Source organism: Myodes glareolus, chromosome 9 (assembly GCF_982192425.1).
Source record: "Myodes glareolus chromosome 9, mMyoGla1.1, whole genome shotgun sequence".
In the NCBI taxonomy this organism is placed as follows: domain Eukaryota; kingdom Metazoa; phylum Chordata; class Mammalia; order Rodentia; family Cricetidae; genus Myodes; species Myodes glareolus.
In genome coordinates this window covers 46,144,781-46,362,172 of record NC_142034.1, presented here as the reverse complement: position 1 = coordinate 46,362,172, position 217,392 = coordinate 46,144,781, and the positions used below count along the sequence as shown (strand labels likewise).

Below are 217,392 nucleotides of genomic sequence, written 5' to 3'. Positions count from 1 at the left end.
AAACAGAAAAAGAAAAATTGAGTTTTTCCCAAAAGAAGGAGGTGATCCTTAAGTGCATCAATGAGCAGAGCAAAGACTGCTGAACATAGCGGCCGTCCAGACAGCCAGGGCTGCCAGTCTGACAGAGCTCAAAAGAAAGCTAAAGCAAGGAAGCCCAGACCAGCTGCACAGTAAGGCCTGGTCTCAACACACACACACACCCCCTCCGCAAAAAAAAAAAAAAAAAAAAAAAAAAAAAAAAAAAAACCAACAACCCAAAGTCATAAAAGTAGCTGGAGAGGCAGGTAACTGGGTTGACTCATTGAAAGTCTTATCATTTGGGTAGAAGATCAAAGTGTTCATTTTAGGTATTGGTGTGTTAACACAGATGCTAAACTTTGTGGATTCCTAGGATAGATGTAAGATAGTTCCCAGCCAAGGGCGAACAGAGTAAGAAAACACAGACAGTCCACAGAAGACAGAGCGGGCCGCTAAGAGGGCTCTGCTGAGAAGTGTTTGCTGGCCAAGCCTGACGTGAGTGAGTTCAGGTCCCATGGTGGAAGGAGAGGACCAACTGAAAGTTGTTCTCTGGCCTCTGAATGTCTGTGTTTAATCACACACATCACATAACCCTACACATGACACACAATAATAAACATGTACTAAACATTTTTTTTTAAAAAAAAAGCAGGATGGGGGGAAAATAGCAAGAAAAGTAGAATATCAAAATAAGGTAGGGTACATGACCAGGTTTGGTGGTGGCTCCTGACTTGACTCTCAGCACTCAGGAGGTGGAGACTGGAGGGTCTCTGAGTTCAAGGACAGCCATGGTCTATAAATTCCAGACCAGCAAGGGCCATCCAGTGAGATAAAAGAGGATTGTGCCTGACTTAGGGTATAATTTATATAAATGGATTCAATGTACCTCTAAGTAATATTTAATTGCATTTTTAAAGGAAATTGAGCAATGTGCTGAGTATAAGAGACGTGGGTGGCCTTCAGTATAAGAATGCATTGCCCAGCATAGCGGTGCCTTGTGAACTGGAAGCCGATGGAGGAGGACCCGTTTTCAAGGCCATCCTCAGCCACTGAGCCAGGTCCAGTCCAGCCTGGGATGTAGGAGGCCCTTTCTCAAAAGCTCTCTGAGGTAGTGTACAAACCAAAACAAGCCACAGAAGGAAGGCCAGTCAGAGTAGCCCATCAGTCCATCTGCAGTGTGAATGCCTCCCTGGAGTTGGGTACTGAAGCAGAAACACCTGTAGACATGAACTTGCTGCATGACTTTACCCATTCCCAGAAAAATATGAGGACCTTAAATCACTGTGCTCCCAATAACAACTCAAAACACACGAAAAACTGAAAACACAAGTAATCCACGTCATAACGGGAGTTTAAGAAACTTCGTGATTACCAAGAGATCAACAACGGAAAGTTGGTGAGTATGTAAAAGAAACAGCATTCAGTGTGTTTGCTACAAGGGTGGCGTGGGGATTCATCTCACAGCTGAACGTACGTTTTGAACATGAGTGGGCCTTTTTTTTTCTGGCACCAAGGATTGAACCTGGATCCTGCCCTAGCAATGCTTTTACTGAGTTATGTTCACAGACCACATGTGAAATTTCCTTAAAATTCAATCCTTATAGCGTCCATTCCAACCATAGGACATTTAGGTGAAGAACCAAAATTAGAAGACCAGTTGAAGTGTGTCCCTATCTTTAAAAATTAACTCATGGTCCCAAGAAGAGACTGCACAGGAAGTTTAACCTGATTTATAATTAGATTAGTTCTATAAGTGTATATCAGAAGGAATCAGAAAGGATTAAGCCCAAAGGAAGATACACCAACAGAGGCTAAATGGATTCATAAAGCCCAAAATCCTTTTTAAAGAGTAACAAATCTTTTGTAAGACTCGGCAAGTTTTTAATAAGTAAGTAAAAGGACACCTGACTGTGGCAGCTGGTGCCTGTAGCTGCAAATTTGGGGGCGGAAGTAGAGGCAACAGGATCAGGAATTTGTGGTTATCCATGACTATCCAGCAAGTTTGAGACCAGTCTGTGCTACAGGACATGGGTGGATTCTGAGGGCCATTGGCCAGCCGGTCCAATAGAAACATCTCAATGAAACTGCCTCCAAAATAGAGGCAGACATCTGCCACCAACCCCTGGCCTCTATGTGCACGGGCAACACGTGTGTGCTTAGCACAATAAACTGTCTTATGGCCTAAAGAGTTGTTTGTTTTTAAGTCTGGTATAACATAATGAAAATAAAAGCCGTGTAAATTTTACCCACAAACATGGATGCAAAGTCCTCAACCAAATCCAGCCATCTATCAAACAGTAACCTCCAAAACCAAACAATAGAAGCTACTTTTTTTTTCAAACAAAGACAGGATCCAGATGACCCCGAGTGCGGGTCCACACCTATGTTCCCAGCACTCGGGAGGCTTGTAGCAAGAGGGTTGCTGAGAGTTCAAGGCTAACCTTGGCTAGAGTGAGACCCTGTAATCCCAGCAGTCAGGAGGCAGAGGCCAGCAGATCTCTTAAGTTCGAGGCTAGCCTGGTTTACATAGTTCCAGGCCAGCCAGGGCTGCATAGTGAGACTCTGTCTCAAATGAACAAACAAAACAAACCCAAACAAGATCCGGTAAGTGGAAGCAAAGAATGTTAGCTGTATCTTCTGGGTGCCAGGAATGGATGGTGAGGGCTTGCCCTCCCTAACGCATCAGCACCGGAAGGCAAAGTTGGTGACTCTGGACGGCCTGAGAGTCATGCTGACTGTCAGAAACCAAGACCAGATAATGGGGCATGTCTTCCCATGTGGTTGTGGGTACCGGCTAGGCATTCTCCTCAAGTGCCTCCTGTGGGAAGGGAGTGCCCTGTTGCTCCACGGCTGCAGTTAGTCATTTGTTGATTTTGTTGTGAAAGCGATTCCAGATGAGCCCTCTCGTCCTTTGGACATGTTCATAAGTCTCATGCTTCGTGGAGCTGCCTCCCGCTTCCTGGGGTTTGTGGGACACATGAATTGAAACTCGGACCTTTGGCTCATGCCAGCCTGAGGGAGGGTACAGTTCCTTAGCTTACCCTCCTGCTTATCCCTGAAGGACCCCTTATGCAGAGGCGCAGCAGGAAATGGGCCTGGTGGACTCTGGTTTTTTCTTTCCAGCTGCCCCATGCCAGCTGCTGAAGGCTAAGACAGCAGAGGCAGGACCGTAGTGACTTCCTTGGACTCGATAGAGTGTTTTCCGAGCATGTATGAGGCTCTGGGTCTCACCTATAGGGGCCCTTAAGGCTCTCCTGACCTAAACACTTGTAAAACCTGCATAAGTCCTTCTTCGGTGACATTCTTCAATGACAGGGACACAAAGCCGCACCCAGATCACCTCTCCAAACCCGATGTTCTTACTCACCTGGCTCCAGTTTATCTCTCGAACACTACATTTTCAGTTCATCCTCTCCACTGTCCCCTCTCCTAATGCTCTTCCTTCGGGTCTTTGTGTGGCTGGCTTCTCGGTATTCAGATCATAGGTAATGTCAAAGGTCATCAGGTCACATCATCTAAGGAGCCAATCCCCCCCTACACACACACACACACACACACATACACACATACACACACTTCTGGACACCTGTCACTCTGTAGAGTCTATTTTCATCACAACAATTAAGGCCTCCTGAATTTATTATATATTTATTGTCTGCTTTCAAGGGCAGGAACTGTCTCCCCACCCCACAGTGTATTCTCAACCCCTGACTCCAAGTAACTATCAGAAGCTGAGTGATTGAATGTACCCCACATTCTGATGGTTGTAATCAGTTACAAGTTTGCACAGAGATCTGAGGTCTGCTTCCCTGCAAGCTGCTGGGTGGGGACGAGTTGAACAGGAGAGAAGCCCCTATGACTCCATATTCATTCTTAAAGTGCCTGGGACTGCACAATCCAAGTGGCTGGCGCTCAGGGAGAAGAGACAAAGAAATGAGCAAAAGCCTGTTCAGTTTTCTTCTGGCTATTTCTAGTTAGCCCAAACCCAAAGGAAGAGCAGACGGAATGGCCTGGTGATTCAGCATGGAGACAGCTGAAGCCTGGAGAAGCCACTGATGCTCCCTGAGCCTCCGTTTCCATGTTACCCATATTAAAAAATTATCTTAAAATTCATTAAGTATGAAAGCTTTAATATGAATAACGCTAATTTATTTTTAATAATCCGTCATTTAACCTATATGACAGGAAGAGGGCAGAACATTATGCATGCATATATTTAGAAGATGTTCAACAAATGGCAGATTTTACTAAAACCTTTACTCCCACGCTCCCCCAGGATGTGATACTCAGAATCCCTAGGGGCTTAAGACAACTCCCCTGGTCCCCGGGTAAGTCTGTCACTGAGGTGGGAATCAGGCTGTTGGAAAGGAAGGTGAGGTTTCCATGCAGTACCATGGGGACTGTGGCAGCCTGAAGCTGCAGAGGGGAAAGCATGGCCACTCTGACCACAGAGACACAGACCTCAGGGAGGAGGGGAACCAGCTTACCAAGGAAGGGCTGTGGGGAACTCCCCATGTGCACAAGCCCTCGGTACCATGAAGTGGGAGCGGGATGGGGGAGAAGAGCCCAAGAGAGCTCAGACAGAAGAGGAAAGGGGAGGGAGACAGAGACACAGGGAAATGGCCCCTGCTCACTGCTGAGCTGAGCCCTGGCCTCCCCTCTAGGCTCACAGAGCCCCCCCCCCACTACTCTCTCTCCTTTTCTCCCTCCCTGACACACACACACACACACACACACACACACACACACACACACACACACCCTGCAGACAAGGAGGACTGTTGTCTAGGAGGTGGCAAGGGGAGCTGGCAGTTTTCCAGGGCTCGTTTGATTTTCAAGAAGCTTGAGCCCTTAGGAAGCCTTTCTCTCCTCCCATTTTTCTTATTTATGTATTATTTAAAATAAAGCTGCTTTGAGGGCAGGGCCATGGTATACTTGCAGAAGGCTTGCTTGCTTAGCAGATGCAAAATCTGCTGTTCTGGAAAAAAAATTAGGAAAGCATTACTTCAATTTTTAAAAAGATTTATTTTCATTTCATTTTATTTTTATTTTTGGTATTTCAAGACAGGGATTCTCTGTAACAGCCCTAGCTTATTTTCACTTTATGTGTAAGAGTGTTTGCCTCCATGTGTGTATACACTACATATGTTCCTGGTGCCTGCAGAGACCCTAGAGCTGTTGTGAGCTGCCCTATGGATGCTGGGGGCCCCTGGGTCCTCTGAAACAGCAAGTGTTTTTGATCACTGAGCCATTTCTCTAGCCCCTACTGCAAATTCTTAATAGTATAAAAAGTGCACAGTGGGCTGGAGAGATAGCTCTGTGGTTAGGAGCACTTCAGGCTCTCCTAATTGTGTGGATTCCCGACATCCACGTCCGGCAGCTCACAACCACCTGCAACTCCACTTCCAGGGAGTCTGATGCGCTCTTCGGCCTCTTCGGTGGGCAGCTGACATGTGTGATGTATACTCACCCACCCACACGCATAGATACATTTTTATATATACACATAATATATTTATTTATATCTATACATAAATTCTTTTTACAAAAAGATACAGTATGATCAGTGAGTTCTCACCTCCAGCTTTCGTTCTTACCAAAGCCTCAGCTGCATCCTAATTTTTCTACTTAGTTTAGTTCTGAGTGAGTGCGTTACACACACACACACACACACACACACGCACGCACACACACATCGTAAATCATGGGGTATTCCCACGTCAAACTGCTTTAAGTTTTAGCCACTGTATGGGACTTTCTCCTCCCCCCTTTCTCTCCTCTTCCTTGTTTTAGGACAGAGTCTCTCTGTGCAGCCCCTTACCGCAGGCTCCTAGGCTGGGTTTAAAGGCATGCACCACGCCAGCTCTGGACCCAGGCTGGTTTCCCTTCCAGCCCTAGCGGCTGATTTTGATGACCACATCAGCCCCCCAAGCAGCTATTGACAATCCTGTACCCTAGGCACCCGCAGCCTGCAGACAATGGCAGGTGCTGAGCCGCAGTAAGAGAAAGAGCTGAGAGCTTGTGGGTGACTGGGGCCTCTAGCAAGAGAAGTGCTGTCCACACCTGTCCACACCTGTCCACACGGACGTAGGGCCCTCGCGGAACTCTGTGCTTCTGGCTTCTCTACCAAGGTGGAGTAGGAAACCAACTGCCACCAGAATGTGACCCTAACTAGGGGTGCTTAGAGGTAGAGGAGGGAATCTAGCAGGATGGCGTAGTGATATTTCATTTGTATTTTAATAAAGCTTACCTGAAGACATGAACGCAAAGCAACCACACTAGTTAGCCATAGAAGCCAGGCAGTGATTCTACGCGCCTTTAATCCCAGCACTAGAGAGGAATATAAGGTGGGATGAGACAGGAAATCTCTCTCACTCTGAATCTAAGGATTCGTGGAGGCAGGATCACCCATTTTTGGTTTGAGGTAGAGGTAAGAGCCAGTGGCTACTTTGCTTTTCTGATGTTCAGTTGAACCCCACTATCTGTCTCTGGGTTTTTATTATTGGTGCTACAGGATGGGTATAAAAATAAAAAAGCCTTAACTCAGGAGATGGAGAGATGATTCAGTCAGCAAAGTGCTTGCTACACAAGCAAGAGAGAACCCAGAGTTCAATCCCCAGAATCTATATTATAAACAACCAAATAAGTAGATAAAGCCAGGTTGGAAAAAAAATGCTTGTAACTCCAGTGCTGGGAAGATGGGATCCCTGGAACCCCAGTTAGCCAAACAGGGCAGAGAGTCTCGAAAACCTGTGTAGAGCAGTTGAGAAAGACACCGACATCAAGCTCTGGCCCCCATTCCACCCCCACATACACAAAAAAATCTGGTTTAAAGCTGGGTGGTCCATGTCTAAGACCAGCCCAACGGAGGTTGCCTCAGCCTGGCAAGAAATTTTCAAAGTCAAGGTCAGCCTGGATTCTAGAGGGAGCTGTTTCAAAGCCCTGGACATGCGCGCACTCACGCATGCACATGCACACACGTGTACACACATCCGAATCCTTTGTATAAATGCCCCTACACCTTCCATATCAGGTGCTCCCACCCGTGCACCTGATATGGAAGGTGTAGGGGCATTTATACAAAGGATTGTATAAATCACTCACAGTGACACCAACGTGACAAGAAGTTTATTTTGTGATTTCCAAGTTGCTCCTGAGGCTGGGTTAGTTCGTGGTAGGAGCACATGGATAGGGTGGCCGGCAGCAGCGGATTTAGTTTTATCGCCATTGGCCCCATGTGGGCTCCTGTGAGGCAGGACCACTTCATAGGGAAGCTAGGAGAGGAATTCAAATAGTGGGCACTCAAGGGCGAGGGCAGCCGGGAGGCACAGGCAAGAGGCGGAGTTAGGGTGGTGTGGTATTTGGAGGAAGCTGTGTTTCCCAGAGGCATGAGACTCATGAGGAATGGCTGAGAAGAGACAGAAAAAAGTGACCAAGATAAAGTCTATTCACTAAGTGTTCCCTGCCATTGTCAGAGCTGTGCCCGGCCCTCCCCCATCTCTCCCTTACACCCTAACACGGTCAGCCCACTAACACTAATGGAGCCTTCCCTGGCACCCTTAGTCTGACTCCATCTTTATCAGCTGGGTCAGCCTCAGGTGACTGCTGTAGAGAACCCAGGCCTACCACGGAGGACCTCTGAAGCAAGAGATTCCCCGAAAGGGAGGAGTGCGGTAGCCATTTCCTGGGCCGGAGAAGAAGCCCACGAGGAAGGGGGGGGGGGCTTCCGTCTTCTGTCACTGTGTAAACAGATCACAAGACAGTCAGACAGGGCACCGAGCGCTTCCGGAGGGAGCGGCTGGCATTCAGAGGGCTTTGTCCCAGCCATCTCCTCAGTGCCTCATTGCTGGGCTTCGGGGCGCTCCCTCGTCCTCTTGGTTATGGCGGTGTGCGTTGCACGTGCGGCTAATGTGTGTCTGTCGCTCTGGAAGATGGCTGCCCCTAGCAGCTGAGCCCCGTCTCTCGTCTCTGGGATAGAACTAGAGAGCCAGCCACTGCTCCTCTCCATCAAAGTCTCCTCAACCCTTTCTTCCTTTCTACAGCTCTTTCCCCAAGTACCAACCCGGTGCACCGCCTTTGTGGTTTCAGGCTTGCATTTCCTTTCTGTGTCCCCAGCAAATGTCAGAAGCAGGGCTCTTGGTCGGGGACGCAGGCAGGGCAGCATGACCCAACAGAGCTCTGCAGGGAGGGGGCCAGGTCTGCTGAAGAACTGCTGGACGGTGGCTCCTGCAGGGTGACCTCCATGTAAGAGGAAAGAAAGCACTTGGAGAGAGGGTATGCGTGCAGGCCGGTGTGGGTAAGGGATGGACACCATCTGGGCAGCCTTACCTTTCTTACAGCGCTCAGCCAGGGAATCAGAGGTGAGACCATCTGGGCTTAGTCTCAGCATAAGGGAGGAGAACTGGGCATCTCCAAGTGGAGAGCCCCTCCATTCCCCACAGCCTGACTGAACCAGCTTTGCTATCATTTTCCAAGACAAGGCCTGCCTGGCATTCTGTGGTTAAGTGGCTGACCCAGCCCACAAACAGTAGAGTGTTTGCAGTCCCCTGTCTCATTCTGTTCAGAGGAATGTTGCCAATACCCAGCACACACAAGGTGGCAGGACCAAGAAGGAGGAAGCAGCCTGGCAGAAGGAGGCAAGCAAGGCCTAGGAGGTCAGGAGTGAGCTCGTCAGAATGAATCCACATGGGGACAGCCAGAGTGAAGACAAGAGCCTTAGCTCCTGCTGAAGTCACCCATGCGCCACTGTCTGCCTAGAACCCTCCTCAAAACGATCTTATTCTTGGGCAGCCTTGTGTCTGCAAAGAAAACACTGGTGTGTGTGTGTGGGGGGGGCAGTCAGCAAACAGACACTGTGTTCATTCGAAAGGATGAGGCCGGTGAAGTCGGTGCAACTCTAAGATCTGTCTAGATTATGGCGTGGCCAAGAATACGCCGGGGTCGCTTCTCCAGTCCACTCTCCCCAGAGCTAAGGCTCCCGCTTCTCCTTGCAGTCCTCCGCCCTGGCGCCTAGGTGGCACCAAAGCCTCGTACTGATGATCCCTGCGACTGGGAGCCGCCCACACCTGCGGACGGAGCGGTCCAACCTTTCCCGGTGTCCGCTCAGCCCAGCTGGGGGTTCCGAAGTCTAGATTCAAGACCCTCCGGAACCACGGGGCCGAAGCTTTCTCTCAGCCACAGACTCTCCATTACTATCTCCCTCCTAAGCTTTGATGTTGATGTTGCTTTCCCTGCTCCCTGGTCAGATGAGGAGAGAAAGGACCGCGGCCAGCTCCAGGTCCTGGTTCTCTGTCTCAAGCAAGCACAGCATCTGCTCTTTAAAAAAAAAAAAAAAAAAAAAAAAAAAAAAAAAAAAAAAAAAAAAAAGTTACCGTAATTCTGGTGAAAAAAAAAAAACGAGAGAGAGAGAATGTAATAACATTAGATTCATGTGTAAGCCTCTGTGTGTGAACAAAACAATCCATCCACACTTGAAAACAGTGTGGTCCCGTTGAAACGCTGAGCGCCTTTAAAGGCTGGTGCCCAGGCCTACGGCATGGGAGGGTCGGCGAACCAGAACCGATGCTTTCTGCAAAATGTTTTCATCTGTGGCTAGGTAGCAAGACCGCAGCACCCTCGGTTCCTCCGGGGGATACTTGTACGCGGTTGCGGGCGGCTCCCAGCATGGGGAGGATCCCAGCTGAACTCACGTCCCACCTAGAGAACCCAGAACAAAGTCCCGTTTCCAAGTTAGTCCCACCTAGAGAACCCAGAACAAAGTCCTGTTTCCAAGTTAATCCTTGGAAAGACCGTCCGGCTCTGTTGGGAGGTGTCTGGCTGTGGTCAAAAACGAGCGCTCTTAGGAAGTGACACGGAACAGGACCTAAACACCATTTAAGGCAGATTTGGTAATGGAAGAAAGTAATTTCGGTTAGCGTAGCATCCTCCTGTCACACAAGTCCAAGAGCAGAAGAACCAGATCCTTCGCCCTGCTTAGCCCTGTCCCGGACCTGGCTGGCGAATGTGGATGAATGTGTTAGTGTGGACGAGTGTGTGAGCGTAAATGAGTGAACTAGTGGGGGGTTCTGTTCCCCTCCCACCGGCCAGGGCCCGTGGACCCCCGCCCCTCCCCTGTCTCCAGCTATAGCTGAGCTGCGGCCGCGGAGAAACAAAGTTCTTCGATCTCAAAGTGACGCAAAAATTCTTGCGGAGCTCTTTGGCGGCGGCTATCTAGAGATCAGACCATGTGAGGGGCCGCGAGTACAAATAGCGCGGCGGGCGGCGCCACTCCAGCGGCAGCGCCGGTGCCTCGAGGGCGCGAGGGTCGCGCCGCCTCCGCAGCCCCGGACCCGCAGCCGCGCCGCCCGCAGGTGGGTCGCTTTCCCTTTTAAAAAATACATATATGTATTTTTTTTTCTTTTTTGTCTCTAACCCACGCTTCTTTCCAGAAGCTCTCGATCCTGCGTTTCACTCTCCAGGATTAGGGCGCCTTTGTCTTCACTGCGCAAGGTCCCTGCTAGGGACTCGATGGAAACCTGGGGGACCCGGCACTGGCCTAATGCAACCTCGCTCTTCTGCAAAAGTTGCTGTAGTTTCCAGCGGTGGTGCGTGCTTGGGCTTTACTTTTGGGACACAGGCTGGTGGCTTTTTGCAAAGACGCTGGCAGACACGAATGCTCAAAGAACCAGAGAAATCTTTGAGTGATACTTAAGAGGGTCAAGCCTCAATTCGCTCGGATGGCCTTGCTGAAGAGCGCGTGCCATCTCAGACAGCTCACAGGCCATTCAGAATTTATGGAAACGCCAGTGGGGCTGTATCACACCATCGAAGTGTGTAACCAGCAGTTGGTGGGGGCTGGGGTGTACATTCGAACTGTTTCTAAAAACCTGGTGGCTACGAAGGAGATTTTCGTTTTTTCGCACGGGGCGGGGAGAAGGGGTTGCATATTGAATTGTTCTTTTTCAGTTCAAAGTGCTCAGAAATGTGAAGGGTGTAATTTCAATAGTCAAGCAACACAAACCCCTGTGTGTATGATCAGTTTTGTTCAGAAAAATGAACCAGGTCAATGGATTATTTATGGACCTGCTAACTTTCATCGTAGTAAAAGGAGATCAAATATTTAATGCGTTTTCAGTTACATAGGAAAAATGTCTAAGAAGATAACACTGGAGTCTGTTTAAACGTAGTAGACAGCCAGGGTAGCATTAATGGCTGGTGGGCAGGAGTGGAGGGAGAAAGAGCTCAGACTGTGTCCCTTCACTTTTGTTGACTCCTGAAGGCTCATCTGGCTTCTCCCAGTGTGGTCCCCCTGGTAAGAGTGACTAACTACTGTTCCAGCCACAGCTGATGGGTGGGTTCTTCTACAGTGCAGGCAATCTTACTCAGCTATTTGGGGTAGCTGTAAGGCTTGAACCCAGGATCTTTCGCACCCTGAGCAGGCATCCTACCTCTAAGTTGCATGGAAAGAAGGGGGTTTTACGTATTTAGCCTGGCAGGTAATCTCTGAAATGTCCTAGGTGGAGCATTGTGGGGACTTTGCATGGTAAAGTAGACAGAAGGAAGACTGGCTCTGTCTGGTGTGAGGGAGCACATTTATAGCAATCAAGAGTTCAAGGTCATCCCCCCCCCCCCACTTGGCTAATTCAAGGCTAACCCTGGTTACAGGAGACTTGCCTCAAAAACAAAACAAAGTCCTACACCCCAAGTGGCTTGCTCAGTTGGTATAGAACTTTCCTTCCTAAGCCTGAACAAGAGCAGAATGAAACTTCACAACAAATCTGGGATCTACTGCACTCTGGTGACCCTCCCTGGACATTTCAGAGTGGTAACCCGCAGCCTGTGCGTTCAAGTCAGTTTCAGCAGTTTTATAGCTGTGAGGCTTGAACCCAGGATCCTTTGCACCCTGAGCAGACATCCTACCACTAAGCTGCGTGAAAAGAAGGGGGTTTCACATGGTGAGGAGGAGGGATGAACTCTGTTGGCACCTTGGTGGAATCCAAGAACCCAAGATCTCAGAAAGTCCTCTTAGGGGGATTTTTAGAATCATGTGAGCATTTTGATGATACGGGGTGGGAGGGGCAGGGCAGGTAGAAGAATTTCCCAGAGGGGCGGTGGCTGTGGGATGAGGGTGCTGAGTGAGCCGCAGGGGTGAGGTAGCTGTGCTGGGCACTGTCCGTGGCAGGCTTGCAAAATAGCCTGGCGACCCCACCCGAGAGGAACTCAGGTAACTCTGGAAGTGAAGCCTGAGCACAGCAGGCCCTTCATCATGCTGGGACTGATATCATTTGGGTGCACAGGCTGCCTAAATTCTACTCTGGATTACTGCATTAGCAGGATGTGGTTATGACTTAACTCTTAACTTAAGATGCCAACAGCCAGATGGGAAATTACGCAGTCATTTTATGTTGGGAAGACGAATAGGGCTTTAGCTGTTTTTCGGCAACACTGACGGTCCTTCGGGGCTCATGAACCAAGGCTTTGAGTAAGAGGGAGTAAGGGACCTGGGAAACACGATGTTCAAGCTCCTGTGGCTGAGGTCCTAACCGTCTTTCTTGAAGAAAGCACAAACGGTAATCATGGTGCAAAGTGCCCCAGGACTGAGCGCTGTGAGCTGGAGTCCTCCCGGGATCTTGTATTTCAGCAAGGGCAGAGGCTCTGGCCGCTCAAACTCCTGTAAGTTAAGTTCTTTGCCTAAACCACACCCACCTAGCAGATGGCATTCCTTGACTTCCTTAGTGATCCTGCTAGCTGACCCCCAGGTGCACAGACAGCTGACTTCTCTGCTAGTGTCTAGGTTGGGCCCCACCCTCTGAGGTTTTCTGTGTCCAGCCAAACAGGCATGGATGGGTCGGAGCCCCACGTTTGACAGAATACCTGCTCATTCCCACTTGAGGAAGTGGTACAGCCGCAGCTTGTCTCTTGGGCTCACTTCAAGAAAGCAGCTTCTTTCTCAGACAAAACTGCATCCTAAAGAAAATACATCTTCCTAGGAGAGACCCAGGTGGAAAAATAGATCAAGTTAGTCTTTAAAAAGAAACCTGGCATGGCTGATTGTCCCAGAGCACAGAGGGGTAGCACATTGCTAGGGTGGGCATGGGACCCACCACGGGCAGACACAGCCACTTAAATTTCCAGGCGGAACTCTTGGCAGTAACATTGGTCCACGTTCAGAAAGTGCTAATCTATGAAGAACATCTCGTTGGGGTCAGCTCTTCCAGCCTGGAGTGGTGTGTGTGTGTGTGTGTGTGTGTGTGTGTGTGTGTGTTTACTGAACATTAATAGCACAAGGCAGCAAATGCCTTGCCCCAGTCTGTGTCTAACAGGGTGACCAAATCAGCAGAGAGGAGGCTGCTGTGAGGCTTCGGAATGTCACCTGACGTCATCTCACACTTTGCTTGGCTTCCCCTGGACACTGGCAGCAGCTCCCAAGCTCCCACCCAACCCTGCTGGGCTCAGGAGACTTTTTAGGTCTGAGTCATAAGTTGTTAACCTCCACAACTCGACAAATTCCACGAATGTGCAAAGCCCACGAAGCCACGTGGATTGGTGGAGGAGGTGTCCCAGGTTCCCAGGCACTGACAAGTGAGGAGGCCTGGGGTCCCAAGGCCCAGTTCCACCTGACAGGGTTTGCAGTAGGGAGAAGGGCTGCATCGGTCAGCTTCATAGCTTGCTCAGGAAAGCAGCTGGGGGCTCTGAGAGAATCTGAAGCCCAGGTCAGGCGAGAGGTGGTAGAAGGATGGAGCCAGGGGCTATTAACATTTCATGTTTTTGCATGTTCAATGGGGAAAGTCAAAGCAGTTTATTTCCTTCATTTCTGACTTAGGGAATAAAACAGGAGTAAACTGAATTCTTCAACTAAATACCCCCTCACCCCCAAGGAAGGGCCCTAAAAAGAGGGAGTGGAGCAGCCACAGTGACCCTAGAGAGAAGCCACCTACGTCATGGCTGACAGGACCCCTCCAGGCCTAGAACTTGTCCCCTGTCCAAGTGTGTCATTGACCATATTTGCTGTTGCCTTGTTTCTAAGGAACAGAGCTGGGCGGAGGAAAAGGAGAGAAGAGTCGAGGTGGGCTTAGACATTCTGGGCAGTCCCTGTCCCCAGCCCTGGTCTAAGGCTGGAATTAAGTTTCTTCTCGCAGATTTCAACCAAGGCAGGGCTCACTGACTCACATCTGCAACCCCAGGCCTGGGAAAGCAGAGGCAGGAGGATTAGGAGTTTGAAGCTAACTTGGGTGCCATAGTGAGACCCTATCTCAGACAAAACAATCGAAAGTCATCCTTTTGGCCAAGCATGCTCCCTTTAGTCCAACAGATAGAGTGTGACACTGGTTATAATAAGATCATTAATGTGGTTCTACAAGTTATGTATCAAATACAATGCTTTTGGTTGAACCTTTGAGTCTGTAGAAGCCCAAAGGCTTCGCCCCTAAATATTTCAGTGTGCTTTTCTGAAGAACGAAGACAACCTTCTCTGTCAGCTGCAGGAGGAGTCTCCGCAGGATGGTAGTATCTGTCTCTCTGTCCTCTTTAGTGGGTGGGGTCACTCTTTGATTGTTAACTACTGGTCTGGGGGAGGGGTGTCACATGTTTTGTTTTCTCTTTCTTCTTTCTCCGCCCTGTGCATGCAAGGGTGTGCATGAGTGTGTGGGAGTGTGCTTGCTTGTGTGGGCACACGTGGTCAGAGGCTGAGGATGGTGCTTTCAGAGAGTCTCTCAATGAACCTAAAACTTGCTGTTTGGACTAGACTGACTGGCCGGAGGGTCCCTGAGATTTTCCTGTATCCACGCCTCCCCACTCCCGCCAGCTCGGTGCTGGAGTTACAGACTGCCACCCTGTCCCACTTTTCTGCGTGTGCTGGGGGCCTCATGTTGGTGCAGAAAACACTTCACCCTCTGAACCACTTCCCTAGCCCCTTGCTTAGTTGGTCGTCTTCTGTCTCCCTCCCCTGGCTTAGTGTGCATTTAATGGTGTCCACATGAGAGTGTCTTTAATATACTCGTACAGAGGAAAAGCAAAGCTGCAGTGGGGATATCCCTCTTTTATCCTGATTTCTGGGCAGGGTGAGGCTCTGTGATAAGGCTCTTGGTTGGCCTGTGCAAGGTTCATCTCCAGCACTGGAAAAGAGCCCGATTTAAAGTGTTTAAAGTGACGTTTCTGCCCCTCCTGCCTTTCCTTGTGCACATTTAAATACACAACAGCAAGCAAGCACAGACAGTTTTGTCTTCTGCTAAAAGTTGTGTGTTGGGAAGGGAATCCTATCTTCCTCTCGTCCTTTGATGCTAGGTCTCCACCTAGCCCAGGCTGGCCCTTTGTTCCAGTCGCTCTTCCTGCCTCAGTCTCCAAGGTGCTAGGATTACATGTGTGAGCCACCAGGGCTGGTTTAAAAGTAGGTTAAATAGAATAAAGAATTCCACCTGGCTACTTCAAAAGGCCTTCAAGGGCCTAAAGACACCTCCCCAGGCCTGCGTGGGAGTCAGCAGCCTTATCTGCTTCTAGTTTCCTTTTGAGAAACAGAAAGAGCGTTAAATAAGCAATTGATGTCTGGTGTGGTCTAGCAGCCGCACACTGTGTTTTACGGGGTTGTTCATTTACTTCTGTGAGTAGGAAATACACTCCCCATTTCCAACAGCCAACTGGCAAGCGGGCATTCTGAGCGCAGGCAGGGGAGGCTTTCTTTACCTGCCTGTGCTTGTCTCAGAAACCCAGAGCCTCCAGGCTCGTCTTTAATCCCGATTCTTCAGCCCCGCATCTGTTGAAATCTTGGAACTGTTGCAGTGATGTCCCCTCCTCCACCTAGGGATGCACAGTGGGTCTACCCTATGGGGGGAGGCCCTGTGTCCTGTGAGTTATCTTGGAGGAAGAAGCACTTGTCTTTGGGCTCCCTTAAGGCTACAAGACAGCACAGTCACAGGACCCTGAGGCAGGCCCTCCAGGTGGTAAAGTTCACTCCAGTAAGCAGTTGCTGAAGCAGAGACCTGAAGCCATAGCCCCTGCTTCCAGAGAGATCTAAAGCAAACACACATCGTCAAGGACAAGTGAACAATTATTCAGAGTTCTCTTGGGCTAGGGTGCAAAGATGAACCCTCATGGAGGAGGCCGAGTGTCTCTGCCGGGCCTCGCAGGATACAGTGAGGAGATGTATGGGCATGTTCCAGGGCTCACCCTGGAATAATTTAGGATGCTTGTTAATGTGCCTTCCAACACACATCTCTGGAGCACAGCCCAAGTATCTGTTCCCAAGTTCCCCAGAAAACCACCTATCTCAATGGAGAGGCACACAGCCAGCGAACCTCCAGTTCCCCAAGTCACAAGCCCTGTGAGCCTTAGTTTCCCTACCTAGAATGTGAAGTAGAATGCAGAATGGGTGTCCCGTGTGCGGTGACCCGGAAACACCCATCATCATTCCTGGTTGTCTGTGTGCTGGTAATGCTAAATCCAGCATTTGTCATATGCCATTACCACAAGAGGCTTTTAATTTTACTGTTCTGCTTCTAAACTGGAGGAACTAACAAGAGGCTCAGAGATGTCAAGTGGCCTGGTCAAAGTCACACAGCCAATAATGGATGGTTCTGGGTTGTCAGCATTGATGCGTGAGACAGAAAGGAATGCCCTGGGCCACAGAACTGTAAATGACTGGAGAGGGTGGTGGTCTGGGCACGGCTGCTTATACTCACCGAGACTAGGCTTGTCTGTTCATGCCAAACCCATTTCTTTCTTTCTTTCTTTTTTTTTAATGTATCATAACCCATTATATTTTTGGCTGCCCTTGGGCACATCTGGATCCATCCTGGTATCTCCTCCTCTAATCCGTACACTGTGTGGAGAAATTGGGATGCCCCTTTTCTGTTGCCAGTACAGAACTTTTTTTTTCTTTTCACTAACTGCCCCAAACCACTCTAAGGAATGTCCCCTTTTCATTCCATTCCAGAAAGCAAAGGCATCTCTCAGACAAGGACTCCTTTGCATAATGGATGTCAGTGACCATGGAGGTCGTATCTAAACTAGACCTTGTTTATACCCCCATCTCTTTTTTTCACTTGAGGAGGAAGCTGGGGTCCTTATGGCCCCCAGGTGATGCTACCCACCTTAGCACGCTCCACAGCTCCTCAATAGATACCAGTGCGGGCCAGCACTTTATACTGCAGAGCCCGAGAAGGGGAGTCAAAGTCAAGGTCCTGTGGCGCAAACTCCCAGTGACTCCGAGTTCGCATGAGAGACAGCCTCATGCCATTCATGTGGCCAGTGGGCAGGATCCCCAGGCTCCGTGGCTTCCCCAGGAAGTACCAGCTTCTCTCTGAACACGGCCCTACATTTTGGGGGACGGTAGACCTGGACTGCTGGGCAGAGTCCATGCCTCTCTGGAATAAGTTCAGTGTTTATGGCTGCTAGAGCCTCACAGTTCTGCCAGTCTCCGTGAGCGCCTCCTCCCTCTGGCACGGAGAATGCAAATTGCCACTTGGCTTGATGACCTGCAATTAATCTTATCTCAGTGTTCAACCCATAGTTCGTGCTGGAGGTTTGTTTTGGTTCTGAAGATGGAAAAGGAGTATCCTGAGAAGTGAGCTCGCTTTGATCTTGACAGGTAAAATCAGAGTGCAAAACTCCCAGAATATTTACTTAGAATGTGCTGATTGGCCTTCAACGTTAACAGTCACGTCCGCTTCCAGGGGGTTGGGTATTTTATGACTAATTGTTATAATTACTTGCTTGTTCAGACACCAGTTCCCCTGGCTACAGAGCCAGTTTGTGAGCAGAAAAAATGGAGATTTGACCAGAAGTTTACATAAAGACAGGTTTTGTCTCCCTCTCCAGACTTCCTCAGCTTCTTTCAGTTCTGGGGAGGAAACCAGAGCCTTGAGGCTCAGACCAGACAAACACACTGCCACTTAGAATGACCCCCCCACACACACCCAGTCCAGAAACACTTTTCTTTTAAACTAACTAGGGACAAATTGAGAGAATTAGTTGGAAACAGGAATGCGAACAGAAAGTGAACCATCAGACAGTGGCCAAGCTGCCCCTGGGGTGGGGAGTGGGAGTGGGAGGTGGGAGCAGACTGTAGCTTCACAGCACAGTTGGGTGCTCGGGTTCCCCCTACACCTCTGCTCAGCTCTCTGCTCAGCCTGGGATAACAGTGCCATGTGCTGAGGGCAGCTTCCAGGGCACTTTCTGTCCATGGATGGATTCAAAGCCTGCCAGGAGGAGGGCTGCACTGTGATACTGACCTCCTTTGCTGGCTTCCTACTCTGCAGGATAAAAATATCTTTTAGAAAAGCTTTCAGGAGAGAATTCTTAGAAACTAACCTTCTTAACGGCCTGGAGTCTCCGCCCTGGGCCTGCCTGCTCTCAACCGTTGTTATGGGAGGCAGGTGTCAGGGAAGTCAGAGTGGGGGGCTCTGGACAACCAGTGAGGTCAGAAGGGAGCCCTGACCAGCTGGAGGGAGCCCAGACCAGGTGCCTTCGGGAGCCAGACTGGTAGAGCTGGAAGGAGTTTTCCTCTGACTGCGAAATGAGTTGTGTATCCCAGGTGCTGCGATCAAAGGTGCGGTATAATAAACCCTAGAGAGTAAAGCTGACGTTAGCGATGGACCCCTGTGGAGAAGCAACCTGGCATCTCTTGTCGCCGGATGGATGCTCAGACCAGGTTTATTTTATTTTTATCAAGTTAGAAAGCACTGGGCAGATATTTCAGGAAACTGGAGCTTTATGATGGCTGAGATAAAAATAGAGAGTAGGATATTGCCCTTCCAGGAGCTGCTCATCACAGCTACCAATAAATGAAGACCGTGGCTTAGGGGCTGAGCCCCTGGCACCCTGGGAAGTACACATTGCCTCCCGAAAGCACACACCCACTTGTTTCCATCCTTGCTGCAAGATGCCCAAGGGAGAAAACAAAAACAGGGCACCCAGAACACGCTGCTTGGTTCTTGAGGCCGCGGCTGCCTCTTCCCTCCCCAGGGTCTGTCCTCTGAATTGATCCACCCTCCATTCTGCAATTTAAGTGCCAAGAAAGTTCTGGTGTTGGCGCTAGGCAGCAGTTCCTTCAGGCAAGACAGAGAAGAGGGTAAGGGGCCACGCTTGAGCAGCCGCTGCCAGCTCTATGCCATCCTCACCCCTGGCGACACCTTCAGCACCCACTGTTTGGCCTTCAGGTTTTTCTGTGCTTAGTGTGGAAAACCAAGCTCAAGTTCAACATAGTCTTCTCTTTTACTGCATTGATAGAGCAGCATCCTCCTTCCCGTGCATACAAATATACATGTGAAGTATATTTAAACACACATATATGTAAATATATATTAACATTTAAAGAAATATAAATACATGTGTGACCAATGAGTAGTTCCTTATGGCAGATGAGGGAATACATGGTTATGTTTAAGGTTTATCAGGGCTGGGGTTCCGCTCAGCGGAACAGCACGTATGTAGTACATGTGAAGCCGTAATTTGACCCCTCACACCACAAAGAAACAGGTCTTCCTCAAGCCTACTTAGGTCACACGGAGGCGGCTGCAGTTTGGACACGGGCGCAAGTGAGCAGAATGAGGCTCTGTTTGCGCCGATGGGTCAGAAACCCCTCTTCTTTTCAGTGGAGTTTGCATCCTTGAATCTGAGATAGGATGGGGGTCAAACAGCTGGGCCGGGCAGATACAAAGACACGTTCCTACATATATGCATGTATACCCTCTCTACATGGTAACAAATTACCCCTTGGTTCTCTAAGCATTTTTGACAACAATCCTTTTAAAATTCAAACTTTCTACTTTACAGCAAAAAAAAAAAAAAAAAAAAAAGAACCCATTGAGCCTGAACTCCAAGTACACTCGTGTCTTGGTGTTTGCTCTAAACTTTGCCAATATTTACACCGGCAGTGTGTTCAGGTTTTTCATTCTGTGCATGTGTGTGGGAACGCTGGGCATGCTCAGCGAATGCACTACTACTTAGATATATGTCCAGTCCCTCATGGTGTTTTTGTCTTCACATCTGTGTGTATGGAGAGTTATGGACTGTATGGAGTTATGACGTAGCTCAGTTGCTAGAGTGCTTGCCCAGTGTGCAGAGTGCTGCGTCAGTCCCCGGTGTAGCTAAACCGAGGCACAGTGGTACACACAGGTTATTCCAGCACTCGGAAGTGGAAGCAGAAAAGTCGGACAAATTCAAGGTCATCCTTACCTACGTGGTAAATTCCAGTTCCAGCCTGGGCTTTTTGATCCAGAAAGAAAGGGAAAATATCGGGTTTCCAGGAAACCCTGGTCGGAAGAAGCTAAGTACTTTCTTGCCTCCCGTCATTGGACTTTGAGGCTGACACGGGATCTCTGCCATTGTGAGCAGTGGTAAGAGTCCATTTCTAGAAAGGTGTGACATGATCTTAACGAAGCAGAGGCATAGTCTAACTCCCAAACTGTCAAGGGCTTGGGAGGAATGGAGAGGGACCTGGAAGGTCTTGGCTGCTACTAAGTTTATAGCAGGCAGGAGGTTTAAAGTCCAAAAGGGCTCAGATTTCTACTCCACGTGTAGAAATCCCATCCTCAGTCCAGAAGAGAAGAGCACCCAGCTCCTTCCCTGCACCCCAGCATAGCAGTGAGATAAAGATGCAGTTACCGGGGTCCAAATTTCTGCAGGCAAGTCTGGGGTCAGCGGCCCTCACACTTTTCTCGTTGACCCTCTGGAGGCGCACACGGGCAGGCGTGCTCAGGACCGCAGTGACAAGTGGCTTTAGCCCCAGAAGTTGCTGGCAAGAAGTATGAATGGAGAGGAGCAGTGGCAGACGTGGGAGAGGAGCAGTGGCAGACGTGGGAGAGGAGCAGTGGCAGACGTGGCCCACTGGGACCTGCAGAGAGAAGTGGAGCATGGGCGGACACAGCTGCAGGCAGCTGGGATCCTCCTGGAGCCAGTCGGGAAGGGCGAGAAAGGACCCAGATACATAGAGCTCTGGGCACTGGTGTTTTGACTCTCTTGCCTTTTGAGCCTCCTTGGTAGCACATGTGAAATCTAACATCAGGTGCTCAGTTTAAATGGCGAGGACTGTCCCCTCCGGCAGGTAGACAGACAGAAGCTGTGGCTGTGCCGCTGTTTCTAGGCTTGGCACCCAGGACAGGGCTCTCTGGCTCTGCAGGAAACCGCTCCTGACATTCCTCCGGGTTACTGATAAACTACAGGGGGCGTTTGCGTCCCTCTAAATGACGCAAGCGCTGCATCTTAAGTAAAGCCTGTGCGCAATCTTGGTGATTTGCTATTTTTGTTTTGTTTCCTTTTCAAATTGCTTGATGGTGCTCTGACACCCTCCATTTGTCGAAAAGTTTAGTAGATTTTATTGCTCTGAGTGAATGGGCTGGCTTACAGATAAGAGCATGTGTAACCCTGTAACTAAGACGATTTAAACTATACATAGAACTGTTGTGATGGCTCAAGCCTGTAATTCTAGGACTCAGGAAGCTGAGAGAGGAGGCTTGCTACAAGTTCAAGGCCAACCTGGGCTACAGAGTGAGACTTTTCTTAACCAAACAAAAAAATAAAACCATGAATGGTTAATACCCCAAACAAATAAATCCTAATTTCTCTCTCCTTTCTCCATATGTTTTGCCAACAGAGCTCTCAATTTTGTCACCATAACACTGGAAGGAGATACGAAGCCAAGCACAAGAACTAATTTGGGTCCTTGGCAGATGGGCATTGGTATCATTTATTGACCAACAGGATGGAGACCACACCCTTGAATTCTCAGAAAGTCCTGTCAGCATGCAAAGACAGAGAGGACTGCCAAGGAAATGGTGTTCTCCAAAAGGGTGTCCCCACCCCAGGGGACAGGCCAGAGCCTGGCCAAATGTCCAATGGGTACTCTGCAGATCCCAGCACAAGTGCAGACGAAGCTACACACTCTATCCCAACAGCCACCACCACCCTGGTGGCTGAGATTCGCCAAGGGGAACGGGAGACCTGGGGCAAGAAGATGGATTTTCTCCTGTCCGTCATCGGCTATGCTGTAGACCTGGGCAACATCTGGCGTTTTCCCTACATATGCTACCAGAATGGCGGAGGTTAGTACCATGGACCACCAGCAGAGCCTCCGACCCAGGGGTGGGTTGTTGGTCCTCAGGGGAAGCTGTAAGACAAATCATGTCTTTACTGTCCCATGTGACTGCCAGGAGTCTGGGAATGTGAAACATAGGTTTTCATGCTGGTCAAGTCTCCAGTCAGCTGAAAGCCTGAGGTAGCTTGTGTGGGGCCGCCAGGTGGTGTAGCCGGACCTGAGCTCTCCCACGTGGCCTTGGGTTTATAGCGCTGGGCTGGCTATGCTTCACTTGTTGAAGGGCTTTCCTTCTCATCCTGCGTTAGTCAAGCTTCTGTTAGGGAGTCAGAAGCAAGAGAACACTCATGGCACTGTGTACTCAAGTCCTGCTGGAGAGTCTGAAGGTGTAAGGCCTGCAGGAGGAAGCACAGGGAGGTGGCTGTAAGGCTCCAACCTGCTGGGACTTTGGGCTTGTGTAAAGTCAGAGAACGATACTAGTTTACGTCCAAAGTCTTAAGTTATCAGACTTGATGTGATCCGAGGTAGCCCAGGAAGACATTACTGCCAACCCAGAGCGGGAGCAGCTACAGTTACATCTCCTGTGTGCTGTAGATGTCTTGTCCTGCCCGTCTTAGTGGCCCTCAGATGCTAAGAGCAGTTTCACTGGTGTCTGTGTGTGTGAGCTGGGGAGCCTGAGAGAGGGCAGAGCAGACTGGGGGAGGTGGGTGAGCAGGTACTGGGCAAGAAGAAATAAGGCGTCAAATCAGTGGACGTGTTTTAACAAGCTGTTTGAGAGGCAACTGTCACCCAGACTTCTGGGACTTAACACAAAGCTTCTTCGTCTTTTAGTGGCTGATCTGTGGCTACGAAGGCAGTTCCTCGGGCCACGACAGGTTGCACAGCTCTTGCCTGGGAGGACTGGAAATCACATTCTCCTTCTCCCCCGTTTGGCAGGATCTTTAGCCTGAGCCTTATATGAGAGCTGGATTCTTGGTGCCATTTCCTACTGTAAAGTCAACTGGGTAAATCCTTTGGATGAGTTCAGAGCTACTATAAAAACACGGCGTGGTTTTGATTCTCAAGTTGGGTTTGTCAAAGTGACTGTAATTACATGGACCTTTCTGAGTCACACTGACTAGTTTTTTAGGGGTGAAGAACTCTTCAGACAGGAAGGTTATCAGGCGAAGTCAAAGTTGACTTACCCTTTGAGTTAAATCTCAAGCTGCAGGTGAGCAACCTTATTGTCCCGTGAGAAACAACTGTTTTCAGCCAGGCTCTCAGACAGTGATGGTTTGTGAGGAACTATTCTGGCTCCATGGAATAAGGGACATGCAGTCAAAATATCAGTGGTTGAGAGTCTGGAGTCATAGGAGATCTGGTAAAGGGTCCAGCTCCAAGAGTCATAGACGGTTGCATTCGTGTGAATCACTGGTCAGTTCAGCATTGTTCCCACATCTGGACATCATCTTCATGAGGCCTGGGGTGGACCCTCGAATCTGGAGGTCAGTTTCTAGAGGCCCCTGTGACTCTGATGTGTGACTCTGCTGGCACCATCATCTGATGGGAGAGGAAATCAGGGCTCAGACAAAAGTGGAGGTGGCCCTTGCCATGGTGAACGTTAAGTCTAACGGATACATTTACTGTGCTAGGCTTGTAAAAATCTAGGTTGTGTTTAACTTGTGTATGCTATGAGGATGTTGTTCATACCTTGAAAGTAGCCTGTCAGCTGGCCCGAGATGGACTGATTCCTGGTGCAGTTAGGCTATTCTTAAAAAAGTTGCTGATTGTTGCAAAATATTTCACTGCCTCTGCTATTCTTATAACATAATGGGTCACAAAATTGAACAGGCTAACTGCTAAGTTCTGCTTTGTATGGGATGTTTGCTTGCTTGGATAGCTAAGGCAACTGCTCGGATGTTTGTTATAAAACCAAGCCTTGTCAGTACCCAGACAGGTTATGAGCTAATTTGGCTCCCCAAAATTATAACTTTGTAGGTTTTGTCTTTATAATTCTTTGGCTAACAGTAGCTGCGGTCTTACCTGGAAAACTCTCTCTGGTTTGGTCTTGGTCAGATTCTTTTTAATAGAAAGCCTCTAATTTACTAAAACCCACACTTGAGTCAGATTGGTGACTCTCTAAACCCCCCAGACCCACAATAGTCCTGCCACCTGCTCCGTTGACTCCAGCCCAGCCTCTTTCCACCTACTCTCCCGGGCTCCTCTTTCTGTATTGTTCACTTGGTTTGTCTTTTGCTCACTTGTTTTTGCTTCAATTTGCCCTGGGACAGTATCTGAGTTTCATTTCTTTTCTTTTTTAAATATTTATTTATTTACTTATTATGTATACAATATTCTGTCTGCAGACCAGAAGAGGGCACCAGACCTCATTACAGATGGTTGTGAGCCACCATGTGGTTGCCCGGAACTGAACTCAGGACCTTTGGAAGAGCAGGCAGTGCTCTTAACTGCTGAGTCATCTCTCCAGCCCCCTGAGTTTCATTTCTTATTGCTTCAGTGAAACACCAAGAAAAAGACAGTTTAAAGAGAAAGGGTCTATTTGGCTCAAGGTGCTAGGTTACAGTCCATCACCGCTGAAACTTCTAGATGGCAGGAACCTGAAGCAGCTAGTCAGGAGCGCGTGTGCAGGCTGGCTCAGGTAAGTGTCTCCTCAGTCCAGGGCCCAACCCATGAAGCGGTGCTGCCTACCTTCAGGGTGGGGCTTCTCACTTCCACGACCTCAAGTGAGAAAGTGTCTCAAGGCCAACCCAATCAAGACTTTCTGGTGTGGTGGCCCGCGCCTTTGATCCCTCCTGAAAGAGAGGCAGGAAGATTTTTGTGAGTTTGAGGCTAGCCTAGGCTACAAAGTGAGTTTCAGGACAGTCAGGGCTGTTACACAGACACAGAGAAACCCTATCTCAAAAATCAAAACCCAAAACAAGCAAAGCAAATGAAAGACTTCCTATTTGAGGCTCCCTTCCAAGGTGACTCTACAAAGTCTACAATCACGCTCACCAATCCGGACAGGCTCACACTTGATAGTACCCGGCAACTTTGTCTGCTGATTCCTCTCACAAAGCACTAAGACCAGGCAGCCTGCTGTGAGCACATCTCCACGTCAGTGGGCTGCTCTGGGGACAGCTGTGGGCAGGAAGTAAACCTGTCTCCCTTCTGCCACAGGGGCCTTCCTCCTTCCCTACACCATCATGGCCATCTTTGGGGGGATCCCACTCTTTTACATGGAGCTTGCACTGGGCCAGTACCACCGAAATGGATGCATTTCTATATGGAGGAAGATCTGTCCTATTTTCAAAGGTAACTGAGGGGCGGGATGGGGGGAAGGTGCTAGAGAAGGCACCTAAATGGCTAGGGCCTGGGACTTTGAGCTTCCCTGTGAGCCTGGCTGTCTCGCCCACTGTCCAGGCATTGGCTATGCCATCTGCATCATTGCCTTCTATATCGCCTCCTACTACAACACCATCATTGCCTGGGCGCTCTACTACCTCATCTCCTCCTTCACGGACCGGCTGCCCTGGACCAGCTGCCAGAACTCCTGGAACACTGGCAACTGCACCGACTACTTCTCCCAGGATAACGTCACCTGGACACTGCATTCCACGTCACCTGCTGAGGAGTTTTACCTGTAGGTACCTGGGAGGGAGGGCGTGGTCTGTTAAGGACAGCCATACCCCCTGGAGCCTGGCTTCTGAGGGGCCAGAAACTCTTCACCCCTCTCTTGGCAGACTCCTTTTAAAGTACTTCATCAGCATATATTAATTATAGAGAACAGGTTCCATTGTGACATTTGCAGACATGGATATTATGCATTTTGCTTATATTTGTTCCTATGGTTATTAACTCCCACTTATCCCCTTCCTGACTTGCTCCCCTTCTACGGCCATGTTTTTTCTTTACCCTTTCTGGTGACACATACGTTTAATGAATGTTGCTTTCAGAAGCATGAGCAACTTGCGAGTGCCACACCACTGAAGAAAATGTCTTATCCCAGCAAACGCTGACCGCCTATGGATCTTCAGGGAAGGGTGGGACCTCGTGAGCCTTTCCCTGCTTCTGAGATTTCTGAGAGGTGAAGCTGTTAGGGACTAGGGATCAAATGTGAGTGTAGGGATGTCAATGTTGCTTCCTCCAGGGTCTGGAGGAGGGACTCTGTCTTGACTGCTCCATAAACAGCCCTGTCCTTGTCTCCAGAAACCCATATGTCGGGCCAAACTGCCCCACCATGTCTATCCTGACCCGACCTCCACTCCCCAAAGTTAGTCCTCTGCATCAAAGCTACCCTCCTTGCTGGCTGCTCCAGCCAGTTGCCATGGAAGCCAAACACCCTGCTGCTTCAGTTGTTCAAAACTTGTCTCTGATTTGGTGTGCTGACTCTGTGAGTGGGACCTGCCTGTTGGAAGATGCTCGGAGAATCTAGGATTCTTTTTTTTTTCTTTTGGTGTTAAGGATTAAGCCTGGCATCTTACACATGCTAAGCAATTGTTCTTCTAGTATACCATTCCCCCAGTATAGTATTTTTAACCTAGGAATTGTAGGCACTAGTAGCCCAAATACAGAGTTAGCTTAGAGTGAAAGGCTCATAGTCTACACAAAAACCCCCATGTACTAGGAAGCTGCTCATACCAGTTGAGAGGTTCTGGCTACAGACAGTGAAGCAGAGAGACAGGAGGTCTAGCTTGGGCTGAATGCCCCTGCCATCCAGGGCTCTTTCAGGATGATCAAGGCCCGTTCCAGCCCCCCACCCCCACCCCCCAAGGCTCCTGCTGGTGCCTACTGTTCTCTGGAGGAGTCACGATCGTGTGCTCAGGTGACTCCCACAGGCTCCTTCTGTGTCTCCAGGCGCCACGTCCTGCAGATCCACCAGTCCAAGGGCCTCCAGGACCTGGGGACCATCAGCTGGCAGCTGGCTCTCTGCATCCTTTTCATCTTCACCATTATCTACTTTAGCATCTGGAAAGGAGTCAAATCATCTGGCAAGGTGAGGAGGACCCTGCTGCTGCTTGTCCTGGTAGTGTCACAGAAACTCAAGAGCATTACCCCGGACAGCTACTGAGCAGGAGAAAGTCCAAAAACATTCTATGACACTTTCTTCATCACATCTGTTAGACGATTCTAGAAATTAACCAGTATCATTTACATGTAAGCTCATCTAATTAAATGAAGGCACAATTCAGCCCTTTACATAGGGGCTAGAGAGGGGGCTCAGTAGGTGATGCTCTTCCCACAGAAGCATGAAGACTTGAGTGTGTGTCACCAACACTCATGTAAAGAGCTGCGCATAGCAGTACACGAGTGTGTGGCTGCAATCCCAGTATGGCGGCACGGGGCGGGGGGGGGGGTGTCAGGAGGCAGAATTAGGAGGACCCCTGGACTTGCTGGCCAGTCAGTTTAACCCAATGGGTGAGCTTCAGGTTCAGTGAGAGCTCAAAAAGTCAGATGGAGACCAACTGAGTAAGGCATCCAGTGTCAACCTCGGGCCTCCACACATATATGTGGCTAATTCTTCTGTCCCTACTGGACAGATGTGGAGCAGGCTTGGGGGTAGGGAGTCTTGGCAAGCAGTCAGATTGTTGTCGGCCAACTCTGAAGTCAGCAGGGTTTTGCTATAGCTGCTGCTGCTGTCTGCTTCTCAGAACAGCATCTCACTACTTAGCTCATGCTGGCCAGGCACTCATAGGAATCCTCCTACCTCAGCATCTCAAATGGCAGAATTACAGTAGTATGTTACACCCAGCTTTGGGCTTGAAGATACTGATCCTTCTGCCAGGCATGCTGCCTCTTAAAGTGACAGAAAAATGCCCCCCCCTTCCCCAGAGGTCTTTATTAGTAAAAGACACCACAACTTGTCTCCCTTCCTTGCTGTCTCCGGGACAGTGTGGTAGTAACCTGTAGACACCTGTGTTTCTTCATTCCAGGTGGTGTGGGTGACAGCCACCTTCCCTTACATCGTCCTGTCTGTCCTGCTGGTGAGGGGTGCCACCCTTCCTGGAGCCTGGAGGGGGGTCGTCTTCTACCTGAAACCCAACTGGCAGAAACTCTTGGAGACGGGGGTGAGAAATGGAGGGAAAGTGTGCACGTGCCAGGTTTTCACTAGAGAAAGCCAGTTCTCTCACATAGCACAGTAGGGACAACTCAAACTGAATGTGCACGTCTGCAATGATACTCTAGATCAGAAGAAATGCTAGCACTATTAACACGTTCCCGTTCGGTGGCCTCAAGTGGCGAAATTTAAATGATAGGAAGAGAAGTCACATGTCTGTCACCAGAGAAGTGGCCATCCCCCCCACCCCGTGACGGACCCGGAAGCGCTGGCTTCTGCCCAGCGCAGAGCCGCATGGAGCGGGTGCTGCTTTGTTTGGCAGCAGCCCAGGTCTCCCCCTCACCCTGCGCCCTCACCTGCTGTGTTTCAGGTGTGGGTGGATGCCGCTGCTCAGATCTTCTTCTCACTGGGCCCGGGCTTTGGGGTTCTCCTGGCTTTTGCTAGCTACAACAAGTTCCATAACAACTGCTACCAGTGAGTATGTGGGATGCCGAGCGGAGCTTAGAAATGGAGTGGCGGATAGACAGTCCAAGGAAGGCAATGTCTCAAACCCGTCTGGACCCACACCGTGAGGGCATTGCCCCCCAGGGGCATCACAAGCCCTTGGCCATTCATCCATAGCCATAGTGCCCATTCCTGCTGTATCTTCACCCAGGCTATTCAGAGGCCGAGAGTCTCCAGGATACTCCTGTTTTGCCTCTCCTGGTTGAAGTGGAGAAGTCTATGCTGTGATGTCTCACAGCAGGTCAGGCTCTCCCCCTCCCGACCTTGCTCTGTAGCTTATAGCTCTGTTGCTGCCTTACTCAGCCCTCCACAGAATGGAATTAAGGCTTGTGCTACAGTACCCAGTTTATGACCGTGTCTTAAGATATCTTTGACTTGTCCTCCCCACACTGTGTGTGGTTGCCATGGTGCCTGCAGATAGGGCACTGGGAGACGTGGGGGTAGGTTGGGCATGGAGGCCTGCCACAGCAGAGAAGACACAGTCAGATGTTTCTTAGCCTCCCTACCCCAGAAGTGTCTCAGGCAGCCTGGGGTTTTCATTCCAGAGACGCCCTGGTGACCAGTGTGGTAAATTGCATGACGAGCTTCGTCTCTGGCTTTGTCATCTTCACGGTGCTTGGCTACATGGCCGAGATGAGGAATGAAGAGGTGTCCGAGGTGGCCAAAGATGCAGGTAGGATCCAGGGTTCTGTTTACGGCTCCGATACCCTTGGAAGCTCTAGACAGAAGCAAACTTTTCAGCTGTTCTTTTCAATTTTCAGAGACTTGAAAGAAACTTAATTGCCTCGGTGATCTCAGCCCACCCATCCACTCACTCCTCTCGGTGCCCAGTGCATGATGGGCTTTAAAACTGTGACTTGTGTGATAGCTCGAAAATTCAGTGGGTTTGGGCGCTGGGATGATCTCGTGGTATGGTCCAGGCTGGTGGGCAAACATTGACTGGTCTTTAGAGCTTCCCTTGCTGAGAGATAAGATTGAACTGATGTGGCCATGCTGTTTGTTTTCATTGGAAATAACTGAGCAGATATTTAAGGCAATGAGACCAAGAAGGTGGAGCACCAGGGCCTTGAGAAATGTTTGTATTTTAGCCCAAAGCAGTGCTTTGACCAAATGACAGCATCCCTGGCTAACCATGAGGGTTTAAGAACATGTTTGTCACGCTGTCAAAATGACTTTAAGGGCCAGGAGTATGTACGCCAATGCTTGCCTATGGTGTTCAGATGCTGGAGTTCACATACCATAGCACCCCCAAATGTAAAAAGAAGGGGTGACTTAAAATTATCATGAGGTTCTTATTTCCTTTCCTGTTATTCTGGAGCTGAGGGCATCACAAGGTACCTTGGATGTAACAGTCCTGGCCCTGACAATGAGACACAGTATTGTCACATGCTGGAGCTGGAGTAGCCCCAGTCTTAAGCCCCTTCTATCTCTCGAATTGAAGACACCCAGTTTTCAAGGTGGATAATTTTCCCCTGGGCTTTGCAAACTGTCAGGCACAGTGGTTGAAGAAGCCTTTGGTACTGAAAAAAAAACCTGATTCACTGCATTCACTGTAGAGGGTGAGAACCGATAGCCCAGTTCTACTTGGCAATAGCTTGGTAGGCTGGGTCTCAGCGTCCACCTCCTCCTGTCTCCCTGTTTCAGGCCCCAGCCTCCTCTTCATCACATACGCGGAGGCCATAGCCAACATGCCAGCAGCCACCTTCTTCGCCATCATCTTCTTCCTCATGCTAATCACACTGGGTTTGGACAGCACGGTGAGTAGAAACAGGAAGCGCTCTGGGAGGACAAGAGGAAAAGGGAGCAGGAAGTGGCTAGACTCACTTCCTCCCACCCACACCCTCACGTGCTGCTGTTGGCTACCTCCTGGTAATTCCCCTCTCCCCCTCCTCTTCCCTTCTTCCTCCTCCGCTCCTCCCCATTCTGCCCCCGCCCATCCACTGCTCTCAGCAATGGCACCTTTTGGTACAGCAGAGTTATAATTGGCGTAATGTAGGGAAAGCGCCTGGCACAAAGAGCTCAGCGTGGATAAATTCCTACTCCTGATGGCACCTAAAGTTATTAGTGTAGAGAGGGTATGGGCATTGAGCTGACCTTAGGACAACCAGTCTCTCCCAGACACACCAAATGCTGAAGTTCTGGATGCTGCATTTCCTTGCATGCACGTCCTAAATGTTGGGTTCTGGTGCTGGGTATCAAATGGAAATGGGCTTCACGGGCCATGTTCCTGGGCCAGTGAGTGGGCAAACTAGTCTTGATCGGCTTGAATGTTCACGTGGTAGTCTTGTCTCTCTTCCTGTCCTCTGACCTTAAGGCACAGGCTTGTCCCAAGCCGCCACTGCGACCTTCTGCATGCATCTTTTAGTTTGCAGGCCTGGAAGGCGTGATAACAGCGGTGCTGGATGAGTTTCCACACATCTGGGCCAAGCGCCGGGAGTGGTTTGTGCTCATGGTGGTCATTGCTTGTGTCTTGGGATCCCTGCTCACGCTGACTTCTGTGAGTACCAGGGCCTCTAAGCGGCCTCTGCTAGGGCACCAGTGCTCCACAAGCAGAGCAGATTCTTTCCTTCCGCTTTCCACAATGTCCTGTCTTGGGGGCCTCCAGGGGTGTTGCTAGCACTATTAAAAGGCTTATCATGGGCTGAGGATGAGGCTTAGTGTTAGGTTGCTTGCCTAGCATAATGTGAGGCCCTGGGTTCAATTCTCAGCATCGAAAAATTTGTCACCAACAAGAAGCTATTTCTGTGTTACCTGCTGGGAGATCTGTGCATGGCCTGGGGGTGGCATGGAGCGGAACTTAATGTTTCACAACAGATCCAGTTATGTTTCAGGTTTGACAACAATACCTGGAGAGAAGTTAGGACTTGCATTCCCAGCCATTTCCACCTTTCAGTGGTGCTTTATCCCAGTGTCCTGGTTTGCAGCTCGTGTCTTGGATGTAATGCCACCTCATCTCCTTTAGAGTTTGCCATGTAAGGGAGTCAGGTCCTCTCCAGACATCCCTCTTCTCCATTTGTTTAGCAGCCAAGACAAACACAGTAAAGTGCACATAAGATAGTGTGATGTCGTGGACTTGTGTCCTCCTGGCTCAAGCCAGGACTTCAATGATTCCAGCATTTGCCAGGTCAGGTTAAGGGGCTGTAGAGATCTTGGAGGGGGAAGAAGTTAGACCAGGCCTGGTCTTGAACTCAGAGATCCACCTGCCTCTGCTTCCCAGGTGCTAGGATTAAAGGTGCGTGCCATCACTGCCAGACTTTCTCTTTCTCCCTCTCTCCCTCTCTTCCTCTCTCCCTCTCTCTTTCCCTCTCTCTGTCTTCTTCTTCTTCTTCTTCTTCTTCTTCTTCTTCTTCTTCTTCTTCTTCTTCTTCTTCTTCTTCTTCTTCTTCTTCTTTTCTCTCTCTCTCTCTCTCTCTCTTTCTCTCTCTGTCTCTGTCTCTCTCAAGACCAGGCTTTCTCTGCCTCCCAAGTGTTAGGATTAAGGGTGTGCACCACCATGCTCAACTTCCAGGTTCAGTCTTTACAGTTTTGGGTTTTCCAAGGTCAAGTCTAGAGAGAATTCAGTAAATTGAAAGTGGACATAGAGGCCCTTTAGAGTTTGTCTCTTACAGTGTGATGGGGAAAACAAGGATGAGCTTGGGGGCTGGAGGCTCAGTGGTAGAGCCTAGCATGCCCCAGGCTGTGGGTTGTTTTGTGCTCCATGGCACATAAAGTATTGGATAGGCACACATTCCAAGGCCACTCCACCGGACAGCCCTGGGGTTCTTAGACGGAGCGCCGGGGGAGAATCACCCACTCATCACCCTCTATTCAGAAGTTGCTGCAGGCATTTGTAATGAGCGGTTGTATCTCAGAAGACCATTAACCACATCTGCAATCTCATCCCCAGGGAGGGGCATACGTGGTGACCCTGTTGGAGGAGTATGCCACGGGGCCCGCGGTGCTCACTGTGGCCCTCATAGAAGCCGTTGCCGTGTCTTGGTTCTACGGTAAGAGTTCCCTTCCAGGGAGAATTCTTTCGCCATTACCCTCAGTCTGCAGGGAGAGGGCACTGATTTCATCGGAGGAGGACAGGAAGGGGCAGCTGGCTAGGTGTGAGCTCCTGAGTGTAAACCAATCCCAGCAGAGGGCTTTCTAGAGCAGCCCATCATCCCCCGCCCAGCACTGTACCAGTTTTCATTCTCTTGAGGGAGAACATGGTTACTACCCTGATTTTTTATTTTAACATTTACCCAAACGAGAAGCTAGAGTCAGCCAGTTCACCCGCAGTGGTGACTGAAGCCCTGATGTACAGTGCATTGCTGTGAGTGCCCAGATGTCAGTTTCCCAAGCGAGACCCTTTTCCAGCGCACCGAGATAGAGCCAGCTTCAGCCCTTGTCCCCTAACCAGGCAAGAATATCCTTGCTCTCTCTGCATTGGCAAATCCCTAGGTCGCTCTCTCTGGTCCTGGAAGAAACTTTGATAAGGGAAAGAGGAGGTGCAGGAAGTGAGCTGAGGTCTATTGGCAGAGATTCCATCAGCGCTGACATGGGGTAGGGGAGGGTACAGGCAACTGACATGAAGAACACAAGTTCAGAGATGTGTGTGTCTGTATGATCGAGAAGCAAACATCTCTTTCTGGAAATGTGTTTGCTTTCCAATTTCTATGATCAATGGCTTTATTGGGATAGTCATCATGCGCATTGCGAAGAAGAGGGGTGAGCACACAAACTAAAGAATTTAAGTGTGTGTGTGTGTGTGTGTGTGTGTGTGTGTGTGTGCAGCAGTCTGCAAAGGCAGCAGGAGTATTGGATTTCCTGAAGCTGAACTTATAGGAGGTTGTGAGTCACCTGTTGTGGACTGAATTCAGGGCTAATTCAGAGGACAGAGTTCAAAGTCACTGTGTAGACCCGCCCTAGGAACCACAGACTTCTGGAGAATGCAGCTGGAAGCACTCACCACACGCCTCCTGCTTCACCCGTCAGTGGGCGTTGTCATGTTAGTGCGGTAACCTCTTACAGAAGAACCTGGATCTTGACCTGGCCCACAAATGAGCAATACTGTAACTAAAACATTCCCTTGAAGAGCTAGAGAGATGGCTTATGGTTAAGAGCTCTCGTTGCTCTCACAAAGGACCTGGGTTTGATTTCCAGCACCCATGTGGTGGCTCACAACTGTTAACTCCAGTTCCAGGGGACCAGACACCCTCTTTTGTGGACACCATGTATACACACGGTGCATAGACATATGTGGAGGCCAAACATGCACACACATAAAATAAATCTTAAAAAAAATATCATTGAAAGTTGCCAATGGATAGTCCAAGTTGGTCTCTGCAAGGCAGGCTTATCATTCCTAAATAAAATGACTTCCTTCCTATAATTAACACTACAATCAAATCCAGGCTGAAATCTCAGAAGGACAGTATGGGCACCAGTGGCTCTCTCCCTAGGTGTCCATCAACTTCCTGGCTCTGTGAATTTTGCTTGCTATAAAAATTATTCAGTTTTGTAATGCACCCCTCCCGCCACTGCTCCATCCCCTTGGAGCCCCTCGTGTGGAGAAGTACAGAGCGACTCCACCAGCTCAGGGGGAACCCCTACTCCTCTTCTTGTCATCGCCAGTGCTGATCTGGCCTCAGTCACATTCTCCTTTGGACGATTCTAGGTATCAGCCAGTTCTGCAGCGACGTGAAGGAAATGCTTGGCTTCAGCCCGGGGTGGTTCTGGAGGATCTGCTGGGTAGCCATCAGCCCTCTGTTTCTCCTGGTGAGTTGTCACCTCTGCCTTGTGGTTCCAGATATTTATTTATAAGAAATAAGGCCAGGCAAAGATGGCGCACGCGTTTAATCCCAGCACTCGGGAGGCAGGAGCATCTCTGAGTTCGAGGCCAGCCTGGTCTCTAGGACAGCAAGGACTACAGAGAAACCCCATCTTGAAAAACAAAATAAAAAGTGGTACTGAAGTGTGGCACAGAGACAGGAGGGCCTACTGGCTGAGCTTGTGCATCTCAAGGAGTTTTATAAACCCAGCACTTCTGTGTGGACAAAATCCTACCAAGAGACAAAAATAAACTAGTACTCCAAGAAGCCCCTCTGTGGGGGGCCTCGCAGGGGCTGTGCCTGCCCCTGCTCACCTGCTTGACGTTGACCACGAGGGATCCAGCCGGTGCAGCAGGATCTAACAACAACAACAGCATTTACTGAGCGGTAGGCCGGCTGCACCGGACTTACAGCTGCTTCTTTTGAATCTTTATGATCACTCTGAAAGGGGCTGGGGTTTTTTGTTTGTTTTTAAAGACAGCCTCCAAATCAAATGTAGATTGATTTGGCCTGGAACTCTACACATAGCCTAGGCTGGCCTCATATGTGAGATCCTCCCGCCTGTCAAGAGCTGCTGCCACGGGCATGAGCCACGGGCTTGTTGCTTCTGATCAGCATTTAAGGAAATTGAGACTTAAGGTCATTAAAACCACGTGACCGACATTATTCAAGACCATGGAAAGACATACTGTGTTTATTGCTCAGAAAAGCCCTGAGAGGGGTTCCTAGCAATTCATACCAATTTTATATGCATCTTGAAGGAGGGCACATATAAAGGTCCCCAAGTTCAGGACGAGTCAGAAGTAGAGTTCATTTGTTGCCGAAGGACCTGGAATAGAAAGTTGAGTTCTAAGGGTGGCTCCCGTGGCTTGCGGCGTATTTAGTCATCACTGCACCCTGTTATGTGCCCCGCCACCTGCTCTCCAAGTGTCTCTGCTGCCCAGAGACAGATCATACCCTCTTAACCTCCCAGGTGCATGCTGAGTGAGGTAGCCTGGGCTAAGTCACTGGGGACTGCTTCTCAGTTTTTTCATTTATATATAACTTTATTGGGAAGGGTCATTTTTTTTAATCCTTTGGAGAAAAAAAAGCAGGTTATATGATTCCATTAACAAATTCAGCTTATTGAGGGCATCCGGGTCATTCCAGAGGTCTCAGGCCCTTAGCACACAGCCTCTCTTTATCTCTCTGTGCTGGCATTCTTGAGAAAGTCTTTGCTGCCCCCATGTCTCAGGACTAAGAGTTTTTTTGGTTTTGTTGTTGTTGTTGTTGTTGCTGCTGCTGCTGTTAGTTCTTTTTTTTTTCTCTAGAGAGTTCCTCTGTGTAACAGTCCTGACTATCCTGGAACTTGCTTTGTAGACCAGGCCTGCCTGTCTCCCAAGTGCTGGGATTTAAGGTGTGCGCCGCCATGCCCGGCAGGATTAAGTTTTGTATGATGGTCCAGTTGTTGCTATCTTCGCTTTGCTTCTGTGGCACTGCCTGTGTCTCTGCTCCCAGAAGCCTTCCTGACTGCTCTAGATTCCACGAGTTTCCATAAACATTTGTCCCAAGCAGCAAACTTTCCAGCCCAGCGGCTCCAGTCTGCGCAGTGGCTCCAGTGCGTGCCCACGCTCTAGAGCAGTGACCCTTGTGCTGACCCTGGCTTGTGCACTTTCTTAGGTTTTCGTCCCATATTACTTTGTCAGTTTTTTTTTTTTTTTTTTGGTTGTTGTTTTTAAACAAAGTTTGCTGGTCTTGAACTTAGCCCAGGAAATCCTCTCACCTCAGCTTTTCAAGGAGCGGGGACTGCAGCTGGGCACCACAAGCTGTCTGTCAGTTCCTTTAAATCCACCTGTCTTTGTTTGTATGCACAGGGTCTCACTCTGTAGTCCCTGCTGTCCTGGAACTCGTCATGCAGACCCAGGTTAGCCTCAAACTCACATCAATCCCCCTGCCTCTGCAGTGCTGGGGTTGAAGGCAAGTGCTCATACACCTGGCAAAGTTTCAGTTGCTTTTCTAGGAAGAGGTTTGGACTGAGTCTCTTGGTTCACTGTGAGCAGAAGCTACGGCCCTGACATAAATAGGTTATTAGCCTGAATTAATACCTTTGCTTCTTGATAATCTACTTAAACCCTTTCATTTGTTTCTCAGAGGAAGAAGTCACGTTAGATGAATGCCATAGGGCAGAGACATTTTTTCTTATGTGCTTTCTTACTCCCCACCCAACAAGGAAGCAGCGTCTAGGCCCCACCTGGGGTGAGGCGCATGAGACTCACCAGGGAACATACAACACATCAGTATGCAAGATAAATACTAGTTCAACGCAATGTTACATTAATGCAGAAAATCTGTCTAAAAATATTTGATCAGACTCTGGCCCTGGCCCCTGAGCCTGTGTGACTCGCCTCATTCGCTTAACCCCAGTCTGTCCCCATTGGGTCCTGTATCTGACAGATTATATTAAGATATTTGGGCTTCCCCTTAGATATGAGGTCTCTTGATCTGCTTCATTCTTGTCTGGGTCTAGAGACCTTAGGTTGGTTTGTTTCTGGAGGCTCATGGTCAGCACTCATGTAGAGACCAGGGCAGGCATACTACACATCCCAAAGATGTTCACGTCTCTCCTCCAAAGGTTGGTGCCCCAGGGAGAGGTGGTAAATCTGCCTTCCAAATCTATGTGGAATAAACAGGTCTCCTGCTCAGGGCTTTATAGGGATGCTTTAGGTAAACAAGCACATTGCTAAAAAACATTCTTTTTTCACTGAAACCAAGTTACAAAAAAAGAAAGAAAGAAAGAAAGAAAGAAAGAAAGAAAGAAAGAAAGAAAGAAAGAAATGCTTGAGAAAAGAAGTTGGGCTTAGTGAGGGAGCTGTTGAATAACAAACTTGGGCTCTGGTGAGCTCAATTTCACAAACCTGACAGCATCATAGCCCAGTTCTGTCAAAGATCGCTCCTGAATGGATTGTCTCCTCCCCAATCCTAGTTACTTTCCTCAGTAGCCGGGTCTGGGACTGAGGAGCCTGTGTTAGGTTTGTGATTGAGGGGGCTCTGTTTTTGAAGTCCTCCTCCTGGACACAGGCTCCGCAGAAGGATGTGTGCTTTACAATTTCCCATTTTATTACCTGCAGACAAAGGAAAAACAGATATAAATAGATGTTTAACCACACGAGTAATTTACATTAGTGTCTTCTTTATGACTAAATAAAATTAAATCAAGAGTAATAGTGATTTCAGCACAACGGTTTCTAGGCAAAAGCCAACATTGATACTCACTCTGGAAACCAAACTGAAAATACAAAAATCGTAAGTTGGGTATTAAAGGAGATTTGACGTTCTAATAAAAAATTTCATAGGATTCTCAAGTGAAAAACGTGTGAAGCTGCTCTCCCACTTCCACTGTTCCTTTCAAGGAGGGCCTGTAGCGGACGGTCGCTAGTGTCCAGACAAATCCTTGCAGACTCATTCTCACTGAAACCCCAGGCTGTAGAGCCACACAGAGAGCAAAGGTGGGAAGGAACACTGCCCTGGGCAGAGCACGCCTCAGTTTCTCTCTCCAAGACAGAAGGCACTGCCCTCTGACCTAAAACAGTCGGCAAATGTCAGACATGGCAACAAAGCAGAGACAGAAAGGGGGCCCAGGTTGTCTGTCTCTTTGCTGTCCAGTCCCAGTGGGTGCCAGTCTCTTCTCCTTGGCAGAAGGAGATGCTCCATCTTCCTGACTTTGGGGATAACTGTAGGGATGCTGTAGGCCCTGAGGTGAAGAAACCCAAGCAAGGGGCATACCTGTTTTCCTGTTTAGTGGTTAGAAATTCAATCTAGGATATACCCCCAGTAGAAGGTCAGATTTGGTCTTTGGTATTTGTGGTCTCAAGATTTTCATTGTTTCTTGGAATTTGTCTTAGTTCATCATTTGCAGCTTTTTGATGAGCCCACCCCAACTGCGACTTTTCCAATACAATTATCCTCACTGGAGCATCGTCTTGGGCTACTGCTTAGGGACGTCATCCATTGTCTGCATCCCTACGTATATCATTTATCGGCTGATCAGCACTCCAGGGACGCTGAAGGAGGTATGTCCCCACTAGTGTGTGTGTGTGTGTGTGTGTGTGTGTGTGTGTGTGTGTGCAAGCGCGCCTGTGTTTAGCAGGATAATTGGGAAGAAAGTAATTTTCTTGTTTTGTCTTATTCAAAAGATAAAATCTACCAAAGGATAAAATCTTGGTCTTATATATTTGTAAAGTTTGGCTGGGTCTACATAGTGAGTCCCTGTCTCTCTGTAGCTTTGGAACTGTCCTGGAACTAGCTCTTGTAGACCAGCTGGCCTCAGCCTCACAAATCTGCCTGCCTCTGTCTCCTGAGTGTCAGGATTAAATGTGTGGCCACCACGCCTGGTGCCATAGCCATTTTTCTCACATCAGTGTGTCAAGTACTGTTTTGAAGAAAATCACAAAATAAGAATGTTACAGTAACAATTTTAGCCTAAAAAACTGTCACCCACACAACAAAGTTGGATATCAAAGTTGTGGCTCAGGCCTTATTAGATATTCTAATATTCCCGCCATATTAGAAATGATTATTTCGAAATGTCTGAACATCAAGTACCTAACAAACAATTTCTATAAGATGTAAATTTCCCAGAGTGTCTGCCTATAGGTCGTCTCATTTTGCTCTCCAGAGACCTTGGGAGGCAGATGGGCACAGGTGTTGTATATAGACGGACGAGAACACCGACGGTGGGAACAACCTTGTCTAAGTCATTATTTCGGTGACTTGTCCGGGGACAACACAGCTCAGGGACTCTCCAGTCTTCTGACTCTTTGGCCAGTGTTTTTTGCATTTTTAGGTGCAGTCTCTTTTTTTTCTGAGCAGACCGTTTGCTAGTGTAGAAATTGGTGTTAAAGGTTAGGGACAGAATAGTGGCCATGATGCCGGAGTTAGTGGTCAACCACTAAGATTTATTGCCCTGTCTCTTCCCTTCCACAGAACCAAAATGTCTGCAATGTTATTTGTTCAGCTGTGTGTCTGCCACAGAATACCGTGTATGTACTGTACACAGTGACGAGTGTCACAGCAGGAGAGGCTTAGGTCCACTGTTGTGTTTGCAGGGGGAGAGCTCAGAGGTGAAGGGGACCCACCGGGGGAAAGCGGGAGGCTCTTGAGAACCCAGGTGAACTAGACTGTGGGTTCTGATGAGCAAAACTTCTCTACTGAATCAGCCATCACAGCAGCACGCTCGGACATTTCATGAGAGCGCACAAGACAGACATCTTTTTCTGAGAACAACCGATTCCTTTCTTTTTCCAAGAAGGAAAACTAAACTCGAGGTGAAAAAAACTCAGTTCAGGATGCAAATTTCTACAATCGAAACCCAAGCCGCTCTATGAGCTTCCCTCCCGGAGAGGACCAGACAGTTGCTTCCTGTACTTCATTCCCATCCCTAGAGTCACTAAGTTCCTTCCTCCAGGCGACTCTTTAGTGATGGTTGAGCAGATCCAAGACCTCCGTTGCTTCAAACCGAGGCCAGGGTTAGCAGTAGGAGCTCCAGGCTAACAAATGTCAGTATTTTGTCACAGGCTGCACCTCAAATCCTGGCTGTCTTTCTTGCAAATTTTCAGTTACAAGGAAATGTCACCCAAAAAAGTGTGACAGAGTTCAAACCCCTTGGCAGTAGGTGAGATGACAAGGCCATCTTCACCATGGGCCGCCAGATGGGAGACGGTAGGTTTCCAGGAAGCAGCTGATAAAGGCCAAGGAATGCTAAGGAGAGGATTTAGTCCGCTATGAAAGCACTCACCTTCGGGTCTTGGTTTCCCATCAGCAGATGGTGTGTTCTGAGGGGCGGGAGTCCGTGGAGCAGCAACAGTGACCCCGGCTGGGCAGGAAAACTGGAGAACATAACGCTCTTCTTTACATGGGACACCTCAGACACCTTTTCTGTCCTTGTGTGTACTTAATGCAAGTGGTCAAGCATGCCATGATTGTTTTCCCAAGTACCCCTAGGAAAATAGAAATCTAGTTTTTTTTTCCTCCTTAAGAGGAAGGATTTTTATTCTAAAACAAAATCTTACTGTATAGCTTGGACTAGCCTAACCTTGCAGTGATCCTCTTGCCTCCCGAGAACTGGCATTATCAGGTGTGTGCCACCGTGCCTACCTATGTAGGAGTTTTTAAGTAATTATTTGTTAATTGCCAGATTTGACAGTCAGAAGCATTCTGGGAGGAAGGGAGGTTCCATATAAAATTCTGGTTTGGTTAAAAGAAAAGACCAACAGGTAAATTCAAGAGAAAAGTAAATGTCTGACCTCTGCTGGTCACATCCAGATGCTCCTGGCCTTATGAGATTAGATCCTGATAAACCCATCATAAATTGGAAATATCATTAAGTAAAAAATACAATGAATATACCTAACCTCCTGAACATCATAACCTAGCAACACAGTACAGTACTGTATTTCTCATGACCACTTGGCTGGCAGGGAGCTGTGGCTGGCTGCCACTACCTGGATCAGGAGAGAGCAATGTCACTAGCTTTGGAAAAGATCAGAGTTTCTTCTGAATGGCTATCCCTTTTGCATCGTCATAAAGGAAAAATGGTTTGTAGTGACCCACCGTCAGCTGGGGACTGCCTGTAGTGACCCACCGTCAGCTGGGGACTGCCTGTAGTGACCCACCGTCAGCTGGGGACTGCCTGTAGTGACCCACCATCAGCTGGGGACTGCCTGTAGAATAGTAAAATAGAGTGGAAGCAGCTCTATTTACTGGGCTGATTTGGGAAGACATCACAGGCACTAGTAGCCTGGAAGGCTCAAGGCTGGGGTCATTCACTGACTAAAGTCATCATTGGAAAAAGTCTTTGACCACACCATGATAACGGGAGGTGGTCTCTAATGAGCGCATGTTATGAAAATGTCAGCAATGCTCCATTCTTAGATTAGCTGGTTACCATCTTGCAGAAGGCTGGTCTGGCAAAGTTTGAGATCAATAATAGTCTGGTGGTCTGGCTCTTACCACAAGGCTAGATGAGTTAAGCTAGAGGAGCCTACACAGTCGGGCACTGATGCCTGAAGGTCACCTTCCGACTCCCACATATGCACTGGCATACATGCACCTACGCACAGTTACACACAACTAGACAGTATCTAAGCCTGGTGACTTGGGGGAGTCAGCCCAAAGGGTAGTAGTCCATACAGCAAAGGGGTCGGGCAAACACGCCAGTTTTCTTTATAATGTGATTTGCTGGGCTTGCCTCTCCCACACCCTTTAATTAGTTCTTTCCTGTGTATCATAACTCCACTTAAGACTAATCCTAATTATATTTTTATCTCGTCAACAATAGCTTCCAACAAGGTAAGGGGTGGGTTTCAGTGGCTCATGGCACTGGGCACTATGGCCAAGGGGACGGTGAACTGAAATCCAGTCTGTCTGTCCCCAACTCAGTGTGGCTCTGACAAGCCTCATCTCTTTAAAGTCTGTCGCGCTATGGCCAGCCAGGTGCTACTGAAGGATTATTTCCTCCCGCTGGTGTCACAGCAGTGTTTCCACTAGCACTACAGATGCGTGTAGTTCTCCACTCTGCCATCTTTATCCACATTAGAGAAGTTGGAAACTTCTCTTTTAGAGGCCAGTGAGGCTATTCCAACTTACTATGAAATGTCATTAAAATACTATTCATTGTTTTAATAGTGATGTTGGAATATCTTTTCAAACAAGATTTTGTAATGCTTGCATTTCCTTCCCAACAGCGCATTATTAAAAGTATCACTCCTGAGACACCAACGGAAATTCCCTGTGGGGACATCCGCTTGAATGCCCTGTAACACACCAGAGAGGAACCGGCCTCCCAGCCTCCTCTCTCAGCTCTGACAAGCCCCACCTCGACTCCTCCCCTCTCAGTCAAGCCTGATGATGCAAGGTCTTTCTTCCCGGAGACACGGTCTTAGAGACTATGGTGCCCAGACTCCTGTGAATTCCAGCCACCTCTTTCCATGAAATCTCTTGGACATACTGCCTCATGGCCGTGACACAGCTGAACTGGCCTCTTTGGGATGTGGGGGAGCATAGGAGGTGATGAAGCCATCAGTTAGCGTTAGGTTTAGAACAGTCTGTGAAAGTCTCCTGTATCATTTCTTTCAGTAAGATCATATTATCTCTGTGCTTCTAACGCCTTCATTGTCCACGAATGCAGAAACCATCTAAGAGAATACAGGGTATCGTGTTAGCCATATTTTCTCAGTAGCATAGAATGCTATAGCTGGATTCTACTGGACCCTTCTAACCCACGTGCTGCTGTGAAGCCAAGGAAGGAAGACGGAAGGATGCTGACCTGCGCAAAGGATGTGTGTGTGTGAACTGTTGTGCCTGTACATTGCTGTGTCTGTGTGCTTAGACCCGACACCCCAGGCTCATTACAAACTGTATCCGCCTCCTCTAATTTTTCTTACATTAAACAAATTCTACCTACTTTATGTGTGTCGTTGTGTATGTGTTTTTAGAAGGGTGCTCTGCTGCCATCTTTTCCAGTGATAATCCAGTGTTTGGTCACCTGGCCTTTTCACCATCTCCTACACACATGTGTGCACACGTACACACGGTTAAACATTGAACCTGGCCTGCTCGCTTGGTCTACTAATCAGTCCTATTAGTGGCAACTACTTTCAAGATGGCCGTGGCCAGATGCTTGGATCGCTGGTGTAAACTCTACGTCAAATTACTGAGGGGTTTGACTCTTCAGGTTATTTGTCTTGGGGACACTGGGTGGATCCAACTTCCACTTAGCTCTGGGGTACATAGTCTAATTCTGTGAGCTATAAGGGCAAGCCTTCTCTGTTCAGAAGCAACCGGAGAATCTGAGTTAGCTTTAAAAGTCTCAGGAAACCGCATCAAAAATTCTTCATTAAACAATTATAAAGGAGACAGTGGGATGGCACAGCAGATAGTCACGTGGTACATAAGCCTGGTGACCTGAGTTCAATCCCTGGGACCCACATAAAGGTGGGAGGAGAGAACCAACGCCACCAACTTGTCCTCTGACCCCCACACATGCTCTGCACACATGCCCTTCCCATCATACACACTCACGTATTAATAAATAACTACAAAGGGACGCTCCCCGTAGGATGAAACGGCAAATCAAGCAAGAAGAAAAAATGGGATTCAAGAAAAAGAAAAACTCAGACTCAAACATCAACCTGGAGGAACCAAAATGATGACTTGAGCTTCCTATTCCTGAAAGGTAATTGCTGGGCTAGAAGTGAAGAACTCGGAGATTAAGTAAGGAATAAGGTCATCTTTGAGATGGAAGAAAAAGAAGCCACCAGGTTAGAGGATCAAGGGGTCCCAGAGCTAGAAGAGGAAGGAAAAGAAAATTCACAACTGAAGGACAAGGACAAGAATCTCAGGTAGTCCTAGGTGAAGTGAAGAAAACAGGCAGGAGGCCAGAGAGATCAGGGGAAGGAGGGAGAGAGGGGGAAGGAGTCTCAGTGTCACGTGAAACAGGACTCAGCTTCTCAGCCTCTTACTGTGAAGGACATAAAGCAGGAAACCGAAGTAACCAGGGATGGCTTAAAGACCGATTGATTCGGTAGTGAATTCTATCTGGGTCAGTGGAAGGAGAGGCAGGAGGAAGAGGGAAAGAAGGAAGAAAAAGAGGAAGGAAGAAGGGAAGGAGGGCATGGAAGTGGGCGAGGAGGGAGGTGGGGGAAGAGGTAGAACACAGAAGCTATTTCTCAGACGAAGAATAAGGTGACCTTACATGAATTTAAAGAAATTCTCTCTAGTTATTTGGTTTGCGATTCTGAGAAGAAAAAGTTGATAAAGCAACAGAAGAAACATGGAACACAGGAGGAAGGAAAAACAGGCATTGGAGTACCCATCCTAACCTGGCTCTCGGCTTCTCTCTCGAAATCACTAGCAACACGGAATGGAGATCCTAAAAAGCGCTCATGTACAAATTCAAGTATTCTCATATGCCATCCTGATTTTAAGGAACACAGAGAAACATGACACTCAGCAAAGAAAGCCTCGAATCCTGTATCCAGCCAAACTGACATTTAATTTTGTGAATAAAACAAGGTAAGTTTTGATATAGGGGGAAAAAAAGTAAACTCGGAAAACGAACTTCTTTTCTCACATTGAGGGGATGTGTAGAGGGAACAGTACCCGAACACTAGTCACGGTCAAGGCCTCGCGGCTCAACTCAATAAGATTTAGAATAGTCAAGGAGACAAACACCTGGCAGTGGTAGGGAGGAAGACCCACCCTCAGCATGGACAGCACCGTTCCTGTCGCTTGGGAGCCAGACTGAATAAAAAGGAGAGAGCCTATCTATCTCATTGTTCCTTCTCATCAGAAGCTGTTGGACCGCCATGCCTCCCCAGCTCTGATGAACTGCTCTCTTTGGCCACGCCTCCCCCGCTCTGATGAATCTCTCTCTCTCTCTCTCTCTCTCTCTCTCTCTCTCTCTCTCTCTCTCTCTCTTTCCTTGTAAGCTATTTGGTAAGAGAAACAAGAAAAGTCATAAAAAGGATATATTTACAAACATGAACCATGTAGCCTTCAGAGTGCAGGAAAGAATCTTGTCAATGCAATCTTGGACAGGAAAGTAATAGAATCCCTGGGAGAGGAGGGGAATGACAAGATAAATCAGAATAGGAAAGACTGCAAAGGCTGATTGATTCTGGAAAAGGAAATTTTATTACTTTATCAATAATTCATCATGATGTGACTTTTTATATTAAAACTTCCATTTAAAAAGTCAAACGCTTAAGGTTAAGATAAAAATCTTAACTGTATATTGTCAAACATTTAAATAGTCCCTCAGCATATCATTTACAAATATTTAATATGAAAACCACCTTAATTCAGGCAGTGGTGAGGTATTCCTTTAATCCCTTGGGAGGCAGAGGCAGGTGGATCTTGGTGAGTTCGAGACCAACCTGGCCTCAAGGGTGAGTTCCAGGACAGCCAGGGCTATACAGAGAAATCCTGTCTTGAAAAACAAACAAACAGACCTTGAAGTATGAATAACACATTTCAGAAAAGCTAAGCGGGTCATTACAATCCCTGGTAGTCTGCGACGAGCATCAGTCTATCACGGGCCATTTCACTTGCTCACCATTGGTCTCCCAGGTCTGCGCAGGAGGAGCTGGGGCTGGGGAAGCAGATTTCCTGAGTTCATACAGCTGGGAATCCCAGAACTGGCCTGTTTTCCTTGACACACAAACACATCACTTTAAAACCACAACCTTTACTTTCTTGTTCATCGCCAAGGTTACACATTAATAAAAACATTGCATATACTGCCTTTTACAAAATTAAAAAGTTACCCAGTCTTAACTATTCTAATACCTTAAAAATACAATCCAAATTCTCTGTAAAATTCCAAAATATATATATTTTTTTAAGTTTAAAATTTTTCAACTGTGGGCTCCTATAAAAATAAAAAATAGCCAGGCGGTGGTGGTGTACGCCTTTAATCCCAGCACTCGGGAGGCAGAGGCAGGCGGATCTCTGTGAGTTTGAGGCCAGCCTGGTCTACAAGAGCTAGTTCCAGGACAGGCTCCAAAGCTACAGAGAAACCCTGTCTCTAAAAACCATAAATAATAAATAAATAAATAAAGCAATTTCTTACTTCAGGAAAGAATAACAGTCACAATTTGAACAAAGCAAAACCAAATTCTAACTAAATAACTCAATGTCAGATTATCTGGGACCCACCCAAAGGGCGTGGGCCGCTTCTCCGGCTCTGCCCTCTGCAGCACACACAGCTGTCTTCCAGGCTCAGGCCGGCCCCACTCCACACTCCTGCTGTTCTTGGCGATCATCCCATGGTACTGGCTTCTCCAAAATGCTGGGCTCTTCCACTGCAGCGGGGCCTCACTTTCACCAACAGCTTCTCCTGGGCTCTTTTCAGAGACTCCAGTCCTGTCACATGGTGCCAGGCCTCAGCTGCTCTTCGTGACCGCCTTCACGCCTTCAAAACCAGCACCACCTGGGTGACTCTTCCGCTACCAAGTTCATCTGCCAACAGGAGATACAACCGTGGCCACCTCTGGAACACAGCTTCTGTGTGCTGACCCTGAGGAAACACTTCCCAGGGGACGTCACCTCAGTGATGCTCGCCTCCTCTTATCCACAGCCAATGCTTCAGCCCTAGCTAACCAGAACCACAGATTTTGGGGGTTAGAGAGGGACGTTTCAAGACAGGGTTTCTCTGTGTGGCTCCGGCTGTCCTGGAACTCTCTGCAGAACAACCTGGCCTTGAACGGAGAGATCCACCTGCCTCTGCCTCCCACGTACTAGGATTAAAGGCGTGTGCCACCCTGCCAAGCTAGATTCTTCATCAGATATCCCAGTAGAGTCTTTCTTTTCCTCTGAGTCGTCACAAGCCAGGCCTCCGTCATCTGCTCTCAATATTCTTTTTTTTTTTTTTAAAAAAAAACAACTTTATTTAACTTTATTTCATGCATATTGGTATAATGATGTCAGATTCTCTTGAACTGGATTTACAGACAGCTGTGAGCTGCCATGTGGGTGCTGGGAATTGAACCCAGGTCCTCTGGAGGAGCAGTCAGTGCTCTTAACCACTGAGCCGTCTCACCAGCCCCTGCTCTCAACATTCTTATCTTCCAAGCTCCCACAGAGCAGTTCACTGAGCCTTCAACACTCAATGGCTTTTCTAGTGAGCTCCAAAGTCCTTCCACAGTCCTCCCCAAAACTACATGGTCAGGTCTGTCACAGCAATACCCTGTGATGAAACACCATGTCCAAAGTAACCAGGGGAGGAAAGGGCTTGTTTGCCTTATACTTTCATATCACTGTTCATCACTGAAGAAAATCAGGGCAAGAATTCAAACAGGGCAGAAACCTGAAGGCAGGCCACAGAGAGTTGCTGCTTTCTGACTTGATCCACATGGCTTGCTCATCCTGCCTTCTTATTCAACCCAGGACCTCCAGTCCAGGGTGGCCCCACCCACAATGGACTGGCTGGGCCCTCTCCCTTCAATCACTAAGAAAATGCCCGACAGGCTTGTCATCAGTCTGCTCTTGGGAAAGCATTTTCTCAATTGAGGCTCTCTCCTTTCAGACGACACTAGTTTGTGCCAAGTTGACATAGAACTAGTCAGGACAGTTTTCAAAGTAAGAGAGAATGTAAGCAACAGGAGTGAGAAGACAAAGGGCTCCAGAAATGAGATTACATGCCAGCCGGGTGGTGGTGGCCATGCATGGTTCCACATGACCGCTGATGTGCCACAAGCCTGGCCAGCACTGAGTGGGAGGTTTCAGTTGCAGGGTTTCCTTTAGGGGCCTCAGCTCTAGTTTTGGGACACATCACTAGGCAATAAGGATCTCTAAGGCTCTTAAAATGATTACCTGTATTCGGTGTTTCTAACATTTCAAATGGGAAAATGGAGAGGATAATGCTGAGATCTGAAAGGATTTGGATTAAAAAAATAGTTCTTAAAACATAGATCCTAACTAGAAAAAGGATGATGAGGGATGGGCTTCCTGCAAACAAGGACGTTCCCTTGATCACACAGTACAACCATCAGATCAGAAAAGTTCGCCGACTTTCCACCACCTCATCCCGACTTTGTTGATGAACTCTGTATAGATTCACCCAGAACAACACTTTTCACTTCATGTCAGATCTCTCTTGTCTCCAATCGAGAAGTTTCCTTCCTTCATGATCTTGGTGCTTTGGGAGATTATGAGCAGTTATTTTTATTTATTTATTTATTTATTTATTTACTTACTTACTTACTTACTTATTATGTATACTGTGTTCTGCCTGCATGTCTGCCTGCAGGCCAGAACAGGACACCAGATCTCATTACAAATGGCTGTGAGCCACCATGTGGTTGCTGGGAATTGAACTCAGGACCTCCGGAAGAGCAGTCAGTGCTCTTAACCGCTGAGCCATCTCTTCAGCCCATGAGCGGTTATTTTGGATAATCAATTTAATACTTGGTGAGCTGACTTGATTGATCCTACATCCAAGCCTAGCTGTTTCTGTTGGCATCTCAGGACCTGTGCTATGTTGTTCCTGTCACACCCTATCAGATGGAACACGGGTCTTTTCATTTGTCCCCTCAGCGTCAACGTCAGCTTCAATCTTCACTAAGGCTTTCTAGTTTATCAAGATTTTGAAAGGCTTTTCTCTGTCTTATTAACATCTATAAGGGGACTTTGGAGATTACAAACACTAATCAAAATTGCAGCTTTATTTCTTAAAACCTATTTTTGTGTGTATGATTGTTCTACCTGCATGTACGTCTGTGCCCCATGTGCATACGGTGCCCTTGGAAATCAGAAGAGGATGTCAGACCATCTGGAGGCGGAGTCACAGGTGGCTGTGAGCGGCCATGTGGGCAAAGAGAACTGAACTCAGCCTCAGGAGGAGCTGGGCCATCTCTCCGGTCCCACAGTTCATTTTAAAAAAGATTTCTATCTTATTCTATGAAATATAATCCAGCATTTTGATGTTCAGAATAGCTAACAGTTCTTTCAATTCATACATTAAAAATGTTAGGGTTAAAATGTTTGTAAGAAGGGTGAGATGGCTTAGTGGGCCAAAATGCTACCCTGCAAACCTGGTGTGCTGACTTTGATCTTTGGAGCTTATCCATGGTGGAAGGACCAGCTCTGGAAACTGGTTATCTGCCCTCTATCTATGGGCATGCGACACACACGCATCACAGATACATGGACACACTGAAAGACATGAACACACACTAAAATCTTTTAACTGAGAAATAAACTTTAAAAATACTTGTGGGATACATTATGCATACAGTATAATATATAAACATGTTTACAGTTGAAAAAGTTGACAGTGAAATCTCTACCCAAGTTAAGAAAGAACACTGCCTACATCTAGAACCCTATGGGTACTTCTCCGGATATAAATGGTACCTTGACATTAAGAACCATCATTTCCTTGTTTTTTAGTTTTCCTACATATCTGTGCTGGCGAGTTTTATATCAACTTGACACAAGCTAGAGTCATTTTAGAACTTCTTTTTTCAATTGAAAGAAAGCCCCACCAGATTGGCCTCTTGGAAGCCTGTGGTACCTTTTCTTGGTGGATAATATGGGAGGACCCCATCCTTTGTGAGTGGTACCACCTCAGGGTACCAACTCCTGGGAGTGTATGAGGATCAAGCCAGTAAGCAGCACTCCTCAAAGTCTCCCCGCCGCCCATCGCATCAGCTCCTGCCTCTAGGTTCCTGCCTTGAGTTCTTTCCCCTAACTTCCCTGGATGATAAACTTTCAACACATTCCATTCATTCACTGCTGAGTCTGTTATCCATACATGCAAAAAAAAAAAAATCATGGACCTAGGATGTAGCATAGTAGTAGTATCCTCGCTTAGCACATGGAAGGGCCTAGGTTCAATTCCCAGCACTACTGAAAAAAAGTCTCCTTAACACTTACACAACATGTGAAATTTAATTCCAGGTGTACTGTAGATCCTAAGGTGGGCAAAGTTTTTGGAAGAGCAATGTCTAGTATTGAACTGCCACCGAGATGCCCAATAAACTCCATTTCATATGGCAACCACAAACTACCATGTGGCTACTGAGCACTTGAAATATTATCTTGTGTAACTGTAGATGTTAATTTTATTTAACTTTATAAAAACTAAGAGATCTTCATCAATAGATCCCACTAAGAGAGTAGAAGACAAGCCATAGTCAAAAGACTTTTACAATATATGAAGAACCTAAATGGGCATTAAGAAAAGGGCAGGGAGGCAGAAGGAACTGTCCACAAGGAGCCTTTGCCGGGGGTAGCAGTGCATGTGTGTAATCTCAGCATTGCAGGCTGAGCCGTGAGAACTACCAAGGCAAACACTGGGCTGGCAGGAACTGACTGCAGATAAAGGCACTTGCCACTGATTTTGAACATGAGTTCTGTCCTTAGGATCCCTAGTGGAAGGGGACAGTGGACTTCTGAAAACTGTCTTTCGACCTTCACTCATGCTTTTGCAGAAATAAATATAAGAATATCCCCCTACAAAAATGAGCTACCCATCTGTTAATAAGTGTTGGAAATCTCCACTGATGGAAGGAATGCTTTGTTTGCTCATTTTGTGGTACTAGAGTCCAAAGCATGCTAGGCAACAGCTCCATCACTAAGTAATTTCCCCAGATTTCAGTACAACCAATCTGGTATTACCTACTGAGTGTTTGCACACCTTATGTCAACCAGCACTTCCACTCCTGGGAATCACCCACTGAAATGTACACAGACACATGTACCTTGTAGGTGCAAATGAGAAGTCAGCCAGGACCCACCAACAATGCATGGATACCAGCGAATCAGCAGACCTGACCTGGTATCAGAAGCCAGAGGAAGTGCACTAGGGAGGGCTTCTATGGAAAAGGCCATGTTCTTTCCTGAATATTTTCTGTAAATCTGCTGAGTTGTACATGCACACCATACATGTTATAATAAAAGTCTGTGTTCCAATAGTAGGGTGTGGCAGCACATGCCTTTAATTCCAGCAGAGCTAGGTGGATCTTTGAGAGTTTAAGGCCACCCTGGTCTACACAGAAGCTCCAGGCCACTCAGGGTTTGAGAGTCTTCCTTAAAAGAAGAAGAGAAAAAAAAAAGTGTTCCAGCTAAGCTTTAGCAAGGAATTATTGTAAATGAAATAATAAAGCCACCAGGTGGGGACCTTCCCACCTCCCACATTGCTTTGGCCCCAGTGGGCTGTCAAGCTGGGCACTCTGCCGTGGAATTTCAGGCTTGCCTCATTTTCAAGACGGCAATGCTAGCAGAGAACATCTAATTTCAGATCTGCCTGCTTGAGTCACACACTTCTTTGGGACCACTCTGTCCCCTTTGAAGCTCAGGATCAAGAACGGAAAGGTGGCTGGAGGGATGCCAGTGGTTGAGTGTGCTTGCAGCCCTGGCAGAGGCTGGTCTCCAGTACCCACAGCCTGTGGCTCAGCTACCTGTCACCCCAGCTTCAGGGGTCCAACACCCTCTCTTGGCCTCCACGGGTACTCTCATACACATAGTACATGAGAACATGAACAAACACAGAGAGAAAACAAAATTAAAGGATGTTGGGTGCGTTCCAAGGGAAAATCGGGATACTGTTCCCAGAAAAGGGGAATGAAGGACAGAGAGATGAGAACTGCCTATTTGGGGAAAACCTGTGTATCATAATTAATTGGTGTCTTTTCCTATCCGGAGTAGCCAATGTGCTTTATGGAAGTATTTGAACTTCTGGGAGAGGGAAACTATCTGGTCTGACTAATATGATCTCTCCCTCCTTAGACTATCTTGCACACCATAACCAAATTAACTTTTCCAAGCACAGGGACTAATCCTAAGGAAGGAATGGTGTTCTCTCTCGAGACTCAAAGTTTGTGATCACCCCTGCTCTCCTAAGGACTCATCTTTCCACTTAGGCTGCTTCCCTTGTGTAAATCAGGGCGTTTCTACAAGAACTCATTTACTAGGTCAGTCAGGGATCTAGACATTCACTTTGTAACATTCCCTTTCAGGACCTAAGAATATAGTAAAATAAATATTAAGTGTGTCTCTCAATATACAATAGTTTTTCATCTAAGTAAACCTGCCACTAGACCAAGTTTGTCCTTCTAAAACAGTAAACTCTTCATGATAAAATATCACGAAATAAATGGACTTCCTGACATGGGAAAACTTGCCAGAGAACATCTTCCCTAGTGGTCATCCTTTCTGTACCCACGGATAAACTCACAGCACGCAAGGGCCACGGTCAGGTTTCAGGGTCTTAGTTCACAAAGTGTAGTTTTATTTGAACGGAGAAATGGGGCTTAACAGCTTCTTCTGTCTTCCTGTTGGAGTATATGAAACATCTTCTCACTCTCAGCCGACAGATTTGCTTACTTACAGACCAACTTAGTAATTTGAAAAATACAAAATTACAAAATAAAATGATATCTTTTAAACAACAAAATTTAGACATGAATGAAATTCCTGCCTTTTTTCAATCCTGGCCCTCAGGCCCAGGGCCTTGCGCATGTCAGGCAGCAGCTCTACTACTAAGCCTTGTTCCTAGCCTGGTAACTACGCTGACAAGGAAAAGGGGGACCAAACGCAGGAGCACGTCACTATCTTTAAGTCAAGTATGCTGTGGATTAAAACGCTATTTAGATAACATGCATTATCTATGCTTTAACACAAATTTCAGAACATAGACTATTCTTTCTACTTCTAAAACTTATGTATTTTAGCTTGAAAGACAGTATTCACAAAATAGTTTCTGCAACAAGAGAAACATGATACACTAGGCATGGGGTCAGTCACGTGCCTGCAGTTCTAGCACTCGGGAGGCTGAGACAGGAGAATCGCCTGAGCACTGGAGTTCCAGCAGCATGGGTAAACAATAAACAATAGCAGGACTTTGTCTCAGTAACAACACAGCCTCACCCCACCCCACCCCCCAAAAAATTCAACCCCTTAAAAGCAGAACAAAATAAAATTTAAAAATTTGAAGTTGGAGAGATGGCTTAGTGTTTCAGAGTGCTTGCTGTTCTTACAGAGGACCCAAGTTTGATTCCCAGAACTCACATGGTGGCTCACAACCACCCGTAACTTCAGTTCCAGGGGATGCAATGCTTTCTCCTGGCCTTGTCTGTGGGTACTGGGCACTCACTTGGTGCACTGACTTACAAGAAGGCAAAACACCCATTCCTGTAAAATAACTAGTTAACACAAAACCAAAAGAAAAATCTCAAAAGCAACATTATTAAAGACTTATTTTAATGGTTTTAAGGAAGCCAATTTTCCTCACAACGAATCTACTGGAAGATTTAACACTGTATGATTCTTGAGTACAATCAACAAAGTGTTACAGACTAGGAAATATCTCACAAGTCCAGCTGCACACTGAAGCTGAAAGAACTGACTTCTGACTTCACAAATTTTGAAAATATACCTTAGAAAATACCCTCCAGTCACTGTTCACATACTTGTTTGCTTTCTTAAAGCAAGTTCCAGGGGTCACAGAGTTCTATGCTCAGAACTCCAGACCCTGGCAGCCTTTAGTCATCTTCTTTCTCAATGTAAGTCTTTGCATTAATCCGCGCCATCTGCCTGGCCAAGTACCTGTCTCTAGCTGACAGCACAGTTTCCTCACTGCTCCTCTTTGCAAACTTGCTCAAGGCCTCAGGGGGCTTCTCTTGCTCACTGCCCTTCTCCTGCCTTTCCTCTGTCAGTCGGTGCTTTGTTGCTAGTGAGGTTTCAGAACGAGAGGGCTTCTCCTGATCCCCTTTGTCCTTTTCTACGTTTCTTATTTTGCTGGATTTTTCCTGGTCAAGAAATTGGTCTTTTGGTCTAGACCTTGGGCTGCTTTCCCTTCTGTCTCGATTTCTTTCCTGTTTCTCCATCTCTCTGTGCCTACCGTTGCTCTCATATCTCTCCTTTCTTTCTTTCTCACTGTACCGGTCCTGGTCGTAACGGTGTCTGTCTCCTAGTTCTCTAGAGTGTGTCTCCCTTCTCCACTCTCTGTCCTCTCTCTCCCGCTGTTCTCGTCTCCTCAGTTTGTCTTCGTGCTCATTCCTCCTGCAGTGGTCATCTTTGTGATCGGCTTCTCTGTGCCTGTGAGAACTCTTTTCTTTGCGGTGGCCGTGGTCCGTGTGCCGGCTCTCCTGCTCTCTGGCCTGCCTGTCCTGGTGATGACCTCTTGACCTGGGGCTTCTGGAGTGGTACTTGGTACCATGCCCTCTCTCTTCACTAGACGATCGTGAGTGGGTCTGATTCTTGTGACGTTTCTTGGAGGCTTCTGTGCCTTCCTCCCGCCTGTCCTTTACTTTATTTCCTCCCCTTTCATCGTCATCGCTGCTCTTAGAGTCAAAATCGCTGTCAGCATCTGGGTTTGCCTCCTCCTCACCAGTGTGGAGAACGCAGTCCTGCTGTGGTCTGTCCTCTGAGTTTGTTTCATCAGAGTAACCCCTGGGCTTCTCTTCTTTAATTCCAGTCCTAAAATAAAATTAAAAAAAAAAATCCTATGAATACAAAATGCTACTTTCTTAATTGTAGAAAGCAAAGGAACGCTCATGTAAATTTTCACAAAACTCACAACTAAATCATATTTACTGTCTGATGCACAAGACTGATGTCTATTTGTCTTTTAAATTAGGACTTTCAGACAGCTGGGGGCATTTTAGTATTGAAAGACATAAAACGAAGAACACAGTCCTCCTCTCTTGGTCCCCAGAACCTTCAGGAAAGGGTCTGTATAGGTCTCATTTTTCTTTCTAGTTCTAGACAAAGAATAATTGGGAAAAGTAAGGTTTGCCATGAATCTAAGTTCTATTTTCACAACATAAAGTTCAAGCTGTGACTATTAGATTTTTTCATTTTGTTCTAAGAAGTACTAGAAACATATGAGGGTAATTTTCCACAGAAAACAGTACCAAATCTAATTCTAAACATTACTAATTAAACCTTCCTAAGACTAGAAAGGCATCATTGACCTGATACAGTGTCTCAGCGCCCATCGCAACAGGAAGGAAACTGTTCAGTCTTCCTGGCTGCTGCCATCAGCAATCCTGAAATTATCACACCACCTGCACTTTCCAGCTGCGTGATCAACTCAGTGATAACACTCACACGTGACTGTTTGCTCCTAGTGCTGGAGGACTGGATGTAGTGAAGCATGTCAGTCACGTGTGGATATGTGTCCTCTCAGATTCTCCCTTTTACATTCAGCTAGTCTGTACACAGGATATAATTACCTAATTCTATAGTAGCCTAAAATTTTATCTAAAAGTCTCCTAATCCTTTACTTATCCAGATCAGAGATGCGTAATGGAACTGTCTACAGAAATGGTAATATCTACAAATAGATATTTGTACAAATAGATATTTGTTTGATAGGGCAGTCATCAGCCAAAAATGGCAGCATAGTACCTGAAATGTAACTAAGATTAAAATTTTAGATTTAAGTTACTCGAATACCCAACACGTGACTCCTGCTATCAGACAGGGCTGTTTTACTCTCTGAGCTGTGACTATGACCTCTAGAGACTGGGTTCTACTCAGGAAAGTAAACCACTTCTGTATTATATGCCATCTAATGAACACGTACAATACATGTTGTACAACCGCTCCTATGCCAATCTCTTCTTCTTGCAGTAACTGTTCTCAGGCACCAGGGTCCTAAAATAGTTTTCCTTTAAGAAAGAGTACTCTTAGCTTTTGTTTCTCCTTGAAGGCCATACATAAGACACAAAAAGCACTTAAACAAAAACTTTGTACACTAAAATGTTTTAATGTAAACTAGTAATTGTTTTATGAGTTGTACAATAAAAACCAAGCTGAAAAAAATCTTTAGGTTTTCAAGTTAAGAAACTGCAAACTCCACTCACTCACTCACTCACTCAAGTTAGGTCGGGTTGGTTGACCTGTCCACTCAACAGTTTACAACGACTCCTACGTCGCATAACCACTGACTGTCAAGGGCATCTTTCTAGTAAATGTTCCACTTGCCACCTCTTACCTGGCTTCACGGAAGCTGGACTTAGGAGCTGCCTCTTCACCAACTGCTTGATTTAGCAGGTGCCGATAAAATCCACTGAGATCTTTCTGCTTGGTCACATCCAGTCGTGCTGGGAAGAAAAGCAAAGACAAACTGAGAATATGGATTCAGCGAAGCACAGTGCAGCTGCACTTTACACACGCAGAGCATATATCATACAAAGATGTGTAAACATTCTCTAGTCCAGGAGTCAGGAATACGCTCTTAATGCTTAATTGATTTTTCTGTCCATGCACACACCTGTGGCAGTTGGTTCTCTCTTGCCACTGTAAGTTCGAGAGATCACACTCAGGCATGGTGGCAAGCTGAGATACCAGATACAACTTTGTAGATTAGTTATTGTTCACTTGAAGTTGGAGAGCATTTGCCAATTAAATTACTGATAAGTAATTTAACTCAATTCAATGGCTAAGATATTCCTTAGCTGCTGATTATTAATGATATTCTTTTTATAACTGCCCAGTTAATGTTCCTTGAGTGGTGTTAAACATTTTCTCATCTCAGAATGTTATTAGAGTTTAAAGTTTATTTATGTATGTTCTGGCAAATGTAATGCTGCTATGCCTTGTAAATGTTTTTACATTTCGAATATCTAAGACAAAGGTCTGTAACGCTCATAGTTTACAGTAATAAAATAAGGACTGAATGAAAAGACCAGCAGGAGTGACAGTGACTTAAAGGCTCAGCCCCGCCTCGACCACCAACACAGACACAGCCCCGCAGCCACAGCAGCAACCTGTCCCTCCCTCCCTCACCTTCCAGGGCAGCAGCCTTCTTCTCTCTTTCCTCCTCCTCAGCTCTCTCTTCAAGTTTTTTTTTATAAGCAGATGTCACGAATGCCTCTTTATCATCAAATTCTCCTTTTTCCATCTCTCGCTCTCTCTGTATTTTCTTTTCCATTCTTTTTTCCTGTTCCTTTTTTCTGATCTCCACTGCTTTTAGTAAATTGTGAATGTATTTGGGCTAGGGAAAAACAAAATTATTTCGGAAAGAGGAAAAAAATTACACCCATTAATATAGAAATATTTAGTCTTTGTAATCTGTCTTTTCAAAACTCAGAATAAGTTTGCTAGCGAAACTGCTACTGAAATGGTTTCCACTAAAAATATGAGTGTAGCAGAAGGAGCGGTAGCACACACTTGTAATCCTCGCCTGTGGGAGTCAAAGGCAGGATAGTCACACCAAGTTCAAGGCCAGCTCGGTCTAATACCCAGGTCAAGGCAGGTGATAGCTAGGGACCCGCCCAGCCTCAGCTCCTGCGGTGCCATCATGCCTACTTCCTCGCTTCTGGTTTTCTTTTCAGTTTGTTTCACTGCAATAATGTATGAAACAGTCCGAGCTGATCCTGAACTTGCTACATATCCGAGGATGGCTCTCATCTTCTGACCTTCCTGCCTCAGTCTCCCAATGGCATGTCACCATGCCTGGCTCTAAAGTGCTGGGATCTAAAGGGTGTGCCACTATGCCTGGCTACATGATAGTCTTAATTCAACAAATGAATGAATTGGAAAGCAAGCCAGGAGCAGTATAAATCTAGTACACCGAATGAGTATAGAAAAATTTTCAAAAATTTATAAGGTTTCAAGGTAAAAAAAATTCAAAAATACTGGATAATTCACTTGACACCTGCTAGGATCTAGATTCTAAACATTAAATCTATAATTTAGAATCAAAAACTCATTTTAATATCTAAATTTTTTCCTGAAGTCATTTTAAAATAATACTAAACAAACAAATAGGTCAAGATCAACAAAAGTTGTATTTCAGCTACTAACCTTTCGATCTTTCCCTGAAAGCAATTTGGGATTACTTTCTTCCTTTTTTTTCTGCATTTCATCATAAATGCTGTCATACTCATACACAGTGGAATCTTCTGCAAGAGCTTTCTGAATCTCCAGTTTGGTCTTTAAAAGAAACAAATGTTCAAAAACAAATGTTCAAAAGATACCACTGAAAGTCTTACTTTTTCACAAAGGCTCATAAATTAGAAATATATCTAAAAACTATACCAACCACATTTCATGACAGGAAATATGAATACAAGCTCTACAGCAGACCACCTGGGTGAATCCTAGCTCCACTTACTTTGAGCAATTTGTGTGCTTTAATTTTCCTCACCTAAAAGAATGACTATTATATATACCTTCTAGTAAGTGTTTACTATGACATTCTGAATTATATATAATTATCCACATCAAAAATTTAAAAAGTAAAAGGCACGAATAAGCAACATGCAGCCCTGGCTTAATTTTTATGTTACGTTTAATAAATTAGGTTTCCTAATAAATTGTTTAGTTTTCAAAAGTATGATTACAGAAAACACATTAAAGTTTCTTAAAAAATCCAAACAGCATTAAATGGGAGCCATATTACTATTAATTTTTACATTATCAATCATATAATGTCCTCTGCTTTTATCATGCTCCTATCTTTGTTCTTTCCTCTTACAGCATGTCAAAATCTTATCTAGAGGCTGGAAAGATGGTTCAGGGGTTAAGAGCACTGGCTGCTCTTGCAGAGGACCTGGGTTCGATTCCCAGCATATGCCACATGTTGGCTCATAAGCATACATTAACTCCAGTTCAGGAGATCTGATGCTCTCTTCTGGCTTGAGAACATCAGGTATGCAAGTGGTGCACATACATGCACATATACATACAAGTAGACAAAAAAAAACCCTTATACATATAAAATAAATCTTAAAAAAAACTTACCTATGAGTTTCAGAGCTACCATAACCCTACATCTTAAATGAGGTCATCTCTGAGAAACTTAACTACCAACACTCTATTTCTTTTGAGTCTGACAAAATACGTAAACTGCAATATTCAACATTTTTCTTTTGAGATTTATTTTACTTTATGTGTATTTTATGTGTGTTTTGCCTGCATGTATATCTGTGCACTTGTTCCTAGGAGGCCAGAAGACGGAGTCTAATATCCTGGAACAAGAATTAACATGTGGTTGTGAGCCTCTATGTGGTGCTGGACCTGAACCTTGGTCTTCTCCAAGAACAGCCAGTACTTTGATCTGCCCCTGAACACCTATGTTTAATGTTATCACCTTTTTACTGCTCCACAAATTGTAATCTTTTGTTCCAACTAATTAATTTCTGAAATGTAGAACTATACATATTTATTTTTTCTTGAACTGCTGTACTGACTTGTTTAATATAGATAGTAAGAGTGGTACTTTTTTTTAAGAAAAAGTGATATAATTATTCAAAACAATCTACCTGGTTATTTTCAGGTTTCTTTACAGTGCTAAGGGTTGAGCCCAGGCCATGTACATGGTAAACAAATCCACTACCACTGAGCTACAGCCTCAGTCTGTCCTAGGATTCTACACTAAACCTTCACAGTCTAGAATAATGCACATATAAATGAATAAATTTGATCTGGAATATTATTAAAAATACCAAGAATCCCACATCCTGGATTTCTCAATATTCAGAAAAACGAATCTCAGTAAACTGCTGTTCCCTCCACAAACTAGCTGGGAAAATCCAAAGACAGAAAAAGGCATCTAAGAAATAATATACAGCCATCTCCAAAACCAACAACAAAGCATCTGGAAGTGGTGGCACGTGTAACCATCGCATTTGGGAGGTGGAGGCAGGAGGATTAGGAGGTCAAGAACAGGGTTGGCTACATAACGAGCTCCAGGTCAGCCAGGGCTCCAGAATGAGATAGTCTCAAAAGATAAAACCAAAATATAGGAATGCTCTGAGGTATATATAAATCTCTTTAAGAAATATCAGACAAGGCAATCAACAACAGATTCATGTACTCATCTAAAAATCTTTGGGGAAGGAAGGGCTGGACAGATAGCTCAGTGGTTAAGGGCATACACTGTTCTTGCAGAGGACCCCAGCTCAGTTCCCAGCTCCTACATTCGGCAGCTCACAACCACCTGTAACTCCAGCTCCAGAGGATCCAATGGCCCTGGCTTCCTTGGGTAGTGTAACACCCAAGGATACACATATATCCACATAGACACCCATAGTCACACATAATAAAAATAATAAAGCCAGCCAATTAATTTGTCTCTTACAATGTTTCTGTAGAAATTTAGAAAAAGCTGGCAATAGTAATAATGCCATATTATAAGCCCCAGGTCAACGCTAGTCATTAAGGTCCCTAAAATGGCTACAATATTGTAACATTGGGAAACATTTTTGTAGGGCTTTTAATTAAAATTTCACTGTAACTAATTCTAAGAACTTAAAAAGCTGGTAAATTACTGCTAAAAATAACACTAACAAAAAAGTCTCTGAATAGGAGCTGGTGAGAGGGCTCAGTAACTAGGATGACAGGAGATCAGAGAGCAGTCCTGAAGCTAGCCTTGGACCTTCACACAGGCTCACAGTCATTACAAATTCTAGGCCAGTCTAGGTAATAAGCAAGACCATATTTCTAAATAAATACACTAAACAAACAAACACACACACACACAACATAGGGCAGGACAAATGGCTCAGCAGCTAAAAGCACTTGATGAGCAAAACTGACCCTCGTGTTCAATCCCTGGAACCGTGTACAGGAGTGGGAGGTGGTGGGACACATCAACAGGGTGGGAGGCAGACACAGGAAAACAGGCCAGAAGCGGTAACGACTAGACCATCCAACAAGGCGGAGGGAGCACCAACTCCTGACTCCTGACTTCACACATGCAAGGGCGCTCTCTCTCTCTCTCTCTCTCTCTCTCTCTCTCTCTCTCTCTCTCTCTCTCTCTCACACACACACACACACACACACAAACACAAACACACACTCACAAGCCTTAAAGTAGAAATAAACCTACTAAGTGCACATATTACTAGCTCATTCTGTAAATGCTAGCAATCTTGGCATTAGACTTTTTCCAAACTGGGTAATTACACTAAAATGTTATTCACTCATGACAAAGAGTATTTTTTCCAGTGAAATAGGTAAAATAAAAAAACATCACCGTCAGTTCTGTATAATTCATGTCCAAATAAATAAGGACAAGGAAGAAAAAAGACCATTATAGGATCATCCATTTCCTAGTTCGTATTTTCTTGACAACTTGGTAAATGCAACCAAACTTCACGGTAAAAGTTGGTTTGGATTTAAAGCAGAAGAGGTAAAAGTGGGAACAAAGGAAGCAGAGGGATCCCAACGGGAAGGCAGAGCAGCGGCAGCTGAGCGGGTGCATCTGGGCCACACTCTCAACGTTGCCGACTACATTATACTTTGGACCATCAAATCTGAGATAAGCTATTATAGAAGCAGAAATCAGTACATTTTAGATCTAGTTGTGCCACAAAAAGAGCAACTGATACTTTCTCAGTCAGAAGCACGGGTGAGTTTTCAAACTTTTAAAGATACTGAATGCACAGGAAGAAGTGCTTCCGTCACTAGGGTGCTCCTAATAGAATCACTGTTACATAGGACCTGGCTACTCCCCACTTCTTGGCAGATGAATTCGAAGTAATTGTGAAATCACTTTGGCTGTGGCTAGACTTTTTTTTTCTGACAAGTGAGTTCCAAGCAAAATTTAATAAAGAAACAAATCCCAACAACCCATACCAGACCAGTTGGAAGCAAAGGTGGCTTAATCTACAGCCTGTCATAAAGAGCTAATTCTATCTTCCTTTAGAATTTACAAAGAAAGTCTGCAATCTGTATAAACTGGGAAATACTTTACACATTTTAAGAGATAACTTCGTTATACATATTTGTTCTGTTTAACTTTCAGTACTAGGTACCAAAACTCTTTCGCCCGTACCTGTTTCATGGCCTGCTTCTTAGCAGCTTCCCTCTGAAGGCTCTCACTCACGGAGGTCTGCAAGACAGAAAAATGTCACTGTTTATCTAATTTAAATTTCCTTTCCAGTATTCTGGTTGGCAAATGGTTCCTTACTTAAGAGTTAAAAATAGAAAGGTAGTATTAATTAAATTAATGTTAAAGTCTTTCCCCCTAAATGTTAAGAGACAAATTAACTTCCACTGTAATGCATCAGAACAGGCTCTAAGGCACTAAAAACAAAGCAAAGCAAAAAAAAAAAAAAAAAAAAAAAAGCTGGTTGTGAATTTTGTACACTATACATCTGAAGTGGGTAATACAAAATAATGAGCTATGGATATATATGGGAGTTTGAGGCCAGCTTGGTTTACAAAGTTCAGGACAGCCAGAGCTGTTACACAGAGAAACCCTGCCTCTAAACAAACAAACAAATAAATAAATAAAAAATAAAAATAACCCCCCCCAAAGGACATGCAAATAAATGGTTAACAGGCATATGAAAAAGCACGCTCAGCATCACAAATAGCAAGAAGGTACGAACTGGAGCTACAAGATTGTCTTAATCCTGTTGAAATAACTATTATCAAAAAGACCAGTACTACAAGGAGGTGGGGAACAGAGAGTCCTACAAGGTAGTCACTTGGGGAAACAGGGTGGAGGTTTCAGAATGAATCAGAAACAGAACTACAATGTAACTAAGTAATCCTACTATTGGGTATTCAGTAACAGAGAATGGAACCAACAATGTTACAACACTATCAAAGTGTGGTCAAATATATTCGCCTCTGAACCCAAATTTCCCCAGTAAGCAGCACTTTCAATAAAATTTTTGTTTGTCTTATGAGTCTCACTATTGTAGCACTGGCTGTCCTGGATCTTGCCACATAGACCAGGCTGGCCTTGAATCACACAAATCAGCCTGCCTCTGCCTCCTAAGTGCTGGGATTAAAGGTGTACAACACTATATCCTATCAGATTATCAATTTAAAACATTTATAGGAATAATATATACTTCCAATGTATTTTATGTCTATCCTTTTAATTAGTGCAAATTAAATGGATTTTTGTCTTCCTTTCACAAATCAGAGAAAGCAACAACATACATCAGAAAACAAAACATTGATATGTAGCTACTGCCAACACTTAATTATTAGCCTTAGATAATAAGGAAGAAGTTCAAAATAATGTTCACAAAGCAGCTCAGGGATGTGAGTTCCAGTTTTCACACAAATTCCCCTGCTTCAATATCCCTACCATTTAACAGTTCCCACCTCACAATATACACACGACTGGTTCAAAGAGGGGAAAAGGGCCGGGTAAATATGCTTAAACTACAAAATATACTCATTAGTTGATTAATTAAAGTAAGATCAAATACAAGCATTTGAATCATCCTAAAAGTGAAAACCAAAAACCCATAAAGATACTCAAAAATACATTTTCTGCCAAAAATATCTCAGGGAAAGAGTCTATGAAACCTGAAACCTTGCAAATGTTTTAATTCACCAACACTTAGCACTTAAGTAAGTAAGTTTTGGTTTATTTTAGTTTCAAATAAAAAAATATTAGCACTTATTCTACAGGTACCCATCACACAATTCTAAGGGTTAAAGATAAAAGATGTAGTCAAGTATGGGCATTGTAAATTGCACAATTCAGAGGAAACTGCAATTTGACTTTGGGTCTTTGCACTCCTCAATTATTCTATGAGAATAAAAATGCTTCAACCGACCCAATGTTTGCTACATTGAATTTAGTGAGACTTTTTGAGCACCATTTAGCTGAACTGCCTCCTGGGCTGTGATGATTAATGAGAAGCAGCTTTGCAAATGTTGCTGGCATTAAGAGGCTATGTAACTATCTGAAAAACTTACAGATACTAGGTCGCTATATTAACTTTTTCTAGTCATAATCTTTAACTGAACCAAAGTTTTTCATTTTTACAGAAATTAACCTGTCATTCTGTACTTTAAGTATGGGGAGTGGGGGGAGAGAGGTATCTACTGCCTTTTGTTCTGAAACAAGAGTTTACCTATCCATTGCCCAAGACAGCTCTTAGCTAAAGAAAAAAATAGTTCAAGAATCAATGCTTCTTTTCAAACAGCTCATAGTTATGATCTGTTGTGTTGGAAATTTATGAGATCAAAACTCCCTGTTATTGCGCTTTTTTTTTTCCTTTTTGAGACAGGGTTTCACTATGTAGCTCTGGTTTTTCTAGAACTTGCTCTGTAGACGAGGCTGACCTCGAACTCAGAGATCTATCTACCTCTGCCTCCCCAGTGCTGGGTAGGATTAAAGGTGTGCACCACCACGTCTGGTTTTCCCTGTTCTTTTAACTTACAGACCATTTACTCATGGTTCTGTAACTCAGCAGCAATCTGTTATGGGCTTAATTTACTTATATTTATACTAATTAAAAATGCAAAACCTGGGCTGGAGAGATGGCTCAGCAGTTAAGAGCACTGACTGCTCTTCCAGTGGTCCTAAGTTCAATTTCCAGCAACCACATGGTGGCTCACAACCATCTATAATGAAATGTGGTACCCTCTGCTGGCCTGCAGGCAGATATGCAGGCAGAATATTGTATACATAATAAACAAATAAAATTTTTTTTTTTAAAAAAAGCAAAACCTGCATAAGAGTTGTGAGGAGTGTAAGATATTTTTATTATGAGCTCAGACTAAAGATAAAACCAATTGTACTCCTCTGTAGAACACCAAAAGAGGTAAAAATTGGGCTTAGTATCTTACTGGGACTTAAAATTGTCCATGTTTATGCTTCTAAGTGCATGAGAAGATCAAGCACACATATTTACTTTTATTAAATACTATAATATTTCAGAAGTTGAGAATTAAGATTTCAACTTAATTTTTAAAATGGTTTTATTATTTTAAACCATCACCCGAGGATCTTTCTGTGTAGAAGACACCACCTCTACACACTATTGTCAGTAAAGAGACGCCAATAAAACTCTGCTCAGATGTTTATATCATGAAAATGTTTATATCATGAATATATATGCATATATGTGTGTATGTATATATATATATGTGTGTGTGTGTGTGTGTGTGTGTCACTCCAAGTAAATTAAAATTTCAGAAACTATACAATTAAAATTTCAGAAACTGCCTGTCTTTGGTGCCAGTCTAGCACTGGAAAAGGTATTGGCAATCAGATCTCTGTGTGTTCAGGACTAGCCTGGTCTAACAGCATTGAGTCCCAGGCCAGATAGAACTATATAGGAAAACCCTGTCTTAAAAATACGTGGTTTTCTTCACTGTAATGCCCAGCAAAATCCCAGCAAAATTCTTCACAGACCTCGAAAGAATGGTACTTATCTTCATATGGAAAAGCAAAAACCCAGGATAGCCAAAACAATCCTGTACAATAAAAGAACTTCTGGAGGCATCACAATCCCTGACTTCAAACCCTACTATATAGCTACAGTACTGAAAACAGCCTGGTATTGGCATAAGAACAGACAGGAGGACCAATGGAACCGAATAGAAGACCCGGATATCAATCCACACATCTTCGAACACCTGATCTTTGATAAAGAAGCAAAAGATATCAAATGGAAAAAAAAGCATATTTAACAAGTGGTGCTGGCATAACTGGATATCAACATGTAGAAAAATGAAAATAGACCCATATCTATCACCATGCACAAAACTCAAGTCCAAATGGATCAGAGAACTCAACATAAAGCCAGACACACTGAACCTTATAGAAGAGAAAGTGGGAAGTACACTTGAACGCACTGGCACAGGGAACCACTTCCTAAGTAGAACCCCAGCAGAACAGACACTGAGAGAAACAATTAATAAATGGGACCTCCTGAAACTGAAAAGCTTCTGTAAAGCAAAGGACACCATCAACAAGACAAAACAACAACCTACAGAATGGGAAAAGATCTTCACTAACCCCACATCAGACAGAGGTCTGATCTCCAAAATATACAAAGAACTCAAGAAATTAGACACCAAAAGAACACATAATCCAATAAAAAAATGGAGTACAGACCTAAACAGAGAACTCTCAACAGAGGAATCTAAAATGGCTGAAAGACACTTAAGGAAATGTTCAACATCCTTAGTCAGCAGAGAAATGCAAATCAAAGCAACTCTTGAGATTTCATCTTACACCTGTAAGAATGGCCAAGATCAAAAACACTGATGACAACTTATGCTGGAGAGGTTGTGGGGAAAAGGGAACACTTCTGCATTGCTGGTGGGAATGCGAGCTGGTACAACCCCTTTGGATGTCAGTGTGGCAAATTCTCAGAAAATTAGGAAACAACCTTCCTCAAGATCCAGTAATACCACTTTTGGGTATATATCCAAAGGATGCTCAATCATGCCACAAGGACATGTGTTCAACTATGTTCATAGCAGCTTTGTTTGTCATAGCCAGAACCTGGAAACAACCTAAATGTCCCTCGATCAAAGAACGGATAAGGAAAATGTGGTACATTTACACAATGGAGTACTACACAGCAGAAAAAAATAATGACATCTTGAATTTTGCAGGAAAATGGATGAAGCAGAAAACATTATTTTGAGTGAGGTAACCCAGACTCAGAAAGACAATTATCACATGTACTCACTCATAGGTGGTTTTTAAACATAAAGCCAAGAAAGCCAGCCTACAAACCACAATCCCAGAGAACTTAGACAACAATGAAGACACTAAGAGAGACTTACACAGATCTAATCTACATGGGAAGTAGAAAGTAGAAAAAGACAAGATCTCCTGAGTAAATTGGGAGCATGGGGACTTTAGGGGAGGGTTGAAGGGGGGAGGGGAGAGGCAGGGAGGGAAGCATAGAAAAATGTAGAGCTCAATAAATATCAATAAAAAATGTATAAAAAAGAAGAAAATAACAGATAAAGCAATGTCCTAAATTAAAAAAATAAATAAATAAAAATAAAAAAATGTGGTTTTCCCCATGATACATCAGTAGTGCTTTGATACGACTAAGGCCACTTCTCACTGAGACGCCAAGAATAGAAACAACAAAAGCCACCCAGCTTTCTCGGAGAGGAGTTTTGTATGAGCTCCTATCCTGTGCAGCTCCGCTTCTTTTGTTCACTCGAGGACACAAACTTGACTTTGACCTATTTCTGGCTACACACTCTGGACTCACCTATTTTTGGATACCTGCTTTCTGTTAGTCTTACACTGCAGTACCTTTATTCTAGACATAACTTACTTACAGAGTTTAGACTCAGGTGTTATACTACAATTTGCCTTTTATTTGTAGATTACACTTCTGATTTTGCAGCCTAGCAACTTGACTTACATGTTTTAGCTCTGGTTTCTGTTTCTGAATATTACCTGAAGCAGGCACTTTACTGACTAAGCCTTGTCTTCAGCCCTCTCTATTTTTCTTATATTTGTTTCTTAGTTTATGGGTGTTTGTCTGAATATCTGTGTACCTAGAGTGTGCTTGGTGCCCTGATGTCCTTGGAACTGAAATTCTAGACAGCTGTGAGCTGCCGCGTGGGTGTGGGAATCTGTGAAGAACAGCCAGCGATCTAGACCACCAAGCCTCTTTCCAGCCCAGACATACATATACAAATATATCAGAAAGCAAGAGGATAACACCTAGCTTTTTGTGCGATAACCAAAAAAGAAAAAAAAATAAAAAAAATAAACAAACCTAAAACCTAAAACCAGGGCTAAGAACAGATAACTGCATTTCCTTATAGTCGGCATCTACATGCCATCGTGTCGTCTAAGGACCAAGAGCATTAACTCTATTTTCTTACTTCCTGTATATCTGATGTTCTAGGATGATTACTCCTCTCAGAGCTAGTGAATTCTCAAAGTACAGGATTGCCCATGAGCATATCTTTGGTATCAACTACTAAACCACAACCCAAACTCTGAACCACCTTCTTCAGCAGCTCCAGCTCCCGGGGGTTAATACCCTCTTCTGAACCAAAGTATCTGCACGCATGTGCACATACCTCCACGTATCCACATACAGACACATAATTAAAAATAAAAATTAATTTAAAGAAATTAGTCTTCCTCAAAAAGGATTTGGATAAGAAATGAGTGGTTTGATGTTTAGATATGTAATAAAAGAAAATCACATGAACAGAAGAAAAATAACATCACTCTTCTTTCAATAGGTTTCAGAAATGCATTTGATATCTATTTGATTTATACAAATGTGTGGGGATAGTGAGATACTTCAATAGGTTAAAGGTTAAGGCACTTGCCACCAAGTTTGGCAATCTGAGTTTGATCCCTGGGGCCCACAACGTAGGAGAGAATTGACTCCTAAAAGTTTTTCTCTGACCTTCACATCCATGTCATTGCATGTACCCACACACATAACACAAAAAAAATATGTCAGCAATCAATTAAAAGGGGCTGGAGAAATGGTTCAGCAATTAAGCACACTTGTTGCTCTTCCATAAGACCTGGGTTTAGTTTCTAGAGTCCACATGTGGCTCACAACCATCTTTGACTCCAGTTTTGGTTATGTGTGACTCTTCTGGCCTCCACAGACACCAGGCACACACATACAACACACACATAGGCAAATATCCATATATACAAAATAAAAAATAAATAAAATCTTTTAAAAAGTTTTGTGATGGGCTGGAGAGATGGCTCAGCAGTTAAGATCACTGGCTGTTATTCTAGAAGACCTGGATTCAATTCTCAGCACCCACATGGTGGCTCACAACTGTCTAATACTCCAGTCCTAGGGGATCCAAAGTTATTTTCTGGCCTCTACAGGCACTGTATGCACATGGTATACAGACATGCATTCAGGCAGAACACATACAAAAGGTTAAAAAAAAAAGAAAAAAAGTCAAAAAATTCTAAATAGAAGAAAACACTCTAATTTGATAAAGTTTATGTACTAAAAGACAAAAAAAATCAAACAATATGAGAAAACATTAGAAGCTCCTACACCTGGATACATACCCCTAAAGAAACTTTTGTAGACATTATACTGGAAAATGTACATGATTCCTCCCCTCCCTGCCCCTTAAAGCACCATTATAATAGCAGGAAGCTAAAGGTGATTTAAGTTTTTACTCTTAAATGGGTAAAATAGTCAATATGTATGGTGCAGTTAGATACAATCTTAACTGAAAAAAAATGAGATCTATAACTCAAACTCTCAAATATCACATGAGTGTCTGGGATATAGCTAAGTGGTAGAAGACTTGCCAAACATGCACGAGGTCCTGGGTTTAATCTCTGATACAACAAATGAAATAAAATTTAAAGACTACCAGCTTCACATGGTGACATATGCCTTTAACCCAGTACTAGGGTGGCAGAAGCAGGTGAACCTCTGAGTTCAGGGCTACACAGAAAGACTATGTCTTGAAAAAACAAACAAAACAAAAACCAAAACAAAAATTACCTAGACAAAAATAATATATTACCTATCAGTCACAGCATGGTATGCTTAAAGAGGAAAGTAAGAGAGGATAGGGATGTGGTAGACAGGGAACTAGCAGACACCTCAGACAGAGTCACGTGTAAGCTGATGATTTAGTGTGCCTTGAAATGACAGTTGCTAGTAACTACGCAGAAGTCTGCTGTGTGGTCAATGGCTCTTGCCTTTGTTGAAGCAATAATAAAGTTCCAGACACCAGACAGCTGTCTCTGATATTGCATGTGCTAATGTCATGAAGGATGCAGTTCTGAAATTACTACTTGACCTGATTTGTATGATAATTTCTCTGAGATAAAAAGTTAAAGCAAAAATTGTGAGTAGCATAAAGTGAATATATATGGTCAGTTTTGGATTGCTTATAATGAAAACAGTACAGTTCTCTAACACACGTAATGTAAGATCCTGATTAAAGAAAAAACCCTGAACATATTTTCTAAATCTCATGTTATAACAACCAAATTTAGTTATAGAAAAACAAGTATTTTAGGGGCTGGCAGTAGTGGTGCACGCCTTTAATCCTAGTACTTGGGAGGCTGAGGCAAGCGATCTCTGTGAGTTTGAGGCCAGTTAGGGCTGTTACACAGAAAACCCTGCCTCGAAACCCATCCCCTCCCAACCAGTACCTTATAAATTTAATGAAAACATATGTATATAGAATGGTATCTCTTCCCTCTTTCTTTAACTTACCAATAAAATTAAAATTCTGTATGTTTTTTTCAGTTAGAATGCAAACTTATTTTCAAAAGCATCAATATAAACCATGCTGGCAACAGCTAGCACCCTCAGAAGAAGAGTCAAAGGTCTTATTATCCTTCCTCTGAGAGCACAATTTTAATGAAATAGACTTGACAATATATTTCTCTTTTTAAAGACAAGAAATAGTTTGGGACCCCATAGATGATAGCAATGACCAAGTCAGGTGTGCAATGTGCCCAGGACAGACTTTATTAGAGTTTTGTTATAAATACACAGTCTCTTGACACTAAAGATGTAGTTCTTGCAGATAAAGCCGGGAGGCAGGAAATGAATCTCCTCCCAAATGCTGCTTCTTATCTTTAAAGTAACCTCAAATTATTACTAAACTAATAAAGTAATTTTGTTTCAGAAAGTGATCTGATCTATTTTATTTTGAGCCTTTGATAAGTCCAACAGTGAGATGTGGGATTATTACTTTTTGTCTGACTATAAACACTGAGACATGTCATAAAAATAAAGAAAAATCTTTTAAAATGATTTTTATGGTAAAGCTGAAACAAGCAATATCAAAGTCTGTCAGTATAGTATATGAAGATGTATACATCTTTGGACAAATTTAAAAAAAACCTAATTTTGCTATTTAACTCTGCAAATTTAGAGGTAAAAATTTTACTGGCTTCTAATTAAAAATTGTCAGTTAATAGAATAAACAAGAAAGAGGCAATTAGTTTGTATAAAAATCTAATAAAACAGTAATAATTCCAAAAAATAACTATGAATATTAGTGACTTATTTGTAAAAAATTTCTAATATGATGCTTCCTGGCTAATAGCTACAGTCCAAACTGAAAACTAAAATTGCATTAAAAAGCCACAAAGAGTCCAGGTTACTAAATATCACCACCAAACACAAAGTGAGATGGAGACAGTCCAGGAAACGCTCAATAACTAGTGATTAATGATGGTAGTGACTGTGTACAGAAGGGACTGCAGTAACACACATACTTACTGCACACCTACCACGCATCACACACCAAGCTAGGCACTTAAGATAAACTATTTTTATCTCGTAGTGTATCCCAGGCTCCCCTTGCCTTGCCGCTGTAGTGCAGGGTTACAGCTGTGAGGCACGGTGGAAACTGAGACCAAGAGAAATGAAACAATCACCTTACCAAAACTAGGAAAGCCAAGTTCAATCTCTGCTACAAACTACAAATTAATACATGCTGCAGCCTCGTCTTCCCTGATCCCTAGAAATGACACAGGAAATCCACAATCACAATGGGAAGTAAGAGTTCGTGCCTGAAACTTGAAGACAGAAGGCAAGTAAGGACTCAAACTACCCATGGAGACCGGGTAGGAGGACAGGTGGGAGTGGCTCCAAGGGCTGGCACTCTGAATAGCAGAAGACAAATTAACCAGGGGTTCACATTAACAGCAGCAGTAGATGTGGACTTTTATATATTGCCTTCTTTGAGAAAGGCAAGTAACAGATTTCATCTCTGCCCTTAGTTGGAAATAATGCAGGAGCACAGGCTGACAAGATGTATGGCTTAGGGACACAGTAGGGGGGGAATCTTGTCTAGTCTGCAGGATTCCACTGCCCCAGGACAACAGGCTAATTCAACAGTAGAACGCTTGCTTAAAATATATGTCATATGAATTTGAGAAGAATTGAATAGGATGGAGGTAAGAAACACTTCAAGCAAAGAAAAAAAAGTCTTCCAGAGTAAGAAGTTCAACTGCTAAAATAAAAAGCTCACCAAGCGATGAGCCGAGACACACCTTAGAACAGCGGTTTCCAACACGCGGGCCAACGACCCCTTCACAGGGCCACCTAAGACCACTGAAGAACAAAGATATTTACATTATGGTTCCTAACAGTAGCAAAATTACAGTTATGAAGTAGCAATGAAAATAATTTTATGATTGAGGAATCACCACAGCACACTTAGGAAGGCTGAGAGCCACTACTCCAACAGAATGTAATTTCTTTCAAGATCTTTTTACACTCCTTAAATTATTGAGGACATAAAAGACCTTGTGTCTATACAGACAGGTTCACCATATCAGAAATTAAGACTATCAAAAGTGATAAGATGACACAATGGATAAAGGTGCTTGCTGCCAAGTCTGAAACTCAATTCAATTCCAAGAATCCAGGTAGGGAGACTCAAACTCCTGAAAGTTGTCCTCTGACCTCATAAGCACTACAGCACTAAATATGTACACACTAAATAAAATCAAAATTGTTTAAATATACTTCAAAGAAATTAAAATTAACAAGGGCTGGGTATGGTTGTATAACTATAATCCCTATACTCAGAAGGAAGAGACAGGAGGATTGCATGTCCCAAAAGGCTATTTTTTTTTAAAGAACTTCCCCCTCCATCTATACAGTATTCTGTCTGCATATATTCCTGCACACCAGAAGAGGGCGCCAGACCTTAATATAGATGATTGTGAGCCACCATGTGTGGTTGCTGGGAATTGAACTCAGGACCTCTGAAAGATCTGCAAGTGCTTTTAACTGCTGAGTCAGGTCTCCCGCCCCAAAAGGTTATTATTTAAAAGAAAGAAAGAAGCCAGGTGTAATGAAATTGCACCCAGGCAGTGGAGGCAGGAGAATCACTCTTGACTACAATAGTATGTGTGAGGCCAACTTGGACTTTACATTGAGATGCTGCTACAAAAAACAAAACCAGTGGGGCTAAGACAGATGACTTAATAATTAGGAGCTCTGAGTACTCTTCCAGGGAATCCAGGTTTAATTTCTAGCACCCACATGGTGGCTTAAAATCATTTATAACTTTAATTCCAGGGGATCGATTGCCTTTTTGGGGCCTCCTCAGGGAACTAGGCATGCAAGCAGTATATATACATTCATGCACATAAAATACATTTTAAAAATAGCAAAAGATGCATTTTATGTTAAATATTGCTATTTAAAAAGTTAGTTATACATATATGCCAAGTGGGGTTTATGTTAGTATTTAAGAGTGGTCTCACTTTAGGAAAATTTATCAATGTTACAATAGTAACAGATACTGGGAAAAAAAAAACAGCTAACAAACTTTAATGCCTAATACAATTTTTTTGGCTGTCCTGGAACTCAGAGAGATCCATGAGGCTGGGATTAAAGGCGTGCTTTTTTGTCTTCCTTTTTTGGGAGGAGGGCAGAGGTGCTAATACAATTTTTAAGCAATCACGATTACTGGAAAATTTTCACTAACTTACCTTGTGTTTCCAAACACTACCAACTTCATGGCTTATAAAGATTTATACTGGCACCGGGCATGTAAGTGGTACACAGACACATGCAGGCAAAACACCCATACATGTGAATAGAAATGAATATATATTAATTATTGTGCTGTAATACAGTTCTATAGGAGAGGTTTACCTACTATGGGTGAGGCTGTCAGTTTAATCCTTAGCACTACAAAAACACATAAGTATATAAATCTAGAAACACTATACCAAATCAAGTAGGTGTTACACGATAAAACCAACAGCAAGCATTCTTCTACAATCAAAATTTGGGAAATAATGTTCCTAAGAACACATGTTGAAAACTAGGAAAGCCAAAGATCTCAGAAATAAAAAGCAAGAATAAAAGAACTAGTGAAGAGCATCAAAATAAAAAAAAATTGACATGAAAGCAAGAATGAGTTCCTTTCAGAACACTGATGTTAGTTTATCACAACAGTCGGAGTAAACAACGTGCTAACCATAGCCTGGCATGGTGGGAAATGCCTACTCCCAGCAACCAAGAGGACAGGGAGGAGGATCATTCAAGTCCAGGAGTTTGAGACCAGCCTGGGCAATATATGGAGAGCCTGAGAATTTATCTCCAAGCATGCAAGTTAAGCAGGCAGTTCTGAAAGCTCTGAAGTAAGTCAAATGTGGAGATACAGAGTTGTAACTCTAGTATTTGGAAGGCTGAAGCAGGAGGGTCACAAGCTTAAGGTTAGCCAACAACCATGGAAAATTAAAACAGATTTCCAAAACATTCAAGTGGATCTTGAAGGCCATATAAATATACAACTGAGGCATAACAGTAAAGACATCCCAGAGAACCCTAAGCATTGAAGCGATACAGGAGTAGAAACTACGGCAGAGCCGTAACTGTAGGTCTGAGGTACTACAGGCATGATACAACATGAACACAACCCACTTTGTCATCAAATCTGGGACATTTCACCAGCTCCAAATGTTTACATAAATCTCTCCATCAAATCATTAGCTGTCAACTAAGATAATAGACTTCAATGGCAACAAAAAAATAAACATTATAGAATTAGTTCAGAAAAGTTACTATCAAAGCTGGCTACAGATGTAGTTCAGGAATGGTATACGCTTTGCACATACAAGGCTCTTAGTCTAATTATCAGCAACACTAAAATATGTAATAATAATTAAACATTTTTAAAAAGCATGGGGCTGGGGAGAAATGGCTCAGTGGGTAAGAACACTGGGCTGCTCTTCCAGAGGACCTGGGTTTAATTCCCAGAATCCACGTGGCAGCTCACAACTGTGACTCCAGTTCCAGGGGATCGATAACCTTATACAGATCAACATACAGGCAAAACAGCAATACAGGCCATGCGGTGGTGGCGCACGCCTTTAATCCCAGCACTTGGGTGGCAGAGGTAGGCAGATCTCTTGTGAGTTCGAGGCCAGCCTAGTCTGCAAGAACTAGTTCCAAGACAGGCTCCAAAAGCTACAAAGAAACCCTGTCTTGAAGCCCCCCCCCCAAAAAAAACAGTAATACACATGAAATAAAAATAAATTTAAAAAAGCAAACAAATTGAGATTTTTGTCATTGTTGTTACTACATGATATGACTTTAATCTCCCGTTTTCAGGCAAAAACATATGTTACCCAGAATGGACAAGGTATGTCTGAAGAACTAAAAGAAATCATTTCTAAAGCACTAAAGAAAAGTATGAGCAAAGTGTCTCATCAAACAGAGACCAAATTATCTCAACAAATTAGATATAGAAATTACTGTAAGGAAAGAAGGAGGGAGAGTAGGAGAGAGGAAAGGAAGGAAAAAAGAAAGAGGAAGGAAGATAGAAAATTCTGCAGTTGAAAATACAAACACTATATCGTACACTAATTTCAGAAGGGAAATTGTTTTTTTAAACTATTTTTGTTTTTCAAGACAGGATTTCTCTGTAGCTTTTGGAGCCTGTGGTGGAACTAGCTCTTACAGACCAGGCTGGCCTTGAACTCAAAGAGGTCTGCCTGCCTCTGCCTCCCGAGTGCTAGGATTAAGGGCGTGTGCCACCACCGTCCAGCTGGGGAATTTTTTTTTAAAATTTACTCAACTTGGGTCTATTTGGTCAAAAGCACATAGATACAAACAAGACTCACAAAGTAATTTTATTTATCTACAAACTTAAGATCAGTACCACTGTCTTCTGAGACGGCACCCCAGCTCACCGTCTTTCCCTCTCAGCACTGCACACAGCTAGGGCTCTTTTGTCACCCGCCCCCGTCTGAACATCTCTGCACTTCAGTGAGCCTTGTTTCTATTTTGTTATGCTCTCTTCTCAATGCTAGACAATATTTTTAGCAAAATTTCAGAATTAAACACCTCACTGTTGCTATTTAAACACATCCAGTATCATTAATTTAGTAGGAATTTAGCAGTATATGAGAAAATATAACATTATTAGCTGTCATTGAAATAATCTAAATTTCCTGACATTTTCATGATATGCTTCCTATCTATATAAAATTGTCATTTATTTGAATGATACAAGACTACATGCAGAGCAATAGGAAATTACCTTATAAATGATGAAAAGCTACAGTTACAACATAAATTCAACTCTATTATAATGCTCAGCTAGATCAAAATTTTTACTTTGTCTTATCGATTAGCCAAATGCAGGTTTTTGGTAATTTACGAGTTTTAGAAATTTAGTTTTTGTCTCTTGATCTAAGCAAGTATTCTACCATCAAGTTACACCCCCAGACTTCCATCAGCTTACTGGTGTACAGCATCTCAGATAGCCCAGGCTGGTCTTTAATTTTGCTGTGTAGTCAGGGGAAGCTCTAAACTTCTGATCCTTCTTTCTTCACTTTCCCTAATGCTGGAATTACAGGTCTGTGCCACACTGTGCTTGGCTATAGTGTTTTTTGTTTGTTTGTTTGTTTTTTTTTAAAGACAGGGTTTCTCTGTAGCTTTGCAGCCTGTCCTGGGACTTCCTCTGTAGACCAGGTAGCCCCCAACTCAGAGATCCACCTGTTTCTGTCTCCCAAGTGCTGATATTAAAGGCGAGAGCCACCACCGCCCAGCATTGGCTACAGTTCTTCCATCTGGTACAATGAGTTATCGGTAGTCTTAATTAGATTTGTAAAATCTATCCTTATTTATTTATCCTCTTCTGGATTACACTGGGTATAGTGTTTCTCCTACAGTATTTATTCAGTGCTTCCCATCTTGATGAAAATGCTGAACAAGTAAAGGACCATACCATGGCTTCTGAGTGAGTTTATACGTGAGATATACACACAAACACACGTGTGTGTGTATCTAAGAATTAATTTTAGTTTTCTGGTTTAACTTAACATTAGTTCAAAGTTTTGTTTTGACCCTAAAACAACAATTTTCAGTTGTATACAGCTAAATTGTGCTATTAAACTGGATCTCATATGTACATTTTTGCTTAGAAATAGGCCTTTTAATTGGTAAGATTGAAAGGAAAATTTACTGAGCTCAGTAAAATAAGCAAGTACTTAGCATGGATAAACATCTAAAATGAAGTTTCATGTTTAATCTGCCTTCTAACATATGGTTTTATTCTATTAGCCACAAATTATGTTGTGACACATAACATATTTGTTATCATGGGTACTTCTGAAAAGAATCGCAGGCCGGGCATGGTAGTATCACTTGTAATACCACCTGCACTACTCAGGAAGCCGAGGCAGGAGGATCACAAGTTCAAAGTCTGTTAAGTCAAAAACAAGAAAGACGGAGAAGGGAAACAGAGTCACAAGTGACAGGCTGTGGGCCAGATTCAGCTACCTGTGGTGTAAATAGAATTGCATTAGTAGACTGAAGATATGTCTCAGTGGTAAATAAAGCTAGCTCTGCAATCACGAGGACCAGAGTTCAGATCTCACATAATAAACTGGGCACCTCCACAAACCCCAGCGCTGAGGGATGTGGATAAGAATTGCAGGGTCTTGCTGGCTTCTAGCCTGAGGTTCAGGCAGAGACCCTGTCTCAGGAGAAACAGATGGAGAGAGACAGAAGAGGGCACTTGACACCTTCTGGCCTCCACCCACAGACAGTGTGCGTACTGGGAAAAACCAAAGAGTATCGCATCAAAAATCAAAAGAGCATCATAGGAAGTAGCTTTTGCTCTCAATTCTGAAGGGTGACTACAGTGTGCACATGTAGAGATGTATGCAGAAAACTTTCACTGTGAAGAAAAACAGCTGTAAGAACTAACACCACGGCGGTGTACTTTGCATGGAAACAGAATTAGGTGAAAATGCTAACAGACATTGAAGGTCAAAGCGTTAGATACAACTAGATTCAAGAACTGAGGAGTAATAAAATGATTAGAACTGTGTTTTACAAAGATCAGACTGACAACAGTATTTTAAATGGATATAAAAAGAAAGCAATAAGGAAAATATTTTTAAAAAGCTATTAAAATAATTCAAAATATAAGCATAAAAAAGTGGTAACCAAAGGACTGAAAGAGAGAATAAACTGGGAAAATTGTAACCGACACATTGGGAAGATCAAAATCTACTCAGAAGGCTGGACAGAACATCAAAACACGCTTTCTCACGCAGGGGCAAGAACCTCTCACTTCCTTTGCTATCTTTTCTCCTCTAATAAAAACCAATAAATATTCCTACCTAGTTCAGATTTTTTTTTAATTTTTTTTATTTGAGACAGGGTTTCTCTATAGCTTTTGGTGCCTGTCGTGGAACTAGCTCTTGTAGACCAGGCTGGCCTTGAACCACCGCCCAGCCTAGTTCAGATATTTTTTAAAAAAGATACATAAATACAAGTACAAAACTACCACTTTTCTATGCAAAATTAACCATGGGGCTAGGAATAACTCAGTAAAGTGACTTTCAAAGGTGGATGCATCAGCCTCACCTGTAACTGCACTGCTCTGATGACAAGGTGGGAGGCAATTCCTGGGAGCTGGAGAGTCAGCTAGCCCGGACTATGCAACAGGAAACAACAAAGAGCGTGCCCCAAATACGGGGCAGACAGGAACACACATCTCAGCTTGTCCTCTCACCTCCACACAGCTGCTTTCGCATAAGATGCACACACGCATACAGGCCCTCAAAGACAAAGAAACAAAACCAATCCTAAATATAAGTACTTCAACAGCACAGAACTCATGTGCTAGTGCCCCCTCTGCTGGACCACTGGAGATAAAGTATGATCTAAGACGGGATCTTTGTTTACGGATGAGCTGTGAGAAAACAAAACAAACAAACTGAAAGGCAAGAGCTTTGCTTTGCAGTAGCTTTTCCTCAGCTGGATTAATGCTCTTCTGAGAAAGGAATCCATAAAGTCTGTTTCTATGTATTAGGAATACTCTAGAGAATTTAATGGTTGTTTAAACAGCTGCTTATGAAAAAAAGAGGTTTTAACATGACTTAGACTTCACAAATATTTAATCTACTTTACTTCTCTGTACAAAGAAAAACTGGAATGAAGCAGATGTTTTTATAGGCAAGTAAACTATTATGAGGAACAGTTTTACACCCTGTTCATTAAGAATTAAACTATAACTCCCTTGTCAACTGCTGCTGGGGAGGGTCCACCAATGGAAGATCAAGGTTAAGAGGATGCCAGGGTTATTTCTCCCTGTCTTCTTCCCTCCCTAAAACGCCATCTCTACAATGGTTTCAGATTCTTCTACTATCTAGACAAGCCCAATTTCTACCAGGTAACTTGGTCCCTAGGTTCCAAATCCCATCATATCCCCCTATTTATCAACTACTTGCTCCTTCCTACTGCCACTCTCAGGTCACCTCACCATTTCTTATTTGGCTTTTCAAGCCTTCTATAATTTACATGACCAAAGTTCCCTTATGGAATGGAGGGAGGAAGAAAGCTAGAGCAAAATGGTCCATGAAACTCTCTTTGACTCTAGCGTACCCTGATTCGGATACCACCACCCTCATTTCACATCAGAAAAGAATCAAGGGAGCTTCGTGTAGCTTTGTTTACAACGCATGTCAGGGTGATTTAACATAAAAAGGAATGATAAACCACCCACGCTTTCTGTAGGCTCTGCAGTAAATTATTTGAAAGAATACTTTGTGTATTAAAACAAGCCACAGGCAATTCAATAGGAAATAGTCTTTTTTCAATAAATACTGTTGGAAGAACTGCATGGCTATGTGCAAAAGAATGAAATTCAATCAGTACTTCAGACAACAAACAAAAGTTAACACAAAATTGATCAAAGACCTATGTTTAAGAGCTAAAACTACAGAACTCTTAGAAAAGAGTTGTGCCTGATATATGGCACCAACACATTAGCAACAGAAGAAAAAAACCACCTTCCTCAAAACTGAAATTTCATCTTAAAAAGCACATCAACAAGAAAATGAGGACAACCCACGAACGAAAAAAATTACTTACAGCCGGGCAGTGGTGGCACACACTTTTAATCCCAGAACTCGGGAGGCAGAGACAAGTGTCTGTGAGTTTGAGGCCAGCCTGGTCTACAGGGTATGTTCGAGGACAGACAGAGCTGTTGCATAGAGAAACTCTGCTTCAAAACACTAAAAACCAAACCAAACAAACAAACATAATCAAAACAAAAAAGCAACAAAAAGGGAAAAAGAGATTTACAAATCATTTATCTAAGTAAGCAGTTGTAGAATACACAAGGGACTATTATAACACATAAGTGCCAACCTAGTATTAAAAATAAGTAAATGATATGAACAGACATTTCTGCATCATTGTTCATCAGGAAGATGCAAATCAAAAACACAATGAGGTGTGCTGCTAAAAAGCTGTGTTACAAAAAAAAAAAAGCTGGGTGAGGTGGCACCCACCTTTAATCTCAGAAAGGTGTGGGGGGTATGGGGGTATTGGAACCTTTACATTGATGGGAAAGCAAAGTGGTGCTGCCACTTTGATCATTCCATACATGCTAACACATAATTATCATATAAACTAGCAATTCCATTTCTTTTCTTTCTTCTTCTTCTTGTGACAGGGTTTCTCTGTGGAGCTCTGGAGCCTGTCCTGGAACTCACTCTGTAGACCAGTTTGGCCTCAAAATCACAGAGATCCGCCTGCTTCTGCTCCCAAGTGCTCGGATTAAAGGCATGCACCACCACCGCCCAGCTGGTAATTCCAGTTCTAAGAATATATCCAATTTGAGTGAAAAACGATGCCCATACAAAAACCTATATCCATATAGGTGTTCCTATCAGTATTAATTATAGCCAGGAACTCAAGCATACCAAGTGGTAACTAAATAAAATGTATAATGAATTATTATTCAGTAATGAAGAGTGGGGTTGGAGGAATGACTCAGTTGGTAAGATCCCTTGCTGTACAAGCACAAGGACCTGACTCTGAAGCCCCAGCATCCAAACAAAACTAAGAGTGCACTGGGGAGAGCAGACAAGTGGATCTGGGAAGATCACTAGCTGGCTAGCCTAGCCCAAACGGCAAGCTTCCAGTTCAGTGTGAGACCAGTCTCAAGGCAATAAGGTGAAGACAGAGGAAACATCTGACATCCTTGTTTGGCATCTGCATGTGTGCATGCAAGTGCGTAAGTCCCAATACTCACGGCATGAACCACACACACAAATATGCATTTTAATTAAAGTTAATTTTAAAAAAGTAACTATGTGTGAGGTCTTCAGTTCCATTCACAGCATAGCCAAGAATAAAAAATTTTAAAAATTAAAGGAACGGCAGTGTAGTTCAATAAAAACTCACAGTCAGACATTGAGGTAAAAGCTGAAAAATCAAAGACCAGAGCAGCCATAGTAGAGTTCTAACCTCTACTAATTCTCAGACCAAAAGAGTCCTCCTGTCTCTATGAATCTTCAGACTGAATACAGCAAGATCCTGTCTTCACCTCCCTAGTGCTGGGATTAAAGGCCTGAGCCTCCCGTGTGCTGGGATCAAAAGTGTGAGCCACAACTGACTGACTAAGCTTGCCTTTTAGACAGGTTCAATCTCGGGCGGCCTTGAACTCTTGATCTTCCTGCTTCCTCCTCCCAAGTTTGTACCACCACTGCCTGGCCTCTAAGGTTAACTAGTGGCTAGCTCTGCCCTCTGATATCCAGGCAAGCTTTATTTGTCAGAACAGAACACAAAGTATCACACAACTCTATTTAAAAACAAAACAAAACAAACCCACACACTGTAAAAAGGTGAAGTAGGCTGGGTGGGGCTACTGAACCTAATGACCCAGGATTCACACGAGGAAGGAGGGAGGTGAGACTCCTTTCCTACAAATTGTGCTCTGACCTCCATGCAAGTACTGTATAAACACACAATCATACATACATACATACACGCACACATACATAAAATAAACAAATATAATTTAAAAATTAAAACAGAAGGGATTGGGGATTTAGCTCAGTGCTCATACAGTGCTTGCCTATGAAGCGCAAGACCCTGGGTTTGGTCCTCAGCTCTGGGACGGGGGGAGGAGGGAAGAAAAATGAAAACAAAAGTATATGGCATATAGGTTGTATCTCAGTATTTTCTTAAAAGGGGATAACTGCATCAAGGTGATGGCTTGTCAGGTAAAAGTGCTTACCACATAGTCTGACAACCTAAGCTTGATCCCCAGAGCTAATAAAACAGTGGCATGTGGTGGCGTGCATCTATAATCTCAGTGCTCTGGACAGATGAGAAACACAGAAGAAATGGCCAGAGGTCACCTCCACAAACTGAAGGAGAGAACCAAGTCTTGAAAGTTGTCCTCTGACTTGTACATGTGCAACCTAGCATAGGAATGCTCACACTCAACTTTTTTTTTTAAAGGAGAGGTGGACATGCGGAGATAGATCAGAGGGCTAAGGTGCTTGTCACCATCTGACTACCTGAGTGTGATCCCTGTTACATAACAAACATCCATGTGTCATGGCAAGAGTATGTCCACTCACATACTCGTACAAAATAAATAATTATAAAAGAAACTTTAAAAATTCCAATAAGCAAATCTAAAATTGCACCTACTTTTCCAATGTGCTGAAAAATCCACATATTGTGCGTCAACACTCTTCCCCTGCACCCTGTGCTAACCCTAGCGACTAGAACAGCCATGTTAGAGCAGGGCTGGCCAAAGAGCTCAGCAGGTGAAGGTGTTATGCCAAGCCTGACAAACCTGCAGTCAATTCTAGGAACCTGAGTGATGGTGGGAAGAAACTGACTCCCTGAGCAGTCCTCTGACTTCCATGCGTGTGTCATGGCACACATGTGCCCACACATACACAAAATAAAAAAATATATAAAATAAATTTTTAATGCAGTATTCAGCCATCATGTTTCTGGTGAAGTCTGTCCCCTCTGCTTTCCTCTAATCTGGGAACAAAGCTCAGATCTCCATCTCCTATCTGAACTACCACAGAAGACTTATAACAAGCCTGGACTCTAATCGCCTCTCCTCTCTACTCCCATTTCTTTGAGACAAGGCTTTCTTACACTAAAGTCCAGGCTGCCCTCAAACTCTTGATTCTCCAACCTTAAGACTTTCTCCACTTCTGTGCTTCTCAAGATGAACACAAGGTAATATGGGTGCCATCACTATGCGAACTAAACACAGTACTCAAAAACTACTTACAATTGTCAAGCTGACATTTCACACAAGCAGGGCAAGATATTCTACAATCTGGCCTCAACTTCTTAAAACCTCATTGCAACAATTGTTTCTCCAAACATTCTCTTAACTAAACATATTATTCCACAAAAATGCCTTATAATTTATGTTCTTTGTTCTCTCTCAAGTGAAATGATCTCCACCTTTTTTCATTCAAATCTAAACCAGCTTTGAAAGCTGTTTAAATAGCTATTCCTGCATGGTGCTCCTTCAGCAAAGTAAGTATTTTTGTCTTCAATATTTCACTAATATTTAAATGTTCGATTATTAAAATAAAACAAGAAAAATGTAGGAATCTGATGGACCCATGTCCAAATTTTATTATTACATTTATTTACTTATGTGTGCGTGTAGGCACACAGGTGCCATGACACACAAGCGGAGGAAGTCAGAAAACAAATTAGAGTCAGTCCTCTCTCCCCACCACATGGGTCCCAGACACTGAGCCCAGGCTTGGCACCAGACGCCTTTATGGACTGAACCATCTAGCTGTCTCCTGTGTTCAAATCTTAATCTTGCCATCGACTTATTAGCTCCATGGAGTAGTAATGGAAAAATTTCTTAACTTGTTCCAACTGCAACCTCATCTGTAAGATGAAAATAATGTATATATCACAGGATAATCATGACTATCCAAGTATAGTAGGTACATAGGAATCCTCAGTAATTTTTTTTCCAAATTTCCATCTGCCTGAGTGTTTTACTTGTGTCTCTATTACTGAACTCTAAACTGATTGAAAGCATCACTATGCAGATGGCTTTCAATTTACAAGGGAGTTAATTCCTGAAAACTCTAGTTATCCTAAGTAAAAGTCATCCACTATTGCTGGGTGTTGTAATTCATGCCTTTAATCCCAGCACTCAGAAAGCAGAGGCAGAGCTTTTTGAGTCCAAGGCCAGCATGGTCTACACATTAAGTTCCAGGCCAGCCAGGCTAGAGTGAAACTCAGTCTCATAACAAAAACAAAACACCACCACCAAAATAAACTGACTGCACCTTAACCTCCCAAACATAATCACTTGGGAATGCATTGTACTGCAGGTGGGTTATTCACCCTCATGATCCCATAGCTATTCTCTACTGCCCACTAACTCTGCCCAGTGTGCAGGAGAGTACTGTACAGCTAGTCTAGGAAGAGCAAAATTCCAAGTACGCCTTTACTGACTGTGTGCTGCTTTTGTATTATCATAGAGCAAAAACTCATAAGCTGAGTCCATGTAAGGTTGTGAGCATCTATTTATGATGCCCACCCCCACAGTTGTTACCTACAGTTATGGAACTAATCAGTTCTTGACAGGCATGCAGCACATGCCTGGTTCCTAGGACCTGGAGGGAGATCAGGGCAGTCAGTCTGGGCTACATACATCCTGAGTTCCAGGCCAGCCTCTGTTACACATGGAGCTCTTGACGCAAAATAAACTGAGCTAATAAAACATTCAAGTTTTATATGTAAATTTAATTTTTAAAATCCACAAAAAAGGGGGCAAAGAATACAAAATATCTATCTACACTTATAAATAATTAGAAAATCTGAAAGAGAAGTTATTTTCTGTCAAAGCAAAAGAGGTGACAGATCAGTATGATCCAAGAGTCTTTAAGAAACATTAACAACTTTAGTGTTAAGTTAAGCACACACAGGAGCTGGAAAGATGGTTCAGAGGTTAAGAGCACTGGCTGCTCTTCCAGAGGACCGGGGTTCAATTCCCAGCACCCACATGGAAGTTCACAATTTTCTGTAACTCCAGGATCCAACCCTGTCACATAGATGTTTATTCAGGCAAAACACCAATGCACCCAAAACTAAAAAGAAAAGATAAGCACACACTTGGGAGCTGTTTTTGGAGAAAAAAAAAAAAAGAATAAAAAACACCTGGGTTTCAGAGGAAACCACTACTTTGGCTGCTAAAATAGAAAATGTTCATAAAGACACTACAATTTTATCAAAACTGTATATATGCAATAGCTCAATTATAACAAAGCAACTGCATTTAACAGGCACTGAAGGAATAACCAAAAAATAACTACAAAAACCATCTCACAAAGAAACTGTCATCCTAGATCAGTACACATTAAAAACTAAGAAAAACTTCTAGGAAGCTGGTAGTAGCATCCTAGCTCATCCCCAGAAACATGTCAACAAATTTGTAGCATCACTATTAGAACCTGGAAAGAGTGTACAAAACTATAAGTAACTAAGTTAGCGTGGGGTGGGGTGGGGAGGAGGGATCTTAAGTTATATGGAAAATAACAGCAGAGCTCTCTTTAAACGGTCCTTTTGAAGGGTCTGTAAATAGTACTCCAAAACCAAGGGGAAGAGCAAATCTACAAGCAGTTTTAAAAATGTTCTACTGACGTAGGAGTAAAAATATGGGTTTCCTTACCTCATCATCATCAGACTCATTCCCAAATACAGACGGTTTTTGCAAAACTCGGTGCAACGGCTGTGTTTTCTTTGGCAAAAGAAGCCCATACCTGCATATTTTTTTTGAAATAGAAATCACACCATTATCTTTAAATGTTAAAACATAACAAATCCACTACTTCTTCCGGATGATTTTCCCAAATTAAAACATAATAATACAACCTATGAACACATAACGGACTTGTTGTTTTGCAGTGACCTCAAGATTCTAATGTATCATGATTTTATAATTATTATTTGTCTACTTGGACCAAACTCGAACATTGTTTTTACTATGGAAGAGAAGTAAATGAAGACTACAGGACTGTTTTACCCAGTGAAGTGGCAGTAATCTTTAAGGGGCACACGTTAGAGTCATGCTCTTTTCAAATTTGCTAAAAAACAAATCTGGCCTCTGACTGTTCCCACTACTGTTGACTTACACAGTTCCTAAGTTCTTGATAATGAATCCACTTAAACTTTTAAAAGAAGTACTGGAACAGCCAAGCAGAATGGGCTAGTTCGGCTCAAGTGCTTTTGTCTGCCGGCGCGTCACTACAGGGAAAGTTCCCCTCACCAAGGACAGAACTCGCTTTGTCTAAGCGCCTTTGAGAATCATCAGCAGATTCAACTCAGCTCGTTTCTCGAGGTTTTGACTTTTAAAATGCAGAGGCCACGGGGCAGCGGAAGGTTTAGTCTTTGTGTCTTTCACGGCAGCGGACACCCCGGTCTCCTAGATGCCTACCCTTTTCTGTGGCTTCTCAGCACCACACTCCTAACACCAGGAGGGAGGGTGGGAAGCAGGCCTTGAGCTTCTGCCCAGGAGAACGGGGCCTCTAAGGAACCCAGGAGTTTCTCTTCTCAGTGCCACTGAGCGCATCCAACCGGGAGAAACTCAAGCGCGGGGTAGGAAGCAAGACTGAGGGGCCTCAGACCGAGCTTTTGGAAAATAGAAAAGTCTCGCTCTCTGCCCCTCAGCCTAACTTCCTTTATTTCCTCAAAAGTTTCTCAAACTTCGGGCTTGCATCCTGGAAAAATGTACGGGTCGGGGGTGGGGACTCTATGTTGCTTGGGATTCCTCGCCTTCTCCCGCCTCTAGCCCTGGCGGCAGCGGCCCTGCACTTCCGGCGACCTCTGACGTCTCAGCCTAAAGACTCGGTCTCCCTGGCTGATTACTCCCCAGCCGGACCCTATCTCCCGCATCACTCACTGCCGGCCCGGGATCGCCATCTTGTTCCCGTCTCCGCTGGACGTGGCCGACGCGGACGTGACGCTGACGCCGACGTAGGTACGCGCACTTCCGGTGGCCGGAACTCGCCTAACGGCGGGATCTCGTCCTGGAGTTGTTTGCACGACTTTGGGACGCCATATCCTACCGCCGAGTTTTGTTTCGTATCCTACTGGTGGTGCGGAAGTCGACGTTCGGAGGGGACGACAGAGTTGGCTCGGGAAGCGCGGTCCTGGACGATCCGCGTCACCGGAGATAGTATTAGAATCAAACCAACCTCGCGCTGCTGCGGCTGCATCCGGACCGGGTGGGGGTGGGGCCAGCAATCTGAATTTTAATGAGTTTCCAAACGGCTACTTACAATTCCTCTTGTTTTCCTTCTCAGCTGTGCAAAGTAACTGACTCTGATAACGAGCAGTTAACGAGTACGCCAGTGAGAACTGATTATTTTCTTCAAACAGGCTCTTGCTATATAACTCCGACTACCCTAGAACTCAGATCCTCCTGCCTTAGCTTTCGGAATGCTGGAGTTGCAGGCCATAGCCGAGAACTGAAATTGTTTTAACAACATTGGTGGTGCCACTAGATAAAGGAAACAGCACCATATCTGAGGCTTTTTTGCATCTTTACTTGAGTCAGTCTTGCTATGTAGTCCGGTATATCCTCCTACTTCAGCCTCCTGAGTGATGGTGATCCATTGCAGGTTTGCCAGTGAATTTTAAAATAACAACAAAACCCCTCTGGCCACATGTCGTCTGTGTGTCCACCATTCTAAGCTAGTCATAGAACATTAAGAAACCAGTCACAAAAGGGTTGTTACAGCTGAACAATTGTTTCTCGGTTCTGCCCTTTTCCCCCCATATATTTGGAAGTTAAATGAATATGTGGGATGGTATCATTAGGAAGGGATCCTGAGGTCTGGGTTTATCTTTCAAAGATAGAACGCTTACCTAGCATACTCAAAGCCCGGGTTTGAACTTCAGCACTGCAAAAGAGACGAGAATGCCCCTCTATTCATTCCTGTCTGTTTTGGTACACAACTAGCTTTGTTTGGATTAATGTTAGTATAGTATGTCTTTTTATCTTTTTACTTTTAACCAGTTTTAACCTACTTGTGATACGTTTATATTTATGTTGGATTTCTTGCTGATAGCATACAGCCGAGTCTTCCTTTTATATGTACTGTTTGATAATCTCATTTTAATTTGAATATTTAACTGTTCTTATTAAAGTGATTATAAACTCACTGGTACTTGCTTTCCATTTTCCTCATATGTCTTTTGTCCACTGCTTACTCCCAGGCACTATTTTGCCTTGGGTGTTAGTAGAGATCTTTTTTTTTTAATTAGGATCATGTATACAGTGTTCTGCCCGCATGCATCCCTGCATCATTACAGATGGTTGTGAGCCACCATGTGGTTGCTGGGAATTGAACTCAGGACCTCTGGAAGAGCAGTCAGTGCTCTTAACCACTGAACCTCTCCAGCCCCTAGAGAAGATCTTATAATTGAATTTACGATCCAACCTTCATTTGTATTAACCACAATTCTCTGCTTATAATTTTCCAAGCTATTTCTTTAGAGTCTCTATAGCCAAGAATGATCTTGAACTTGCGAGCCTCTTGCCCTCCCCCTCCAGAGCTAGGATTGTGGCCAGGCACTGTCAGGCCCAGCATATACCATGCAGGCAAGTGAACATGCCCTCGGCTGCATTTGCCAGCCCTCTATTGTACATCTTTATCACACTCCTCCTTGACTATTGGGGGATATGCTTTTATATATGAGAAAGAATCAGTTAACCCTACTTTAAATCTTTAGGGTACATATCCATTAATAGTTTTTTACATCAGGAGATTGAAGACAGAAATGGGTATAAGAAATTAATTATCATCTTTGGTCATCAATCAAAACTAGCAAGGAGAGTACCTTAGCCAGTAATAATTGGGCTGCTCTGTCCTGGTTCCCTGACCTTAAAGAGTTCCTCGCTCAACTCTGTGCCTTTCTAAAACTTTAGATTGTCTTCTTGGGTTTTTCACCTCAAAGTTATTTAACAAAAATATCTTAGTCTAACTTTGTTATTTTCTTTTTTTTCCTTATTTATTTATTTAAAGAATTTCCACTTCCTCCCCTCCTCCCAATACCCTCCTGCTCCCCCCACTCCCTCTTCTCCTCCCTCACCATTCCCAAGAGCAATCAGGGTTTCCTGCCCTGTGGGAAATCCAAGTTCCTCCCCCCTCCATCCAGGTCCAGGAAGGTGAGTATCCAAACAGGCCAGGATCCCAGAAAGCCAGTCCATGCAGACGAAACAAGACCCAGTGCCATTGTCAATGGCTTCTCAGTCAGCCCCCATGTCAGCCACATTCAGAGAATCTGGTTTAATCACATGCTCGTTCAGTCCCAGTCCAGCTGGCCTTGGTGAGCTCTCATTTGATCAGTCCCGTTGTATCAGTGGGTGAACGCACCCTTCGCGATCCTGACTTCCTTTTTCATGTTCTCCTTCCTTCTGCTCTTCATTTGGACCTTGGGGGCTCAGTCCAGTGCTCCAATGTGGGTCTCCGTCTCTATCTCCGTCGATCGTTGGATGAAGGTTCCCTCTGGTTCTGCTTTCCTTGCTCACGATCTCCCTCCCTCTGCTCTCATTTGAACCTAGGGAGTTAAGTCCAGTGTTCCAATATGTGTCTCTGTCTCTATCTCCATCCATCGCCAGATGAAGGTTTCCTCCATTGTATCTTCTGCTACAGCGAACTTTGTTATTTTCAAAGCTTTGTTTCAGCTGTAATGCACTCCAAGACTTGTGAACACATCTCCCAACATTAAGGTTAAAAGAATTTAAACTAGCTGGGCTACTGGGACCCAACTGTTAGTCATTAACTTGAGCTACAATCCATGCCACTGCTTAGGTGAGACTCACAGACCCCGGCTGTGAAACATATCCTTATATTTATTTTTATTCATCAAAACTCTGTATAAGCTATCATTATCAAGTTAGCTTAGGAAGGGGTCATCTTCTTGATAATTCACAGGTAAAAATGCCCAGTAGAATGGAATGTTTCCAAGAGATAAACACATTATATTACAGACAATGGAGACCTCCCCACTCACACCATGAAAGAGCACTGCAGCAAACATTTAAAGGCGCAGCAGAAGCAAAAGGCAATGGTCTGTAGTTCCGTGGCCTTTCCTAAACGAGATGGACCCATCAGAGGATTCCTTTCTGCTGGGCTGACACCTGGAACTTCAATTGCAAATCGAGGCTCCTCTGGCATGGCTACTGGCAAGAAAATAATCAGAGCATCAGAGGGTATCTGGAAGAGCCACACAAACCAGAAGTAGTAGGGGGATTTGGAGTGGTGTTGCTTTGTTTTGTTTTGTTTTGTTTTGTTTTGTTTTGTTTTGTTTTGTTGTTTGGCAGATCAGAAGGATGCTCTTTTTCGGAGATGCCAGCAAGGAGAGATTAGCGAAGTGCTACTGAACCTCTCTGACCTAGCAGGTTTTCACTCCAGCCTTTGAATCTCAAGTCTCATTTATAAATAGAAAGAGATTTCATTAAAGCTGTCTTTAACGGCAGCAGCAAAGCCAGTACCTGTGGGAAGAGAATTCCCACCAGGCTGCCACCTGAGTGGCCAGGCCACTGCCAAAGCAGCGGGTCAGAAACTGCATAGTCGCGATTGCTGGCTGAAACAAATTAGGGTGCAGCCACTGTGCCAAAGATAAAACAACATTTGGGGGAGATCATATCACTTTCAGGGATGTAGGTCAGTAGATGATTCTTTGCTCAGTTGGCAGTCTGCAGTAACAATAGAAATTGCTATAGGGGCTCAACACAGAGAAGGCACAGAGATGTTAAAACCCAAGTCTGGGATCTTTAACTCGAAAGGCAATGAAGGCAGAAGTGAACTGATCCAGGAAAGGATAGCCCATCACCGCAAATGTGTAAGTAACTATTTCCTCTCTTTTGGGCTTCCTGGAGTAAGATTTGCGAACATAGTCATGTGGAATTGAGAACAAGACAGCTGAGGAAACAGGAGAACCCAAACCGGAGGATTATCTGTGTAACTTTTGATGTGGATATTACTAATGTCACTGTCACTACTTGCAGCCTCCGCCTCCAGCTCCTCCATCTTACCTCACCCCCCTGCACAACTTCTGCTGACTTGTAATGTAGGGGAATGGTCTGTCTGGCCAACCAGCTCCCAAATAACCATACAGAGACTTATTAATTCTAAGTGCTCAACCAAGGACTGGAGAAATGGTTCAATGGCTAAGAGCACTGACTGCTCTTCCTGAGAACCTGGGTTCCATTCCCAGCACTTACATGACAATTCACAACTGTCTGTAACTCCAGTTCCAGGGGACCTGACACCCTCATACCAATGTACATTGAATAAAATAAAATTTTAAGAAATGCTCAGCCGATAGTGTAGGCATTGTAGAACATTACTTTAAGATGTTCTATATTTGTTTACGCTGTGGAACATTTGTTTTAATGATGCAAATGATGTTGCATTCTTGTATGTTGCACTTGTTTAACTTTATGAAGCTGTGTTACTTTGCCTGTCTAAAACACCTGATTGGTCTAATAAAGAGCTGAATGGCCAACAGCAAGGCAGGAGGAAGGACTGGGTGGGGCTGCCAGGCAGAGAGAATAAATAGAAGGAAAAATTGGGGAAGAGGAGATCTAGGAGCAAGAGAAGGAGGACTCCAGGGGCCAGTCACCAAACTACAAAGCCAGCCACGGAGTAAGAAGAAAGGTACATAGGATAAAAATTAAAGCCCGGAGGCAAAAGATAGATATGAAAAACTGGCGAGGGGGGCTGGAGAGATGACTCAACGGTTAAGGGCACTGATTGCTCTTCCAGAGGTCCATGGTTCAGTTCTCACTTTCTGTGACTCAGATCTGACACTCTCACACAGATGTGCATGCAGGCAAAACATCAATGCACATAAAATAAAAATAAATTAATGCAACATGAATTCTAATTGATCTTTATAATAAAAACCTAGAGTCAGATATGGGGATTATTGCTGAAAGATCAGAGAAGCAGAACAGTCAACCACTAGAGAGTTCTTACCTCTACCAATGCTCAGATCAAAAGGGTGATCCTGTCTCTACGAATCTTCAGACTGCATCCTAGCTCCTGTGCCCTCCTGCCTTATATTCCTGTCTGTACCCAGCCATATCACTCCTGTCTCCACCTCCCTAGTGCTGGGATTAAAGGCATGTGATCCCAAGTACTAAGATCACCTTTGCGTGAGTTCTGTTTCTCTTTTAGACATATTCAATCTCACATAGCCCAGTATGGTCTTGAACTCACAGAGATTCATCTGTCTCTATCTCCTGAATACTGGGATTAAAGGTATATACCATCACTGCCTGGTCTCTATGGCTAACTAGTGACTTAACTCTGCACTCTGATCTTCAGGCAAGCTTTATTTGTTAGATCACAAACAAAATACCACTACAAATTAATTAAGAGAAAGGAAAGTTGGCTAAAAACAAGCTAAACTAAGACCAGGCATTCATAAGAAAGAATAAGACTCCATGTGATTTATTTGGGAGCTGTGTGATGGGCTCCCCAAAAAAATCAAAGAATAAAAAACAACCAACAACACTCAGGCTTGTTTCTCACAAGATCTTCTGAAAAAATACTTTAACCCATTTCTATTCATTTACTTGCTGCCACATGGCTCATGGCTTGTTAGCTCACCTTGTATACGCCCTGCTTCCTCTGCATCTGGCTGGTGACTCTGCCCTTCTTCAGCCCAGAGAGCTCTCTCCCTGTCCACAAGTCCTGTCTAACCTCTTCCTGCCTAGCTACTGGCTATTTAGCTCTTTATTAAACCAATGAGAGCAACACATCTTCACATTGAACAAATATTGTTCACAACACTGTAGCTTCCTAAAAGGCCACCATCATTTTCTTTTAAAGAAATGTTCCATTTGCTGTGTCTCAATTTTATCTGTGTATGCTTTAGGTACTTTGCAGGGGGCAGGGGATGGAGGAAAGGGGAGTCGTCTATCTTTATAGCCCAGGTTAGCCTTGAACTCACAGTCCAGCTTTAGCCTCTTCAGTGCTAGAAGGACTGCAGCAGCTTCTAACCCACTAGGTACATTTTATATAAGCCTATTCCACAAGGTGGCTTCATTTTAGTGGGTGGTGACCCCTAATTCAAACGGCGGTGTCTACAGAGTCAGAATCACATGAAACAAAATACCATCACCCAAAGAGGCCTCCTCAGCTGAGGTCTCTGAGGATAGTCTAAGCCTGGGCAGTAGATAGGGGGTAAAATATTAATTATTAGCTTGCATATGAGATAGTTACTGAACTGCTTCAGGAAAAAGAAAATAGGCCTTACTATATTCAATTAGTTGATCTTGTTAGTTGAAAGAAGTTTATTTATTTAGGGCCTCACACATGCCAGTGTTGCTAAAATTTCTTTCCCAGGGAAAATATGAACACCTACCCCTTCCTCCTAAGCTCCCAATGACAAACAGGCACCATTCCACCAAAGGTCACCCTAGAAACCAATGAGTTTATTCGGTTTCCTTACATAGCACTGCTGAGGTGTTAAGGGCAGGCTCATAGGTGACCTTAAAGTAGCCACAGTGGAAGTCTGCACCCGGCACGGATGGTAAGGCTCCCTTGGCTGAACAGTTGGGCTCTCCCCTCCCAGACCATCCCTGCCTATGTTATATACTCCAGCTCCTCTTGGAGGCCAGGATCAGGGCAGAATTGCAAACAACTGATTGGCGGGGGTGGCCAGATACTCAGGTGGGAGTCCCGTTCCTCGTGTGCCTTCTATGAGGGAACTAGCTTAGCTGTGATGACCTTTGCAAGCAAACACAGCTGATCTGATAAAGATGGAGGCTCCAAGGATAGTCCTCACAACACCCAGGCTGGCTTCAAAGTTTCTCTGGAGCCAAGGATAATCTTGAACTTTGGATCCTCCTGCTTTCGATGCCCAAGTGCTGGGATTACAGTTGTATGCCAGTAACCCAATTCTGTGTGGTGCTGGGAATCATTCTCAGGGCTTTGCGTTTGATAGCCAAGTACTCTACTGACTGAACCATATCCTTGGGCCCAGCTATGTATGTTTTTAAGACAATGATCTCATCTTGCTCAAAGTAGTTTTGAGATCCCAACTCCTCCTGCCTTTACCTTTGGGTGCTGGGGTACAAACCACTCCAAATCTTTATGAGATTATTGTGAGAAGTCTTCTAATTTAATGGTTTAGGAATGTTTGTAGAAATTCAGGAAAACTGGTTGTTTTATTATATTTAGAATACCACAACATAGGGAATAAGAGTCCAGTCACAAGAGATCATATATTTTGTATGATTCCTCTTATATTTATCAGATAGGCAAATTCATAAGGAAAGTAGATTGGGGGCTACATGTGGTGGCATATGCCTTTAATCCCAGCACTCAGGAGAGAGAGGATGGCAGATCTTTGAGAGTTAGGCTAACCTTGTCTACATAGTGAGTTCCAGGCCAGTCAGGGCTATACAGTGAGATTCTATTTTTTAAAAAAAAGTTAAAAAATAATAATAAAAAAAGTAGACTGGTGGCTACCTAAGGCAAGAATTGGGGAAAATGCCGGGCACGGTGGCATACATCTTTAATCCTATCATGTGGGAAGTAGAAGCAGGCAGATCTATGTGAGTTTGAGGCCAGCCTGGTCTACATAGTGAATTCCAGAACAATCAGAGAGCTACATAGTGAGACCCTAGCTTGAGAAAATAAAAAATAAATAATAAAAAGAGTGGGGGAAAGTGAGGCAGAACTGATGGTAAATATGGGGGTTCTTATTGGGGTGGCAAAAATGTCCTAAAATTGCTACGATGGCAGCTCAATTCCATGAGCCTGCTAAAAACTGTTGACCTGTGTACTTTAGATGAAGTGGATATTATCTGAAGTATATTTCAATAAAGTTGTTGCAGGGCCAATAGATTCTTTCTAACTTATGCTGCTTAGCTGAAACTCAGAGCCTTACACTTGCTAAGCAAGCACACTACCCCTGAGTTACACCCCCAGCCCCTGGAGCTTTTTCTAGGTCCCTTATTAGTGTCTTGACTCTTCATACTGTTTCTGGATATGCTGTAATCATAAAAGAAAATGACATGGTGTCATTTTGCCTGTGGACTATAAGGAGTCAACTAGGAAACCCAATTAAGATGGGGCTGGTGAGATAGCTCAGTGGTTGAGAGCACTGGCTATGTTTCCAGACGATCTGGGTTTGATTTCTAGCACCCATGTCAGATGACTGACAACCATGGGTAACTCCAGCTATAGAAGAAGCCAATACCTCCAATCTCTGCAGACATTAGCACTCATATGCCCATACCCATACACAGATGTACAATACACAAAATTGAAAACAATAAAATGAATAATTTAAAAAATCCTTTTAGGTACCTGTAGCTAAGGGCACTTGCTGCCAGTTGATCCTGCAAGCTGTCCTCTGATCTCATATGTATACTGTGACACACCCACAAAATAAAAAACTAAATAAATATGTAATAATAATTTAAAACTAAAAAATCCAATTAATTCTAAGTAAAACTATATCAAGCTGTATCAAGTCATCAATTACATTCACGATATCCAGTCCATCTGCATTTGGCAAATTTAAAGAAAATACTCTATAATTATATATAGTTTATATATATTATAAGTATCCTATCTTGCTGAGTCCAAGGTTTTGTACCTAAGTTCCTGCTATTGTAACTAAGGAAAACTATAACTATCTAGTTAATTCCATCAAAGACCCCAGAAGGATATAATATTACCTTGGTAAACAAAAAGTGCAGTGCAAACCACCTTCAAAATGACAGACACTTGGCTTCCTGGATGTTCCAATGTTCCTCTGCAACACTGAGGCATTCATTCTTTAGCCTACAGATATTAATCAGATATTGGCAGACTTTTCCATGAAGCAGGAATTTTGAAGGATTGTCCCACGTTGCTTTTGCAAAGTTCAGCAGTCTTTTTCCCTTGTGTCCTGTTTATCCAGGTGTACAGCATCCTGTCGACAGTCAAGGCAAGAGCAGTTTCTTTGCCCAGTGGCTAACTTTGCCACAAAACAAACTTCATATGGTGTTTCTTTGATGTCCATTATCTTCTCTGAAGTAAATTGGTGTTGCCAGGAGCTGCCAGACTATCGTGAAAAGTCTCAGGTTATTAAAAATCTCAAATGCCATATTCTGTAGGTCTTTGAAGGATTTGAAGATCACCTGTCTATCTAAAATATATCTGTTTAACTTTGAAAACTTACCTAATATGACTATAAATTTGATTATCATAGATGACTACTAACCTGTGTTTCTTAATTATCCTAAATGGTTTATAATAGTTTTCAAGGGCTAGAACTTTGCCTTAAATTTTGAAATGAACTGCATAGGTACAATGCCTTAAACAAGAGTAGAAACAGATACACAGTATAACAAAAAGTAACTTTAAATTTGTATCAATACACCAAAATCCATACCAATGAAAAATATTTGAGGTTAATAGTTGTCTTTTTATCCTATATTCTCACTAAATAATGACAAACATCCATAACCCACCAAACGACCAAAAAACCACCCACCCCACCTCCTGAGAATGTGGGCATTGTGTTCCTTAGACTGCTTCCTGTTGTCTGTGGGTGAAAACATCTTTAGGGAACTAGAGAAAATTGAGAGAGTGAAGTCCTAAGAAAACTAGCTATAGCATTTGTTGTTCAGTCTCTATGCAATGGAAAGTCTTATTTGAAGTCCTGGCTAGAAGCATCTGTGAGGCTGGACTATCTCAGCCAACAGTCTTAAAGCTGTTCTGGATGCAGAACGCTGAGAAAACTGTAACAGAGGCATTCTTTTTTTTTTTTTTAGTAATTTTATTAAATTATAAAAGTTTCCATTTCCGCCCCTCCTCCCACCACCCTCCCACTCCCTCCACTCCCTCTCCTCCTCCCTCTCCATCCCTAAGAGCAGTCAGGGTTTCCTGCCCAGTGAGAAGTTCAAGTAACAGAGGCATTCTAAGAGGCTGGATCACCTGGACCGCCTGTTTTCATTGGTGTCTGAGCCCCTTACTCTGCAAACACAAACTCTCAAAGGTAACATACATATCTGCATTAACATAAGTATGGATTGTATATTGTACATGAGCCAGCCAAAGATGGTATTTTGTTTTATTTTTGAGCAGGTAAAACATATGTCACCTGTCTTGTGAATTTTTGAGGTTTAGTTCTTTATGTCTGTAGTCAGGATTTTCAGGGGCTCTCCTGTGCTGTTATCTTGTTCGTGCTCTAACAAAGCTTGCCTGGTGATCAAAGGGTGAAGCTAGCCACCAGTGAACCATAGACGCCAGGCAGTGGTGGCACACAACTTTGTTCCCAGCAATTGGGATCTCATGCCTTTGATCCCAGTACTTGGGAGGTGGAGACAGGACTATAAGGTGAGTGGAGACAGGAACTCAGAACCATTCAGTCTGAGAATTCATAGAGACAGGAAGAACTTTAGTGATTGGCTGCTTTACTTCTCTGATCTTTCAGTTTTCATCCCTTTAATATCTGACTCCTAGTTTTTATTAAGATCAATTAGATTCACACTACAATCTCCCCCCGATCAAAACTGATCTCTATTAACCTTGAATGAATCCATATCCTTTCGTTTCCTGTGAAAACAAAGGCATAACTTCTTCCCCAACAGAATACATTTTCTGACTTCCACTTTAAAGTTAAAGCATTCCTAAAGTATCTAAACTGTGTTTAATTCAGCAGTTCCTATGAAAATCCCATGTCTCTGCGCAACTGTCATTCACTCATAAGCATTCAAAAACTTAAAAGCTAAAACAACACCATACGGGAGCCAGCCTCCCTGTGTATTTCCCATGGTCACGTGACTTTTTCTTTTATAGTACTTTACTCTTTCTTCAAAGACTTTATTATTTTTAAACTATTTACTTTTCCCTATGATTATCTATACCCATTTTCTTTTTTTTCTTAAGTCTATGCACATTTTAAAACACCATAACTTGTTTAAAGGTGTTTTTGTTGGTTTATTTGCTTCCCCAATCTGGATCTGTCTTTACTGCATATCTCTATCTTTTTCTGACCACCTGAGACAAATTTTAAACTGCTAAGCAGTGGTGATTAGGTCCTCTGGCGGCGGCCCTGGCGGTTGACTCTGCCCCCTCTTTGGTGCTTGAAAGTCAAACCTAAGCCTGCTGCCCTGGTCCTGGTTGGAACTGCCTTTGACCGGGAACTACATTCAACCACTCCAGCTCTAGGAAGAGGGTGCTCGCACTGTGGCAGGCGCTGTTACTTGGCACACTGTTTCTACTTAGCATGCCAGTATGGCAGAGCCTCTTAAAGGAGTTGTTTGTTTTTTGTTTCTCTCTCTCTCTCTCTCTCTCTCTCTCTCTCTCTCTCTCTCTCTCTCTCCGTCCCTCCCTCTTTCTTTCTCTCTCTTCAGCTATCACAGGCCCTGTGTGGAAATTCAGGTCTCACATTGGGTGCCAAATGTACCAGACTTTCTCTTTTTGGCCACCAACCAGCTCCCAAATCATGACAAAGAGACAATGTTAATTATAAATGCTTGGTCTTATGCTCATTTCTTGCTAGCTCTTATAACTTAACCTATCTAACTTCATCTAAGGTTTTTGTTTTGTTTTTGTCTTTTGAGACAGGGTTTCTCCATAGCTTTAGAACCTGTCCTAGAACTCACTCTGTAGACCAGGTTGACCTCAAACTCACAGAGATCCACCTGTCTCTACCTCCCAAGTGCTGGGATTAAAGGCATGCACCACCACTGCCTGGCTTCATCTACATTTTCCCTCAGGGCTTTTTATCTTTCTTTCCTTCTGCATTTCCCTACTCCACCTGCTGACTGGAGGCTGCCTGACTGCCCCCCCCAGGTCTCTCCTTTTCTTTCATCTTTGTTCTCTCCTTTCTTCTCTTATTCCTAGATTTCTCCTCCTACTTATTCTCTCTGCCCATCAGCCCCACCTATCCCTTTCCTGCCTAGCTATTGGCCCTTCAGCTTTTTATTAAACCAATCAGATGCCTTAGGTAGACAAGGTGAAACAAAGGCAGCACAAACAAATGTAATGCAGCTTTACACAGCTAACGTAGTATTCTGCAGCATAAGTAAATGGAGCCATAACACTTCTTTGCCCAGTTAAAATAATATTCCATAACATCTAAGCTTCTGAAATGAACAGTTAAATAAGTGGATTTAGACACCAGTAGGGCTTATAGTACCATATTTGGGTATGTCTAAACTGGAAAGAGTTCGGGAGCTGGAGAGATGACTCAGTGCTTAAGGTTCAGTCCTGCTCTAGCTAAGGACCAGGGTTCTGTTCCCAGTGCCCACATGGCAGCTCACAACAGTTGCTGCTTTAGTTGGGGTTCTCTAATGTCACAGAATTCATGGAATGAATCTTCTCTCTCTTATTTATTTATTTATTTATTTATTTATTTATTTATTATGTATACAATAGTCTGTCTGTGTGTATGCCTGCATGCCAGAAGAGGGCACCAGACCCCATTACAGATGATTGTGAGCCCCCATGTGGTTGCTGGGAATTGAACTCAGGACCTAAGGCAATTGAACTAAGGCAATGCTCTTAACCTCTGAGTTATCTCTCCAGCTCCTTCTCTCTCTATATATAACTTCATAGAGAATTTATTGGAATGACTTATAGGCAGCATTTCAACTAATCCAGCAATGGCTAACTGTGACTGGATAGTCCAAGAATCGAGTAGCTGCTCAGTGCCACAAGGCTGGGTATCTCAGCTGGTCTTCTGCATGTACTGGATTCCTGAACAAGTGGGCTCCACTGTTAGTGAAGGAAAGGATATACAGACAAGACAGGAGCAAGCAGGCAAAGAACGAACAATCCCTTCCTTCTTCCACTGTCATTATATAGGCTTGCAGCAGAAGGTGTGGCCCAGATTAAATGTGTGTCATCCCACCTCAGGATACAGATCAAAAGCCTGTGTCTTTCAGCCTCAAGATCTGGATCACAGGTGTGCCCTCCATTTCTGAATTGAGTTCATTCCAGATATGTGGAGGCCCAAAAATGTGAGCCTATTTCCCCCTTGTCTGATGTCAGAGAGTTTGGAGATTGCTCAAAATAGTTGACAAGTGTAGCTACACACCCCAACTCAGGACGTGATTACTTGGTTCTTTTGACATAAAGATGGCTCATACAAGTAGATCCATTCCATTCTGACAGATGGTCAGGATATGCAAATGTACTTTTGCTCCTTCTTTTGAATTATGAGGTCACCTGGGGATTGGCTGCCTTCAGGATATGTGGTCTAGGGTAACTTCATGGACTAAACAACAGAATGCTAATGATTTGATGTCTCAAAGTGTTAAAGCAATTAACTGTTTGAGTAGTCCTTTGTACCATGTTAATAAAGTCTTTTGTTACTTTCTCTCCCCCTCCCTCTTGAATTGGGTATAAAAGCAAAACATAAACATGGGTGATGTCAGTATTCACTTGGACTGCCCTCCTGGTACTGTTCTGTGGTTTCTGTTATTTTCACATGTGTTTTTGCATTCTTTACTAATATTTCTAAAACCCGTGTCCCTATCCTGGAAAGTCATATTTTTGTCAAGGCCGGTCCCTGAAACAGACATAGTCAAGTTGACAACCAGGAATAACCATCATGTATGGCTATTACATGTATGTATACCAGTACCAGGGGATCTGATGACCTCTCCTGGCCTCTTTGGCACCAGATACCCACATGGTACACAGACATACACGCAAGCAAAACATTCCTGCATGTTAAATAAATAAACAAACAAACAAGCAAGCAAACAACTTTTTAAAGAAAGTTTCATTATGGCATTTGGGTAGGCTCTAATTTAATCAAACTTTTAGTTTATTGTGCTAGATTTATATATCAAAGGTGATAATTTATTTATTATTATATTTTTAGAGCTAGAGATTGACCCTAGGGCTTGCTACATGCGTGGTATGCACTCGAGCTCTGAGCTACATCCGTACACTTTAATTTTTCTGATTTTGAGACCCCATTCACAAGAAATTAAAAAATTAAATATTTATCAGCAGTCAACATCAAAAGCTTAAAAATCAATACTTAGCCTTTTCTTATTTTAAAGCTACAGTCTACTTTTCCTTCTTTCTTTCTTTCTTTTTAATTACTCAGATGGGGTTTCTCTTTGTGGACCTGGCTGTCCTGGGACTTGATCTGTAGACCAGGTTAGCCTCAAATTCAGGTGCTTGTAGATGTCAGAACAATGTGTCAGAGCCCCTGGAACAGGAGTTACAGATGATAGTGACCCACTGTGTGGGTGCTAGGAACTGAACCATGGTTCTCTGCGAGAGAAACACATGCTTGTGACCTCTGAGTCATTGCTCCAGGCCCTGGTTCTTCACCTTCAAGCCTGTTGTCCTGTCAGGACCCTTCTTTCCCGTGTCACCTTTGCCCTTAGCATAGCATGCAGATCCATCTCTTTTGTATTTCTCCTTTGGTTTAGTCACTTTCTGTTCATATGGTGTTTATTGTGGCTGGGTATAAGGACCGCATTTCACTCAATCTTTTTTTGCAGTATCCCAGATATACAGAAGTTCCATTCCCAGCTCTGGCATCAGGAGACTCACAATAGCCTTTAACTCCAGCTCCAGGAGATTTGATGCCCTCTTTTGGCTTCCACTGGCACCACCCCCATCCTCACACAGTAAGCTTGTACACACAGAGACACAGAAACATACAAATTAAAGTGGATCCGCATCCCAGGATATAAATGTGTTTGTTTTTAATTTTTTAGCAAACCCAACTGAGATACTTCCTTTCCAGGGTTTCCTTAGTGAACTGCCCACCTTGAAAACTGATAGCTCAATCATTCTTCAAGCCTGTTTCCTCATTTATAAAGTGGTGATGGTATCAGAATCACTGACTTTCTTGGGAGAATCAAGTGAACTAATCTGTAGCCATGCTCCAAACATGTTAAAACTCATGGAAGGGGGTGGGAATGCAGCTCAGTTGGTAGAATGCTCACCTAGCATGCACAAAACACTGGGTGCAATCCCCAGCACTCCACAAATCAGGCAGGGTGATGAAAGGGTGTCTGTATCTTCAGCATTCAGAAAGTAGAGGCAGAAGATTCAGGAGTTCAGGGTCATCTTCAGCTACCTTGTGAGTTCTAGGCACTGCATGTGACACTATCTTAAAAATAATAAAGCTGGGGATGGTGGCGCATACCTTTAATCCCAGCACTCTGGAGCCAGAGCAGGCCAGTTTCTATGAGTCTGAGGTCTTCCTGTTCTACACAGAACAGTTTAAATTCCGGTCCAGCCAGTCTTACATAGAGAAACCCTGTCTCAATTTTTTTTTTTAATGCTAAGATAAAATGTGGCTGGTGGAGAGACAGTTCTGCAGTCGAGAACACTGGCTGCCCATCCAGGGAAAGAGTTCAAGTCCTCGCGCCCACATGGCCCCTCACATTTGGTTGTGACTCCAGTCCCAGAAGGATTTGACGCCCTTTTGGTACTACATGCACACGATGCACAGACATACGTTCAGGCAAACACTCAATATACATACAATAAAAATAAGTCAAATACAAAAAAGAAGAAAAGTGAAAATAACAGATACCTATTACACTAAGCCATAGAAAATGTAATTCCCATAACCACAATAAAAACAGCCTCTCTGATGCTCTTCTTTCTCACTGTCTGCACCATTATTTGCACTCACAAGTTTATCTTGAAGCCACCCAGATATACGACTGTCAGTTTAATATCTTCAAGAACACTGTTGCTAGAAATGTTGCTGCAAATGCCTGAAAATGCCTTCCTCCAAACACAAAGTGGCCAAGAGAGGTACTATTGGTAGTGAACTCATCTGAGACAGGATAACTGGTAATACATGGTCATCTAATCCGGAGAGGGTAAAGGGCTGCCAGTCTCCACTCATAAGACACTCAGTGTAATGGAAAAATTAAAATGCTGCAGGATCCCCAGCAGCAGCAGGCAGCAAAAACGCTAGAGGTCCCCAAGCAGCGGCAGCGGGCCATGTGGTGGCAGGCAGTGGGTCCTGAGAGCAGCCAGTCCCAGGCAGGGATGGCTGCGGTGGGCGAGAGACAGAGACATGGATAGGCATGCCATACAGAGTGAGGTTGGATATTTATTTAGTGGTTATAGAAGGGAGGGGAGAAAGGGAAAAGAGCAGAGGGGGGAGAGACAGAGAGGGACGAGGGAGAGAGAGAGAGAGAGAGAGAGAGAGAGAGAGAGAGAGAGAGAAAAGAGAAGAGGACAGGAGAGGAGGGGAGAGGAGAGGAGAGGAGAGGAGAGGAGAAGAGAAGGGGAAATGGAAGCTGCCTCTCCAAGAGGAAGACAGAAAGGAGAGAGAGACTAAGGCTGCAAACAGGAAGGAAGACCTGCCTGCCTCAGCAGATGGGGGAGGGAGTGGGCATGGCTTGTCTATGGCCCACTGCCACTGGGGATCCTGCAGCATTTTTAATTTTTCCATTACACTCAGGACACATGACAATATAACAGCCTAAGAAAATAAAGCTTAATTTCACAAATTTTATTAAAAATGGAGTTTGTCATCAGATATCTTATTGCAAAGATGAAATCTCACAACACGCCAATAAAGTTTGCTGTAATAACAAGCTTTGAAAAAATATAAATTCTTTTGTAGTTATAGAACTTGAGAAGTTTTTGTTATTAAAAATTGATGTTTTCTTTATTCTATGAGTCGTGGACAAACACTTTCCCACAAAAAAAAATCTGTTCATTAAAATGATATCTGTGGCAGGGCACATGCTTATACTCACAGCACTCAGAATGCTGAGGCAGGGGGATCAGGAGTTCCAGGCTAGCCTTAGAAATACATAGAGACTCTGCCTCTAACAAACAGTAATATAAAGGTGACTTCTAGATTGTCACGGAAAAGAAAGGTGAAGAAGGGATGAATGGGGAAGGTCAGAGAGTTGGAACTTACTTCTAGTTCCTTCAAGGTTATTGTGCTTCTACCTCAAACAAGGTCCCACCTGGTTATTGTCAACAGGTGTGACTAATAGCCAGACCTTGTGCTCCAGGAATAGAGAAGTAGATCTGTTCCTACCTAAAACTAGAGTCTAAGGATCCAACTAAGTTCCAGTTCCCTTTATGGAGATAATTTGGATTCCACCCAGGGAGTGGTTTGCCTACAGAATGTTTTGATCTAGGGTGTAAACGTGACTTGTTTTGTTTTAGCAACAGAATGTTTAACTATAAATGTAGCCCCGTGACCTTCAATTGCTATGTTCATTTCCTTGTATCATGTTAATGCAGTCTTTTGTCTTACTCCTACCTTTTGGAGTCAGGGGTATTTTAAGCAGTTGGAAATTAAATGCGGGTGAACTGGAATTTCCTCCCGATACTATCCTATATGTTTCTCCATTTTATTATTTTCCTTCACATCTTCATATTCTTTACTATATTTCTAAATTCCCATGCCTCTACCCTGGCAAGAGGTATTTTTGTCGAGGCTGGTCCCTGACAGATGGAGAAGTAGTGTTTAGATAGTCTTTGAAAAACTCTAAAAACAGTTACAAGTCCACTTCTTAAAATCTTTATTGTTTGATACTCTTTTGATATAAAAGCTGCCATTTCTGCACCCAGGCTCTTCAGTATTCTTTATTTTGATATTTAAGAGAATAAGAAGCAATTTCCCAAACAGCCATAGTAGTCTCAAGTTGTATGGAAAGCTCAGACTAAAAGGGAGTTTTTTAATACATTCTAGTATATATTCAGGTCCGTGTGACTATGGCCACCGTAACTGCATACTCTTTAGGTAAATTTCTCTTTAGGTAGCCCTTTTGGTTTTACAGAGTGTTGAGGAGAATGCCGGGGAGCAGAAGTGTCTATGGGGCATTCCTTTCCAGTTGACAACAGTTCATTATTAATAGCATCGGACACACGCCCTAAATATAGTACCAGTCCTTAACTTTTCTCTGGCAATGATTTCTCTGCTAATTCTGCACAAGCAGAGGTATCACTCTTCTTGGGCAATGGAGGTAAAATACAACTCTTTTGTTTGTTGCTTAGCTCCATGAGAGTTAAACAAATGTGTAACCAGTGGTATAGGAGCTCAATGACAAGATTGCCAAATTTCCATACTTCGATTCGAGAATGATCTGCATCAAGAAAAGGAAAAGTTAGCATAGGTAATATTGTACTTTAATTATTATGAAATAAATTGAAATATGATTAGACTTTATTAACTATGTTGTGAATCAAAATCATAATAGCATCTTATTTATATATTTAATTATAAGAGAGATAGAATTTAATATTTTCATTTAATGGAATAATACATAGCAGTTAATAGTGAAAGAATTTACATATATAAATTATAATTATATATATAAATTTTATATATATGCACACACACATATATACACACATGATGTGTAGAATTTTATACATATTTGGGTATAACTCTTAAAAGTTTAAAAACCTGTAAGGTTTACGAATTCATAAAGATCCAGTAAAAGGAGGTCAGGCAGTGGTGGCATATACCTTTAATCCCAGCACTCGGGAGACAGATTTTTGTGTTCAGGCCAGCCTGATCGACAGAGCGAGTTCCAGAATGGCCAGAGCTACACAAGAGAAACCATGTCTTGAAAAACCAAAAAGCCAAACAAGCAAAAAAGATATAGTAAAAGAAATGAATGAGGCATGAAATTATAAGTGTCAAATTTATGATCACTTTATGAGAAAAGAGAATGGGACCAGAGGAGATGGAAAGTTTCAAAGATAAAGTCTTTATCTTTAAAAACCTCAGATTCAGGTGGCTGTGGTGATTATCCCTGCAATCCCAGCTGCCCGGCAGGCTGAAGCAGGAAGATTGCTAGTTTGAGGCTAGTCTAGACCAGAGAATGATTTTGAACAGGGCCCAAGTGAGACCCTGTTGTAAACTGAAACTAAAAAAGGGCTGAGGATGGAACTAAGGGGTTGGGCACCTGCTTAGCATGCCTGAAGCCCTAGGTCACTGGTTGCATTGGAAAACAAAGTAAAATGAACCCAACTCAAACAAGGCATGCTAAGGTTGGGCATATCGGTTTATAATGAATGCATAGTGCTTATTATTTATACTTCTATGTTTGAAATAGTCTTTAGAAATTGTTTCAAATTATGTAGTTTGTAGTGTGAATTCTAATTGGTCTTAATAATAAAAACCCATAGCTGGGCAGTGGTGGCGCATGCCTTTAATCCCAGCATTTGGGAGGCAGAGGCAGGCAGATCTCTGTGAGTTTGAGGTCAACCTGGTCTACAAGAGCTAGTTCCAGGACAGGCTCCAAAGCTACAGAGAAACCTTGTCTCTAAAAACAAAACAAAACAAAACAAAACAAAACAAAAAACAAACAAGAAAGGAAGGAAGGAAGGAAGGAAGGAAGGAAGGAAGGAAGGAAGGAAGGAAGGAAGGAAGAACCCAGAGTCAGATAACAGGGTAAATACTAAAAGAGCAGAGAAACAAAGGAGCAAGCCACAGCCACACCTTCCCTTGCCAAATCCTCAGCTGAAAACAGGGGTAAGATCCTGTCTCCATGAATCCTCAGACGGAATGGGCTGAGCACTTGTTGACTGGGGGGTTCTGTCCTGCCCGGTCCTGCAGCCATTTAGTCCCAAATAATCACACAGAAATCTACATTAGTTATAAACTGATTGGGCTAGTAGCTCAGACTTCTTATTAACTCTTATAACTTTTATTAGCCCATTATTCTTGTCTATGTTAGCCACGTGGCTCGGTACCTTATTCAGCGAGGCAGTCACATCTTGCTTCTTCTGTGAGTCATGACTGCAAACTGCTCTTCCCTCTTCCCAGCATTCTCAATGTCCTGCCTCCACTTCCTGCCTGGTCACCCTGCCTATACTTCTTGTCTGGCTACTGGCCATTCAGCATTTTATTAAAAATAATACAAGTGACACAATAAAAGACCATTGTCCTACAGCAAGCACCTGTCTTCCCCACTTCATATTCCTCTCTCTACCCAACCATATCCTTTTCTGTCTCCACCTCCCTAGTGCCAGGATTAAAGGCCTGTGACTCCCAAGTACTGGGAATAAAGGTGTGAACTACCACCACCAGGCTCAGTTTCTCTTTTAGACTGGATCTATCTTGTGCAGCCCAGGGTGGCCTTGAACTCACAGAGTTCAGTCTGGGATTAAAGGTGTGTGACGCCACTGCCTGGCCTCTATGGCTAACTAGTGGCAAGTTCCACACTCTGATCTTCAGGCAAGCTTTATTTGTTAGATCACAAACAAAATATCCATATAGTAGTTACTGCCCACTATTAAAAACTGTTAACTGCCATTACTACAGATTCTCAGGAGCCAATGCTAACATTTAGACAGAATGGTCTAATGGAAGGAGTACCTTTGGGTTGAACAGCTCTGAGTTCTAATTTTGGCTCTATCCCAATGAATTTTGTGTTTTTTAAGCAGATTTAGTTGTTCTGAGCCTGTCTATCTTTTTGTAAAACAGGAAGAGTACTTCAGGATTATTATGAAGGCCAATGAGAAAGTATACACAGTCTGACTCTTTCCGGTGCCTCCCGCCACAGGTCGAGTCTCACTCATCACTGCTGTTCCTAGTCTAACTGGGCCTGGACCCAGGTGAAGATCTGCTGATTTGACTTGAACAAACCATTATATACACACATAAAACTGCGAGAGAGTGTTAATTATCACTATCCAAGAGTATCTTAACCATAATCTCAATTATCTGCGAGAATTTTAAGACAGACATTTTTATTACATTTTGTTTACTGATGTGTGTGTGTGTGTGTGTGTGTGTGTGTGTGTGTGTGTGTGTGTGCATGCAAACTAGAGAACAAACTTGTATGCATTCTCTCCTTCCAACATGTGTGACCCAGGGACCAATTTTAAGTTGCTGGCTTGGTGACAGGGACCTTTAATCATGGAGCCATCTTTTGCACAGACCCCAGAATATATTTTATTATCTTGTCTCCTACCAATACAAGCAGCAAGTTTCCCTGAGTCAGGCTTGTTTTTTTTCTTGGTTTTGAAGGCACCTCTACAAGCTAAGGTACAATATATGACAGAGAAGCCCCTGCAATGAGGAAACATTCACAAGTCTTCATTTTTGTTTGAAGCTTACCTTAAAACATGTGGCTGCAATTAATTTTCTAATGTTCTCTTTACACACACACACACACACACTCCCTCACTCCCCCGCCAGCACTGTTTTTTCTCATTCAATTGTAAGTGTTCAATAAATGTTGAATTGAAACAACATTAAATTAAGGAATAATTGAATTTCTTTATTTCAAGTCCTAAAAGTTTTTCCAGATTACAGCTCAATAATATTAGTGACAATTATGAATAAAAACAAGAACGGTTGCTAGTCATGAGAACACAGTAGAAATATCTGATTCATCTCACTTTATGGGTAATTCTAGACCAATACAAATACCAACTTCAAACCCTGAGCGCGCATCTGTTATCATTGATCCCTCTTTGTGCTAATTAACTTCCTGGAAACTTTACAAAGAAATATTACCGATTTCCAAAGATTACTCTGATTATCTTAATGTTCCAGTGTTATGAATCTAAATTAAATAAGAGCCAAGTTCATCCCAGGATACTCCTAGTACCCATCCCAACAAATTTCTGAGATAAGACAGCTCCCCACAGTTTGGGTCTGTGTTTCCCAAATCCTTGACGAGGACTTAGCTGTTGTTGGTGATCTGGGCGAACATCCCAATGTGCAGACCCCTATCTGCCACCATCACCAAACCAGTCACCGTCTCCATGGAGATTCAAGGACAGGAGGACGGAGAGAGAGCAGAGCGTGTTCCCTTTTATACGCTTCTGTTGCTTCTGTCCTGTTTTATTGTTACCAGGACAAAAGCTCCGAACCTGTCTGGGAGGTAGCTTCTGTTTCCCTGTCATTTCCAGAGATGGATGTATTTACAGGGCCCCTATTGAGCCCTCTGAGGAAGCCTCCTGCAGCTGCTACCATTACCATTACCATTGGCTGCCACTGCCCTCTTGCGGTAGACAGGCACCTGATCTTCACAGCTTGGCAGACACCCCACACCGACCCTCACGCCGGTTCTCAAGAGAAGTCTACTTTTATTTCTTCAATGAATCTATGAAATTATGAGCATTCTGATTTGCCTTAGCAATGCTTACAGCAATCTTTAAACTAAATTTAAGCTCTAAGGATTTCAGAGTATGACTTTGAATATGTACAAGGCTGTATTCACAAAGCATTTATTATGGTATTTTTAGGTCCCATTTTAATCAAACTTTTAATTACACAGGGAATTCATTATGCTGGAAACATCAGGCTATAAAAAGTATGTTTTTAAATTAAACCTCAATTTGTGGGTCTCTGCTTTAACACTGGATTAATTAAGTTAAATCCTCCGGGAAGCATAGACAATTAGTAAAAAACAGGCAAAGCAAAAAGAATGAAGTATTTAACTTCAAGTTCAAAAGCTGAACTGCTCCTTCGACGACAATGAAGCCAGGACCGGCAGTATTCCTTGAATGTGTCCCTTCTCCATCAGCTCCTTTAGTTTGAATTCTCTGCTTCTATTGCTTCACGTTCCCTAAGTCTTTTTAAAATTTAGCATTTAGCATTACTGCTGGACCCAACAAGCGGAGGTCTGTCCAACAACGCATACTGGAAGGATGTGCAGGCAAGCTGCAGGTGTCTTACATCAGCACGGTGAACTTTGTGGTGACAATTGGGCACTTAATGCGTTGTTGATTGGCTGTCATCCCAGAGGCAGACACCTCCCAGGCCTTGCATGAAACGAGCGGTGTTGAACAAGAGGAAATCTCGGGTTTTGATTTATTATGGCTGAGGTGGAAGCTTGTTCCAGGATGAGTCACGAGTCTTCACAAGCAAACAGTGAGCATTATTGCTGCACAATAGCGCATATTCCAGGCTTTTCCACAGTGCAGCCATAAATCGAATGTGTGAATTTCGGTCAGTGTAATTTTTTAAATAATATTTTTATTGATTATTTGGAAATTTCACATCATGAACAACCGGCACACTCACTTCCCAGTCCTCTCAGGTCCACCCAACCCCACCTTTGTGACCTTCCCCCTCAAAAAAGAAGAAAAAACAAACAAGTTCAGTTTGTGTTGCCCGTATACCCACCGGACCATGGTTAACTACCGGTGGTCAGCCCCTTAAAGAAAACAGTCCTTCCCACCACCCCACCCCTGCCAGAAGCCATCAGTTGTGGAGAGCTACACTTTAGCATCCTTATCACAATTTTAATTTAAGAGTTTTTAGATGGCTTTCCGCGTAGGCTGCTACTTTTTTGAGGGGGAATTGGGGTTCTCACAGAAGAATTTTATGTCCAACTTTCTCAGCTGTGAGTCTGCAGTCATCAATACCATAGCAGAAAGTCGCTTGTTTGTGGGAGCGTGGATAATGGTTGCACATGGCTTATGGCCACGGCTCAGACCACAGACATCCACATGGTCTCCAGCATCGGCATGTGCCATGAACCCTAGCATGGTCTCCAGTGGCAGGTACAGACCATGAATATCAACATGGCCCTCTGCTGCAGCATGGGCCATGGACGCCATCATAGCTCTCAGCAGCACCACAGGCCAAGGACGTCAACGTGGCCTCAGGTGGCAGCATAGCCCATGGACATCATCACAGTTTTAACCTGCAGCTCAGATCACAGACACCCACAAGGCCTTCAGTGGTAACAGACCCTGGCTGCAGAGGGACCACGGACCCAGACATGGCCTCTGCTGGTATTATGGTCCCAGACATCACCATGGCCTCAGGTGGCAGTGCAGGCCCCTCACACCAAGATGGCTCAGTCAGTGTAATTTATCTTTACAGAAATTCATGGTTCAGTGAGATAACTTCCGGCCTTTTGGTGACATACCCCAGGCAAACCTGCGGCCATGCTCCCTTTGTGGCAAGACATTCAAAGAACTGTCTTCACTTTCCCCTTCGTAAACCATCTGTGGCAGTTTGAGTGTAGCTGGTGCCATAAGCTCATTGGGAGTGACACTATTAGAAGGTGTGGCTTTGCTGGAGTAGGTGTGGCCTTGTTGGAGGAAATGTATCACTGTGGAGCTTTGAGGTCTCCTATGCTCAAGATACGCCTAGTGTCTCAGACTACTTCCTGTTGCCTGCAGGTCAAGATGTAGGACTCTCAGTTCCTTCTCCAGCACCATGTCTGCCTATATGCTGCCATGTCCCACCGTGATGATAATGGACCGAACTGTAAACTACCCCATTAAATGTTTATCCTTTATAAGAGTTGTTGTGGTTATGATGTCTCTTCACAGCAATAGAAACCCTAACTAAGACAGAGGTTGGTACCAGGAACTGAGGTATTGCTGTGTTAGGCCTGACCATGTTTTTGTTTGGAGGAATGTGAATTCTGGTACTTTGAGTTAGAAAAGCAATGGAATGCTTTAAGTGCTGCTTAATGGACCTTATTAATAGGAACAGGGAGACAGTGGTGCTGAGGATGCTTTGAACTGTGGGGGGCTGGCTCAAGAGGATAAGAATATTAATATGTGGACTAGAGATCATTCTCACGATATTTTGGTGAAGAATGTGGCTGCTTTTTGCCTTTGTCTGAAGGGTCTGCCTGAGGCTAAAGTGAAGAGATTTGGATTAATTCCCTTGGCAAAGAAAATCTTGAAATAGTCTAGTGTTTTCTCTGTTGTGTGGCTATTAATAGTCACTCTTCTGCAGATTTATAATGAGCAAGGAAAAATACAAAATGTACAATTTGAAGAGAAAAGGGGGCACTAGAAAGTGAAATAGAGCCAATTCCTGCGTTCAAGGAGATAAACAGATTACTAAATAGAATGCAGGGAGTGGTAACCTCAGGGCAAGATCCCACCAAGACAAGTTTCCAACTTGCAAAAAAGGATTAAAAGAAAAATTTAGAGTCAGGTGTGGTGGTACACATCTTTAATCCCAACCTTCAGGAGACAGAGGCAACAGATCTCTAAATTCAAGGCCAGCCTGGTCTACAGACTGAGTTCCAGGACAGCTGAGTTTAAGCAGTGAAAGAAGCCATGGGGAACAGAAAGCTGAAGATGTAATTGAAAAGGGGGCACGTGGGCTGGAGAGATGGCTCAGAGGTTAAGAGCATTGCCTGCTCTTCCAAAGGTCCTGAGTTCAATTCCCAGCAACCACATGGAGGCTCACAACCATCTGAAATGAGGCCTGGTGCCCTCTTCTGGACTGAAGAAAGAATACTGTATACATAATAAGCAAATAAATAAATATTAAAAAAAAAAGAAAAAAAAAAAGAAAAAAGAAAAGGGGGCACGTTTCAGGCCCAGCAAGCAGCACAACTTGGCAGCTTTGGCTACATGTTTCTGGCTTTAGAGACAAGGATAGAAGAAAGGGGCTATGGAATCTTCCTCCATGACTAAGGAAAGCTGTTGAGGCCAGGGATGTGCCAGGGGTGTCCTGAATTTCTCAGAGCTTCAAATGTGATGCTGTGAAGGAGAAGCCTGGATTGCCTTGGAGACACCAAGGTGTTAGAGATGCCAGAGTCATGGGATACTGTTGAGGCAAGCTACTAACAGGGAGTGGAACCAGTCCAAGAAAGAAGTGTATTGCAGTCAACAAAACTGAAAATAATTGGCAATTTGAAGAGAGCAGAACCCAAGTCCTCTGCTCCTAACCGCTGAGCCCCATTCATCTCATCTCCAGCCCCTTCACCTTGTTAACTTTTCTGTTGTTGTTGTTGTTGTTTGGTTTTTTGAGACAGGGTTTCTCTGTGACTTTGGAGCCTGTCCCGGAAATAGCTCTTGTAGACCAGGCTGGCCTCAAACTCACAGAGATCCTCCTGCCTCTGCCTCCCGAGTGCTAGGATCAAAGGCATGCGCCACCACTGCCTGTCAACTTTTAATTTTTAAAATAGGTGGGTGCACATGTGGAACCATGTGTGTGGAGGCCGGAGGACAGGGCTTGATCCTTACAAGACTTGGTTGTCTCCTTCTACCATGTGCGTCCTGGGGATTGGGCTCAGGATTGACATGGAGATGCAAAGTTTGGAGCTTGTCCATCTGTTTTTTGGTCTTGCTTTAGACTAGTACTTCCTCATTATGCTCCCTTTCCTATGTTTTGGAATGGTAATGTATATCCTGTGCCATTATATGTTGGAAGTATGTGATCTGTTTTGATTTGTATTTTATAGGGGATTATGGCTAAGAGATGCATGACTCTCAGAAGAAACTCTGAATTTTGGACTTTAAAATATTGTTGAGACTGATAGACTATGGGGACTTTTGAAGTTGGACTGAATGCATTTTGCACTATGATAATTGTTACAAGTTTATGGGGGCCAGGCAGTGCAATGTGGTAGTTTGAATGTAATTGGCCCCCATAAGCTCACTGGGAGTGGCATTATTAGGATATGTGGCTTTGTTGGAGTAGGCATGGCCTTGTTTAAGGAAGCATTTCACTGTAGAGGTGGGCTTTGAGGTTTTCTATGCTCAAGATATGTCCAGTGTCTCAGGTCACTTCTTGTTGCCTGCAAGTCAAGATGTAGGACACTCAGCTACTTCTCCAGCACCCTGTCTACTTGCATGCCACCATGTCTCACCATGATGATAATGGACTAGACCTCTGAAAATGTAAGCCACCCCAATTAAATGTTTTTCCTTTATAAGAGTTGCTGTGGTCATGGTGTCTCTTCAGGGCAATATAAACCCTAACTAAGACATCATCTATTGGCCAACAAATCTCAATTTTATATCCCCACCTAGAGCTCTCTCCAAAATCCAAGTTCTTTTTCTAGCTACCTACTCACATTTCTGCTCACAGCCCAATAGACGCCCCAACCTCAGCATGCCAAACATGAGTGCTTTAAAAATATTTATCTTATTTATTTATGTGTGTGCATACATGTGCCCATGTATGTGCGTGTGAGAGCCCACAGAGGTCAGAATAGGGCATTGAATCCCTAGGAACTGGAGTTACAGGTGGTTGTGAGCCACCCGATGTTGGTGCTGGGAACTAAACTCCAGTCCTCTGCAAGAGCAGCCAGTACTCTCTCTGCACCCTGAAGCATCCAAGCCACCTTTCCAGCCCCCAAACTTGAACTCTTCATCTTTCCCCACTGAGTCTCTTCCCTATAGTGCTCTCTGATTTCACCAATGGCTCCTGTATCTTCTAAACCATGGTCAACCTTGGCTGGTGCTTTCTTCACATTTCACACCCAAACTGTGGAGCTCATTTTGGTTCTAACAGAGTCTGTACCATGTATACCTCTGACCACTTGTCACTGTCGCTGTCGGGTCCACTCCCGTTTGAATCCCTGCAGCAGCTCCTCTGATTGTTCTCTTTGACAGTGGCGCCTCCCACCTCCAAAAGTCTTTCATCACAAAAGCAGAATGTTATTTCCTCCCTCCCTCCTCCCTTCCCCATTTCTTTCTTTCTTTTAGTAGGCTCTAACTAGGTCTTGGGTAGCCTGGAGCTCACTGTATATATAGACCAGGTTGGCCTTGAACTCACGTAGGTCTGCCTGACTGCCTTCCAAAATCTGGAATTAAAAATGGGCATCCTTATATTTACTTATTTTATTTATTTATTTATTTTTAAAATAGAGTCTTCCCATGTAACTCAGGTTGACTTTTGAACTCTTAATCCTTCTACCTTAGCCTTTGAGTGCTAGAAGTATGAGCCACTCACTATCCTGGCCATCAAAGTGACTCTTTCAAAGGATAAGCCATGTCCTGCTTAATTTTTACTCATATTATATTATGATGCTGTGATTGGTTGAGTCCACTCCCCAACCCATCACCTCACCTTATACGCATCTCTAATTCTCTTACTCTGCTCCTGACACAGAGTCCTCCAGACTATTTCAACCCACTGCATACTCCTCCATTCTATGGCCTTTGCATGGACTCTTTGCCCTGCCTGAAGCACACTCTTTAGAAGTTATCTATATAGCTGATTTCCTCACTTAAATTCCACCTTCTGACGAGGTCTGTCTGACTGTTTACATCTGCACTGCTTTGTTCAACAAGCCCTTAGGTGGGAGCCACAGCACCACCTAAGAGAAAACAAAATTCTGCCCCATGCTTCCTTCCTGTCTCCCTCAAATGCACACAATTGCCTTACTCTGCATACCTATTTTAGCATGCCTAGATCTAACTTATTTATATCCCAGAAGCCTCTCAGGACTCACCTGGTGTCTAGATGCTGTTTAGGAAAGAGAGTTCTTAGGAATCCACCTCATAGTACAGCTCAGGGGGACTTCTCCCACTTCTAGAAATATCTCAGGATAACACAGAGAGTTTCAGAGTGCGGCATTAGAACAAGCTGAGTGGCAGTTCGCTGATGAAAATGGGGAGGATACTAAGATGTATTCTAAATACGGAGGCCCTGTAGACCTCCCCATTAGGCTTTAGGGTTTGGGAAAATAAGCTGCTTCCTCTCCAGACAGTAACGAAGAATCTTGTCACACAGGAAGCTGACAGCTCAAGATGAAGAGCGTAGAGATGCACAGAAACCGGAATCACTTCATTCATACAGGAATCATTTAATCTGAGACACAGAGATTCAAACACCAAAAGAGAAAGAAAGAGGAGAAACTCCAGGAAGAAGAAAACTTCAAGATGCAATTACCAGTGCCCTCGGAGACCTAAGCAAAATGTCAACAAGAGGCTGAAGAGAGCAAAGGTTTAGAGAATAGCAATGCAGGTGCTCTCAGACATCAAACACACATACCCCTCCCCCAGTCATCAGAATTAGCAGAGCACACTGAATTTATCAGCATGTAAAGTAAAAAGGTAAAAAGATGGAAAATAGGATGGAAAACAAGACATTTGTTAGCGCGTTAGCTTCATGCACACTAATAAGAGATCTGCAGAGCTATACTCCAGCCACTAAAACTAGGATTTTGAAGACTGAGTCTAGGACAAGCAATGTCTGGAAAATGTGTTACAAAGAAGGATGATAGGAAAGGGAGAGGAGAGTCACCATCAGCCTCCAGGTCACCTGTCCTGGCTAGGTGCACTGGCCTGCAGCCTGCTGAGCAGAGAAAAGGCATGCCAAGAAAAAGATGCCTGCTCCTTCCAAGCAGATGCAACTTCAAGCGAAGGCACACAGCTCAGTGAGTGGAATCCAGGTTAGATCTAGCTGCCATTTACCTCCTCAGTGGGGCACCTCTGTGCAGTGCACAATTTGCACAGCTGCAGTGGCAACCTCGATGCTATGTAGGCATCTAGGAGGCGAGGACCTGGATTTCACAATTGAAATGGCCCAGCAAACACCCAGAACATTGGGTGAAGACAGCCACAGCAAGGCTCATCATTATGAAATTTCACAACCTTGGGGATAAAGGGATGATTCTAGAGCTTCTGGGGAGAAGCAAAACAAAGGTAACGTTTGCAGGATCAGAAACAAGAAAGGCTTCCAACACCTCAATAGCTACCTTGGAAGTTAAAAGGCTATGGAGACATTTCCACAGAAGCGAAACAGAGAGCTATCATATGCCTGAGCGATTTCACTCTTAACTAAGGTCTCTGACCAGGAGAACAGAATATACACATTCAAAAAAATAAAAAAAACCCCAAACTGTAAACAAATGTTCTTGGCAACACAATTCCAAGAGCCAAAAACAAAAATCCCAGAGGTTCATGAACTGATAATTGGATAAATGAAATACAGCTTATCAATATATAGATAATTCAGTCATAAGAAAGAGACAAACAACTAATAAACACTAAAATGTAAGGAGTCCTGAAAACACTACAGTGAGTGAAAGAAACCAGACACAAAAGGTCACCTATTATCTAATCCCATTTCTATCAAAGTCTGGAGATGGGCATGCACAGACAGAAAGCAGATCAGCAGTTGCCGGGGCTAGAGAGGGAGGCATGCTAACGGGGCTACAGCTCTGTGTGAAAATGTCATCGAACGAGGTAGTGGTGACGATGGCACAATTTGCTGTATTCGCCAAACACTGACCTGTGTATTCCTGAAGGGTGTGATGTGCGATTTATGTTTATTTTTCTTTTCTCCTTTCCTTTTTCTTTTTTCTTTTTCCTTCCTTCCTTCCTTCCTTCCTTCCTTCCTTCCTTCCTTCCTTCCTTCCTTTCTTTCTTTTGTAGACAGGAGTTCATATACTCTAGGCTGGCTTGAACTTGTTATATTACTGAGGGTGACCTTGGCTTAAGATTCCTCTGCCTTGGGCTGGAGAGGTGGCTGAGAGGTTAAGAGCACTGGCTGCTCTTCCAGAGGTCCCGAGTTCAATTCCCAGTACCTACATGGTGGCTCACAAGCATCTACAGTGAGATCTGGTGCCCTCCTCTGGAAAGGTCTTTCAGACATGACAGAGCTGATACACAGATGAACTCACAGAGACTGTAACAGCACACACAGACCGAGGTTCAAGCTAGACAAAATTCTAACACGGACACAAAGTCCCACCCCTAGCCAAGAAGCTACTTGCAAACGACACCTTACAGAAAAGAGAAAATGTTTTCTCCAATGGGATGTCACTGGGTCTATCAACCACACCCAAGGCTCCACGCCCTGCCTAGCAGCCCCACTCCCAGGCAGAACCTGCAGAAACCGCTGGTGCCATCTCAGGCTGAGTGAGCTTCCTGAACAGGAGCTTTCCTCAAATTTACAAGAAGGCCACACAAATTTTTGGTTAACAGTTGGCCCTATCAAAAGGGTCCTCTCCTGACTCAAACAGGAAGACATGCCCAAAGAACACTTCCCCTTCCCTTAAACACGAAGCTTAGACTTTCTTGATATAACTTCATCTAAATGAGAGAAGATTGCTATCCAGTGACCTATGAACTTTGTGGATTGCTATAGAGACTAATAACACGAAGGGGTTGCTGATTGCATGAAAGGGAAGCCTGTCAATTGTTGGGTTTTGATTGCGTCCCATTCTGTTACTTGAAGTTCTGATTCCTGCCACCCGAGGGCACTATTGGAAAGCAAAACGCCCTGGGCAGTCCTTTCATGGTCAAGGAGGTTGAGAGAGGACAGGCGAGTTCAAAGTCGGGGCAAGGGGTGAAAATTTGCATGTGTTCTGAGCAGAGCCGGCACTAGCAGGTGGCTCTAACAGGCAAATCTGAGGCAGAGCCTGACGAGATGCCTTTGAGGCATCGGTGCCACGCCACACAAAGAGCCTTTTGCCTCTCCCTGGGTGGAGGATGGGCTTCTTAAGGGTGCAGCTGCAAGGTACAACGGCAAGACCCGCTCTTTATCCTTATTCCTTACGACAGAGGGACTGGACTGAAGATTGCTAGCCTATGCTTTTGTCTAAGAAGGGGAACATTACTCAGGACCACAAGGAACCTGGCAGCAAGGTCGGCGTCTAGGTTGAGGGAGGTGTCAGGTTGGTGGAGACCAAAGAGGAGAATACCAATTAGACAAATTGATCCCATACGGGAGGTGGTGCTGCAGTTCATGGAGGGTGTTCATTCTCTCCAAAAGGAGGAACCAGAGACTGGAGACAGGGGGACTGAGGTTGCAGCTAGGCATCCTGGTGACACAGATGCAGACTTCTCTGGACTTTAAGTCCTCAAATATAGAATAAGTACATAAAAGTATACAGTGGATGGGTTGTAATCCTAGCCCTTCAGAAGACCCAAGGCAGGAGGATCACAAGTTCAGGGTCTGCCTGGGCCATGGAGTTCAAGAACAGTCTAGGCAACTTAGTGAGACTGTCTCAAAACAAAAAGTAAAGAGGAGAAGGGGTGTAGTTTAGAGGTAGAGTGCTTGCCTAGCATGTTCAATATTTAGTCTCTCTCTCTCTCTCTCTCTCTCTCTCTCTCTCTCTCTCTCTCTCACACACACACACACACACACACACACACACACACACGTGCGCATGCGCGCACACAGCAGTGGACAGTACTCAGGTTTGTTATTGCTGTAGAACTTTAGATCAGGCCTGTGACACCCGTGAAGAGGCACCCAGGAATGAGTTTGGAGTCATCCCAAAGAGGAGTTCTATGCCAGACTCACATTACTCAAGGTACACATTAATTCTTCCTGAGTCTCATGCCCTCTGCTATTTCCAAGCACACTCAAACTCCTAGGAGCACCTCACTTCCCTAGCAACATCTCTGACATCCATCCACCCAGTTCGGTGCTCTGCCACCCCTGTGCACACAGTCTGAGGTCTGCGGTTGTCCTCCCTGACCTTGCCCTCGTCTCTCCCTTGTCCCAGGGGTCTCTCAGATCTGTGCCTCTCAACCAAAACTATTACAGAAGACTGGAAGTGTATGACTTGGTAGAATCAGAGAGAAGAAGGAGAGGAGAAGGAGAGGAACTGATTGGGAGTCCAGAGAAGTCTGTATCTAGCTCCAGGCTCGGTTCTCCTACCCCACCCCCACTACCAGTTTTTTCTTTTTGGAGAGACTTCACAGAGCCTTTTCTCTGTTGACGATTAGGGGTGATTTTTGTTTGTTTTGTTTTGGAGACCCTGTGCAGTATTGACTGGCTGGCAGTAGACCAGACTGGCCTTGAACCTGCGGAGCTTTCTGCTTCTGCCTTTCATCTAATCAGTGATTAGTTTTTCTAATCACTTGCAAGGAGGAAAATGCATTCTTTCCTTAGTTCTCTTGCATGCACAGCCTGAGGCATCTGGTGGAGGAATCCACACCGGTGCAGGAATGTGCCCTTGTATTTGTACCTTTGCTTTTAGGCGTAGTTGATTCTCTGGGGCAGGTTTCTAGTTACCTCCAACCCAAGAGCCTCCTTCTCGCTCTGCAGTCTTGCTGATTCTTCGCTGAAAGGCTCGCATTACCAGCTTCTGTACACTAGTGCCCTTTAAAATGTATTTGCTCCTTATTGGAGCTAAAAATAGAAGACTTCTTGCCTAATATTCCAATCCTCACTGCAGCTCCCCTTTGCTTGCTTTGAGATGAAGGTCTTGTAGTGTCTGGCTGCCCTGAATGTCTGGACTGAAGTGATTCTCCTGACTCAGCTTCCTTAGTAGTGAGATATTAACAAATTTTGAGTAGTGTAGTCACGTAATGAGTACATTTTGAGTAAGGAGCACATATGGAACTCGCTCTGTAGACCAGGCTGGACTGGAACTCCGAGATCTGCCTGTCTCTGCCTCCCGAGTGCTGGGATTAAAGGCATGTGCCACTACTGCCCGGCTCACCTTTAAATTCTTTTTTTAAATAATTACATTTTATTTATTTATTTACTGTGTGTAGGTATGGCACCTTTAAATTCTTAACGTGTAGCACAGACACTTTAGGGGATTGAGCAAATTGCTGATTGTATTCTTCTTTTTAGAAAACTCATGAACATTTTTATTTCGTGTAAACTCACTTGCAGAACCATCTGTTTCGCTCTGGTGGAATCTCTCACAGTTTTTGTTCTATTGGTACACATTTAAGTTACTAGGCAGACCCTTACCTTGGGTGTAGTTCAGAACAAGCTGCACATTAACTTTCACATTGCTAGCAGTGGGATCAAACACACAGAGATCTTCAACTAAGCACTTGTTAATGTACTGCGAACAAAGAACGGAAGAAAAGTTCCATCATCACCCAGTAGAAACACAGGGCCCAGCTCACCAGCTTACACAACTCTGCACAGGGGCATTCTCAACTGGCAGAACAAATTAGGTTTGGGGTGTATAGTCTGGGGAGAGGGCTTGTGAGAAAGGATACAAAACACAGGCTTAGAGATGTCAGTTGTGTCGTCTGGGAATACAGAGGTGGGCTAGAGGATGTCTTTACTATGAAAAGGTTCCTTCATCTTGTATACCTGTGAGTTGTGCTATTATAATTTGTAGACAAAAAAAAAAGCTCCAAAACTCACAAAAAGATACCCCAACTCACAAACTTCCACTTTTCCCACTCTTCCAAGTCCTTGGAAGATTCTATGTCCTGCTGAGAAAACAAGATCACTCCTTTCAGAATGTCGTGCACAAGGACCACGTTGGCTTCCATATCCTGGGACTCGAAGTCATGCAAGGATGTCGAGTCCGTGTGAGGTCTGTGCTCATAGAGCAGCAATGACACAAAGTCCATGGAAGTGAGGAGCTGGAGGCATTCCCGAAGCTCCTGCAGCATGGTGCGGAAGAAGAGAATTCCTGCCCGCGTGACTTCTCCCGTCTTCTCCATCTCTGCAATTACACACGTTCTAATTGCATATACTATTCTTTCACAGGATTCTGAGTATAGTATAATATAAATTATAAAATAGTATAAACTATATTTTAAGGCAAAAGAGAACCATGTTCCATGATTTTAAGCACCTTTAGTTTCCCTAATCATGAAATAAAAAACGAAATAGAATTGTATCTGATGAAATTAAAAACTGAAAAAAAACCTTTAAAAATCTGAGTTTTATAGTTAGGGTTTAGTTTGAAGACTTTCTTCAATAATAATTATATTATCCTTTGAACATGTATGTAACATACATACATACATACATACACACATATATTCTTTTGTGGGACTAGGGCCAATCCCTACTTCTTTGGTGAGACACAGGAATTAAAGGAATAGAATTCTTATTTTTGTTGGTCCTGATACCACAGACCTATAATCCCAACTATGTGGAAGGCTGAGGCTGGGGGATTTTGAATTTAAGGTCTTCCATAAACTTCAAGTTCAAGGCTGGCTTGGAAGATGTAGTGAAACCTTGTCTCAAAATAAAAATTAAAAATAAGACTAGGGGCATAACTTAGTGGTAGAGAGCCTGCTTTGTCTCTGGGTTAATCCCAGGGTTTCAGACAGAAGCTGTTAGGTCTCAGGATCTGCACACACTGAACACTTACAGGACATGCGTTTTTGTTTTTCTTTTCCCCTTTCCCTCCTTTATTTTCTTTCTCATCTTAAGGGGTCCTCCTGCATTAGCCTCTCAAGTAGCTGGGATCAGAGGCTGGTGTCGCCACACGTGGCCTTCTTTCTTGTATCACACTCTATATAACAGCTACAAATCGATTCACTTTAATCCCACACACTGTGACTAAATCTATTCAATTCATTCTAGCAAGCCTTCTCCTCAGCCACTCTCTAAGATGATGTTGTGCTAAGAGTAGCCTAGGGTACATAGAGTCACGAGATCTCGGGGACTGGTCTTGGCTTGTTATTGAACCTTGGAAAGGTTTTAGCTCTTTAATCAGTAAAGCAAGATATTCAAATTAAGCCAAAACCAAGTTTGAGTCCAGTTTTACCATCTGTTGTTTAATTTTACTGAACCTCACCTTCCTCACCTGTGAAATGGGCTATGACTATTGCCCTCCTAAGATTATGGCAAAGGCAAGGAGAGTGCCTATTTTATATGTTTCACAGCAAATGGGGCATCTCACCGTCTAAGTGTAAGGTCCTGAGAGGATGGTGTATTCCCACCAGGGAAGGCTGCACAAGGGCATCTTTTCACATGGAAAGATCTATATAGTGGAATGATTAACTTTGGAAACTACGACCTTCACCTCAGTCTGTGATTCCCTCCCAGCAAGTCACACATCCAGACTGTTAGCATAGCCACAATACCTATGACCTCATTCTTCATGATTTCTCCAGAGAATTCGCCCAGTATTTCATCGGAGGCGTTTTGGATCATCTTCGTCATTTTCTGCAGATCTTTATACTCTTGATACACCAGCATTCTAGTCTGACCAATGTTAACATCGAGGACTCCCATAGCTTCTCTTGTTCTTTCACGAAGTGGAATTGCAATGTGGGTTTCTCCACTGGTAGAAGCCAAAATAACTTCTGAAGTGTCTATGCACTTAAAGAGGAAATCTCTGAAAACAAACCAAATATGTACAGGTCTATTACACGCCGGCCTGCTCACAGCATTCCACCACTAGACTGAATTTCTCTCTTATGCCTTCCTCCCCAATGCATCCACCATTGCTCTTTCATCTGTCTGGAGTGCTGCACCCATCAACTTCACATGACTGTCCCTTGGCTCAGCTCAGTTGGATGTTTCTCTTCATGAACAACCATTCAGCAGAGAGCCTTCCTTGACAAGTGTTTGGGTGAACACTTCACCTTAGCCCCTGGCATCCATATATCCAAAAAATCCGGTATGTTTGGATGGAAAGTTTCATCCTAAGCCCCCTCCCCTGGGAGTTGCCTCAGTCCAGACTCCACCTCCGAGAAAGCCCCATCAATGATGACCCTCTCCCCAGAGATGCTCAAGACCACTCCCACAGGGCATTTAAACTGCCCCTCCCCCAGAGAGCAAACGTGTGGTTTTTCCAGTCTTCCTTCCTCATCTCCTCTCTGGCGGGCTGGAAGGCCACCAGGGAGCATTGGTATCCATTAAACCCAGGCTTTTTCTAATTCAGTTTGATTTGGTCTGATTTTGATTATTGTGTCTGCGGAGAGGTTTATAGGGTGCAGAAACTTTTCAACAATCTCACCTAAGGTAGCAGCCCCAGGTTGTTCTGCATCATGAGACTGCGTCACTGTGTAACACAGGGTAGCTGCAGTTATCTGATGGTGATTTGTTTGTTTGGTTTTTTTTTTTTTTTAATGTACTGAAAGTCTAAAAGGTGTTAGGTGAATGCTGGAAGGCTCCCTAAAAGCAGTGCTTGCTGGAGAAACCAGGGGATTGAGGAAGCTGGGTTGGGCAGATTGGGAAAAGCTAAGGAAATGCAGATCCAGTCTGTTCAGTCTAGCCCCAAGGAGGAGATGTCCACTATACCAAAGTCCAAGTCTTATTCCGAGGTGTGCGTGCGTGCGTGTGCGTGTGCGTGTATCCTAGCGCTAGTCTGTCATTGGCTGTCATCTAGGCGTATGGAGAGTTCCGGGAAATCTTGGGTAACTCCTAAGGGGCTCTAATCACTTGAGGGCCCTTCCTTAGAGAAAGTTTCACGGCAGGGAAGCTGCAGCAGTGGCCAGAGGCATGCTGGGGAGCTGGGCAGGATGGCTGCAAGGCCTGCTTCAGTGAGGGACTGAGAGTTTTTTTTTTTTTTATGGAAATGTAGTAGCCACCTCCTCCAGTGAGGCAGACGCAGCAGCTCTTTTCGACGTGCTGCCTCTCCTGTTTGCGCTAGTGATGAGAAGAACACATGTATTCTAATCTTCATAGAACTGCGGACAAAATAAGTGTTGTTTGGTGAGTTTAAAAATAATAAACGGGCTATTAGGACAGGTGTGCTAATAAAGGCTGATCCGCGATCATGCCTGTCAGACGAGCCAGGTGTGGCTTATACCTGAAGATGCACGACTTCCTCGAGATGGTTGGGGGTTCTGTATGGACTTCTGTTAGGCCAAGATACCCTGTAACCATCATTTTGCGTAAAACATAGCTTTCCTGAGAAAGAGAAAGTGATCTCGTTAGGAAGCAGTAATTGGACCTTTTGGGGTGGGCTAAAGAGAGGAAAGAAGGGAAGCTTAGGTGAGTTCTGGCTTTAAGGATATTGACATTGTACACATTCGGGGCCATTGAAGAACAATATCCCAGAAGGGAAATTTGAGTAAGATTATTTTAATACATAATTTTTTATATCTGAAAAAGCTGTATGTTTAGTGTTTTTCTTGTCTGTTTTCTTTTGAGACAGAGTCTCTCTGTGTAGCCCTGGCTGGCCTAGAACTCCCTATGTAGACCAGGCTGACCTTGGACTCACAGAGATCACCTGTCCCTGCCTCCCATGTATAAGGATTAAAAACAAGTTTCACTATGCCTGGCTAAGCTGTGTGTTCATAGTGTTCCTCATATTAAAAATGTGTACCATGGGCCTGCTGCAATGGTACATGCCTGGAATCTTAGCACTTGGGGGATGGAGATGGGAGGACCATAAATTTAACATTAGTCTTGGCTACATAGTGAGTTCTGAGCCAGCCTGGGTGAGATACTATCACACTAAACAACAACAAAAGGGATTGTAAAACATTCAAAAAAGTGTAAAACCTATGGAAAATAGGTGCAGTAAAGCATATTCTTCAGTAAGGTCATGGGCCTACTACTTTACTAGCACTGTTGCTGTCAAGGTCTAAGTGAGTCATCTTCAAGTTTATTGGTCAAATACTGGTCATCCTCACCTACTGTTTGGCTATTCAGCAACCTTTTATTTGTTGAACACCCCCCCCCCCTTTTTTTGAGACAGGGTCTCCCTGTGTTACTTTGGTTGGGACTTACTATGTAGACCAGGCTGGCCTTGAATTCATGAAGATCCACCTACCTCTGCCTTTCCAGGGCTGGAATTAAAGACGTGTGTCACCACACCGGGCATTTCTCTCTTTTTTTTAATATTTATTTTTATTTTTAATTATGTATATCTACGTGTGGGTATGTACCTACGAGTGAAGGGGCCTTCAGAGGCCACAGGCATCAGATCCCCTGAAGCTGGAGTTACAGGTGATTGTGAGCCATCGGATGTGGGTGCTGGGAATTGAACTCTTGTCCTTGGCGAGAGCAGGATGCACCCTTCACCACTGAGCCACCTCTCCAGCATAAGGTTCACTTATTGATAAGCTTTTCTTCGTGTGGTTTTTAGGACTCCACTCTCCACTCTCCCCTGGTTCTCCTCCTACCATACCATAATTCTTTCTCATTTTCCTTGTTCATCTTTACTTCCCTTACTTCTAAGCAGTTTTCAACTTTTAGCCTTTTCAGTATAAGTCACAACCTCCAAATCTAGTGGGGGGAGTCACATAAAATTTCATTATTAAATGTTTCTGGATGTGCAACGACCAACAGTTAGCTAAAAATCAAAATGACTGAGATGTTTCCAGCAGCCTTTGCCCATTTGCATCATATGACATGGAACATGTGCACCGTGTTGTGCCACATCACACCGAGGAGCACTGCCTGAGACACCCTGGCTCAGATTCAAGACTACTGTGTCAGTAACCACAGTTATTTCCCTATATACACAGAATAATCTGCTCTTACAGAAGCATAATGGTTGGATAGGAGAAAACAAAGACTTATTTATTTATGTATGTATGTATCTATCTCTCATATGTTATACTGTGACCTAGCTTTCCCTCCCTTCTCTGCTCCCTGTCCCTCCCTGCCACCTTCCCTCTCCTCCAGATCCATTCCTCCTTCATTTCCCTTCACAAAAGGACAGGCCTCCCAGGGATATAAACCAAACATGGCATATCAAGGTGCAATAAAACTGGGCACATTCCTTAATATTAAGGCTGGATAAGGCAACTTAGTAGGAGAAAAAGGATCCTAAAAGCAGGCAAAAGAGTCAGATACAGCCCCTGACTCCCACTGTTAGGAGTCCCACAAGAAAACCAAGCTACCCAACCATAATATATATGCAAAGGGCTTAGGTCAGACCCATGCAAGCTCCCTGATTGTTGGTTCAATCGCTTTTAGGCCATATGGGCCCTGGATAGTTGATTCTGTGTGTTTTCTTGTGGTGCCCTTGACCCCTCTCCTTCCTCCTCTGCTTCTGCAGGATTCCCCAGCTCCACCTAATGTTTTGCTATGGGTCTTTTCATCTGCTCCCATCAGTTGCTGGATGAAGCCTCACTGATGACAATTATGCTAAGCTGCTGTCTACAAGTATAGCAAAGGATCATTAGGAATAATTTCATTGACTTATTTGGTTTTATCCCAGGTCTCTGGGCTATCCAGCCTCTGGTTCCTGGCCTCTTAGTGGTGTCAGAGAAGGGCTCCCTCTCATGGCATGGGTCTCAAGCTGGACCTCGGTCACTCCCACAAGTGTCCCACCTTTACCCCAGCACATCTTGCAGACAGGACAAGTTGTAGGCTGAAAGTTTTGTGGCTGGATTGGTGTCCCAATCTCTCCACTGGAAGCCTTGCCTGGTTACAGAAAATGGCCAGTTCAGCCTCTGTATTGCCCATTCGTCTTAACTAGGGTCACCCTCATCGTTTTCATTATACTGGGTTTCTCTCTTGCCCTGAAATGCCCCCCCCATTCCAGTTGTCTTTCTCAGTACTCTCTCTATCCTACCCTCACCTGATTCCTGTTCCCATCCCTACCTAATCCCCAGTCTGCCCTAGATATCTATTCTATTTCCTCTTCATTGGGAGATTCACGTGTCCCCCACCTTGAGCTCCCCTTGTTATTTAACCTCTCTGGGTCTGTGGATTGTACCACGATTTGATGTGGGAGGTCCTTCTGTATATGTGTTGCTCTTATTGGTTAACGAATAAAACTGGTTTGCCCTATGGTGGGGCAGAATATAGCCAGGCTGGAAGATATATATATACATATTATATATCTTCCATATATATGCATGTACACACACACACACACACACAGAGAGAGAAAGAGAGAGAGTAGGTGGAATCTCAAGGAGATGCCATGTAACTGCCAAAGGAGACAGATGTTGGACTCTTACCAGTAAGCCACAGCCTTGTGCTGATACACAGATTAATAGAAATGGGTTAACTTAAGATATAAGAGCTAGCTAGAAATATGCTTGAGCCATTGGCCAAACAGTGTTGTAATTAATATAGTTTCTGTGTGATTATTCAGGTCAGGGTGGCCAGGAATGAAAGAACAGTCTCTGCCTACAATGATTATACTTTGCTTTACAGCTAATTTTCACATATAAATAAGTACATACCACGCTTATCTTTCTAGGTCTGGGTTATTTCACTCAAGATCACTTTTTTTCTAGTTCCATCCATTTGTCTGCAAATTTTATGATGTTATTATTATTTTTTTTAACAACTGAGTAATACATTGTGTTCATGTACCACATTTTCTTTATCCATTCACCTGTTGAGGGGCATCTAGGCTGCTTCTGTGTTCTGGCTCTTATGCATAAAGCTGCTATAAATATAGTAGAGCAAGTGTCTTTGTTGCAGGATGGAGGGTCCTTTGGGTAAATGCCCAGGAATGGCACAGCTGGGTCTTGAGGTAGATCGATTTCCAATTTTCTGAGAAACTGTCATACTGATTTTCAAAGTGGCTGTACAAGTTTACACTCCCACCAGCAATGAAGGAATGTTCCCCTTGCTCCACATCTGTCTCAGCATGAACTGTCATTGTGTTTTTGATCTTAGCCTTTCTGACAGGGGTAAGATAAAAATCTCAGAGTCATTTTGATTTGCTTTTCCCTGATGACTAAGTTCTTCAAGTGTTTCTCAGTCATGTGAGATTCCTCTGTTGAGAATTCTCTGTTTAGATCTGTACCCCATTTTTAAATCAGATTATTTAGTTTGTTTATGTCTAGTTTCTTGAGTTCTTTATGTATTTTGGATATTAGCTCTCTATCAGATGTGGGGTTGGTGAAGATCTTTTCCCATTCTGTAGGCTTCTTTTGTTCTATTGATGGTGGCCTTTGCATTACAGAAGCTTTTCAGTTTCATGAGGTCTGATTTATTAATTGTTGATCTCAGTGTCTGCACTAATTGTGTTCTGTTGAGGAGGTTGTCTCCTGTGTCAATACATTCAAGGTTATTTCTCACTTTCTCTTCTATCAGGTTCAATGTATCTGGTTTTATGTTGAAGTCTTCTATATACTTGGACTTGAGTTTTGTGCAGGGTGATAGATATGGTTCTATTTTCATTCTTTTACATGCTAAAATTCAGTTAGACCAGCACCATTTGTTAAAGATGCTTTCTTTTTTCCACTGTATATTTCTGACATCTTTATGAAAAATCAGGTATCCATGGGTGTGTGGGTTTACAGCTGGGTCAACCTATAGATGTTCTTTATATTACAGCATCAAATCTTCAGCCAAGATTCTAATTATTTAAATAATTAGAATAATTAAACAAACACATCCATCTAATTAGTTTATAATTTCCTTTTCTTTCATTATTTTACGTAAAATTATAACAAAAGAATCTTTAAAAATACATTTATTATTAGTAAACATTGGATTTATAAACCTATTTTTCATACTTATTGGGATATATGAAAAAATCTTGGGCAAAAGGAGGTTACAAATGGAAAATACTTAAGAAGCCATATTGGAGGCTATGGGTCATGACCCATTTGGGGGTAAAGTGACCCTTTCCTAGGGGTCACCTAAAACCACCAGAAAACACAGATAATTATGATTGATAACAGTAACAAAATTATAGTTATGAAATAGCAATGAAAATAATTTTGTGGCTGGGGTCACCACAACATGAGAAACTGTCTTAAACGGGTGAAGCAGTAGAAAGGCTGAGCAGCACTGCTCTAGGGGAAGCTGGTGGGAACTGCCTTGCTGAAACTGGAAGCTGGCCATGGTCTGAAGCTCTGCTAGGCCTTCTTTACCCTTAACAGAGCCTTTGAGATATCTGAAAAGCATTTTCCAGATTATATTTGAAATTAAAACTAAGTCATGTTGTAAGGAACACATGATGTGGGACTCCCTTCTGTATGCTATGAATATGTTTTATTACCATTGGTTATTAAAGAAGCTGTTTTGGCCAATGACTTAGTAGAGTAAAGCCAGGCGGGAAATTCAAACAGAAATACAGAGAGAAATTAGGCAGAGTCAAGGAGATGTCATGTAACTGCCAAATAAGATGGCTGTGGGAACCTTACCCAGTAAGGTAAGGCATTCTGGCGATAGACAGAATAATAGAAATGGGTTACTTTAAGATATAAGAGTTATCCCATAAGAATCTTGAGCCATTGACCAAACAGTGTTGTAATTAATGTAGTTTCTGTGTGATTATTTGGGAAAAGGAGCAGCAGTCTCTGCCTACAAACACAGAGGCAGGAATAAAACACTGACAACTGGTAGTGAAAAGACTTTACCAAATTACCCCACTCAAGAATCCAACTGTTTATTCAATACTTCCACCTAGAGATCCAACAGATATTTCAAATTATTATTGTTATTTGTTTTATTTTTTTTCAAGACAGGGTTTCTCTGTGTAACAGTCCTAGCTGTCCTGGAACTAGCTTCTGTAGACCAGGCTGACCTCAAACTCACAGAGATCCATCTGCCTCTGCCTCCAAAGTGCTGGGTTAAAGGCATGTGCCACCACTTTCCGGCTTCAAATTATATTTTAAACTCCTTTGGAACCAGGCATGGTGGCAAATGCCTTTAATCCCAGCACTTGGGAGGTAGAGGGAAGCAAATATCTGAGTTTGAGGCCAGCCTGGTACAAAATGAGTTCCAGGACAGCAGGGCTACACAGAGAAACCCTGTCTTGTAAAGAAAAAGAAAAGAAAAAAAAACCTTCTTTTTTTTGAAGGGGAGGGGGCTCAGTGAGTGTAGAAACTTGGCACCTGCTGCTATGCCTGATAACCTGAGTTTGATTCTTGCGAGCCACGTGATTAGGAGAGAACCAGTTTCTGAGAGCTGTTGTGGTCTCTGCCTTGCCATGCCATCACTAAGACCTCGAATCAAGGCAGACTGCCTTTCCCCTAACCTTTCAACGTGGTCTTTTCGCGCTATAAATGGCCCTGCGCAGATGGACCGTGGTCCTCATGGTTTTGCCCTTGTCACAATACTAAAATTAAATACCGGAAGCTCATGCTTCTTGTTGACTGACTTGGCTATTTTGGCCATTTGCCCTAGATGTTTTATTTCTCAAAACCCTGAAAAAATGTTTCTGAATCTTTCTCAGGTCCCACTTTGGCCTTTCTGGGGTGGTAGCTTGACAGATGGAGTGGATTGCTCTAGATATGAGGGTAACTGAAAGTTCCTACTCCTATTCCCAATCTACCCACCAGGAATGATGCAGAAACAAGATATCCTCAAGAACTCTACCAAGCATCAAGAGTACTGTGCGTCTGCTTTCTAATCCCAAGGCCTCAGCAGTTTGGCCAAGCCACTGAGAGAGGAAAACGGGGGCCTCATTTCTTTCCTTTCCTGACCATGTCTCACTATATAGCTCAGACTGACTTTGAACTCGTAATTCTTTTGTCTCAATCTCTGAAGTCCTGGGACTGTGAGCATGAACTATCATATCTGGCCTTATTTACTTTTAAAGATGTTGCCTTTTCATCCAGCCCCATGGTGTGGAAAACTCTAAAGCTAAAGATGAGTAGAAAGAAGTGAAGCAAACATGGAGCACGCTTTCATTATACATACAAGGAGCCTTTAAATGTTTATTACTATGACGTAATTTGTCTGAGAGCTGCATTTTCACCGCTTTCTCCTTGACTCAGACGATTCTGGCATGTGCTGCCTCCTTGGCCGCTGAAAGCATCCCAGGATAAGTCAGAACAAGTTTTCCTTCGTAGGTTTCAAAATTAAAGCTTAAAAATAAAGTTATAATTCATGTGCACGTATGTGTGCCTGCTTATCTGTAGATGTATCTCATGTGTGCTTGTGCCCACAGAAGACACAGGAGGCTGTTGGAACCCTGAGAACTGGAGTTACAGGCAGTTGTGACCCACCTGATATGGGTGCTGGGAATCGAACTCAGGTCTTCTGCAAGAATAATAAGTGCGCTTAACCACTGAGTCATCTGTTCAACTCACCCAAATTGGAATATTTTTTTATTTTATAATATTTAGGGGTGCATGCATGAGCTCACGTGTACCATGTGCATGTAGTGGCCTATGGAGGCCAGAGGCGGGTATAGGATCTCCTGGAACTGGAATTGCAAATGGTTGCAAGAGACTTCATGGTTGTTGGGAACTGAACCTGGATGCTCTGCAAGAGCAGCCAGTGTTCTTAACCATTAAGCCATCTTTCTAGTCCCACCCTCCAAATGCTGGAACTTTAAAACTGGATCTTTTCCCTAAGTATCTTACTTGCCTTAAGGAGAAAGTCTATCTTCAGGAGGTCCTGGATCTGGTCATACTGGAAACCAACTAAATTCTCACTCACTGTCTTTCTTCCCTACATGTATGTGTATATGGATTATGTGTGCCACATGTGTGGTGGTCAGAAGACAAGTCTCTATAGTTGATTCTCTCCTACAACCATGTCAGATCCAGGGATCGAACTCATCAGACCTGCAAAAAAAAGTGTCTGCATCCTCTGAGCCAGTTCCCCAACTGATTTGCTCTTTCTTCATCTTGTTCAAGCAATACTCCTTTTTGCCTAAGGCAGTTTGTAATAGATTCTTCTTATGTGCAACCAAGAGTTTGGAGTTGGGGGTCAAAATTTTATCTGCTTGTTTCTTTTTGTGTGTGTGGTTCCGGGATCAAACCTGGAGCCTTGAGTATGCTAGTAAGCGATCTTCCACTGGGCCACATCCCTGATGATATCACTCTTAAATGTTAGCAAGACATTAATATTTAATAATTGTGTAATATTGAAAAGCTCTAATATGCCCTGATTTTGCCTACCTTCTCTGAGCTAGGTTCAACGAAGTACGTAGTGATGGAGTTGATGCCGGATGTCATGCTGAAGAGCCACCTGATGCCAGTGATCACAGTGTGCAGGACATGTTCCCTGCTGTGCACATAGTGATAGGCAGTGCTGAAAGCATTGGCAACGCCCTGTGAAGACATACAATTCAACCTACATTTTTTAAAATTACAAAGGGGTCACTAATAATGGTCTCTTAAATCTATGTTCAACAAATTAGTTAAAAATCAGTTCTCAAGAGGTCTTCTGAGGTTCTGTTATGCAAAAACGATCATCAAGACATTAAAGGTGCAGAGAGGACCATATACCTGTTTATACCTCATGAAAAATATGTGCTGTCAGAAGAAGATAAACTTAGAAAGGAAGAGTCATTTTATTATTATTATCATTATTGTTATTGTTGTTGTTATTGAGATGATTCTCATTATGTGGCTCTGCCTGTCTGGCCTAGAACTTGCTGTGTAGACCAAGCTGACTTTGAACTCATAGAGATCTACCTATCTCTGCCTCTCAATTTCTGGAATTAACCTGGCTCCCAATATTAATTTTTTTGTCTCTATGACCTTTACCATCAGGTCAACAGAGCAGAATATGTTTGGTTTCAAGACTTACAAATGCTAGTTACACATTCTTCCTATAAGTAAAAGACTGTTCCACAGAGAGGGGATAGATGGGAAGTCCATAAATCCCAGTTGTAGCCTTGTCAAAAAACTCTAGGATGGTCAGGCAGTGATAGTGTATGCCTTTAATCCCAGCACTCAGGAGGCAAAGGCAGGCAGATCTCTGTAAGTTCGAGGCCAGCCTGGTCTACAAGAGCTAGTTCCGGGACAGGCTCCAAAAGCTACAGAGAAACCCTGTCTCAAAAAAAAAAAAAAACCCAAAAAACGAAACAACAAAAAAACGAAACAAAACAAAACAGAAAACTCTAGGAACCACAAAACCACACACACACACACACACACACACACACACACACACACACACACATATGTGGGAGAAACATATATAGAGATCAGATTCAAGAAAGGGAGGAGAGATATAGATATATAATGAAGGGATTGATTGAAATCATTTAAGGGTAACCCAGGGATTTAATTTCCAGGACTAGAGACCTAATTTATAATCTTTCGGACATGCTCACTAGTAAGACTATAAGTAGTTAATTTACTGACACCTTCATACTCTACCATTTGCTTCATAGTAATTTGACATGAGAATTAATCTTTTTAAAAACGATGTTCAGAGAAGGAACCTCCCAGCCTCCTCAGTTATCCAGAACCTCCCAACCTCCTCAGTTATCCAGACAGTAAGGTGAGAGAGAAAGCAAAGTACAAAGCCGATTACACACGCAGAGCATGGGCTTAGTGGGACGAAGAGCACGGGTGCAGCGGGCTCCTGACTTGCTACAGTCCACAGACTGCTGGGGGATGTTTGTACACTGTGTGAAGATGTATTTACTGTGACTGGTGTTAATAAAAAGCTGAATGGCCAATAAATAGACAGGAGTTATAGGTAACATTTTTGGGAACAGAGAGGACTCTGGGAAGAAGAAAGGCAGAGACTCTGGGAGGAAGAAAGGCATGGAGAAGAAACAGGAGGTACAAGATGGATGAGAGATAATGCCATGTGATAGAATGTAGATTAATATAAACGGGTTAATTTAAGCTATAAGAGCTAATTAGGAACAAGTCTAAGCTATAGGCCAAGATTTCATAATTAATTAATAAGTCCCTGAGTCATTATTTGTGAACTGGAGGCCCAGAGAAAAATCTGATTACATATGGCATCCAACGTGGAGGCTTGGCTATTCAATTAGGGCCTGAGAAAGTGGTCTCTTGGGGAGGTTCAGTGTACAGAGACATGTCTCTTTTAAGAGGCACTGCTGTGCAGCAGAGCACTTGAACAGCTGGCATGATAGGTAAAAGTGCCTTCTGCATCATGGACCGAGCACCTTCCCAGAGCTGGGGTGGTGAAGGTACCTGCATGAGGCTAAGCTCTCAGGGAGCCAAGGGGTGGGGGAGAGCCAGCTGCCAGAGCCACTCAGTGGCTGGCATGTCTGTTTAAGGTTTATCTCAGGGTCAGAGAATGCTGTAGGTGCCTAGGAAGCCAGGTTCACACACACACACACACACACACACACACACACACACACACACACACACACAAACTCTAAGAAGCACAGTATGCTTTAAAATATACTTAAGATGCTGAAGAAAGAAAAGAAAAATGGATATAGACAGTCATAGAAAAAGTTTAAAACTAATAAATTAAAAATCTTTAAAGAGTAAAATGAAAAGAATAAACTATGTAAGGATGGAAACCACAATGGGCATCTGGATCCTGTATGGTATTTTCTGACCTTGAATGTTTTAAATGTTAATATACAAAAAGCAATAGCTGCTGAGAGACACTGGATTATGGAAATCACTAAATTAAATCAGCCTATATATTTTAGGAATGTCTTAACTTCAAAATGGAAGTCAGAAATTTGTGTGTTGAGGAAGAGTTTATATCTTTGTTTCCACAGGAAACAAAAGTTATTATTCTCTTCAAAATTAGAAAAGATCAGATTTGATTGTGGGAGACCTGAAAATCTTGGCTACAGACATGAAGGAAAAGAAAAAAGTCAAGAAAGACTGCAAGACAGGTGATGTGTGGGATGATTCCTTTATAAGGAAACCATTTTGAGACTGGATGAGACGGGATAAATCTTGTTGGCTCATGACTTATCATTACATGCCTTTCATATGGATAGATAGAGATTTATATTATAGTTTGGTTATGCAACCCAAAGGGATTTATAAAATTGACAAATACCTTTTAGCTGCTCAAAAATAGAACAAAAAAATCATCTTTAGCTGACTTGTGCACATCACACATTCCACACTTGTGTTAATACAGGACTCTGGGAAGGAGAAAGGCAGAAACACCAGGAGACATGGAGAGGAAGCAGGAGGTGCAAGATGGAAGAAAAGTAATACCATGTGATAGAACATAGATCAATACAATGGGTTAATTTAAGTTATAAGAGTTAGTTAGGAATAAGCCTAAACTATAGGCTAAGCTTTAATATTTAGCTAATAAGTCTGTGTTATTGTTTATGAGATGGCAGACTGAAGAAAAATCTGACCACAGCATCCGTTACTTTAAATCTATAGCTTTATTGCAATTTCTATCCATAAAGTTAGATCAAAATATTCTAGCTATTCAGTCTGAAATGTGCCCGTCATTTTCATGATCTAATTTGAAAACATGAATTCTTTTTTTTTTTTTTTGAGACGAGGTTTCTCTGGAGTTTTTGGTGCCTGTCCTAGAACTAGCTCTTATAGACCAGGCTGTCCTTGAACTCATGGAGATCCACCTGCCTCTGCCTCCCTAGTGTTGGGATTAAAGGTGTGTACCACCACTGCCTGTCTGAAAACATGAATTCTCAAGAAATATTTGGGCTTGTTTATTTTCCTCAAAATTTAGAAGACTAAGCAAGAGCTGTAAGGACGCATACCATGTTTAGTACCCCTTGTGGAGAGAACAAAGGATCTGATAGCGAGCACTATTAATAAAAACAAACATATTCCTTTCTCCTAGCTCCATTGTTGCTGCTGTGAAAAAAATATCCTGACACAACTCAGGAAAGAGAGGGCTAACTCCAGATTGCAGTGTATTACTTCAGGAACGTCAAGGCGGGAATGGAAAGCACCTAAAGCAGTGGTTCTCAACCTGTGGGGTATGGCCTTTGACAAACCTCTATCTTCTAAAGTATTTATGTTATGATTCATAACAGTAGCAACTTCTCAGTTATGAAGCAGCAATGAAAATAATATATGGTTAGGGTCACCACATCATGAGAACCTGTATTAAAGAGTCACAGCATTAGGAAGAAGTTATGCTGAAAAAGCATCACATGCATGGTCAAGAGTAGAAAGAGAATAAACTTATGCATCTTTGCTTGCTTGCTGCTAGGCTCAACTAGCTTCCTCCCAACACTGTTTGGGACCCCTCAGCCTTAGGAACGGTGCTGCCCACAGATCCCTGCCTTTGAATGGTGCTGCCCACAATAGTTTGGATCTTCCTACAGCTATTAACAACCAAGATAACCTCTACAGACAGGCCCATGGGCTAACCTAATCTACATAATCCCCATGGAGACTCTCTCCCCAGTTAGTCTGGTTGTGTCAAGATAACAGTTAAATCTACCCAGCACACCCTTCTACATGTTCACTCCTGTTTTGTGGATCTCAGGGGGTTAGTCATTGGTTCTGTTACAAAGCATCATTTTCTCTTCCTATGCTTAGTGCTAGGAGAAATATAAACAATATTCCCAGAGAGGCTCGAGTATGGATGTGTCCAAGTCTTTCCCAAATTATAAGGAATATGTCAAAAGCTGAGGATAAGGGCAACAGAACAAGCATGGCGACACTGTTTACCTACAGCTTTACTCTCCGTCCCGGCTTTCGGGTTGACTTTGAAGACGTATAGACAGAGAAGCTCTTGACTCCTGCTCTTGTAGACTTCTAACTTACCTGATAGAATTTGATCTCATGCGGTAGGAAGATGTTTATTTCATGAGGATCACGAAGAGTGTCAACTGCCAGGACCCCAAAGATCCTCATATACACATCCTGAAGAGGCAGAGCCAGGAATGAACCATTATGCTCCTTCTTACTGCGAGAATTATTCCAGAAGAAGATATTCCCATGGTGCTGAACTTGTGGGACATGGATTGGCTTGCCTTCATCCACTACTGTAAAGCTGTTGAAAAGGGATTAAAAAGGATAGGGAAAAGTCACAGGCTTTAGATTAAACCACAGAGAAGACAAAATATAATCTTCTATAATTCTAAGCATTATATGTGGGGGAGATAGATCAAGTAATATCACCGGTTTAGAGGGTCTGACTTGGAAAAATTAAAAATAAATCTTGGGGCTAGAAGTAGTTGAAGGTAGAGACCATGTGTGTGGTATGTGCGAGGCATGCAGTTCAGTCTCCAGTACTACGGAAGAGAAACAGAAATAAGGAACCAACCTCAGATTCTAACGAGGTTCCAAATTATAGAGCCAACATTGTAAAACCGAGCCCCTAAACGGTAAACCATTTCCAGAATGAGAAATGATCTGGTAAAACCAATTAGGGTCATGGGGCTTGAGTGATGGATCAGCAGTTAAGAGCACTGTTTCTCTTTAGAGGACCTGAGTTCGATCCCCAGAACCCACATGATGGCTCATAACTCTAGTTTCAGGGGATCGGATACTCTCTTCTGGCCTCTACAGGCACCAGACATGCAAGTGATGTGCAGACAGACATACATCCCAGAAAAATACCCATATACACAAAATAAGTAAATTGATAAAAATACAACAACAACAACAACAACAAAAATCACTTAGGACTGGAAGTGCATCAGGTCCCATTCTGGAAGCGCTGGTGACTTAGTGACAGTTCTCTCTTGAGCAAATCACTAAGGTTCAAAGCCAATTCACTTCAGAGAGGAAAAAACTGTTTTAGAAAGATATACCCAGAGCCAGGCATGGTGGCACAAACCTGTAATCCGACTTGTAAGGTAGAGGCAAGAGAATCAGGAGTTCAAGGCTAGCCTTGATTGCACAGGGAGTTGGAGGCCAGCTTGAAGTACATGAGACCTATCTTTAAAATGAATAGAAAGAAACAGACTCTTCAAGTTCTTACCTGATTCCCTTCATGTCCCTGTAGAGCACTTTGTTCAGGACAAATGGAGCATCATCTAGGGTACAAGCCACATTCCTCAAGAGAACGTCCCCTCTTTCTGGCAGGAGTATGTTTTCTTCTAAGAGGGAAATGTGAGCACTGATCTTCTTATTTCCATGAGCCTCAGCATCCTGGGACAAAATATTTCTGATCATGGATTTGTATTTGTCAAGGGCTACAGAGCTCCCCTAATCCCTTTGCTAGCCTATTTGGGAATCTAGCACCAATAATTTCATTGAATAAATGATACCGATATTACCGACCATGGGCAGTGGAAAAAAGACATTGCCCTTCAAGCCTGACTTGTATTAGTGGAATGAGTGACTTATATGTAGTTAGGTTGCTTTACTAAAAATAAACACAACCCAAACCGCAACAAAACCCCTTAACTCTAATCAAATTAAAGGTTCAAAACTTAGATCCTTTAGAACCACGATCCTAGTGAGGTGAGGGCCTCAGCAAAGCGTATTGATTTCCGAGGGCGTTGCAAGAAGATGGCTTCGTCCTACTCATCTTTCTTTCTCCATCCAAACAGGAACGGAAAAGCAAAGCTCCTGAGGATCTGCTCTAAGTTTTAAAAAGATTTCTTTACTTTTATGTTATGTGTATGGCTGCTCTGCCTACATGCATGTGTGTGCTCCACATGCTTGCCTGATGCCAGCAGAGGCCAGAAGAGGACATTAGCTCTCCTGGAACTGGAGTTACAGATGACTGTGAGTCACCAGGTGGGTGCTGGGAACTGAAGCTGAGTCCTCTGCAAGAGCAGCCAGTGCACTTAATAGCTGAGTCATTTTCCGGCCTCAAGGAATTCCTAACCGTCTAGATTTCATCGGGGACATTTCAGGAAAGAGTTTCTCGGAGATGAAGACTTAGAAGATTAGGTTTTGCTGTGGCATTCATCCAAGTTTGTTTTTGTTCTTTCTTCTTTCACCCATTCTTTCCCGCCACCCTCATGGCCTCCTTTCTGTTTTCATGCTACATGTGACCCTTTGCATTAGCCTCTCTCTCCTCAACACTTCTTGTTCCCTTCTTGTGGTCTCTCATTTAGTTTCACAGTCTGTACTCACTCCTGTGATGACTATTCTTGATGTCAACTTGACTACATCTCGGATTAACCAAAACATAAGATGCTGGGTACACCTGTGAAGGATTTTTCTTGGTTTAATTATTTGAGGGGGAGCCCCACCCTAAATCTGGATCCTTTGAGGAAGATCTAGCTTAAATCTTGGCCCCAACTTCTAGGAACAGCCTATAAACGACACGGAACAACAAAGCATTGCTCTTTGCCCGCCGGCTCTCACTCCTGCTGGCAAGCTCACTTCTTCACTGGTATTGGAGTCTATTTCTCCGGGATTCCAGTGGAAACTGAAGACCAGCTGAGACATCCAGCCTCATGGACTAAACAGTTACTGGATTCTTAGGCCTTTCATTGGCAGACAGTCATTGTTGGACTAGCTGGACAACAGCCTGTAAGCCATTCTAATACCCCTCCCCCACACATCTTTTGTCTGAGACAGGTTCTTTCTATGTAATCCTGGAGCTCACTACGAAGACCAGGATGGCCTTGAACTCACAAAGATCCTCCTGCCTCTGCCTCCTGGATGCTGGGATTAAGGGTGTGTGCTATCCTATATGTATATGTGTGTGTGTGTGTGTGTGTGTGTGTGCGTGTATGTGTGTGTGTGTACTGTCAGTTCAGTTTCTCCATAGAACTCTGAGTAACACATTCCCTTTATTCATAGATACATATTATTAAAAGTTAGGCTCTGCTTATGAGGGAGAACAAGCAATTCTTATCCTCTGGAGTCTGGGTCACATCATTTAATATTTCTAGAAAGCTCCATTTTTCTGCAAATGTCATAATTTATTTATAGTTTAGCAAAATTCCATGAGTATCTGTGCCACAATTTCATTATCCATCATTCTACTGATAGTCCTCTAGGCAGCTTCTATTTCTCTGCCGTTGTGAAAAATGTAGGAATGAATGTGAACATGCACGTATCTCTGTGGTAGGGTATAAAGTTCTTTGGTGTATGCTCAGAAGTAATACAGCCGAGCCACATGGTGGTTCTGTTTATTAGTTTTTTGAAGAACATCCACACTGATTTCTATAGTGGCTGCATTAGTTTATATGTTCATCAACACTGAATAAAGCCTCCTCATCAGCTTTTGTGGCCATTTGTTTAGTGATGGACAAGTTGTTCTTTCACCTCTACACACAAACCCTGGCATACTCCCCAATAATAAAAATGAACTTTAAACAACTAAAAATTATTTTTTATGAGTAAATTATTCCACAAGCATCATGCAAAGTAAATGCAGCCTGCACTATTGCATATCTCCCTACTGGCATTTTTCATTATCATTCAATTATCTAGTCTTGGCATATTTGATTCTCAGAACAAATATGTTTCCAGGATATAATTTAAAGCACAAATAATAAAAACCCAGAGACAGATATTGGGGTTCAACCAAAAGCCAGAAAAGCAAAACAACCAAATTACTAGAGAGTCTCACCTCTCCCAAGGCTAGACAACTGCAGACTAAGCAGATTTTGCAGTCAGAGCCTCTCTCTCCTCCAATTTTATGTTTACTTTAGTACTGGGATTAAAGGTGTGAGGCACCAACACCTGGATTTGTTTCCGCATTGATCTTGTGTAATCCAAGGTGGCCTTGAACTCACAGAGCTCCAAATGCTTCTGACTCCTAAATCCTGGGATTAAAGGCCTGTGCCACCACTTCCTGACCTCTAGTGGCTTAGCTTTGCCCTTCTGATATTCAGGCAAACTTTATTTATTAAAACATAAATAAAATATCACTATATTTCCCATTTTTGTCTAAAATAAAAAGAGGGTTATAGCTAATATAAGAGAAACTATATACAATAAGTACAATAAGTATATGCAATATATACAGAAAATAATTATATCAACAATGTCTAGTCATTTGCATTTGACAAATCTAGAGAAAATACTCCATGTCTATCCTTTCTTGGTGAGTCCAAAGTCTTGTACCTAATTTACTTTCTATCATAACTTGTTTTCTGTGTCTGGAAAACTGTAACTATCTAGTCTTCAACTTCCTCAGAGACCAAAGAAGGAAATAATATTATTTGAGAAAGCGGGGAGTGCAAGCAAGTGACTTCTAAAAAATGTGAGAAATGACAGAAACTGCTGGATGCCTGGATAGTCACTCAAAGTTCCTCTGCAATGTTGGGGCATCCTTCTTTGGCCTATGTGTCTAGCATATTCAACAGACTTTTCTGTGAAACAGGATAGTCTGAAGGGCTCTCCCTCATTGTCTTGACAATGTTTGATAGTCACTTTGTTTTGTCTTGCTTGTCCAATTATGACAGCATACTGTCACCAGTCAAGGCAAGGGCATTTTCTTGCCCAGTGGCTTACTTTTGCCACAAAGAAAGTAAACTCCATGTAGAGTTTCTTTGATGCCCATTATCTTCTCTGAAGTAGATCGGTGCTGCCAGGAGCAGACATTGTCAGAAAAAAGAAGAAGAACCTATGTTATTAAAACATCTTAACTGCCATAGTCTGTAGATCTCTGAAGTATTTGAAGATGACCTGTCTATCTAAAATATATCTTTGTTTGACCTTGAAAATATACCTAATGAGACTACAAGTTCGATTATACTAGACGATTAACTACTAACTTGCATTTCCTTATTATCCAAAACAGTTGGCAATAATAAATTTCAAGGACTTGAAATTTGCATTTCATTGCTAAATGAGTGGTATAGACAATACTTCAAATAAGATTAGAAATATATGTACAGTATGTTCTAACAAGATCCCAGCTTTATCTTACTTAGCTTGCTTTATTTTTTATTTATATTTTAAAAGACAGAACTTTGCATAGCTCAGTCAAGCCTCAAATTCAGTATATAGCCAAGAACCATTTGAAATTCCGAGCTTCTTGGCGCTACCTTTTGAGAGTTGAGACAGCAAGTATGTGCCACTCATACTTGATTAATGAAGAGCTGGGGTTTGAACTCAGAGCTTCATACATGTTAGATACCCTAGCAATGGAACTACATTCCCCACCCCTCACTTAGGTTTGAGTCATTTATATTTTTTGTAATAAATAAATCATCTGTAGCATCACACAGTGATTTTTTTCAAGCAAAGTTTATGTGTTCCTCCTATGTAGCCACTGAAAATCATATACTGTGAGAAAATATTTCCTCTTACTTTACTTTAGAAAGCATACCTGGGTGAGGGCCCTAAAGGTCTCAGTATACACTGGCTCCAGGGACACCCCACTTGTCTCTGCAGCATGTTGGATCTGATGTAGCCATTTCCGTCTTGCACAATTCCTTAGGCCCTCAGTGTGACTCCTCTCTAAAGCACTCATCAGGAATTCCACAACACTGTCCAGAATTTGGTCTTCATTGCCCCTGAGTTCAGACACAACCAATTCTATGTACCTCTGAAATTGCTTTGAAGACAATTTGACTTCATGACCAGGATGGGACTTTGGAAATTGGATGTGCAGTTTAGCTAAAAGACGTAAGTGAGAAACAGAAAATGGACTGAAGTTTATTAACCTGAGAGAAAGCTGAAGCCCTCCCATGTATGTTCTATGGATTAGTGAGTACATTAAAGGAATTTCTGAGCACTGAGACTGACTTCCTGTATGAATTCAGTATGACTTCTACGCTGGCTATGTTTGTGTTTTAATTCTACCTCCAGCCAGGTGAATTCCTAGAGCCTCCTGCAACTCCTCCTGATTGTTTGTCTTCCAAATCCTATCCTTTTGCTCTTTGGCACTGTTCCTTGTGGCCACTCCTTTCCATTCCTACTTTTATAACCCCAAATAGATTTTATCACTTTATAGTAGGCTTACAAATAGTAAATGATTCATACATATTTTTAAAACTAAAAACACTACCTGTTGGGCTAGGACTATGTCTCAGGGGTAGTGGACTTGACTAGTATCCACAGAGTCCTGGGTTCAGTCTCCAGGACACACACATATACCACACACACACACACACACACACACACACACACACACACACATGCACCCCACACATATAATGCCACAAATGCACATACACACACCATACACATACAACACACACATCACACACACATATAATGCCACAAATACATATACACACACTACACACATACACAATATACACACATATAGTACCACAAACACACATATACACACCACACACATGCTACACACACATACACATCACACACACAACACACACACATAATACCACAAACACACATATACATACAACACACATACACACCACACACATACACATTACATCACACACATATACATATCACACACAAATACACACACCACACACTACATACACGTACAAATCACACACATATATAATACCATAAACACATATACACATCACACACACACACACCATACACACATATACGCACACATACACCATACACACATACACCACACACACACACACACACACCACACATTGCTTATACTTTCCCGGATTTAGGAGACTAAAGCAGAAAGAGCACGTGGTTTTGGAAACAGCCTGGGCTGCCTGAGATTATCTTGTTTTTCTCAAAAGGCCGAACTAAAGCAACCCACACAGCTTGTGTTATGCAATTCCATGATTCAAGTTCCTTCTTGAATCTAGCCTAGTTTCAAATCATACCTGCCCTCCGTACCATCGAAGAATGGTATTCTCTCCTTCTCATAGTTCCTGACCGCAGTTTGCATATATCTGCATCCGCACTTTAAAAAAGTTATTGTTCTACCATATATTATATTCCAGTCATAGTTTCTCCTCCTTCTTCTCCTCCTAGTCCCTCCCTACCACCTGTCCCCAGATCTACTCCTTCAAAAAAGGGCAGGCCTCCTGGGGATATCCACCAAACATGGTTATCAAGGCGCAATGAAACTAGGCCCCTCCCCTCAAAATAAGACTGAATAAAGCAACCCAGTAGGAGGAAAAGGGTCCCAAAGCAGGCGAAAGAGTCAGAGACAGCCCCCATGCCCACTGCTTTTTTTTTTAAAGCAAGGGGCTAGAGAAATAGCTCAGAAGTTTAAGAGCACTGGCTACTCTTCCAGAGGACCCAGATGTGATTCCCAGTACCCACATGGCATCTCACAACCATCTGTAACTCCAGTTTCAGAGAATCTGACACCCTCTTCTAACCTCCAAGGGCACAAGCCATGCATATGGTGTATATGCATACATATGCAAAATGCCCATATACATAAAGAATAAAAACTAAGTCCAGTCTAGGACTCACCAGCCCCAGGGCTCTCCAGGTCCAGAACTCTCCAGCTCCAGGACTCTCCAGACCCAGGACTCACCAGCACCAGGACTCGTCAGCCCCAGGACTCTCCAGACCCAGGACTCACCAGCACCAGGACTCGTCAGCCCCAGGACTCTCCAGGCCCAGGACTCTCCAGGCTCAGGACTTGTTTTTTCATTCAACATTAAATTACCAAGTCCATCATGTTATTTGTGTAGCTTTGACTTATTCATCTTAGCCACTGTATTCATTATGTGAGTGAGACATCATTGATTATTTGTTCTCCTGGCAATATGCATTTCATGTATTTTTAATATTTCACTCCTAGAAGCTGCATTATAAGCATTTTGGTACATGTCTCCTGGTGCATCTATGAAAGCATTTTGATATTTATTATATATTAACAAGTCAAACGGATGTGGTGGCTTATAATGATTGCTAACCTGATAGGACCAATAATTACCTTGGTAACAAAGTAATTGTTTGTTCTCTGGGCTTATCTGTGAGGGAGTTTTTAGATTGGGTTAATTGAGGCGACAGGGTACATTCCTTGAGCTAGATCACTTGAATTAAATAAAAAAGAGAAAGTGAGTTGAGTTCCAGCATTCACTCCTGTTCGCTTCCTGACTGTAGTAGCAATGACAATGTGCCAGCTACCTCCCTCTCCTGACACCACACTTTCCTCACCATGATGGCCCATGCCCCAAATTGAGAGTCAAAATAAACCCTCCCGTCTGTACGCTGCTTTGATAGGTATTTTTGTCACAGCAGAGCAGAGTATCTGATAGGGCACATGCCCCTTCCTTCTAAAGTGGGTCCTAGCTTTTCTCTCAAAATGTCTTCCTTGTGCTTTTCTTTCCCTTTCATGATGAGAATATCCATCCAACGCCATTTATTTGACAATTAAGAAACACTACCTGGAACTTGCAGTCATTTTATCATGTGCAAGCTCTTATTTCTGTAGTTAAACATTCATTGACTTTTAGCTTTTTAGCATCCACTGATTTTCTTCCTAGTGTTTGCAGTTACGGTTTTGCCTTGGGGAAAACCTTTAAGAGCTGCTTTAATAGCTGCTCGCGGGTTTGAGTGGGATCCATTGGAGTTTTAGAGGTAGAACATGTACTCCAGGGTCATACCAGCCAGGGCATTCTCTGCCTCTACTCAGAGTGGCTGGTTTAGTGTAGTATAACGCCAGGTCTTTTCTGTGTGTGTGTGTGTGTGTGTGTGTGTGTGTGTGTGTGTAAAGCAGAATCTCACTCTGCAGTCCTGGATGGCCAGGAACTTGCTGCATAGACTAGGCTGGACTTGAACTCCTGGGCACTAGGGTTAAAGGTGTTTGCCACCATGTCTGAATGCATGACTGAATGTGAGACTTTTTTGCTTGAGTGATTAGGTGGAGGATATTCCACTTTATCCTTGTTGACTTGAATGATCCTGAGATAATGTGAGTCTGAACCTGCTTACCACAAAGTAAAGGGTTGTATGACACTAGCACCAAAACAGAGAAGAGAGTGGAAAGCAAGAGAATAAGGAAGAACTGGACACCTCCTAATGTCATAATTTGAACCCCAAAACCTAGTTGTACTGTGAACTAGACCTGGACATTACATATGTGAGTGGATTCCTTTATTTTCTTGGAGTTGGGTCCTCAATGACTTGAACCAAAGTATCCGAAGTGTTTCACTCACTAAACAGATAAAAAGTACTTCACAAAGTCAGGTGTAGTGGGTGGTGCACACCTCTAATCTAAAAATTTAGGAGACAGAGGCAGGAGGATCTCAATGAGCTCAAGGCCTGCCTGGTTTACACAGTGAGATCCAGAACAGCCAGGACTAGAGAGATCCTGTCTCAAAAACAAAGCAAAGCAAAGAAAAACAAACAAACAAAAAAGTGCTTTGTGGTTCATCTTCTTACTGTTCTTTGTCAGCTCATCCCTTTCTCTCCTTAGCAATCTGATCTTCAGGCTATCAAGATGGGCAGAACAAGAGAAGCATCTGCTTTTGGTCAGAGAACGTCAAAGTGATACAGAGCAGAGTATCAGAGCTCACAGGTGCTGAGAATGGCATCCTTGGAGAAAAGTTTGGATGGGTTGTCTGAGCCTGAGCAGCGTGAGAGCCACAGTGGAAGAGCAACCATTAGCCTGTGTGGGTGAAAAGGTGGCTCTACAGAGAGATAGGTTAAGTTTGGGTGTCTAGGTCCCATTTAGATTCTGAGTGTTGAGAAGAGTGAAAAGAGCATCCAAATGGAAGACCATCAGAGTCACAGTCTGAACAAGATGCAGAGACTATTTATATTCAAGGGAACGCCAATGTGAGAAATCAGTCTTAGTAAGACTTCCAGGTAGCAGTCAGCTCTGTATCAGGAGCCAGGGCCTAAATGGGCTGAGGAGGGCATCTATGTGAAAAGGAGCCTTGGCGTGCATGCAGTGTTAGAGCCGAAGTTAGGCACGTCTATGGGGCTGATGTGAGAAGGGGAAAGGATCTATAAAAGTAGGAGGAAATAAGAATGGTTTCTGTTGTTTTGAATTGGACATGGAGGTATAGGTGTGAATTCAAGATTTTTAATATTAGTAGAGATGTGTTTTATATCCACATAAACATGCATGTGAATATGCAATTTTTCTACCTCTGTCTCCTGAGAAACCCCAGAGTAGTGCCTTTGGAGAAATGAGCTTGTGAATAACTTACATCTTGACTTATAAATACTACCCTTCAGTTAAAAAAAAAAACAAAAACTAAGGTAGTTCTTGGGGAAGCTGATTATTCAGGATGGAAACAGGCGAAGCCTAGAATATACCCGAAAGATCTCATATCAGAAAGCCAATGCATGCTCAAGAACGATGGAGACATTAACATGCTAGAGAAACCTGTCTACATTCCTTTAAAAAGGGAAAATACTTATCTGCACAGTGGTTCAGAAATCCTCAATGTTTAAGAATCTCAAGAAAAATCATGCTGAGTGCAAAGAAGCCTTACCTAAAAGAGTGTTTATCATATGATTCTGCTTTCATGAGACGCTAGACAAGAGAAATTATGGTAGAAAAACCCTCAGTGGTTGCCTTGGGAATTGGGCTGTGGGACTGCATGGGAAAAGGACAGCTTAGGCTGTGGGTGTATGGGCTTCATCACAAGTTTCTTTCAGACTGACTGTCCATTTGAACATGTTCACAATACAAAGTTGAGAGTGGGAGAGATGAGAGGACATAGAAGCCAGACACAAAGGACTAAATCTGGGTCAACACGAGCATGGAAACAATGATACGATTGGATTATAGCCACAAGAAACTGCGGCATGCTATTATAAACAAAAGGTGGGACAGAAGAGAAAAGTTCAAAGTACATTTACAAAATACTATTTATATACAGAAGAAAGTGACTTTAAAGTAGAAGGACTCAACAGAAAAACGTTGTTCTGAGAGTTATCATGTACCCCAGATTAGCTTTGAATTTGCTATGTAGCTGAGACCAGCCTCATTCTATAGATGTGTGCCATAAAGCCTTAGTTTATGAAGTGCTGGGAATCAAACTCAGAGCTTTGTGCCTGTGAGGCAAGCACACTACTTACTGGGCTATATATTTAGCCCAGCATATATCATTTTAATCAACTGATCAATGTTATCAACATAGGGTTTCTAATAGAGTTCAATAAGAATAAAACATTGATTATGTGTTCTGATACTGCCAAAAGATGAATAACCTGGGTTTAACCACAAAGAAACATCAGAGAAATCCGTGGGAAGAGCATACTATAAACAACTAGTTTACAACTTTCTAGAAAACAATAGTAGTTTTATGTCTGCTCGAGGAAATAAAAATATAAGAAAAAAAAAAAGAAAAGGAAGAGGAAAAAGATCAGTAAAGAGGCTGGGCAGTGGTGGCACAAGCCTTTAATCCCAGTGGTATAGGTCTGGTGGTATAGGCCTGCAATCCCAGTTACTCAGTGAACTGAGGCAGGAGGATTGAAAGTTCAAGGTTGGCCTAGATTACACAGCCAGTTTAAAGCCAGTCTGGAAAGCTTAATAAAACATTTAATTTTTTTTTAAATGGCTGGGTGGTGTTGGTGCACACCTTTAATCCCAGCACTTAGGAGGTAGAGAGAAGCAAATATCTGAGTTTGAGGCCAGCCTGATCTACAGAGTGAATTCCAGGGTGGCCAGGGCTACACAGAGAAACCATGTCTCAAAGAAAGAAAAAAATAAAAGAAGAAAATTTAAAAACTAAAGAAAGGGCTAGAAAGATACAGTTCAGGGTGCTTGGCCATCATACATAAGGCTGTAAATTCAATCCCAGGATTGAAAGGAGGAAAAAAATTAAATTAACAGCAGATTTGGAACAACCAATGTGCATACATCTCTCTCTCTCTCTCTCTCTCTCTCTCTCTCTCTCTCTGTATGTGTGTGTACATGTATGTGTGTTATATACATGTTTATGAGTGTGTGAACTTGTGCATGTGAAGGTCAGAGACTGATGCTGGCTGTCTTTCTCAATTCCTTTTCACTTTATTTTTGAGACAGAGTCACCCACTGAACCTGGAGCTCAGATTCTTGGGTCTCTGCCTCCCCAGTGCTGAGGTGCCTGACTTTTACGCAGATGCTGGGATCCAAATTCAGAGCCTATGCTTCTATAGCAAGAACTTTACCAACTGAGTCACTCTCCAGCCCCTATTGCTTGTTTCTGACTTTGTGTAAATGGCATAGAAATGAGAAACTGAAAGTTATTACTGCAACTTAAATAGGAAGATGCTAATATTTTACCTTTCTTCATAGATTCTCTCTCCATCCCCTCCTTATATGTGTACAAAAGATCATCAACTTCACTCAGATTCAGAAAGCCTGAGCCATTATTGTCCCACTTCTGAAAGAGGGCTTCTAGAAGAAGCACCCGTCGGATTTGGAAGGCGTTTTGTCTAACCTAGGACACAGATGGGAAAATAAGCACGGGAGATGCAGTCTTTTTGTGGCGGCAGGGGGTTGCATTTAAAGGAAGTGTAGCATCTCACTATTTTTTTTTAAGAAACAGCTTGCTTTGGTGCTAAGATATTAGAGGAAAATGCAGAGTCTGATTTTAATGCCCTAATTGCCATTTCCCTGTTTCTCGTCTCAACCAAAAACACACTGGAAATTGCTGTACAAGATCAAAACACTGGATTAGAAAGGGTAATACACTTTTGAGAGCACATCCTGCTGATCTACATTCCATATTAGGTTCCCAGCACCCACATCTGACAGCTCACAACTGCCTGTAACTGTAGCTCCAGGGGGTCCAAAACCTCTGATCCTCATAGACACTTAGACTCATACATGCACGCACGGTAAATAAAGTATCTTCTGGCTAAGGAAAGGGGATGGCATCTGAGGAGTCCAAAAGGATATCAAGCCTTGAATAAACTCAGTGGGACTAGTTCCTACATTTCTCACGAGACAGCGTATGCTGCTCATTTAAGGCGATGTGTGTGAATGTGAGTACTTATCACTCAAGAAAGCAGTAAGTTCTTAGGGAATGTGTGCCACTGGGGGCCATGAACACAAATACATACTCAAGGCATAAACATATCCCTAAAGTCTATGTATTGGCATATCTGCTCACATGGCAGCCAGTATGCACACAAATTGTCACATCTCCATCTATCTGTACCTCGGGCTTCAGAGAATAGAAACAAAGCTGCACCCTGAGCCATCTCTTGCCAGAAGCAATCATGTCATTTTTAGGAAAGTGCGTTCTCTGGAGTGTGATCTTGACAATCAAAATGGTATTTAGTGGCTATGCTGGTGGAAATAAAGTGGTACACTTGGTCGTACGTTTTTAAAGAGAGTGTAGTAGGAGCAACTGAAGTTGGGAGATTTATGGATAATAGGGACCTTACTTGCTGCGTTGGTAAATAATATTACCCACCTGTTCTAAGACTTTCATTTTCTCTTGTTTTGTTTCAAAATAGTTCTTCTGTAAAAAGGAGGCGAGACTCTGGCTGACAGTCAAGGGGGTATCTTCACCGACGAATGTCTCGAGGAGCTGCACAAACTGGATCAGATTGAGGGACACTCCATCAAAGGCACTCCTCCCTTTTATCTCCTTGTAAGTCTGAATATTCCTAATAATTGCATGGAGGTCTGCAAAGCAGGGCAATGCATCAGACAGTAAAGTAAATGCTTCTCTCGATTTTAGGGGGAAAAATTTAAGTCCCTGCCATGATAGAAACCCGCCATCGCTTTGTTCTGGAGTAGGGGATTGGAATACGGCTTTACTCATCCTAGACATGGACAGTGTCACTGAGCTAAACCCTGCCTCCAGCATCCACTGGTTCTGCCTTTCAGGAATCCACACTCCATCCATGACGACAGCAGCCATAGTTTTCTCTGGGTGGGGAGCAGTTCTCTTACAGTGTCAGGTCAGGGGAGGAGTGGCACGGCACAGAGCTCTCCTACCCATGTTCCATGGATGTATGATATAAGGTTTGGCCAGAAATTCATGTATGACAACAGTGCAACCTATGATAGGCCAATGAGAATTAGCTTCGGCACTATTTTGAGAACCACTAGGGAAAATTTTGTTTTGTGTTCTAATTGCTGAATTAGTAAAATGTGATACATAGATAGATGCTCCCGTGGCCATTTTTGAGACAATGTGAAGACAACTGCCTAAGAGCGCAAGTGACACAGAGACTATGGCTGAGAGCTGCTGTCCTCTGCTGGAACTGGATACACATAAAGCCAACTGCATCCTGGACTTCCCACAGATACATTAATAAATGCCACATACCGGCTCCTCTCCCTGAGGGTGTCAGCTAATATATTTGTCTTGGAGAGCACTGTGGCAACATGAAGTATTTTTTCATAAAATGTGAGCTTCCTGATTCATGCTTCAGTTATTCATTGATTCCATCCCTCCTGCCATTATGCCGTCTCTCTGGGATCTGATGTAACTTCGAAATAATTACTCATGAGATTTTAAAAACATTGTCAATAAAAGTGGATATAGATGAAGAACATAAACTTGCCACTCATAGGAACTTGACAAATGCTATGCTTGGTCATTAAAATATTTGGGGGACAGACGGTGTGTTATTTCTGCCCTGGGAAATGGTTCTATGGGTAATGGGCTTTGCCGAGCAACCATGAGAAGCTGGGTTTAGATCCATGTAAAACCTGGGTGCAGCAGCGTGTGCCAGTAATCCCACTGCTATGTGGTGTTGCCAGGCAAATCCCGAGGAAATGCTCAACAACCAGTGTAGGTGAAATAGCAAGCTCCAGGCTCCATCAAAGCTCTTATCTATAAAATAGTACGGTGTCAGCAACAGAAAGAGATAAATCAATCTCTGCTTCCCACACATAACACAGGGATGCCTGCACCCATACATAAGTGCACAAGCATGCATAAATCACACACATAAATACCAATTAGTTAATTAACTAATCAAATTGAAAACAAAGTTTACTATTTGATTTAGGCTTAAATGACAAAAGACTGCATGTAGAAAATAATCTTGATCTACTTATGATTATTTCTACCACTTAAAGTGATGGAGAAAATAGTAAAATAGAATTTTAAAAAATATGAGCATTACTTGAAATAATCATAGCTATAACATGGATTACCTGAGAGCTAAGAATTGCTCTTCCATCAGTTCATTAGTTTTTGCTTTGTTAAGTCTTCATAAATAATACCTGCTGTATGAAGCTGCTTGTTTGTCTTCCTGGCCACCCAGACTCTCAAAATAATCACACAAAAACTATATTATTTAAATCACTGCTTGGCTAGTCACTTAAGTGTATTGCTAGCTAGCTCTTACATCTAGTATTAACCCATTTCAAGTATCTTATATTTTACCACGAGATTTGTGGTCTACTGACAAGGTTCTGGTGTGTCTGTCTCTGGCAGGGCTACATGGCTTCTCCCTTGACTCCACCCTCCTTTCTCCCAGTATTCAGTTTAGTTTTTCCCGCTTAGCTTTGCTCTAACCTATTACAGGCCCAAAACAGCTTCTTTATTAACCAGTGGTATTCACAGCATACAGAGGGGAATCCCACATCAAAGACAGACTCACCTGTCTCACATGTTTGGGTGTAGACCTACTAGGGAAATAAATACATTTTTAATTGAGTTCTAATTTCTAGTATGTGATTCCTTTTGTATGTTTGGATCGTGTCTTTAAAGCAGCATTAGAGTATGCAACAGTTATAAATAAAGTATAACAATGCCAGCAGTTAAAAGCCTGAGAATGTTCGCCGATGGTATACGTCACCACCAAATGCCCATCTTTACTCTAGCTTCATCAGTATGTCCTAGTTCACCCCAGCCTTCACCAGCGGGCACAGTGGTGAACTAGAGTCACATAAGGACTGTCACCTGTGTTTCTTAGTGTCTTTTTTCACATGTACCTGTGAATCTGGAGTCAGCATAGATCAGTTTTGCCTGTTTCTCATCTTCAGATTGGACATGCTTCATATTCCAGTCAAAGACGGAGAATTCCCCTGTGAAAACACGTTCCACCACACAGTCCATTTCATTTCACCTTGGCCGTGCTTTTCCTCTCGGGCACAAAGGAAAGGAGAGCTAAGGGAGCAGCTACCTGACCACTGTTTTCCTTCTATTTGTTGAGGCTTCGGGTCACAGGCTTTGTCTTTCTGAGAGTCCTCTTTTGAAGTTTCTAATGGGAATAAAAGAACAAGATAAGGCTGGTGTGATGGTTTGGTGGGTAACGTTCTTGCTGTCAAATCCAATGACCTGAGTTTAGCCCCAAGGGTTCACAGGGTAGAAGGAAAGAGCTGACTCCTGAAAGTTTTCCTCTGACCTTCACATGTGTACTGTGACATGTGCACATGCATGCATGTGTGCACACATACACACACACACACACACATGCACACGGGAGAAAAGAAAATTCCTATGGGACAAATTCCTTCCATGCATAACAATCCAAACTCCAAGACCTTCCCATGTATGTGTGTGTCTCATGATCAACCAAAATAAAATCACTTAATAATTTTAATTGTTGAGAGAGGCTGGAGCAAAAGCTGTTTGTTTGACTATACAAAGTGAGATCGTATTTCCCAGCCTCTCTTATAGCAAAGTGTTACTAGATGTCTGAATTTTAACCAATGAGATGAATACATATTGAAAATCAGAGCACTGGAGAGATAGCTTAGACATTTAAGAGCTCTTGTGCTTGAAGAGGGTCTACTTTCTGTTCCCAGCTCCCAAAGGTTGTCTCACAAGCATCTGAAATTCCAGTTCCAGAGGCTCTGATGCCCTCTTTTGGCCTCTGTGGATACTGCATACATGGTGCCAACATGTATACAAGCAAAACACCCATACACATAAAATTTAAAAATACTTTAAAATATTTAAAATTCAGAATATTTTTGTCTGAAATATAGGTTTTCTGGAAACTCTTATAGAAAAATGCAAAAATGAAAGAGGTAAAATACTGTTTGCATGTTTGTTTTCCTGAGACAGGGTCTCTCCATATAGCTGCAACTGGTCCGGACCTCACTATGTAGACCAGGTTGGCCTCCAACTTGTAGCAATTCAGTTTTCTCTGCCTCCTGGATGTGAAGATTAAAGGTATATGACACCATTTCTGGCCCATTTGTTGTTGAAATAAAAGGAAAATTAAAAGTGACTTGCATTTAGAACAAAAATGTTTCTGCTTTCAAAAAACCATTAAAACATTCCTAGATTTCATATCGATGGACTTTTGGTATAAATGAAATTCCAGGAAAATTATTAATAAGCGTTCTGGTTTTCATCTAATTGAGCGTTCAAAGTCTAGGTTCAAGTGCTGAACAGGAAAATACACCTGTGGCTTACATGATAAGATACGCCAGCAGAGGCACTAACTTAATGACTGCTTTCTGAAAAGATTTTTTAATGCGCACTCCAGAAAACAAAAAGATGATTTGATAGAACTAGATAACTACCTGGAAGCTGATCTTTTACGCTCCCTGGCGGACCATCATCTTTGCTGTATGTGGGAGCGTCCTCACCCTGTTGGGAATCCATGACAGCTTGTTCCTTCTCATTTATGACTCGCAAAGACTTTTCTTCTTGAGACTCCATTTTATCGAATTCTGAGGCTTCACTTTCTTTTAAGGTGTCGCTTTTTTGTGAGGTTGAGTCTGCGTCCTGTTCTTCTAGAATGGTGTCTATTGGTGGTCCTTGCTCTGCCTCAGACTGTGGCTCCTCCGTTATGGACTCTTTGTGTGGTCCATACTCTGAAAACGACATTTTGCGTCCTCCTGACACTTTGCGCTGGCCACCGGATCCTTTGCGCTGTCCTTGTTCTACCCCTGATCCTTTGCGCGATCCGGCTTCAGAACCCCTACGAGATCCTGTATCTGCAGATGATTTTCTACGTTGTCCTGTTATTGATGTTCTGCGTTGCACAGGTTCTGAAACTGACCCTCTCTGTGATCCTTCTTCCTCTGTAACTGACCCTCTTTGTGATTCTTGTTCTGACACCGATTCTCTGTTTGAGTCTTGCCCTGTCTGTGACTCTTGTTCTGATACCGAGCTTCTGAGGGACTCTTGGCCTGCAACTGACCCCCTCTGCTGTGTTTGTTCTGATGCTGAGCTTCTGCGGGACCCTTGCTCTGCAACTGACCCTCTGTGTAATCTTGGCTCCACTGCTGACGCTCTGCGGGATCCTTGTCCTGAAACGGATGATTTGCGTAACCCTTTGCCCTGTTCTTGTCCTGTAAGTGACTCTCTGTGGGGTCTCTGTTCTCTGCTGGTTTCTTGTTCTGAAGCCAGCTGTGTTCCCGGCTCTGTGGCTGACTCTGGGGATGGTTCTTGGTCGGCACTTGTCTCACTCTGCTGTTGTGGAAGATTTTGATCTTCCATTTCTTGGGTTTTGCCAGCAAGTTTTTCAGCAGCTAACATATTCATTCTTAAGAGCAGTTCATCAAAGTCTTCATAAATGTGCTTCTTAATATCTGTATCTCCCCAGAATTCAGACCACTCTATCTCCTCAAATTCGGTTAATGGCCCTATTGCAGACAATAAAGGATTTATCTAAACAATCGATCTTACAATACAGAATCAGAATTATTGAATTAATGTAAAAAATAACGTTGAGGGCAGTCATTATAACAAGCTTATTACTTTAAAAACATATCAGAACTGGGTGTGATAGCACATGTCTTTAATCCCAGCACTCGGGAGGTAGAAGCATGCAGATCTTGAATTTGAGTCTAGCCTGGTCTACATAATAAGTTCCATATATAAAGTCTGTCTTCAATAACAACAACAAACCCACACAAACAAACAAAATTAGGTACCTTTTGCTGCAACTAGACACTCGAATGAACATAAAGAATTCTTATTACTATGAATTATCAACTCTTCCTGAAAGGTGTGGTTTACAAAATGAACATATCTTTTAGTTTCCTATTTAAAGAGTTGCTTGGATTGCTAAAACAAATGTCCCTTTCTTCTGTGGTCCCTTTGCACGTAATAAGCACAGTATAGAGACGGGGACTGTCTTTTCATCTCAAGTATCTTTTAAAGGATCTGCAACACAGGCTGGAGAGATGTGCTTGCTGCCCAGCTCTGATGACCTGAGTGTGATCTCCAGAGATCACACAGAGACAGAAGAAGAGAACTGATCCCACAAAGTTGCCCTCTGACCTCCGCACGGACACTGTGGCATGCATGTGCCCTCCCCTTCAACACACACACATCACACTCATGCTCAAATAATAATAATTAAAATTGAAAAATCCTGCAGTATACAAGGAAAAACTAGCCTTATCAATGACAACCTTTCCCTGGGTTTAATTTCCATCCTTTCCCCTCAATTCTTCTTTTATTACTCAACTCTTCTTCTATGACTTAGGTGGACAGGTGGTTCAGAATTTTATGCAAAGGAGTTAGAGTGAAGCTCAGGGGTAGATTGTGTGCTTACTGTAAGTTCAATTTTTAGTAGAGGAGAAAGAAAGGGGGGGGAGAGAGAAAGGGTAATGTAGCCGGAAGTGTCTCTCCTTCCTGCCAATTCCCAAATAACCACTCAAAGGTTTACTATTATTCATAAACTCTTTGGCCTTTTAGCTCAGGCTTAATATTAACTAGCTCTTACAGCTTAACCCATTTCTATTATTCTATATTTTACCATGAGGCTTGTGGCTTGTTACCTCACAGCTTTCTTCTTCAGCAGCTGCTGGAATCTCCCAGACTCACCTTCTTTTTCCGTTAATCTTTGCTTGGATTTCCCACCTGGATCTGTTCTGCCTGGCTATTGGCCAAATCGACTTCTTTATTAACCAATGGTAATAAAACATATTCACACCATACAGAAGAGTATCCCATATCAGTACAAGATAGTGGAAAGAAGGAAGGACTTTAGGAAAAAAAACTGGATGGTTTTCACAAGGATCTTGCTATTGATCCCAGTAACAAAATCTGCTGGATATGATTATGCTGGCCATGACCCCAGGTGAGGGGGAGATTTATAGTCCCCAGGACTTACTAGGCTACATAATGAGACCTGGTCTGAAAAAGCACCCCCCCAAATAAAATCCCACAAATCCCGTCTGTCCCCATTCTTCTCAAAATATTTAATAATTAAGTTATAATATTGTGGCTCCTACAACGTTCAGTATACTACCTACAGATTCTTGAGTATCCAAGTAATAAGTCTGCACACAGAAATAAGATATTAATATTGTTTAGCAAATTTGACCATTCAAAAGGCATTCTCTTAAAAAAAAATAAAAATAGAGCTGGAGGATGCTTCAGAGGTAAAGGAGCATGCTGCCAGGACAGAGGGAGGATCTGAATTTGATCCTCTGACCCACATGGTGGGAGGAGAGAACGTACAGCTGCCTTGTGACTTCAATGGGAATGCTATGGCACTCTCCCTCTCATAATAAATAATGTAAAAACAACAACAACCTTGTAATAGTATCTATTGATAAACATACAAAAGAATACTTTAACATGTTAGTATACATGTATATTTTACCACAAAAGCAAGGTAAGTAAAGCTGCTTCAGAAGAGGAAACACCTCTCCCAGAAATCTTAGAATGCTAGGCTGGGCATTATAAATGGAATAGCTATTTTTAACTTAGTTTCTAAGGCATTCAAAGTATTCCCAAAGCTTTTCTTCACTGAACCACGTTTAAAATTTGTTCTAGCTGAATTTTGCTGTGACAGAAGTTTGGATATTGCACTCTGGTAAAAAACACATGTGTTTGTGAAGAAGAGTCAATTCTGTGGGAATATGAGCAAGTAGATAAAATATGGCTACCATGACTTAAGAATATGGTACAAAGAGATCCCTTGGGAGTAGAATGATCCCACGTTATCTACCATTGTCTTACGACACCCAACTTCAGTACACTCTTACCTCTAAACAACACTTACATTGTCTTGGGTTTCGGAGTAAGCTCCTTGCAGTGTGTGAACTTTGATCATAGAATGTTTCCAGTAAGGCCAGTATCCGCTGCCGGTCCAGGGCCTTCACCTACACAGAAAGTTTACAACTAGTAGCTGCAGTGGATTCAAACTTTTTGATGATGCTAGATCATGATTTTCTGAGTAATTTATCACTGTGACCATCATCCGTTCCATCATTATTGTGAAAATAAAAGCTGCAACATCAAAACCCATAAGCTGAATCGTATGTTCATTTCTCCCTTTTGTTACATGTCAAAACACCTTGAGCTTAGTGGATATTTAACAAATATTTGCTGTGACTGACTTTCCTTGACGAATTCAATGTATAGTCCTCAGTTCTTATCTAACCTGACCTTGCACGTCACAGGTAACTGCTCATTACTTGTTCTTTTATACATTATTTTGGGAAAATTTTTATTACAGAAAAACAAACAAAAAAATGGTAAAGCTAACACCACCTGTGATATTAGTAGCTGGAATTCACAATTGTCCCAAGGAAACAAAAAAAAAAAAAACACCCAGTGTTCTCCTTTGACTTCTACATGTGCATGCATACAAAGGCATGCACACATGAACATGTTTATACACACAAAAGAACATGCACAAAAGTGTATTAGACTGATAAAATATATGTATCATTCTTTACATTGTCATTTTAAATTGTGGTTTTGGAAGAGGGTTGAGGTAGCATCTTGTTATATAGCCTAGTATGGCCTGGAACTCAATATCTGCCTGCTTTGTCTTCCCAGTGTATGCTACAATGTCTAGCTTTCAAAGTGATTTTTTCCCTCAATTAGATTTGGGAATCTAATTTTATTTTATTCACTTTAGGGGCTGGATAAATGGCTCAGAATTTAAGATCACTTGCTGCTTTTGCAGGTTCAGTTCCCTGCACCCACATGGCAGTTCATAACATCTATAGCTCCAGTTCCAGGGATTCAACTCCCTCTTCTGGCACCTGTAGACCCCAGGCATGCATGTGGCGCATTTATATTTATGCAGACAAAATATTCATACATGTAAAGTAAAAACTAAATAAACCTCAAAGAAAAAAGTATATTTTATCCATTTTAACTACTATGTAGTACAATACAAAAAGCATTGCAATTTCTTAGCATTCTTTTATTAATAGAAATTAGGTTGTTTCTGGTATTTTGAGAAAAATATCCAGTGGCGAATAATCTTATATACATCTCCTAGTTTGCATTTAGATACATTTTTACAAAGTAAATATGTGGAATTACTATCAGTTTTGCTTTGTACACTGGGTCTGTCCTCACTCTCCTCTGACTGTGGGACTAATAGCAGGGCTAATACCAACTGAGCAGTAAAGGAGGCTGTATTTCCCTAGCTCTGGGCTATGACTGGATGAGATGTCCACAGCTCCCCACAACCTGTTGTCTGGCCACTGGTGGATACATACAGAGCTGACAGCTAGAAAGCTTTTGACTGCCATAGGGGCTTCAGCTTGGCCTAGTCCTTGAAGATCACATGACCTGTGGTTTTCCCAGTTGCTATCTTCTAGTCTTCCTGTTCCACTCTGAAAGGCACCTTGACTCTAAAGCAGTAGCCACAGAGCTTCTCCAGACATTCTAGCTGGTTCTTTATCTTGTTGTCACACACTCCTTTAGAATTTTATCAGTTCAGATCTCTTTGAAATTCTTTACTTCTTTAACTCTGTGTAGTCATTCTGTAAATATACACAGACAGACAGACAGACAGACAGACAGACAGACAGACACACACACACACACACACACACACACACATGCTTCCTTTCTTTCTGATTTTTGGTTTGTTTTGAGACACAATCTCTCAATGTAGCCCTGGCTGTTCTGGAACTCACTATATAGGCCAGGTTGGCCTCAAACTCACAGAGATCCACTAGCCTCTGTCTCCCCAGGACTGGGTTTAAAGGTGTGCACCACCACGCCTGGTTTAGTTTCCTTCCTTCCAACAGTGTGGTTTACTCAAGCCTTTTTCTTTGTAGAGAGCTGGGGTACTTCGCTGGTACCGCTACCATCTCCATTTCCAGAGGTCTTCGACCTTTTCCTCCTTGTCTTCTCACAGCTTCTAGAGGGAGGTGCTCCACAGAGCAGCTTCTCCCTAAATTCAACTTCTTGAGAGAGCTGGTTCAGATTATTTGGCCGGATATTAAGGACCAGTGACTTCTTCCCTGAGCCAGCTGCTTCTCTGCCCAATACTCTATGCTGGTTCATGCACGGATGCTTGTCTTGGAGTTGGAGGTTCCTTCTTTCTACAGCTGTTCAACTTTGTTTTCTTTCTAGTATCTTCCTTCTATCCTCCCAAGGACTCCCAGTGATCTCCTAGACAGAATCTTAAAGATCTTCTGGAATGTTTGGAAGGATGCACGGGGCAATTCCAGGCAGGGTTTTGTAGTTGGGGAAGATAAAAGGCGGGATTTCCTGACCTTATAATACAGCAAACTTAGCTTTCCTGATGGTGACCTGAAATGAGACTCTGGGTCTTTGAAGATGTGATGTGCAACCACTGCTTCTCCTTCAACTGCCACAATCAATATATTATCATTCTTAAAGCATATCCTGAATAGGTAAGCATTCCCTCCATACCTCTCTGTGTCTCTCAAGAACAATTCCATAAGAACCACCCTACCACATAGAATTTTATTCACCAAAGCTACTATTTTAATGAAATATATCTAGTGCTGTGGGATAATGCTCTTGTACACTATAAATATTTGTCACTTGTATTAGTTTAATAAAATGCTGGTTGTCCAGTAGTTAGGCAGGAAGTATAGGTGGGGCAAGTAGACTAAGAGAATTCTAAGAAGAGAAAAAGTAGAGAGTCAGTTGTCATCTAGAAGCAGAGGAAGCAAGACTGCCTCACTGAGAAAAGGTACCAAGCCACATGGCTAAACATAGATAAGAATTATGGGTTAATTTAAGTTGTAAAAGGTAGTTAATAATAAGCCCAAGCAATAGGCCCAACAGTTTATAATTAATATAAGCCTCTGTGTGCTTATTTGGGACTGAATGGCTGTGGGGCTGAGCGGGACAGAAACTCCTGTCAACAACCTAGATGGTTTTACAAAGACACAGAAATGTCTGCGAAAATGTTTTCCTTCTATTGTTGAGCATACAGTGATTCTAGGACTTGTGTGTTTGTGTTCCTTGTCCATTTCTCTTTAGGTGCTTATATGGTGGCTGCCATTAGGGGCCAGTCATGGTGCTTGTTGACTGGGTGGTATACAGACCTCATGCTGCTTACCCTTTTGGAAGTTTTGTTATGGATTTCATGTTCTGTGCCCTGGGTTGCCGTCTAGAGATGCTTCTGGAACTTCTCTGCACAGCCAACCCCCTTCCCAGTGCATATTTAGGAGTGCTAAGCATTGGCCGCCAGGGTGAATGGAAAGGAAAGGGCTCTTGGGTCCATTTCCTTAGACCTCCTTCCGCTGTCCTTAAATCCCCCCCCATGATGCCTACTTGGACTTTCCAAATATTTATAATGTTACCTTCAGCCTCCAACTCTGATTAGAGCCAATGAGGAATGGAGACTCAGGTAGTAACCTAACTTAGAGACCAGCAGACCTCTGAATTAGTCACTGTCTCCAGCCCCCTTCCATCACCTGGTCCCAGTTTCCTAGTAAGACAAACTGCTTGGATGCGATTTTTGGACACTATTATTTATCCTTCCTTGCTCTAGGAGTCTCTAGTCTTTCTCAAGAACAGTATTTTTATCTTAAAATCCAGGTTTTCTTTTCTTTTCTCTTTTTAATTAAAGTTTTCTAAATGTTTATTTCAGCCAGTGCTGAAAAAAAAAATCCATTCAGAAATTCAATTGACTTTTCTAGTCTGGATTCTGCCTTCCTTCCAAGAGCACCACGATGACTGTTTAATGATGAGAGGGAAAACAAGGAGCACAAGCAAAGCTCTACTAACTCCTCCGGAGAGCATCCTGCCGTGTTGACCATGGCAATGGAGCTGCTGTTAAATTAGCTGGCTAACAGTGGTTGCCTTCTAGGCATCTTACCAGGAAGGAAAAATCATGACACCAGAATAACCTGGCAGTTCTGACAAAAAGGCACTGTTCAAAGAAGTGCTTGAAAGACAAATAGGCTTTGCAGATGTTATAGACTATATTCCTGATTTAAGTTAAGTTAGTAGGGATCTGAGAATTGCATATTGATACTGCAATATGTCAGTTTCCTTTTGAGAATTACTTTTCTCTCAGCTGGTTGTGGCTATCAACATGTTTAATCCCAGCACATAGGAGGCCGAGACAGGCAAATCTCTAAGTTTAAGGCCAGCCTGGTCTATAAAGCAAGTTTCAGAAAATCCAAGGGATACACAGAGAAACCTGTCTTGAAAAACCAAAAAGAAAGAAAGAAAGAAAGAAAGAAAGAAGAAGTGGAGGGAGGGAAGAAGAGAGAGAGAGAGAGAGAGAGAGAGAGAGAGAGAGAGAGAGAGAGAGAGAAGGAAGGAAGGAAGGAAGGAAGGAAGGAAGGGAGAAAGAAAGAAAGAAACAAAGGAAGGAAAAGAAAGGAAGGGAAGGAAGGAAGGAGGGAGAAAGAAAGAAAGAAACAAAGGAAGGAAAAGGAAGCAAGAGTCTATAGGGACCAGCAAGATGTTAAGGAACATGTTAAGGTTAAGGAACGTGTTACCAAGGCTGCCAACCTGAGTTCAATGCCTGAGCCTCATGTGGTGGGGATGACAGCTGTAAGTTGCCCTCTAACCTGGCATGTGCACCAAGGCATGTGCACCAAGGCATGTGCATGGGTACTTGTACACATCCATAATAGACACATAAATTAGTACATATGTCCTAAGAAAATTAATTGATTCATTTATCAAGAGTACATAGCAAAATAAACTCACTGTATCATACAGGACTTCTCTCTTACACACTCTCTCTGGTTTTTCAACAGACTTCCTTTGTGTAACAACCTTAGGTGTCTCGGAACTTGCTCTGTAGACCAGGCTGGCTTCAAACTCATAGAGATCCCCCTGCCTCTGTCTTCCAAGAGCCGGGACTAGAGATGTTCACACCATGCCCAACCACATAGAATCTCTTTAATGACTATCTTCAGGAGAAATATTTGGTTATATTTCAAACTCCAATCTGTATCTGTTTCTATTTTTCCCTCTGTCTCTGTCTCTCTGTCTCTCCCTCTGTCTGTCTCTCTCTCAGGCCTGCAGGTAGACATGCATGCATGTGGAGGCCAGAGGACAATCTCGTCTTTTCAAACAGGCTCTCTCATTGACCTGGAACTTACCAAATAGCCTAGGCTGTCTCGCCAGAGCACCTCGGGACCCACCTACATTCCCAGTGCTGGGATTCTAAGCATATGCCATCATGCTTGGCTTCTCACATGGGTTCTGAGGCTTAAACTTAGGTCTCCATGCTCACGTGGCAAATACTTCCACCAACCAAGCTATTTCCCCAGCCCCTTCAACCTTTTCTCTTAAGCAATAATTTATATTTCTCATAAAAGATGATCCATGGGTATGTTTTGTCATCTGTCTCCCTGAGTCCTTCACATTCACTAGCAGAAATCTTAGATTCAAACTTGAAGATAAATACTATAAAAATTTAGGTTACTGTGGCTAAATTATAGCTCCATTTAGGATCCTCTCTCTTTTGATTCTCTCCATTCCCTGAAATTTTTTTCTATTATTGTGAATGTCCTTAAATCCTTTCTGGAGGAGGCTTTCATAGATGCAGCTAGCATGGGGCTCACATTGTACCCTGCCCTGCTCAAACTAGTGAAGAATACTGTCAGGATAGTTAAAGGTGACCCCAAGAAGCCAAGGGTATGTTTGTTCATGCCTTCTTTGTGTAGACTTGCAGAGAGAAGAACCTAAGAAGGAAAGCCCAGAGATCCATCAATTTTGCAGAATTTTCCCAGAAGCCCTCTGGAAGGTAGATGACAATGTCCAGGAAAGAGAAATGTAAAAGTAGATGAAGTACACATGGCCAGGAAATGAAGGATTATGAACCAGCTAAGGGAAGCAAGAAAAAAAAAAAGATCTAATGTCACCCAGAGACCAATGTCTGTGTGTTCCTCATTCCACTTTGATTGCTGCACTAAGATCAAACCTACAAACCCTGGCATCTCTATTGATGATGTGGCACCAATGATAGGTGACATGTTGAATGACTCAAGTGACAGGAAATGACTCAAGTGACAGCATCACTCAGATTGTGCAGCTGAAGAGGTGTGGGACGGAGGCTTCTGATCATAGTTCAAAAGAAAGTCTGATGGCACAAACATCACACAGAAGTTCCCAGAAAAAGTCAGAAGAGGAAGAAAAGAAGGCGGCAAGGGGAAGAATTAAAAAAAAAAAAAGTAGGAATACACTGTTTTCAACACATCTTATTTTATTTTTTTTTTTTTTGAGCAGGATCTCATCTATATAGTCCTGGGGGGCCTGGAAATCTCTGTATGGCTCAGACTGGTCTTGAATCCACAGAGATCTGTCTGTCTCTACCTCCTGAGTGCTGGGATTAAAGGCATGTGCCACCATTCCTGGCTTTTGACACATCTCTCATTTGAGTTATATCTACTGCCTTCATTCATTTTAATTATGAAATTCCATCAAGATCATATTATAGTTTCACAAGGTGCTAGTGGTTTACATGAAGTGGCCATTGGTGTCTGGACACCTTAAGCTGTATTTTATGGATATTAACATTTTAGAACGAAAAGGTGGAGGCTGAAGAGCTGACTTAGGGGTTAAGAGCATGTATTAGTTCCTTTTCTGCTGCTGTGATAAGACACCATGACTAAACAACTTACAGAAGGGTTTATTTGGGCTTATGTTCCAGAGGATTAGAATCCATAGTGGTGGGGACAGCATGTGTCATTTGACTGTTGGCAGGACTGCTGGAGCAGGAAGCTGAGAGTTCACACCTCCACCCCATGAATCAGAGAGATTAGACTGGGAGAAGATAAGGTTTTTCATCTCAAAGCCCATCCCCAGTGACACACTTCCTTCAGGAAGACCATGTAAGTGTTGCAGCTCTGAGGATCGGAGGGGAAAGTTTGCCCCAATACCGTGTGCCATGTTACAGCTCTGAGGGGAAAAGTATCCTGACAGTAAGGAGTTGAGGAGTACTACAAAGTCACACCGTACAACAAGTCTTACATAAGAGATTAACTGGTCGAGACCCAAGTGGGTGACTGCCTCTGTTCTGGCAAGAAGCAGCAGTGAACTAAGCAGAAGGAAGCTTTATATAGGGTTTCTTGGAGGTGGGTGGAGTTTTCCAGGGTGGCCTGGGATTGGAGGGGATTATATGGCCTGATCTTGGGGCAAGTGTGGGGATTGGTAGGATTTTGTGCTCAAAGATTGGTAGGCTTGGGTAAGTTTTTTCACTCAGAAATGGGTTCAGACCTTTTGCTCTACAGGCTGTACCTTCTAAACCTCCACAAATATCACCATGAACTGGAATTGAGTGTTCAAATGTCCAAGACTATAGGGGACATTTCCCACTCAAACCATCACTTGTTGTTGTTTGGCAGAGGACTTGGGTTCAGTTCCCAGCACGCACATAGTGGCTTACATCTTCCTTTAACTTCAGTTGGGGAAATTACAGTGCCCTCTTCTGGCCTCCTCAGGCACTGCACACATGTGGTACACATACATACATACAGACAAAACAAGCATACATACATACATACATAAATAAATAAATATTTAAAATAGGTAAAGTAAATAAAAAAGCATTTATGTTCTTACTCCACAGTTTGCTCTTGGTGTGAGAAGGCACCTGGAGCTGTTTTGGGCATTTTATTTTCAATTTGTAAGGTATAAGGTCAATGTCTACTGTATATATCTAAGGTTTGTAATGAGAAGAAAATAACTGATGAGGTTCCTGATGTACTTTCCTTGATGTGGAGGCTGTGGGAGAAGATGCCTTTTAGAGGAGCTGTAGCTCAGGGGATGCACAGAGGCTGGACCTGTGGGCACTGTCGGGGGCATTCATTTTGCCTTGGGTTGTCTTGGTTGTTGTTTTTTTTTTAAATTATGGTAACATGGCATTCTGTTTTAACTCTTAGTATAGAAAAGGGGAATGGTGGTCAGTAGATATGAGAACATTTGGAATTGTTTTTAGTTACATTCTGTACATTTCAAATTATTTATGTATGTATTATGTATGTATGTAAATATACTTATTTACTTATGATCTAGAACTCTTCATCATCAGCAAAGTCACAGACTGTTTCTCCAATGGAAGAAGAAGAACCTTGTTACCTTAAATAATTGGCAATGATCTGCCACTTCTTGCATGTTTGGAGTACTGGAATATTTGTGAAGTTAAACAGGACTACATTAAAAATCACTACTGATATTTATCCAGAAAGTTGTTTGTGGAATACAGGTTTTCAAAATATGACCTAATGAGTCTTTGGATTTCCTCTGTGTCTGTTGTTATGTCTCCCTTTTCATTTCTGATTTTGTTAATTTGGATATTCTCTCTTCACCTTTTGGTTAGTTTGGATAAAGGTTTGTCTATTTTGTTGATTTTCTCAAAGAACTAATTCTGTCTCATGCCCCTCGACTGAAGAATGGATAAGGAAAATGTGGTACATTTACACAATGAAGTACTACACAGCAGAAAAAATAGTGACAACTTGAAATTTGCAGGCAAATAAATCTAGAAAACATTATATTGAGTGAGGTAACCCAGACCCAGAAAGACAAATATCTCATGTACTCACTCATAAGTGGCTTTTAGACATAATCACAGAAAACCAGCCTACAATTCACAACCCCAGAGAACCTAGACAACAATGCAGAGTGTAAGAGAGAAAAACATGAATCTAATCTACATGGGAAGTAGAAAGATGAGATTTCCTGAGTGAGTTGGGAGTATGGGGACTATGAGAGAGGGCTGAAGGGAGGGGAGCAGAGAAAAATGTATAGCTCAATAAAATCAATAAAAAATGTAAATAAAAAAATCACTACCTAGCATGGATATACAAATAAGCAAGCATAAGGCTCATTAAGCAAACATATTTCACCTAAATCTGTGTTTACTGCTGCAAGTCCATTTAATGCCCTGACTCAGTTCTCCTCCAAATCTTATTCTTAGAAGTACTTTTGAGCTGGATATAGTGGCACACACCTTTGATCCCAGCACTCAGGAGGCAGAGGCAGGTGGAGCTCTGAGTTTGAAGCCAATCTGGTCTACATACAGAGAGAGTTTCATAACAACTGTTACACAGAGAAACCCTGTCTCAAAAAAACAAATAAACCAGAGAGAGAGAGAGAAACACTTTTGAATATAAACTTTTAAGATCTAGCGTAAGCGACTGGAGAGACTGCTCAGCGGTTAAGAGGACCAAAGTTCAGATCCTGGCACCTATATCACTCACAAATGCCTGGGACTCCAACTCCAAGGATCCACACCCTTTCTGGCCTCTGCTGGCACTTGCATACACAGGAGACTGACTTAGAACAGGTCAAAAATGCTGAAAAGTAATGCCACTCAAGGTGTGGTTCAGGGTGGGGCCCATTCAATAACCAGAAAGTACAAACACAGAGTAAGATCGGAAAAACTTTACAACAATTTGAGAAAATAGCTGATAAGTCAGGCGTTAGCCAGATGATTTTTTAAAAAGTAGATTGTACTCTCTGTTTCTCCCCCCCCCCCCCCCAGTAATCAATGTCTTTATCACATGGTGGTCAACGGGCTGCCATTCTCAAGTCTGACGTAACAGAAACTTACAACAGCACCGATAAGCATCGCGTCAAAGCTGTCCCCTCGGGTCTTACCTACCTTTCCACTGTCACAATGCAGGAAGAGCTCAGTAAACATCTGTCTCCGCATGTTGCTTTTTATGACCTCCCGGAATTCTTCTGCACGGTGACAAAGGTGTTTAAGGAGTTCTTCAAAAACTTCACTTTTCAAGTCTGCCACATGTGAAGAGATGTACTGCAGAAAACAGTAGGACGGATGATGAATTAAAGCCATGTTCTTTATTTGGGTTTTCCCAATGCTTTTCAGTCCATACATATGAATGATATCAGCTGCAAAATGTGTCCGCATCATTTGCTCATCATTTCAAGAGTTTCCATGTAAGTGCCAGTCTGTAGGCTTGCCTTGGTTCCCTCCTTATTGCCATGGAGAGATGCCATGAAATCAAACTTAATAGAAGGAGCAGAGCAAGACAGTCTTGATATTCTCAAAGTCCTTCTTCTGGTCTATTCCTAAAGCCATTGAATCATGAACATTTTACTATCAGCCCTACAGAGCTGGTTTCTAGTTCTTGTAACTAACATGTAATTAGCATGCTTGTGAAAAAGTTCCATTTTAGTAATCTGTCACCGAAAACAAGTCATTTAGAACATGTCATGAGCACATTTAAAGTATTTTTATTTCAAAATTATTTTTATTTTATGTATATTAATTTTTTCCCTGCATGCATGTATGTTTACCACATGGATGCCTGGTACCTAGGAGGCCAGAAGAAGGCATTGGGTCTCCTGAAATTGTGAGCCACCATGTGGAAACAGAATGAAAGTTCAGTGTTCTACAAGGGCAACAAGTGCCTTAACCACTGGGCCATCTCTCCAGCCCAACATGAGGACATATTTAAAGCTGATTGTTCATCTCCTCATTAGTATCATCTGGGCACATTTAGGATGCAGGATGTAAAAGACATGTTTGAGTCTGGGGAGATGGCCATTTAATCATGAGGACCAGAGTTAGAATCCCAGAACCCGTATCAGATTGCTCACAAATACCTATAGCTCCAGTTCCAAAGGATCTGACAGCCTCTTCTGACATCTGAGGGACCCCACACACATGTGTGTGTATAGTCGCACAGATGGAGACACTAGCACATACACACGTATACTTTTTAAAAAGATGTATTATACTTGTAGCCATGTAAATGAATTATAAACTATTACTCGAGTTGCAAAATAATGTTGCTTGTTTGTTTGAAAGCAGGCTCTCATCTTCTGCCTGACCTCAGATTCCTATGTAGACAAGACCAGCTTTAAACTCCTGAACCTTCTGCCTCCACTTCCTGGCTGCAGAGATTACAGTTATGCCCTACCATGCCTGGATTCTGCTGTGATAGGGGCATGGTAGGAACCATTCTACCAACTGAGCTACCAATTGTCGCTATTCTTTTATTATTATTATTATTATTATTATTTTTTATTATTAAATTATAAAAGTTTCCATTTCAGCCCCTCCTCCCAACACCCTCCCACTCCCCCCACTCCCTCTCCTCCTCCCTCTCCATCCCCTAGAGCAGTCAGGGCTTAATGAGTCAATGAGCACAGTTAAGTTCTTCTCTGTTAACTGGAGAAGCAGAGTAGTATAATGGGTTAAAGTTTGTCTGGGTTCAAAGCCTGGTTTCCATGCTCTTTCGCTTACAAAATGGGCATCACAGTAGCAGTTATCTGGAGGGACATGGTGAGGTCATAGGAACGTGTGCACAGTATGCACGGACTCTGGGTATCCAGTGTAATAACTTTATAGCCCTTTCTCTGTCTACTCCACAGTAGTTAAGAAATTGGTGACTAAGATACTCCTTCCAGTGGACAGAAAATATATTCTTAAAGGAGGAGATCAGTGATTTTCACAGTGTGGCCCATACACCAACAGCATCACCTGAGAATATGTTGGGAACACAGTTTGGAGCTCTGCCCTTGAGTTATTGCATCAGAAACCTTGGGGTTGAAATCAATCTGTGTTTTAAGAAGCCCTTATAGGGGATATAGATTTACTAAGGTATGAGAACCACTGAGCTGGATGATGTGGGCTAATTGACCCAACTAGTTCAGTATCCTAAGATCTTATGTTTAGTAGTAATGACTCTTTGCTTGATTAGTAGACATTTTATAATTTACTCATATTATATAATTATTACATAATTGGCATTTTTATATGTGGATCAATCCTCTAATGTTGAAGAAAAATTGGTTCATGACAAAAATATCACTTATATTCTATCTAGCTTTTGGGAATTAATGCTAAAGCCATGTGAATTTTTGGGGTACAGGGATTCTACTGAATCGAGAATTAGCTAAAAACCTTTCTCTGAAAGACACTATGGATTCATGACCTATAGATTTTCTGAGTAAGCATATTCTAACTGTGAAAGGTGTCTGCTATATAACATAAAGATTACCAGTTATCCGCCTAACTAAGATTCAGTTCTAACGAGAACAATTACAGAAAGTTAACCATGTCTTAAAGAACAGAAGAAACGCGAAAATACATGGGAGCCTTTATACCAAGGCTGTTTTTATACCCTTGCAAGGAATGAATCAAAACAAGTCTAGATTATTTTAGAACTTAATGACCTTCATTTTAAAAGCTCTGTGAGCTGCTTAGCATTTGAATTGCCCTTTGTCAAACCACCTCTCTGAGTCAGGACTTAAAAAAAAATGGACTCTGTCTGGGTTTTTCTATTCTGATTTGATGTTGAAAACATGGCAAATGCCACATTTAATAGATTGGTAGCTGCTGTTAAGAGTCTACTGTGTTGGGCCATCAAGAAGCATGCTTGTTTAATTGTAGAAATAATGGAAGAGTTCACAGAGTAACTAATGTAAGAGCAATGGGAAGAAAACCACATTTGGAAACTGACTAGCTGAGGTATTAACTTCCAGATTGTATCTGTAAGCCTTGGTAGTTTCCGAGGAGTACGTAAACAAGGTGTATAGGTTATAGTATTAGAGACTGCACTTGTGATCTAGCATTGAGGAAGCAGTATATTTGTACAGAAAACTACCTTTCCAGTTTCAGAGAGAGAGTTTAGACATGAACAACTATTGAGAGTTGGGGATACAGATCAGTGGTAGAACATTTATTCAACACACACAAGGACATGATTTTGATCCCAAACACTGTATACAAAAAGGCAATTATTGCTAGTTCTGCACTTAGCTAAGCAATCCTGCTCTTGAACTCTTGACTTTTAAAAACTCTTATCTAGCAAATGAATTAAACAAATGACACATTTAATAACCAGTAAGTAAAAATGACTAAAATATACAGTGTTGCCCCTTATTAGTGAAATATAACAGGTAATAACATGGACTCAGTGGTATTTCCCCAAATTCCTGTTGCAGGCCTAATCTTTAGTATCTCAGACTATGACTATATTTAGAGATAGAGTTTTTGAAGGGGTAATTAAATTAAAATGGGGCTTTTATATGTAGGTCCTAATCTAGTAGGACTAATGTCCTTATATGAAGAAGAAACATGAACCCACACAGCTGGATGTATATGTGAAAGCATGGGGGATAATTAGTCATCTATAACCAAGGAGACCTATCATCACAAGGGTTAACTAGTCATCTATAACCAAGGAGACCTATCATCACAAGGGTTAACTAGTCATCTATAACCAAGGAGACCTATCATCACAAGGGTTAACTAGTCATCTATAACCAAGGAGACCTATCATCACAAGGGTTAACTAGTCATCTATAACCAAGGAGACCTATCATCACAAGGGTTAACTAGTCATCTATAACCAAGGAGACCTATCATCACAAGGGTTAACTAGTCATCTATAACCAAGGAGACCTATCATCACAAGGGTTAACTAGTCATCTATAACCAAGGAGACCTATCATCACAAGGGTTAACTAGTCATCTATAACCAAGGAGACCTATCATCACAAGGGTTAACTAGTCATCTATAACCAAGGAGACCTATCATCACAAGGGTTAACTAGTCATCTATAACCAAGGAGACCTATCATCACAAGGGTTAACTAGTCATCTATAACCAAGGAGACCTATCATCACAAGGGTTAACTAGTCATCTATAACCAAGGAGACCTATCATCACAAGGGTTAACTAGTCATCTATAACCAAGGAGACCTATCATCACAAGGGTTAACTAGTCATCTATAACCAAGGAGACCGATAATCACAGGGGATAACTAGTCATCTATAACCAAGGAGACCGATAATCACAGGGGATAATTAGTCATCTATAACCAAGGAGACCGATAATCACAGGGGATAATTAGTCATCTATAAACCAAGGAGACCTATCATCACAAGGGTTAACTAGTCATCTATAACCAAGGAGACCGATAATCACAGGGGATAACTAGTCATCTATAACCAAGGAGACCAATCACCACAAGGAATAGTCATCTACAAACCAAGGTGTCTGATCATAACATAAGCCAAACTTGCTGACATTTGTCTCAGATTTCTAGCCTACAAGATCATCCAAAGTAAACTATTTGTTATTTAATCCACTCAATCTGTGGTGCTTCGCCATGACAACACTAGCAGAGTATTACAGGTGATGAGGAACTGCTAATCAGTCAGTTCTGTTATGCATTTCTTACATAAGAAGACCATGTCCAGGAAGAGACATACTGACTTAAAGGCTCATTCACCCATCCCTTCTCATTTTTCTGGCGTAGAATTCTCTCCCCTCACCCTAAGGTTTTCTCATGTACCTTCATAACATAGTTTTACTAGGAACCTCTCCCAACGCCACACAGCCTCCTTCTGTTCTACCATAAAATAATTCAGAGTACACGAGTGAAAGAAAACAAACAAAAATAAAGACATAAATGAGTTAGAGGACTGGAAGCCTTTGAGGTGTAAAAACTGCTGTGGCAGAAGTTTAAAGCTACAGTCTTTGGGCACAGTTTATGAAGCCTTTCTCTTTCAGCTTAACAGCCATATCAGTTGAAAGGCCTCAGACTTAAATGATTGACATTAAACAACCCTGTATAAAAGGGATCATCCAGAGATGATACCACTAAGAAGGGAACAAGACTCAAAGAAGAGAACACAAGCAGAGGCAAAACCCTTTTTACTCCTGGCTGAGGAATGCATAGTTTCTCAGCTAAAGAATTGGAAATTAATATCAGAATTCCCGTACACAGTATCAGTGTATATAATTATCCTTAAGTTAATTATTTAATTCAGGAATGATCTCAGATTGTCTGAAGTCCAAACTTACTGAAGAATGATGTGGGATGCCCCTCTGTATGCTGTGAACATGTTTTATTACCATTGGTTAATAAAGAAGCTAATTTGGCCAGTAGTCAGGCAGAAAGAGCCAGGCAGGAAATCCAAACAGAGATAAAGGGAGAAAGAGGGCAGATTCGGAGAGACACCAGCCGCTGCTGGGAAAACAAGATGTAAGGTAACAATCCACAAGCCTCGTGGTGAGACATAAAATGATAGAAATGGGTTAATTTAAGAGCTAGTTAATAATAAGCCTGAGATAATAGGTCAAACAGTTTGTAATTAATATTAAGCCTCAGAGTGGTTATTTGGGACCTGGCAGGCAGGAGATACAGCTCTGGTTTACAGAAGGATGCTCTGGAGAAACCCAGCCATTACTTTTATATAATCTCATGCTAATCAGGAACACATTGGGCTGTTTTCATTTGCCTCTAGTGAGCAGTTAAAGTGTGTGGCATCTCCTCAATAATCAGATGGGCTAAAAAGTCAGGAAATGATGCAAGTGTTGGAGAGCACACCAACAGCTTCATTCCTGCTGGGACTTCACTCGTTTTAACACTGAAAACCCCACATCCCATCAAACTCCTAGTCCCAGGCAACCAGAATGACTTGATACCCTGCTGTGGTTTGAATCAGAAATATCCTTTCCTGGTCCCATCCAGCATATACATGCATGCATGTCATTGCACACAGAAGCGTGAACTCTACTTGTAGCTACACATACACTCATTCCGTTACAACAGAACGTTCTCATGATGCATTATTGTACCTAATAGCTGATGAACCAGGAGGAAGTTTCCTCAAATGGTTACTTTGAATCTTTTAGAATAATAAACAGGATTAAAAAGTGAGTAGACCGTAGTCAATGAGGAGATGACTATCTCCTCAGAAAGCAGATACACAGGAAAATGCCAGAGATACAGGAGCATCTGTGGGCTTTTGTTCTTCCCTTTCTGTGTTCTCCTGTTTTGACTCTCAATGATTGCGTTTCCTCCAAACATACTCCACGATCACAGGGCAACTGAACTGCACAGTGCTTCCACTGGGTAGCACTTGTAGCTAATGTCTTGTCCTTTAGCCTAATAATAACATTATATTTTTTCCAGTTTCATAAGCAGGTGCTAAGAAAATACCCTTAAAGTAAAAGCAAGTGATGTAAGCCAGGTGCTGTGGTATGTGCTAGAAAACCACTAATGCAGAGGAGGCAGAGGTAAAAGGATGGAGTTAGTGAGACCTCATCTCAAAAACAAAACAGCAAGTGCTCAAGGCACCATTTCTGTGCCGCACAGGATGGCCCAGTGATTTGTTGGTCAGATAGTTAAATATTTGCATGCAAGGTTTTCTTTGTTGAAATAGGGGCCTCACTATGTGGTCTGGGTTGGCTTAGCTTAAGAAACATTTTCTTGGGTTTTACCCAGGTAAGTGTTTTCTATAATTAAAGTGTCTGATTATGCAATGCTTGCATTTAGGAAGAGGTGTTCAGACATGCTAGGAAAACTAATGTTAACAGCCTAACCCAGCAAATAAGACAAAAATTAATACGCACAATTAAAGGAGAAGATGGCGTAAGACTGATGAATGCCTCACAGATCCGTTAGCGTTCTACATAACACCTTGGTCAATGGGACCCGACCTAATGTTCCCCTCTCAACCCTCAACTTTGAGTCTTATCCTTATATATTTATAAAAAATTATCTTGTACCACATAGAAAAATGTATTTTTAGACTTTTACACCTTTGTGACTTTCCTATAATTGTATTCCATGATAACAACAGATAGAATAATGCCTGAAATGTGCCAAGAAATCAACACAATAGTTGGCTATTCCATTTTATAACTTCTTCGTCTGAGTATACATTTACCAGTAGTCCATAAAATTAGATAGAAGAGGCTGGGGTACCTGGTTCAGTTCATAACGTGTTTGTTGTGTAAAGGTAAAAGCTTGAGCTCCGATCCCTATTACTTACACAAAAAGCAGTGTGTGACAGTACACAGCCATGAAACCCTTCTCACTGGGGAGGCAGAGACAGGTCATGGAGCTTGATGGCCACCTAGCCTAGCCAATCAGTGAGTTCAATGTTTAGTCAGAGACCCTGTTCCAAAAGATAAGGTGCACAGGGTCCAGGGGAGGCACCTCAGTGTTGACTTCCGGCCTCCACATGTGTTGCAGCACAACGTAGATAAGAATAATCACAAGTTTTAAAGACTAACAATAACAAATACTAGCTAGGACGTGGAACAGTTGGAGTCATCTTCTTCCTATAGGAATGGAAAATGGAAATCATTCTGGAGCACTAGAAACACTGACCATGTAGCCCAGAAATTCCCCTCTGGATAGACACTCAAGAGAAATGGAAATACCTATCTGTGTTAAAAAAATAATAATAATAAAATAAAATAAAACAGAAATATTCCTGGAAGAATTTATTCACAGTGGTCAAAAAGTGAGAGCAACCCAAATGTCCACCCTCTGCTGCACAGATAAACAAAAGGTACAGGCCCTAGGGAGTAGTGCCATTGGCAATAAAAAAGGAGCAACATGCTGAGAAATGGATGAACCTAGAAAGCCTCTACATTTAGGAAATTGAAAATCGCATTGGGCGATTCCATTTACCCAAAATCTCCCAATAGGCAAAGCTATTGAGACAGGAAGTACATTTGTGGTTGGCGATGCCTGAGGCTTGGAAAACAATGGGGAGTGACAATTACCAGGTGTGCGGCCTCTTTTTCAGTTGAAGGACGTGTTCTAAAATAGATTTGGGATGGGAACATGAGCGCTCAGGTTGTGAGCACTCAGGAAAATAGGGGTGGGCATTTGGGGGTCAGGCAAAAACCTGGCGCGAGGGAATCACCCATGAATCTACAGGGATGACCCCAGCTAAGAGTCCCAGCAATAGCAGATATGGAGCCTGAACTGGTGGTCACCTCCTTTGACCAGATTGCTGCCTAGCCCGATTGTCATCAGAGATGCTTCATCCAGCATCTGATGGAAACAGATGCAGATCCACAGTCAAACATTGGGGAATCTGCAGAAAAGGGGGAGGAAGGCTTGTAGGAGTCAGACCACCACAAAACTCATAGAATCAACTAACCTGGGCTCACAGAGACTGAACCGACAAACCAGCGAGCCTGCCTGTGACTGACCTAGACACTGCAAATAAGTTGCAGTTGCATAGCTTGGTCTTCTTGTGGGACTCCTAACGGTGGGAACAGGGGCTGTCTCCGACTCTTTCACTGACTTTTGGGACCCTTCTTCTCATATTGGATCGCCTTGCCCAGCCTTAATATGTGGGGAGGTGCTTAGTCTGACTGCAACTCGATATGCATGTTTTGTTGATACTCATGGGAGACCAGCACTTTCCTAAACAAAAAGGGACAAGGAGTGGATTAGGGGGTGAAAACCAGGGTGGGGACTGGGAAGAGGAGGAAGAGGAAATGGTGGCCGGCATGTAAAATAATTAATTAATTAATTTGAAACCTACAGAATATAACTAAAAAAATTTCAAACATTCTCATACCCATCAACCACCATTCTCCTTTTCTACACTAAGAGTTGCAAAAGAATGCCATTTTACTATATAAAAAAATACTTTAAAACTGGTTACTCTAGGGCCGGGCGATGGTGGCACACGCCTTTAATCCCAGCACTTGGGAGGCAGAGGCAGGTGGATCTCTGTGAGTTCGAGGCCAGCCTGGTCTACAAGAGCTAGTTCCAGGACAGGCTCCAAAGCTACAGAAAAACCCTGTCTCGAAAACAAACAATCAAACAAACAAAAAAAAAACAAACAACAACAAAAAAATTGGTTACTCTACTTTGTAAATATACTAAAATCCACTAAATGGGTATAAGGTATGTATAGTGGGCAGGATAATGACCTGGAATTCTCATCAGGACCCTGAATCTGTAAATGGCACCTTACACGGAAAAGGAGTACTCTTGTATATGTGGTTAAACTAAAGTTTCGGAGTGGGGAAACTGAATTATCCAGGTAAGCCCTAATGCAATGACACGCATCAGTAAGAGAGGGGGTTTTCTCAGCAAGGCAGGAAGGAGCAACATGGCTACAGAGGCAAGGACAGCAATGTTGTAAGCAATAAGACCCAGGAGCGCCAGGAAACCGGAGGCGATCCTCCAGAGGGGCCACAGCCTTGCCAACTCCTGATTGTGATGTTCATCTTGAACTTACAGTCTCCAGGTCTGTGAGAGAATAAATTTTTGTTGTTTTCAGAAACAAACTTTGTAGAAATGTGTTTCCATAAGATTTAAGAGAGTCCTATCATCTTTATAAATTTTATAAATGTAATGTCTTACCATTTAGAAGTATAAAAAATCATTTTGATCTGATTGAATTACTTTTAATTCTGGAACCTGCTCAGTTTTGTTACTTATCTCATTTGTCTGCTGTTCCTTTACCAATTCTCTTGTATGTTTTGTCATTCTATAATAGGCGAGCTGTTTATAAAACAGATAAAAACACCATCCCCTGTCCATTATGAAAAGCCACAGAGCCTGAGGTGAATGATTGACTAACTTTAAAACGTTTGGGGAACTGGAAAGGAGGTTTATTAAAAGCACACAATGAGTGCCAGGTGCATCTTATTTTAGAAATGCAAAAAGACTACTCATCTTAAAATTGGGAAAACTGGTTGTTTGGGCTCCTTTTTGGAGGTTTCTGATTTTTTTTTAAAGTCATAGCCTTGCTCCGTAGCCCAGACTGGCCTCTAATTCACAATTCTGCCTCAGCCTATCAAATACCAGGATTGCAGGCATGCAGCGCCGTGCCCAGCTGAGAAGCTCCATTTAAGAGGCATTGTTAAAGAAGATTCTCTTTCTTGAAAATAACTAGGAGTCGTTTTTACAGTATCATTATGATAATAGTGTTTTCCAAAGAATTTGAGGAGTTGAAAAAAAGCTCAGTGGTTAAGCGCACTTGCTGCTCTTGCAGAGGATTGGGGTTCAGCTTTTAGCACCTACATGACAGCTCACAACATTCTGTAACTTAGTTTCAGAGGATCTGTCACCCTCTTCTGGCCTCAAGGGTGTCATGCACACATTCATGCATACTTACATACACTTACATACAAGTAGGCAAATGTTCATACACATAAACTAATATTTTAAAAATCCTAATGATGCTACTTTGTCAAGGGTAAAATAGGGGCCCTAGAAAAAAACTCACTCTCAACTGAACAAAGATTAATAAGTCACTCCAAGATTCAGCTTTTCATTTCAGTTTGGGAGGATAAACTTCATCTCCAAAGAGCTAAAAAGACAACGAAACTGTCAATAGCAGACGGTGAGGTCCGGTTACCTCAAACTCTCTCACGGCCTTCACCCCACTGCTTCTTCATTTGATTCTCTAGTATTCTGGGAATGACTGGAGATTTTTATCCCAAAATTGCCACATGTTATTTGCAGATTAGTTTCTTTTTTGTTTTGTTTTTTGTTCTGTCCTTCTGGTATTGATTTATCTGATAGCAAAGGGAGACTGGGTGATGCATTTAAATACACATATTCTTTGGGAGTTTCCTCTTTCTGGAAAACATGAATTTATATGGGTACCAAACATTTATGTCAAATTTTGCAAAATGTTTTCTTTTTCTCTGGAGACAAGCAATGATACAGATTTGCTTTTTTTTTTTTTTTTTTTGACATTTGGAAAATTAGCTGCTTGTACCAGAAAAGTTTGTTCAGTGAAGAGTTGTATACTTGGTTGACCATTTTAGAAGGAAAATCAAGTTAGGTTGGTGATGTGGGATTCGCATCTATATGCTGTGAATATGTTTTACTGCCATTGATAAATAAAGAATCTGTTTTTGATCAATGGCTTAACAAAGTAAAGCAAGGTGAGAATTCCAAGCAGAGATAGAGGAGAGAGTAGGCGGAGTCAGAGAAACGCTATGTAGCTGCCAAAGGAGACAGACACTGGAACTTTACCAGTAGGCCACAACCTTGTGATAAATACAAAATAATAGAAATGGGTTAATTTAAGATGTAAGAGCTAGCTAGCAATATGCCTTAGTGATTGGCCAAGCAGTGTTGTAATTAATACAGTTTCTGTGTAATTATTTCGGGTCTGGGTGGCCGGGAAACAAACAAACAGGCATCTGCCTTACGGAATCTACAAATCAAAGTCCAACATGGGGCTGACTACCCTCACATAAAACCCAAGAGAGCATGAAAAGAAATTTTAGATGCAAAAGAACAGAGTTTAGCACAGCTTCTTGGTAGCTGCATTTTTTCCCCCCAGATGGGCTCTGTTTGCTGGTAGTTTCTTTAAGAGATGTCTTCTTGACTAACCACTGGCAGTAAAGGCTACATGGCTTCTTTAGGGGAGGGCTTACTGGTTCATGCTAGTTGAACAAACAGCTCAGGCTCTTTCAGGAGACCAAGCACTTAGATGAGATCTTTGAGCAACGTGTTACAAATTGCTTAGTGGTGACATAGATCTGCTGTGACCATGTAGCTGAGGCAGTATGCATGGCTCCCAGAGGCAGTGAACAAGCCTCTGCCATGTTGGACTGGGTGAAGACAACAGACAAAGCCACAGAGTTGGTCCTAGCCATGACTGCTTAGCATTTAAAAAACAAAAAGTGCTCCTGGTCAAAAAAATAATTACAGATATGCATGTAATAAAGACAAAATCAGATGAAAAAAACCTCTAAATGGGTCACAGTGTTGGATAAATGTACCTGGGCTTGAGAGATAGAAAGAAAAAAAAAAATCTTAACCATCATTTTAGTTTTACAGGATCCCATAGAAAAATTATCGACCCCATGACAGCTAGAAGTAGTTCTAGAAAACAATGTCCCCTCTCCCAACAAAGTTTGTCCTCAGGGTTAGGTACATCAATTAGGGGTTGACTATAACTGGTATAGTTATAGTTGGTATAGAGTTGGGGGTTGGGGTAGAAATTACGTAGGCTCAGGGATCTTCTTTGAAAAAAAAGAGAAATTAGATAGGATAATAGGTAGGTTAGTGTGTGCTTACTCACACTAATAATAATAGTGAGTAATAGAGTAAATATTGTGAGCTATTATTTATAGGCAATTTACATTGGTATACGTTCTTGTATATTGATACAAATTCAAATTATATTTACTATATCGAACATGCTCCTATTTCTGTTTACAATATTTGTACACCTATACAAAGTTATTTTGTCATATTGTATGCATGCATGCTTCTATCTCTGCTTAAGACATTTTGTATATTGATTGACACAATTTTAGGATATATTTATCATATTGCACTATACATTTCTACCTCTGACCAAGATACTTATACACTGTTTACATTTTTAGGTCATTGTCCTCATTTGCTGCACAGTTGTTTAAAAATTGTTTAATATTCTAATATGAAGTCTTGGTCTTTGAGTTTATAAGTATTAAGAATTATAGGTCAATAGTCATCCATGTTTGTCATACTTTGACTAATCAGGCTCTTTAGATACATAGAGATTGTGTTCTGCATAGATAGGTAATCTTCAACCACTTCAAAAAAATGTAGAATATAGCATTTAAATAACTTAGGGTTCTGTTGACATGAGACATGATTGCTTCTGGCAGCACCAATCTATTCCCAAGAGAATGTTGGGCACCAAAAACACTCCACTTGGAGCTTGTTTTCTTCTTGGCAAAACTGGCCTTTGTGCAAAGAATTGCCCATGCTTCAGCCACTGACAAAATGCACCATGTCCAGACTGGACAAGCAGGATATAAAAACAACAACAAAAAAAACCCTGCCAAACCTTGTCAAGACAGGGTAAGAAAGTTTTCCTGCCTCTGAAAATAGTCTGTCAGTTACTCTAGGCCTTAGCCAAAGTTGATTATTCCAATGTTGCAAATGAGACTTTGGGTGATTGCCTAGGGAGCTAGCTGTCTTGGTCATTTATTGAACATTTTGGAAGTTGCTTGATTGCACTTCCTGTCTACTCAAGTAATATTATTTCCCTTCTCAGGTCTTCGATGGGGTTGAAGACTAGTAGTCATAGTTACTTTCCTCTCATGACTTAGCCATTTCTAATATAAGACTTGGACTCCTTAGAATAGGATAATTATTGAAATATTTAACATATGTTTCTTGCTTAATATTGTTTATGCTGGTTGTAATTCTAATTTTTATACTTGATATCTGTTCTTATTGTATATAGTTTTATATTGGGTTTGGAACTCTCTTTAGACAAAAGCAGGAGGTACTAGGGAAACTCCTTCAGCCTATGGCCTTTGAGATGCTGAACCAGGTCGGGCTTGGCCTTGGGTACTAGAAACGTGCATGGTATTTTATAGTATCATTTTACATCTTCTTATCTCCTGTTATTTGTTAAAAATAATTTTCAAGTTCTTCTTAAAAATAAAATACCCAGGAGAGACAGCATCGACTGAGATGATCACGAGAGAGCCATGAAAGCAAAGGAGCACCAGGGGGTACTGTTAAATATCTACTGATTTGTTTGCACAGAATTAACAAAAATGTTTTGAAATTAGAGAACCTCTTTCAACTCTTTTTTTAATTGGGAAATTTGAGCTGGTACACACCTTTAATTCCAGCATTCAGAGGCAAAGGCAGGCAGATCTCTGAGTTGGAGGTCAGTCTGATCTACAAAATGAGTTCCAGGACAATCAGGGCTACACAGAGAAACCCTATCTCAAAAACAAACAAAACTAACATTAAAATAAAAAGTAAAAGTTGAGGAAATTTGAGAAACACTCATAATTGGTGATCATACATGGTAATGCCATCAATCCATGAGAATTTACAATTCTTACTTAAACTAAACATCAAAAGGTAAGACAGGTATGGAGACTGGGCTATGATCTGCTTGAATTTACTTTGTATAGTATAGAACACTTGACTCAAGCTGGGGCTTGTCCTGAGCAGTCCCATTTCATAAAACAGCGGTTTCCTCCGTCTTCAGTGCAAACACCGAAGCAGCATGACTCACGTCTTGTCTGTGCAGGTGAACAACTGTAGCACAAACACGAGGCAAGACTGCTAAGCAACCTCTTTCTAAAGTGTAGCCACCTATGAACTTCAAACTAGACCAGGAACACCTGGATACATGGGGATATCAAAACCACATCAGAAACCCAGACCCATGAACTAATTTAACACACCAGACCAAAGAATAATGCAATGACATCACTTTGATGCTATAAAATCTATTTTTCCCCCATCCAGGAAAATGGCCACGGCAATGTACCTCTAACGTGGGTACCAGTTCAAGGCAAGTTTCTCCGCCTAGGAAAGCTGACACTAAAGTTACCCTCCCTTTCCCCACCCCAGCAGCATTTGACAACTCTGCACCATGAGCAGCTCTGCACCTGCAGTTCTTACAGCTTATCTGACCCCCGCCCTTGCCCTTGCCCCTGCCCCATCCCCTCACCCCCATCCCCATCCTCCCCAGAGACATTTTCTTGAGTCTGAATTAGCTTTCCAGAAATCTTTGCCTTCATTATGGCCTCTTTGAATCCTGTGAACTCTTCACCCTTTTGAAGCCATCCCATAACTTCTCTCTCTCTCTCTCTCTCTCTCTCTCTCTCTCTCTCTCTCTCTCTCCTGTCAAGTACATTATACTTTAATACTCTTAATACTGTTTAGTTATTATTAGTCATAGTAATTAAGCTTGGAATAAAAGAACCTGTTATTGCCAATGACTGAGTCTACCAAGTGAAAACAGTAGCATAACACTTGCTGAATTAAAGTCAGAGAAATCAAAGTGTCTTGTGACTTCATGAAAGCACACATTAAATATGGAAAGACAAAATGTGCCCATTTTGCAGACATAGCTTTCTCACACTAGAAAAGAAATGAATAGGTCACATAATAAAGTATTTTAACATAAAAGATTCAATCTCTATTTTTAAAAATTCATTTGCTTTTAATGGACTGGTGTTTTGCCTGTATGCATATCTGTATGGGGGTATTGGATCCCCTAGAATTAGAGTTACAGAAAGCTGTGAGCTACCATGTCGTGATGAGAATTGAACCTGGGTACTTTGGAAGAGCAGTTAGTGCTCTTAACCACTGAACCATCTCCACAACCCTTTAACCTCTATTTTCTTAAAACTGTGAAGAGCAGGAATCATAACTCAGATGTACAGCAATTGCCTAGCATGGAAGGGCCCTAGGCGCAATCCCAAGCACTGAAAGAAAAAAAAGCAAATTGCAGCTCTCTAATTCTTAGTAATGCTTACTGTAGGTGGGAATAAAGTGTTGAGGGCTCTTGTACGTGGCTGCTGGGAGAATAAATCAATGCAATCAACAGCACAATTGACAGCAGGTACTCAAGGTTTTCAGTTGTTCATTCTTTGATCTAGCCATTTCCACTTCTGGGAATCCATTCTAAAAAACATTACTGGAATTCTGTCAGGCTACCAGAGCAATTAAATTAGACTAGGCATTTTTGAAAACTGAAATGATTTCCTCCCATTTCTAGAGGCTGAACTGTCCAAACTGAAGGCTCAGAAGAGTTGGTGTCTGGCAAAGTTTTTACTTGGGTTGCAGATTGCTGCCTCCTCATATGGGTGCATGCCCACATTCACATGTGTGTTGTTGTCTCCTCCCGAGAGAGAGAGAGAGAGAGAGAGAGAGAGAGAGAGAGAGAGGAGCTTTTCATAAAGTCACTAGCCCTACTCCACTTGTAGTTCACAGTTTCAAACTGTAAACAAAGATTTACACACAAATACTGGTCTTATTTTCATTTGGAACAATGAGAAAGTAACTGTCCAACAATAAAAATATGATTAAATAATGACAAAAACACAGAGCAAAGCAATATGATGCCATTAAAATGTTTTAGGGACCAAGATGGAGTAGAAGCACATTCCCCTATTTCTCTAACTTAAGTAGAGCCAAAACGCCTAGATATCTGACTTAAAACAAGCTGAACGGCGACGAGAGCGGAAAAGAAGGTGGCAGGCTGCCTAGGGGCCTGCACAGCGGTGAGTACTTTGGGCTTTTTGCCTCATAAATGGCATTCAGGAATGCTAATAAGACTAGATGAAAGCAATAATAAAACCAAGAAAGGTTTGCTTTAGCCAAATGAGTAAAAATGGGAGTCATTATTATGATCTGAGGAAAAAATTAACAGAGATATAAGTTGGTGATAACTACAGGCTTAAAACTTTTCCTTAAATTTTTTATCATTTTCTGTAATGAGCCCATATTACTTTCTTATTGAGATATAATTCACATATGATTAAAATTCATATTACTTTTATAATTAAAAATAACAGTTTCTTTTTTATTTGTTTGTTTCATGAAACAGGGTTTCTCTGTGTAACAGATCTGACTGTCCTAGAACTCACTTTGAATATTTGACCGGCTTCTAACTTACAGAGACCCTCCTGCCTCTGCCTCCCAAGAGATAGAATTAAAGGCATGAGCCAGCCACCATGACAAACTCAAGAACATTTTCTAAATTGCCTATTTGTAGAGAAACTACTAAGGCAACTAGGTCACTAGCATTGAGAATCAATTTTTGGAAAGAAATGTAAGTTATGTCTATACTTACATCAGAGAGAGAAAGCCTTGCCTTTCCCGGACTTACTTTCCCCTCAGGCATGCAAGAGTGTAGAGGGCGGAGAGTCACTCTGTGGCTCCTGGGATCAACCTTAGGCCGGCAGACTTGCCTCTACCTGAAAGGCTGAGTCATCTCACTGGGCTCCTCCTAACTACTCTAACTCTGCCATTTGTTCTTTGTGTTTCTGGGGAGTGTATCTCATTTGTAGTTGGTCTAGACAAGAACCACTCAGAAAGGATTTAAGAAATCCTTCACACAGAAACGCTATCTCGTGCATGGCTGTTCCCTTCAGTGGAGTAAGAACGTGTGAGAAGAAAACGTGGAAACTGAATTAGTTCTTGGACTCATTACAGAAAAACTGGAGGAAGAGAAGAAACAAAAAACGTGAAAGCCAGGCTGTAGCAGACAGAATTTTGGTCTAGGGAAATGATTTCTTTCACTTATTCCATTACAGTAGTATCATACTTTCTCACTATTTATACAATCAGATTTCACTGACTATAAAATGATGGGTTTTCTTGGTCTTATCAGAAGGTGTCAGTAGAAGTTCTTGATATTTTTATGTCATGAACTGAAAGAAAGAAAGGAGATATTTGGAAACTGTAACCCAACTTCTGAGGGGTTAAACATTTTGAAGTATGTATCTTAGAAATAATAAGTTTTTATTCTTTCATTTGATTTAATCCTCAGATGATGTACATCTATCAAAATACAACTGAAGCTGGCAGAATAACTTGATACAAATATTGATAACTCAGCTCCTTACTTGTACAAATTGCTCTTGAGTCAATCCTGGTTCCACAGATTTGATCACAATCAGATTTTTGCAACGTGATTCTAATTTTGGAATAAAAGTTATTTGATAATTAGTTTAGATGTAACGAATTAGTATTTTATATTCATAATATAGTACTAAAATTATTCTCAATGAGTATCTATCCATAGTTACAGTAAATAATTTCCTCTCAAAGGTTTTTTCCCTGGCTTTATTTAACCAAGAAACTCAGATATTAAACAGAATGAACCTAAATTTTTAATAACCAGGTTGGAATAAAGCAGAAACAGATATGTATAATAACACAAAAGACTAAAATAATCAGTGTAGGATTGTGAGAGCATTTATGCCAAGGAGATCTAAACCAACACTCTCTGGCTGGGCAGGGAGAACGCTCATCTGGCTGGGCAGGGATGGTTTAGAAGCCAGCTGATTTTCAGCAGGATCCTTGCAGACTCTCTTAGCTCACTGCTTCCTCACTCTCCCCCAGAATAAATGAATAAGTGAAGATATTGCAAAGAATTTCGGAAACAGAAATGGAGGTTGAGCTGATGGGAGAATTCCAGTTTTTAAACATGCTGATAGCAGGGAGAGGGCAGGTTGTGAGGAAGGAAGGCCCGAAGCATGTTCCCAAAAGAGCAGACAGGATGCTAAAAAGCAAGTTTTATTTTAAAAAGCAAGGAAAGGGTGAGTGTGGTGATTCACACCTTTAATTCCAGCACTTGTGAGGCAGAGGCAGGATCTCTGTGACTTTGACCAGCCTGGTCTACATAGTGAATTCCAGGACAGCCAGGGCTAGCTATATAGAAAGACTGTCTCCAAAAAAATCAACCAGCCAAACAAACAAACACACACACACACACACACACACAGAGAGAGAGAGAGAGAGAGAGAGAGAGAGAGAGAGAGAGAGAGAGAGGAAAAAAAGCAAGAAAGGAAAGAAAATAGTCTCATAATTTATAGTTACCACTAAACACAGTGATAAAAAAACAAATTAAAAACAGTGTGTTATACTGGGAGGCAGAAATAGGAGGGTCTCTGTGAGTGCCAGGCAGCACTAGGCAGTTATACAGAGACTTCCAGGCCAGCAACAGGCCCTATCTCAAAAAACAAAATAAGGCCAAACAATCAGTGGGTCACAAATTACATAAATCCCAGGATCCACACTCAAATTCTTAGTTAAATTCAAGTCAGGTTCCTCTTAGCTAGACTCACATAAAAAACACTTCCCCAAATAAATGCATCAAAGCCTATGGTCTCCCCACAGAGATGGGCTATTCTCTCCTGGTGTGCAGAGTGGAAGTTTGTAGGAGAGTTTTCGTTGTCTCAGTGGTGGGGAGCTGGTGTAAAGATAGAATTCCCACGATTTCTACACCATAAAGGCTCCCCTCTCCTGTCCGACACTGGAAAGGGTGAAAAGTTGCTTTAACAGCTCTCAGTTTAGAACTTACTTTATATGCAATTGCAGAGTACAGTTTTGCTATTGTGTTGTTGTTGTTGTTGCAAAGTTTTGAGCCCTGCCTTTGTATACGCTCAGCACTTTTTCTACTACTGTGAGTCAGCTGTATACCTGGCCCCTCATTTTGCTGTTCAATTTTTCTGAAAATATAATTACTGTGACGTTTTGGAGTAAGGGTTGAATGGAAAACTTGCTCCGGAACTTCTCAGTATTTGTTCACCATTTCAGAAATTGTCTTATATATAGAAAATGACATTGCAACTTTAATCTGAACTCGTCTGCAACACATCTGTGTTAGTCTGCATTTGTAACACCCCTAGCTGTGAGAACAGCACACATAGGTACGTGCACACACACACATGAATATTCATGTATATGAACAAACACATATGAATATATAAATTCTTTTTGCCCTTATTTCAAAATGTCAATACAGGGAAAACAGTTACTTAGATATAATCTTACTTTTCTTATAACTCATTATTCATGAAAAATAGGTTTAAAAGTCTATTTATTATTTCTTCTAGTGATATTGTAACTAAAAGTTTATATATTGAGATATAGTACATAAATTTTTTTAAATATTTATTTATCTGTCTGTGAGTACATTTGAGAAGGATGGGGGCTGTGGATGCTGGAAAAGGGTGTTGGGCCCCTCAGAGTTAGTATAACCGTCATCCTTAGGACAGCAGGCTTGTTCAGTGGGTGTCAGGATCCGAGCTCTGGTCCTAAGTTCCTTATAATGCTGAGCTTTCTGGTCCTACATGTCATTTTAATGCCTTGCTTTGCACAATTCCTTTATTTTAATTATGGCATTATACTTTTTCTTCTAAATTCTACAATTGCTATTTTCTGGGCACGTCACAGGATAACAAAGGGGCAGGTAATCACACAATATTTGTACTACAAGGGAGCACTGGACTGCAAAGGCTGAGGCTGATGGATTAATTCTATGTTCCTTGCCATTCTGTCTCTGGGGAGAACAAAGAAGGCTTATTTAACTTTAAGTGCGTCCAGCCTCATAGGCACTAAACTTGACTACGTGACTTCAGCCTCCCTCCCTAAGAAAAAAACACCACAGTGAAGGCATATTTACCAAGATGCAAATCTGGCTTCTGAAAAAAATCATAAAGAACATTCTGAATCTGCAGAAAGAAGAGAAAGAACATATTACTCCTCAGTTACCACACATTTAGTGTCTTAAACTAAAAGTCATGTATTTCTAAGTACTGAGTGATCCAATCTCTGCTTAGTTTAGCATTTTGCCTTCTTGCACATGTCCTTCCTGTTTTCCGTTCTCTTTGTGTGAGGACTGAGACACCGAGAATAATCCTATTTTGTCCCCTCCAGGGGATATTTCCAGAAATCTTTGGCAGTGAGTGTGATGTAGCTAAGGAACATTTGCAACTATCTTGACTGGTCTTGAACTCACAAAGCCCCACCTGCCCCTGCTTCACATGCTGGGATTAAAGCCATGCACCACCACCACCTAGTGAACCTACAATTCTTTAAAGGCATGCGATGCTGGCGTTCTCTCACAGGTCTATTTGCCATCTGCATATATTATGCGTATTTGGTAAAGTGTTTGTCAAATCTTTTGTTCAGAGAGAGAGAGAGAGAGAGAGAGAGAGAGAGTTTTGTTCAGATTGGGTCTCCCTATGTAGATCAGGCTGGTCCTGATCTTAAACAACTGCTTTAGCCTCCTGAGTGCTGGGGTTGTAAGCACGTTTCACCAGGACTGGCTTTTCCTATTTTTTAAAAGGGTTATTTAATTTTTGTTGTTGAATTATAATTAATAATTATTTTATGTTTTGGACAGTAGTCTTTAATAATTTTGTTTTTTGTTAATATTTCCTCCACAGATCTTTTTCCTTGGTCAATTTAAAGTCATTCACTTAAAGTAAAATATGATTGGCATTTTATGATTAAATATTTTCAAATCTCTACACAATTAAGAGAAAATACTTTATTCTTAAAGAGTAGCTGTTCTTTGGAGCTAAGAGAAGATGTGGTCTCTCATAGATATCACAAACAGTCACACACATACACACACACACACACACACATGAAATCCATCTCTGTTTGTAATGATTAGGTTGGAAACCCTTGTCAATATCAAGATTTTAAAAATATTACTAGATTTGTATTTTATTTTTCATGCCCATTGAAAAATTGAAGAAATCAATATGCTTCCATTAGTAGACAGGTCAGTTGTAGCAAAGATTTCAAGGGAAGCCTCTGACATTCTACTAACATGCTAGCAATTTCCCTCTTAGCACGCATCCCTCCCCCTTCACACGCGCGCTTTCTCCTACCACAGCTATTGGGATCATTCCTCTGGGGTCGAGAATCCATTCACCGAACTGCTCCTCCAGAGCCTGTTTTCTCACTGTGGCCACCTTGACTTTGACTGTGCTGATATAGTCTCTTTGTTGTCTCTTTTGTTTAACTTTCTCCTTCATTTTGGAGACTCTGGAGTATGAGAACATAGAATATATGTTAAGAACTCCGTGGCAGAACCCAAGAGTTCAGGGCCCCACTTAAACTCTGGAGTTACCTTCTTTCCTTCATCAGCACCTACTGTGCTCAGCACTCATTAATTTCTACTCTCAGTCAACTTTTTATAGAAGTTTTCCTATTTTACTTATGTAAGTAACAGATTTAAGAAGTATTGTTGAGGATATTAATCAACATAATAATTATGGAAAACTGTGAAGATATTTGAAAAACAGAAGTATAACTACCAAAAGACGCAACAATATTACTTTTGGATATTTTCCCAAAAGACTTGAAATCAGTTTGTTAAAAAGAAGTCTACATTCATATATTAATTGCTACACAATTCATAGTAGCAAAATACAGAAACAATTCTGAATGAATAAAGAGAATTTGGCATATAAACACAATGGATTTTATGCAATCTTACAAAACCAGAATCTGTTCTTTATGAAATGTGAATAGAACTGGAGAATTGGGATAAGTGAAATAAACCAAGTACAGAAAGATAAATGCCACATTATTATTTATATATAGTAAAATATAAAAAACTCAAACATAGAAGCAGAGTACAATGGTGGTTGCTGAGAAGATTAAGTCCAAAGGGAACAAAATACATCAATTAGAAGGAAGAATAAGGTTTTTAAAAATACTTGTTGTACAATAATACAGTTTATAATAGAATGTTGCATATTTAAAAATTGTTAATAATATAACTTTCAAATGTTCTCTCCATAAAATGATAACTATTTGAGTTAAAAGATGTTAATTAGCTTGATTTAATTATACTACATATTTATAAATCATAACATCACATTGTACCCTATAAGTGTATAGAACTATAACTAGTCAATTTCCAGGCTTTTGCTTTTTTATTTTTTTGTATTTTTATAAAAAGAAGTAGCAAGAATATCTCCAAAGCCGCATGCCTTTAATGCCAGCACTTGGGAGGCAGAGGCAGGCGGATCTCTGTAAGTTCAAGGCTAGCTTGGTCTACAGAGTGAGTTTCAGGACAGCCAGGGCTACACAGAGAAACCCTGTCTCCAAACACACACACACACACACGCATACACACACACACACACACACACACACACACACACACACACACGAGAGAGAGAGAGAGAGACAGAGAGAGAGACAGAGAGAGAATACTGAGAATACACCTAGAGGCTTTTCTACACTCTCTAAAGGCAGAGATGGTCTAAAGTCTAAAGGTCATTAGCTTTTCTTGTCTTCCCTGGACACAAAAGTCATCAGGATGACTAGGATGGAAACATGGAAGGTCCTCTTACAAGAAGGATGCCAGGTTATTCTGATGCTCTGGACTAAACTTGAGAAATCTGCCTGGGAATATTTACTGGCCTGTTGCTGCTATCTAGTCAGAGGCAACTGTTTTCGCAGCCCTGCTGATGGCCTGAGTACAAGAGAAACTATTGTGCTCTGCTGGAGATGCATCGCCAGGCTGAGAATGACCAAAGAACGGAGGCTTCAGTTGTTCCTATGTTAATCATCCCTATTAGAACTTAAAAAAACCGACCAAACAAACCCCAGACTGTTTTGACTGACATCAAATTACATGGTTTAAAATAATAAAAACAGCTGCGAGTGTCAAGTAAATTTTTTTTTAGGTTCAACAAGATTTGGATCGGTTTTCATATCTCAAGGAGGAAAGGCCAAGGCAACCTGAGAGATTTGAGATGCAAAAGAATTTTCTCTGAGAATGTGGACATTAGGTACCTCTAATAGTCCAAAAGAAAGTACTGAATAGATGCTACTTTATACCCATGTAAAACCCTTTGCAATTCTCTAGGAATATAAGCCTTCAAAAATGAACTTTAGATTTAAAAACAAAGGCATGGAGGCGGGTTAGGAGGACAGAAGAGCCATGCTTGAACTTTTGAAAGGTGGATTGGTATTTTAAAGGAAGGGCTAATCCCGCCAATGCTCTGGAAGCCTCCAAACCTCCGCAGTCCCTTCAGCTGTTTCCCCAGCCTGCTCTTCCCATACTGCTCGCTCTCTTCTCCCAGCACAGCATGTCTGCTGTTTCTGTCTTCGTTCCAACGGCGTTCTATGCTATACCCGTGCCTTGTATCTAGCGTTCTCTCGTTTACTTAACCACACTCACTTATTGCACAAACAGTTATTATCTATTCTGCCATTCTGCAGATCAGCATCTGATGGCAAAACAGATCAGTGACTGGGATAGTGTAATAAGCACTGAGAGTCTCCGGATTTTCATAAGTCACAAAAATAGATTCACACAGTTATTTTTCTGTCACATTTTCATCTGCTCAAAACATTTTCTCCCCCTTGCTTTGCCTGATTAGCTCTTCCACATGCTTTGGGTTTCAATTGAGACATCATTTCCTCACTCATCATGATGCCCATATTTAGAAAGAAAATCTAGTTTTGTGCTTCAGAGACACTGCATATGAGCTTCCAAATATAATCCAAATGGATTTTAAATTGATCATGCTACTATTTGAGGGAATGGATAAAATTTCTGTTGTCTATATTATTTTATGAGACTGTTACACCAACCAACAGAATTCTACACCATGCAACACTTTGTATCTTTGAGTAGATTAGGGTAGATATAACCTACAAGTTGATTTTAAATATAGCTCCCAGGATGGAAAGATAGCTTAGTCAGCAAAGAGTTTGCTTTACAAGCATGGTGATCTGAGTAAGATCCTCAGAAACAAGTTAAATGGAGGAGAAGGAGAAGGGAGAGGAACAAAAGGAAGCAGAGGAGGAGGAAGTGGGAGGGGAGGAGGAAGGGAAAGAAGAAGAGAAAGAAGAAAGGTTAAGCAGGCAATGTAGGTATGCACTTGTAATCCTGGCACTGGGGAGGTGGCAGAAACAGGCAGATTCCTAGGGTTTGTTGTTCAGCCACACTAGACTACTTGGTAAATTCTGAGCCAGTGCGAGACTCTGTCTGAAAAAACATAGGTGGGCAGGGCCTGATGAACTACAACTGAGATTGACTCCTGGTCATGAGTACAGGCACACACACACACACAAACACATGTACACATGTGCACACACACTGACACATATAAAATCTAGCTAATAAAGCAAGTTATGGCGGTACATCTTTGTAATCCCAGAACAAGGGAGGCTGAGGCAGGAGGATAGCTATGAGTGTGTAGCCAGCCTGGACTTCATAACAAGACCCTGTCTCAAACAAACAAAACAACTAAATAATCAAATATTCCTCCCATATGGACAAGAGTTCTGAGATTTTAAAAAACAAAAAACACCACAGTACAAACTTGATTAAAGAGTAGATGTAAAAACTGGGGATGTAGTGAAGGTAGAGTGCTTCTCAGCATGCACAACCCTGTATTTGATCCTTAGCATCAGCAGTGTACATACGGTGTGATGGTACAACATAATCCCAGCTCTCAGGAGGATGGAGGCAGGGGCATCCAAAGCTCAGTGTCATTCGCAGCTACAGAAAGAGTGTGAGGCCTGCCTGAGCTGCATCTTATAAGACACTATTTCAAAAGAAAAGAAGAAAGGAGAAAGGGTGAATGGATGGATGGATGGAAGGAAGGAAGGAAGGAAGAAAGGAAGGAGGAAGGGAGGAGGGAGGAAGAAAGTTTGTAAACATTCTGGGTGCATGCATGATCTATGTATGTGCATGTATTAATGTATTGTGTATTTGAGTAGAATCTTAAATTGGGTAGTACAAAATGAGCTAGCAAAGAAAACTAAAGACTAAATATGGAAATAGGAAAACTGGAAAAGTAGGATATCGTGGAGAAGGGAATGGTATTTCAAGAAGGAAGTTCTATCTTCATGAGCACGACCGGAGATCAGATTTAAGAAGGACCACAATTTTTCTGGTGGGTCTAGAAGCAGGGAGAATGTGAGGATCTTGGTAAGTACCAATTATTGAAGACAGATTTGTACAAAACCAAATAAATATAAGAGATTGATAAATGTGTGGGAAGTAACAAAATATATATGGACGCATGTCTCTAATAAGTTGGCCAGTTTTCACTGTATATGGTAATGCTGGAGAGATGCTCAGCAGTTAAGAGCACTGGACGCGCTCCCTGAGGATCCTAGTTCAACTCCCCAACTCCACATGGTGACTCACAACTGTCTATAACTCCAGTTCCAGGGGATCTGACACCCTTTACTAGATTATGTAGACACCAGGCACACATTTGGTACACACACACACACACACACACACAAGCAAAACACTCATATATGCAAAATGAAATGACATAAAATCATTGTACAAAGTGTGTTTTTCATGATAACCAAAATTTGTATTTTTTCATAAGGTGTGACTCAATATTGAGTGCTAAACATCCGTGCAGTAAAGACCCATAAATAAGTTCAAAGTATTAAATCATCTAAAAACATGTACTGAGCCATAGTTCACCAGGCACATGCTCAGTTTCTAATAATATTGTGACCAAAAGAAAAAAAAATGCCTTGTCTTCCAAGAGGTTGTGAGGACATGGATAATTCCCCATGCCAAAAGGCGGCCTGAGACTACAAACATGCAGACACGGCACCTGATGGAGACCAGGTGTGACGGAAGGCAGCCAGAAGAAGTGGTACTCGGGAATCCTGGAGGACAAGGAGAAATGAACCAGCCAGAGAGATGAAGGCTAAGATGTTTAGACAAAGAAAGCTAGCAGTCTGGATTCCAGAAAAGGATACTGGGTTGATATGCATGAAATAGTAAAAATGGGCAGAAAGAATGCAGCCCATCTGGCTGAGGTGGATAGTAGTCAGGGCTAAGTTTACTATCACCGCGTGCTGGGTGCCGCCTACACAGCTTGTCTAAATTTTAAAGCTGGCATTTGTGGTAAGAATTTCTTATTTCTATTTGAGGTGGTTAAGCCACTTTACTGGAGACGTGAGAGCAAGGCAGAGAATGCCAGAGCAGGATCATAGGGATATTTTATTTGTTTTATCTTATCATCTCTATATATCCTCCCTTCTTTCTTTTCAGAGTAGATTCAATAATCCTACCTCTTATCCATCATATCTATAAAGGATATTCTACACAGAACTGGAGTGAGGTAAGAAAGTATCTGGTGTGATGACATACGATCAAGCTAGGTAGGACAGAATATCTAAAAAGGAAGGCAATGATGTGTATGGCCTCCATCCTTTAGAGACCAGAGCCTCTGCTATAAATAAGCAAAGCTTATGTTCATTTGAAGATATCAGTTACTGGAATGTTTTAAATGCATCAATAAAATGAAGTATAAAATCATAGGAATTCCTGTGCATTTTAGGTAGTCTTTGGTGTTTATACTCTAGAACCATCTCACCTTATGTCTTGGTTAGGGTTTCTATGGCTGTGAAGAGACACCATGACTACAGCAACTCTATTTATAAAGGAAAATGTTCAGTCAGGGCTCACTTACAGTTCAGAGGTTTAGTCCATTATCGCCATGGTGGGAAGTAACGCAATATGCAGGCAGACATGGTGCTGGAGAAGGAACTGAGAGTTCTTACATCTTGACTCACAAGCAACAGGAAGTGTTCTGAAACACTGGGCATGGCTTGAGTATATATGAGACTTAAAAACCTGCCTCCACAGTGACACACTTACAAGGCCATACCTGCTCCAACAAAGCCACACCTCCTAATAATGCTACTCCCTGAGAACTTATGGGAGCCAATAACATTCAAACTACCACACGTAATCAGTCTTTAGGCCAGCTATACAGCTCTAGCTAGAGAGAAATTGACTCTGGACTATTTCAGTCCATTTAACAATAGGAATGTTCTGTGCCAAAATCTCATTCAACATCAAGTTGCAGGATGAGGTTTAGAATATTGGGGTATCATTTAAGAAGACTATGATTTTGCAATCTATAAGTAGCTATTTTTTTTCTTTGACATCAGAAGTCACGCATACCAGACTATCCTCAAATTCACCAAAAAGCCAAGGTTGATCTTGAATTTCTGATTATCCTGCCTCCATCTCCCAAGTGCTGGAATTATAGGCACACACCACCATGGCAAATGCATGGGATTCTTGGGATCGAGCCCAAGTTTCACAAACACAAGGCAAACATTCTACCAACTGAACCACATCCCCACTCAACACACAGCTGGAGTTTAAAGGAACAATGTGGTATACTTGCCCAGAGTGCCATTTATAGATGCTAAGCTAGAGTTTATAGATTATTATGCTTCAGGTTGAACGAAATTAGGAAATTTTTGGCTAAAACCCTACTATATGCCACTTGGTATAACAGAAATTCAAATATCGTTTAAAGTATTATCCTTACTTTTGGTAAACTATGCTGTACTGGATTGATAAAATCTGTTTTCCAGTACAAATTGACAAGCTAATATTACTAATATCACCTGTGGAGAAGTACCTGCAGGATTTCCTCTCATAATTAGTTTCAGTTTGGCTCAGTAAAGAGGTGGCAGCTGGTGTGGAGTGTGAACAGACAGCTGTCTAGGAAGCCAGTCTCCTGGCAACTGAGGGAAGCCCACACAGGGGACAAAATACATCCTCTTTGTTGCTAAGTTCCTAGCACTGGATGTTGTAAAGATGAGCTAGACATTTTGAGGCATTTTGGTGTGTGAAATACAAAATACGAGTACTGTGATGTAAATATGAGAAGCTTTTGCACATACCACATCCCAGCAGAAAATATATGATGGCTTTTGGTACATGGTCTGTGTAAACTGCTTAAATATTGCACAGGAGTTAATCTGCAGAAAATTATAATAAACAAAATAAGATAAAGATCTGCATCTTTTTTCCTTTAAAATTGCACTTGGTTTGTATATCTCTAATATTTGAGGACTTATACTCACGTGTTTTCTCATTTATGCAACTGTAATAGAGAAAGTAATTCTTTGAAATATCTTTTTACGATTATTTCCCTTCATGGAATAAATGTTCTATCATTAATGAATACAGCTAATAAAGATAATTCACTGAAAAAATTCTCCAAAGATACCTCAGGGTAAAGCAGAGATCCTTCAGACTATGAAATAATCAACAAATGCCAGAATAATGAAAAGATCCAAGTTTTGATTTTGTTGTTCATTTATTTATTCTCCCAAGTGCTGAGATTGCAGGTGTGAGCTGCCACACTCAGCACTAAGGACTTCTAGATTTACTTTTATGATCATTTGAACTGGCATCCTAGGGTCTTAAATGTCAAATTGATTGAGAAATAGACTCTGCCTCTTGAAATAATCTGAAACTCTAATATTAATATTAAGCTCCCCTTTTATTATTTAAAATTCTTTAGCTAAAATGTTATATAGTATAATTGACTGTTTTTGGTGCTCAATTTAAAAAATTCTCACACATTTTTAAGTATGTGTAATTCCCAGACTACTAAAAATTTATAATCTAATTTTAAGGGCAAATATTTTTCACATCACAAAATAGGGAAAAGAAGCTTTCACATATACATCCCCAAGTACTAGAGGAATCAGAGTCAGAAGGAAAAGATACACAAAAAATAAGGAAATAGAGCAAGCAGAACAAACCCAACCTGCTTTATGGCTTTGCAAATTTGCATGCAATGCTTAAAGATCAAAGTCCACTTTGTCTACCTTTCAGAAACTTGATAAAAAGTACATTATATTGAGCATGGAAAACCACGGGGCAGTGGAGATACTGTATTTTTCAAGTGAGCAACTGCCACCATGAAAATTATTCTACATAAATAAAGAAGGTCTGCTCAGTCTGTTGTTATGAGACACAAAACAGAGATGTATAAATCCCCCTTTCTCATGTGAACAGAACATGATTTTTTTTTTCTGAGACAGGGTTTCTCTGTGTAACAGCCCTAGCTGTCCTGGAACTAGCTCTTGTAGACCAGGATGGCCTCGAACTCACAGACATTCACCTGTCTCTGCCTCCCAAGTGCTGGAATTAAAGGCGTGCATCACTACCACCCCGCAAAACGTGGAAATTTTTAGTCGAAGTCACTTCAGTGTTGTCACCAGAAGTTAATCTCTTGACAAACCAACATATGTTTGGCCTACTTTGGATGAATAGAAGTAAGGGAAAAGGTTCATTCCTTTGTCAAGAGTCTGCAATGAACTGAGGAAACATAAGACAGAGGTCAAAGAATTTTAAAGCAGGACTAATTTTAGAAGATTGTCGAGCATCTGAGTGTTAAGTCAGTAGGCTTTGGCAACAGAACACGCTGTTAAAAAAGCATCCATGCACTGTCTGATTAAGCTACACATGCCTGGCATTGTCGTTGTCAGCATAGAGTAGATTTTGACTTTTGCCAGAGGGAGATGAAGTTCTAATCCTAGTGATCCAGACAAAGTCTTTGATTACTTTAGTTCTTTCATGGAATTCCTACAGTTGCTCCGGTAGAAACTAAGTGAGGCTAGACGGAGAACTTAGTGGTTAAAAGTGCTTGCTGCTCTTGCAGAAGACTGGGGTTTGGTTGTCAGCACTCACACCAGGAATCTCATTACTGCCTACAACTCTAGTGCCAAGGGATTCAACACTCTATTCTGGCCTCCAAAGGCACTTGTACATACACAGAGCATGTGCATATATGCAGGCACATGCATGCAAAGAAACTAAGACTTTTATTACACTCAAGATGGCCTGAAACATTCAACTTCTCAGTGCTAGAATTATCAGTGAAACAAACTTGTCATGTCATTGACTGGCAAAGGAGCCCAAGACCAGGGATTTGATATGTCCATTTGTTAATCTTACTATAGTTTATGATAAATGACAAATTCCTAGAGTTTTATATACTGTTTGAGGTTTACATATCTCTCTGACAGGAGGAAGGGCTTGTCAAGTTTTTGATTTATAGCTTTGACATCAATTTCCAAATTGTAAGTACTTTTGTTTTTTCAAATGGGAATAGTTTTAGATGCATCCTAACAGATTGCTCAGTAAGAACAGATGGTGAAGAGAAGAGTTCTTTGAACTATTTATTAAGCTCAGTGACATTGTTTCCTGTACACTGGTGGAATTTCTCACTAGTACTAAAACTCCCTTCATTTGTTTTGTTTGTTTGTTTGCTTTTTGCCTAGTAACCTCCAGCGGGATTCATTTAAAATACATTTCCAGAGGATCTTATTCATAAAAATCTAAGGAGTAATGAAGAGATCTAAATATTCGGGGCATGTGGGTATTGGGAAGGGAACCCAGGGCCATGTATAGAGAGTCTTTACTTTCACCAAGCACCCTTGGAGATGTAGGATGTTCTTCTGTATATGTGTTGCTTTTATTGGTTAATGAATAGAGCTGTTTTGTCCTCTAGCAGGGCAGAATATAGCCAGGCTGGAAGAGATATATAGAGAGAGTAGGCGGAGTCAGAGAGATGCCTTGTAGCTGCCAAAGGAGAAGGACATGCTGAAACCTTACCTGGTAAGCCACAGCCTCATGGAGATACACAGATTAATAGAAATGGGTTCATTTAAGATGTAAGAGTTACTTAGCAAGAAGCCTGAGCTAATAGGCCAAACAATGTTGTAATTAATATAGTATCTGTGTGGTTGTTTGGTTATGGAAGGTCAGAAAATGAACGAGAATCTCCATTTACAGATGGTAATAATGTGGGATGACTGCATCTACATAAAACCTGAGGGAACTTGGGAAAGAATTCTAGACACAAAAGAATAGAATTAACTGTGGCTTCTTGGTAGCAGCATTTTCTCAGGTGGGCTGTTTGCTGGTGGTTAGCAGAGGCATGCCTTCTTTAAGAGAAGGTTTCCTGACTCAGCGTTAGCAGCAAAAACTAAGTGGCTTCTTACGAGCCTGCTTCCTGGCTCTTTCAGGAGGTCCTGCACTTAAATAGGGTTTGTGAGCAGCTTCCTACTAATTGCTTAATGGCAACACAGACCTGCTGTGTCCCTGGAGCTGGGGCAGTGAGCATGGCTTGTAGAGTTGGTGAACATACCTCCACCATGTTGGACTGGGTGGAGCAAACAGGCAGGGCCACAGAATTTGTCTTAGCCATTGCTGCTTAACATTAAAAAAAAGTGCTCCTGGTCAGAAAATGATTATAGAGACTCAAAAAAGACAGATTCGGACAAAAATAATCCTCTGAACAGGTCACAGTGTGTTTTAGAATGCATATAGACTTAGGAGAAAGAGGGAAAAAGAGTATAGAGAGTAATAAAAAGGAGTAAAGTCTTTAAATAAACAGTAAAAGTAATATAAGAGAGTACAAATAGTCATAGATTAAGAGTAAAGAAAAATAAGTCAAGTAAAGATGGAATATACACAGAGAGTCTGAATTATGTGTATTATTGTGTTTTCTTTGAATTTTTTAACTGCAAAGAGACATTTGTTTCTGAGAACTGCTAAGCTAAACCAACATAAAGGTATCATGACTTCAAAATTTGGGCCTAAGGATATGTTGCTTTGGAAAAGAGTTTCTGTTTTTGTTCCCACAGAAGATGAGAACCTATGGATTCCTTTCAGGATAATGTGGTTTGATGCAACAAGACCTCCTGAAAGTTCTCTGTGAACCCTAAAAATATTTCACCCAACAAAAAAAAAGCAGGAGACAGTTTTGAGAAAACAATGCCCAAATTCCCAAAATGATTGTTTATAAATGTTTGTTTTCATTTAAAAGGAGTTGAGTATTAATGATTAATGGTTACAATCTCTTTTTAAAAAATAAGGGAAATATGATATAGAAATAAATACTTTGCATTGGTATGGATCTTGGTTTATTGATACAAATTTAAGGTTAATTTTGTTATATGTATTTCTGTTCTTGTTTGAGGTATTAAGTTTAGATAGCTAATTTAAAAATATAATGTATAATTATAATTGCAGGTTAATTGGTAGTCATTTATCCATTTATAATAGTCAAACTTGTAGTCATGTTAGTTAGGTTTTTCTAGATATATAAAGATATATTTCAGATGAATAGATATTCTTCAAATCTTTCAAAGATGTACAAAATATGGCATTTAAATGTTTTAAGAACTTGGACTATTCTCAAAACTGAGACATATATGCTTCTGGCAGCATCAATTACTTTAGAGAGGTTGATGGGCATTGAAGAAACTCATTATAGAGTTTGCCTTCAGTGTGACAAGGCTAGCCATTTAGGCAAGAAACTGATCTTTCCTGGACAGCTTGATGGTATGCTGTATGAACTGGACATGCAAGACCCACAAAAAAATGACTGCTAAACATTCCAAAAGATGGAATGGTCCTTCAAAGTTCCTGTTTCACAGAAGAAACTGCCACACATTCTGCAGGACAGAAGAAAGTGACTGACAAACTGCCAACACAGGCAAAATAGATCTTCAAATTTTCTGCTTCACAGAAAAATCTGCAAGATACTATGAGCCTGTAGGCTAAAAATGGATGTCCCAATGTTATAGAAGAACTTTGGATGACTGTCCAGGCAGTAAGATGTCTCTGTCAATTCTAGAATTTTGAAAGTTGTTTGATTGAACTTCCTGTTTACTTAGGTATTATATCCTTCTGAAGTCTTTGATGGAGTTAAAGACAAATAGTTTTATAGTTTTCCTTAGTTATAATGAAAGATAAGTTAGATATGAAAGTTTAGATTCATAAAGATAGGATAGATGATAGAGTGTTTTCCCAAATTTACCAAATGTAAATGGACTAAATATTGCAATTATAATTCTTGCTTAATACTGTTTTGTATATCTAATTTTATTATGTTAAAGTTAAAACATTCCTTTTTAGTTAGACTGAAAAGGGGATATGATGTGGGATGTCCTTCTTTATAAGTGTTGCTTTTATTGGTTAATGAATAAAGTTGCTTTGGCCTATAGCAGGACAGAATATAGCCAGGCTGGAAGAGATGTACATAGAGAGAGAGAGTAGGCAGAGTCAGGGAACTCCTCGTAGCTGCCGAAAGAGAAAGACACGCCAGAACCTAGGCAAGTCTCGTGGTGATACACAGATTAAGAGAAATGGATTAATTTAAGATGTCAGAGTTACTTAATAAGAAGATTAAGCTAATAGGCTAAACAATGTTGTAATTAATATATTATCTGTGTTATTTGGTTCTGGGTGGCTGGGAAATGAATGAACAGTCTCTGCTTACACCTAGGTGATTTTGATGTCATAAGTAAGGAGCCACACTTACTAAACCATCATTTCTACTGAAAATAAAAGTCTCACTTCCACCACTGGTTATCTTAATTGTCAATTTGACACAGCCTAGAATCCTCTCAAAGAAGAAGCTTCAATTAAGGGTTGTGTATATCAGAGTGGTCAGTGGATTGATTATCTTGTTTATTAAGTAATAGAGGAGGGCACAGCCCACTGAAGGTGGCACCATTCCTTGGGCAGGCTGTTCTGGGATATATGAAAAAGGGAGCTCAACCAAGAAAGAGAATTACAGACCAATCTCACTCATGAATATTGATGTAAAAATACTCAATAAAATACTGGCAAACCAAATCCAAAAGCACATCAAGAAATTATCTGCCATGATTATGTTGACCTTCTCCCAGAGATGCAGGGATGGTTCAACATATGAAAATCTATCAATGTAATCCACTATATAAATAAACTGAAAGAAAAAAAAGCATATGATAATCTCATTAGATGTTGAAAAAGCATTCAACAAAATCCAACATCCCTTCATGAGAGGTCTTGGAGAGATCAGGGATACAAGGAACCTATCTAAACATTATAAAAGCAATATTCAGCAAGCTGCCAACCATCGTCAAATTAAATGGAGAGAAACTCAAAGCAATTCCACTAAAATCAGGAACAAGACAAGGCTGCCCACTCTCTCCACAACTATTTAATATAGTACTGGAAGTTCTAGCAGTAAGACAACAAAAGGAGATCAAAGGGATACAAATTGGAAAGGAAGAAGTCAAACTTTTGCTATTTGCAGATGATATGATAGTATACATAAATGACCCCAAAAGTTCTACCAGGGAACTCCTACAGCTGATAAACACCTTCAGTAATGTAGCAGGATACAAGATCAATTCAAAAAAATCAGTAACCCTCCTATATACAAATAATAAAGAAGCTGAGAAAGAAATCAGAGAAACATCACCTTTCACAATAGCCACAAATAACAAAATATCTTGGGGTAACACTAACCAAAGAAGTTAAAGACCTGTTTGACAAGAACTTTAAGTCTTTAAAGAAAGAGATTGAAAAAGATATCAGAAAATGGAATGCTCTCCCATGCTCTTGGATAGGTAGGATCAACATAATAAAAACGGCAGTCCTACCAAAAGCAATCTACTGATTTTTTGGTTTTTAAATGAATTCATTTAATATGGAAACAGCTTTGGATAAATCTAAAAGCTAAATTAGTCTTTATTATCATATGTTTATTTCAGTATTATTTTGAGGCCATATAAATTATAGGTAAAGGCAAACTAATAACTATGTCAATGTTATTAGGAGCCCAAATTTTCAGGGTTAAAAAAAAAAGCAAACCCAATAGCTGGTACCATGATGCATGCCTATAATCCTAATATCCATGAGGTTGAGGCCAGAGTATCCATATTACGCAAATGCTCTGCCTTGAGCTAATCCCAACCCCTAAATAATTTTTAATATACTATTTTATCAATTCTTCAAGCATTGCATACATGTATAAAATGTGCTTTAATCATATTTACCCCTAACACCTTTCCCTAATTCCTCTCAGCTACACTCCCACCTCACCCCAACCAATTTCATGTTTCACTGTATATACAAAATGCATTGCGTCCAGTTGGTGCTACCCATATACTCACTCACAGGTGTGGGACCATCCTATGGTTAACTTACCAGGGGCCACATCCTTAAGAAAACTGTCTCCCTTCCCCCACAGAAGCCATTAACTATCAATAGCACCTCAACGAGGACACTACATATTATTTTTGTTGTGAAAAAATATTTGATTTTAGGTCCAATAGACTAGAACCAGCATATAAAGTAAGTTGTTGATGGTGAAGCAGCAACACAAGAACCATTTCTACTAAAGTATTAAAGACAAGAACATGCACAGCACTGTTGTGCACCCCTGAATTAGATATATTAGTCAGTGCAACTAGGTAAGAGAAAGATGTTAGAGCTATAAAAACTGAAAATAAAGCTGGGCGGTTATGGCTCACACCTTTAATCCCAGCATTCGGGAGGCAGAGGCATCTCTGTGAGTTCAAGGCCAGCTTAATCTACAAGAGTTAGTTCCAGGACAACTATGGCTGTAACAAGGAGAAACTCTGTCTCAAAAAAAAAAACCACAATAATTGAAAATAAAAAGGAAGATTATTGTTTGAAAACAGCATAGTTTTGTTTCCCTAGAAAACACAATACAGCAATTCAATTTTACCATAATATAACTCAGTAAAGCAACAGAAAACAAAATGTATACATAAATTAATAGTTTTCGTTTCTTCAGATTACTTCCAGACCCCCAAAAAATAAAGTAAAAAAAAAAGTCCACTTATAATAGCAACAAAAATTTATAAGACAGCCTGGAACAAATCAAAGAAGGACTATGGAAGCGTGTACACATGAAAACTTTAAGGCAATAGAGACAGATACAGAAGAAGATAAGCAAATGTTAAATGGCAATCACAGAAATACTTGTCCTTGTTAAAGATGTTTATTGGCTGGGTGCAGAGTTGTCTCAGTAAGTCTTATTGGGATTAGTAAGTAAATTTGTAGAATAATAAAGTTGTATCTACATCTTACATATTATACTAACATAAATTATAAATTTATATTTGTATATATTTAAAATATATATTTGTATATATTCAAACTAAAAATTAGTATCATAGTTGGGTGTGGTGGTGTATTCCTTTAATTCCAGCACTGGGGAGGCAAAAGCACGTGGATCTTTGAGTTCAAGGCTGGCCTGGTCTACATGGCAGGTCCCAGGCCAACCAGGGCAGCCTAGTGAGATAGTGAGACTCTTATCTCCAAAAATTACAGAGACAGGGTTTCTCTGTAACCTTGGAGCCTGTCCTGGAACTTGCTCTGTAGACCAGGCTGGCCTTGAACTCAGTGAGATCACTGGCCCCAGCCTCACGAGGACTGGGACTAAAGGCGTGCACCATCATGCCCAGCTTACTGTACACCTTTTTAAAATATGTATTTTGATGGTTGAATTAGGTTACTCTCCAGTGCAGAGAGTCTAATACAGACCTAAATATTACTTGAAGTCCTAATATGACAATCAAATCCAAGTAACTAGCTAGGTGTGCTGGTGCAGGCCTATAATCCCAGTACTTGGGAAGCTGAGGCAGGAGGATTCCAATGAGCTTGAGGTCAGCCTCGACTACAGAGTGAATTTAGGCCCAGTTTGAACTTCAAAGCAAAACTCCATGTCTCAATATAACAAAACAAATAAACTCATTTTAATTCATCAGTCCTTGCAGTGCTTTGAAAAAGTGAAGCTCACAGTAGGACCGCACTAATACAGAGCCTTACTATATAACCTTGAATTTGCTTGGAGTACATAGTTCAGCCACAGGTACAAGAGAGACCCTGCCTCAAAAAGATGGAGGATGAGAACTGACTCCCAAAAGTTGTCCTCTAACCTCCAACATGTGCCACAGTTACGTGCACCACCCACATACTGACTACATAAAAGGAAAATGGATATTATAGAAAATGGTTTCCACTCATTAGAATTATTAAAAAGAAACTGAATTTACCTCAGCTCCCAAATGCTAAGTTTACATGTGTGAGCCACCACCCCTCAGCCAACAATGGTTCTTGATTAACTCTAAACTCATTTCTTTCAGGTCCTGTTTGCATTGCCATCGTAGCTCCAGCTTTTCAGCGTAAGGAGACAGATAACCAGTTAAACATACAACGAACTATACCTGTTGCTGATCGTGTCAGGAACATGGACCTTCAGTTCTTCTGTGACCTCTCTCATCACCCGCTGGTAGCCAGACATTCCTGGGTCTTTGATATAAAGAGGATTGTTTCTCATTAAATATTCCCCCAAATAATTAATTGGATCAAACTTAGTTGGGATATCAGATTTGCTCAAAAGTTTCTTCTTTTCTACTTGCATTAGCATTTGTTCGACTCCAGGAACCAAGGTGGGTAGAAGCTTGTCCAGCAAGTAGGCCCGGGTAGTTAGTGTCATGCTTTCAATATCAAACCACTCTTGAGCCAGATCGTCCCTCGGGAACTGTTTTGTAGTCTTCTTTTCCTGTTCCCTTTTCAGATTATCCTTCTCTAACATTTTCTGCTGCATGGCCTGGGCTCTTGCTTCTACTCTGTCATTAAGATTTTTCTTCCATGGTTGCTGTGCTTTGAACTTCAGCTCACTTTCATCCATACCAAGAATCACTTTTGCAGGTTTTCTAAACACAACATTCATGGAAGGTGCATAGGACTCCTTTGGTGAACCAGCTGAGAAGAAAAAAAATAAATGTAAGACATACTAGAAGTATGAGCTGGAGATACAGTTCTGTGGGTAAGAGCTCATACTGCTCTTGCAGAGGACCCTAATGGGTTCCTAGCATCAACACTACGCAGCTCCCAGGGACCCGTAATGACTGCTCCAGAGAGATCTGAGATCTGATGCCTTAGGCATCTGTGGGCTCTGCACTCATGTGCACATATCCATGCAGAGATACGCATACATATAATTTTAAATTAGAAAGTATAAGAAATACTATAAATAGAGTTTAATTGATGACTTTAGAATATAGTTAACAACAACAAAAACCTCAAAATTGTCTTATATCCTTTTACATGGTTTACTGAGCACCATCCAAGCAAAAAACCTGAGAGCAACCATTTGAACCATAAAAACATTTGTTATTGTGCTGTGGAATATTACTTTAAAATGTGCTACATTTTTTTTATGCTTGGGGATGTTTGTTTAATGATGCAAAGATGTGTTACATTCTTTCATGCTGCATTTGTTTAACTCTGTGATGCTGTGTTACTTTGCCTGCCTAAAATTCCTGATTGGTCTAATAAAGAGCTGAACCCTCAATAGCTAGGTAGGAGAGAGAAACAGGCAGGGCTGGTGGGTAGAGGGAGTAAATAGGTGGAGAAATCTGGGGAAGAGGGTGAGGAGTGGGAAGAGGAGAAGGAAGAAGAAAGAGAGGAAGAATGAGAAAAATGCGAAGAATGAGAGGGGGAGAGAACGAGGGACACGCCCAGAGGAAGAGGCCAGGCCAACTCCAGCCAGACATTAGAAAAGCAGTGAGGTTGAGATAGACAGAAGTAAGGAAGTTAAGAAGCCTCGAGGCAAAAGATAGATAAAGAGAAACAGGCTAATTTAAGTTAAAAGAGCTAGCCAGAAAAAGGGCTAAGCTAAGGCCAAGCATTCAAAACTAATAATAAGTCTCTGTGTCACAATTTGGAAGCTAGTTGATGGCCTAAAAGGAAAAGCCTGTTACACTACTGACATAATCAGAGGTCGGTGAGCAGCTCAGTGCCTTTAACAAACAACTAACTTGTGGCTACTCTGTGTACTCTCTATCTCAGAGACAAGGTTGACCACCAGCTCCAACTCCTGCCCCTTTCTCCCACCTTCCCTTCTTCCCTCCCTTCTCCTCCCTTCCCCATCTGCCTTCTTTCCTTCCTTCATATGACTGTATTAAAGACCAGGAAGCAGGAGGTAAAGCAGACAGAAGAACAGAAGATACAGGAGGAAGATTAGCTCATAGTCCTGAGGCTCTGAGGAGGTGGATGACTTGGAGGGCACAATAAACGGGATGTTCCATCTGACAGCCTCCATTTCCTATTAGAGAATAGATACTGCTAAAATGAAGGAATGCTGGGATCATGGACTTGGCGTGGAAGATAAAGAACTGTAAAGCAGCTGCTGTGCGTGTGGAGCCAAGGACAATGGCGCTGGGTTTTGATTCTACTGCATGGACTGGCTTTGTAGGAGCCTGGTTTGTTTGGATGCTCACCTTCCTAGACCTGGACGGAGCGGGGAGGTCCTTGGACTTCCCACGGGGCAGGGAACCCTGACTGTTCTTAGGACTGGAGAGGGAAGAGAAGGGGGAGGGGGGAGTAGAAGGGAAATGGGAGGTGGGGAGGAGGTGGAAATTTTTAATAAATAAAAAAAATTCGATGGGCTAGATAGAACTAGCTCTAAGCCCCTTTGCTGTCCTTCCACCTCTTGAAAGCTCATCTTTGGAGCATATTGGGTCCATTGTGGGTGGGATCTGTGAGCCTTCCTTTGGACTTTTATTCCCCCCCTTGGACAAACCACTTATTCCAATCACCATCCACAAGAGTAAGCGTTCCTGGTGTAGGGGCTGGAGAGATGATGACTCAGTGGTTAAGAGCATGTACTGCTCTTGCAGAGGACCCCGGTTCAGTTCCCAGCATCCATGTTGGGTGACTCATAACCACCAACAACTCCAGTTCTAGGAGCGCGGATGCCTCTGGCTTCCCCAGGCACCTACACTCACGTACATGTACATGCCCCCACACAGATGTGAATGCACGTATACTTGAAAGAATAAAATACCTTAAAAAAAAAAAAAAAGAATCCCCATTGTGGGAGAGTGACTTTTGAGTTGTGCTGCTCAGGATCCTTAAAAGGAGCTTCAGAATCCACAGAACTCGAAGTTTCTTTGTGGCCAGAGCAGCTATGCTTCAATTTATTTCACAATTGGAGAATGTTATAAGATTTCATTGGAAAAGGCTTTGCTGCTTTAAAAACAAAACAAAACAAAACAAAACAAAACAAAAAAAACAAAACAAAAAAAAAACACCAAACTTCAGAAAATACTCGGAAGACTTTTATCCTTTTTTTCCCAAGAGAAAAATCAAGTAACCTGTAAGAAAACCCTCCCTTGCAAGCCCATCTATCAAGAGTTCTTGGTCCAATGGTGGAGGGCATTTATGAGCCTTCTCCAGGTTTTTATTTCTTCGGTGGCCAAATCACTTATTCCAAACAGAGGAAGTTGAGGAGGGGTAGCAAGTGGCTCTCTCACAGGTCAGTCTGATTTGCAAAAGTTACATCTCCACGTGGCGATGGTCAGTGCTGATTGTCAACTTGACAAAATCTAGAACTACTTTGACCCCCGGGCATGCCTGTGGGGATTATCTTGATTGCATAACTAAAGTAGGAAGACATGGCCACTGTGGGTGGGTCATTCCTTGGCTGGGTTCCAGGACTGTAGAAGAGTGGAAAGGGCAGCTGAGCACTGGAACTCCTGCATTAATTTCATTTGCTCTCCGCGCTTCCCTGTGGATGTGACATGACCATCTGTTTCAGTTCCTGCAACCTTGACATTTCTGCAGACTGTAACGTGGGATAGTGAGCCACCGAAATCTGTACCGCTCAAATTTCCTTTGCCAGGGTATTCTTAACACAGCCACAGAAAATAAAAATAAAATGGTCAAATAATTATTACTATATAATCCTTTTATTTTCTACTTTTTTTTTTTTAAAAAAAAGGTACGTATGAAAGAGGAAGCTACTTAGTACCTAACAATCTATAATGGCTCGTTAATAAACCCACAAATAAACTGGGTGTTCTCTCTATTCATTGCAGCCCGCTAGTGCTTCCCTAACATGGCAGGCCATTCTAGGTTGCTAAGCAATAATCCTAGTGCTTGAATTGCCCCCACTGATACACAGAATAGAGGAGAATGTGTGCTTGGTTAGGACTCTAGTTAAACACCTCTCTTTAGGAGCCATAAAAATCAAGGAAAGAAAAGGAGGCCCAGCAATAGGAGGGCCAATAAATCAGGATTCTATCTGACGCTGTCTTTTCACAGGGTGATTTTGGAATTCGAGGATCTCAAGCTGTGGAAGTGCCCCAAGGGCAGGTTGGTTTAGAGACTTAATTGATTATAGTTTCGAAACACTAGAGTTGTTTTTCAGGATCAGCTTTCCAAACTCTTCTTAGAATTAGGAACCTTTCAGGCTCTTTCCTCAATGTGCAAAGCTTCATCTTTCTAGCCACTAGTCAACTTTTTAAAAAGCCACTTTATATTTTTTTAAAATGAAGTATATTATCTTGTATATTGTTAATATACTACACTTACATCATTCTTTATAATTTCCAAAAGTCATTCATGAATATTAACTTGCTTAAGGTGATGTATATATTGCTGGGTATGGTAGCACATGTACTTAATCCTGGCACTCCATTTGGGAGGCACTGGCAAGCAGATTTCTGTCTGTTCCAGGCTAGCCTGGTCTACATAGTAAGTTCCAGGTCAGCTAGGGCTATATAGTGAGATCTTGTTTCAAAAACAAGCAAATAAATGAAAATTGAACTATACTGCTTATTTCAGTACTATGGTATTACCAGTGTACTGTGTAGCAAAAAGGAATGTCAGAGAAAGAACGGGAGAACTAAAAGAAAGAGGGAGTGGGGGGGGTGATCAAGAGGGAGATAGGAAAGGAAATGGATGCCAGAGATGAAAAACTAGAAGGAAAAAGAGGAAATGTAGAGAAAAGCTACCAAAGTGACAGCATGAAGTCAAGTTGTTAGACAAGTTTTTAGCAATGAGCAATATTATTGAGGCATGAATACTTTCAACTAAATAGGAAGGCACATGGAGGAATTCCTTGTTCATAATTTGAAAGGTTTAGACTTTAAACATGATCATTTCCTGCACTTAGTACACAGCCCATTGCTAGGCATACTTCATATAGACTCTAGGTAAGTATATAACAGAAATTAAGTAATCTCTATTATCACAAACTTACCAGACTCTTGCTAACTTAACACTCTTGGGGCTGGCTACCGGTTAAACTACTGACACTGGCCTGGCAGTTGTTCAGCAAGCTGTGTGCTATTTTTCCAACACAGGTCCTGTCTGAAACTCAGCTGCCCTGACTTTACCATCAGCGTTTCTCAATATAGTGTAACTGCTTTAATAGAGGGGAAGCACCGCCAATGATCGCTGGAGCTGAAGTTCAGTTGCAACAGGAACTGGGCGTTTCCTGCAGAGCTTTGCTAATCTCTGAGCTTGTGTAATATGAACAGAGCTGGGCAAACTGCAGGTTTTGTTTGTTTAAGGATTTCTAAAAATAAAAACTAATCTCACAGCCCCAAAAAGAAAATAGCTGGTATAAAGAACTGGCACAGTACATTCAACCACAGTAATTTTTTACTATGCAAAGACAAGAGTTTAAGTGCATTTTGGTAGCCGCTTGGCAAGATTTTGACATGTATATAACAAGGATTATGACCCTTCCTTTGACATGTTGAAAATGCAATAACAGTTCCTCTTCACATTTCTTATATATATACATATATATGTTCTGTTATATATACATATTTGTATTGAGTGATGCTGAATATAAGGTTTAGTATGATAGATCATTGAATGAACAAGAGCACCATATCTCATTTGATATCACACAGAACAACCATGATGCTTTCAGTGCATATATACTGAGAAGAACAGAGCAAAATATGAAACACATTTCCCTCCAGTGCACATAAGAAAGAAACCGAAAGTTCCAGAACAGGAAAGTTCACAAAGACTCCATTTATACTTTTTTGATGGGGGGTGGGAGGCAATAAATTCCTTGGCAGAATACATATATGAAGTCATGCAGGTATAAATTGTTCATAAACTAAACACCTCATTGAATTTATAATGAAGTTCCTGTCTGACATGTTTTAAGTGAAAAGTTAATTTATAAAACTGGCTCCAATGATTAAGAAAAATACAAGGCAGTCTTCTGGGGTATTGCTGGTAGGAGAAATGGGGATGTAAAAGCCAGGCAGAGAAGGAGCATGGTCAGGTGGAAGAGGATAGGTAAAGACTTGTCAGGAAGAGAGATTTTAAAAGTTAGTTTAAAAAGGGGGGGACTGGTGAGATGACTCAGTGAATAAAGGCCCTTAAAAACCTGTATTCTATTGCTGAACTCTACATGGTGAGAGGAAAGAGTCAACTCTTGCAAGTTGTCCTTTGACCTCCCATGTGTGCCATCCACACACATCAAACAAACACACACACATAAAGCCGGAGACTATGAAGATAGCACTGACTCCAAGGAAACAGTGCTCTCCAGACACACCAGGACTGAAGCGTCTAAGAACCCACAGCAACCGAGGGCACGGGCACCAGATCTGCACAATTCCAGCCAAACGACGTTGCAACACCGAGAGGGGGAAGAGGACAGAGGGTCCCACCCAACCAAGAAATTCTCCGCAACTCTTACCCACCAGCAAAGGGAAAGCTGGTTTTTAATGTTTTCAACTCTTTATTTAATAGGTGTGGATGGTGCACGTGGGGAGGCCAGAGGACAGCTTGAAGAGTTTATTTTAGCAGTGTTATGGGGAATATTAACCACACTCCAGGAAGGCCCATGCCCAGGAGCCATTGTTCAATACAACAAGAACTTGATGTCATTTTGGTGGACTTTTGTTTGGCATTTTTTGTTTTATTGGTGTTTTGTTTATTTTGATTTTTATTTTTGTGGGATTCATGTGTGTCTGTGTTTCTTGTTTTCTTTGAAAAAAAGAGAAAAAAACAAAGTTGGGTGGGTGGTAAGGATCTGTGGAAGGGAAAGCAAGATAAACATTTATTGTATAAAATTATGTCAATTAAAAATTTAAATAAAAAAAGAAGAGGGGAGAACACTGAGAACTGAAGGATTAAGTAAGGATGTGGCTGTAGGAATAGGGAAGAAGAGGGATCAATAGGTGATTTAGCCAAAACTAAGGATCTGTGAAAAAACTATGAAAACCTGCTAGTTAGTAAGCTAATTTCAAAATATAACTGTTGTGGAATATTCCTTTACACTGTGTGAAGATGTGCCAACGTGACTGTTTTAATAAAGAGCTGAATGGCCAAAAGTTAGGCAGGAAGAGTTAGGTGGGATTTCTGGGGACAGAGAGATTCAGGGAAGAAGAAAGATGGATTTGTCAGACCCAGAGGAAGTAGGACATGTAGGAAGAGAAGTAAAAGCACGTGGCACCATGTAGATTAAAAAATATGGGTTAATTTAAGTTTAAGAGTTAGTGGGGCAAGCCTAAGCTAAGGTCAAGCTTTCATAACTGATAAGCCTCCATGTTGTTTTTTGTGAGGTGTCAGCCCAAAAGAAAAATCTGTCTACATATGGCGTCCAGTTTGAGGGCTCAAATATCCAAACACAGGGCCTGAGAAAGCTAAGAAAAGTTCTGGACAAGGAGCCAGATGTGGCTTTCTAGTCCTGTAGTCTCTCAGACAGGCCAGTGCTCAGCAAAGAGAGGCACAGCTACTGGCTGCTGCCTGAAGGCTGGAGCCACCACCAGTGCCATGTGTCAGTGCCAGGCACTAAGCTGAGCTGTCAGAGAATGCTGCAGGTGCTCAGTAAAGACAGAAACCTCTAAACAGGTTACAGTGTTTTTAAAAATATGCACAGGCTTCAAAAGAAAAGAAAATGGGTGTAGACAGTCATAAAAAGTTTATAAATAATAAAATAAAGCCTTTAAAGAGAATAAAATGATATGAAAATGATAAGTCATGTAAAGATGGAAAATACACAGGGAGTCTGGATCCTATATGCTGTCTTGTTGACTTGAAATTTTTTTACTATGATAGCGAACCGCACCTGCTGAGAGACATGGGATTGTAGGAGGGACTGCTGAATCAGCCTAGATACTTTAGAATGCTTTAACTTTAAGATGGAAGTCAGGGAATGTGTTGCTTTGAAAAAGAGGTTATGCTATTGTTTCCAAAGAAAATGAAAGGCTGTGGGTTCCTTCAAGATTAATAGATATCAGATTTGATTGGGGAGGACTCCCTGAAAATCCTTGCTACAGACAAAAACATAAACCTAGAAAAGCTACAAGACAGGTGACATATATTTTACCTGCTCAAACATAAAGAAAAAAAATAATCCTTGCCTTGTTTGTGTACAACATACAGTCAATACTTGTGTTAATGCAGATATGCATGTTACTTATTTGTGTGTTTTCAGACAAGAGGAACAGACACCAAGGAAAACAGGTGGCCCAGGTGATCCAGCCTCTCAAGTGCCTCTGTCGCAGTTTCCTCAGAGTTCTGCAACCAGAACAGCTTCAAGACTGCTGGACAAGATGGTTCAGCCTCACAAATTATTGTAGCCAGGACTGTAGCTATGCTCCCATTGCACAGAGACAGGACAACAAATGTTATAACTAGTTATCCCAGGACTTGACTATTATCCCAATTTTCTTAGGGTCCCCTAAAGATGCTGTTGCCCCCGGACAACAAGTAGTAGTTTAGAGAAAACATAATGCCCACATTCCCAAGCAGTGGGGTGGGTGGTTTTCCGTCATTTGGTGGGTTAAGGACGCTTGTCATCATTTAGGAGAGTTGGTTATAAATTGTTATTGGTAATTGTCAGGAAGAAAAAAGATGAACAAAGAAGATTAGATTCAGGATCTGTTTCTGAAGGGAAAAAAGGGGGGGTATAGTATAGAAATGATGGAATAAAAAGGTGGGTCATTGAGTCTACTTTTGAACAACCACTAGCCTCAGATATTTTACGTTGATATATATGGAGTTTTGTATATTGATACAAATTTAAGGTTATTTTTGTTATACTGCACATATGTTACTATTCTTGTTTAAGATATTATACCTCTGCAGCTTTTTTTTTTTGAGACAGGGTTTCTCTGTGTTGCTTTGGAGCCTGTCCTGAAACCAAGACCAGGCTGGCCTTGAACTCACAGGGATCGGCCTGCCTCTGCCTCTTGAGTGCTGGGATTAAAGGCATGCACACCACAGCCTGGCTAACAGCTCATTTTAAAATGTAATGTAAAGTTTTAATCCTTGAAAACTATTTAGGATAATAAAGAAATATAGGTTAATAGTCATCTATTAACAATTAGACTCATAGTCATGTTAGGTATGTTTTCACGGTCATACAGAGATATATTTTAGATATATAGGTGATCTTCAAACATTTCAAAAACTTACAGAATAGGGCATTTAAAATGCTTTAATAACATATGGCTTTTCATGACAATGAGAAAAGTCTGCTCCTGGCAGCACCAATCTACTTCAAAAAAGATGTTGAGCATCTAAGACCTCCATATGGAGCTTGCTTTCTTTGTGGCAAAAGCTAGCCATTTGGGCAAAAAGTTGCCCTTGATTTAACTGCTGATCATATTCTGTCCAAATTGGGCAAACAAGACACAAAAGAAAGTGACTCTCAAACTGCCAAGACAGGGTAGGACAGTCCTTCAAAATTCTTGCATCATAAAAAAGTCTGTAAGATATTCTAGACCTATAGGCCGAAGATGGATGCCCCAACATTGCAAAGAAAACCTGTGACTCTCCAAGCAGCCAACTGCTTCTCTAATTTCTATAGTTTTGGAAGCTGTTCACTCTGCACTAACTATTTACTCAGGTAATATTATATCCTTCTTGGGTCTCTGATGGAGTTGAAGGTGAGATAGTTAAAGTTTTATAGTTTTCCTTGCTACCAAATTAAAAAAAAAACCTCACAAAAGAGGTAAAAATATATAAGATAGCTTTAAGATGGTAATACAAGTTATGATAGAAAATGGTTTAGGTATAAAACTTTAAATTCATCAAAATAATATAGATAATAGAGTATTTTCTCCAAATATGCCAAATACAAATGGACTGGACATTGTGAATATAATTTTTATGTGATAATTGTTCTTTTTTTGTGATAATTGTTCTTATTGCTTAGTTTTATTATGCTAGTGTCAAAACCTTTCCTTTTTATTTAGACAAAAAGGGAAAAATGTTGTAGAATATCCCTTTATACTGTGTGAAGATGTGTTACTGTGGTTGGTTTAATAAAGAGCTGAATGACCAATAGGCAGGAAGAAGTTAGGCAGGACTTCTGGAGACAAAAAGGACTCCAGGAAGAAAAAAGGCAGAGTTGTCACCTGGACACAGAGGAAGCAAGATATACAGGAAGAGCCATAAGCCATGTGACAGAATGTAGATTAAATGGGTTAAGTTAAAAACTAGTGGAGAAGTCTAAGCTAAGACCAAGTTTTCATAATTAATAATAAGCCTCAATATCATGTTTTTGTGAGCTCTTGGCCCAAAAGAAAAATCCATCTACATATAACTTTAAAAGAGTTTGTTTTAAATAACATTGCCCTCTATGGCTGAACAATGTTGCTTTCAAGACACATGTGTTAATAAAGAAAAATCACATTATAAGAAAAAAAAATCACGTTATGAAAGAAAAAGTCTGAGACTGGAGAGAATGCTCAGTGGTTACTAAAGTTTGATGCTCCTGCAGAGGACCAGAGTTCAGTTCCCATCACTCCAATTGGAGGCTCACAACCACCTATTTCTCCAGCTGCAGGGGATCCAACAACTTCTTGATATGCTTTTATGTGCACATATACACAGAGGCATAGACATAAATAAAAATAAATAGAAAATAAAAAGAAAGACAAACTAAAGATTGGAAAGATTTAGTTCTTAAAGTGTATGCATCAATGCATTATAGTAACAAATAATAAATAATTTGACTTAATTCATATAAAGGAAAATTATTCAGAAAAACATTCAGAAGTTATAACTGGCATCTACACAATTTTATAGTTAAAATTTCTTTTATAATTATTATTTCAGTTCAACCTAGACCAGTCAAGTACACAGAAACACCCAATACTTGGAAATGGAACTGAGGGAATTTATAACAAAATTTCTAAATTTTAAATTGTAAAATATTTCTGTTGGTACAGAATTTCACTAATTATATGGAATTTGAAATGACTGTAGTGAAAGAAATAAATGTCTTGTATACTTTGTTACCTTTTGATCCTGTGATCCTTCAGTCTGCATAATCACATGAAGTTGTGGTAAAGAATGGGGCTAGGAGTGACTATGGGTCACACAGAATAAATGTATAATCAAGCATAAATAGCATTAAAACCAATAAGCAAACAAGATCATGGAATTTCTCATTTTTTTATGCTAAATGGGTTGCCTGCTAGAAATCTCTTTAGATCTCTTAGTTAAAAATTCTCTTCAATTAATTAGCCAGAATGGTCATGAGGCTGCCTCAAAGGTATTTGGAGAGGGTGAGGAAACCCATCTTTACATATTGCCTAAATTACATCTAGAAGATCCTCTCAGGATTGTATATGTATTTTTAAATACAAAATGCATTGTTGCTCCTTTAGACTGCTGTGTCAGGAGAAAGGCTACGACTGTACCTTGGGGCTTCCCGTCATCGTTTGTCTCCTCCATCACCTGGCTGCTGGTCTCCGACGCAGGAACACTTTGTATATTTGATGACATCTTTGAAAGGAGAAAAAACACCAGTTTCAAAATGAATGGCTTTTCCTTAAAGCTGTTTCAGGTTTCAATTAAAAGAGAGTTAATTACTTTGTAGGGTTACTAGACATTCCTACTTACTTTTCTAGGATTTAGCATTGTGTGTCGGAGGTAACTACATGTCTGTTTCCTGCATTCACATTATCAGATGTGTTGACTACTGTATCTCCTTATTGACAATGGATTGACAAGCTTGAGATACTATTCCAGCTGTACACTGATGCTTGAGTTATACAATACTTTATATGAATGCAATCTGAGACCATCTCATAGTTATATTTGACCTTTAAAAATGTCACCTTCCAAAAAGTGCTAGAATCATCTTCCATGTTTGCAGTAGAAAAAAGAACACTTTATCTGATTTAAACCAAATTAAAGATTAACTTTATGAATAATGGTAGCATTGTAGTTTGTAATACTTTTGCTGGTGTATATAATAATAGGATTTTTTAAAAAAATCATGTTAGTCAACTTAATGTGAATTCAAATAACTAATTTGTTTCTTTTTAAAAACAATGTTCTTTGTCATGCAACCTTGCATTTTTAAAAGCAAAACTAGCTAAGTGATTAATATGGAGATTACGTTTTTTGCACAATAGTGAAGTCATCATAGAAAAGCTGGTGGCTCCTACACTAAGAGTAGCTGCGCAGACTCGAGAGAGCAGCAGCTGCATGTGTAAGCTATAACAAACAGCTCTTTACAGGTAATTCACCTGTAAACACCATGGGAGTTTCTTGTAAGAGAAAAAAACACCAGCTTAATAATCAACGTGCATTTGCCATTTTGCATGTGCTGTTTCCCTTTGAACATCCACACTTTTTGTATCCTTCTTCATAAGGAAACGAATATGGTCAGCTTACTCTGTCACATTGCTATCTGATTGTTTAGGGCAGTTCTACCTCCGCAGGCTCCTTTTCATCCTTTGATTCTTGCTGCCCTTCCTTGTCTTCCTCTCTATTGCCATTGTCCTGAAATGGGAATAATATTAGTAAAGGCTAATTACCGGGGACCCAGCTATTACTGTATGTTTTCATATACCAAATGCTTTTCTTTTCTTTTTTTTTTTTAAAGTCACATAAAGAGTGAGTTTAATCCCCAATAAAATGATAGAAAGCTGTTGCATTTGAAAATTCAAACAGTTAGGAAGACAAGTAAGCTAGATATGGTGGCATAAGCCTATAATCCTAGCACTTGGGAGACTTAGACCAAAGGATCACTTTGAGTTCTAAGCAAGCCTAGGTTACATAGCAAGACTTCATTCCAAACAAAACAAAACAACAACAAAACCCAAAAGACATTATAATTAAGGAGTGCCAATCAACTAGAAGCAGGTTACTGTCATTCAACTGTTATTTTGACCCCCTCCATTTTTTCAAACCCCACATTTCTATCAAAGTGTGCCATAGAAATATTTTCAATAAAAAGAAATAGTAAGTGAAGCAGTAAAATATTGTATCTCAGTTTTCTGAAGAATGTTGAATTTCAAAACCTCTTGTAAATGATTAAAAACAAAGGTAGGCTAAGAACCTGATCAGGTTTGGACTGATCCTGAGGCACTGACTCACTCATTTGACCACTATTAAATGCCACCAAAGGATACCGAGAAGTAAAACCAACACGATACTAATAGCCAAAGGAGAGAAGGAAAACGTTAACAGGCAACACAAATACTCTGAAAGACCAAAATCTCCATCATCCCCAGCCCCCACCACACCCCAGAATTCTACTGAATGGTCGTGAATTCTCAACTGCTGAGCTTTTCAAGTTGCAGAGCTGTTATTACTGTTACTGACTGAGCCAGGGCCCTGTTCCTCTAGCGCTCAGGGAGACAAGGCCACCGTAGCAGTCATCACTTCTATTTCTAAGTCTGAAATAATTTATAAATGCAATTGACTTTTTAAACATTGCCACCTTCATGAACTTTATTTTTTTTTTTTTGAAACAAGGTATTACTATAGAGCAGGCAGGCTGCTAACTCCTGATCCTCCTGCCTCAACCCCCCCAAGTGCTGGGATTAGAGGCATGCTACATCATGCCCAACTTCTTCATTAATGTTTGAAATAGTAATTAAGGTAAGGCAAAGAATACTTTTGATGTCTAATTAATATGAGAAAACTGGTTAGAGGCATAATAAACTGTTGGTGAGGGCAGATTTCTATGAGGAATATGATTTATTTGGCCCATTTATTCATAATGAGGAATTACAATGATTT

At 42.2% G+C, this 217,392-nt stretch overlaps 3 protein-coding genes, 1 long non-coding RNA gene and 1 other non-coding gene across 8 annotated transcripts; 3 read left to right on the top strand and 2 right to left on the bottom strand.

Annotated features, from left to right (window-relative positions):
- Positions 1-20,492: 20,492 nt before the first annotated feature.
- On the top strand, positions 20,493-42,804 carry Slc6a4 (solute carrier family 6 member 4). The gene is made up of 14 exons (XM_085695361.2): positions 20,493-20,615; positions 21,584-22,031; positions 25,181-25,315; positions 25,424-25,643; positions 26,858-26,996; positions 27,934-28,068; positions 28,429-28,532; positions 29,108-29,235; positions 30,207-30,319; positions 30,928-31,059; positions 32,449-32,548; positions 34,207-34,307; positions 38,242-38,409; positions 42,082-42,804. Exons 2-14 carry the CDS (start codon positions 21,692-21,694, stop codon positions 42,154-42,156), a joined length of 1,890 nt encoding a protein of 629 aa, XP_085551487.1. The 5' UTR covers positions 20,493-20,615; positions 21,584-21,691; the 3' UTR covers positions 42,157-42,804.
- A 628-nt stretch (positions 42,805-43,432) lies between these two features.
- On the top strand, positions 43,433-46,686 carry LOC146893093 (uncharacterized). Its single transcript, XR_015003695.2, has 3 exons — positions 43,433-43,571; positions 44,250-44,410; positions 46,251-46,686. It is a non-coding gene; the product is annotated as an uncharacterized LOC146893093 (long non-coding RNA).
- A 6,394-nt stretch (positions 46,687-53,080) lies between these two features.
- Nsrp1 (nuclear speckle splicing regulatory protein 1) lies at positions 53,081-86,372 on the bottom strand. 4 transcript variants are annotated; one of them, XM_085695362.2, is made up of 7 exons: positions 86,252-86,372; positions 85,022-85,112; positions 61,632-61,688; positions 57,656-57,784; positions 56,636-56,843; positions 55,842-55,950; positions 53,081-54,319 (listed from the first exon to the last, which is right to left on the bottom strand). In XM_085695362.2, the coding sequence occupies exons 1-7, from the start codon at positions 86,269-86,271 to the stop codon at positions 53,383-53,385; spliced, it is 1,551 nt and encodes a 516-aa protein (XP_085551488.2). In that variant the 5' UTR covers positions 86,272-86,372; the 3' UTR covers positions 53,081-53,382. The 4 variants fall into 4 exon arrangements, with proteins under 4 accessions (XP_085551488.2, XP_085551489.2, XP_085551490.2 ...); XM_085695363.2 differs by lacking the exon at positions 86,252-86,372 and adding an exon at positions 85,787-85,932; XM_085695364.2 differs by lacking the exon at positions 86,252-86,372 and adding an exon at positions 85,485-85,503.
- LOC146893095 (small nucleolar RNA SNORA33) lies at positions 59,907-60,036 on the top strand. Its single transcript, XR_015003931.1, has one exon. It is a non-coding gene; the product is annotated as a small nucleolar RNA SNORA33 (small nucleolar RNA).
- Positions 86,373-103,832: 17,460 nt separating the features above from the next.
- Efcab5 (EF-hand calcium binding domain 5) lies at positions 103,833-216,873 on the bottom strand. The gene is made up of 23 exons (XM_085695367.2): positions 216,707-216,873; positions 216,079-216,147; positions 215,058-215,142; positions 203,805-204,345; positions 187,838-187,994; positions 186,619-186,667; positions 184,055-184,125; positions 166,572-166,727; positions 156,777-156,876; positions 153,334-154,401; positions 151,983-152,060; positions 151,792-151,884; positions 149,309-149,523; positions 148,171-148,327; positions 141,364-141,653; positions 137,101-137,270; positions 135,939-136,167; positions 131,397-131,549; positions 123,428-123,528; positions 121,755-122,008; positions 120,093-120,379; positions 119,665-119,761; positions 103,833-104,413 (listed from the first exon to the last, which is right to left on the bottom strand). Exons 1-23 carry the CDS (start codon positions 216,746-216,748, stop codon positions 104,220-104,222), a joined length of 4,656 nt encoding a protein of 1,551 aa, XP_085551493.2. The 5' UTR covers positions 216,749-216,873; the 3' UTR covers positions 103,833-104,219.
- Positions 216,874-217,392: the final 519 nt, after the last annotated feature.

Bases quoted from the DNA above. Each gene is read 5' to 3' on its own strand.
- Slc6a4 (XM_085695361.2), top strand. From the start codon at position 21,692: ATGGAGACCACACCCTTGAATTCTCAGAAAGTCCTGTCAGCATGCAAA. The intron at 28,069-28,428 runs GTGAGAAATGGA...GCTGTGTTTCAG, and splicing joins AGAAACTCTTGGAGACGGGG to GTGTGGGTGGATGCCGCTGC. The intron at 32,549-34,206 runs GTAAGAGTTCCC...GGACGATTCTAG, and splicing joins TGCCGTGTCTTGGTTCTACG to GTATCAGCCAGTTCTGCAGC.
- Nsrp1 (XM_085695362.2), bottom strand. From the start codon at position 86,271: ATGGCGATCCCGGGCCGGCA. The intron at 85,113-86,251 runs GTGAGTGATGCG...AAAAATATGCAG, and splicing joins ATGGCGATCCCGGGCCGGCA to GTATGGGCTTCTTTTGCCAA. The intron at 61,689-85,021 runs GTAAGGAAACCC...TCTGTCTTGCAG, and splicing joins ATGAGTCTGATGATGATGAG to ACCTCCGTGAGTGAGAGCCT.
- Efcab5 (XM_085695367.2), bottom strand. From the start codon at position 216,748: ATGAGTGAGTCAGTGCCTCAGGATCAGTCCAAACCTGATCAG. The intron at 184,126-186,618 runs GTAAATATGCCT...TTCCAAAATTAG, and splicing joins GAAGCCAGATTTGCATCTTG to AATCACGTTGCAAAAATCTG. The intron at 123,529-131,396 runs GTAGGCAAAATC...TCTCTTTCTCAG, and splicing joins TTGAACCTAGCTCAGAGAAG to GAAAGCTATGTTTTACGCAA.